Source organism: Dromiciops gliroides, chromosome 2, assembly GCF_019393635.1.
Source record: "Dromiciops gliroides isolate mDroGli1 chromosome 2, mDroGli1.pri, whole genome shotgun sequence".
Taxonomy (NCBI): domain Eukaryota; kingdom Metazoa; phylum Chordata; class Mammalia; order Microbiotheria; family Microbiotheriidae; genus Dromiciops; species Dromiciops gliroides.
This window is the reverse complement of record NC_057862.1, coordinates 152686822-152975179: the sequence shown is the minus strand read 5'-3', so window position 1 is coordinate 152975179 and position 288358 is coordinate 152686822. Positions and strand designations below refer to the sequence as shown.

Here is a 288358-nt window from a genome sequence, read left to right as displayed (position 1 = left end):
TCTTTTGAGGTCCTGATTTTGACATCAACTGTGTTAGGTATCTCTCCTAGATTTGTGCCATCTGCAAATTTGATGAGCTTGCCATCTATGCCTTCATCCAAATCACTGTTCAAAAATGTTAAATAGCACAAGGCCAAGCACAGATTCCCTGGGGAGGGGAGGGAAGGGAAGGGAAAGAGAAAGAGGAAGGAAGGAGGGAGGATGAGAGGGAGGGAAGGAGGAAGGGAGGAAAGGAGAGGAGGGAAAAAGGAGGGAGAGAAGGAAGAAAGGAAAGGGGAGAGGGAAGGAAGAGGAGGAAGAAAAGCAAAGCAAAGAAGAAGGAAGGATAAGAGGGAAGGAAAGAGGAAGGGAGGAAAGGAGGGAAAAGGAGGTTGAAAGGGAATGAAGGAGAGAAGGAAGAAAGCTATAAAAGAAGAAAGGAAAGAAACAAGCATTTATTAAGTGCCTATTATATGCCAGGCACATATGATCTCATTTTATTCTTATAATAACACTGGGAGGTAGGTACTATTATCATCCCCATTTTATAATTGAGGCAACTGAGGCAAACAGAGATTAAGCCCAGGATCACAGAGCTAATATGTAACTGAGGCTGGATTTGAACTCAAATCTTCCTGACTCTAGGCCCAGTGCTCTGTCCACTGTGCCACCTAATTGCCTCTCAGGGTACCCCACTGGTGACTTCTTGTCACATGGCAATTGAATCATTAATAACTTCTCTTTGATTCTATTCAGTCAGTCCTGAATACATCTAATGACATTTTCATCTTATCCATGTGTCTCCATCTTTTCAATTAGAACAGCCTGAGATAGTTTATCAAAAGCTTTGCAGGAGGCAGCTAGGTGGTGCAGTGGATAAAGCACCAGCCCTGGATTCAGGAGTTCCTGAGTTCAAATCCGACCTCGGACACTTGACACTTACTAGCTGTGTGACCCTGGGCAAGTCACTTAACCCCCATTGCCCTGCAAAAAAAAAAAAAAAAAGCTTTGCTAAAATTTAGATATACTATTTCCACAGCACCCCCCCCCATATACTAGCTTTAAGTGTCAGTAAAGGGCATCCCCATTTTTCCAGTCCCCCCTTTGGCAGCCTTGCTGTCATTCTCATCTGTTTACTCTCTCTCACCCACCGTATCCAAGCAGTTGCCAGATCTTGCTGTTTCTGCTTCTCCACCCTCTTTCACAGATCATCCCTCCTCTCCACTCATACGGCTCATATTACCGCTTGTCTGGAGTGCTCCAGTAGCCCCCTAATTGTCTCCCTGCTTCGAGCCTCACCCGTTCCAATCCATCTTCTACGCAGATTTTCCTAAAGAACAAGTCTGATGATTTCACCAGCACCCACCAGCAGCCCCAACTCAATAAACTCTAGTGTTTCCCTATTACTTCTAGGATCTGTTTGACACCTTGCTTTTTCAGGCTTCTTGCACATTACTCACCTCCACATATTCTACAAGTCAGCCACATTGTCCAACTTGCTTTTCTGAACATAAGGCATTCTATCTCTGCTCTCTGTGCCTTTATATTGGTCATCCCCATGTCTGGAATACTCTCACTCATTCCACCCCCTTGGAATCTCCCATTTCTTTCTTTTTTTTTTTCGGAGCAATGAGGGTTAAGTGACTTTCCCAGGGTCACACAGCTAGTAAGTGTCAAGTGTCTGAAGCCGAATTTGAACTCAGGTCCTCCTGAATCCAGGGTTGGTGCTTTATCCACTGCACCACCTAGCTGCCCCATCTTCCATTTCTTAAAGACTCAGCAAGAATCACCTTTTAGATGGAACCTTTTCTGGTTTCCCCAGCTGCTAGTATACTTCTTCCCAAAATGTGTGTATGTATCTTTTATAAATATAAACACATATGTGCTTATATTTGCTTGTATATTTATATGTGTGTACATATATACATTTATATGTGTGTACATAGACACATGTGAGTAACATGTTGTGCCCTCGTTAGAACATAAACCCCTTGAGGGATTGTTTTACTTTTGTTTTTGTATTTTCGGTGCTTAGCACAGTGTCTTCACTATGAAAAAAGTGATAAATAAATATCAAGTGCTTAATCAATTTTGATTGATTAACTGGAGATGGCAGAATATGGCAATGGGTTCAGGAGCTTGGCAGAAGCACAGTGGTAAGTGAGGGGGAATAATAATTGCTAACATCTATTTATAGTGTTGTGTTTTTTTTTCATGAGGCAATTGGGGTTAAGTGACTTGCCCAGGGTCACACAGCTAGTAAGTGTCTGAGGCCGGATTTGAACTCAGGTACTCCTGACTCCAGGGCCGGTGCTCTATCCACTGTGCCACCAGCTGCCCCTATTTATAGTGTTTTAAGACTTATGAAACACTTTAAATATAGAACTTGGTTTGATCCTTACAACAACCTGTGAGGTAAGGTTATCAATCATTTTATACATAAGGAAACTGAGTGTCAAAAAATTTGAGTGATTTGCCCATGTTTACATGATTAGTGAGTATCAGAGGCAAGATATGAATCTAGGTTTCTCTTAACTCAATGTCCAGTACCCTATCCATGATACTGCACTACCTCTTGAGATAGAGGAGGCTAAGACAGAGGAGGCAGGTTGGAAATAGCACCACCACCCCCTCCCCATTCCACACCAACACCATTCAGTCTTTCTCTCTGGTCTCCTGAGCAGCGGAGGGCTATTTTTGCTAGTCAAATGTGAGCTTCAGTCAGGAGAGAGGGAACAAGTTGTCAGGCATCCTCATCGCCTGACATTCCAGGCTCCTTGGTTGGTAGCTTTATTTGGAGTCTAATAGCTGCATAATTGGGAGAAGTCATCATGACTCATGCTCCAAACACTGTTTTTGTTTTTCCCTTTTCTTAAAAATCTCAGCTATTGGCTATTTTTACCACAAGGAGAGATAGACTTTTACGTGTTTTTTTCCTCCTTTCTTGGGTTTCTCAAACTCGTTGCCACAGGAACCACAGCAGCTTCCCCTAAGCTGTCATTAAGGTAGCCCTATTGATTCCCCCAAGGGGGAAAAAGCAAAGTATGTTAGTAATGGGCAGAATCACATCAGATTCCTTCTTGGCTGCTCACAGGGCACAATTCAGCTCTCACGGAAGAACAACCTGATCCAAAAACCCAAATGAGCGCTTACCTTGCCTGTCACTTTGGTGTCCCCTCCCAGAGTTAAGCCCCAGGACGTTGCCACAGTCGAGACAGCAAGACTAGTGGTCTGAAGTCAGTAGTGGATGCTAATAACCCTGACCAGGACACTAGCCCCTCTCTCCCCTTTGTAGGCTCTCTGTAGTCAGCTTCCAAAAGCCCAGCTAGTTTAGGATTTGGGGCTGGTGTTTCTTAAACTAGCAAAACAGATTATAATGACAGAAGAGCCAGGTGAGGCCTTTGAGTGACAGAGGAGTGCAGTTTTGGGGAGGCTGGGTCCCTATGTGGCATTTACTGAGCTGGTGCTCCCTGTTGTAGGCATCTTTAGAGAAAGACCTGTGACGGGCTTGGCTATATAGGAACCTGCTGGAGGTCCTGGGGAGAGGGTACTTCAGTAGACTGCAACACAAGCTTAGTGGCTGTATCCTTGACAACACCTTCTGAACCTTTCCCCTTTTTCTCAAGTGTATGTATTTCAGAGGACAAAGGTCTCTGACAGCCAAATTCTCACAGGAACCAAAGCATCTACCACCACCACAACCAACACCACCCACCCATACACACACACACACACACACACACACACACCATGGGCCAAGTTCAAACAATAAAATGGAGGTCGACCCTATAATGATGCAGTCAATAAAACCAGATGAATAGAACTGAAAAGTCTCCTCATTTTATAAGTAAAGGAAATTGAGGCCCCCCCAAAGGGGGAGTAACTTTCTTAAAGTCATACAGCTAATGAATATCAGAGACCATACTACATTGTAAAACTCCTGAATCTCAGATCAGAGAATATCATGGGCAAAAGTATGGAGGTGAAACAGTTCAGGCCACCTTCAGCTCATATTCAGTTGAGGGTACCAGTCTGACTAGAGAAGAGGGTTCATTTAAGGAAGTCATAGCAGATAAGACTGAAAAGGTAGGTTGGGATCAAATTATGAAGGGCCTTGGAAGTCAGACTAAATAAAAAATTTGGACTTGATCTTCTCTACTAGTGGTCTTCAAACTTTTTTGATTATCCATATCTATCAGGAGAAAATTTTGAGCACATACCCTTAACATGTGTATATTTACTTATTTCTTTTTCTTTTCTTTTTTTGGGGGGAGCAATGAGGGTTAAGTGACTTGCCCAGCTAGTGTGTCAAGTGTCTGAGGTCGAATTTGAACTCAGGTCCTGCTGAATCCAGAGCCAGTGCTTTATCCACTGCACCACTTCATTTACTTATTTGTAAGCTGTATACTTCTACTATTTACTTGCAGCTAGGTGGTTCAGTGAATAGAGTGCTGGGCCTGCAGTCAAGAAGACCTGAGTTCAAATTTGACCTCCTTTACTAGCTGCATGACCCTGGTCAAGTCACTTAACCCTGTTTGCCTCAATTTCTTCATATGTAAAATGAACTAGAGGGGCAGCTAGGTGGTGCAGTGGATAAAGCACCGGCCCTAGATTCAGGAGGACCTGAGTTCAAATCTGGCCTCAGACACTTGACACTTAACTAGATGTGTGACCCTGAGCAAGTCACTTAACCCTCATTGCCCCACCAAAAATAAATAAAATGAACTAGAGAAGGAAATGGCAAACTACTCCTGTATCCTTGCCAAGAAAACCCCAAATAGGGTCACAAAGAGTCAGACATGACTCAACATGACCAACTACTTACTTATAAATTATATACCTATACTATCATATTAATAATTATGTACATTATAAGATAAATATAGACATTTTAAAAGGATGAGACAAAGATAAAATAACATTTGATCTTAGCATCACTAGGGGGTTGCTGGAGATTGAATTGGGAAGGAAAGAAGGAAGGAAAGGAAATAAGCATTTATTAAGTACCAGGTACTATGCTAAGCATTTTACAAACATTTTATTTGATTCTCACAACAATCCTGCAAGGTAGGTGCTGTTATTATCTCCATTTTATAGTTGAGGAAACTGGGTGTTTTGAACTCAGGTCTTCTTGACTCCAGGCCTCCTGCTCTATCTGCTGCACTACCTTGTAGGGAAGTAACATGATCAGACCTGCACTTTATGAAAATAATTTTGGCTGCTCTGCGAAGGACGGGTCAGAGTGTATAAACACTTATGGCACAGAGATCCATTAAAAGGGTATAGCAGATCTAAGACATTTCCAAATGACCCATGATGAAAAATGCTATCTACCTCCAGAGAGAGAACTGATGAATTGAATGCAGATTGAAGCATACTTAAAAAAAAAAAAAACTTTCCTTTTCCTTATTTTTATTGCATTATTTTGTTTGTGTTTTCTTTTGCAATGTGGCTAAAATAGAAATGTATAATTGAAATGAAATATCTTGCCTTCTTAAGAAGGAAAAAAGGGGTGGGGTTGTTTAAAAAAATTTACATTGTTTTGATGAAACAAAATAATTAATTTTTTAAAGTTTTTAAAAAATGTTATTGCAATAGTCCAGGTAAGAGGTGATGAGGTGCTAAACCAGGGGGGTGGCTGTGTCAGTAGAGAAGGGGCAAGTTAGGAGAAATGTTTCAGAGACAAAAACAATAAAAATTGGTATGTGAGGTAGAGGAGAATGAAGTGTCAAAGACATAACAGGTTTTGAATCTGCATTAGTGGAAGAATAATAGTAACAACATCATAAGAAGGGAAGTTTTTCTTAAAAGGGAAGTTTAGAGGGGGCAACTAGGTGGCACAGTGGATAAAACACCGGCCCTGGATTCAGAAGGACCTGAGTTCAAATCCAACCTCAGGCACTTGACTAGCTTTGTGACCCTGGGCAAATCACTTAACCCTCATTGCCCTGGAAAAAAAGAAAGGGAAGTTTAGAAGAAGAAGACCATCAGAGTATCTGCTATACATAATTCAATTCATCAGTTGGCAAGATCATCATGGGCATCTTACTCTGTCCTGCTCAAAATGAAAAGGAGGGAGCTGGTCTCTATCTTAGAACTAGAGCCTATTCTCTGAGACTTACCTGACACGGCCACAGGCAATCTGGGAAACATGGTATGGGTATCCTAGGGGAAAGGTAAATATTCTGAAGAGCACTTACATAGCTGCTGCTATGGGTGGCCAAGTGGGTTGTAACCATTTTGAGAGGTTGGTGCCTGGTACAGAGAGAAGGAGATTGAGAATTTGTACAGCAAAGAGATGGGTGGAGGGGTGTGGCGGGGTGGATGTCATTAGTCCTGTTGGAAAAAAGCCCTACACTTGGCTATTGGCTATCATGGAGATGGAATCCATCTTTCCACCCTGTGTTTGGTTGATTGTATACTCCCTGCAGTCAGGCTACCACTCCCCAGGGGGTCCCAGACCCCATTACTCTAACAACAACAGGAGCAACAATAACTTCAACAATGATGACGACGATGATGATGATAGCTAATATTTATTTTTATTTATTTGGGGGGGGGCTGAGGCAATTGGGGTTAAGTGACTTGCCCAAGGTCACACAGCTAGTAAGTGTTAAGTGTCTGAGGTCAGATTTGAACTCAGGTCCTCCTGACTCCAGGGCTGGTGCTCTATCCACTGCGCCACCTAGCTGCCCCCAATAGCTAATATTTATGACACTTACTATGTGCCAGGCACTATGGCTCAACACTTTACAATTATTACCTCATTTGATCCTCATAACAACCTTGAAAGGTAAGTGCAATTTTTATCTTCATTTTACAGGTGAGAAAACTGAGGCAGACAGAGGTTAGGTGACTCCTTCAGGGTCAAACTGCTCACAACAACCCTGGGAAAGAGATGCTATTATTATTCCCATTTTATAGAAGAGAAAACTAAGACAGACAGAGGTTATGGGAATTGCTCAGGGTCATACAGCTTGCAAGTGTTTGAGTCTGGATTTGAACTCAGGTCTTCCTGACTCCAGGGTTAGCACTGCACCACATAGATGCACCAAGAAGTAAGCACTCACTGAAGAGTATCATGATCAACACACAGTTTCAGTAAGATTCATCTTGGCAGCAGATGCAGATGGAAGCAGACACCGATATTATTGGAGCTTGGAAACGACAGAACAGGGTAGGAAGCATTAATTATGGGGGAGTGTCACGTCCCTAGTTGGAGGGAGTCAAACAGTTATTTGAAAATAGAATAAATCTGGATGTGTGATGTGACAGATAAGTAACCCATGGGCTTCCTGTTGCTTTCTAAATGAGTCAGAGAGCAGTGTGAAAGATGGCCCTCTGAACAGGAAGTCGGGAAACCTGGATTCTAGTCTGGCTTCTGTCACTGAGGGACTAGGTGATTGACTTTCTCTACCTGGACCTCAGTCTCTTTCTTCATTTGTAAAGTGCTCAAGCTAGGTCTCTAAGGGCCTTTCTCTTTCTTATTCTATGAGGACTTCCAAGATGCCAGACAATAGCCTGACCAGCCTGGGGGGCCCTAAGATAAACTCTATTGTTTAGTGTTCTCCAGTCTGTCTTTTTAGTCTTTCTCTCCCTGCTACTGGTACCTCCCCTCTCCATTGAAGTGCTCAGTGACTCCTCACTCATGCCACCATCTCTCTCCACCTACAAATAGTTCTCTCTCCATTATAAAAGCCTCCAGCATCAGATAAATGAATTTACAACAATATGTTAATAGTTGTATTGTGAGGGAGGGGAAAATTTGACCAAACCCTATGGTTTTATCCTTCTTAGAAGCTCCAGGGAAGGTATTCACTCACTTTACTAATGCAGAATTGTCCCTGCTCTGCATCTTCTCATTTCAGAGAGTTGCTGAGATGGTAAATGACTTGCTCAGGGTCACATAGCCAATATATTTCAAAGGCATGACTTGAACTCAGGCCTTTCTGAATCATAGGCCAGTTCTATGTCCATTACACCACCCCACTAATAACACAATCAATCAGCCTTCACCTAAGATTTTAATTTCAATTAGAGATATCCTAAGTTAGGCATCCATCAAAGTTCGAGAGGACAGGGAGAGGGTTGTAGATCAAGGATCACAAAAGTGAAAATGGAATTTATTTTATTTATCATAGAGAAAGAAATATAAAATGTTCCACTCAAGAACAAGGAATATGCGACTACGTAGCACAATAAATAATAACAAATCTACTTGACCTTTATGATGTGGTTTGTTAAGGGAAGGGGAAAAAGAGGTAGAGGGGAAGATGAGAGAAGTGAAATCAGTCAAGGATGGGACAAGTCAGAGAAAAAATGAGAATACTAGATGAAGAAAGACATGAGTTGAGGCAGAAAAGGAAAGACAGGGTAAGTGATGGACAAATAGCACAGATAGAGAAACTGAACAGATACATATGGACCCAGAAATTGGCTTTCATGAATTATAGGACCATAGATTTAGGGTTTGAAAGGACCTCAGAGACCATTTAATCCAATTTCTTCTTTTTCTATGAATGAAACTGAGAAACAGCTTAAGTGACTCACAATCAAAGAATCATAGAGGGGGAGGCTAGGTGGTGCAGTGGATAAAGCACCGGCCCTGGATTCAGGAGTACCTGAGTTCAAATCCGGCCTCAGACACTTGACACAGACTGTGTGATCCTGGGCAAGTCACTTAACCCCCATTGCCCTGCCCCCCCAAAAAATAGCCATAAGGAATTAGGAGACCTAGGTTCTAATCCTGATATTATGATTTATTAGATAGCTATGTGACCCTGGACAAGTGACTTTACCTCTCTGAGTTAAACTCATGGTGACGATATCAGTTGTACTCATTTCCACAGGATTGAAGGGAAGAGCAAATGTTATGAAGTATGTAAAAGTGCTTTGAAACAAAAAATTCTATACCATTATCAGCTATTATTGTTATATATATATGCACCTAGGGAAAAATAAGCAGCTAGAAGAAAGTGATGGAGCATTCCAATGAGAATGTTTCCTGGGGGCAGCTAGGTGGCACAGTGGATAAAGCACCGGCCCTGGATTCAGAAGGACCCGAGTTCAAATCCGGCCTCAGACACGTGACACTTACTAGCTGTGTGACCCTGGGCAAGTCATTTAACCCTCATTGCCCCACCAAAAATAAAAAGAGAAAGAATGTTTTCTGATGACCTAGTTTGCTTCAGTTTTCTCTGCTAAGGAGAATAATATTTGGACTGGAAAGAATAGAACAGAAATTACTAATAAAATAAGTAGGAAGGTAGTAAGAGAGTGCCTAGCTGTTCTTGATGACCTCAAGTGACCAGGATCATATGAACTATATCCCAGGGTCCCAAAAGAACTGGCCAGTGACTGATCTACTGCAATAGGTGACCTTTGGCAGGTAGCATAGAATTTTTTTTTTTTTAGGGTTGAACAAAAGGATGAAAAATTTATTTTCTTAGCAAGATTTATAAGACTTAGAAGTTGGATTATTTCTTACTTTTAACACTTCATTTGTTGTTAGCCAATCCTATATGCGTTCCTTATCAACCATCCTACATTCCACAGCAGCTCTTCTAAACCTTTTCATCCTTCTTCAAGCCTTCCATCCTCTCAGCTGAGAACCTAGAATTTAAAAAAATGAAACTGACCCCTGTGTAACTATAATGACCAGAGTGGTACATCAGTATACCCATCAACTCATAGGACAGGGGCCCTTGATGAAGGTATTAGTGAGCATCCCCAAGAGTCTTAATTCCATGGCCCAGTATGTGTGAGGGTGGAGTTTGGGGAAGAGATTAGGGAACATAAGGGATGCTTTAAGAATAAGAGATTTGCTGGGGGGGAGGGGGGAGCAGCTAGGTGGTGCAGTGATAGAGCACCGGCCCTGGAGTCAGGAGGACCTGAGTTCAAATCTGGCCTCAGACACTTAACACTTACTAGCTGTGTGACCCTGGGCAAGTCACTTAACCCCAATTGCCTCAGGTCATACTTTAGAGGAGTTTTAATTTGCATTTTTTCTAATCAATAGTGATTTAGAGCATTTTTCATATGACTATAGCTTTTATTTTTTTCCTTCTTCTGAAAACTACTTGTTCATACCCTTTCACCATTTATCAACTGGAGGATGACTTATATTCTTATAAATTTGGCTCAGTTCTCTATATATTTGAGAACTGAGGTCTTTATCACAAAAACTTGCTATAAAAATTTTCCCTAGTTTCCTTCTTTCATTCTAATCTTGACTGCATTGGTTTTGTTTGTATAAAATCTTTTTAATATAATGTAATCAAAATTATCCATTTTACACCTCATGATCCTCTCTATCTCTTGTTTTGTCATAAATTCTTCCCTTTCCTATAGATCTGACAGGTAAAATTTTCCATGCTCCCCTAATTTGCTTATGATATCATCCTTTATGTATAAACTGTTTCTCCATTTTGACCTTATCTTGGTATACATATCTTGGTGTAAGATGTTGGTCTATGCTTAGTTTCTGCCAAATTGCTTTCTAGTTTTTCTAGCAGTTTTTGTTCTTATCCCCAAAACTTGGATCTTTTGGTTTATCAAACACTAGGTTACTATGGTCACTTACTACCTACAATAGGGTATTGTGTACCCAACCTATTCCACTGATCCACTACTCTATTCCTTAGCCAATACCAGATGATTTTGATGATTACCACATTGTAATATAGTTTGAGGTCTAGTGCTGCTAGGCCATCTTCCTTCATATATTTTTTCATTGATTTCCTTGATATTCTTAGCCTTTTGTTCATCCAGATGAATTGTGTTATTATTTTTTCTAGCTCTATAAAATAATTCTTTGGTAGTTTGATTGGTAAGGCACTGAATAAATAAATTAATTTGGGTAGACCTGTTATTTTTATTATATTGGCTCAGTCTACCCATGAGCAATTAATATTTTTCCAGTTATTTAGATTTGCTTTATTTGTGTGAAAAGTATTTTGTGATTGTGTTCATATAGTTCCTGGGTTTGTCTTGGCAGGTAGACTCCCTTGTATTTTATGTTGTCTATAGTTACTTTAAATGGAATTTCTATTTCTATCTCTTGCTAGTGGATTTTATTGGTAGTATATAGAAATGCCGATGATTTATATGGGTTTATTTTATAATCTGCAACTTTGCTAAAGTTGTAAATTGTTTCAACTAGTTTTTTAGTTTATTCTTTCAAATTTTCTGAGTAAACCATTGTAACGATCGGAATGACGCCATCTGCTGGAGACTTACTGTAGCAAAGCTCCGCCATGAGGAGAAGGCGTCTGAGGGCAAGACATCTGGCTCTTTGGCGTCAGGAAGTGACATTTGCTTGTGGGAGGAAGAGAGGGCGAGGCTGGTGCTCTCGCTCTCTTTCATGTGGACTCTGGTGGAGAGCAGAGCTAAAGATGTGCTCTCCCTTTGATAGATAGATGAATCTAGGCCTTTCTCTCTCTTCACCAAATTCTTCTCCTTAATAAACGCTTAAAATTCTAACTCTTGCTAAAGCTTATAATTTATTGGGGACAACTCGTTAGATATTTTAGACAGTATAGCTAGAATTTTAGCCCCTTACACCATCATATGATCTACAAAGAATGATAATTTTGTTTCCTTGTTACCTAGTATAATTCCTTAATTTTTTCTTCTTTTTACCATAGCTAGGATTTCTAGTATGATATTGAATAATAGTGGTGATGTCATCCTTTCTGCACCCCTGATCCTATTGGACAAACTTTTATTTTATCCTCATTACAGATTATGCTTGCTGATAGCTTTAGATGGATACTACCCATCATTTTAAGAAAAACTCTTTCATTCCTATTCTTTATAGTGTTTTTAAAAGGAATGAGCATTATATAGTTCTCCATCTATTGAGCTAAACATGTGATTTTTGTTGGTTTTATTACTGAGATGATCAATTATGCTGATAGTTTTCCTAATATTTAACCAGCTCTGCATTCCTGATATAAATCCCATCTGGTTATAATGTATGATCTTTGTGATGTATTGCTGTAATCTCTGTACTAGTATTTTTTGTAAATTTTTTTACATCAATATTCATTTAGGGAAATTGGTCTGTGGTTTTCCTTCTCTGTTTTTGCTGTCCCTGGCTTAGATTTCAGCACCATATTTGTGTCATAAAAGGAATTTGAAAGGGCTTCTTCTTTGCCTATTTTTCCAAATAGTTTATAAAGTATCAAAACTAAGTGTTCTTTAAATGTTTGGTAGAATTCACTTGTGAATCCATCTGGTCCTGAGGATTTTTTTCCTTAGGGAGCTCATTGATGGTTTGTTCAATTTCTTTGTCTAAAATGGGATTATTTAAAGATTCTATTTCCTCTTCTGTTAATCTGGGCAGTTTATATTTTTGTAACTATCCATCCATTTCACTTAGATTATTAGATTTATTGGCATATTATTATGTATATATATATGTATTGTGTACTATATTGTATATATATCATATATATTATATATGTGCATATACTATTTACGTATGTGAATATGTCTCTAAGTCATAATGGAATTGTGAAAGAACATTCTTAGTTTCCTATCTTCTAAAGCCAGGCTACTCCAGATGTCAACATTATAATTGTCTGGTGGCCTGAGAATAATCCATTTCTGTACTTTTCTAGAGCACAAAGGGAGCACCCATGATCTGTGTCCTTGGATATTGCCTGGGGGCTTGGCATCATGGGACTGTGCCTAACCTGCTTTTCAGGGGCCTATTCCCCTGTTCCCTTTTTTTTCTTCATTTCTCTAAGTCTACAGCTTATCACACACCTTTTCATTTGCCTTTAAACAGTACCCAGATATCCACACTATTGTGACGTCAATGAAAATTCCTTCCAACAGAGGGAGATTTGAGGCCAGCTGAGTAATTAGAGTCAAGTCTACTGTGTCTGTGGCCAAAAAAAAAAAAAGGCTTGGCAACATCCTAGTACCTACAAACAATGCTGCATTTTGATTACCCTGAGCGACACTTCTCAGTTAGAAAGGGGCCTTTCCTCAGAGTACCACCTGCTAGAAAGTCAGTGTCCTCAAAGGCTTCAGAAGTACATAGCTCAATAGTGTTGGTGAAAAAACAGGAGAATGAGAGAGAGAGAAAAGGAGGCAGCCTGGATAGAGAGGAAAGGCAGGTCTTCTGGGGAAATGTAAAATGAGATCAGGGAGGGATTGATGGTGCTTTTTATTAACTGAGCTCCTGACATTCAGCACCAGTGAATAGCCCTTCAAGGAAAAAGCAGGCCTCCACCAGCAGTGCTGAGAGGCATAGGGATCATTTGTTGTTGTTTGCTGTTGTTGTTTTAAAGTAGGTCCACATACCTTTCACCTGATAGGGTTCAGGCACCAAGACTACTTACTTGCTCTTTTCTTTCCTCTTTCTTTTCACTTTGCTCTGAAACTGAGCAGTCAGGGGGCACCGTTAATCGTAATCTGCAGACATTGGCCTAAGCAAAAGACACATACGCACAGAGTAAGCATTAATTGTAGACATTGAGAGCATTACAGAAGTATAAAATGCATAATGTCAATTATTTTAAATTAAATTTCTTCAAATATAAATAAAACCCATGTAGCCAAGAATAGAGGGAATGCAGAAAATGGGGGGGGGGACAATCTCTCAGATAGGATGTTATTGCGTCGGAATATTGCTTCTTAAATTGTGGATCGTGACCCCATATGGTGGGGAGTCACCAAAAACAATTGGCAACAGCATAATGTTTTACATTTTATATACCTAAATAACCAGGAGTCACCAAAAACAATTGGCAACAGCAAAATGTTTCACATTTTATATACCTATATAACCAGGAGTCACCAAAAACAATTGGCAACAGCAAAATGTTTCGCATTTTATATACCTATATAACCAGGAGTCACCAAAAACAATTGGCAACAGCAAAATGTTTTACATTTTATATACCTATATAACCAGGAGTCACCAAAAACAATTGGCAACAGCAAAATGTTTTGCATTTTATATACCTATATAACCAGGGTTGTGTAAAATTTTTTCAGGTGAAAAATGGTTGTGAGTGGGAAAAGTTTATGAAGCTCTGGTGTAGGAGATGATGAGCTGGTTGACTTGGAAAGGCATGGAAAGACAGACTTGTGAAGGAAGATAGTAGTCACCTTCAGAGAAACAGATGATGAGTAGAAATGAACATAATACAGTCTTACATACATGGGTATGAGTGTATATGTGTATATATGTGTATGTGTATAGCAGCCTTCTTGTGGGGGAGGGGAAAATAATAAATAAAAAGTACACAGAATGGGGGCAGCTAGGTGGTGCAGTGGATAAAACACTGACCCTGGATTCAGGAGGACCTGAGTTCAAATCCAGTCTCAGACACTTGATACTTACTAGCTGTGTGACCCTGGGCAAGTCACTTAATCCTCATTGCCCCGCAGAAAAAACAAAACAAAACAAAGTACACAGAAGAGAACAAAAGAAAACCAACAAGGAAGCAAAGAATAGCCAGATAGATTTGTAAACAACGTATAGTATTTTTATAGAGTTTTTCTTGAAATGTAAATTTATTGTTTTATATTTAATCCTCTCCTATGTTTTGCTGTATGAGTGGCAACTTTTTTTCTTTTCTCATTTTGTATTTAAGTTTAAAATTCTAAAAATTTTACCAAAAAAGTTGTAGACATGATCAGAGTACAGATCGTAGTGACCTAGGATAACAGATGAACTTTAAAGTTGGAAGAGATTTTAGAGTCCACAGATAATAGAGTTGGAAGGAACCCTGGTGTCATGTAATCCAGCCAATATATAAACAGAAATCTCTACAAGACCTCCAGTGATGGGGAACCTATAACCTCTTGAGGCATCCCATTCTACTTTTGGACAGGTTGAATGGATAGGGAGATTTTTCTCAGTCATCAAACATTATGTGCCTACTGTATGTCAGCAACATAGTCAGACCTGGGCTTTAAACATTATTTTGGCAGTTGTGTAGATGTACTGAAGGAGAGGCAGGGAGTGATTTGGGGAAGAGAGACATATTAAGAGACCCCTAGTCCAGGTAAGAAACAACAAATGACTGAACTAGGGTGGTGGCCATGTTGGGGAGAATGGGATGCCTATAAGAAATCAGAATAGATTCTACCTGTGGAGGTAGAATTGTCAAAAATGAATTGGATATGGGGGATGTGATAGAGAATGAAGAGCTGAGGGGAAATTAAACCAATTTGACAGAGAGAACTGTGGAACCTGTGACAGAAATAGAAAAGTTCAGAAGAAAGGAGAGTTTTAAAGGAAGAAGTAAAAAAAATTTTAGATATGTTGAGTTGAGGTTCCTGTAACACATCCAGTTCAAAATGTCCAAAAGAAAATTGTTAACAAAGAGCTCAGGCAAGAGACCACTCCTGGATCTTGGCATCATCAGCATGGCAATAACTGAACCCATGGGAACTGAGGATATCACATAGAGAGTGGGTGTGAAGAAAAGAGGGCCCAGGGCAGTAGGGCTTGGAGGGTGATTCAGCAAAGGAGGCTGAAGACTGGCTAGATAAATAGAACTAAGAGTAGGTTAGAGGTGGGGCAGCTAGGTGGCCCAGTGGATAGAGCACTGGCCCTAGATTCAGAAGGACCTGAGTTCAAATCCGGCCTCAGACACTTGACACTTACTAGCTGTGTGACCCTGGGCAAGTCACTTAACCCCAATTGCCTCACCAAAAAAAAAAAGTAGGTTAGGGGTTATGATTGCATCTTAATTCATATACAGTTCAGTGTGTGTGTGTGTGTGTGTGTGTGTATACATGTGTGTATATATACATGTATGTATATGTGTGTGTGTGTGTGTGTATGATATATGTGGAAAATCACCCACTCTTAGAGATGCAAAGTGGAGGTTTTGGTTTCAATGGGAAAAGGTATGAAGCAGGGCCACAAAATTCAAAGATGACATAGTAACCAGGAGGAAATCAGGAACTGAAATCTACCTTGGTACAACTCTCACCCACTGCTCATAGTTCTGCCTTCTGGGGCTAAGCAAAAAAAAGTCATCTCTCTCCCAAATGATAGGCTTTCAATTACATGAAAATAGCTGTCATTTCCCCCCTAAATCTTCTCTAGGGTCAGTTTCCTCCCTACAAAATGGAGATAATACTCATGGTAGAAAATAGCACCTTCCTCAGTGTTGCAACATAAAAGGTGCTTTCTGAACTTGAAAGCATTAGAGAAAAGTTAGCTGTTATCATCATCGTCCTTGTGGCTGCTGCCTAACATCACTGCCCCTTAGGTTGTGACCAAGTCCACCTCACAAACACAGGTGATTGCCTAGAGTATAGGTAACAAGGGTTCTACATTTGGGGCTGCATACAGGCTCCATCACCTGAAGAACAACTGTATGAGCTGGATTTACAGCTTCAACCAGATGCAACTGAACCACAGTACACCTATGTCCTGGTCTCTACACTGAGGAGAGACCAGAAGACTGAGAGTATTCACCATGTTCCACAGATCAAATGGACAATTGAACACACTCTCCTTATTTTCTGTAGAATTATAGTACCTGGAAAGAAATCTGTAGACTTCTTTGAACTTCCAGATTCTGAGGCCCTGGAACAATACTAAAGCTGTGAAAGCTTATTTCAAGAACTATCATTCAAAAAAAGGAAACCAATTCAGGGATCTATTGCTTTCCTCTTGCCTAATTAAAACTAGCAGGGCAGCACAATGGTACAGTGGATAGAGTACCTGGCCTGAAGTCAGGAAAACTCGTCTTCAAATCTGGCCTCAGACACTTATTAGCCATGTGACCCTGGGAAAGTCACTTAACCCTGTTTGCCTCAGTTTCCTCATCTGTAAAATGAGCAGGAGAAGGAAATAGAAAACCACTCAAGTATTTTTGCCAAGAAAACCCCAAATGGGATCACGAAGAGTCAGACATGACTGAACAATATGAAATATCATCTAATCCAGGCCATTTTGGAGGGAATTTACTCTTCTGACTCCCAACAATTCTGGTCCATCCAACGCATTCCTGGGATCTTTACAAATACTAAAGCATAGACAAATACAATTTATTGGGTTCCCCCTCCCACCTAGGTGGTCAAACTCTTTGGCTAGGTCTGGTACTAAACAAGACTTGCCTAGGCTCTCTTTGGTATAGTACCATCATCCTTCCCCTACCCTTCTTTCCTCTCTACCTCTTAACCTCTACCCTAAAAGATCCCATTACCCTGTCCTCTCAAGGGCACAGCACTCATTCTTTTACTAACACCCTCCTCTCTGCCTCCAGCTGTGCAGGACACTTCTCAGATCAATTTTACCTGGACACACTCTCCTATACACTCATCTACTTTCTATTCCATACTGTCTTCCAGCTGCCACACCCTCTTCTTACCAACTCTCCCAGACCCAAATGAAATTAGCCTGTCCTTATCTCCTCTTTTCTAGAGTGTCATCATAAGGGGAAACTGGATAATTTAGTATCTAATTCATCTTCATGAGAACGAGATAGAGTATTGACTACCACCTCCAGGTAATGTGTATTATACCCTAAACAAAATCCCTATTTTGATGTCAAAACAAAGTAAGATTTTCATGGAAGGAATTTGGACCAAGTATATGGGGATAACACCATCACAGATGGCCAGTGGGAGAAATGCTTTGCAACTGTAACAAGCCAGTAACAATAAATTATAGTTATATAGCCCTTTAAGGGTCAACAAGACCATGTGACTTGCCCAAGGTCACACAGCTAACCAGTAAGTACCTGAGGATGGATTTTAACTCAGATCTTCCTGACTCCAAGCCTGGCTTCTCTGCCACCTACCTGCTTCCTAACTCACCCAAGCTAAAAGCGCAGCAGTCGCTCACAGGATGGACCCCATTATGATCTACACAAGAAGCTTTTGACCTGTTCCACTTTCCTAACCTGGACTTGTTCACCCTCCTTTAGTAGCCTTCTGGCTCTCTGCTCTACAGGGTTTACCACATTGACACCCAATCAGCTTCAGCCCTACTATAGCTCAGAACTCCCAAACTCATGGAATCCATCAGCCTCAAACTCCCCAAGCATCAGGGATTACAAGCATGTACCATCAAACCTGGTAAGAGTGCACCTTTAACAAAGCATTTCAAAAGGAATGTCTTTTGTTTAACCAGGTGTCCTAATTTTCTTCTTTGAAGAAAAAAAATGTGATACTATTTGTAGTGGCTAAGAACTGGAAATCAAAGGGATGCTCATCAATTAAGGAATGGCTAAATGAGCTGTGGTATATGATTGTAATGGAATGTTATTGTGCTGAAAGAAATGATAAGCAGGATTATTTCAGAAAAAAACTAGAAAGACTTACACGAACAGAACCAGGAGAACATTGTACACAGCAATAGCATTATTGTTCAATGAACAACTGTATATGACTTAGCTCTTCTCAGCAATACAAAGATCCAAGAAAATCACAAAGGACTAATAATGAAGCATACTATCTGCCTCCAGAGAAAGAACTGGTATTAATTGAATACAGACTGAAGCCTACTATTTTTCACTTTCTTTTTTTCATTGTTTTCTTTTATTCGAGTCTTATACAAAATGACAAATGGAAGTGTTTTAGATAATTACACATATATAACCTATAACTGTTTAGCATTTCAGAGAGTGGGGATAGAATTTAGAACTCAAAACTTTAAATAAAATTTTTTTTAAATTTTAATGTTGAAAATTGTTTTAAGGGGCAGCTAGGTGGCGCAGTAGATAGAGCACCGGCCCTGGAGTCAGGAGTACCTGAGTTCAAATCCGGCCTCAGACACTTAACACTTACTAGCTGTGTGACCCTGGGCAAGTCACTTAACCCCAATTGCCTCACTAAAAAAAAAAATTGTTTTAACATATAATTGGGGAAAAAATAAAATATTATTAAAAAAAAGAAAAATGTAATAATGATATCCCTCTGAGCAGGAATGAAACAACATGGTATAGTAGAAAGAAGACTTCACTGTGGACCAACCTCACCACTTAGTAACTGTGATCTTTAGCAAGTTACTTAACTTTTTTTCAGTCTCAGTTTCCTCATCTATCAAATAGTTATACTTACATTGCTTCCCACAGAGTTTCTGTGGGGACAAAATGAGCAAATCCCTGAAAGTGTTTTGTTATATTAAAATTCTGAGTTCCTTAAAATATCTACAGAACTATAGGAAAAATACAAAAAGGATCCCATCCCTCAGTTGAAGGCTGGTACATGACAGCCACACATACAGATAGATAAGAATTTCCCTATGGGAAAGTTTCCTATAAAGTAAAAACAGGTCCAAGTGAAAGTCTTCTCTTCCTGAGCATTTTATGACCCTAATTACCACAGTCTCCAAGAACACACAGGACAATAATCCCCTGGCCTGGGCGGGCCGGGGTGGGCTGACCCGGGGCAGGGTGAGGCCAGGCCAGCGGAGCCAAGCCGGGCCGTGCCTGGGCGAGCTGAGCCGACCCGGGGCGGGGCAGGGCGAGCGGACCCGGGCCGGGCTGCGCCTGGGCGACCCAAGCCGCGCCGGGGCGGGGTGGGGTGAGCCGGGCCGCGCCTGGGCTGGGCGAGCCGAGCCGAGCCGGGCCGAACTGAGCCGCGCCGGGGCGGGCCGAGCCGAGCCGCGCCGAGCCGAGCCGAGCCGTGCCAAGCCGGGGCTGGGCGAGCCGAGCCGGGGCGGGGTGGGGCGGGGCGAGCCGGGCCGGGGCGAGCCATAGGAAAAATACAAAAAGGATCCCATCCCTCAGTTGAAGGCTGGTACATGGTAGCCGCACATACAGATAGAGTGTGGAAGAAGGATTAAACTTGTACTGTTTGACACCAGAGGGCAGACCTAGTTCTTTCAGTGGGTGAAAATGATAGAGAATTAGGAAAAACATTCTAATGATTACAGCTGCCATAGGTTGCCTCTTATTGTACTATGAGCAATGACTAGCTGCTTACTTTTGTTGTTGTTGTTGTTCATGTTGTTCGTGGTGTTGGTGTTGTTTTTGCGCAGGGCAATGAGGGTTAAGTGACTTGCCCAGGGTCACACAGCTAGTAAGTGTCAAGTGTCTGAGACCAGATTTGAACCCAGGTCCTCCTTAATCCAGGGCTGGTGCTGCACCACCTAGCTGTCCCCTGGCTGCTTACTTTTGAGGGATACACTCACTAGAGCAGATTCTTGATCACGTATTCACTGGACTAGATGATCTCTGGCTTCCCTTTCAGCTCTGAGATTCTATGATTTTTGCGTGTGTTGTTGGAGGTCAGAGAACATCACTGACTAGTCTATAAACAGGAGTGTGTTGGCAAATGTCTAACAATTGGCCCCCATGATAGACTTTTAAGTTTAATCTGCACTATAAACATTTTCTCTATCACTTTCTTAAACCTAGACAATCAGCAAAACAATAAAGCAAGCCTTGATTTATAGAATTTGCCAGTTTCCAGGGTATAAATTTCACAATCAGCTTTCCTGAGCCTGTCATAGCTGGTTCCAGCACTCCCCTGACTATATAAACGACTTGAGGACAGGGACTCTTTCTCAGCTAGAAGAAGGTAAGCTTCCTTTTTTTTTTAGAGGCTAGGACTCTGAATGCAGAAGGCATGAAGGTACATAAAGAGGCTATATGAATTTTCTACTTGTCATAGTCCTTTGTGGCTGACTGCCTGTGATGTTTCTCCATTTAACCAAATAAAGTGTGAGGGGAAAATGCAAGAAAACAAAAGGAGAGAAGAGAAAAACTCACTACTCTTCTTTCCCAGAAATCTATATGAAGTCGTTGCACCTCCTGGCATGCATTGTTTTCCCTTTATGTGCAGAGAGGATTGCAAGCTGCCAATTGCAGCAGGCCAGCCTGGCTGGGATTCAACATGCAAATGGATTTCCCACTTGTATATCCAGTTTAACTGTCCACATGGCTGAGCACCAGCTCAGCTGGGACAAAAAAGGCTCCTCTTGTGCAACTCCTTCTAGACAGACAGACAAATGAATAAGGTAAAAAAAAGTATTTCATTTGGAAAATGGATGGAACAAGGGGGGTGCAAGATGGCATGCCTAAACACTAGGCTTTTTAGGTCATGGTTGCCAAGAGCATTATCTATCAATCAATCGACATTTATTAAGCACCTACTATGTGCCAGGGACTGTGTTAAGCACATCACATTTGCCAAAATAAGCCAGAAACATGGTTGATACATACCCTCCCCACTCATACATATCCATAACCCTTCATCTTACTCAATTCCTACCCTGGCTCAACATTTACCTCCTCCATGAAACCTTCCCTTTAATTTAGTTGAACTCAAATAGATAGATAGATAGATAGATAGATAGATAGATAGATAGATAGATAGATAGATAGATAGATAGATAGATGGGTGGATGGGTGGATGGGTGGATGGATATAGATAGATATACCTTAATTTCCTCATCTGTAAAATGGATTACAAGACCTCTGAGTTCTCTTTTAAATCAAAATTTTTATATAGTACATTGAAAATATCCCTGGGTATTGACATCAAACAATTCAAATCCAGCCTGTCAACTCCTACCTGAGGGACCTTAGACAAATGACTTAATCTCCTTAAGCTTTAGTTTTCACATCTGTAATATGGGAGGTTTAAATTGGTTGCCCTCTAAGGTCCTGTTCAGTTTAAATCTCTGAACCCATATTCTTATGATGCCAAATACAATGTAATATCTGTAAGATTTGAGGAGAGAGCAATGATAACTGGAAGGATCTGAAAAGGTTTTATGGAGGATACAGGCCTCAAGCTAAGTCTTGAAAAGAACTAGGAATTCTAAGACGTAGAGGTGAAGAGGAAGGACACGGCCTGGGCAAAAGTTTGGAAGTAGGAGATGAAATGTTGCTTATGGGGAATAGTAAATAGGCCAGTTCAGCTGAACCAGGGCATGGGGATGAGGGTGTAATTTGAAATCAATCTAGAACCTTCAGATGGAGATAGACTGCAGTGTTTTAAAAGCCACAAAAAGAAGTTTATGTTTTATCCTAGAGATAATAGGTGTGATGAAATAATGAGATTTAGCAGATACTCAAAGACCCACCTGGAGATTAATCTAGACTGATTGAATCAAGTGAGAGTGATTAACTGCTGATTAGCCTACTTCAAGTTAACTGGATTATAATCACACCTGGCTAGCCCTTAAGAAGGTATTGTTCTCAGAAGCTAGATTGTGAACTCAGCTTGAGAACACCTTCAAAACTAATGGATTTGGATGATGCCAACCAATCAGCTTGAGGCAGTGTGTAAGGATCGCCTCTGTTCCAGACCTATAAAAAGCTTCCACAATCAGTTTACTGGAGAGTTCCTGATTAAAGCAGGCTCCTGGAGGAGGACTTGAGGAAGAACCCAACCAGCCTGGAACTCTAGTCTAGATAGAACTTTTCTTAACTTTCTGAACTCCATGTGAATACCTATATGCTTTAATAAATGTTTAATGCCCAAAGACTGGTGCTGAAGCTTCTAATTTAAGGCGACCACACATTTAGATTTTAAACATCACATAGGGAACCTCTGAAGTGTCTTGAATAGGAGAATGACATAGTTAGACATATGCTTCACGAATATCATTTTGAAAGCTATAAAGCAGGTAGACTGGACAAGAAAGACAGAGGCATCAGAAGAACCAATTAGGCTATTAAAATAGTTTAGGTGAGGGGCAGCTAGGTGGCACAGTGGATAGAGCACCAGCCCTGGAGTCGGGAGGACCTGAGTTCAAATCTAACCTCAGACAAGTCCCTTAACCCCAATTGCCTCACTTAAAAAAAAAAAAAGAAAAAAAATAGTTTAGGTAAAATGTGATGATTCCCTGCTGATGGCAGCACACAAGAGCTCTTGTTTGTCAAATTCCTTTTTCATTCTGTCTCTCCTATGTGATTTAATGCTTAACATATACTTAGATTGTATTGATCTGTTTTGTATCTTATTTCCCTTAGTAGCTTATTAACTTCTTTTTCACTGGGGATATATCTCATACTTCTTCTGCATCACATAGTATATTACCCTAGATACTTTACAAGGTAGGCTGGTCAGCATAGTTGAAGCAGTAAGGCAACCTGAGGGAGAGACAGGAGATAGCCCATGCCAAGTGAGTCAGATCATCACCACCACCTCCCCTTAGACTCTGATGGAGACATCCTAAGACCCTGAACCCCAAAGCACCAGCCAGAGTAGCAGTGCTGCTTTTAACCTAGGCTTTAGTTGTTGTTGTTTAGTCTTTTTTCAGTCTTGTCTGACTCTTTGTGACCCTATTTTAAAGTTTTCTTGGCAAAGATAATGGAATGGTTTGCCATCTCCTTTTCTAGCTCATTTTTACAAATGAGGAAACTGAGCCAAACAAAGTTAAATGACTTTCCCAGGGTCAAACAGCTAGTGAGTGTATGAGGCCAGATTTGAATTCAGGAAGATGAGTCTTCCTGACTCCAGGCCCAGCGCTCTATCCACTGTGCCACCTAGCTGCCCAGGCTTTAACCTAGCCATTATTTAGGAGAGTAATCGCTGTGGAGAAGGGAGCCCACCGTTCTCATTATCATTAACATCAACCATTGACCAACTGCTGCCAATGAACAGGTAAATCCAAGAGGCCTTGGAAAGGGAAAACTTCTGTGATCACTGATGCTGCTTCCAACCCAGACCCCTGTAGCCATCACCTGGAAAGCAACCCCTGTGGAGATATGGATGCTGTAGCCCCATACCTGCTCAGTGAAACCACATCTAATGAAGACTGGGAAAAGAAAGTTCTCGCAGTCAAAGTCCTTGGCACTATAAAAGATGCATTTATGATTTTATCAGTGAAAATGAAATTGAAGACACATAACCAACTGCTTTGTCATGTTTGTTTCCCCAGTACTTAGCACAGTGACTGACAACAGTAAGTGCTTAATAATTGCTTTTTCAATCATTCGTTCACTCATCATTACAATAAAATCTTAGGACATCAAAGGTAGTTTAACTCTATCATCTTACAGGTCAGAACTACAGGGTCAGAGATCTAGATCTAGGGATCTCAGGGGCTATCCAGTCTATTATTTTATAGTTAAGGAAACTGAAGCCCAGAGAGTAAAAGTAATTTATCCAACGTGACACAGTGAGTTATTGGCAGACCTCAGATGAGAACCTGTCTCTTGACTCCCAAACAAATTGTTCACTCTGTGACATCATGCTGTCTCAAATAACACTTTGAGAGACCCAACCCAGCAATAAGTAGGTGAAATGAAGATTTATACAACAGCGATGACACATTTAGATATCAATTCTACATAGCAATTGTGATAAGTCTGAGCCCACTATCCCTGGAGACCTACATGGGATAGGGGAGAATATTTCAAAAAAGTGTTGGAAGGAAAATGTTTGTGGTTTTGCTATCATCACATCTTCAAAGTTACATGTAAGGGTAGTTTTCAACATTTATTTTCATAAGATTTAGAGTTCCAAATTTTCTCCCTCCCTCCCTTACCTTTCTCCCTTAACTAAACAAGACAGCAACCGATCTGATATAAATTATATATGTTCAATCCACAAGTGTTCTTTTGCTCAGTTCTTTCTATGGGAGTGGATAAAATGCTTCATCATTAGTCCTTTGGGATTGCTTGGATCATTGTATTGTTGAGAGTAGTTAAATCATTCACAATTGCTCATCGAACAATACTGCTGTCACTATGCATGATATCCTCCCAGTTCTGCTCATTTCACTATACATCAGTTCATATGAGTCTTTCCAGGTTTTTCTGGGATCATCCTATTTGTCATTTCCTATAGCACAATACCATTCCACTACAGTCATATACCACCACAGCTTCTTCAGTCATTCCTCAATTTATGGATATTCCCTTGATTCCCAATTCTTAGCCCACTTTTTTATTTTTCTTGTTTTTTTGCAACATGGTTAATATGGAAATGTTTTGCATGATTTCACATGTATAATTGATATATTTCTTGCCTTTTCAGTGAGTAGAGAAGAGGCTGGAGGGAGGGAAAAAAAATAGGGACTCAAAAAATTTTTTTAAGAATGTTAATAATAAATAAATACTTTTTAAAGGGAATCAAAGTAAAGATAGAATCACCTCCTGAAAGAATCCCCCAAAGAAAAAGTCCCAGGCATATCGAAGCCAAAGTCCAGAGCTTACATATAAGAAAAACATAATATAGCAAACATTCAGAAAGAGTTCAAGTACCAAGAAATCACAATCAGGATAACAGAAGACCTAACAGCTTTTACGTTAAATGAAAGGAGATCTTGGAATACAATACTTCCAAATACAAAAGATACAAGTTTACAACCAAGAATAACTTACCCTGCAAAGCTGAGTATAATCCTACAAAGGGGAGGGGGGTGTGGAATGAAACTTGAATGGAATACAAAACTATCAAGTATTTCTGATGAGAAGACCAAAGCTAAGAAGGAACATTGAAATGCAAACATAATAATCAAGAGAGACCTAGAAAGGCGCATTTGTTTAAACCATTGGAAGGTACTATATAATGATGATAGTGTTAATATTCTCATAGGAGAAGAAGAAACAAGGATCCTTTCAGAATTTTAATGTCTTCAAAGGGTATATAGAGAAAATTAAGTAAGAAAAACAGTAGACCTGGGGGTATATTGGTTTTGTTGTGTTTTAGAAGAGAAAGATAAGGGAAGGTAATGGGAATGCATTAGTGTAGAAAGGAGGAAGAAGAGGATGGAAGTGGATATCTCTCATAATTGGGATGCATGAGAAGAGTGTCCAAACACCGAGGAAAGGGTGGGGAATTGGCGTTGGATGAACTTAACTCTTATCTGACCCAAAGTAGGGTTGAACTTACACACACACACACACACACAAGAAACATAGAAAAACATCAAACTCAATAGGGTAATAAAACACATTTTTTGATCCTGAAGGGAGGGGCTCAAAAGGGAGAGAGGAGAGGAGAGGGGAAGAGGAGGTGAGGGAGGGGAAGAGAAGGGGAGAGGAAGAGAGGAGTGGAGAGGAGAGGAGAGGAGAAGAAAGAACTGGTCCATCAAAATTCATCAGTGTTGCCCAGTATCCTCCAGAATCTCACCCACTTGTTCTCAAGCTGAAGCAACTTGAAAATAGAAGACTCCCTATCTTCAGATGCTATACTGTCTTTGATAGTGAGTCCCAGGATGGTAAACCCTAGCCCCTAGCTCCTGTCACTCACTTTGGCCATACCAAGTGTTAAACTCCTTCTACTGTCAGTTAAGGACCAGGAAGCATTATATAAGCAAACCTGAGAACAGTTTAAGGGCAAGAGAGGCTACTCCAGGGGAAAACCAGTTGATTGAAAGTTGATTGAAGGGGGAGAATAAGAATACATAAATGAAGAATTACTGAAAAAGTATAAGGGCACACTATGTGCCAAGCCCTGAGAATAGAACTACAAGACGTAAAACAGTACAGAAGGATTGAAATAAAGAATTAATTGTTCTACTTATCTGCTTATCTTCCTACTTTGGGTAGGCAAGGCAGCTAGCAAACTGTAAGGAGTTTGAAAAGGGGGGGAGGGCTTTCTTCCCATTTCTTGTGGTAAAGCATCCTGCAGTTATCTACACAGATTGCCTGGCTTGAGCCCCACTTCTCACTCAGCAGTGGCCCTTTGGGTAAGGGAATGGCACGACTCAGACAATGGGCTAAGAGCCACATAGGTTCTGAGGGCCTGGACTGATTGGAAACTATCAAGGAGGGGAGTATATTGAGGAGAGCCAGAAGGGCTTTGGGGATGTTGGCAGGCAGAATCTGTCTGCCAGAGGGATGCCACATGTGACTCAGTCGCACCCAGCAAAAGGTGAAGTCCATGATTTGAGTGTCCCTAGGAGCCAAGGAATAAGATGAATTGATTGGATTTCTCTGTTTCACCATTGGAGTTGCTCTTGGTCTGGGCCCAATCTGGAAATTATGGGTCTCAGTTGCTGTTTCTGGGTCAGCTCCTAGAATTGGGGGGCTGTGGGTAATTGTGGTTAAGAGCTCCATAGCCTAGCTGTTCATTCCTGAACCATGCGCTTTAATCAGAAAAGCAATGATTTACAATCCAGGCTATTTCCACTCAAAGCTCAGTTAGGATTGGCTGGTAAAAGCTGTGTCCAGGCCTCTGTCCTGCAGAATTGCATAGAAGAGGCAGCTTCATTTGGCTTAAATGGAAGCTGCCATCTTCCTCTCCTCAACTCACTAGGTGTACTAGAAATGGTAACAACCTGGAGTTGGTGAAATAAAAATTCTGCATTTGTGATATTTAGGAAAACTTGGACCCTACTGGTCCCCTCATGAAACTTCAGAGGTCCCCTATTGCCTCTAAGATAAATTAGACACTCCTCTGTTTGGCATTTCTTCACAAGTTGTACACAACTTAACTTTCCTGATTGATAACACATCACCCTTCCTCTTGTACTAGCCAAACTAGCCCATTCCCCATACTCAACATTCCATTTCTTTCTTCTGTGTCTTTGGATAGAGATGTGCCTGAAACGTTCTCAAAATGTCTAGCTACATTCAAGGCTAAGCTTAATGGCCCAATCCTGCACAAGGCCTAATTACTGCTCTCCCCCACCAAAAACATCAAAATTACCATGTACTTACTGTGTCTATAACCAGAACCTCAAAGCTCATTTGTATGGGACTCTCCTCATTAGTGGTAATTGATTGCTCAGTGCTCTGCCCCTGTGTGATGGATGGAGCTGGTGAGAACTTGAGAAAAGAACAATCCTGGTCTTCTGGCTTCTAGCTTCAAGAGAGAAAAGAAATACTTTCAGACTCTCTTCAGGTCTCTGAAGAGAGAGAAAAACTCTGGGAAGAAGATGACATGTAAAGGAGCTGGCACTTCAATTATGTCCCTATTCCTAGCCTACTCCACTAGAAATTTGGGGGAATTTCTCCTCAGGGAGATCCAAAATTTTCTCCTCTCCTCCTCTCCCCTCCCCTCCACTCTCCTCTTCTCTCCTTCACTCACTGAATTAACTCAGTCTTTTTTTTAAATCATAAAAGTATTTTAACATTTTCCAGTTACATGTAAAGATAGTTTTCAACATTTGTTTTCATAATATTTTTGGTTCCAAATTTTTCTCCCTCCCTCCCTTCCTTCCCCCCTCCCCAAGACGGAAAGCAATCTGATATAGGTTATATATGTACAATGACATTAAACATATTTCTGCATTTGTCATGTTGTGAAAGAAAAATCAGAACAAAAGGGGAAAACCTCAAAAAAACAAGCAGGCAAACAAAAAAAGTAAAAACAGTATGGTTCAATCTGCATTCAGAATCCACAGGTTTTTTTTCTGGATGTGGAGAACATTTTCCATGATGATTAACTCAGTGGGTTTTTTTGTTTTTGTTTTTTGGTTTGGGTTTGTTTTTTGTTTTTTTTGCAGGGCAACGAGGGCCTAGTGACTTGCCCAGTGTCACACAGCTAGTAAGTATCAAGTGTCTGAGGTCGGATCTGAACTCAGGTCCTCCTGAATCCAGGGCCAGTGCCTTATCTACTGTGCCACCTAGCTGCCCCCTTAACTCAGTCTTAACAGGAGAGTTCATTCACTTTGTATTGTTCAATATAGATATATAGATAAATTTCGTATGATTTCTATTTTGCTATTGATTTGGATAAAAGGGATTATTTTTTGCTATGTATTTTCTTTTCTTTTTTTTAAATACCTCCCCTATAAGCCTGAAGTTCTTATTTATTTTTATTTTATTTTTGCAGGCAATGAGGGTTAAGTGACTTGCCCAAGGTCACACTGCTAATAAGTGTCAAGTGGCTGAGGCCGGATTTGAACTCAGGTCCTCCTGAATCCAGGATTGATGCTTTATCCACTGCACTACCTAGTTGCCCCCTGTGTATTTTCATTGTGGAAATGACATCTGGTGGAAACAGAGTCAAGCCTTGGAATACTCCTTTTTCATTAAGAGATATCAATCAAGGGCAGCTAGGTGGCACAGTGGATAAAGTACCAGCCCTGGATTCAGGAGGACCTGAGTTCAAATCTGGCCTCAGACACTTAACACTTACTAGCTGTGTGACCCTGGGCAAGTCACTTAACCCCAATTGCCTCACCAAAAAGAAGAAGGAAAAAAAGAGAGATAGCAACAAGAACACAGTTCTAACCTAAAAATCATTTCCCCATGACTAGCAATATTTAAGAGAGCAGATAGATATAATTATAGCATGGTATACCCTCTCTTTGAGGACAGGAGAGTGGTCAGCCTCTGGCCCCAACCTCCTGCTTCCTCTCCTGACAGGAATCAAAGTCTCCCTTGGGGAAGGGCAGGAGAAGGAGATTCTAGAGATTTCTATTCTTAGCTCCCTAGGAGCCACATTCAGACAGACCTACATGGATACATATAACCTACATGGGCCAAACACACCCCATGTGGATATGCCTTATGTTTACTTATCTATACATTCTCTTTTTTGTGTGTGTGTGGGGCCATGGGGGTTAAGTGACTTGCCCAGGGTCACACAGCTAGTAAGTGTCAAGTGTCTGAGGCCAGATTTGAACTCAGGTACTCCTGAATCCAGGGCCGATGCTTTATCCACTGCGCCACCTAGCTGCCCCTATCTATACATTCTTTATCCCCTTCCACTCCCCACCAAGTAGAATAGAACCCCCTTGAAGGCAGCTCACACCCCCAATACTGCAGGGCCCCAGTATTCTCTCTTTTCCCACAGTGCTCCCCACCCCTACCCCGGGCACAGCATCTCATCTGCATGGCTTGCTCAGCTTAGTCCTTAGTTCCCTATAACTTGACCCTCAATTGCCAGGGAAAGTTCTCATTTGAATCCTCTTCTCTATCACTAGGAGGCACATTTTTTGAAACTTCTTGCTGCCAACAACAGTCTACATCTGCACTGCTCTCTGTGCTCCCTGTTAAATGCAATGTCTCCTACTGGGTAAGTAGCATTGCTGTGAGACACCATGGTGTGTGTGTGGGGGGGTGGAAGAGAGAGAATCTCCTCTTTCCTCCCCCACTGAGTTGGCCTCTTATAGACTCCCAGGGGTCACACTTCATGAGGCTATGTATATTCATTGCCTCCGAGGCAGGCAAGTTTTGTTGTGTGTTTTTTTAAGTGACCAGGAACATGGCCAGTCTTTGGTTGGACAATGGCCGGCTGCCCTTACAATTCCCTTTTGGAGACTTCACAGTTTGTAAAGGGATAACTAACTGATAGTTATACTTCATTTTAACATATGAACACATCTTACTTTTGTTATATGGCCCTTCCTTTCAAGGATTACATCAATTGGGGGGGGAGGTAAGGAAAGGAGAGAGTACACCCACTACATTTATAAACCAGTATGCTGCTATGTGAAACGAGAATAATCATCCCTGCTCCACTGACCTTATAACATGGTTAAAAGGAACAATGAGATCATGGATATGAAAGCAACTTGAAATATTAAAAGCATTACACAAATTTAAGGGATCATTCTTGAGCTAAGGTCAATTTCTTTTAAAGATGAAAAAAAAAACACCCTGAGATTGGAATCAGAGATAATTTGCATTCCTGAGTTTTTGTTCAGATCTAGGAGTTTCTGACTTTTTTATAATTGGTGAAGGGGAGCGGCAAAGAGCTGAGAAGCTGGAGTTTTCGGGGTTTTTTTTCTGGTAGTTACAGTGAATGGTATTGTTTAATGAATCCATTTATTCTCATTTGATTCAGTTTATTTTGTTCCCCACTGAAGAACTTTCTAATAAGTAAAACTGATCAGCAGTGAAACAAGAATACCTCAGAAAGGAGTGAGCTTCTCATCACCAAAAATGTTCAAACGGTAGCTGGATCAGTACCTGTTAGAAATGTGTAGAGGGGCAGCTAGGTAGTGTAGTGGATAAAGCACCAGCCCTGGAGTCAGGAGGACCTGAGTTCAAATCTGACCTCAGACACTTGATACTTACTAGCTGTGTGACCATGGGCAAGTCAACTTAACCCCAATTGCCTCACCAAACCAAAAAAAAAAAAAAACCACAAATATAGGGGGCAGTTAGGTGGCGCAGTGGATAGAGCACTGGCCCTGGAGTCAGGAGTAGCTGAGTTCAAATCTGGCCTCAGACACTTAACACTTACTAGCTGTGTGACCCTGGGCAAGTCACTTAACCCCAATTGCCTCACTGAAAAAAAAAAAAAAGAAATGTGTAGAAAGGGGGTTGAGAGATTTAGAGTTCTAAGATACTATAAGCCTAAGATTCAGGGATTCCATTGGTTTTATGTGTTGGTCTGTCTTACATTGTAAGTTCCTCTAGTCAGATATCAAGCTTGTATAATGAGCAGCAAAAGCAGCTGAGAGGCTGTACAACGGAAAGAGTTCAAATCCTGCTGCTAATGTTTACTACCTATGTGACCTTAGATAAGTCCCTAAGCCTCATTCGGTTCCTTCATTTGTAAAATCAGGGGGTAGCAAGGCAGCTAGGTGGTGCAGTGGATAAAGCACCGGCCCTGGATTCAAGAGGACCTGAGTTCAAATCCGGCCTCAGACACTTAACACTTACTAGCTGTGTGACCCTGGGCAAGTCACTTAACCCCAATTGCCTCACCAAAAAAAAAAAAAATATATATATATATATCAGGGGGTCGCTTGACCTCTCAGTATTATTTGATGCTAATAACCACTCCCTGATACTCCCTTTTCCTTTGTTTTGTTTGTTTGTTTGTTTGTTTGTTTGTTTGGGGGTTTTTGTGGGTAATGGGGGTTAAGTGACTTGCCCAGGGTCATACAGCTACTAATTGTCAAGTATCTGAGGCCAGATTTGAACTCAGGTCCTCCTGACTCCAGGGCTGGTGCTTTATCCACTGCACTCATCCCTGCTTATTCTTCTCCTTCCTGTCTGATCAATCCTTCCCAGCTTTGGTCACTGCTTTATTATTACTCCTGATCCCTCTTTTTCCCATTTTTTTCAATTAACAAACATTTATTTTCTTTCCCTTCCGGCTTCCCACCCCACCAATTAAAAAAAGAAGAAAAACCAAACAAATATGCAGTCAAGAAAAATACCAGGGGCAGCTAGGTGGTACAGTGGATAAAGCACCAGTCCTGGATTCAGGAGGAACTGAGTTCAAATTCAGCCTCAGACACTTGACAGTTACTAGCTGTGTGACACTGGGCAAGTCACTTAACCCTCATTGCCTTGCCCCCCCCCAAAAAAATACCAGCATTGTCCATGTCTGAAAATATGTCTCATTCTATACCTTGATTCTATCACCTATTAGGTGTTTCATCATCAGTCCTCTGGAATCATGGTTCTGTAACAATTGGAATGACGCCACCTGCTGGAGACTTATTGTAGGAAAGCTCCGCCATGAGGAGAAGGTCTCTGAGGGCAAGACCATGTGTCTTTTCTTTGGAGTCAGGAAGTGACGTTTGTTTGTGGGAGGAAGAAGGGGGAGGCTGGCACTCTGACTCTCTCTCTCTTTCCTGAGGACTCCAGTGGAGAAGGGAGCTAGAAATGTGCTCTCCCTTTAATAAATAGATGAATCTAGGCCTTTCTCTTTCTCTTCACCAAATTCTTATTCTCCTTAATAAATGCTTAAAAGTCTAACTCTTGCTAAAGCTTATAATTTATTGGCGACCACTCATTAGATATTTTAGACAGTATAGCTAGAATTTTAGCCCCTTACAGTTGGTCATTGCATTGATTGGAATTATTAAATCTTTCAAAGCAACTTCCTCTTAAATGTGAGTGTCCTCCGAGGTTCTATCCTCAGCTCTTTTCCTCTCCATTCTACTTGGCAAGATCTTCTATTCCCCTAGTTCTCTTTCTAGAATTCCTAAATTATAATAAATCCAGCCTCAGCCTCTCTCCTGAGCAAATGCATTTCTAATTGCCTGCTGGATATCATCTCTACCTAGATCTCCTCAAACTCAATCAAGTGTGAACTCATCATTTTCCCTCCCAAACCTGCTCCTCCTGTCAACTTCCCTGTTTTGGTTTATGGTACCACCATAAACTCTCCTGGGAATGAGAGCCTAGTAGAATATAAGCTCCTTGAGTGGAAACACTGTTTCACTTTCATATCTGCATCCTCAAAGTCTAGCATAATGCCTGGTGTCTTGCAGGTGCTCAATAAATGCCTATTGTCTTTGGTTCCTTTTTCGTGGTAGAAGACATTATGTTCATTAGAATATTTCATGAGTAGTCAGAAATTCTCTGAAATCTATGGGAATGGGAGGAGGTAACCCTAATCAAAGACCTTGCAACTGGCAGAACTGACATGTGTACTTTTATTTTTAAATTCTTTGTCTATGCTTTTTATTTGGTTTTTGGTTGGGCAATGAGAGTTAAGTGACTTTCCCAAGGTCACTCAGCTAGTAAGTGTCAAGTGTCTGGGGTCGGATTTGAACTCAGGTTCTCCTGACTCCAGGGCCGGTGCTTAATCCACTGTGCCACCTAGCTGCCCCCTGCCTATGCTTTTCAACAATTCCCTTCCCACTCTGTAACCCTCTCTGCATAATTCTAGAGGCTGTTGCCAATCTGTCTTCTCTGGTGATCTGTGGCCTTCATGACACAAAATTCCAGCTGTCGAAGCTTTGCTTGGCTATGATTGTCACCATTGCCATGGAGTGGCATCATTATGATGTGGGAGACTGATCCTCCATGTGCTAGAACATCATAGTCCTGTAGGATCATTATCAGAGGATAGAACCACAGAATGCCAAAGAGTTAGAAGGGATCTTGGAAATCGCCTGGTCCTGTGCATTCATTTTATGGATGAGGAAACTGAGGCATAAAGGGATCAATGACTTACCCAAGGACATGGATGCTGACATCCACCATGGTGTTAGCAGATTCAATGCAATTCAACAGGCATGTATTTATTTATTTATTGGACTCTCACTAGCACTTGATCTCAAGACAACTCTTCCCCAAATTCCATTCAGATACAAATCTCACTTCAGATGAGCCGATAAAATCACATTGACTTGAATAATAGTTTCAACATCCTTTTGCAAACCTATGATTCATTTCCATGTTTGAACAAACAATAATAAGTCCATATCTTTTAGACACGTGGGTAAGAAGCATATCTTAAATAAAGGATGGAAAATCCCTTTTTCAATAAGCATTTATTAAGGGGGGCAGCTAGGTGGCGCAGTGGATAAAGCACCAACCCTGGATTCGGGAGGACCTGAGTTCAAATCTGGCCTCAGACATTTGACACTTACTATTGTGTGACCCTGGGCAAGTCACTTAACCCTTATTGCCCCACAAAAATAATAAATAAGCATTTATTAAGTGCTTTGTACATAGGATAGGCAGTGTGGTATACTGGATAGAGAACCAGTCAGGGAGATCTCACCTGGGATAAATAGTGGCTATGTTACTTAACTTTCCAGAGCTCTAAGCAGCCCTTTAAGACTAAGTTGAAGGGGCAGCTAGGTGGCGCAATGGCAAAGCACCGGCCCTGGATTCAGGAGGACCTGAGTTCAAATCCGGCCTCAGACACTTAACACTTACTAGCTGTGTGACCCTGGGCAAGTCACTTAACCCCACTTGCCTCACTAAATAAATAAATAAATAAACAAACAAACAAACAAATAAATAAATAAATAAAAAAGACTAAGTTGAAGAGGAGGTGCTGACTTGTATTGGAAGAGGGAGTTCCTTCCCCTGGGAGTTCACTATTCTAATGGAAGTGCCCTATTTTATCTCTATGCATGATGCCACTTTGTGAAGCACTGGGAACACAAAGAAAAAATGAAAACCAGCCCTTGCCCTCATTCTACTGGGGAGATACAATATCTATGCAGATAAGTAAACATAAGGTCATTGAGAAAAGTTGTTGTTCAGTCATGTCTGATTCTCCATGACCCCATTCAGGGGTTTTCTTGGCAAAGATACAGAAGTGGTTTGCCATTTCCTTCTCCAACTTGTTTTACAGATGAGGAAACTGAGGCAAGCAGGGTGAAGTGATTTACCCTGGGTCACACAGCCAGTAAATATCTAAGGCCAGATTTGAACTCAGGAAAATGAGTCTTCCCGACTCCAGGCTCAGCACTCAATCCACTGTGCCACCTAGCTGCTGCTTTAAGGGGAAAGGCAGCACTAATAACCAGGGGTGCCAGGAAAGGTTTCCCATGAGTAATGAGGAGTTGGGGAGGCAGAGTCCCAGTATACCAGTGTACCTGTAGTTGAGAAAAAACCCTAGAGCTTCATCACTGACCTACTGTTGGAGGGTTATTTCTAAAGTAACATTTTTTGGAGTGAAAAATAGGAAATGTAAACAGAATCTAGAAAGGGCTGGAAAAATACTTCCCTAAGTAGATGTGAATTCCAAAGAATCCAAAGTTTACATTTGGGCTCACCCTTCTGGCAGCTCTTTTACTCTGGGGAGAACTCCCGTGAGGCCCCAATCCATTTCCTTCTGTGGCTTATGGCTCATAGAACAGGCTCCAAGTGCCTGGTAGAACTCACAGGATTCATCATGCCTCTCTTAGCCTGAGAAAGTCCACACCTGTGAACTAATGGGGACAAGTTTTCCCCAGCATCCATCCATCTGCCCATACATATATTTATACACAACCCTAATGATGCCCCACACACACACACACACAGAGTCACAGAATCATGCATTCAGAACCCAGACCAGACATTTGTGTGCCCTAGGAAAGTTTGAAAAGTTGAACCTTTTGTGCAGTACCATCCGTGGATTCTTAATTGTTTTGTTTTGTTTTGTGGGGGTTTTTTGGGGGGATTGGGCAGGGCAATGAGGGTTAAGTGATTTGCCCAGGGTCACACAGCTAGTAAGTGTCAAGTATCTGAAGCTGGATTTGAACTCAGGTCCTCCTGAATCCAGGGTTGGTGCTCTATCCACTGTGCCACCTAGCTGCCCCCAATGCTTAATTTTAATATGTTCCTTCTTTGACTACAAAATCTATCTCCATTATCTGGCTCGGTGCCTTTCAACAAAGATTTATTAAGCAGCTACTATGTGCTAGATGCTGTGGAGATGAAGAGACAAAAACAAAGCAATCCCTGCCCTCAAGGAGCTTAAATTCTACCAGGGAAAGAGGGGAATCGTATGGACATATGTTAGTAAATACGAAGTGCATACAAAATAATTTTTGAGAGAGAAAGTGCTAATAAGTGGGGAGATTAGGAAAGAGGTGGTGGCTAAGATGGGCTCTGAAAGCAGCTAAGGAATCTCCAGGGTGGAGATGAGGAGGGAACCCATGGCCAACTTTTACAGATAAGGAAACAGAGTCTCAAAGAAATGAAGCAACATGCCCGGAATCACCAAGCTATTAAGGGTAGCTTTCAATCCTGAGACAGGATTCAAACTTGGGTTTTCCCAACTCTAGGTCTAATATTCTTTCCACTTGACCCTCTTGCTACACCAGCTGGCAGGAGCTGCTCAGGCTTGGAGCTCCGCTCTTCTCTCTTCTCATCACATCAGCCTCTGGCTCTTCCCTAGGATTCTAGGTATCATTGCTAGGTCTGATCTCCCTTCCATTTGAGTCTTAGACTACAGATGCAGTAATCATGACGACCATTGCTCTTCATATCCTTCCCCCATCCCACTCCCCACCTCCTTCCTGACTCCATAGATTCATTTCTTATGGAAAGGTTTTTCCCGGTTCCTCCTAGTCATTAGTTGCCTTTCTCCTCAAAGGAACGTCTAGGTGGCTCATGTGGAAGCACGTCCATCCAAGAGCAATTCACCTATAATCACTCACATGTTGGTCAATAACTCTGAATGTTAGGAGTAGAGGACAAAAGAAGCAACACTGTTTCTTTATACCAGACAATAGACTGGACATTCTTCTGGGCTGTCACTCCAGCTCTTCACTCATTGAGATTCCTTTCATGGGGTAGGGGAAGAAGTCCAGAGCATTAGCAATTGTTTTACTTCACTCATCACGATATCCCCTGGGCCAAAAGATAAATAACAACCCCTTAAAAATATATTAGGGGCAGCTAGATGGCACAGTGGATAGAGCACCGGCCCTGGAATCAGGAGTACCCGAGTTCAAATCCGGCCTCAGACACTTAACACTTACTAGCTGTGTGACCCTGGGCAAGTCACTTAACCCCAATTGCCTCACTAAATATATATATATTCCTTTCCTCCTTTTTCCACCATTGTTCTCACCATCTCCAAGTTCACAGAAATATCACAGTCCTGAAAGAGTTAGGAAAACAGTGGTCCAAGATGTTTTAATCCCCCCAGGGGGGGTTTTACCAGAAGCACTGAAGGAAATGTGTGACCAGAGCTGCCTCCTAGCCAGAATTTGGATTTCCATGGGCTGGAAGAGAGAGAATCCAGCTCTTAGCTCCAGCTCTTTTGAAGTTCATACACATTCAGGATATTTTTCTAGCCCTTCCTGAGCTATGTTTACATTATCCAAATTTCATCCAAGTTCTTTCATTCCCCCTGCCCACACAGCCTTCCTCTAAGGTCCCTGCTCCATTTTATTTCTCTGACCAGTTGAGGAACTGCTCAGAAGTAAAGTGTATCTCTAAGTAAGGAAATGCTGACCAGGAGAAATTAACAACCCACTCTGGAAATGTCTCCTGAACACTCCTGAATCCTGGCCCTATGAAAACTAGATGAAAGGGATTACCCAGAGTCCTCTACTTCATTAGAGTACCGAAGAGCCCGCTGGAAAAAACCTCAGCCCTTCTCTGGGCCAAACCCTTCATTCTACAGATAGGGAAGTGATTTGCCCAAGGCCACACTTTGGGGACAAAACTAGAACTAATAGTAATATGATCCTATGATTCTAAAATCCAGTTGTTCTGACTCTTAGTCCATTGGTCATTCCACTTGTCTACACTGTCTCTTAATATCATGACCCTGGCAGCAAATGTAAAGTAGGGAGGTTATATGTATACACACTTGTCCTCCATTCCCCCCACCACAAACCTCTGCTAGGTCTCAACAAATGCACGAGTCTATACACTCCAGCATCATCTGTAATTTATAATAACACAGAGGGACCATTCTTCATCCATTCCCATCCCACCCACTCCCTCAGCCCCAAAGGTTCCAAGTCTGAATCCAAGTATGGTGACTGAATATGTTCCATGGGGGAATGGGGGAACTCCTAACAACTACATGACACCAGTATTACTGCTGCTGCTGCCACCACCACCATCACCACTACTACAACAACAACAACAACAACTACTACTACTACTACTACTACTACTACTACTACTACTACCACCACCACTACTACTACTATAGCTAGCTAGCAGTGCTTTAAAGTTTACATGTTTTTTATTTTTTTATTTTTTTGGTGAGGCAATTGGGGTTAAGTGACTTGCCCAGGGTCACACAGCTAGTAAGTTTTATTTTATTCTCATAGTGACCCTGGGAGGTAAATGATATTATCACTGTTTTACAGATGAAAAAACTGAGGCTCAGGGAAGGTAAGTGAGCTAGTAAGTCATCAGAGACAGGATTTGAATAAGATTCCCAAGTCAAGTACTTTCTTCAATACACTTCCTCCTCAAGCTGCCTCTCTCTGAAGCTACTGCAGCTCTGATTCTCAAAAGAACCCATTTTGCCTGAGGGGCACAAGAGTTGTTTTGGAGTACCACAGGCTGAGGGAAAAGTTCTATAGCCTCATCCCCAGGAAAACTGGACTGTGGCTGGAATGAGATGGTGACAACTCCATCCCCTCAGTTGCTTATTGCAATACCCAGTTGGAAGATGATCTATAGGGTCAGGCCAAAAAGGGTGCTCTCCTCTGCATCCTTCACCATTGGTACAGCTGCAGACTAAGGGAGGCCTGGGGAGGGTGGAAAGTGGAGAGGGAATAGGGTGGAGGGACGCTTGGTTTGAGTACCAATGGGAAGTATTGGATGCCGCCAGATTTCCAGCCTCAATGGTCACCCTCATGACTATTTCAGCAGCAGACAGGTTTGGGAGAATGCGCAGAGGGCAGTTCTCTCAGAATCCCTGTTGTGTGGGATGCCAGGGGTGGAATTGCAAATGTGAGAGCCAGAGCTGTCAGACTGTGGCATAGTCTAATTCAAGAAGTAGAATCCTGCAAAGGAAGGAAAACCAAAAACCAGGGGTCTTGCCAACCTCCAAAAAAAACCAAAGAAAAGTCATCTCTTTTAAATCTTATTTTCCTACTGGAAGCAATTACCTTTGAAGAAGCTCTTTTGTTGTGCAGATGAAAAACGATGTGCAAAAAGAAGACTCATCTCCCAACCAGACTGCAGAGAAAGCGTTTGTGTGCTGTGGTGAAAAGGGTCCACAGGCTCATCTTCTGTTTCTGGCTTCCAGGAGGAGGGTCATGGAATTATGGAATCTGGGGTTGGAAGGAATCTTAGGTGTCATGTAATCCAACCTCCAAATGTTATAGCTGAAGAAACGGGGGGAAATTATTAGAAAATGTGTCCAAGATGCCACAGGTAGTAACAAATGCTGGGAGCTAAACCTCAACACCTCTTTGTAATAGCAAAACAATCTGAAGTGACCTTGATGTTCAATGATTGGAGATTAGCGGATGACATTTTAATACAGCAGAAGATGGAGGGGTCGTGGTTGTGGTTGTTGTGGTTGTTATTGTTTGGTGTTGTTGGGGTTGTTTTTTTCTGGACCTGTGGGTTAATAAGGGTAGAGAATTCCTGATCTGGAAATTCCTTGCCCCCATGCAAATTGGTAACTTGTATGTGATTTAGAGAATTACCTGGGACACTAAGAAATTAAGTGACTAAGAAATTAGGTGACACAGTCAGTATGAATTAGAGACAAGATGAACCTGGAGGTCTTCCTGCCTCTAAAGATGACTCCATCCACTACACAAATGGGGTCAAAGTTAAATAAAAACAAGATCATTAAACCAGACAAAAGGATCCCTGAAGACCATGTATTGACTTAGAAAACTACATATTAACATTATCTATATTCTATTGTATTTTTATTTATTTGTTAAATATTTTCCAATTATATATTTTTTTTGCGGGGCAATGAGGGTTAAGTGACTTGCCCAGTGTCACACAGCTAGTAAGTATCAAGTTTCTGAGGCCACTTTTGAACTCGGGTCCTCCTGAATCCAGGGCCAGTGCTCTATCTACTTCGCCACCTAACTGCCCCCCACCCCCATTACATTTTAATCTGGTTCCATCCACACCTGGGAGTGTTTGACACCTCTGTACACTATGTTGCCTTTTAAATGGAATATTAAAGTGTTGTTTAAAAAAATGATAGGAATAGGGATTGGTGATTTCATTCATATAGTGAACTCCTGGATGAACAAACTCACTCTACCAATGCAAGTGGATGCCTTCTCTGATACAGAGTGATCAAGTGACTTGCCCAAGATCACACATCCTATAAGTGCTAGAGGTGAGACTTGAAACCAGGCCTTCCTGGTTTTAAGGATGATTCTTAATCTACTACCACATTCAGTCTCAGATAAATATGAAGAATATATGGAAATATGGAAAGACCTATATGAAGTGTACAAAGAATCATCAGTAGAACTAGAATCACCTATATACATGTATTCATATGTACATATATATGTGTGTGTTTGTGTGTGTGTGTAGTCTAGAATCCTGCAAAAACAAAAGACAGGGCAGCTAGGTGGTGCAGTGGATAGAGCATGGGCCCTGGAGTCAGGAGTACCTGAGTTCAAATCCGATCTCAGACACTTAACACTTACTAGCTGTGTGAGCCTGGGCAAGTCACTTAACCCCAATTGCCTCACTAAAAACAAGAAAACAGCCCAAAGGAGAAAAATTCCAGACATACTTTGAGACACAGAGCTAACATGCTTTTTGCTTATTCATTTTTTGTTAATTCCTCTGGTCATATTTTGTTATAAGTCAAGGATTTTAGATAAGATTTTACCCCTTTTGTAGGTTAATTTGATTATTTGTTTCTGTTTTCTATTAGCATTGTGATGAAAAATTGGATTTTCTAAAAATTAGAATAAGGCTTCATATTAGGAAGAAAATAAGCATTTATTTAAAAGCCAATTACATGCCAGGCATTATGCTAAGTGCTTTACAGATATTATTCATTTGATCTTCACAACAACCTTGTGAGGTAGGTGCTATTATTATCCACATTTGACAGTTGAGGAAACTGAGGCAGAAAGCAGTTCAGTGATTTGCCTTGGGTCAAATAGCAAGTAAGTGCCTGAGGTCAGATTCAAACTAAGGTCTTACTGACTCCCAGCCCAGGGTTCTGGCATGGAAAGAACTGTAGTCAAGGCACATTATGAAGAACAAGCCAAGAAACTGCTAGGATTAATGATAAATTAGCTAGGGGCAACCTGGCTGCCTCTCTTAGGAGGCAATAAGTTCCACGCTAATGCATCCTGGCTGACCACTGATCAGGGATTTTGAGAGAGATCCTGCTCAGGTATTGATTAGACTAGATCTGAATTGTCGACCTCAGCTGCTGAGTTCAGCCAAAGCAGATTAAAATGTAATTGGGAAACTTTTAATAAAATAAATAAAAATACAATAAAAACCTAGATAAATGTTAATTTAGGGCTTTCTAAGTCAATATGTAGCCCACAGGAATATTTCTATTTGGGTTGGACACCACTGGGCTAGATGATTTCTTAAGTACCTTATGACCCTGAGAATCTGTGATTCTACAATAGATAGATAGAGAAGATGCTGCTAAACAACAGCTTATATAAAAGAGCTCTGAGGGTTTCAGCATACCAGCAGCTCTATGAATTATAATTATGGTGTGACCACCAAAAACTTAGGTGAGCTTAAACAATATTAACAGAAGCATAATATTCCATAGAAGTTAGGTGGCACAGTGGATAGAGCACAGGGCAGTCAGGAAGACCTGAATTCAAATCTATCCTCAGACTCATCTTCCTAAGTTCAAATCTCTTATTAGATGTGTGACCTAGAGCAAGTCTCTTAACCTCTACCTCAGTTTCTTCAACTGTAAAATGAGCTGGAGAAGGAAGTGGCAAACCACTCCAGCATCTTTGCAAAGAAAATCCCAACTGGAGTCATGAAGAGTCCGTCATGACTGAACAACATCAAATAGGTTAAATAGACTCTTGGGCCAGCTAGGTGGCACAGTGGATAGAGTGCCAGGCTTGCAGTCAAGAGGACCTGAGTTCAAATCCAGCCTCAGACACTTACTAGTTGTGTGACCCCAGGGAAGTCACTTCATCTCTGTTTGCCTCAGTTTCTTCAAGTGTAAAATGGGGCCTATAATAGCATCTACCTCCCAGGGTTGTTGTGAGGATCAATATCTATGAAGCACTTAATTGTGCCTGGCAAACAGTAGGGTCTCAAAAAATGTCTGAGTCTTTCCTTCCTTCAGAATGAGGGAGGTCACAGTCCCATTGCTCTCTGCCCTAGGCAGACCACAGTTGACACACCACATCCAGCACTCAGCTCATTTTAGGAAGGGCATGGACAAGCTGAAGCATACCCAGAGGCAAACCAGCAGAATAACGAAGGGTCTCAGAACCATACCATCTAAGGCTCAGTGAGAAGCACAAGGGGTGTTTGTCATGGAGCCTCAGGCGGCACATGATAGCCGTCTTCAAGTATCTGACAAGTTGGTACATTGAAGAGGAATTAGGCATATTTTACTTGGCACCAAAAGAAGAAACAGAAACAAGGGGTGTGACTTTCAAAGAAGTAGATTTTGACTCGATAGATGCAAAAACCTCCCAATAATTAAAGTTGTTCAAAAATGGAATGGTCTGATTCCACAGATAGTAAGTTCTCCATCCAATAGGCACCTTCAAATGGAGACTGAAATCCTGCCTGTCAGCAGAACTAGAATCTGTGGGGAATGAGGGATTTGCCCCAGGGCACCAATATTTAGAGGGGACCAATAGCACCATCCTATGGCATGCTTCCCCAATCTAGCGTTTCCATCAATCACTAGGCATTAAGCACCTACTCTGGGTCAGGAATACAAAAATAAGGATGCACTGGGCCCTGGGGATACAAAACTAAGGATTTAAACAATCTCTACATGTAAAAAACTTACATTCTAAGGGGGAGAGCTATAGAAAATATATATCGCAAACACATAAAAATATAGAGAGTGTAAAAAGAATAAACACAAGGAAAATAGTTCAACGCAAGGATGCTTAAGAGGGGGGACTAGCAATTGAGGGGATAAGGAAAGGCTTCATTTAAAAAATGGTCCTTAAACTCAGAAGGAAGAGAAGGATTCTACGAGATGGAGGTAAGGAAGCAGTGCATTCCAGGCATGGGTGACCACCAGTGCTAAGTCATGGAAATGAGAGATAAACCGATATGTGTAAGGAACAAACAGAAAGCCAATTTGACTGAAACACGGTTGAAAGATGGGTTGGGGCAAGACAATGAAGGGTTTAAAAAACTAAACAGGATTCTATATTTGCTTCTAGAGGCAATAAGATGAAGTCAGTTCAATTTATTGAATAAGGGTCAGGTCCGTGATTAAGGTAAGCTTCCCTCTCTGGTCTTCCACTTTTCCCCACAGGCCAAAAATCACTAGTTATAGCTCTGCTTACCAACGATGTTGTAGAGGCTATTACTGTCTGGGAATAGGTTGAACTAGATGTTCTTAGAGTATCTCTCCAACTCTCGGGTTCTGTGATTATAAAACACTTGATGGTTTAAATACTAAACTGATGTTGGCTCAATCTAAGGAAAAATTTCCTTCCCACTGGCCTGGAGACAAAAATACATTTAGGGCAACGTGAAAGAACAAGGGAATAGGATCTCCCTTGCCTCGGTTTCAAAGATTCTACCCAAGATGTTTGATATGGGGATCCCAAGGAAATTCTGCCTCAGATTCAACACTTTCCAGACATATTCCAGTCACTAATACTCACCTGACAGTTCATTTGACTTCTTCCATCTCAGAAGAACCAACCAAATTTCTTTCCAGATCAAAGATCTGTTGACTGATCTCCAGAGTTTCATATCTCCTGGGTAGAGTACTGGGTAACCTTTGTTCAGTACCATATAAATGAAGCAGTGGAGGGGGAAATCTGTCTTCCCCATTTGGGATTTAAATAGAACTGCCTTAGTTTCCCCAACCCCTCGTGGCTATCCCTAGAGTCTTTTTTGGTTTTTTATCCCTAGAGTCTTGAAGGAAAATGTAGCAGACTAGTTCTGGGGACACAATTTATCAATGAAAGTGGTAATTGGGCATTACTCCAGAAAAGTTTTACAAAGGCCAAAGGACTATTCAAATATAATGGATAGGTGTGCCCCATTGTGCTCAGAAATATTTGATTGGCTGGCATGGTTGGGGTTTTTTTGTAGTTGTATTATTTGAATTTGCATAATAATTACAATAGTTGAACCTCTTATAGTGCTTTAAAATTTACAGAGCAAATTATATTACACACATTACCCCAGTTGGCTCCTCACAATAGCCCTGTGAAATAGTTATTATTATTGTCCATTTTTTATACAGGGGGACCCCAAGGCTCAGAAAGTTTAAGTGACTTTCCCCAGGCTAACGCAGCTAGTAAAGAACGGAGGCCAAATTCAAGCATGTTGCTGTTGTTCAGTCATTCCAGCTGTGTCTGACTCTTCCTGACCCCATTTTGGGATTTTCTTGGCAAAGATACTGAAGTGGTTTGCCATTTCCTTCTCTGGCTCATTTTATAGATGAGGAAACTGAGGCAAACAGGGTTAAATAACTTATCTAGAGTCACACAGCTAATAAGTGCTTGAGGCTGGATTTGAACTCAGATTTTCCTGACTCCAGGCCTGGCACTCTATCAGCTGCCCAAGGTGCTGCTGATTCCTTGTCCAGCACTTTATGCACTATAATGCAGTGCCTCTTTTTTTTTTCAAGGCAAAAAACAAGGTTGCCACACAAGAGACTGTCGAATATTAAAATATAGCTTTTGTATCTGCCTGCCTCCTACAAACAGACCAGAGAAATAATGTTTAATTTTTCCTACAATTTAATAAACAGATCAGAGAAATTATATCTTACAATATCTCCTACTAACTAGAAAGAGAACATGATATATCTGCCTGTCTCCTACAGATAAGACAAAGAATGTTTAATTTCTCCTACAAATCAAAGACAGACAGAAAAAAACATACCTGTCTTCCTATGAAACAGAGACAGACAGGGGCAGCTAGGTGGCACAGTGGATAAAGCACCGGCCCTGGATTCAGGAGTACCTGAGTTCAAATCCAGCCTCAGACACTTGACACTTACTAGCTGTGTGACCCTGGGCAAGTCACTTAACCCCCATAGCCCCGCCAAAACAAAACAAAACAAAAAAAGAAACAGAGACAGACAGAAAAAACATAATATCAATTTAATATTTTATTGTCCCAAGAAGAAAAATAACACGACATGATCATGTGGAGACTTCTCTCCTAAGAGAGAAGCTCGGGGGACTCCCCATTTCTGAGGGTATATATGGTTTTAGTCCACTGATCACAGGGCATTGTCAGATTCAATAGTATGATACAGAAATCAACCCAGAAGCAAAAAGTAGTTTAACAATTTTAGTTATAACAAGTATAGAGGAAATACAGAAGCATCATGATAAGACTACAGGATTCCAAAAAAGGGTTTGGCAAGGATGAGGACTCGCAGATATCACAAGATAGGGACTTACTATCCTGAGAGAAAAGAAGTCACTAGGTAGGGTCTTTTATCTGCTAGCTATATGAATTCAGGTTTGGAGTTCCATTGAAGGACATTTTGCTCCTATTAATTCTATTAATCCAGGGTTTCATAGAATTCCCCTTGGATAATAAGGTACCTACATCAAATCCAGGTGATCCCTATGTTCATATTAACAAGACTGAGTTGCAGAAGCCCAGGGGTTCTTTGTTCAGCCCCTGGCCCCTGCACACATTCTAATCATCATTAATACCAAACTACTCCTAGAAACATTTGTTATCCAAATAACAAGTTCAAGGCACACATACCAAATAGCTTCTGCCCCCAGCTGTGGATCAGCCCAGAAAGGTTTACTTGTAACTCATGTATAAGGAAAAGAAACAGCTGGAAAAATTGGGGAGGGAAGCCCAGCACCAGCCTCCCAAAGAAAAGTGGCATTTCCAGGCACGCACAACCAGGATGTCTGAGTGGGCATCTCCTCGGAGCTACTCCAGGCCAGCTGGAGTGGGGGAAGGGAGAAGAGATGTAAACTCAAGTTCAAGATCAGTGCTTCAAGCCCAAGCTTGCTATCTGAGCAGAAGGTGAAGAAATAGGTCAGCTTTGTAGGTATTTCTGCAGAACCAGGCTGGGAAGACACAGAGTGTGGGATTAGAGAGCAGAGTCCATCCCGTTTCAAGATGTTCCTGAGGTTTTTATTAATTTCTCTTGGAATTTATTTCTCCTTTTCCTCTTCTTCTGTTTATAAGGGCTTAAGATTAAGTTAAATTAAGTGATTTGCCTTGACAGCAAAGTGTCTGATGCACGATGTGAAGTCTTCTTGAGCCCCAGTGCAGTGCTCTTACTTACTGAGTCACCCGGCTAACAACAACAAAGCTTTTATTCCCTGAGCACAAAACCAGCTTAATGGTGGATGGGGAGGGAGGTGGCCCTGGAGGGCATCAAAGAGAAAAGAGAAAACTTACCTGGGAGCTGGCATTTGTCACAGCAAATCTACATGCAGATAATTGGGAGTCGACTCTATATCAAAATCCCTTGGTGTAGGAGAAAAAAGGAGAGAAGGAGGGAGAAAGAAACAGAGAAAAAGAGAAAGAGAAATAAGGAAAAATACTTTTCTTCCACACCTAAAATCACCCAGCTATCTCCCATCACTCATATCTCCTGAAATCGCACCACCACCACCCTAAATAAATCAATCAACAACTATTGATTAAATAACAGAAGTTCAGTGCTGTGCTGTGCTGGGCACTTCAGAATCTTAGGAAGATGGAGAATGGAAGGACAATTAACCAACCAAGGCACTGATCAGGGAAGGGGAAGTGCAAAAGAAGTATAAGACATGATCTCTGAACTCAATAAACTGTTCATTGTAGGGGGGTGGGAAACGTGGAACAATTAAGGAATAATTAAATGTCCAACTGCTTGGCCCTGGTTGAAATTTAGAGAAAAGGAGAGAAATCAGTATAGGTGGAATAATCCATGGAAGCTTCATAGAGAAGGTAGGTCTTAAGTCAAGCCATGAAGGATGGGTAGGCTTGGTTTGATTGAAGAACAAAGACCTTCTAGGAACTATGGAACCAGATGAAGAAGGACAAAAAGGAGAGCAGGGTTGAGTTGAGCAGGGAATATTTGTCAGATAGTGAAGAGATAGGTGTGGCTGGAGTGGTGGGTGAGGGTTGGGAAATAAGGTTGGAAAAATCAAAGGGGACCATATTAGGAAAACCAGGCAGAGCAGTAAGTCCTAGGAAATGTTGTAGGCTCATACACAGAGGAGATACATTTCCAAGAAGATTGGAAGAGACTGGATCAAGGAGAAGAAACAGTGCTCAATGTGAGGTCAGAGGACTTGGGTTCAAAGGGCAGCATTATCACTTACTACCTGTGTAAATTCAGATGCCACTTAACCACTCTCAGGGTCTCAATTTCTTCATCAATAAATTCATGAGGCTAAACTCATCAACCCCAAAGTTGCCTTCCAGATCTGAACCTGAAATTCAAAGCCTTCCCGACCTAAACCCAGGAGATAGGATTGTTTTCCCTCCTCCATCCCAGTTTGGATGTGTCGATGCCTGGATTCGTTTCCCTCTTCCTTTTCCAATTAAGCACTTACCCTTGACCTTAATACATGGGGGTTTTTTCCCCACTCTCAAGGTATAGCTTGGTTTAATCTTTTGGTCTCCAAGACCCATAGCCTCTTGCCTTCATCAGTGGAGGTCAGGGGGCAGCTAGGTGGCACAGTGGATAAGGCACCGGCCCTGGATTCAGGAGGACCTGAGTTCAAACCCGGCCTCAGACACTTGACACTTACTAGCTGTGTGACCTTGGGCAAGTCACTTAACCCTCATTGCCTGGCGAAAAAAAAAAATCTTCATCAGTGGAGGCCAACCTGCCTCCAACCCTTCTGACACTTGGGGAATGTTAAATAATGTTCTCTCTCTGGCTTATTCCTAGACATCCTGAATCCTGCTTAGGTCTAAATGGAAGTGCCCTCATCTTGGTTGCTTTGCATTTGCCCATCTGACCTGATACTGAAGCTGATCACACAGGCCCTTGAGACCCAGATGTGCATCCCTGGCTGGGATCCTGTCTGGAATCTCCAAGCTTCTCTTGGAGACTTCCCATGTCCTTTAAACTACAGCATAATTCTCCTTCAAAGGGATGCTTGCTTTATGCATCAGGAGGGGCTGTTTGTGTTACCACTCTAGCTGCTCCCCTTTGATATCTTTACTGTAGATGCTGTACATACTTGTGGCCGGATAAATGTAGATTATGACATAACTTCCCAAATTTGGTATAGGTTATGTACACAGAGCGGTCATCGGATAAATTCTGGTCAGTGTCCCTCATAAATGGAAATGAAATGAGTGATCCAGGGATTATGGATTTGTTCTTGGAAGAATGGCATGTCCAGGGCTTCTAGCATCTTGTGTTTGATGTAGAAGCAGATAACAGTTTGGCAAATCATGAGTCACGAATGTGGTCATTAGCTAAGATGAAGCTCCGTCAATTGGTCATCAGGGTGAGATCTAAGGTGATCCAAGAAATCAAGGCAGTTTAGGGGGGTAGCCTCAGAGCCCATTAATAGGTAACAGGAAACAGTGCTTTCCATTATCTGTACTAATACAAAAGCTTTGATTGCGATCATTCAAATCAGCAAAGTGATACAAAAATTAATTCTATAAAAGCAACAGACTTGCTTTCCCAGTTATGCTTTGCTTGGGCTGGTGTTAAAAAATAGTTTGCATCCCATAAACACAAACCAACCTGACCAGAGACAGGTAAAGTGTGATGAATGCCACTGAGGGAGAAATTTGCTTGGGACTCAATATTTTCCATAGTGATTCCATAGGTCAGATAATCTGCACACAGATAATTGGGAGTCAACAATGTCAGAGTACCTGGGTATAAAACAAAAAGAAAGATGGAGAAAGGGGACGGGGAAGAAAGAACCAGTGGGGAAAAAAAGAGAAAGACAGAGAAGGGGGAAACAGAAAAAGGTGACTGAGAGGGGAAGAAAACAGAGGAGGAAGGAAAGAAGGAAGGAGTGTGCCTTCTTTGCAAAACAAGGAAGCTAGACTAGATGTTATCTGTCTTTGGCCCCTCCCAGCTCCGAGCCCTACCATCCAATCAGAGGAAGGGAAGAAGGGAAATAGAGAAACACAAAAAAAGAGAGATTTTTCTTAAAGATACAATGAGTCAACTCAAATATTAAAAGCTGCAAGTGCACTTTAGAAAAACAAGATAAGTTGGCCCAATAGAGAGGTCAAGGGATGTCAAAGGAATAGTCCAAGAGCTGTACTGGTCTCTAAGACATGTCAGGAGGAATCAAGAATGGCTCCCAGCATTCTGGGTAGGCCCTGGTTTGGCAGACTCATGGGAGAGTGTGAACAAGAGTTATACAGTGTGAAAGAGCACAGATGGGCTGTGTTCTGCCTCATTGGGAGGAACATTCAAATATGGGAGATGACAAGGCCAATGTGAGTATGACTGGAAGAATAAGCATTTTGGTCCTTGCTGTAAACCCAGCCCCAGTAATAACAAGTGTCTCATTAGGAAGGTGGATGGACTTTTGCATTTCCCTCTCTTTTTTTTTTTTTACAAGTAAGACTTGAGGCAGTTCAGAATGTGGGAGTGTCAACAAGATCTTTTGTGAAGACAAAAATCCACTCTGGTCCAAAGTCTCTAGGTCCTTGACCCTGCAACTTTCAAGTTGTTCCTTCTCCCTGGAATGACCAACTCCTATCCAGATTGCTCTTCTCTTCCCATGCTGCACCTTTTCTCTTGATGATTTCATTAGTTTCCACGGGTTCAATTATCATAGCTATGCAGACAATAACTGGACCAATATAACCAGTCCCTCTCTCTCTCTCTTTTTTTTTTTTTTTTAGTGAGGCAATTGGGGTTAAGTGACTTGCCCAGGGTCACATAGCTAGTGTTAAGTGTCTGAGGCCGGATTTGAACTCAGGTCCTCCTGACTCCAGGGCCGGTGCTCTATCTACTGTGCCACCTGGCTTCCCCCTAGCCTCTCTCTTGAGGTCCAGTCCCACATCAGCAGCTCTCTATTAGACATCTGCAACTGGATAGACAGTAGGCAATCTCAAATTCAAAATACCCAAAAGGGAACTCATTGTTTTTATCCCCAAACCAAACTATCCTCCTAACTTCCTTATTTCTAACAAGGGCTTAGCAAACTTCTAATAATTCAGGTTTGAAACTTGGGAATCATCCACAACTAATCATTTTCTCTCCCGTCTCATAGCCTCTCTGTTGTCAAGCCTCATCAATTCTATCATCACAACTCTCTCATGTTTCCCATCCTCCCTACTCACCTGACTATCGCTCAAGTTCAGATTCGTACCAGCTCTCATCTGGACCATTGTAATAGTTTCCTAATTGGTCTCCCTGCCTGCAGTCTTCTTTCCAATTCATCCTCCTCAGAGTGGTCAAAGTGACTATGCCCCTAAAATACAGGTATGAAGATGTCACCCTCCTACTCAATAAACTATGATGTCTTTCCTTCATTTCTTTTTTTTTTTTTTTTTTAGTGAGGCAATTGGGGTTAAGTGACTTGCCCAGGGTCACACAGCTAGTAAGTGTTAAGTGTCTGAGGCTGGATTTGAACTCAGGTCCTCCTGAATCCAGGGCTGGCACTCCATCCACTGCGCCACCTAGCTGCCCCTTTCCTTCATTTCTAAAATCAAGTACAAACCCCTTCGTTTGGTAGTTAAAGCCTTTCATGATCTGGCTCCTTTTTCTATCGTCCTCTTCATGCATTATTTGGTCCAGTCAAAATGGCTTTCTTGACGTTACACATTTGGTGTTCCCCAGTCTGTTTCTCTTTACACATGTGGCCAAACTGAACTTTCTCCTCATCTTTGCCTTTTAGAATCCCAAGCTTCCTTGGGAACAGCTCAGATGCCACCACCTCCTCCATGGGGACTTTCCCAACTCTCCCAGCTGCTAGTGTCTCCCCTTCAAAACTACCTAATTTTAAAAATGTATATGTTGTACATGACTAATGCTGAAGCATGTTTTGCATGATTGCACATGTATAACCTATATCAGATGGCTTTCCATCTTGGGGAAGGAGTAGGAGAGAGGAGGAAGAAAAAATGTAACTCAATCTTATAAAAAATTGAATGTTGAAAATTGTCTTTATGTGTAATTGAAAAAATTAATCCGGCCTCAGACACTTCACACTTACTAGCTGTGTGACCCTGGGCAAGTCACTTAACCCTCACTGCCCCGAACAAAAAATAAATAAATAAAATACTATTTACATTTTTAAAAAATAATAAATAAAAAATACATGTTGTATATACTTCTATGTGCATGTGTTGTTGTCTCCTAGAGGGCAGAAGCTGTCTCATATTTGTCATTGTCTCCCTAACACCAGCACTGTACCTGGCACATATCAGATGCTTAGTAAGTACTTGTTGGTTATGAATTATTTCTTCCATCCATTAGAATGTGAGCTTCTTGTGATCAGGGACTGTCTTTTCTATTTGAATCCCCAGCACTTGGCACAGTGCTTTGTACCATAAGTGCTTAATAAAAGTCTCGTTCATTCATTGCTTGAGAAAGAGCCTAGGATGTTGTAGATAGAAGCTCAACTGGCCAGGCTGCCAAAGTGTATAAATGACCATGGACTTTGTTTGTTGAAAGGGGAAGAAAGGGTAGTCCTTGTATTTGTTCTTTACATCCCGTAATACAAGTCAAGATAGTCACCCTGAGAAGGCTGGGCCACTGGGCAGTGTTTGAGAGGTTAAGGACCCTGCTGCTTCACCCTCCCGCCCCCCAGAGAAGACATTAACAAGACAGTTTCCTGCACCTAGGACACAGAGCCCCATCAGCCCCTTGGAGATAATCCTCCCCCTCTCCCATTGAGAATCAAAGATTCTTAGGTCCTTCTAGCTCTAACATCACATTCCATCTCCTCCATTTTTCAGATGAGGAAACTGAGGCTCACAGGAGTGAAGTGGCTTGTCCAAAGCCACCTGGTAAGGTAGTGACAAAAACAGAGCTTAGAGGCTGCCACCTGGTCCAGTACTCTCTCCACAATACCATGTGGCCTGGGATACTATTATTATTTCAGGGCTTTAAAAGGGCCCGTGGCTAATCACCAAGACAAGTTGACAAAACTGCTTCATATTTCTAGAGCTCACCCTGGAAAAATCACCCACATATTGTGAACATCTGGTGGTCACAGCTGAGGGTGAGGAATTATGGAGAAGCACTGTGTAAGGGAGGATCATGAGGACCAAGGATGCAACGTGGACAACAGCAGCAGTGGGGGTATGTGAGGGGACAACAATGGCATCCGCAACAGTATCACAATCATCCCTGATCTGCCTTCAGAGACAGCTGGAACCAGTGGTTGTCTATGGGTGCTGGCTGAGAAGATTCTTCTCTCTAAATGTCACTTCCACACTACCTACAATTCTTCATTTCACTTTCCATTCCCCTAAATTCTACCAATCAATATGAATTAGTTCAATCAGATTATTTTCTTACTGATACCTGAAGGAAAGGAACATCGGTTTTGAGGGGAAACAGTTGGAAGACCAAAAGGGAGGATCCTTGGGCACACCTTGGTGTGGATGTGGTAGGGGAGAAGAGACTAGGCAGGCCTGTGAAAGGGTATCCAGTGACAGCCTTTGGGAAGCCAATAGACAGTGTGGGGTTGGTGAAGAGAGCAAAAAGAAGCAGAGTTTGAGAAAGGAGCTACTATTTCCTACCTGTGGGGCCTTGGATGAGCTAAATTCTCTGGGCCTCCATTTTCTAACATATAAAATGAAGGGGTCAAATTGGATGATCTCTAAGATCCCTCCTAGCTTTAAATGATATGATGATCTTGGGGTGGGGAGATGTCGAATTATTACCCAATTATTTGGCCAAACCCTTTAAGTCAAGGACTTTTCAGGACTCCACAGTCATTTTACGATCTGAAGAAAAGGTTGAAATCATTACAAAGCCTTTCAACAGAGACTCTCAGAGGCACGGGTCACTTAGGTTTTTGAAACAACTAGCCAGAATATAAACAATTAAGATCCATCTAAACAAAACAGTTCCAGAAAAGTGACTTTTTTATTCAACAAATGCCTTGCTAACCTTCTGTACAATCCGACTTTGTGTAATGCTACTGCTGCTATAAAGGTTGGTGAGACCATTCAAATGCTCAGATGCCTTGACTTTCTAAACTTGAGCTCAACCAAATGGATGTCCCTCCTCTGGTCCCATTTATAAAGAAAAGAAAAGGAGGGTGTCTCAGTTTCCCACACCCTCAGGCAAAGGAGAACGGAGCCCCCATCTGAGTTTACTTTGTGGGCCCCTCACTTCAAATTCTCTGGAGCTCCATTTCTCCATTTGTAAAGACTGGAAGTCAGAAGATCTGGATTGAAGTCCAGATTCCACTTTTCCCTGTGTGACCTTGGGCAAATTGTTTCACCTCTCTTGAGTCTCAGTCTCTTCTGTCAAATTAAAAAAAAAAAGTCGCTAGATCATCTCTAAACCCCCTCCCAGCTCTTTAAATAATACTGTGATTCACTTGCTTGGGCTTGGAGCCAGGAAAACCTGAATTCAGATCCTGCCTCAGACACTTACAAGCTGTGTGACCCCTGGTCAAGTTCTTACTTTTTTTTTTTCTTTTCGGGGCAATGAGGGTTAAGTGACTTTCCCAGGGTCACACAGCTAGTACTCGTCAAGTGTCTGAGGTCGAATTCGAACTCAGGTCCTCCTGAATCCAGGGCCGGTGCTTTATCCACTACGCCACCTAGCTGCCCCCGAAGTCCTTAACTTCTGTCAGTCTCAGTTTCCTGATCGGCAAAATTGGGGTGTATAACAGCATCTACTTCACTGGGTTGTGAGGATCAAATGAACTAACATACCTAAAAGTGCTTCCAAACTTCAAACCTTCCTATAAATGGAAATTACTATTACTACCTGTTGTAAGGATCAGATGAAAGTATAAATGCAAAAGTCCTTTGGAAAGCAAAAAGTCTTATGCAAGTGTGAGGTAATAATTATCATTAATAACGGTAATAATAGGTTGCATTTATGCAAAGTGCTTTGTAGTATCTTGATTATTGTACATTTAAAAAAAATTTCTCCTCCTCAAAAGTCCCTTTTTGGGGAGGGGGATGTGCATGTGGAAAAGCGAGCCCTAGAGGGTGGGAAGGGAGAGGGGAACACTGTGAGCCAGGAGCTGGGCAGTTGCTGGGGTTGGAGCCGAAAGGGCCAGAGCCAGCATTCCCGAACTGGAGGAGTGTCCTCTTTCCCTCCTCCCGGTTCTGCTCGACCCCTCCCACTTCCTCTCAATGAACTGCTCCTGTCAGGGAGCCGGAGGGGAGCTGGGGCAAAGAGAAAACTTTCTCCTCCGCGCTGCAGGCTGACACTCTGGCTCGCTGCCTCCAGCCGCTGGTCTGAGCGAGAGGACCCAGCAGCCCCAGTAGCACTTGCCATGGCCTTGCCCAAAGGCTTCTTGGTAGCCTGGGTGCTCAGCCTATGGCCAGGTAAGTACCTCCCTCGGACTCTCAGCCCCCGGGTCCCTACCGGCACCACCAGCTCCTCTACGGCGCTCAGGGAATTGTCCGCACTCTGCGCGCCCGGAGTGGCTTTGGGGAGGCTTGCAGAGCTGCGCGCAGGAACTTGAGCCCTTCCAGGAATTTCTGCTGAGTCTAATATCAGTCGAAGTGTCTTTAAAAGAGGAGGGAATGCGGAGGCTGCTTGGAGCGTGGAGCTGCGTTTTGTTTGGATTTGGCGTTTTGCTCTTTCAAAGTCGAAGAGGCAGACGGGACGACTTAGCGCCTGTCCTCCTGAGCAGTGGCACATCTCTCGGACGCCCAGGCTGGCTAAGAGAGGGAGAGGGCAGTCATAATAGGAGGAGGTGGATGGCAAAGACTGACCAGAGTCTGCGAAAGCTCTGGAGCTTCGGGGGCTGGGACCCCCAAAAGGGAAAGGAGCTATCCCAGAACACGGGGTTGCCCGGAGAAGTTGGTTATTACCTAGGATGGGCAGGAGGGAGCTGAGGGGCTCTCGCCTCTTCTGGCAGGAGCTTTGTTGGAGAGCCGCTGCAGGCTAGACCCTCGTCCCGAGCTTAAGGGGAAGAACTGTCTGTACTCCTGGCCTCTGCTCTGATCGGGGCGCCTTAGAAGTGGCTGACCCCCAAATCTGGCCGGGATTGGGCGGAGGAGGGGCCTTGTTGCCAGTCACTCGGGTAACGGTAACTCGATGTAGCTGCAGTAGCTGGCTTTGGCTCCTTGGGGACCACTGGAAACTTTTACAGGATAACCCGGCCGAGAAGGGAGCATCTCATCTCTTTCTTTCTTTCTTCCTTCCTTTCTTCTCTCTCTCTCTCTCTCTCTCTCTCTCTCTCTCTCTCTCTCTCTCTCTCTCTCTCTCTCTCTCTCTCTCTCCCCCTCCCTCCCTCTTTCTCCCTCTCCCTTCTTTCCTCCTTCCCTCCCTCCCTCCCTCCTTCTCCCTTCCCCCTCTCCCTCTTTCTCTCCTTGCCCCCTTCCGAATTATGCAATTACTTAATAATCCCAGGGAAACCGCAACCGAGGCTCCCTCCTCCATCTAATCCAGACCATGTGTGCAGCCATATAACACGTTGACAAATTTGGGTTTATGTTGTGCGCACAACCACTAAATCGAGACTCCAGGGTCCTACCCGCCCAGAGGGCGCTCAGCGCTGCTCCTGGCTCCGAGGGTCCGGGCCCTCCAGGGGAGTCAGGACCGGTTGACTGTTCCTGGATGGCACGTGTTCTTCCCATTGCCCAGACCCTGGCAGTGTGCTGTGGGCTCCCGGGAGCTTTGCAGTCAATGGCGGTTTTTTGTGATTTGGAAATTCTATGCTTTTCTTGAAGTGGGGGTGGGGGGAGAGGAGGAAGAGAGGCATCTGACCACTAGAGAGCAAGAGACCATCGAGCCCCGGCTAGAGAACAGGAACTCCTGGCTCCCACTTGAGACAAGGGAAAAATACTAGCCCTGGAATCAGAGGGCGCAGGCTTCAAATCTTGTCTCTTGCCATTTTTAGGTGTTAACATGGGCAAGTCTGGACCTCAGTTTCCTTATCTGTAAAAATGAAGGAGTTAGACAAGATGATCTTTAAGATCCCTTGCAGCTCTAACTCTCAGTTCCTATGTATGTTGTGGGTTCGAATCCTAACTCTACAGTTTACTGCTTCTGTGACGACTGGATTAGTCTCTAAAATCCCCTTCGGACTCTTCTAAATACCTAAGGCAATTGGTAAAGAAATGACTTGAGTGCAGATAATCTTAAGAGACCCGAAATGGGCGTTTTCTTGCACTGTGTATGGCCCTTGGGGAAAATATTCATGTGTAACTGAAATTTTGAAAAAAACTTTTTTTGAAAAACTTGAATAAGGTGTGTGTGTGGGGGGAGTTGATGTTTAGAAATTTACTTGCCATTAAAAATATCTTTTTGTAAAGCAGATGGTGATGTTTTTGTAAACCAGAGTATTATGTTACAGTTCTGGGCATCAAACTTTAAGTGGATGCCGACAGACTCTATTGCATGGGGGTGGGGAGGAGGTGTCTGGAAAACTATGTTATGTGAAGAAACTGGTGGTGATTAACCTCTAGAAGAGACCTGGGGGGATGAGATCGCTGTTTCCAAGTATTTGAAATGGTGTCATGTGGAAAAGGAATTAACTCTCTTCTCTGGTGTTCCTGAGTAGAGTTACATTGGGGAGGGGAGGACGGGGGGGGGGGGGGGGGGGGGAGAGGAAGAAGGAGGTTTAATTGTGTTGTTTTTTGGTTTTGATTTTTAATTGGAACTATGATTCCACTGGTATAGAAAATGCCAAATGAGGAAACTACCTCTAGGGAGTCAGTAACGTAGTTATAGTGTTGCCTGGAGCATAAGGGGTTGTGACTTACCTAGAGTCTTCAAATCAGTATATTTAAGAAATGGGACCTGAACTGTGGTCTTTTTTAACTCCTGGGAGTTTTTAAACTCCTTTATCTCCTGTGCTACAATTCCTCTGGTGCTAACTAGAGATGTAGACCAGCTCACTGTAGAGAAGAAATATCTTAGTCCTACAACTCACAACCAAAGGGTCAGCCAAAAAAAAATAGTGCACCCTCTGTTACTGAAAGTGTTTAAGCAGAGAACAAATAGCCAGCTACTATTTTTAGGGGAAACCTAAGCAAGTTTGGCACTTTGTATATTGGGTTTTCTTAACTAATGATTGGCAAAGGATTGATTGGCGAGTACTTTTTTTTGTGCAAGACTGCCCTAGAAATACATAAACTATGTCACTTAAGTTTTGAGGGTTTGGGGGGTTTTTGTTTTTTTCAGGCCAATGTGACTTGCCCAGGGTCACACAACTAGTAAGTGTCAAGTGTCTGAGGTCAAAATTTGAACTCAGGTCCCCCTGAATCCAGGGCCAGTGCTTTATCTAGGTGCCACCTAGCTGCCCCCTGTCACTTAGTTTTTTGAGATCCCTCCCTCCACCCCCAGCCTTATTCTCTACAAAGGGAGATAGGATATACACATTTTTAAAAGGTAGCTGACCAAGATAGTGTGTGATAACTACCAGAGAATGGTGCCATAGGGACTCTGAGAACCCTTGTGGGTTGGGTTGATCAAGGAAGGCTTCATGAAGTTAAGCTGAAAGGGTAGATAGGTTTTAAGTTTCTCTTAAAGTAGGATTCACTTTAATCCCAGGGCATTACTTCATAGGAATAGGAATACCTTGAGAAATGATCAATGGATGCTCCAAGGATGGAATAAAACCCAGGATCCATTGGGAATAGGATAAAGCTGGCCTCGTTCATTGGAAAACATGCTAGATTTGGAGTCAGAGAATCCTGGGTTAAAATTCGGGCTCTGCCAATTAATTTCCCTTGGCTTTAGTTTCTTCATCTGTAAAATGAGAAGTTAAGGAGATGAAGATTTTTTTGACAGTCAGGTGACTCAGTGGATAGAGCACCAGACCTGAAGTCAGGAACACTCCTCTTCCTGAGTTCAAATCTGGTATCAAACACTTACTAGCTGTGTGACCCTGGGCAAGTCTCTTCACCCTGTTTGCCTCAGTTTCTTCATCTGTAAAATGAGCAGGAGAAGGAAATGGTAAACCACTCCAGTATCTCTGCCAAGAAAACCCCAAATGAGGTTACCAAGAGTCGAACACGACTGAAAAATGACTGAACAACAACAGAATGAGGGGGGTTGGGATTAGATAGCCTCTAGAGTTCTTTTTGGCTCTCAATCTATGATTCTGTGAATATTCCAGAAGCATCTTTCTACACTCTCTTCAACAACTTTTATAAACAGACACTATGACCTCCTTGGGGGAATGCATGGTGGTAAGCATCAGGTCTTATTTGTATCTGATCACAAGCTTCCCCCTCCTTTTCCACATTTGGTGGCAGGGCTCTCTCAGCAAAATTGCAAAGTCCTCAGAGGTTGTCTTTATCACCTACCCATCTCCCCTTCTGCACCCCTCTCCCACTTACTACTACCCCCTCTTCTCTCCTCCCTAGGTGTTCTCATGTTATTCTATGACTGCCCCCAAGTCACCCAGATCATCTAGTTATGCCCTTCCCCCACTGTGCCCCACCAGCAATATTACCTCTCCTTAAAAAAAGTTCCATCTCCCACAGTGACAGCAGCAAGGTGTTAGGAGAAAAGAAACCAATTCACACTAAAGTGTGAATAACTGATAGGTGGCAGGGTGGTGTTGTGTTGGCTTTGGTGTCTAATATCCTTGTTTCAAATACCATCTCTGCTACTTATTCTATGTGTTTCTTGGGGCTAGTCATTTACCTTTTCTGGGCCTCAGTTTCCTCCTCCATAAAATAAGATGTGTGGACTGGATTCTGATCTTCCAACTATCTTCCAGCTTTAAATCCTATTAGGCCACTAGGTGGCGTCATAGTGCATGGACCACTGGGCCTGAAGTCAGAATGACCTAAATTCAAATCCAACCTTAGAGACAGGTATGTCACCCTAGCCAAGCCAGTTAGTCGGCTTACCTCAGTTTCCTGAACTCTAAAATGGGGGTAATAATAGCATCTATTTCCCAGGGTTGTTCTGAGGATCAAATAAGATAATATCTATAAAGCACTTAGCACTGGGCCTGGCATATAGTTGATGCTATATAAATGCTATTGTTATTATTATTTATTGTTATTGTTGTTATTAATTCTACTTCTTCCCTTAAAATAGAGGTCATAGAATCATAGATGTAAACCTGAAAGGAGCCAAGTTTTGTAGTCTGACCCCTTCATTTTGCAGATGAGACCCCAGGAAGTTGAATGATTTGCTCAAAGTCACATAAGTAGTAAGCAGTGGAAGGATTCAAATGTCAGCACAAAAGTTATCAGCTGCTCCCTCTGTGACCCCTTTAACTTTAACTTTCCTTTTGTCCATTCATCTTTATCTCTGCGTATAAATATTTCCTTTTATGTAGTTGTATTCAATAACTACTCTGTTCTTTTGGCTGTACTTTCTTCTCTTTGTATTATTTAAATGGGTCTCCCCAGATTTCTTTGTGTTCTTCATCTTAATTATATTATAATATTCCATTATCCTGATAAACTCTACAATTTAGTCATCTGATTTACATATAGGACTAATGAGTGTCAGCAACAGGATTTGAACCCAGGATGTCCTGACTGGCTCTGGATGGAGCGCTATCCATGCATATGTGACAATTTATTCAGCTATTCCCCAAGTCAGACTTTTGGTTGTTTCTAATTTTTCTGCAATGACAAAAATGCCGCTAAAAATATCTTGAACATAGAGCTTTTTGATGAATGACTTCAGATGGGAGTCTGCTAGGAGAATAAGTTAGCTGGCTATCTCCCTGTAAGAGATTCAGTTTTGAGGGGCTGTTTTGTTTTGTTTTTTGAGAAACCGATGCCTTTAACATTTAAAATTCTTCTGTTTTGATCCATTCCCAAGAGAATCACAGCCTAAAATGTTCAGACTCAGAAAAGCTATCAATGCAGACTCTTTTCAGGGCTATTTGTATTTTTAAAGAGTTGACTTGTTAACCAAGATTAAATACAAAAATTTCAGGCATTGTCCCCCAAGTAAAGGGAAGAATCTCAGCCTGCCTCAAGGGAATTTGATGGGGAATGGGGTAGCTCCTTAAGTCACATTAAGTGGGCAACCATCCATTCCACTCAAGCTAAGGCTGGTCCTGCTTAAAGGAGACATATTGGGTCCTAAATTGAGACTCCCAGAATGGCAGTTGGGAGGAAACTCAAAGGTCGTCTACTACAGCAGATGCAGGAAGAAGCTAGTAGGTGATCACACAAGCTTCACAGCCCTTTAGTAAAGGGAAAGCCACTGGTTCCTGAAACAACTCACTTCACTTTTGGCCAGCTCTGCTCTGGAGGAAATGTTTCCTTACCTCAGGCCAAAATTCACTTTTTACCATTTCCTGCCCCAAGGCTCCTAGTACTGCCCTCTGGGGCCAAGTGAAACGTGCCCAATTCCTCTTCAAATACTCAAGGGGAGCGCCTGCCCAGACTCAGTCTTTCCTTCTCAGGCTAAAAGCCCCAGGTGTTTTAACCAAGAACTCACATGGCGGTGTGAACTCAAAACACTTGACCATAGAGTTTGTTTCTTTTAAGTGATTTTCCCTGGGTGCCTTTAGGGTATAAAACACACCAAGGGAGATGGATGCCTATCGCTGTGGGAGGACTGAGATATGATGGGTGCTAGTCCTGAGAAAAGGCATCCTCTAGGAAAAGCAAATCCAAGTGGACATTTGGGTCCCCACATTTACAGACTCTTCTAAAGCTGGAGGTGACTAATACATGAGTGAGGTAGGAGGCATGGGGGTAGCAAGCTGCAGGAACCCATTGGTTTAAAACAATAACAACAAAATCCCTACAAACCTCAGGTTCTCATATGCATCTAATCAGCATATTAACCCCTTCATACTTAGCTTACCGAAGTCTGGGGGGGGGGGCTTTCTTCTACAATATGCATCTGTCTCCTTTAGTTCCACATAACCCTTTGACAACATTTCCTTCCTTCCTTTTCTTCTGCTTTAAGGCTTATGCTGAGCTTCATTTTAACCTGATTTTACTTCTATGAAAGTATTAAAGGGTAATGGCAAGACGAAGCAAAGACAGAGAATTGCCCCAGGCCTGAACCTCCCTAGGTTTGGCAGTAGTGGATAATGACACTTAGTAATCTTTTCTTTAATTTATTTTTAATTTAACTTTTTTTTTCAATTAACAAAAACCTACTTTCTTTCCCTCCTACATCCCCCAATGGAAGGGGAAAAAAGAGGAGAAAAAAAATCCCTTGCAACAAAAATTTATAGTCAAATAAAACAAATTCCCTCATTGGCCTTGTCCAAAAACATAAAACTTAGTTTTGGGGGCAGCTAGGTGGCACAGTGGATAAAGCACCGGCCCTGGATTCAGGAGGACCTGAGTTCAAATTTGACCTCAGACACGTGACAGTAGCTGTGTGACCCTGGGCAAGTCACTTAATCCTCATTGCCCTGCAAAAAACAAACAAACAAACAAAACAAAACAAAAAACTGGTTTGTTTGGGGAGGGGGGGGCCTGATGGGGGGGGGGGCATGAGGGTTGAGTGACTTGCCCAGGGTCACACAGCTAGTAAGTATTAAGTGTCTGAGACTGGATTTGAACTCAGGTCTTCCTGAATCCAGGGCTGGTGCTTTATCCACTGTACCACCTAGCTGCCCCCTGAAACTTAGTTTTGATGAGACATCAGGTGCCCTGACAGAGCTAAGACTGGAAGGAGGCCTCAGTGTGAAAAGTCTGAAGCCAGCTCCTCCCAGTCCCAGCAGCTCCCATAGCCTCTCCCAAGTAGATGGAACATAGGTTTCAGGGTTGAAAAGGACCTTAAATGTTATCTAAGCCAACTCACTTCACTTATTTTATAGATAAGTAACCAGAAGGATAAGGAGTTTATAAAATCACAACATTCAGAGCTGGAATTACCCAAGGTCACATCAGGAGTAGAAAACCCAGGATTTTAAAGCAGGTCTTCTGACTCCAAATTTAGTCTTCTTTCTATTACAAAGAGAAACAGCCTGGAGGGGAGGGAAGGAGGGAAGGAAGGAAGGAAGGAAGGAAGGAAGGAAGGAAGGAAGGAAGGAAGGAAGGAAGGAAGGAAGGAAGGAAGGAAGGAAGGAAGGAAGGAAGGAAGGAAGGAAGGAAGGAAGGAAGGAAGGAAGGAAGGAAGGAAAGGACAGACTTGGAGTCAGGAGACCTGTGTTTAAATTCTGCCACATTTTTCATTCTCTCATAAGGAAATAAGGATCTGAGGAACATTAGAAAAGCAGTTTAGGGAATGAAATAGCTGGTTAGGAAGATGGTATCTGAGAACAGGATACGGATTTCTATACAGCAGCTTAAAATAGAGGAATGATTGGTGCTCTTTTAGGGATGGAATATCTCTAACAAGAGTCAGTAAAAATATCTTTTCAAGGAAATTTAGTTATCTCATCAAGAGGGCTGTAAACTAAATACAGAACGGTTAGGGTGAGAACTGTTCCCATACATCTACCAAGGCACAGAAAAATACATGAGAATAATATTAGTGGAGAGAATCAATAATTCATGGGAGACTATGAAAAGAAGAGGTCAATAATAAAACTCCTGACTTCAGATGGTTCTACGAAAATGCACATATTATGGCTTAAATAAACTAGAGTTCTTTACCAAAGGTACTCAATTTGACTTCACTGGAGTCACCAAGGCTAGGTGGTACATGACATATGACTAATATGTGGTTACAGCTATTGGAGGGTATGCCATATTCAAATGGAACCAATTGATGGAAGAAACATTTTATATCAAGAAGACAGACTCATGTAGGGAACAGGTATGCACGATAGAGAACATCTACTGAAGATCACTGGAAGGAGAAGTAAAAAGAATATTATGGTGAGACTATGTTACAAACCACAGTCAGAAGGATAAAATAGATGATTATTTCAGAAATATATTGGAAATCTGGCACAGAATCATTATTGGAGACCAGCTATCTGAACATCTGCTGGGACTCCTGCTGTGCAGAGAAGCTGATAAATTCTTTACTTGTCTTTTTGGAAAATTCATTCTTCAAAAAGTGGAGGTGACAACAAGAAGACCCTTCTATACCTGATTCTGATTAATAAGGGGGATTGGATGGCTGAAGCAGAAATGACAGAAATTTGAGAAGAATTAGTCCCACTCCATCTTAGAGTTTGGAATAAATAGCAGAAGGGAATTCTGATATATGTCATAGATTTGAAGGAGCTTAACTTGCAAAGAATTCCAAGAATGGATCCCAATATCATTGAAAATTCTACAGAAGTAACAGATGGGATGAAATGGGATGGGATGGGATGCTCTGAAGATCTAAATTCTGATGATAAAAACACAAGATAAAGAAAAAGGGGAGTGACCTAAGGAGACCAATGTGAACATAGAGGAAATTAATGGGATAACCGAAGTTTTCAAAAGTCATGTACAGAAGATGGAAGAAAGGGCAAATAAATGAGAACTAATAACAAAAAATGACACCTGGTCCTATAACAATAGTGTCCAGATACAAAAGTTCAGAATGAACAGAATTTAGTGATGAGTATGAAAGACTAAAAGGGATTCTTGCCTTCTTTGGGGGGAATAAGAGGATCAAAAGTGGGACAGGATGGGACTACTGTTTGAGGTGGATGAGAGGATAACCTCCGACTTGGAGAACACAGAACTGCTCGGCTCTCTTTTGTCTGCCAAGTAGAACTATATCCTGAATGACAAGAATAGAATAAAAATAGTTAAGAGGGAGTTGAAACCCAAGATATGTGAAGGGATGAGTGAACACCTCACTGATATCGGTGAGCTCAACTCACCGGTCACAGACAAACGAGATCCCAGCATGCTGAAAGAACTGCTAAATTCGATTGCTGAATTGGTCAACCTTGAAAATTTGTGGTACCTGAAAGAAATGTCACAGGCCTGGAAACGTGCCAAAGTTGTCCTGGTTTTCAGAAAGGGGAAGACGGTGGATTCTTCAAACTATAGGCCAGGGAGATTGACTTCAATTCCTTGAAAAACCTTCAAACATCATTAAAGGAATGATTAAGAATCATTAAGAACAGATATAGTTTCAAGAGCAGGTTATACCAGACTAATTAATTTTTTTCGAGAGAATTATTAGACTAGTTAGATCAGAGAATGCCATAGATTAAGTAGATCAGGATTTCAGCGGGGAATTTTCAAGTCTCCTGGGCTGTATTTATCAAAAAAGGGAAGAGATGTGAGGCAAAATATAGTGCAATTGTGTGGATTCAAGTCTGAATGACTAAATCTATTCATCAATTATGTTAAGCAACAATTAGTCAATTGATGTCAGCCTAGCAGAAGCTTTACAGTGGGGTACCCCCAGAAATCTGTCCTTGTCATTGAACTATTCAACATTTTTACCAGTACCTTGGATGAAGCTATTGATGTCATCCTAAATAATAGTAATAATAGTGTTTATATAGCACTATGTACCAAGCACAGTTCTAAGTACTTTACATATGTTACTCCATTTACCCTGAAAGGTAAATAATGTTATTATCCCCATTTTATAAATTAGGAAATTGAGGCAAACAGATGTCATTCTCTTGGTAAAGCAATACAAGTGGATGTTTTGGTCCCCATACTTTTACAAACTCATCTCTGCTCCTTAGACACTTGCCAGCTTGTGACCCTGGACAAGTCACTTAACCCTGCTTGCCTCAGTTTCCTCATCTATAAAATGAGCTGGAGAAGGAAATGGCAAACTGCTCCAGAATCCTTGCCAAGAAAAAAATCCAAATGGAGTCATGAAGAGTCAGACACAACTGAAACAGATGAACAATAAAAACACCCAGGCTGAAAATACAGGGGCTACTCACAGACCCAATCCCACCACTGACTGGCACAAGAGTTTTTACTTTCTGTGTTTCTTACCTGGGCCAGCCTTCCCCTCCCTAGGCAACCAAATGGCTTCTCACCCTTGGAAGCACACTGGTGCCAAACAGTGTTGGAATCCCATTGGCATAACCCACTGCAAGCCAGAACTCTCCAATTTAAGACATCTGCCGGCAGCAGAAATCATATATATCAGTGTATGCCACCATGCCTGGCAGCCACTCACAAGTTAGTGTGACTTAGTCTATCAAATCCTTTCTTTGACAGATAGTGAAGTTATTCCCCCTCATCTTACAGATGAGGAAACTGAGTCCCTAAGGTCACAGATGTAGTAAGCAACAAAGGTAATAGTCAAACCCTGGTCCTCCAGGGTTTGTGGTTTTTGGTGGTTGTTGTTTGTTTGTTTGGGGGCTTATTTTTGGTTTGGATTTGGGTTGTTTTTTGTTTGTTTGTTTTATCTGTGGGATTAAGATAGGTCCCCTTCATCATAAAGAATCTATTTGACACACTTGGCACTTACTAGCTGTGTGACCCTGGGCAAGTCACTTAACCCTCATTGCCCTTCCAAAAGAAAAAAAAAAGGAGAGAAGAATCTATTTGCCCGAGACTAGCCCTGTTTGGCTCCCTCTTTATTATTATTATTACTGTCCTCATCATCGTCATTACTACAAATAATAGTAGCTTGCTTTTATATAGCACTTTTGGTTTTACAAAGCATTTGAGAATATTACTTCATTTTATCCTAACAACTCTGGGAAATAGGTGCTATTATTATCCTCATTTTAAAGATGAGCAAACTGAGGCAAACAGAGGTTAAATGACTTACCCAAGGTCACACAGTTACTAAGTTTCTGAGGTTGGATTTGAACTCAGGCCTTCCTAGCTCCAGGTACAACACTCCAGTCACTGGGCTACTTTTAGGTGCCTTCTATTCAGCCTATCTATTCCTAGCCAATGATTCAGGAACCATTAAAAAATTCAAGTTCCACCCCAAAGTAACTCTAATCCTCACCACAGTTTCCATATCCCTGCTCAACAGCACAGTACCCTGGGTGGGGATGGGGGCTACGCTGCTGAGAAGTTGGGGTCAGGGCAGGGTACTCCCTGACTCCAGCACTCCTACAAACTTGTATTTGTGTCCAGATGTTTATCCACAGTGCACTGGGGATGGAGTGAGGCAGAGAGAGACAAGACGACATGGAAGGTTTGTATTAGTCATCCTGCAAACCAAAAACCAGGACCCAGATACTCTGCCCAGAGATTATAAAACTATATACTGTGACCTGTATATCATAAGATGTACTCTGTCAGAGCCAGGAGACAAAACACTATGTACAATAAAAAAAAAAAAAACCTCTCTGAAGATATTTTGGCTGCTAACGTTTTCCCTAACCTCTGTTGCGGGTTTAGAGCTAGTTCATAAGCCCATCATCTGTTACTCTCCCCCAGGGAGACTGCTGTTGTAAGAAACTGCTAACGGCTAACTCCTTGATAAACAGCTTAAGAAACAGTTCCTCTTCCCTTCCCTTGCCCAGGGATGAAGTTGGTAGAGACTTCCTGGGCTCCACCTCTGCCTTGTTAATGCCCTTCTTCCAGAGCCCAGCCATCAAGCTGACTCTAACTTCTAAGAGTCACCCACTGGGGGGGCAGCTAGGTGGCACAGCGGAAATAGTACTAGCCCTGGATTCATGAGGACCTGAGTTCAAATCCAGCCTCAGACACTTACTAGTTGTGTGACCCTGGGCAAGTCACTTAACCCTCATTGCCTCTCAAAAAGTCACCCATCTGGGGGCAGCTAGATGGTGCAGTGGATAGAGCACCGGCCCTGGAGTCAGGAGTACCTGAGTTCAAATCCGGCCTCAGACACTTAATACTTACTAGCTGTGTGACCCTGGGAAAGTCACTTAACCCCAATTGCCTCACTAAAAAAAAAAAAAGTCACCCATCGCCACCTGGGTCTGTCTTCCTCAGATGGGAACCCCTGTCCTGGAGCTCTTTTTCCCTCCCATCCCCAGTCAAAATGCTTTGGGCAAATGGTTACTCTTGGAAAGGACTGAAGTATCATTGAATGTTGGAAATGGACAAAACACAGACATTTTTTAATATAATAGATGGAAATTTTGATGACATATGCTTTAGGCACCTTGAGGACCACCCAACATTCAGCCCAGTGCTTGGCATATCCAAAGCACTTAATAATTGCTCCCTCCTTCATTCTTTTTTTTTTTTTTGAGGCAATAAGGGTTAAGTGACTTGCCAAGGGTCACACAGCTAGTAAGTGTCAAGTGTCTGAGGCCACATTTGAACATTCATTTATTCTTTTTTTGTTGTTGTTGGTTTTTGTGTTTTGTTTTGGTGAGGCAATTGGGGTTAAGTGACTTGCCCAGGGTCACACAGCCAGTAACCGTTAAGTGTCTGAGGCCGGCTTTGAACTCAGGTCCTCCTGACTCCAGGGCTGGTGCTCTATCCACTGCACCACCTAGCTGCCCCCCATTCATTCTTTTTTTTTTTTAATTTTTTGCAGGGCAATGGGGGTTAAGTGACTTGCCCAGGGTCACACAGCTAGTAAGCATCAAGTGTCTGCGGCCGGATTTGAACTCAGGTACTCCTGAATCCAGGGCCAGTGCTTTATCCACTAAATAATCTTTTTGATAGATGCTTTATCCACTGCACCACCTAGCCGCCCCCATTCATTCTTAATGTATTCCCCTTCCCAGGGCTTTTTGTCTTGTAACCTAGGAACTTGCCTTAAACTAAAAAAAAACTATTAAATTCCCTCCATCCCCAACCCCTACTACTATGTAAGTTCTGTGAGGGGATAGGAGCTATAGTGGCTAGTACATGGGGTAATACATGAAGAATCTGGAAACCATCAGTGACTCAAATAAGTTTTAGGGAGTTGCCTAAGGTACACACAGGTTAAGTGACTTACCTAGAGTCATTGATGTCAGAGGTAGTATTTGAACCCTGGTCTTTGGGGGCAGCTAGGTGGTAGAGTAGACAGAGCACTGGTCCTGGAGTGAGAAAAATCTAAGTTCAAATCCAGCCTCGGACATTTCTTAGCTGTGTGACCCTAAGCGAGTCACTTAACCCCTATTTTCCTCAGTTTCTCATCTGTAAAATGGGGAAACATTGGAGAAGAAAATGGCAAACCACTCCAGTATCTTTGCCAACAAAACCCCATGGATAAAGTTCATGGGGTCACATAGATTTGGACTCTACTGAACAACTTCCAGGCCAACAACTTCCACTCCATCCACCATGCCAGACTGTCTCAGATATGCCTTGCATATTATAGGTATTTAAATGTTGAATCAAATTGGATTGACTGAAACCCTAATCACAGGAATTCCAGAGATCATGGCAAACCTGTGAAAACCATAGGTATGGTTTGGTTATTTGAGGGGAGAGGGTTGCCCCATTGATGGATAATTTAGGACACTCTGACTCAGAGGTCACAGGTGGGAGCCTTGGACCTTCTAAAGAAAGCCCAGAAATAGGAGATGGTTTCTTGAAGATGCTTTGCCTCTCTGTGGGTACTGCTCTGAGCTGGGCAGAGTTTTTCCATGGTGGCATGTGGGTTGTGTTATGCCAGCGTTGCCATAGCAATTGCTAACAAGCACAGCCAGGCCCACGATGACACCAATGATCAGGAAGTGTGATTCCTTCCCCTGTGACATATGTCTGACAGGTTTCTTCCCCCGCAGCTCTTAAGCTGAGAGCCTCAAGCCACCAGAAATCATAAGCTTGAAGATTTCCAAAGCAAGGACTGGGAAATATTATGAAGTCAGTTTCTTGGGCCTTCAACTCACCTCCCCTTCCCACCCCTGCCACACATTTCTCTGCCCCTTCCCCTTCCTTTCAGTTGTCCTCTCCCCAGCACCCAGTCTATTCATACTGCCTTAGACTCCAATGGGACTAATACCCCACTGTCCCATAGTCCACTCTCCTACTGTCCACACTGATGTGCTAGATATGGAATATGAGACAGCTGTGGCATGGTAGAACGACTACTGGATTTTGGAGCCAGTAAACCTAGGTAACTCCCAGATTGGCCCTTGTGGTTGGCTGTGTGACCTTAGACAACTCACTTAGCCTCACTAGAACCCAGTTTCCTCTTCCATAAAATGAGGATGTTGGATTAAAATGGTCCTTCCTTCTCTAAAGATCTATAAAGAAAAAAATGTGTTAAATATGTACTATGTGCTGACCACTCTGCTAAGCAGTGGGAATACAAATCAAAGCAAGCAAGATTGTCCCTCCCCTAAAGGAGTTTACATTCTAACAGGGGGCAGGGGGCAATACTTATGTGGAGCTAGAGATGGAAGAGAGGAGGAATACAATTCCAGGGAATGGTGTGGAGATGCTGGGGAAGTGACATGGTACTGTATTTCTGGGCCAGATGAGTCAAAAGTTTATCTACAAGAGCCCAGGGTCCCAGGAACAGAGTCCAAGATTGGGTCAAGGGGCAGAGGGAGATAAGAATGACAGTCCAGGCACAAGTAGCATGATGGGGAGATGCTTCTAAGTCACATCATTTCTCTGAATCTCAGCTTCCTCATCTATTAAACAGGAATGACACTTTCATGATTTACTTTAATGAACAAATCTGCTAACATATGGAAAATGAATTGTTGGAGATCAAGTGAGAGGACATAAAGTGCTGCTTTAAATGTTTACTCTGAGCTTTTTTGGTTTTTTGGGTGGATGTTTTTTGCAGGGCAATGAGGGTTAAGTGACTTGCCCAGGGTCACATAGGTAGTAAGTGTCAAGTATCTGAGGCCGGATTTGAACTCAGGTCCTCCTGAATCCAGGGCCGGTGCTTTATCCACTACGCCACCTAGATTAATTTTTGAAGAGTTGTGAAGTTTAACTCTAGGGAAAGAATTCCAAAGAGTAAAGTTTTAGCTATTTGGGCAGGTAAGAGAAGATCATATCACATGATTTCCCTTACAAGTGTTTTCAACCCTAGCAATAAGGTTGAGGCATCTGGAACATCTGCTAGCACCCCCTAAGGTTCTATCTTGGACCTACTCCTTTTTATTCTCTGTTGCCTCCTCTCCCATGAAGTCAATTATCATCTGTAAGCAGTTGTTTCCCACATTTATATACCTAGACCGGGTTTCTCTCAACCACTTAACCAACATCTTATCCAACCCCCTTATTTTACCTATGGAGGTGTTAACGAAGGATTTAATGTGCTGTCTTTCTCAAGGATGTTTGCCTTTTCCACCCCTGAACCTAAAGGAAGATGTTGTTTTGTCCTTTGTTTTCAAAGAGGAGCAATGACATCGCAGGTGATGTCTTGACTTGGGTGAGAACTGGATTAAAGTGAGGCAGAGTTGCACAAAGTCTCTCTTTAGCTGCTCTTTTTTTTTGTGGGGCAATGAGGGTTAAGTGACTTGCCCAGGGTTGAGAGTTGCACAAAATCATCAGTCTCCCTCTCTCTTCCTGAGTCATTGAAGTCCAATGGAAGGACAAAAGGCAAGATGACTGGTGATGGCTCGCGATGCCACAGATGGCCCTGGCATCTTCGATGTCTGACCAAGCTCTAAGCTTCCACAGAGCCTGCCTTGGCTTCCTTCAAGGCCATCGGAACAAACTGTTCTCATCTGCTCATTCCACCATGGAAAGTTTTCACATGCTTGGGGTAGACATCCCCCTAACTCACCAAATCTGTCAGTTACCTTAGCCCATCTGCCAAGAAGGTTTTCCTGGGGTGTGGCTGATGTACATGCTACAACTCCTTGGAGCCACAGGTGAGAGTTGGGTGACAAGTGGACACCAAAGGTGGATGAACAGCCCTGAAAAGGGCTCAGCAAACCCTTACACCAGAGGTGCTGGTCCTCCTGAACACCCTCAAAAGAATGTGAACTCCTTAGGGCAAAGACTATTTTTTTTGCAATTCTAGTACCTAGCATATTTTTGTATCTAGTAAATGTTGATTGGATTGGCTTTTTGTGGTGCAGCAGAAACTGGATTTAGAGTAGGAGAACCTTGGCTCAAGCCCCTCTCTGGCATTTACTTCCTCTGAGATTTTGGACAAGTCATTTAATTTCTCTGGGCCTCAGTTTACTAATCTGTAAAATGATTTGGTTAGATTAGATGACCTCCAATGGCCTTTTCAGTTCTGAATACCGAATCTTATGGATGTCCCCTGATGTCAGAGGACAAGTGGGATATCTTCCCCAGACCACAAGACACAATATCAGACCTCAGCTTCTCCTTCCTCATTGGGAAAGTTTGCACAATGGGGCAGACACTTTTCACAGGTGACTAATATCCATATAAATATCCCATACCCTGGAGGTTAGGGGAAGGGAGAAGATGGATGGATCCCATTTAGCAAAGACAGCTTGGAAGAGAGTTAATACTTTTTTACCTACATGGAGCCCTGGAATCTACTGGAGCTGGGAGAAGAGGAGAGTGATTTTAAAGGAATGAAATTCATTTTAAAACTGAGTAATTTAGAAGGTGCTTTTCCAATGAATGTCCTAAGACCATTTCCTGAGTGATTAGTGGGGAGCCACAAGAGTTTGATGCCACGTTCTCAAAACTGCCTCATTCTCGTATTTATCTTCACTCTTGCCCTTCCCTCTGTCATCACATGCTAAGCCAAAAAGGCACAAGCAACTGCAAGAAGCCAAATAGCCTGAATTTTCAGCCTTTTTCTGGTTTCAGGTATTTTGTAGTGGTTTGGGACTTACAATATCACTCCAAGCCTTCAGGCTTTGGAAATGGTTTAAGGTCAATATCCCAGAAGATTATGGAATGTTATATCTGGAAAATACTTAAGAGGTCATCTAGTCCTAACCTTGGGTTTGGTTTGGTTATTTTTTGTTTTGTTTTGTTTTGTTTTTTAATAGATGAGGACAAAGCCAAGCCCAGGAGAGTTAAAATGACTTGCCCAGGATCACACCTAGTCAAAGAACCAAGTCTAGAACCCCAGTCCAATGTTCTGACCACAATATAACACTGTCTACTATCTTTTTTTTTGGGGGGGGGCGAGGCAATTGGGGTTAAGTGACTTGCCCAGGGTCACACAGCTAGTAAGTGTCAAGTGTCTGAGGCCGAATTTGAACTCAGGTCCTCCTGAATCCAGGGCCAGTGCTCTATCCACTGCGCCACCTAGCTGCCCCCTGTCTACTATCTTTTTAATTCAAACTAGAGATCAGAAAAACAGATAAGAACTAGGTCAAGCTAAGGTTAGGACCAGGAGGTGAGGAAATGTGTCAAACAAATAATGAGGTGGAATTCAGGAATGAAAATATAGGCAAGGGTTGGAACTGAAAGATAGGAACAGACAAAATGGTGGTGATGGCTTACTGTGTGCTGATAGAGATAGGGGCAAGACTAAAGATAAACAGAACATGCTTCATTGGTGCCTCAGAAATCTCCCTATGTGGGGCAGATAGGTGGCACAGTGGATAAAGCATGGGCCCTGGATTCAGGAGGACCTGAGTTCAAATCTGGCCTCAGACACTTGACACTAGCTGTGTGATCCTGGGCAAGTCACTTAACCCTCATTGCCCCGCAAAAAAGAAAGGAAGGAAGGAAGAAAGAAAGAAAAAGAAATCTCCCTATGAAGTGTATTTGGATGAACATTAAACTAAGAATCAGCAGACCAATGTTTTGGTTCAAGCTCTCCCACTATATAGCTGTGTGGCCTAAGTTAAGTGGCTTAGACTCTCTAAGCTTCAGTTTCCTCATTTGTGAAACAAGGGGTTGAGGGATTGGAAGAGATAGACTACAAAACCCTTCCCAAATGTAACATTTTTCAAAGATGTGAAAAGTAAATGTTTGACTAGTAAAGAAGTGATCCAGTCACATAGCCAGGAAAATGAATGATGATGTCCCAGAGATACAATGATGCCTACAAAATACTATAAGCCCTTTGGGAAGTCTTCTCATGTGATGATCTATGGAATCTATGGAAGATGTCTAGAAACAGACAAAAATCATGCAGGTTGAGGAAGTCTGAGAATGAAAGAGAGTATGAGGGTATGCCCCCATCCATGAGATCACATCAGAATATTGAAGCTATACCTCATTAAGGAATAGTCTCTTGAGCCAATGACAAGTAATACTCTTTTAAAATTTGTGATATTGATGACTTTTGTTTTAGTATTACAGTATTTCCATATGCGCCCATCAACATACCCAGTGAGGCTTCCCTTGTAACAAATAACAATTAGCCAAATCAACCCAATCTCAACCACATCTGATCTCATATGTAACATCCTACATCATTTTTTTGTTTTTCTTCTGAAGGCCAAGACACTCTTAACAACTAACTGTAGGAATTCAGGATTACAATAAAGGAACAAACTACAACTTCTATTTTAGGTGCATATATATAATATATAGTGGGGTTTTTAGAGTCAAAAGGGACCCTAAAGATCATCTGGGCCAAGACCCCTTCATTTTGTGGGAGCTTTTCAATCAAATAAACAGATTTCACACCCTATCTCTAATGCTTACTACCAATAAGTCCCAAACTTTTGACCTCAGGCAAGACCCAAACTCCTTGGGCCTCAGTTTCCTCACTTGTAAAATGAGGGGGCTGAACTAAATGGCCTTTGAGTCCCTTCCCACTCTAGGTCTATGAAGTCAAGAAAAAGACCTCAAAACCAACCTTGTTCAAGAGACCAAACCTATTTCTCTAAATGAGCTGGGGGTTAAGGACTCCATGTCTGTACAGTGTTCATTCAAATACAATCTCAATTTACATAGTATTCTATACCAATGGCAGTTGAATATAAAGTCCCCAAGGGTAAAAAATGTTTTATTTTTGTTTTTTTATCTCAGTGTCTACTATCGAAGCCTGCACAGAGGAGACACTTCAAAAATTCTTCTTGAACTGAAATATTAATTGCTAGTGTTGATTAGAAAACATTTACTAAGCATTAACTAACAATTCAGTTCAATGAGAATTGATGAAGTCACTTCTAAGTGCCCAGCCTTGGGTTGAGTACTATGGGCTGATATAAAGAGTTTTATTTTGGATATGTTGAGTTTGAGACACCAATATTGCCATGTGGAACTAGAGCTAAGGAGAAAGAGTAAGGTGAGATATAAAGCTGGGAGTCATTTCTACAGAAATGATCATGAAACTCACAGGAGCTATTGAGGTCAGCAGGAGAGAGAGGCTACTTTTTTTGTGTGTGAGGAAATTGGGGTTAAGTGACTTGTTCAGGATCATACAGCTAATGTCAAGTGTCTGAGGCTGGATTTGAACTCAGGTCCTCCTGACTCCAGGGCTGGTGCTCTATCCACTGTGCCACCTAGCTGTCCCGGGATTTTGTTTTGTTTTGTTTTTTGAGGGACAATGAGGGTTAAGTGACTTGCCCAGGGTCACACAGCTAGTAAGTATCAAGTATCTGAGGTGAGATTTGAATTCAGGTCCTCTTTAATCCAGGGCCAGTGCTTTATCCACTGCACCACCTAGCTGCTCAAGAGGCTACTTCTCATGCTGCTTTCAGTGCCTAGGACAGAGCTAGACATGGCGTTCTTTGATACTTTTGTGGCTCTGTGATTTAGAAACAAATGCAGAACACAACCCATCCCCTCTTCTTCCTGTGCAGTTCTTTTCCATTTTTCCAAAACATCCTCCATAAAGGATCTAGCCAACCTGCTAAAGGATCACTTATTTCCCTTGGCATCCTAGGGGTGCCAATGTGGCATTCCACTTGTCCATCTGTTGTCTCTTATTCTCATTACATAGCTGGCTCCCATCATTTTTCCGGTTACATCATTCCTGAAGTGCCAGTTGTCATTGGTAACACTGCAGTATGTTTATATCCACCATGTGTCTTTCCACCGACTTTTCAGTTATTTGTACTTTTTGTCTTCTGAGAATGTGGTGTTCCATGACTTGCAACCATGTAGCATCACCAAGAGAATATTGTTGAAGAATGAGGCTTTCTGCTGCAGTAGGCCATTTGTGATCACTGAACACCCTTGGCGGTTTTTCTTATTCAAGTGAATCTTCATACTTACTCAGTTATGAACCCATCTAGAGCTCCTGTCCAAGATACTCATATGGATGAACTAATTTGACAGGTTAGCCATTCAGTAGCTGTTTGGACACTGTGTATTTTTCATCCATTTTGTTTTCCATGTGTAATTAGTATTTTTAGTCCAATCAGTTTAACGTTGCTCTGAATTTCCTTTAGGAGGCTTTATAGTATTCTGAGTTTCAGTGCAATTAGCAAATATGAGCATTGAGAGAACACTGTCCTTAATAGGGAAAGCCTTTGGTCTTTGTGAAAGACATCTCTAATGACACATGCAAATATTTTATGTAGTAGATAGGGCAATGAACTTGGAGTCACAAAGAGCTAAATTTAAATCCCTACTCAAATCCTTGTGACCCCGGACAAATCATTTACTGCCTCTGTTTCCTTATCTGTAAAATGAAGGGGCTAGACTCCTAAAGCCTCTGCAGTCTCTTCTAGTTCTAAATTCTAGGATCCTGTGTTGTTGGGGTTGGGGGGGTGGTTTGTTGTTGGTGTTGTCGTCATTGTTGTGGTTTTTTCCTTTTCTTTCCTTTTCTTTCTTTCTTTTTTTTTTTGTGTGTGGTTGTTTTTGTTTTTTGTGGGGCAATGAGGGTTACGTGACTTTCCCAGGATCACACAGCTAGTAAGTGTCAAGTGTCTGAAGCCAGATTTGAACTCAGGTCCTCCTGAATCCAGGACCAGTACTTTATCCACTGTACCACCTAACTGCCCCCAATCCTGTGTTTTTAAATTGGTATTAGAATCCATGTCCCCTGATTCCAAATCCACAATGAGTTGGGTAATGGCAGAACTGGGATTGGAATCCTTATCTCCTTATTTGTGGAAGATTCAAAGAAAGATGCATATAAAAATAGAGACACAAGAAAGTATAAAGCAGATAGAATTTTCACTGCTTGGAGGCACTTCCAGTGTAAGAAATAACCTGGTATCATGACATGAGTCAGGGTCTCAGAATACCTGGATTTGAATTCTGACTCTGCTATCTACTACCTATGTGTCTTGGTCAAGTTATTACCAACCTTGTCTAGCCCTTAGTTTCTTCACATGTAAAATAAAGATAATTAAGGCCTTTGATCAATACTGACCAAAGATTAGAAAACTGGGGCAGCTAGGTGGCACAGTGGATAGAGCACTGGCCCTGAAGTCAGGAGGACCTGAGTTCAAATCTGACCTCAGACACTTGACACTTACTAGCTGTGTGACCCTGAGCAAGTCACTTAACCCCAATTGCCTCAGCAAAAATTAAAAAAAAAAAAGATTAGAAAACTAATAAGGAAATGATAAAGCAAAGGTCCTTCTAGCTCTAAGTCTTATAACCCTAGGATTATAGTTGCTTCTACCTTCTCCCATTATCTTATTTTTTGTAAAGCATCATCCATTAACTCTTTGATTCTTTGGGGTTTTTCCTTCTTTGAGAGATTTGGAGGTGTGAGAATTGGAATGACACCCCCTTCTGGGAGGGACATTGTGAGCTCTGGCCTGAGAAGAAAACATGTGACTTTGGCATCCAGAAGTTGTATCTGCCGTCTCTGGGTCCTCTCAATCAGTGCTACCAACCAATTAGCTTAGAGTTGTATGTGAGGACGGCCCTATTTCCTGTTTCACAGGAGGGTTCTGGGAGAAGCCGAAGGGGAGCGAGTCCCTTTTGGTTCCGGACTGCAGCTTGGTGGGAGGTCAGAGGCTGGCTCTTAGAGATAATTAGAAGAAGGCTGTTTTACCTCTCTCTCTCTCTCTCTCTCTCTCTTCACTAACTTCTAATGCACTTTGATAAATACTTAAAAGTTTAAACTCTTGCTAAAGCTTCTAATTTAAGGCGACCACTCATTAGATTTTAGACATCACAGCTAGAATTTTAGGCCCTTAAAGTTGTGATCATGGAGGCCCTTGAAGATTGTTTTTCCACTATTGACCTCTTCTGTCAATAGGATCCTAGATCTTGTGAAATGGATGATGGATTGATTATAGTTAAGGAGTTTTATTAATCACAGCAATAACCATTGTAACCAGTTTCCAAAGGTTTAGATTTAGAATTATTTCTATAGAACTTAGTGGCATAATATTTGATAGGAGACCACGCATGTCACTTTCTTTGCCTCTTGAAGGAGATAAGGAAGACGAATGAAGAATGATTCAACCTGGTCATGGGATGTTTTTTCCTAGCACTGGGTTTCTGTAGTACAGAGGAGTGTGGAGTTGGAGACCTTCCACGAATGTTGACTAACTCTGTGTCCCTGTTACCATGGACTCTGGAAGACCCCTCTTGCAAGTCATTGTAATTATGGACCATTCACAGTCTTAGTTTAGTTGGCACCAGTTGACATTATGTAATGAACTTATATAACCAGACTGTGTAAGAGAATGCTCTGGTTGTATGCATGGGTCTTTGACCACTGAGGGATCATTGACATCTATTACTATTAACTGCTAGCCACGTCATTAAATAGATTATGCTCTGACTTTTGTGCCTCAATTTCCCTTAATCACAGATTTATTGAGACAACCTAGAGGTGGAAGGGACCTGAGAGGTCATCTTGTTAAACTCCCTTATTTTACCAATGAAGAAACCAAGAGGTTTAATAACTTGCCCTAGGTCACATAAGTAATGGGTGGCAAAGCTGGGATTTGAATTCATCCTGATTCAGTATCCAACATTATGTCCCCTGGACTACAACACATTCTCAGCTGCTCCTCTTCAAAGCCTCTGCCTCTTCTTACACAAGGTGTGGAGTACAGGCGGAGTAAGCCCCAAGTGTGATAGATTCACTATTACCCATAAAGACTTTAAAAGCAATCCCAAGTGCAGTCCTAGTGACTGTGGCAGTCGATAGCATACTGTCAAAGAGCCCTGAGTTTGAGACCTGTCTTTGGTGTTTTGGGTCTCAGTTTCCTCCTCTATAAAAACAAGGGAGTTGAATTTTTCCATTCTTTTCCATCTCTTGACATTTAGTGAAATACTTATTGGAAGAGAAAACCAAGTAGGAAAGACTAAAGCAATATTGTTCCCTTTTTCAGAACCAGGGATAACATCCTGTGCCCACTACTTTAGGGTAACCGGAGTTCAAATTCAAGAAAAGCTTCAAGGACAAAAGGAAGTATCTGAAATGACCAGCTCTGGCCTGGCCACAAGCAAAATATCCACGATGGAATTTAGTCCCTACTGATTGGAAGGCTACCCACAGGCAAATGCTGACAGACACCCCACAGGGAATCAGTGGGTCCTTGATGTTTTTATTGCATTTGGCCACATTGTCACTGCAATTTCTGCCCCACCCTGACCTCTCCTTCTCTGCCCTTTCAGTTGTACCTTTGTCTGCATTCTAGCAGATGTTAATTCTTCCCCATCTCCTTTGAATTCCACTGACTCTATTTTACCCATTTTCCATTAAAGTCCCTGGCGTTTCATCAGTCCTTCATTTTTTTCCTCATCTCAGAATTGGAACAATGTCCTTTAGACCCCAAGGCCAGCCTTCCGGACAGGAAGATAAATGGTAGCCTATTTGGTACTGTGAGGGTGGTGCCTAGAAGACCTTTGTTGCTGTTCAGTCGAGTCCCGCTCTTTGTGATCCCACAGAGTCACGCCAATACTGTCTATGGAGTTTTCTTGGCAAAGCTTACTGGAGTTGTTTGCCATTCTAAAGTGGATTAAGGCAAAAAGAGGTTAAGTGACTTGCCCAGGATCATCCAGTAAGTGTCTGAGGCTAGATCTGAGCTCAGATCTTCCTAACTCGAGGTCACTGCAGCACTCTGTTCATGGAGCCACCCAGCTGCCCTTCCCAGAAGGCCTTTTTCCCAGTCCCTAAGTATCCCCCCTACCATCTATTTGTCTATTCTTCAAATTTCACCATTAGGGAGTCATATCTTTGGTTTAACCATTGCCCTTTCTGACCTCCTCTTTTGAAAAGCCAATCCCAGGGCAGCTAGGTGGCGCAGTGGATAGAGCACCGGCCCTGGAGTCAGGAGTACCTGAGTTCAAATCCGACCTCAGACACTTAACACACACTTACTAGCTGTGTGACCCTGGGCAAGTCACTTAACCCCAATTGCCTCACTAAAAAAAAAGAAAGAAAAAAGAAAAGCCAATCCCACCTGGATAGGATGTATTCTGGTATATATTCATTTTCCTCTGATCTTTTGAATTCCATTGACTTTATATTATCCATCTGTCACTGAAATCCTTAGTGTTTCATTAGTCCCTCATAGCTTTTCTCATCTCAGAGTTAGGGCAAATGCCCTTTAGACCCCAAGACCAACTTTGCAGATGGGCAAGATAAATGATAACCTATTGGGGATGATGGAGGGGTACCTAGGCAGCCTTTCCAAGCCTCCAAATATTTGCCCCAGCAGCTTATTACTAATGCTTCAAATTTCATCACTGGGAAGTCATTCCTTTGGCTTAAACATTGCCCTTTCTGGGCTCCTCTTTTGAAAAGTCAGTCCCACTGGGAGGGTAACACATTTAGTCTCCAACATATCAGATCTCTTATCCCCTTTATTGGAAGGACCCAGGTCAACATGAGGCTACTAGGTGTCTAGGGATAGAGGAGAGGTGGCAAAAAGGGGAGGGGGAAGAAATTAAAAGAAGACAAACTTCAGGCCAGCCCAGGCCAGTGTGAGACCATATCCTTTTGGGGAAACTTTTCCAGATGAGTATGTTCCACTGGCTTTTGTTGGGAAGACTAAAGGAGAAGAGAGAACAGTGGTTCTACAGTGTAAAGTATTCACTGCACAAAGAGACTTTGAAGAAAACAGAAGAGGGGGAGGGATATTTGAAAGGCTCCATTTCCTATGAAAACTTATTGATTCAAATATATTCCTGGCACCACAGACTACGGCAGCTTCTCCTTTCTTGCTTTTGTGGAGAACACCCCAACAGTGGATGATGAGATTTTGAAAAACAGTCCCAGGTCATAGTCTGGTCACAGTGTTAATTCCCTGGTCTGAGAAGCCTTAGTCTAAGATCAGCCCTGCCTCATATTGGTCCTAAAAATCAGGAAGCTTACTCTAAACCCATTGTAGAGGTGAACAGATTAAGGCATAAGTGCTTTTCTGCCCATCAGTGATGTAGTAACATGGGAATGAGATCATCCTTTGAGATTTTGATAGTAATCACTTCTTATATCTACACCACTGGCCTCTGCAAAGGTAGATAGGACAGACACCACTATCCTCTTCTTACGGCTAAGGAAACTGAGGCACAGAGCATTTAAGCAGCTTGCCTCAGATCTCCAAGAAAGTTACTGACACAATCAGGGGCTAGAGATAGACGGAAGGTAGTATCAGGTGGATGGTGGGGATTGGTTCATACCACAACAATGTATACTGGCCTTTCTCCTCATTACCTTCCTCCCATCAGGGTCAAATTCCCCACCTATCCAACCAACCCCATCCATTGACTTTGAGATAATCAGAAAGCATCACTGGAGGAGGGCTAGAACCTACCTTAGTGTAGGAGAGGAAGCTGTGAGAATCTCAGTCCCCAGACACTGGCCCATTGCCTGGACTCATCCTTCTGGACCTTTCTACAACATTTGACATTGTTGATTCCCTTCTGTTCTTGAATGTTCTTCAGTTTTCAGGACACTATTTCCTCTTGGTTCTCCTCCCACCTGTTCCTTCCTAGTCTCCTTTGCTGGATCTTCATCTATGTCACTGTGGATATCCCCCAAGGCCATGCTCTGGGCCCTCTTCCCTAATAAGTCTAACTGTCTCACTTGGTGATCTCATCAGCTATGATGGGTTTAGTTATAATCTCTATAGATAGAATTCCCAATTCTATTTGTCTACCTCCCTAGCTCCAGTCCCACATCAATCAATTACCTTCTGGATTTCTTCCCATAGGTCCCACAGGTATCTCAAACTCAGCAGGTACAAAACAGAATTCATTCTGTCACTCCCGACCCCCACCCAAACCCTTCAGATCTTCGGAAATTCCTTAGAATCTAGAGAACCACCATCCTTCCAGTCACCAAGCCCCATGAGAAGAGAAAAAGGAGGAATCTCCTTCTTTTGTGGGAATATGAGGAAATCTCCCAAGGGTCATTTTGTTCATGATGAAGACTAAGCAGAACTGTTGTGAGAAACCTTATCCCATTCCTTTTTCCTTTCTATCCCGCCAGCCCCACACTTACCCAAGGCTTTGATCTAGGACTCATTTGGGCCCCTCCCAGCCAACATTTCACTCTTCCTCTCTTAAGTTGAGCTTCCTGGGCCAGCCACCCCTGCTCTCCCACCTTCTTTCTTTGTTCCTCCCTTCATCAGAGCTAAGAGGTGATTGCCAATCAAAACACAGAGGCACAGAAGGGGACTAGGTTAGACAAGCAGCTTGGGAATGTGTGTTCTTTGCCTCACCCCAGAGGAAGAGGAGAAAATGCCTTCCATGACTTCCAACAGCCTACAGGAGAATTGTAATTCCTATGACCTTCTCCCAGTAGGAATGCCAAGGAGATGTCTGCCCTTTGTCAAGGTCACCACAAAACATCCTGGAGGCAAAGCACTCCAGGGAATGTGGGATTTGGTTTGTGGCCCTGTGGGCCAGCCCAAGATAATACAATTTTGGAATAGACTATCAAAAAATATTGACTCCACCCCACTCATTTGCAAATGAGAGTACTAGGCTTAGGAAGGTGATTTTTCCAAGATCACATGTGAATAGAGCCATGTTGTTGCTGTTGTTCAGCGTTTGGGGGGTTTCTTGGCAAAGATACTGGAGTAGTTTGCCATTTCCTTCTCCAGCTCATTTTACAGATGAGGAAACTGAGGCAGCAAGCAGAGTTAAGTGACTTGCCCAAGGTCCTATAGCTAGAAAGCATCTAGCATCAAATTTGAACTCAAGTCTTCCTGATTCCACACCCAGCACTCTATCCACCACCACCTATCTGCACTTGAATGGAGCCATAGGACATAGATTATCACATTCTTTCCATTAGTAATGATAGTGTTGGTTTAATTATTATTTCCAGAGTAATGGCAAGAGATGAAAAGATGGTGGTAAGACAGTTGGCAAAGTGCCCATGCCTTGGAGCCTAGGGGATTTGAAGAATGGTCTTGGCCCTCTAGATATAGTGTTTTAAGATTAGTTCTCAGGCAGCTTGGTGGTGCAGTGGATAAAGCACCGGGCCAGCATTCAGGAGTTCCTGAGTTCAAATCCGGCCTCAGACACTTGACACTTACTAGCTGTGTGACCCTGGGCAAGTCACTTAACTCCCATTGCCCTGCAAAAAAAATTTTTAAATAAATTTTAAAAAAAAGATTAGTTCTCACTTGCCCACCAATCAGGACAACTAAGCCCCATGACAGAGTACCAAAGGTCAATGGATTAACTCCACCACTACTGCTACCATCCTGGGATGAGGAGGCATGACCCCCAGAAATCCAATAGGGAAGGTCACTATACTTGGAGGAGAGAAAGGGGAAAAGCAAAGCAGATGGCAAGATGCCTATGCCAGATAGGGCCCATGTAAACTGATGGATGTAGAGATGGGAACAAATAAGAAAAGGAATTTTGCAAACTTTAAAATACTATATAAATGCAAGTTATTACTAATGGGCATTATTACCAATATAACGACCCCCAGAACTCAAGACTGAGATACACCAGGATTAGGTTAAACTTTAGGGATGTCTCAGCCAAGTCTTTGTTGGTTCTTTTTTTTAAAAAATCATTCATTCATTCATTTATTCATTCAGAATGACAATAATGAGACAACATACCAAAATCTATAGGATGCAGCCAAAGCAGTGCTTAGGGGAAAATTTATAGCTCTAAATGCTTACATGAATAAAAAAGAGAAAGAGGAGATTAATGAATTGGGCATGCAACTTAAAAAGCTAGAAAAAGAACAAATTAGAAATCCCCAATTAGACACTAAATTAGAGATCCTGAAAATTAAAGGAGAAATTAATAAGATTGAAAGCAAAAAAACTATAGAATTAATCAATAAAACTAAGAGCTGGTTTTATGAAAAAAACAATAAAATAGATAAAATATTGGTTAATTTGATTAAAAAAAAAGAAAGAAGAAAACCAAATTACCAGTATCAAAAATGAAAAGGGTGGTGTTACCACCAATGAAGTGGAAATTAAATCAATAATTAGGAATTATTTTGCCCAACTGTATGCTAATAAATTTGACAATCTAAATGAAATGGATTAATATTTACAAAAATACAAACTGCCCAGGTTAACTGAAGAAGAAATAAAATCCTTAAATAAACCCATATTAGAAAAAGAAATTGAACAAGCCATTAATGAACTCCCTAAGAAAAAATCCCCAGGGCCAGATGGGTTTACAGGTGAATTTTACCAAACATTTAAAGAACAATTAATTCCAATATTATACAAATTATTTTGGAAAAATAGGTGAAGAAGGAGTTCTACCAAATTTGTTTTATGACACAAATATGGTGGTGATACCAAAACCAGGCAAAGCAAAAACAGAGAAAGAAAATTATAGACAAATTTCCGTAATGAATATTGATGCTAAAATCTTAAATAAGATATTAGCAAGGAGATTACAGCAAGTGATCACCAGGATAATACACTATGACCAGGTGGGATTTATACCAGGAATTCAGGGCTGGTTCAACATTAGAAAAACTATTAACATAATCAACCATATCAATAAGAAAACCAACCAAAATCATTCATTTATTCATTCGTTCATTTGTTTAGGATTTTTCCCCACCTTACGTGTCCTTCCTCCTTATCCCCCATTAAGAATTCAAGCAATTCAATATTAATTATGTATTTGCAGTTGTGCAAAACATAGCAGACAAAAAAAAAACTTTAGAACAAGGAACTAACAACGACAACAAAAATTATACTTCCATCTGTATTCAGGTACCATCAGTTCTTTCTCTATACATAAATTGCATTTTTCATAAGTCCTTCAGAGTTGTCTTACATCATTGCATTGCTGAAAATAACTAAGTCATTCACAAAAGATCATCTTAAAATATTGCTGTTATTTTGTATACAGTACATTTCACTTTGTATTAGCTCATGTAAGTCTTTCCAGGTTTTTCTGATAGCATCCTGCTCATCTTTATTTTTTTTATAGTAAACTACATTTATATAGTACTTTAAAGGGAGATCTTTGTTGGTTCTTGATCCAACCAAAGGTATCCCTCTGTGAATGTCAGAGGAGTTCAGCTCATATCTATATATTTACAAAAAAGGTATAAAGAGTCCTTGGCTCTCATGCAAACATGCAGTGTAACATGACTGAAAACACATGGGACTAACACCCAAGTCTATAAACAATGAAAGTCACTCTTCTTCCCTCCAAAATGGGCCCCACTTCCCACTATAGACCCATGTTTGTCCTTCAGACTTTTAGTACCCTTCTGGGTTTTAAGTTCTCCTACAAGGGGAAAGCAAAGGGGATTACTAAAGAGTTACAGAATCACAGAACCTGGCATGGAAGAGTACTTAGGAGCCATGTAATCAACCCTTATACATGAATGAGAATCCCCTTTTAACATATGTGGGACAGGTAGTTATCCCAACTTGGCTTGACCCCCTCTCTAAGGAACTGACACCTACTTCCTTCTGGGGCATCCCATTCCAATTTGGGGAAGCTCTAACTGTTAGGAAGGGCAGGTGTGCAGTGGGTGGAGCATCAGGCCTGGGATCAGGACAACTCATCTATGAGGGTCAAATTTAATATATGGAGAGTTAATTGAGTGGCTCACCGTAATATTGGGGTCCCGGAAATAATGAGGGACCCCTAGGTCCAAAGCTCCCTCCCCTCCAAACTGCCTTTTTAGATATTTCTCCCAGGCCAATAAGAAAGGAGCCTAACAGCCTCTTTTCCACAAACGAATCAGGTTTTATTAATGGGAATGAAATAAACAGCAAAGGTGAAATTAATAAAAATCAAAGACAAGGGAATAGGGAAAAAGAAATACGGATAATCCCCCTAACTCTAACCTAAGTCTATACAATCCTCAAACTCACTTCCAGTTCAGCTAATTCAAAAGAGCAGGGCTTGTATGTTAACTCACCACCTGGGGTCTGTAGCTTCAATGGAAAACCAGCTTTGCAGTCAGGGTCCGCAGGACCTGCTGCTCACACCACCAGAAAGGAAAGTCACTCTGGAAGACACTGAACTCCCCTCAGCAAGCATTTACTCTTCCTCCCCCAAAAGGGGAGGTCCTTCAAAACTGCCTGTGGATAGTGGTTTCTCCTGTTGTCATCAGCAGCACATGTCACTCAGGGCAGGTCAGGTGTGGTTCATCTCAATCAGTCAGCCAAATTCCAATAATCTTACCACACTTCATTAGTTCCAATTTGACCTCAGACACTTCCTAGCCGTGTGACTTTGGGCAAGTCATTTAAACCTGTTTGCCTCAGTTCCTTATCTGTAAAATGAGATGAAGGAAATGACAAATCAGTCAAGTATCTCCGCCCCCCTCCCAAAAAATGGGCCATGAAGAGTTGGGCATGACTCAGTAAGAACAACAAATTGTTAGGAAAGTTTTCCTTACATGAAGCCTAAGTTTGCCTCTTTATAACCTCTACCCATTGCTCCTACTTCTGCCTTCTGGAACAATGTATAACAATCCTCACAGTCCTCCCACATATGAAAAAGACCCAACATGGTCCCCATAAATCTTCCTTTTCCAGGCTAAACTAAACTAATCCTCAGGTCCTGTAACCAATCATCATAGAACTTGAATTCAAGGTCCTCCACCATCATAGTTATCCTCCTTTATACACTCTCCAACTTATTCATGCCCTTCCTAAAATATAAAATGAGTATTCCTGTTTTCAGTGTTTCCCTTATGAAGCTAAAGGCTCTTCAGTCAAGATCATAGATGTGGGACTGAAAAGGACTTCAGAGGCCATCGACGTTAGAGATGAGAAAATAGGCTCAGAGAGATGAAGTGATTTGTCTGAGTTCACATAGGACCTAATAGGGGCAGCTAGGTGGCACAGTGGATAGAGCACCGGCCCTGGAGTCAGGAGGACCTGAGTTCAAATCCAGCCTCAGACACTTAACACTTACTTGCTGTGTGACCCTGGGCAAGTCACTTAACCCCAATTGCCTCACCAAAAAAAAAAAAAGAAAAAAGAAAAAAAAAAGAATATAGGGAGGTGCTGTGCAAAAAAAAAAAAAAAAAGAACACATAGGAACTAATAATCATTGGGGATGGAGTTTAAACTTGGGTCTTCCAACTCCCAAGCTAATGGGTTTTCCATTGTTGGTTTTTGTCCTTTGTACTCAAAGAGGACCAATGACATCACAATGTTGGGGTCAAAGTACAGTGTGTCCGCCTGTGGCTGATTAGACCAATATGAGGTTGGAAGACTCCACTACAGATCAGGCTCAAATAGTCCATATGAACATTTGGAGTGGAGATGTCTCTAAAATTTTCCATTGTACCACTTTGACAAAAACATTCAATCCATGTCATGAATCCTACTGCCTTAAAGCAGGAAAATCATCTCATATATTTAGGGGAAAGGGGGAGAATTGGACCAAGATTTAACAAATAAAATGTTTTTTGGATTCAATCTCAAATAATCAGAAAATTCTAATACCCAGAAACTCCTTCCCTAAAGCATCTAAATAATTGAAGTTCTACCATATTCTTATGCACTTTCAGTGGAGAAAGCATATGGGTATAGTATAAGGAGTACCTTGGCTTGGGCACACCCGGAGGGTTTAGAAGGGAAGGGCCCCCACAATTCCTTTTTTTAGTGCCCATTCAAAGAAAAGAGGGCAGGATAGCCTGGTGTCTGTCGGAGACCTCACAGCACCATTCCTCTTGCTGAGGGAAAGCCTCACCACAAATTGCATCTCTCCCACCCATCGAACAGCCTTTTTATTTTTTTCCTCTAAAGAGACACTCCCTTTGCTGGTGCTTCCCGGCCACCACCACCCCTCCTCTAAATGCTAACTCCCATGGACACAAACAGGACAAGCCAAAAATCTGGAAAAACAAGCCCAGACTATCTTGGGCCCTTTGAGATGGTTAGTTTGTCAGGAAAGGGAGGTTCCCACTGTCAGATTTGTTTCCCACTGAAATTTACTGCTTCATAAAATCTTAGACTCCTAGAATCCTAGTATAATGAGAGTTGAAAGGTACCTCCAGTTAAGATGAAAAGAGATGGGCCAGATGGCTGGTCACCCGGGACCTTAGAAGTTCATCTGGTTCTTAGTAGATTCTCCATGGGTTCTCAAATCTGTAGAGTAAGAAACTCGATTTTATCAGTTCATCCCAGGGAGCTCAACCTCTGGGGAAATCAGTTTGCCCTATCCAGACTAACTCAAGAGGGGATTATAAATGAGAGTGCTAATCTAGAATCGGAGATTCTGCAAGTGGAATAAAGGTTGCCTCAAAGACTCAAAAACTGAGATGAAAGCAATGACCAACCATGATCCCAGAGGACCAACGATGATCTATGTTACCCACCTCCTGATAGAGTGGTAATAGATTCAAGATGCAGAATGAGCCATACATTTTTGGTCATGGCCAATGTGGGAATTTATTTTACTTGACTATGCATGTTTGTTACAAGGATGTAGGGGGTTCCCCCCTCCTTAATGCTGGTAGGGTAAGAAAATAAATGTTTGCTGTTTGAAAAATAAAATAGAATTTTAAAATAAATGAATGAATAAAGGGTTCCTCATCACTGGCCCAGGGCACTCCCTCCTAGTGGGTAGGTTCCTTAAGGAGTTCAAATTACAGACCAGAAGGTTGCCTGGTAAGCATAGACTAGGCAAAGAGGAAGCTGAATATTCTTAAGGGATATTTCCATCAAGCTATGGTAGTTTGATGAACTGTCCATTTTTACCCCAGGGATATTTTTGTCTGGATAACCAGTACCAGAGATTAGAATCAGAACACTCACATCCCTGAGGCAGTCCCGGAAAAACATAAGCAAATTCTTATAGCACCACCCCCTCCCCTTTGGGGGAGCAGGGGAGGGGAGAGAAGAGAGTGAGGAAAGAGAAGAAAGAGGAGAGAGGAGAGGAGGAAAAGAAAGAGGAGAGAAGAAGGAAGAGAGAAAGAAGAGAGAGGGAGAAAGAGAAAGAAGAAAGAGGAGGAAGAGAGGAGAGAAAGAGAAAATAAATAAAAAGACATCTTGACCATCTGCTCTGAATCCACTCATATCCATACCACCACTTTCCACCTTTTGTTGTTCTAAAAATAGTAAATCAAATAAAAACATCAAAACTACTATCAAATCCTTCTGGGTATGGGGTGACAATTAGCTCTCCTTTTATACTATTCATCACTCCCAACTCCCCAAAACAAAACTTATTTTGATCACCCCAAAACTTCCTTGATCATCCCTCTCCATATGTATTATCTGCCTTTATTAGAATGTAAACTTGAGGGCAAAGCTTATCTCATTTGTCTTTATGTTCCCTATACCTAACACAGTGCTTGGCTCATAGTGCATGCTTATAAATGCTCTTTTTCTCTTTCACTCACTTATTCATTCATTCTTTAAGGAATCCTTATACACCCAAGTGATCAGTAGCAGTCTTATTGTTTTTTTTCTCAAATGGATCATTTCTTGAGATTTGCACAGATGACTAACCTCAACAATTTATGCTGATTCTACAAGAAGCCTTTCCCAGTCCTCCTTGATCTTGATACCTTTCCTCTGAGACTTACCCTCACCTTAAATATATTTTCTTTGTACATAGGTGTCTGAATGTTGTGTTCCCCATAAGACTGTGAACTCCTCTAGAACACCAACTGTCTTTTGCCTTTCTTTGACTCCACTCCACTAAGCGCAGTGCCTGGCACACAGTAGTGCTTAACAAATGCTAGTGGATTAATTCGTGTTGGTTTCTATTTCATAGGGTAGCATTCTCTGACCCCAAACTTTGGAGTCTTATTTTATTTGAATACCTTCAATCCACTTGTTGTTCAGTCATTTGGTTGGGTCTGACTCTTTTTTTTTTTTTTACGGGGCAATGGGGTTAAGTGACTTGCCCAGGGTCACACAGCTAATAAGTGTCAAGTATCTGAGGCCGGATTTGAACTCAGGAACTCCTGAATCCAGGGCCGGTGCATTATCCACTGCACCACCTAACCGCCCCTGGGTCTGACTCTTTTTGACCCCATGGACCACAGTGTCCATGGGATTTCTAAGTAAAGATACTGTGGAATAGTTCACCATTTCCTTCTCCAGTGGATTAAGCCAAACAGAGGTTAAGTGACTTGCCCAGGATCATCTGGTAAGTGTCTGAGGCTAGATTTGAACTCCTGTCTTCCTGACTCCAGGCCCAGTGCTCTATCCACTGAGAAATCTAGCTGCCTCTAATAAATCTCCTTTTCCTCACAAAAATCCTAATCTAATGTGTCACAGTGAGGTGAAAATCACTTGAATTCTGGAAGTGTTATGGTAGAGGAATGCAGCTAGTGGCAGGCCCTACTAAGTAGGAAAGACTCGGAGTGCAGGTCTGGTGCTAGACCAAGTATTCATCATCCAAAGGGCCAGCCTAGCTAAGTGGAGAGAAGCTTCCTCACCACACTGACTGAAATGGTGGTGAACAGTTTTGACCTCACAGCTCCTAAGGACCATCTACTAAACTTTTGGCAGGTGTTCTTACCCCAGTGTCTGTGGGCTTGATTTATTCATTTTTTTAATGTTCTGATAACCCTGTTTCAATATAATTGGTTTCTTTTATAATCCTGTGTATTTTATTTGATGCATTTAAAAACTTTATTCTGGGGACAGCTAGTGGCTTAGCGGATAACTCAGCTGATAAAGCAGCAGCCCTGGATTCGGGAGGACCTGAGTTCAAATCCAGCCTCAGACACTTGGCACTTTGCTGTGTGACCTTGGGCAAGTCACTTAACCCTCATTGCCCCGCAGAAAGAAAGAAAGAAAGAAAGAAAGGAAGGAAGGAAGGAAGGAAGGAAGGAAGGAAGGAAGGAAGGAAGGAAGGAAGGAAGGAAGGAAGGAAGGAAGGAAGGAAGAAAGAAAGAAAGAAAGAAAGAAAGAAAGAAAGAAAGAAAGAAAGAAAGAAAGAAAGAAAGAAAGAAAGAAAGAAAGAAAGAAAGAAAGAAAGAAAGAAAGAAAGAAAAAAAATAAAAACCTTATTCTGCAAAGGTGTCCATAGATGTCACCAGACTGCCAGAGGTCCATAACACATGAAAAAAGGTTAAGAAGCCCTGTTTTAGTAGAACTGCATATAATCTGTGTTAGTCAAGGGATTGATCAAATACTAAGTTCTTGGAATACTGAGAAATTGCAGAGGGGACCTTAAAAAACCCCTACTACAACTTCCTCATTCTATAACTGGAGATGGATCCCTGAAAACTGAAGTGATTTCCCTGAGATCACATAGCTAGTTACTGTCATGGGTTGCACTAGAACTCTGGCTTCCTATCAATCCAGGATGTCAAGTGCCCCCTTCTTTTGCCACCTTTCCCTACATCCTCTTGCAGGTCCCTGGATATCAGGGTTATTTGTTCATGGGCCCCACTTCTAGACCCCAAAAGCAAACCATCCCTCCACATGGATTCTACTATCATTAACTAGTGATAGCAGATTGCGATATTCAATTCGATACACATTTATTTTTTCTTTCTTTCTTTCTTTCTTTCTTTCTTTCTTTCTTTCTTTCTTTCTTTCTTTCTTTCTTTCTTTCTTTCTTTCTTTCTTTCTTTCTTTTTTTGTGGGGCAATGGGGGTTAAATGACTTGCCCAGGGTCACACAGCTAGTGTCAAGTGTCTGAGGCTGGATTTGAACTCTGGTCCTCCTGAATCCAGGGCCGGTGCTTTATCCACTGCACCACCTAGCTGCCCCTTGATACACATTTATTAACACCTGCTGTGTGCAAAGCACTGTCTTAGGTCTTGGGGACTCGAAGATAAAAATTATATAGTCTCTGCCCTGAAGGGCTTTGGATTTTCTTTGTTTTGTGAGATGGGAATGAGGATAGGGAGTTTAAAATATGGCTTGCACACAGGTAAGTCTCCTACAAAAGAAGCCTCATGGGGTAGTAAATAATGTGCAGCACTTATAGTTGGGAAGACCTGAATGAAAATCCTGGTTTTGACACATCAACTGTGTGACTCCAGGCAAGTCACTTCATCTCTGAGTCTCAGTTTGCTCATCTATAATAGGGGGATGATAATACCTCTAATATCTAGCTCTCAGGATTTTTGTAAGGTTCAAATGAGATGTATTTCAGGTGTTCTGTAAGCTTTAAATTATCATATAAATGTCAGCCATTATCATACAAAAGTAGGGTGTCATGGAGTAAAGGAACTATACAGATTAAAAGACAAAGGAAAATTTTAGGGAAAGAAGATTTAGATTTCAGATTGGAAGATCCAGAAAGGCTTCCCAATGGAGGCAAATCAGCTAAGCTTTGAAGGAAGAGGTTTCTTAAAATTTGGAGTCCATATTCTATCCATTGAGGCCTGTTCAAATGCATGAAGGCATTAATATGACCATGTTGGGTTTGGGGAAGAGCCAGTACACTCTATCGCATTGCATTTTTTAAAAATTTGTTAAACATTTTCCAATTATATCTTTTTTTAATTCTTTTTTTTTGGGTGGGGCAATGAGGGTTAAGTGACTTGCCCAGAGTCACACAACTAGTAAATGTCAAATGTCTGAGGCCGGATTTGAACTCAGGTACTCCTAAATCCAGGGCCGGTGCTTTATCCACTGCGCCACCTAGCTGCCCCTCCAACTATATCTTAATCTGGTTTTTGCTGCCCCAAAGCAGCCATGGGGCATGAGCTTGATGCTTCTGGTCTAGTCGAAACAGAGCATCCAGAAGAGTAATGTGAAAAGTAGGGAAAAAATCAGATTCTAGAGGGCCTTAAATGCGGGTTAAGTAATTTATTTTTCATCCCTAAGGCAATAAGGAACCACAGAAGGTTTATGAGCAAGGGAGTCATATGTCTGGACCTAGTCATTAGAAAGATTACTTAGCCAGCTGTGTGGGATGCATAGGAAAGGGGAGAGATTGCAGAGAAGGATGCATAGGAAGAGAGATGAGTTTGGAGACTAGAGAGAAGCAGACAGAGGCCAGGGAGGTAAAAGAAAAACTGGCAATGATTGGATATTGAGGGTGAAGAAGATGGCAATTGTTTTAAGCCTCAGTGATGGGGAGGATAAGGGTGGTGGCAATAGATAAAGGGAAACTGGAAAGAAGAATGGGTTTAGGGAAGGTGATGAGATGAGGGGAGTGACTAAAGACATGAGTCCTGGCTTTGTGGCATTGGAAATCTCAGCCAGATTCCAATACCCTCAGCCAAACTGCATCTTCACAGTACTGCTTTCAATAAAAGAAATCCAACTGTGGTCAAATTTCTTGGCTCTAGTTTTCCTTATTGCTTTTTTATATACTTCATACCAACTCTTGAATGATCTAGGAAGTAGGTTCATGTGATTTCCATGAGCCATTGAGATTGCTTATTCAGGAAGGTGACTCTAAATGTTCCCCGGAAGTCTCCAGCACTGGTAACAAAGAGAGCACCAATTGGATCTAATTATAGTTTGGTATTGGTTATTTTCTAGTTTGTATCTCTGTCCGTGATGATCGTAAATCCACCTAAGTGGTCTATTGACAAGTTCCTAACTTTCTGGATCTCTTTTTGTTCCATGAATCTTTTCTATTTCTTGGATCCTAAAAAAAACTCGGACATCTCAACTGATATCTTAACTCCATTTACTTTTTTAAAAATTGTATTATTTACAATGTACTCCATTTTTATTTATTTTGTAAACATTTCCCAATTATGTTTTTTTGTTTTTGTTTTTGGTGAGGCAATTGGGGTTAAGTGATTTGCCCAGGGTCACACAGCTAGTAAATGTTAAGTGTCTGAGGCCGGATTTGAACTCAGGTCCTCCTGAATCCAGGGCCGGTGCTCTATCCACTGTACCACCTAGCTGCCCCAACTCCATTTACTTTTACCTTTATGGACTAAAGTGCCATGGTCAAAGTCACCTGTCAAGGACTTTACTGAAATTCACCATGTGGACCATCATTCCCTCAGGTTGTAATGGGGCAAGTTTTAATGAATACATAAGGTAGATGAGTCAATTGACTATGTGAATGTCAGTTATTATCATTATTATTATTGGAATCTGTCTGCAACTTCATAGATAAGCCCTAAGGAAATGACCAAGATACATAATAAGGTAAAATATGATAAATAAAAAGGAATGAAATTGAGTGGGGGAAATTATAATATAATTTTAAGGGGACTCCCCCCCTCCCCAAACAATCATCCTCACCTACCAATTAGAGTATTCCATGGTGTTAATAGACCATAATTTGCTTTATTTTTCCCTTATTGTGTGACACATTTTTCAGATTCATGGCAAGACCAGGGAACTACAGTTTTGCCTGAGGGTAATGAATTTAGAAGATGTTAATGCTTCTTAGAGTCCTTTAGTAAAGTAGAAACTGAACTTAGTTCTTAGCAAGCAAGAATAATGTGAAAATAGGAAGCTAAAACATGATGAGGGCCTCCTTACCCTAATCCAAAGCCCTAGTGATAAACAGCTTTCCTCCACCAACTTTGTGTTCCAGAGTCTCCACCCACAGTGGAAGGTAGCCCAAGGTCCCTCTTTTTCCTCTAACCTCCAACAACCAAAGTCCTTAAAAGTTCATTTAAGGACACTTTTCATGTTGCTTATTCCCCATCATATTTTTTGAAGCATATCATAAGCCAAAAAAATCTCCTTATAATTTTGTTTGAATTGTTTGTCATTTTTTTTGGCTATAATAAACAGTACTTCTAGTAATATTTTTGTGCCATTTACCTTTTTTTCCTTTGGGGTTGTGTCCATAAAGCATATTCCCAGAAGTGGAATTATCATGTCATAAGGATCAACAGTTGTATGTTTCTTATTACACATTGCTGATGGCTTCCCAGAAAAACTGAAGCACCTCTCCACTCATTTTTATTTAAACCATTTAATTTTATTTTTGCTACAGTTGTTTCATGGGTCTCTAACAGTACTTTACAGCTGTTTTAACTTGGGTTTTTTTAATTGCTGGTGAAATGGTGTGGTTTTCCACGTGTTGATTGCTAATCTGTTCCCTTCCATGGAAACTCTTCATATCTTCTCGGTTCCAATAGGAACCAGGTGATATTGACGCTACATAGTTCCTTATCAGTTGTGCCTCTTATATAATTTCCCCCACTCAATTTCATTCCTTTTTATTTATCATATTTTACCTTATTATGTATCTTGGTCATTTCCTTAGGGCTTATCTATGAAGTTGCAGAGAGATTCCAATAATAATAATGATAATAACTGACATTCACATAGTGCTTGGAGGTTTACATGGCATTTTATGTACATTATCTGATTTGAGTTTCACAATAGCCCTGTGAAATTGTGTTAATGCTATTTCTATTTTACAAATGAAAAACTGAGGCTCAGCAATGTTAAGTGACATGCCAGGCTACCACAGCTAATAAGGGAGGCCTCAAAGTCAGGGCTTCCTGACACCAAACCCAATTAATACTTCATCCACTAAATCAAGCTGCCTCTCTTATATGTGTTATTGGAAGGAGTCCCCACACCAAAAGCTCCTCACAATGACAAAATTATAAATCTATCATGCATTTATTTATATTTTAATAAGCAAAATTTCATTTTTATATTTCTCAATATTCATTTCATCTAATAAAAGCATTTATATGGTATTTTAAGGTTTGTAAAGCACTTTACAAATATTTCATTTTATCCTCATAACAACCATAGGAAATACTTTTTGGTATTATCCCCATTTTACAGACTAGGAAACTGAGGCATACAGGTTAAGTGACTAGCCCAAGGCCTCATAGCTTTTAAGTGTCTAGGCTAGATTTTAACTCAGTTCTTCCTGTCTCTAGGTTCAACACTCTATACACTGCACTACCTAGTCTATCGATATCCTTCCATTCATCTAAGTCAGAAATTGGTCTCTCATAGCTATTTTCTCCTAGTTCTTGGAATGATTTTTTTTTCTTAAATGTGAAATTCTGATTCATTGTTATACAAGCTGTGAGGTAGGAATCCAAGCTAATTTTTCTCTGTTCTGTTAACCAATTGTACTAATAAACACTTATTGAATATTTATTTATACCATCATTATTGCTTTTAGGTAGGGTGAGGTCATTGTTGCTCTGTTTTAAAATAGTAGCTGGTACAGTGGGTATAGAAATGGCCTGGGAATCAGGAAGACTTGAGTTCAAGTCAGACTCTGAACATGGTTTTCTTTATACTGACTCATGGCTCTCAGCAAGTCACTTAACCTCTCAGTTCTGCACCAGACCTCAACCTATCCCCCTCCATGACTCTAAGACTATCTATCCAAGAACAATTACTGATCTGCTTTGGTAGAATGAATTTCCTCTCCGGTGGCTTCCCTAAGCCAATGAAATCATAGGTACAGATAGGTTTATTCTTCCAGATAAATTTCATTATCCTTTTTTTTTCAAGCTATATAAGTTATCCCATAGAGATCTGAATTAGTGTTGCATTAAATTCATTTAAAAGTATTCTCCTCTCTACAACTAGCTAGAAGAAAACCTTGCCTTATTCTATGTGTTTTTCTTTATTTTTCCCATTAAGGTTTTACATTTTTCTTTGTGTGTGTGTGTGTGTGTGTGTGAGGCAATTGGGGTTAAGTGACTTGCCTAGGGTCACACAGCTAGTAAGTGTTAAGTGTCCGAGGCCAGATTTGAACTCAGGTACTCCTGACTCCAGAGCCAGTGCTCTATCCACTGCGCCACCTAGCTGCCCCTTACATTTTTCTTTGAATAGACATCTTGTATACCAAGTAAAATGAATAACCAAGTATTTAATGGCTTTTTACAACTTTTCACTGCAAGAGTTGATTTGTACTGTATATAGGAATGTAATTGATTTTCATGGATTTATCTTCTATCCTCCAACTTTGCTAAACTCATTTATTCCCTCTTGTAATTTTTTGGTTGGTTATACTGGATTTTAAAGGTATCTAATCATATATAAAAATGATCATTTTTATTTCTTCCTTTTCAAGATTTCCTTTTCTTCGCTAATGGCCTTGACTGCATTTCTAGTATGAGAAATTTCTAGCACTGGCACCTACCTCACATGGTTATTGTAAAAATCAAATGAGATAATATTTCTTTTTGAAATTTAATTGAATTAATTTATGTATTCATTTATTTTTGGCAGAGCAATAAGGATTAAGTGACTTGCCCAGGGTCACACAGCTAGTAAGTGTCAAGTGTCTGAGGTCAGATTTGAACTCAGGTCCTCCTAAATCCAGGGCCAGTGCTTTATCCACTGTGCCACCTAGCTGATCCCAAATGAGATAATAGTTCTAAAGCACTTAGCACAGTACCTGGAACATTGTAGGCACATATGCTTATTTCCCCTACTATGTGACATGGAAGCCGCACTGGGGCGGGGGAGGAGAATTTGGAAAATACACATACAGCTTTAGTAGTTGTTTGCCAAATTTAGGGGACACATGCATCAATAATGGTTGTTTACCAAATTTGGTGGACATACATATAGGGACATACATACATCATTAGTTATTTACTAAATTTGAAGGACATACATCATTGCCAAACTATACTACCCAAGTTCTTATTTTATTACAGAAGAACAACTTATATAGCAACTACTCAGTCACAAAATGGAGGCTTAAAACAAAAATGGAGCTGCTCATCCTAGATTGACATACTTATTCCCACAGGGATTGGGGAGGAGCATTCTTTTCTGAGACAATTTAAAAGGAAAATTACTGTAGTGCTTCTCCATCCTATAGAATCTTATCTCTTGATTTTGCAGAGACCCTCTATAAAGTTGAGTAAGCTCTGCCCTGAGTGCTCATTAGATCAAGCCCCAGACCAATGCACGGCTTTTCCTTGCTGAGATCCATGATTATTCAAGAGATCAGTCCAACAACCCATACAGGAAAATATGAAGTGAATAATAAATAACTACAATGCAGATGGATGGCCAGTCCATTGCCTTAGAACATCAGTACCCTATGAAAAATTACAAGTTTTGAGAAATTATAATTGGGCCGTATGTCCCATCTGGGTCGCCATTCAATGTAGAAATATTTTGTATGACTAGGGCTAATTTTGGGGGGCCTAATCTGTGGATGACTAGTCTGGGGACTGTTGACTAACTGGCTATCTGACTGCGTTTAATTTAATATGGGCCGTTTATACAGTTTCGCCACACTGCTCCACTCCCAAATTGATAAGCAAAATATTAAGAAGCCTCTTAACTAAATAATCAAAGCAGAGTTTATTTATGAGATACTATTTAAAATTAAGAATACAGGGAAATAAAATGTACAACCTGAAAAAAAAAAAAAAAAGAACATCAGTACCCCAAGTAGAGTCACAAAGAGTCACACATGACTCACTGACCTATATTTAGGACAGAAAATACAGATATACAGTGAGTTGGGCTCATAATTGAAAAGGAGTAAGGGGCTGAGGTGGATGGCATTTGGGAAATTATCTAGAGCTTTTCACAATCCCAAGATGCTCCCCACCACAAAGGCTTTAAAAAAACACACACAGGGGGCGGCTAGGTGGCGCAGTGGATAAAGCACCGGCCCTGGATTCAGGAGTACCTGAGTTCAAATACAGCCTCAGACACTTGACACTTATAAGTTGTGTGACCCTGGGCAAGTCACTTAACCCCCATTGCCCAGCAAAAAAAAAAAACAAAAACACACAAATGTTCCTGTGGAGATATGGCTGCTAATCTTGAAATGCCACAATTTACAATCTCTAAGAAACTGTGATATAAAAGGCAATGGAGACATGCACTTGGAGAGAAAAAACTACAGCATGGATCCTAGATGTTCTATACTAAGGGAAGAGAATAAAAGAGATCATTGAGGAAATATATGATTAATAAAGGAGGGAGTTGGGCATTTAGTGTTTTTGTAGCCAACTGTTTTCACTTGGTTATTGAATTCAATAGCCTTTAGCTAAGAATGACATTCCCCAATTTACGACAATTCCACAGAATCACAATTGGAAGGGGCTTCAAAGGCCATTCAGTCCAATTCATAAAAACGCCAAAAAGTTATTTTATACTGTTATACCTTCTTTCTCATTCCTAGTTTTTACTCATTTGTACTTTCCTCTTCTTTTAATCAGTTGAGCTAAGCATTTACCAATTTTAATCATAAAGAAGAAAACTTTTTGATAATTCTTATTGATATCTTTTGTTTTTTACATTGTCATAGTTTTCCCCAGTATCGCACCTCCTTCCCCTCACAGGGAGCCATCCCATATAATAAACAAGATTTTTAAAAGAAGAGGAAAAATTAAATACAAAACATTGAAAAAGCCAAACATATGTGCAATGTGCAACCCTTGAAGACTTCTCCCCTCCACAAAGGGGTGGGTTAGGAGTGTCCTCTCATCTTTTCTGGCTCACGATTTTTGTTTTATTTTAATCAGCATCTACATCCTGGAAAAGAGTCAAAGCCACTGTGTCCTACTATGATTTGTAACCCATGAAATTAGTAAAATATTATTATTATTATTATTATTATTATTATTATTATTATTAACTTGGAGAGACAATTTTCACTAAAAAAGTAGGCTCACTGAGGACAAGGACCATTTTATTTTGTAGGGATATGAACTGAATTCGTAAGGTCATTCTTATGGGGAATTCCTAGGGGAGGAAACTCCCTCTACCAGTTCAGATCAAAACTTTTCTTACAATGTACAGTTTTAGAGAGTTGCCTAAAACTAATAAAGTGGTTTGTCTAGATCACACAGATGGTCTGTGTCAGAGGTGGAGCTTGAACTAGGTCTTCCATGGTGTTGAGGAAGGCTCTCTATCCATGAGGTCATGCTGTCTCTCAATATGGAGAGATGAGACAGGATGAAATGAGAAAAGACACATATACACATGAGAAGTTCAGTTACAAAATAAGGCAACAGATGATAAAAGCCAAATAAAGAGGACAGATAAGCAGTAGGAAGTTCAAAGAAGTGAGAAATCTAGCTATAAATTCTGGATGTGAGCTGAACTAATAAGGACAGTCTTCATAAAGAAGGGGAGACTTTATCAGGACTCTGAAGATGAGTAGGATTTGTATAGGCAAAGAGTAGGGGAAGGGCATTGTAAATGGGCTGGAACAACATAGCCAAAGGCTTTAAGTCAAGAATGGATATGATATATGCAAGAGATAGTCCATCATAAAGCTATTCTGAGGCCCAAGGGGGCAACTTGAGCTGATCAGCCTGTGGGGTCTCCTGGGCTCTCCATGGCCAGCATTAGTTATAATATAGGTAGCCTCAGGAAGCCCAGTTTGCCAACTGAGGAAACACCAGTCATTATATTGGTTATTGTTCAGTTGTTTTCGACTCTTTGTGACCCCATTTTAGAGTTTCCTCAGCAAAGATACTGGGATGGTTTGCCATTTCCTTCTCTAGCTCATTCTACAAATGAGGAAACTGAGACAAACAGGGTTAAGTGACTTGCCTGGGCTCACACAGCTAGGAGGAATCTGAAGCTGGATTTGAACTCAGGAAGATATCTTCCTGATTCCAAGCCCAGTGCTCTATCCAGTGTGCCACCTAGCTTCCCAGTCATCACATAGAGAATATAAATAATGTTTTCATGGTTAGCCTGATATTATTCAGGAATACTAATAGTAACTCATAAGAATCAAAATTGCAAAAGACCCAAGGGCAATTGAAAGATATATAATAGACTGGGCCCTGTGCTTCTTCCCAAGAAATTCCCTCTTCTAAAGCAGATTAGTGCCTTATCTGCATATTACTTCTTAGAGAGCTCCCTAGAATAGTGGTATCAAACTCAAATAGAAACAGGGGTCACTAAATCATACATAAGGATCCCTGCAGGCCACATATTGACTTAGAAAAGAACACATGATGATAGATGGATGGATAGATAGATAGATAGATAGATAGATAGATAGATAGATAGATAGATAGATAGGATAGATAGATAGATAGATAGATAGATAGATAGATAGATAGATAGATAGATAGATAGATAGATAGATAGATAGATAGATAGATAGATAGATAGATAGATAGATAGAAGCATCAACACATCAAAATCAGATGGGAACTACATTTCAATCTGTTTTGGACCACACTTGGGAGTACTGTAGACTACATGTGGCCCAAGGGCCGGCACACATGCTTGACACCTCTGACCTTGAGCACTGAGAGGTTAGTAACATAGCAGGTGTATGTTAGAGGCAGCCCTGAAACCGAGGTTTTACTTTGGTTTTGAAGTCAACTTTTTATTCACCATGTCATATTAACAGTGATGACTTATGCATGAGTAGCAGAGTAAATGGTATCACCAAGGACAGATAGAACCAGAAAAGAAAATGGACTAGTCATGTAGTGGAAGCCAAAAATAACAGATGAACAGTCCAACTGCTGCACTGATACCTACAAACTACTGATTTGGCAGCAATCTATAATCTTCACCAAGCGATGCAAGCTACCCAGGGTAGAGAATAGAGCCAAGGGGGCAAATCCCTCCTCCCCGAGAAGGTATCCAAGTATATCAGTTCTCCCATCTGCAATGGAGCTATAAGAGCAAGACATAGCCGACTATGCCCCTTTATTTCCCTGAGTAGCAGGGGAGGGATGAAGTGTGTTCTTCTCAGGTTTCCTAAGCAAGAAAATCAGTGCTTGAAAGTATAAGAGGGGTGGGGCAGCAAGGTGGTGCAGTGGATAGAGCACCGGCCCTGGAGTCAGGAGTACCTGAGTTCAAATCCGGCCTCAGACACTTAACACTTACTAGCTGTGTGACCCTGGGCAAGTCACTTAACCCCAATTGCCTCACTAAAAAAAAAAAAAAAGTATAAGAGGGGAAAGTAGTGGTGGTGTGTCATTCGAAATAAGGAAATGATCGAAAGGAATCTGGCTAGAAAAATTTTTAAATGGGATATCTTGTAGACTGTCTCCATTAAAGAAAGACAAGTCTGTGTATCATTTCATTTGGAGAAATCAGGATGTATACTGGCTTATGTGTCATTTAGCTAGAGAAATAAGGAGGGATTACATTGAATTGTAACACAAAATGCCTATTTGAAAGGAATTATATTGATTTTTCTTTATGTCCCTTGTGCTTAGAACAGTGCCTAGTACTTAATATGTCCTTACTGTATGCTCATTCATTGATTGAAATGAATAAACATTTATTAAGCACCTACTATTTGCAAAGCACTGTACTGGGAATAGAAAAGGAAGCAAAAGATGGGCCCTGTTCTCAAAGAATTTGCAATCTAATGAGGGAGACAACATGTGAATATATATATATATATATATATATATATATATATATATATATATATATATATATATATATATATACAAAGCAAGCTATATACAGGATAAATAAGAAATAATTAACCGAAGAAAGACACTGGAATTATGAGAGTTTGGCAAAGGCTTCCTGTAGAAGATAGGCTTTTAGTTGGGACTTAAAGGAAGCCACGGAGATCAGTAGTCACGGCAGAGTAAGGAGAGCATTCTAGACATGGAGGACAGACAGAGAACATACCTGGAACCAAAAGACAGAGTGTCTCGTTCATGGAACAGCCGGAAGGCCAGTGTCACTGGATCAAAGAACACATTTTGGCGAGTAAGTTGTAAGAAGACTGGAAAGGGAGAAGGAGGCTAAATTATAAAGGGCTATGAATCATAGGATCCTAGAGATAACAGGAATCCACTGGAGTTTATTGAATGGGGAGAGTGACACAGTCAGACCTGCACTTTAGGAAACTTCCTTTGGTGGCTACATGGACTAGAGTGGGGAGCCAGCTAGCCTGCTCCGTTGGTTTTAGACTGTTCAGTCTGGTCATCTCTTGTGTCGAGCCTTGGTGGCAGGATAGTATCAGACCTTTCTGGAATAAAAAAGCAGTTTGGCATCTCTACTCCTTCCATGCCCCAACCCCAATTCCAGTAGTTACAGAGATGGTGGTCTGCACACAGCAGCAAGGTGCCAGGGCCTATACATGTGTGCTGAATGTCTGTGCTTGTCAGCAGCCAGCAGGGACCCTAAACATGCAGCTGAGGTGAATGTTAGCACAGTGGAGGAGCCTTGGCCCTTGATCTGGGGGATAGAAAGGCAGAAGTTGTTAATTGTCTCTTCCATTCTGAGACTGCCTTTAGGGAGAGCCCAGGTCTCAGAAGTGGTGTTCCTAATTTGACCTTTAATGGTGGTTGTAGAACTGATTGTGTTTGAAGGAAGGAGAGAACAAGAACCAGATATGAAATGTGATCTTCTTCATGGGGGCCATGGAGCTCTGGAGACTCTGGTTACCCAAGTGACCTTCCCTACGTGCCTATTTGAGTTTCCCTATAATGTATGTGTAGAGGCAGCTAATGTGGATAGAGCACTGGACCTGGGATAAGGAAGATCTGAGTTCAAATCCAGCCTTAGACACTTCTTAGCTGTGTGACCCTGGGCAAGTCACTTAACATTGTTTGCTTCAGTGTCCTCATCTGTAAAATGAGCTGGAGAAGGAAATGGCAAACCACTCCAGTTATCTTTGCCAAGAAAATCCCAAATGGTGTCACAAAAAGTTGGACACGACTGAAAACAACTGAACAACATAATGTGTATCCCCCTAGAAAAGTCCTTATATATTAGAATTGCTACAAACCACCTGAAACTAGAGACGAAAAGTGTAGCAAAGGGCTGGGCCCTGCTGCCCCTTCATCACAGTCACCTACTAGGTGCCCACTCTATGCACCTTAACCCTGTACTAATGCCCTACTCAAATGTCTCACTGCAGTGTGGACATGACCAGGATTTTGAAGGCTATACTAGCAGAATGTATACTTTGGCAGGTGCCCATGAAACAGAAAAGGCTTTGAGTAAAGGCTACCAACAATCTCATTTGTTTTTCAACCAAGGACCATGTTTTCTCAGGGGGGAAAAGGTGTCATTAGGGCTGGAATTGGTTGTGGCCAGTTGTATGTGTTAAACTGATCATCCTGTCTCTCTTATTGACCAATGATCTCTCCAAGAGATAGAACTCTATTTCCCCCAACAGGCTGAGGGCTTCCTATGGCTTCAGGTTCATAACTTCTTCATCAGACCAAGAATTTCCCGGGAGTAGACAATCTCTATCTAATTATACCAAGAATTCCCTGTGGATGAAAGCAAGGCAATTGCTAGAATCTACTTGACTGTTTCCTTCACAGTTCCTGGAATGAGCATTATGCTTTACTCCTTATGTTCCCTGGTGTCCAGAATGGTCTTGACTTTCTGAAACCACCCCCCGCCTACAAACACACACACACACACACACACACACATACACGCTGCCTCACCAAAGTGTACATATAATATAAATATCATCTCAATTCCCATCTCTTCCATGATGTCTTCCTCATCATCACATAGCAGATAGACTGCTGGACTTAGAGTCAGGAAAATCTGAGTTCAAATCCCAGGTCAACCATTTACTAGCTGTAACACCTTGGGTAAATCTCTTAATCCCTCTGAGCCTCAACTACCTCATCTATAAAATGGGGATAATAAACATACCTACCTCACAGGGTGATCATGAGGATAAAATAAAATGTTGTTTGTAAAGTGCTCTGCCAACTTTAAAGAGTTATCAATGTCAGATATTATTATTATTCTATTATAGTTGGTAGCAGCACAATTTACCATTTAGTTATTCACTAATTGCTTCACATGTATAGGTCTTGTTTCCCTGATGAGGCTGTAAACTCTGTGAAGGGAGGTGCTATCCCCTGAATTTTGCTTTTTTCCACCACTGTGTCTAGCAAAGAGCTTAGAAAAGAGTAGCCAATAGTCTAATTAAATATGTAAGTTAGTTATCAGATAAACTGAAGCCACAAAGTTTACACTAAGAAGAATCTGTCAGAATCTCTAGTCTAGATTGGTAGAAATGAAGGTAAGAACCAGGGAAATTGGCCAATGGAAAGATCAAGCCACGATGAGATTGTCCTACCTTAAATTTTTTAACACCTGAGGCATGGGGCTTTGGAAGCTAGTGACTCCAGAATAATTCACAAGGAAGGGCATTGTATCAACATACTCCCACTGCTCCGAACCCATTTTAGGAGGATATAACTGATCACTCTTTTTTGTTTGTTTGTTTGTTTGTTTTCTTGTGAGGCAACTGGGGTTAAGAGACTTGCCCAGGGTCACACAGCTAGTAAGTGTTAAGTGTCTGAGGCCGGATTTGAACTCAGGTCCTCCTGACTCCAGGGCCGGTGCTCTATCCACTGTGCCACCTAGCTGCCCCAGATCTCTTTTGGAAAAAGAAGATAAGAGATTCTGAGAAAAGGAAAACAAGTTGATGTCACATTGGCTGTGGTTCAGAACTCTATCAAATGAAGGAAAAATTGTCCCAGAACACTAATTCATCTTCCTCTGTTATGTATGCTGAGGGTAGACAATTTGAGGGTTGCCCAAGAATCTCCACATTTTTTGAGACTTTTTCTCTGCCATGTTACCTTTTATTCCCCTCAAAAACATCACTTTGGGTTTTTCACTAAACAAACTCATCAGTCTGAGAGACAAACACATTCTCAGAGATTGGAGAGCTAGAATTGTCCAACATCCTTCCCCCAGAGGAAGGGATGCAGAGATCTCATTGGAGCCAAGGTTAGAGAGTTGGCTTTGACATCATTTTTAGGAAATTTGCTTTCACTTGGTTCAATCTGGTCAGAGTCGAATGCCAACTCAAAGAGAAAAACCAACACATTATAATTTAATTCCCCAGTCTGGGTTCTTTTCCCCTTTTCTCTGTGCCTGGAGTGTACTAATCCTTTCCCAACATACCATCACAATATATGCGTGGGGTGAAAGGATAGCAGGAATATTCCCAAATGGGTTGATCTTTCTATTTTGTCTACAGCAAATAGCCTTGAGGGACCAAATCTCATTCTGAAGTCCCTTTCTCTTTTGTTCAGTTAAGCCTTGATTTACACAAAGGCAAATTAAATGGTCACTGGGTGTGTTTAAAGGGTACCTCAAAAACATAAGCCCCTACTCTCACCAAAAACACCGTCATTACTGGTGGTTTAATCCTTTGGCATGGTGAAGAAAAAAGAGCTAGTCTCAGAGCCAGAAAGACCTAGGTTCAATTTATGCCCCTGAAACACACCCGGTGTGTGTCCCCTGAACAAGCCTTTTAACCCCTTAAATCTCTCGGCAACTCTCTAAGTCTCAGCTGCAGAGAATGTGCCAACCTGCATTGGCAGAAGTCTCCTTATCTGGGAGTCCCCTATTCCAGTGAAATCTCAGGTCCAGTCCCTTTCTATCATTCCTTTCAGCCTGACTATTGCTTTACCCCTGAGGTTTTCTTTGAAAATGTTAATCTTCAGGGCAAGTAGGTGACACAGTGGATAGAGCATTGACCCTAGAGTCAGGAAGACCTGAATTCAAATCTGAGCTCAGTTATTGGCTGGGTGATCCTGAGCAAGCCACTTAACCTCAAAGAGAGAAAAGAGAGAGAGACAGAGAGAGAGAGGAGAAGGAAGGAAGGAAGGAAGGAAGGAAGGAAGGAAGGAAGGAAGGAAGGAAGGAAGGAAGGAAGGAAGGAAGGAAGGAAGGAAGGAAGGAAGGAAGGAAGGAAGGAAGGAAGGAAGGAAGGAAGGAAGGAAGGAAGGAAGGAAGGGATATGGGAAAAATGGGGTAAGGGGAAGGAAGGAAGAAACAAAGAAACAAAGAAAAATGTGAGTCTTTTTGGAAAGAGAAACCCATTTATGATGGGTGGTATGAAATAGTGCAATGACAGAGTCAGAGGCCCTAGGTTCTAATCCCCTCTCTATTAACAATTATGTGACCTTAGGCAAGTCTCTTAATAATAATGACATATAGCACTTACTATGTTCGAAGCACTTTGCTATTATTATCTCACTTGATCCTCACAACAGCCCTGGGAGGTAGGTGCTCTTCTTAACCCCATTTTACAGATGAGGACACTGAAGCAAAGAGTAGTTAAGTGACTTTGGTCAGTAAGTGTCTGAGGCCGGATTTGAACTCGGGTTCTACTGATTCTGAGCTTGGTGTTCTATGTACCACCTAGCTGCTTAACCTTTCTGGGCTTCGGTTCTCTGAAGATTAACAAAACAATCTCTAAGCTCCCTGTCTAGATCTAAAACAATATGTGGTCCTCTTTCCATTATGCTATCCTGACCTATCGCTGACTTCCCTAACAATATGAAAGGACTAGTCCCTTGTGGCCGGGAGGAGGCAGAAGAAAAGGAGAAATGGGTCCTGGCAAGGTGAGATGGGAATCTCTGAAGACAAATTTCTCTAGCCACACAGTTTTCTTATAGAGAGTGTCTAAGCCTGCAGATTGGGATGGCGGGGGCAGGCCTGGATTTCCCTGCCTGGTAGTGGCATGCTCTCCTCCTGTTTACATTCCAACTCTCTCTCTTGGACAGATTAGGGCAAAAGAGGGAATGGGCGATGGCAGTGTGGTGTCCCCAGAAAACCCAGGAAAAATCCAGGGCTCTAGTTAACAATCTTGCCTGTGGAATGCTCTCCTCCAAGAATTTTGTGTAGGAAGGTAGGGGAATGAGTGTGTGTGTGTGTGTGTGTGTGTGTGTGTGTGTGTGTGTGTGTGTGTGTGTGAACATATGCAGGATTCTGGATTCTGAGACTTCCTGGATTGACTAATGAGGACATGATGATTTTAGCAAAACTTAAGTTACTTATCCAAAACTTCTGCATCCCGCATTCAAACCCCCAACTCTACACACACACACACACACACACACACACACACACACACACACACACACACACACACACACTACTGCCAGCCCTCCATATGAACCCCCAACCCTACCCCCCCACATACACATTTACACCACACTCTACTACCAGTCACACAATCTCTTCAATTAGTAGGTATTCATTGTATACCATCTATGTCTCAAGCACTGTACCTGGCTCTGAGAATACGAGGGCAAAAATCAGAGTCCTGTGCTCACTCAGGAACCTTACATTCTATTGGGAAAGAGCCTGTCCATATCTAATTAGATACAGGCATATAAAATAAACACAAAGTCATTGGGGAGGGGCACTAGCAGCTGGAGGTACGGTGGGGGGGGCACAGGAAGAGCCTAATATAGAAGGCAATATTTGAGACGAATTTTGAAGGAAACTTGGGATTCTAAGAAGCAGAGGCGAGGAAAGGAATGGACTTCAAGCATGGGGAGACAGCTCATGTACAGCCCCAGAGATGGGAGAGAAGACGTCATGTGAGAGGAACAGAAAGATAGGCAATCTGGTCCAAAAAGCGCATGAAGGGAAGCAATGTATAATAAGACTGAAAAGGCAGTTTGGAGCCGGGTTGTAAAGGACTTTAAATGCTGAAAAGACGAATTTATATTTGATTCTAGAGGTAATAGAAAACCACTAGTGTTTATTGAGCAAGGAAAGGAAAGAATTGAACCAATGCTTCAGGAAAATCACCCTGGCAGATGATTGGAGTGGGGGAGAGGCTGATTAGGATATCGTAATAGTCCAGGAGAGAAGTGATGAGGACCTAAGCTGGGGGGGGGGTAGCCATTTGAGTGGAGAGGAGGGGGCAGATATGAGAGATGTAGTAGACATAGAATCGACAAGACTTGAGGACTGTCTGGATATGTGGGGTGAAAGAAATAAGGCATTAAGGGCAATTCCAAGGTTGCAAACCTAGGTAACTGGAAGAATATTGATACCCTCAATGGAAATGGGAAAGTTCAGAGGAAGGATAGGTTTGGGTAAAACCATATCTGTGGGGGCAGCTAGATGGCGCAGTGGATAGAGCACCGGCCCTGGATTCAGGAGTACCTGAGTTCAAATGGGGCCTCAGACACTTAATACTTACTAGCTGTATGTGACCCTGGGCAAGTCACTTAACCCCAATTGCCTCACTAAAAAACAAAACAAAACAAAACACACACAAAAAAAACCATATCTGTTTTGGATTTGTAAAGTTTGAGATGCCTATATGACATGCAGTTTGATATGTCCCCTAGGCAGATGATGGTGTGGGACTGAAGCCCAGGAGAGAAACTAGGGCTTTCTAGAAATATCTGAGAGTCCTCCACATGGAGATGATAATTGAACCCATGGGAAGTGATGAAATCACCAAGTGAAAATAGTATAGAGGGGAAAGAAAGGAGGGCCAAGAACAGAGCTTTGGAATACATGCAAGGTTAGAAGGCAGGAGATGGATGGTGAGTCAGGCAAGGAGAAGAAGGAAGTGGTCAGACAGAGAGCAGTGCCAAGGAGACCTTGGTCAACAGTGCTAAATGCTAAATGCAGATTGATCAAGGAAGATGAATTCAGTCATGAAAAGCGGGGAATAATTGAGAGGAGAAGGGTTAAATGACTTTTTCCACTTCTTTGTCTTCCTCTCCCCGGCTGAACAGCTGTGCCTGCAGAAGCCTAAACAATGTTTTTTAAAATAGTTCATAATGAGGACATCCCAGTCAGTGCGCCTCATAGCCCTGGGAGGATCCAAGTCTGGGACTTGAGGTTGGAACTCAGTTCTTAGGCTCTTGTGGAGACTGGGAATACCATTTGGAAGGGGGTGGGGATAGAGAAAGAAAAAAGATTGGGGAGGTGGGGAAAAAGGAGAGAAAGAATGAAGAAGGAAGGCAAAGAAAGAAAAAGAAGAAGGGGGAAATGAAGAATAAAACAAAGATAATTATAGGATCATAGATTTAGAGTTGAAAGGGACTATAGAAATCATCTTAGCTAACCCCCCTCATTTTACAGTGGAGCAAACCTGAGGACCAAAGCCTTGTCCAGGGAGCATGTGACAGGCACTGTATTTAAACCTAGGGCCTCTGGCTCCAAACCCAGAAGTCTTTCCCTTGCACAAGGCTGACATGGGGAAACCAAAGAAGAAAGGTAGTAGTAAAATTAGAATGAAGGGGAGAAGAAAGAAGGGAAATAGGAAGACAAAATTGGAGAAGGAAGAAGGTAAAGAGGTAGATAGGAAGACTGAAGAAGGGGGAGGAGAGAAAAAAGGGAAGAAGAAGAAAAAAAGGTACAGGGGTGAATGGGAAGGCTAAGCGGGGAAAATGTTCCTTTCAGAACCAGTGTTGAGCAATTGTGTTCTTTGCAGCTGGGCGCAAAATCTTGGCCCTTCCAGGACCCAAGAGAGAGGGGGCTGTGGAGGAATCCCATGATCATGAAGAGCCCAGCTAATGACTGTTACCTCACAAGAGGATCAGAATAAATAACAATGACCTTGAATGAATGAATGATAAAATTACTATCAAAAAATTACTATGTGCCAGTCACTGGGAATCCAAACAGAAGAAAATAAGATAGCTCCTGCCCTCAACAAGCTTACATTCTTACATTCTGGTGGGGAAAAGAAAATACACAAAGCAGAGCTAGAAGGGAGCGGGGTGGGGGGAGTCAAGGTGGCATGGTTTGGAAATGAACAGGAAGTGACACAGAAACTTGGTTCTGGACAAGATGAGGTGACAATTCACCTACCAGAGCCCCTATGCCTCTGGGACTTAGATCCTCCTCAGGTGTTTGTATCCTATCAGTCAGTCTCATAGTCTCATAGTCTTCTTGAGATCACTTAGCAGACTGAGGAGTCCCAAAGGACTGCCCTCAAATATGCTACCCTAGCTAGAGGGGTCTTACCCTGCCGATCTCTGTCCTCTTCCTGCTTTCTCTCCCTTACTCTGTATGGGGGTAACTGTCCTCTCTTCTCTCTCCCCTACAGGGTTCAGTGATACCTTCAACATGGACACCAAGCGGCCCCGGATCATCCCAGGCTCCAAAGAAGCCTTCTTTGGCTACACTGTACAGCAACATGAGATCAGTGGGAAGAAGTGGTAAGTGAACAATCTGCCCTCTCATCTACCTTTTATGTCCCTACTCAGTTAATTGCCCTAATACATAAATCTGGTCATATCACTCCGTTGCTCAAATTTCTTCCATGGCTCCCTATTACCCATCTCCCTAGTCTAGCATTTAGGGTCCACTCTATCTTTCTACCATATTTCATAGTATTCAGTTTTACCTACTCTACATTATAGCCAGACTGGACGACTAGTTATCATCCAGACGTAGTTTCACCTTCTGTCTCATTGTTCGAATTGTTCCCTAAGCTTGAACACCCTACCCTTGAATTCTTGGGTTTTTTGGTATTATTTTGCACTTCAAATGCTATCATCTCCACTATGTAGATCTTCCTGATTACCCCTTTCCCTGGTCAGTATTATCCTTTCCTCCTTGGCCCCTCCTGTTATTTTTGTTGTTGTTCAGTTGTTTCATTCTTGTCTGACTCTTCCTGACCCCCCATTCGGGGTTTTCTTGGCAAAGATACTGGAGTGGTTTGCCAATTCTTCTCCAGCTCATATGACAAACGAGGAAACTGAGGCAAACAGGGTCACATAGCTTGTGTCTGAGGCCATATTTGAACTCAGGAAGATAGATCTTCGTGACTCCAGACCCAACGATCTATCCCCTACATCACCTAGCTGCTCCTCTAAGTGGTGTGGGACAGCCTAAAAGTGATATGGGCCAGAGAATGAAGAGATCAATCAATCAATCAATAAGCATTTATTAATCCACTATCCTAGAGTAGGCACTAGGAAGACAAAGGCAAAAATAAAACAATCCAGTCCTCAAGGAGCTTCTGTTATAAAATGAATGATGGCGCAATCTGGGACGGCTTCATGGAAGAGGTGGGATTTGAGCTGAGTCTTGAAGGATAAATAGGATTTAAATGCCAGGACAAATTCCCTGGGCTCCCTGAGCTATTGCCAAATCACAGCTGGAAGCATTATGGGAAAGGGCTAGGGCCAGAAAGCAGGCTCCAGCCAGATGTTACTGCTGGGGCTGAAGGGGATTATTTGCAGGCTGAGAAGAACAAACAAAAAGATGATTGTAGCGCATAGGGTGCTTCAGGCAGACACAGCACTTTCCGGACATCTTTGAGCCCAACCAAACTCCTTTCTGTCTGCCTAAGTCAGCATGAAACCAGTTATGTTCCTCATGACCTCACCTTCCCTTTTAGCCCTCAGGACCTCCTTCCCCAGCTCCACTTCTTATCAGGTTCATAGAAGCCCAGCATCTCTGCTTATAGACAACACACTGAATAGCACTCCTCACCCCACCCCACCCCCCACCCCCGGATCTAAAGCCTCAGAGAAAAGGGGAGATACAATTTTTAACACCAAGTCTGATTCTCATTATGCCCACTGCCTGATTTCATTTAGGACTTGGGAAGATGAACTTAGACTTATTTTCATGCCCAGAGCAGCCTCTGTTAAATTACTCTTTTATAAAGAATTAAACCCAAAGGATAGCAAAGCATCAATAATGACCATCAATACCTAGCCTGCTCTACCTACTGCCTAGTTTCCTAGGGACAGTATTAACCAGACTAAATTCCTTCCTCAGTGATTAGCATATCCTCCCCATCCCAGTGATTTTGGACCCTGACTTTCATTGTACAAATCCCATTCCCAATCCCCCACTGCCCACTCCCTTGTCTCCATCCCCCTCAGCCCAAACCCACACACACATCCCACGTAAGATTGACTCACCCCTTCCATTGTGTTCTCCAAAATGCCTCATTACTGCAAGATATTCCCTTTATGCTTCCTTATTTGTTTAGCTATCACACACCACACCACAAAGGCTTTTCCAAACCTTTTCATCCCTCCTCAAGCCTCCCATGGCTCCCACTCTCCCTCTCAGCTAAGAACATTGCCTCATATTTCATTGAAAAAATTGAGGCAATCCTCCTTGAGCTCACTTTTCTCTCCTGCTCCTCATCTTCATCACTTATGTGAGGGCCAAATTTAATATATGGAGATTTAATTGAGTGTTTCACTGTAATATTGGGGTCCTGGAAATAATGAGGGACCCCTAGGTCCAAAGCTCCCTCCCCTCCAAACTGCCTTTTTAGATATTTCTCCCAGGCCAATAAGAAAAGAGCCTAACAGTCTCTTTTCCACAAACGAATCAGGTTTTATTAATGGGAATAAAATAAACAGCAAAGGTGAAATTAATAAAATCAAAGACAAGGGAATAGGGAAAAAGAAATACGGATAATCCCCCTAACTCTAACCTAAGTCTGTACAATCCCCAAACTCGCTTCCAATTCAGCTAATTCAAAAGAGCAGGGCTCCTATGTTAACTCACCACCTGGGGTCTGTAGCTTCAATGGGAAACAGCTTTGAAGTCAGGGCTCTCAGGACAAAACTACCAAGAAAGAAACTCTTTCTGTCTGCTCCTGCAGCTCACACCACCAGAAAGAGAGTGTGCTCCCCTCAACGAGTGTCTACTCTCCTTCCCCCAAAGGGGAGGTCCTTCAAACTCGATCGGAGAGTGGTTTCTCCTGCTGACATCAGCAGCATATGTCACTCAGGACAGGCCAGGTGTGGCCCATCCCAATCAGTCTGCCAAATTCCATTATCTTACCACACTTAGATACCCTCCTCTGCCATTTCCTCCTTCACTCCTGTGATATATAAAAAAGACAGACCTTCTTCTTGGGAAAGCAAAGCCCTGCACTTGGATGACTGATCCTATTCTATCCAATCTTCTCCAACAGACCATGCCTTCCATCATCCCCACCCTCTCAGTCATCTTCAATCTCTCTCTGACTCCTAACTGCTTCCCTACTACCTACAAAGATGCCCAAGTCTCCCCCATTCTCAAAAATCCATCACCTAAATCTGTTCACTCCCTCTCTCACCTATAACCCTCCTCCCTTTCATAGCTAAAATCCTTGAGTAGGTGCCTTCACTTCCTTTCCGATCACTCACTTTTTAATTCTGCAGTCTGGCATATGACCTCAGTATTCAATCCAAACTGCTCTGCCCAAAGTCACAGATAACTCTTAAATGCTAATTTAATTAATTGATTGATTATTTAAATGCTAATTAAATTCTAATGCCCCCTTCTCAACTCTCATCCTTCCTTGCCCTCTCTGCAGCCTTTGACACTATTGATTAAGCCTCCTCTCCTTGATCCTCTCCTCTCTCTAGGTTTTCATGACACCATTCTCTCCTGGTCTTCCTAGTTGTCTGACCACTCCTTCTTAATGTCCTCTGCAGGATCTTCAACCTGACCACTACATTAAGTGTGGATGTCCCCTGAGACTCTGTCCTCGGCCTTCTTCTCCCTTATGCTATTTTACTTTGTGATCTCATTGACTCCTATGGATTCAATGATCATCTCCATAGAGATAATGCCTGGATCTATTTACCCAGCCCTTACCTCTGCCCATTGGATATCTCTAACTGGATGTACAATCGAAATCTTAAACTTAATATGTCCAAAATTGAATTCATTATCTTTTCCCCAAAAACACTCCCTCCTTCCTAACTTTCCAATTATTGTCAAGCACACCCCCATTCTCCCAGTCATCCAGTCTTGCAACCTCAGTGTCATCCTAAATGCTTTCCTCCCTCTTACCCACTATATCCAATATGGTGCCAAGTCTTGTCAATTCTACTTTTCCCTCCTCTTATACTGCCACCATCCTGGTACAAGATTTTACCAACTCATACTTGGACTGATGATTGGTCTTCCAGCCTCATGTCTCTCCCCACTTCAGTCTATCTTCGACTCAACTATCAAAATGATTTTCCTAAAGCACAGGTCTGACGGTATCACCCACCCTTCCCCACAGCAACCTGCCCTCCATTTACCTCCAGAATAAAATATAAGATATTGACTTCTTTGTTTGGTTGGTTGGTTTTTTGTGGGGCAATGAAGGTTAAATGACTTGACCAGGGTCACACAGCTAGTAAGTGTCAGGTGTCTGAGGCCAGATTTGAACTCAGGTCCTCCTGAATTCAGGGCCAGTGCTTTAGCCACTATACCACCTAGCTGCTCCCCCTCCTCATTTGACTTCTAAAGCCCTTCCTACCTTTGCTTTTCTTATGCCTTACTTCCATTTACTCTACAATCTAGGGACTCTGGCCTTCTGGATGTTCCTCAAACAAGACCTTCCATCTCCCAACTCTATGCATTTTCACTGTCTCCCATTCCTGGAATGCTCTCACTTTTTAGCTCCACCTTACAGCCTCCCTTCAAATCTCAACTAAAATCCCACCTTCTTCAGTATGCTTATCTCAGTGCCCTTTAATGTTAGTGCCTTCCCATGGACATTTCCCCCAATTTATCCTCTATAGAACTTGTTTGTATGTAGTTGTTCACATATTCTCTCTCCCATTACACTGTGAGCTTCCTGAGGACAGGTACTGCTTTTTACCTTTCTCTATATACCCAACATTTAGTGCATAGAGCTGTGCACATGGTAGGCACTTAATAAATTCTTGACAATGTGTTGACTTGAATAAATTCCTAGACCTGTTCCATTCCAAGGAACTTTTTATTCAATCAAGCCTCACAATCTAAGGATTAGGAATCACTAGGTAGCTTCCGCCCCTTCATCCTCTATGTGGGTAGGTGGGAGCATGGGTGTTGCTATATCTCTTTTCAGCTGATTCCAGAGAGATTTTATAGCAATGTCTTCTGTCTTAGCCTATGCTTCAATAACTCAGTGGTCCTGTGGTCTCCTTTATATATTTTTAAAACCAATTCTTTTTTTTTTTTTTTGGTGAGGCAATTGAGGTTAAGTGACTTGCCCAGAGTCACACAGCTAGTAAGTGTCAAGGGTCTGAGGCTGTATTTGAACTCAGGTCCTCCTAAATCCAGAGCCGTGCTCTATCCACTGTGCCACCTAGCTGCCCTATATTTTTTAACTAAAGCTCTTCATAGCCTGCCTGGAGCAACCTATTTTTAAAACCTTATTATATACCATCCCCCTTTACTTATTCTGTGGTTCAGTGAAACTGGCCTTCTTAGTGCTCTTCCTACATGACATTAGATAGCCCTTCTTGATGCTGTCTTTGCATACTCATACCTGGAGTTTACTCCCTCCTCACCTGCATCTATTAGGATCCCTAATTTTCCCAGCATAAGGGGCAGCTAGGTGGCGCAGTGGATAGAGCACTGGCCCTGGATTTAGGAGGACCTGAGTTCAAGTCCAGCCTCAGACACTTGACACTAGCTGTGTGACCCTGGGCAAGTCACTTAACCCCAATTGCCCAGCAAAAACAACAACAACAACAACAACAACAACAACCAGCATAAGTGCTACCTTCCTCATGAAGCATTTATGTATCTCCCAGATGCTTATGCCTTGTCCCACAAAATAATTTTGCAAATACTTATAGAGGTACAATACTGTCTCCCTTTAAAGAATGTAAACTCTTGGAGGGCAAAGATAATTTCATTTCTGTCTTCATGTTCTCAACACCTTGCACAGTGCCTGATACCTACTGGGTATTTAATAAATGCTTATTGATTGTTGAAATGGGTACTCTTCCACTAGTGGAGATACAATTAGGGAAGAATGAAAGGGTTGCCAATCAGCAGTGAGGACTCAATAAATTGAGATACACAAATAGGTAGCAGACCTGATCGACACATTTTTGTGACTCTCTCCAGCACTGCTCAGCAGTATACAAAGATAGCCGAAGGGAGCCAGAGATTCAAGGACAGAGGATAATATACTACTGAACTGGCTTTTTCCCAGTCCTCATTCTTCTGGACTCCTCTATGTTATTAAATCATCTTCGCCTTCTGTATTCTCTCTCTGGGTTTTTATGTCCCTACTCTCTTGCTTCTCCTCTGACCTCTCTGATGATCTTCTTTGCTGGATCTTCATCCATATTCTGGTCCCTAACTGTGAATATGCCTCTAGTTTCTGCCCTGGGTCCTCTTGTCTTTCCGTCTATATTTTTTCATTTGGTTTTGTTATCTCAGAAACTCCTATGGGTTCAATGATCATATCTAGGCTGATGATCCCAATATCTTTATATCCAACCCCAGTCTTCCTCAAGCTCCTTTCTCACATCACCAACTCTCTACTGGACACCCTTTTAAAAAAAATAATAAGCTTTTTTATTTATAGTTTTGGGTTCCAATTTTTATCCCTCTTTCCCTCCCTCCCCTTCCTCCCTCTCTGAGGTAGCAAACAATCACGTATGGGCTATACATGTACGATTATGTAAAACATTGCCATATTTGTCATTTTGTATAAGCAATCTTGATTTTTAAAAATGAAAGAAAGTGAAAAATAGCATCTGTTCCATCAATATCAGTTCTTTCTTTGGAGGTAGATAGCATGTTTCATCAATAATCCTTTGGGATTGTCTTGAATCACTGCAATCTTGAGAATAGTCAAGTTATTCACAGTTCCTCATCAAACAATATTGCCATCTCTGTGTACAATGCTCTCTTGATTCTGCTCACTTCACAATACAGGTCTTTCCAGGTCTTTCTGAAGTCCTCTTGCTTGTCATTTCTTATAGCACAATAATATTCCATCACCATCATATATCACAGCTTGTTTAGCCATTCCCCAACTGACGGGCATTCCCTTGATTTCCAATTCTTGGCCACCACAAAAAGAGCTGCTATAAATACTTTTGTACAAATAGGTCTGTTTCTCTTTTGGGGGATATCTTTGGGATATAAACCCAGTAGTTATATTGTTGGATCAAAGGGTAGTTCTTTGGGCATAGTTCCAAACTGATCTCCAGAATGGTTGGATTTTTTCATAACTCCACCAACATTTACTGGACATCTTGACCTGTAGCAAACTCAAACTCTCCATGTCCAAAACAGAACTCATTATCTTTCTCCAAAATTTCCTTATTACTATCTTTTTCAGTTTTTTAATTTTTTCTTTAAATTTTTTTTTCAGTTCTAAATTTTCTCCCTCCTGCCTGCCCTCTACTGACTATGTATATGAAGTCAGGGCAGCTAGGTGGCACAGTAGATAGAGTCATGGGCCTAGAGCCAGGAAGACTCATCTTCATGAGTTCCAATCTGGCCTGACATTCACTAGCTGTGTGACCTTGGTCAAGTCACTTAACCCTGTTTGTCTTAGTTACCTCATCTTTAAAGTGAGCTGGAAAAGGAAATGACAAACCACTCCAGTGTCTTTGCCAAGAAAACCCCAAATGGGGTCACAAAGAGTAGGACATGACTAAAAATTACTCCAAAAAAAAAATCTACATTAACCATGTTGTGAAAGAAAGAAAAAAATTTTAATTGATAAAGTTTTAAAATATGATTCAATTTGCACTCAGTTCATCAGTAATCTCTGGAGGTAGATAGCATTTTTTTCATCATGAATCTTTTGTTGTAGATCACTATATTGATCAAAGTACTTAAGTATTTCACAGTTGATTATCTTTACAATATTGCTGTTATTGTATACAATATTTTCCTGGTTCTGCTTACTTCACTTTGCATCAGTTCATATAAGTCTTCCCAGGTTTTTCTGAAACCATCCAGTTAATCATTCTATTACTACTAAAAACACTACCAAACTCATATGTACCATATTCACAACCTCAGTGTCATCCTGGATTCCTCATGCTCAATCATCATAAATCCAATCAATTTCCAAATCTTGTTTCTACCTTTACAATATCTCTCCTATATGACCCCTTCTCTACTCTCCCAACACTTATCCTGATTCACATCCTCACCTGGACCATTGCAACAGTCCTCTGATTGGTTTCCCTGTGTCAAGTCTCTTCCCATTCCAATCCATCCTCCACACAGCTGCCAAAGTGATCTTCCTAAAGTGTAGTCCAGCGAGGCCAAAAGAAAGAGACAGGTTTCTGTGAGTGCTAGAAGATGGAAAGAGTTTGAGATAAAGGCATTTAGGATGAAAAGGAACCCACTGACAATAGATAAGGTGCAGATTTCCAAGGGATCCAATGAGATGACCAGACAGAGGTGAGAAATGGACTTTGTAGGAACAGGTAGGGATCAGAGTATGGAGAGAGATAGCAGGTTGAAAAGGTTTTCACTTTATCGGATGGCAACTCTGAATTACAGGAATAAAGGGAATAGGAGGTCCAAGTTTGCTAGCCATAAGATGGGGAAAGAACCAGAGTGGAGGTCCTGTGATGATCGAGCTCACTATGAGTGAGAAATTAATAGGGATAGCTTCAACAGATCATTACTCCAAACTCGGCTCTCTGGGAGTGTGTCAAAACAGGTTAACTTATCCACTACCAACCACCTCCTGTTTCCACCCAAGCCCAGACTTTTTTTAAAGGAATGAGTAACCAATAGTTGTTACCGAGCATTGCTCTTATCATGGTATCAACATTTATCAATTTTCTTCTGTTCTTATTTTTTTACATATATATATTTAAAAGGCTGTATTTTTGTGCTGTGAATTTATGGTAGAAAATGAATAATGTATTTTTCCTCATGTGTATTATATATAATGTGTGTGCTTCTCAGAAGGAAAATAAACTTTTTTCTGCCTGGGGACCTTGGCTTATAGGTGACAGAGAAAAGCACCTACGTCAGTAAATATTTTGTGTTCAGGCCTTCTAAACCTAACCAAACTTACCACTCGCCACTAGGCCCAGAGCCTTCTTTTAAGGAAGTAGGGAGTAAAATATAACAAATCCAAGATAGCCTTAATGACATAAAAGTATTATAGATTGCCAGTCCAGCTGTCTGTGATAGTCTGGGAAATAGGCATTGTTCGTTCATTTGGTTTTTCCTTTATGGATTGTTGGGCTGATCTCTTTTGAGCCTTCATGGATTTTGTTGATGAGGTACCATAGTATTCCAGAGTTTTATGCAGTCAGTATAATATAATCCCCAATTGGGAGCATCTGGAAAATCTCACCATCTATGGAAAATCCTTCTACCATTTGAATTCTGTACAGAAAAATTCAACATGATAGAGGTTAATACCTTTGGTAAGTATCTCCTCATTTATGCCACGCTCGATGCTTATAATCAAAAGATCATTGAAGCAAGTTATTTCTTTTAGCTAAAATGTATATAACTCTAAAGTTTGCAAAACAACTTATTTATATTATCTCATTTGTTGCTCCTCACAACAACCCTAGGAGGTAGGGGCTATTCATTATCCCCATTTTGCGGATGAAAAGACTGAGACTGAGAATTCAATGACTTGCCCCAGGCCACATGGCTAGAAGTACCTGATATAGGATCCCAACTCAGGCTTTCCTGAGTCCTCCCTGGTCAGCAATGCACAATATTGCCATGTGCTCAGGCACCCATCCCGGACGGTAGGATACACTGAAATTTTTGAATGCATACCATGCGCTCACTGCCTGTGAGGGGACAGCCCATATAAACGTGACTGACCCAGATGAAGGACCAAAGGGATCTTTTGTGCCTTACTTAACAGTGCTTGGGACCTCAAAGGAATGTGTTTTGCTTCCATTTCATTTGGTTGACCCTTCCTATACCTCCCTCTTAACAGCCCCTCCCCTCACTCCCCTGGAATTTAGAATGGGGGAAGCTGACGGAGCACTGGGGCCCTCAGACATCTTGAACAGTTTTCCCAATGTTTGGGGGTTTTAACAACAACAACAAGAATTCCTGTTGCACCAAGCGCTCTCTACCAGAGTTTCTGAGTCCCTGTGTATTTTCAGGGAAATTTAATCCACATGCCTCTAATTCATTTACATTTGAACCGTTATGCTGGCTTTCCAAAATCATTTGATGTCCCAGAAGCCCTGGTGAAGGCTTCACTAAGGGCTCTTGGAGCCTTTGGTCCCCTGGAGCAGGAAGTCCCCTGGTGCCAAGAGAAAACAAACCTGAATCCCGCAAGTTTCTAATTTGCCTCCAAAGCCCATAAGGTCAAAGTGAGCCTCAGTCTTAGCTGGGCATTTCTACCCTCATCTCTCCAACTCCCTTAAGGGTGGGGCGTCTGTAAGGAGAAGCCAGACCAGCCTCCACAGAGATTCTAGGAGGGATTCCCCTTTGGCACTTAAAACAATCTAAAGGGGGCAGCTAGATGGCACAGTGGATAAAGCACTGGCCCTGGATTTGGGAGGACCTGAGTTCAAATTCGGCCTCAGACACTTGACACTTACTAGCTGTGTGATCCTGAGCAAGTCACTTAACCCTCATTGCCCTGCCAAAAAAAATCTAAAGGGAGAAGGCCAAGAGGTACCTGATGTAGTGAATAGGGCCTTTGACAAGGTTCAAATCCCATCCCAGGCATTTAAAAGCTAGGTGACTAGGCAGGGCCTATATCTATATTTTGGGTTGGGTTTTTTGCTGGGCTATGAGGGTTAAGTGACTTGCCCAAGATCACACAGCTAGGAAGTGTCAAGTGTCTGAGGTCAGATTTGAACTCAGGTCCTCCTGAGTCCTTTATCTACTACAGCACCTGGCTGCCCCCAAGTCTTATCTATGAAAATGAGGAGGTTAGACTCAATGACCTCTAAGGTCCATTCCAACCCTAAATCTGTGATCCTATGAAGGGAAAAAAAAGTAAGATCAGTTCCTTTATTTGTAATAAGAGGTTTTCTGACATACTTAGCTAAAGGGGGGAGGGTGTGGATAGAGTTATCCATATATACTGAGGAACAAGAGGAAGAAATTGAGAGGAATAAAGAAAGAGAAGAAGAGATCAAGTGGGGGACAAAGGGGAAGATTCTGGACACTGGAAAGAAGGGAATTGGGGAAGTGGGGAAGGGAAGAAAATGAACATTTATTAAACATTTACTATATGCCAGGCACTTTACAAATATTATCTCATATGATCAGATAAAAAATTAAAAGCGAAATATTGGACAGCATCATTATCTGGCCAAAATTCTTTGTATATTTCACTTGTGAGCTCTTTTGGATGTCTCACAATTACAAATTTTAATTTATTCGTTCCTTTTACTTTAGTCAGTTGTCATGCTGTTAGGTAGGATGTCTTCATTTTCAGAGAAAATTAATTAAATCCAAGTCAAGGTTCTCTACCTTCTTTAGGCTCTATTCCCCTCCCCTTTTGGAAAGGAGTCACATGGTACTGAGCCCAGTGAAAAGATTCTTGCAGGAGAATAAAAATTAAACAAGTTTTTTAAAAAAGAGAGAGAAGTATTGGAGGGGAAGGGAGGAGAGAGTTATCCATACATATGGAAGAAAGAGGAAAATTGAAAGAGCTAGAAAAGGGGAGAGGGGAGAAGAAAAGAAATTGATTGGAGAGGGATAGAAAGGAAAATCCAGGAAAGTAGGAACAATGAAGAGAAAAGACAGGCATGATTAAGACAGAAGACAAGGGTTGAGAAAAGAGGGCCGGGCCACTCAGATACATGTTGAAAATTATAGACAGTCTGTGGATCTGCCTTTAGGCTGCAGTTTTGCTTCTGAATGGTTTGGGAGAACGTTTGCTTGTCTGGGTGATCTCAGGGGCTCTGGGTTCCTATATTCCCCGACTGAGACAAAAGGCAGAATAGATCTAGGGAATCCACAAAGAACTATGGCAGCAGACAGACACGCTTCCTCCCCCACCCTACTGCTGGTCCACCAGAATCACTCCTTTGGCAAGAAACAGCTCGGGAGGACCTCGTGCCAGGGTGTGAAGCTGTGCCCAGGCAAACGATGGGCTGACACTTGGACTTGGACCACCTGCTACCAATACCACCATGGTTATATGTTTTTCCCAGGGCAAAGTACCAGCTGTCATTTCAGCCAAACTAGAGGGTATGTATGTGTCTGGCCAGCATTGGCAGCCAGACCCGATGGAGGAACCTTCCATTTCAGGGGTGGGGCTATACCAGACTTTAGAGAAAAGGACAAAAGGCAGGATTCAGTGGGGAAGTCAGAAGCATCATGATACAACAGAAACAGACGTGGCTCTATTATCTGAAGACCCAGATTCAAATGCTGCCTCTCGTGCCTACTACCTTAGTGACCTCTCTGAGTTCCAGTTTTCTCATCTGTCAAATGAGGGGGTTGGAATTAGGGCCCCTTTTAGCTCAAGATACACATTCCTAATTCTGTGATCTAAATTCCCCTTTCAGGACTGCTCTTCTTCTTGTTTCTCTTTTTTTTTTTTTTTGTGGGGCAATGAGGGTTAAGCGACTTGCCCAGGGTCACACAGCTAGTAAGTGTCAAGTGTCTGAGGCCGGATTTGAACTCAGGTCCTCCTGAATTCAGGGCCGGTGCTTTATCCACTGCACCACCTAGCTGCCCCCTCTTATTTCTCTTTTTTTTCCTCTCTCTGATCCAGATCCCTACCCTTCATTATCCCAGCATGCAACCCACACGCACACACCCCTCCCCCCAAATCAGGATTTAATCCTTCTTATTTATCCCAGGCAACTTCAGATAACTAAAAGACAGCTGCCTCCCAGGCACTTTCTTCCTTCAAAAGAAAATGATTTGGAAAATATTGTTCTCTGAATAGACCATAAACATCTATTTAGGACACAGTTCCACAATTCATATGGCATGGTCCAATGGAAAGAATTCTGGATCTCAAATTAGAAGCCTTGGACTTGAACTCTGGCCCTGCTACTTACTAATTGGGTAACCTTGGGCAAGTAACTTCATCTCTTTAGTCCTTAGTATTGTTTTCATGTGTAAAATTGAGGTGGGGGGAGGGAAGAATATCGGACTAGATGATCCCTAAGGTACACTCTATCTCTAAATTCAGCTCTAAAGGACAGAAAGAAAAATTTGGGGGGGGGGGGGCAGGGCAATGAGGGTTAAGTGACTTGCCCAGGGTCACACAACTAGTAAGTGTCAAGTGTCTGAGGCCGGATTTGAACTCAGGTCCTCCTGAATCCAGGGCTGATGCTTTATCCACTGCACCACTTAGCTGCCCAGAAAGAAACAGTTTACTATGAGCCATTATCTCCATTGATCCTCACAACAATCCTGGGGTGTAGGTGCTATTATTAGCCCCATCTTACAGTTGAGGAAACTGAGGCAGAGAGAAGTTAAATGACTTGCCCATGGTCACACAGATAGTAAGGGTCTATAGCCAGATTATGAATTTAGGTCTTCCTGAATCCAAGGCTAGAGCTTGCACAACCTAGTTTCTTCTATTAATGTGATCACGTGTAATAAATAATAATAATAATAATAATAGCACTTATATAGCATTTTAACATCTGTAAAAGACTTTATATATATATATATATAAAATCTTATTTGCTCCTCACAACAACCCTGGAAGGTCAATGCTATTATTACTCCCGTTTTACAGGGGGAAACTGAGACTTAGAAAAATAAGTGACTTGCCCAGGGTTACACAACCTAGTAAGAATTTTTGTTTGTTTGTTTTTTCAGGGCAATGAGGGTTAAGTGACTTGCCCGGGGTCACACAGCTAGTATGTGTCAAGTGTGTGAGGTCAGATTTGAACTCAAGTCCTCTTGAATCCAGGGCTGGTGCTTTATCCACTGTACCACCTAGCTGCCCTCTGCTAGTAAGAATTTGGGGCAACATTTTAACTCAGTGCTTCCTAACTTCAAGGCCAACTCTTTATTCATTATGCCAGGATTGCCTTTCCCCATTAGTTTAAGAGACTAAAAGCATCCTCCTCTTCACTTATCCCTTCTCATTTCTTTTTCCACCCACTGTCTCATTCCCTCTCCTCCCTCTTCTCATCATCACACTTATTGCTTTTCCTAAAAGTGCCAACAGTGGGTAATTTCAAGCAAGTGAGGGAGGAGTAAGAAATGGTTAGGGCCATCCCATCAAGGGCCTTACCCAGATCACCCTGGGTCCTGTCCTCCTCTTATCCCACCCCCATCTTGCACTTTAAGCTCTTGTTTTGATGAAGGCAGGCAGCTCCGGACTGGGAATGAAATCAGGAAGCTGCCTGCAATATGTCCGTCTGAATCCAATATTATTAGTCTCACTAAGTCTCAAGTCTATAAACTTTAGGAGAAAGTAAAGTGAGAAATAACTTAATCCAGAAGATTTATCACCAGCAAAAGCAACATTTTTCTCATTCCAGTTGTTACTCCAAACTTACCCTGGTGAGGAGGTAGTTAGCTCCCTGGTACTGTGACTTAGCAAGGGGTCTCCACAAGTCATGCACTCACAAATTTAGAGGAACGAGAATTGTGCCTTAAGGGTAGCCCATCCAACTTTCCGATGGAGAGATATTGGCCAGTTTCTGCTCCACAAAATATCCAGCTCCATTCAGTGCTTGGCAAAACCATACTAGGGCCTCAACCTCCTATTGTGGGGCAGACCCTGATGTGGAATGAACAGCTTCAGTTCACATATACCTTGAATTAAAGGAACCATCTTATCCCTTAATGATAAAAATAACTGGTTTTATATAGCACTTTTAGGTGTGCAGAGTGTATGGCATGTCACCCATTTGATCTTCATGACTTTTCTCCCCATCTTACAGATGATAAAATTGAGGAAGAGAAACAGTCATCGATTTGTCAAATTCACAGAGCTAGTGTCAGGAGAAGCTAGAGACGATCCTAGGTCTTCCAAGCTTCAAGTACCCCAATTCTACCTCAATGCCCCATACATACAGGTGAAGAGGCAGAGACAGGAGAGCAGCTCATCTAAAACAGAGAATAGAGGCATCTAGGTAGCCCAGTGGATAGAGCACTGGGAAGACCTGAGTTCAGATTCTGACTCAGACTCTGTCTAGCTGTGTGACCCTGGGCAAGCAATTTATGCTCTCTCAGCCTCATTTTCCTCATCTATAATAATAGCACCTACCTCCTAGAGTTGTTGTGAGATAATATCTGTAAAGTGCTTTCTAAACTCTAAAGTGCTATATAAATGTTAACTTTTATTCATATCAAAGATCATTTATGTTCCAAAGTAAAAGTCAGCCAACATGGATCAAGCCTTTACTCTGTGCAAGGCACTGTACTGAGTTCTAGGGTTACAAAGCTATAAGACATGGCCTTTCCCTTCCAGAAGTTTACAATCCAAGAGTGCAGGACAGAACAGGTACACAGATAACCTTCACACAAAGCATATGCATGCCAGGAAACCTCTAAACAGGCTTACTTTTAGCTGTGAGGGGATCTGAGAAAGCTTCATGGAGGAAGTGTGGTATAAGTCCCTAGCCCTATATGATTCTGATGGAGTATTCTGCTATAGTGTAGGAGTACTGTGCTATGAGAAACGATGAGGGGAGTGGTTTCAGAAAAACATGGCAAGACCTATATGAACTGATGCAAAGTGAAATGAGAAGAAACAGGAGATCATTGTGCACAGTAACAGCAATGTTGTAATGCTGAACTATGAGAAAGACTTGGCTACAGTGCAATGATCCCAGACAATTTCAAAGGACTCATGACTTTTAAAAAATGCTATCCACCTCCAGAGAGAAAGAACTGACGAACTCTGAGTACAAATTGAAGTATAATTTTCTCACTTTCTTTTTCTTCCTCGTTTAAAAATATGACTAGTATGGAAATATACTTTGAATAATTTCACATGTGTAATTGATATATTGTTTGCCTTCTCAGTAGATGGCAGAGGGGGTGGGAGGAAGGGAGATCATTTGGAATTCAAAATTTAAAAAGAAAAGAATACTAAAAATAAATAAATAATAAATTGGAATGTTAAAAATAAACCCATAGGCCTACAGAGACAATGAATCAGGGAGAAGAAAGGAGAGGTCATGCTATACAAGAATACCTAAATGAATTGAGGGTATTTAGGCTGAGAGGAGAAGACCCAGGGGAACATGACAGCTATTGTTTAGACTTGTCCTACTTGGACCCAGAGGACAGAACAATGAGCAATAGATAAAACGACTTCAGATTAACTTAAAGAAACGTTTTCTAACAGAGCTATCTATAAAGTGGAATGGTCTGCCTTGGGAGATTGTGTCTTCCTCCTTACTGATAGAATGTTATAGGAGGAAGAATGGAGTGGAAAGAATGGTGCTCCCCACCCCACTCTTCACCCACCCAGGGTTGATCACCCTATTAGCTTCCTTACTCCCTTGCCCAGCCCAGAGTCCCATTGCTTCTGGGATGCCTTCCCCCTAGGGCAGACTGTCCTTGTTGAGACACCTGATCTGGAGTCCCTCGTTGGCGATCAGAGATGTTGTCCATAGTCACTCCCAAAGTCAACTCTTTGAGAGCAGGGTCTTATAACTTTCCCTTGGTCTTCATTGAGCACAGTTTCTTTTTTGTTTTGTTTTGTTTTTTTATTTTTTTTACTGAGGCAATTGGGGTTAAGTGACTTGCCCAAGGTCACACAGCTAGTAAGTGTTAAGTGTCTGAGGCCAGATTTGAACTCAGGTCCTCCTGACTCTAGGACCGGTGCTCTATCCACTGCGCCACCTAGTTGCCCCTTGAGCACAGTTTCTTACACAAAGTAAGCATTCAATAATGGTTATAACAGTTGATATGTTTCCTGTCAAGAAAATAATCCCCTCCCACTGTAACCATCTGAGGAAAACCATCTCCAGGTGGAGTTCTGAGGAAGCACTTGCTCTTCATGCTAATTAGAACTTTGAAGCCAATTTACCTTCTCTGTACATGGGACTCTCCATGAACTAGAGGCCTGCAAATTCCTACCTCCTGCTACTCTAATGCCTGTGATTAGAACTGCCTCCTGCTTAGCAGAAAACCTTTGCCCTCTCCTACTTTTCCTATAGGTCAACTAGGTGGCCCAATGGATAGAGCACTTGATTTGGAATCAGGAAGTCTCATCTTCCTGAGTTCAAATCTGGTCTCAGACACTTACTAGCTGTGTGACCTTGGGACAGTCACTTCACCCTGTTTGCCTCAGTTTCCTCATTTATAAAATAAACTGGAGAAGGAAATGGCAAACCCCTCCAGTATCTTTGCCAAGACAACCCCATTTGTAGTCACAAAGAGTTGGACATGACTGAAACAACCTAACAAGAATAGTGCCTCTCCTATATTCTCATCCCTATTGAGCTCATTCCTATCTCCCCTGTCTCTTCCTCCTCCACCCTCCTTTTCTATTCTGCTCTCCTTAGGAACCCTCCACAATTCTTTTAAAAATTGCCTAGGGATAGCTAGGTGGCACAGTGGCTAAAGCACCGGCCCTGGATTCAGGAGTACCTGAGTTCAAATCCGGCCTCAGACACTAGGCACTTACTAGCTGTGTGACCCTGGGCAAGTCACTTAACCCCCATTGCCCTGTTCCCCCCCCCCAAGAATTGCCTAGACTCCTTTCACATTCTTTCTATCTTGGGGAAATCACTAAGACTCAGATTCCTCCTAAAGATACCATGTAATTTAACACCTTCCCCCAAACTGGAGACTCCTGTCCATCACCAGCCTTCATCCTCCCCCATGCCACCCTCACATGGGACTAGAAGGAAGAGTTGGTCTTGCTCCCCCCACTACCACTTTCTTTTTTTTTTTTTTTTGTTGTTGTTGTTTTTTGTTTTTTTGCAGGGCAATGAGGGTTAAGTGACTTGCCCAGGGTCACACAGCTAGTAAGTGTCAAGTGTCTGAGGCCGGATTTGAACTCAGGTACTCCTGAATCCAGGGCTGGTGCTTTACCACTGCGCCATCTAGCTGCCCCCCCCACTACCACTTTCAAACCCTCAGGGAAGCATCATGGTACAGTGGGAAGAGGACTGTCTCTGGAGAGTCAGAGACCTGAGTTCCAATCATGCCTCTGATGCTTAGTGTCTGTGTCACCTCAGACTTATCTTCTCTGGGACTCAATTTCCTCATCTGAGACATGAAGGAATTGAATTAGATGGCTAGCCTCTGAGGTCCCTCCACAGATCTGTGATCCTATGAGTTCTCCCACCATCACTCCACAGTGACCTTTTCTCCTTTCAAGCTCACACCATCAAATCCAGATCCTTGTTGCTATTATCTATGGACTTCCAGGTCACACTTCCTCCTCCCCCAATTTCTGGTTCACAATCTTCTCTTAAATCTCTTCCTTCCTTCCCCTTCCCCTTTCAAACACCCTGGATTCCCAGTTCTTCATCCTCCCAACTCCCTTGGCATCTCTACCTGTCCCCAGTCAGCCTCAACCATGTACAAGAATAGTCATACCTTAAATGCCCCTTCTCTCCCCCTATTTCCCACAACTGAATTTCCCCACATGTCAGAATTCCTAGTAGCAGCTCTGGTTTTGAATAAGCCAAGGCATTCTTGCTCATGGAAGGGACACCTTACAGCTGGTTATAATCACCTGCTATAGCTCAGAATTCCCAGAAGGGCATATGCTTTGTGTGAAGGTTATCTGTGTATCTGTTTTGTCCTGCCCTCTTGGATTGTAAACTTCTGGAAGGGAAAGGCCATGTCTTATAGCTTTGTAACCCTAGATGTCCCAGCACCTAGAAAAGGTGTGTTTGGAGACAATAACCTTGACCCCAAAGGGCACCTGAAGCCACCCAAACTTTTTTGTCAGAGACTTTCCAGGGTTGCTGGCCTAACTGAAATTATATATAGACCTCTACCCTTAGGAATTACCCCTTGGGGGCAACTAGGTTGCACAGTGGATAGAGCACTGGCCCTGGATTCAGGAGGACCTAAGTTCAAATCCAGCCTCAGACACTTGACACTTACTAGCTGTGTGACCCTGGGCAAGTCACTTAACCCTCATTGCCCTGAAAAAAAAAAGACTTGATGGACCAGGGGGTTGTGGTTTATCCATTCCTGAGGTACTATCCTGTATCTCAAATTGATCCAAGCCATCCTCCAGTGCCTACAAAGATGCAAGATATTATTAGCCAAACTGGAGAAATGCTGATTTGAGGAGATGGAATTCCAAGAGTTCATAATAGGACAACAAGGAGTCTACTGATCCATGAAAAGAGGAGACTTTGCTAGTACCAATATAGTACTACAATGAGGAAGCCACACCTTCATGAAGACCAAGTTCTTTGGTTTCATGGAGCACTTCTGCAGCATCATCGTTGGGCTCTACACCCTGGTAATATGTCTCACCAATCTACCGAAGTATTATTCTAGGGCTCTCCAGTGGACACCAGAGGACATTTATAACTGGAAGAATTTATTCATCTAAGCTATCATCTCGATTTATTTGGATTCACATGAGAAATATCTGGTGGAGAATGACTCATCAATATCATAGTGAGGGTTGTCTTCTTACAGGCTGCATAGTCTCATACCTACTTTGCCCACAAGTTGGCTAACGCAGAAAGAAACTGATCCTAGTCAAAGACATTAGAATCCCGGAGGTATCATCATACTCTACACTGACCAGGACAACCTAGAACACTGTCAGACAATGCAGAAGTTGAGCCAATGCCAGAGCCACAAAAATTATTAGTTAATAAATTCAACTTCGGGGCAGCTAGGTGGTACAGTGGATAAAGCACCAGCCCTGGATTCAGGAGTACCTGAGTTCAAATCCGGCCTCAGACACTTGACACTTAACTAGCTGTGTGACCCTGAGCAAGTCACTTAACCCCCATTGCCCTGCAAAAAAACACAAACCAAAAAAAATAAATAAAAAAAAATAAATTCAACTTCACCATCACTTACTTTCCTAGACGTTATAATCTGTAGATTGATGCTCCTCTATGAAATGTGGACATGTGACAGACCAATCACCCCTACTGGCCCTTCTCTAGACTATAAACTTTGTGGCCAATAATCTTCAACCAGAGATACTAATGCTAATCCAGAGCAGGTCCGGGACTCCCATGCCTAGACGCAGTTGTCCACCCTCCAAAAGAGTGTAGCTTTCTTGGAGACTACACTCGAGTGAAGGTCAATCTCTAATGGACTTCTGTAGCTCAGTTTGCCTCACATTTCTCAGTAACTCTCTATTCACAGCTATTTGGTTAAAGATTCATCTATTTACAGAAATCTGAGGTAAAGATAGAATGCATAAATCAAACCTTGGAATAGTCTCTATACTGCTAGATCCCCTACCAGAGGATAACTAGGCCATTCTTCTGCCTACAACAGAATTTATGGGTTCTCCCATTTGCCTAAAAACATGCCCTTCCATAAAAACTATTCTTTTTTCTCCTGGACTCATCCCACATACTGTAGTCCCATAATTAATTAATGGCTGTAAGGAGAGTTAGAGGTCATTTGTAGCACATCCTATGAGCAGACAAAATGGTATACTAACAGGGGACTGACTGTGTACCGTTGAACCCTCCTCTCCTGGGAGTTGTTCAATGAATTTTTATTGAATTGTACCATCAAGTGAACTTTCAGGTTTTTATAAACCTGGAATTAAGTGTAAAATATGGCAGGTCCCTTCCACATCACTAGTAGCTAGAGACATCTCCCCTTCTTTCATAGCTAGTATCCACCCTTCATTTCATGGATCTGTACTATGAGAGACTCACTCCAACCTTGAAATATTCTCTTTGAGTCTTCATCACCAATAATTATTCCAAATATTACCAACCCATAGAGGCATTAGGATTACTGCTGATACCTGGTGAACTAGCAGAAGGAAGAACCCAAGGAGACAGGAAAGCCAATGTACAATATGCATATCTCAGAACTGATAGAGGCTTTCCACCCAAAACATTGCTAGAGTCAAGTAGATTCTTCCTCTAATGAGCCCTAACTCACCCAAGATTACCTCTACAATCCTCTAGACTTATGGTCCTACCACTGAGGTTGAAATCCATCCCTCTCCACTAGGAAAAATCACTCAGAGTCACTAGAGTCTATACTTTTCCCTCAGATGTGCACAGTCCACACAACTCACAGTACACACAGAGGACAAAGTCTAATTTGCTTCTCCACTGTCTATCTCTATCTCAGTCCTCAGTCTATCTATTCCCTAAAGGGGATAGAAGAAAGATACTCTGAGATATACACAAAAAGGTTTGAAAAGGAGACAGATCTCTGCAGTCCTTGAACAAAAAACCCCACAATTCTGTTGCTTGCAAATTCGTGGAATTCATCCTGCACCATTGACTTTGTTATATATTCTGGACCCTGTGTGGCTAATTGGTCTGTATTTTTTCTCTGTGTCTTCCTTGGTACCTTCTCACTCATTTTCCTTCCTCTACCATTTTGGAGAGACTACCTAGACTACCTACCTGAACTTTGTCAAACTCTCAATACCTCACCCTATCACTCAAGTGTCAACAGCAAGATCAGTAGAGCCAAACTGTCAGGACCAACCTATTCCTCCAACAAATAACTCCACATGCATTCATGGCTAATTCTGCCTTCCAACTGCTATTCATCTCTCCACTGATGACATGGCTTTCCCCAAATCCATGGGCACTGGTACCAGAGATGAGCAAACATTGCCTGACTATATGCTTGCCTGAAAAGATCCCTGCAAAGACGCATATGGCCCCATCTGGTCACCTAAAAGAAGCTTTAGTTTCCCTTGGAATGGAGTATAAGCAGATTCATTTTCTCTACTGCTCCCTGATACCAAAAAGGAAAAGTAGATTTGTGGAGGGGAGTATCAGGCAGTGGGTTTTTTTATTATTATTTACCCAAATCCTCCATTTTATTTGGGTGCCAGGGCACAAAATCAAAGGACACATACCCAGGCCAGCCCTAAGCAAAATTGTAAATTTAGCAAAATTCCCTTCCCTACCTTTTAAATAATAGTGTCTCATTTGCATGAATTTACAAAGTAATTTTCACATAACCAACCTGTTGGGTAGGCAAAACAGATATTATTATTCCATTTTAGAAATAAGGAAACTTGAATCCAAGACTAAGCATCATTGCCCCTTACTCATCCTTACTCCCACATGTTGTGAAGTCCTATACTTCCCATACTTCCCCCACTGAAATACAGTCTTGCCCACCCTTCTCAGGCAATACCACCTCCAGACCTTCCCACCCCATTAAATCTTACCTTTATTGTGTTCTATTCACCCAGAGCCTTGATAGGAGACAGCCAGCTCATCTGATAGGCTAATTCTGTTAGTGTTACATGACGGACTGGCTTGATAGGTTATACTTTCCAGGTAATACATTTATTTGCATTTTATCAGGGACCTTCAATGCCTTGATGCAAAGTGAAGACTAATTGTGAGTTATTCAGTCCTTTGTGCAGAGCTGTAGGACATTTAGGGCTACAGTGATGGTGGGTTTAGAGTGAATTTCAAAACAAGATAGATGTGGATTCAAATTCCACTTCTGATACATGCTGGCAAGGTGACCTTGGGGAAGTCATTAACCTCTCTGTTCCCTGGGTAGCACTCTAAAATTATAAGTTGTAGGGAAAGTAAATTTCCTCACCTAAAGTTCCCCTATGTCAATGAAAGGGATAGATCTAGTCCCTACCCCTATACTATGTTTCCAGCTACCCACTAATAGGCCCGGTCCAAATGCCAAGGGCTCAGCCACGGGTATTCTCTCCTTGGCCAGAAAAGGGTCAAAAGGACTCATTCCCTCCCTCTCCAAGATTCTCCTATGGGGACCTCGTTGCTTTCTGAAGAAGTCTCACCTCCCCTACATCTTGGCCATTGTCTCATCTCAGAACAGAGTTGGAAGAAACAGAATCTGACTAGTGTCAGTCACTGATTCATTAGAATTTCAAAACTTCAAAATCCCTTGGCTATCATCCGATCCTGCCCCTATTATTTTATTGATGGGGAAACTGAGTCCCAGGAGAGGACAGTATCTTGCTCAAGGTTTCCAGGCTAATCAGTGACAGAGTCAGGACTAAAACCCACATCCCCTACTTCCTAGTCATGGCTTCTTTCCATTCCACCACAATGCCCCAGCCTCAGCAGAGACAAGGACAGCCAGAGATCACCCTTTGGAGTCTGGAAATGGTGCCCAAGGATACAATGACTTCATTGCCATTGAAGATAGCCAGTGGGACAAGGGGGAGGTGGTGGTCTACATTTTCAAAATCTGGTTAAAACAGACCCTTTTCTGACTGCATTTCTCCCAATTCTACGGCAAGCAGATGGCCACAAATAACCTCTGTCGCCCTGCCCACACAAGCATAGCAAAAGGAAACAGAGGCTTGGGCTTTGGGGAATGAGCTGCTCGGCAGGAATGTGAGACCTTCCCCCCACCATCCTTCCCAACCCCCACTCCCAGGGTTGTGTCTCCATCCCCCTGGCTGCCTTACAGCCAATCGAGTGTCCCTACCCTGAAGGCCACAGCCCTAAGGCAAACTGGCCCTGCTTTGCCATGGCTGAGACTCTTCCTGGCATTAGCCAGAAAGAATAGGATCCTCTGAAACAGCAATTGAATGCCCTCTGCTATTTTCTCCTGGAACAAAAAAAAGAAAAAAGAAAAAGAAAAAACACAGGCCACTATGACTCATTCTGGTTAAAGTATAAATCACTACAGAAGCAAAGACTGAGGATAGGATGAAACTGCCCGACATACTCTATCTAGAGAAAGAAACTCCACTTGCAGGATAGCACAGGGTTTGGGCCCCAAGCCAAGCCGCTCCATCAGACTCTGGAAGTCAGTATATGACATAGAAATGAGAAGAACACAGCCACAGAAGGAGGGTAGAGCAGAAACCTAGACGACTGCCCCCAACTAGCAGGGGGAGGTGGGGACAGGGGATTCAGGCCTCTCCTCCTTCCTCCCTGGTCTTCTGCTCGATGCTATTTCAGAGAGAGAACAGACTCAAAAAGAGAGCATCAGAGCAATTCAAGACAGTGCCAGGTTCCCAGAGCCTCGAATCTGGATAGCTGGCAACCTTCTAAACCTTTTCTGCCACTTGGGTGCCTGCCTTAAAGCAGTTCTAAGGGTATTTCCATCTCTCCGGGTTTTCTGTCTCCCTTCTCTCCTTCCCATTCTTTCTCCCATGGCCAAAAGAGACAGAAGAAAGCATTCGGGTCAGATTGTGTCACCAAACATGTAGGAAAATGCCGACATGCTCACTACAGAGTGCAGAAGGAGCTGAGACACGTCGTTTAGGCCGGGACAATTTCCTTAATGCTGAGTTCTTACAGGCAGGGGGCCAAGCATTACACACTTGGGGGAAAGAAGTATAATCCTGGTAGTGGAAACTTTGAAAGGAGAGACTCACGATTACTAATCTCCAGGAAAGAAAATAAATTTAATTTGGGCTGGAGGGACTTGCCATCTCAGCGTTTTTTCTTCCTAACCAGCGTGCCCCTCCATCTCATCCTGCCTGCTTTGGAATCTCAGCAGCTCATTGGCACAAACTGTAAATCCATCCTTAAGCCAGAAGAAAAGGAAAGGAAGGGGCAGCTTTGACCAAGTGAAGAATGATTACTGAAAATTCACTTTATAGATTGGGTTTTACAATGCTAACAGAGGCAGCTAGGTCACCCAATCCAGATTCAGACCCTTACTAGCTGTGTGACTCTGCCTGCGTCCATTTCCTCAGCTGTAAGATGGGAATAATTGCAGCACCTGCCTCACAGAGTTGTTGTGAGGATCAAAGGGAATAATGTTTGTAAAGTGCTTAGCACAGTACCTGGCACATAATAGGTACATGATAAATGTTTGTTCCCTTCCCTAATACTCAAGTCCTTATAGGCACTGTCTGAAATGATCATAGGCTAACTACCAGGTAAATAGATATGCCTTGGTTATGGTCTTGTGCTCAAATCAGCTAGATTTCTCATAGGAGGCATTATCTAAGGGAGTAGCATCCACTCACCTCCCAAATATTCTTTTTGAAAAGACATTAAAAACAGAAAATACTTCTTTATTAAAAGAAGCATATACAGGAGCAGCTAGGTGGCACAGTGGATAGAGCACTGGCCCTGGATTCAGGAGTACCTGAGTTCAAATTTGACCTCAGACACTTGACACTTACTAGCTGTGTGACCCTGGGCAAGTCACTTAACCCCATTGCCCCGCAAAAAAATAAAAAAAATAAAAAAAGAAGAAGCATATATTTTACCTTGCCTTATCTTCATATTTGTAAGAGATAGTACTCAATTAGAACAAGATTTAAAGAAATACAGCTGCTGCCTAAACACAACCTGTAGCTTTCTCACTAATCCTTAATTATTATCAATTGCTATTTAATCTTCACCAAAGCTTGAGCAAAATTCTTTTCTTTTATCATGACTGGAGTAAATTACCTTAGAGCAGAGATTCTTAATCTGCTATCTGTGAACTTGTATGTTTGTTCTTTTAAACATGTTTTGATCACTGTGTAGGAAAGAAAAAGATGGAAGGGGGAGAATAAAAGTTTCTAGGACTTGAACAGAGGAATTATTTCTAGGGAACTGAGGTACATATGTGATGAGAGCTAAATTGTAAAGAATACCACATCTGGTTCTTTGGCAGAACGAGGAAAGAAGCATCTAGGGATAAGGGTCTCTCTATCTGAGAGGCTGAGTGATCTGTGGTCTTTTTTATCCCCACTCAAAAACTTGATTGGAGAGCCCGGATGGAGCAAAGCAAAGAATACTCACCCCTAAGCCGCTACTGCCACTACCGTTGCTGCTGCTTTTCCTTTGTGAAGGTCCCAATTTGATACTGGCCCTTCCAATTGCTAAATTAATTATTATTATTATTATTATTTTTTGCGGGGCAATGGGGATTAAGTGACTTGCCCAGGGTCACACAGCTAGTAAGTGTCAAGTGTCTGAGGCCGGATTTGAACTCAGGTACTCCTGAATCCAGGGCCAGTGCTTTATCCACTGCGCCACCTAGCTGAATGAATGAATTCTTTTCTAATCCTAGGATTTTCAAAAATTTAATCATAGACTTCACCGTCAGATGTTTCAAGTTAGCCTACTGCCTTTTTGTTTTGTCATGCCTCATCAAAATAATAATAATTGTGGAAAAATAGCCATTAGTCATAATCTGGAAAGGGGAAGGGAGAAGGGAACAGAAGAGAAGAAGTGGCTTGAAATTTTGAGCTAACAGATGATGCTTCAAAGAAAACTATGATAGAAGGTGAGGGGTCTCCTGATGTAATGAGGATCTGGCAGACTTTTTATGCTTCTTCTTCCACATGGGACTAACAATACCTGCCTTACTTCACAGTAATGAAAGTCAAGCTAATATATGTAAAAGTGTTTTAAAACTTGTATACATGGGGCAGCTAGGTGGCGCAGTGGATAGAGCACTGAACTCAGGAGTACCTGAGTTCAAATCCGGCCTCAGACACTTAACACATACTAGGCTGTGTGACCCTGGGCAAGTCACTTAACCCCAACTGCCTCGCTTAAAAAAAAAATTAAAAAAAAACTTGTATACATTTTGTAAATGTTAATTATTGTTATTATTAATAGGAAAAACAGTATATAAAATGTCAAATAACTTTAATTTGTTAGACTTTGTGTTTCCTAAACACTTACCTGTACTATCTCCCATTCCCTGAGGGTTTTACTTTCATTTTAGAAATTAATCTATGTAAGATGTCAATGGATGATAATGATTTAATGTATTCATTTTTTTCCTGGATAACATCCAAGCAGATTTAACCAGAACTTTAAATTCCTTAACCCCAAAAGAATGGTCAGAATTTAGTGGTTGGGAAAAAATTTTTCTTATCAAGGGGCCCTCACCAAAATTAGGCACTCTACATTTTTGCACAAAGGCAGGAACCAACATATGGGACAGCTTTGCATAGCCCTTTAGGAGACAAAAGCTTGATATAAAGGAAAAAATATCAGATTTAAAGTTAGGAGATGAGAGCACTATTTACTACCCACCAATACTTTTCCTATGTAACCCCTTTGTCATCCCACCACCACCACCACCAAACCTATCTGTGAATGTTTAATTAGCCATGCCCTTAAGCTTATTTTAAAAATTAATTTAGCATATTTTAGCTTAATTAGCTATTTTTTAATCATAAGAGCAATGTAATGCCCCTGTGGGTCCATATGGCCAGCTCTTCTGCTATTTTATGGAGTTTATATTAGATGAAAGGTAGTAAAATCAACATAGCTCAGAGCCTTCAGTTAGGAAAATTCCTAACATTCAGGCAGAGGTTTGACTCTCTGCTCTAATTTAAATGTATATTTATCTCTGCTACTGGACAAGCACAAGGAAGGCAAGTTGCAGAAAGAGTGGCAGACCTTTTTGTCTGAACTTCCCTCAGTCCTTAAAGAGGAGGTGTATACCCTACCCTACCCTACCCTACCCTACCCTACCCTACCCTACCCTATGGTACAGTGGATAGAGCACCAGGCCAAAAATCAGGAAGATCTGAGTTCAAATTTGGCCTCAGACACTAACTGTGTGACCCTGGGCAAATCACTTAACCCCTATTTGCCTCGGTTCCTCATCTGTAGAATGGGAAATCACTGGAGAAATGACAAACCACTCTAGTATCTTTGCCAATAAAACCCCACAGACAAGCACCTGAGGTCACATAGAAGAGGACATGACTGAACAACAACATACAACCCCTAGCCCCAGACTGAGTCTCCTTTTCCAAGATGCCCATGGAAGGAGCAAATGTCCCTCCTTTCGGTTCCTCCTTTTGCCTGTTGTCCTTGCTCTGAGGAGTCTTTCTAGCCTGACTTGTTAAGTCTTGGGTGGACCTGGGAAAGACCCTTCTTATCGCCGCTGCTGTTGCTTCTCAGTTCTTGAAATCTCCATTCCTTCCTCTCACAGTCTGGCAGACCACATATATCCCTTCAGGACGTGACTCCATTCTTCCTTCTGACTCAAAGATCATGAGAGTCCCCAGTCACTCTCCGTGTTAAGAGGGGAACGCCTGCCCCTCTGAACTACAGATCTCCAGATGCCCATCAGTTCTCCAAACCCTCTTAAGAAAATATAAAAAGAAACATCTTAATGTTTTTTAGATGGCGATTTTTTTTTGGTGAGGCATTTGGGGTTGACTTGCCCAGGATCACACAGCTAATAAGTGTCAAGTCTGAGGTCGGATTTGAACTCAGGTCCTCTTGAATTCAGGGCCAGTGGGCTATCCACTATGCCACCTAGCTGCCCCTGATCTTAATGTTTTTTAAAAGCAGTTCAACAAAACTAACCCACACATCTGCTAAATCTGACAGGCTAGTCAATGCTCTTCCACCATAATCTTCTACCTCTGCACAGAAGGGAGAGAGAGGTGCATTTTCTCATCTCCTTTTCAGAGCCAGGCTCACTCATTATAATTAATGACATAGGAGCTGGCATTATACTGAAATGTTTTAAAACAAAACAAAAGTCATAAACATTTGCTTTGGAATAGCTTTCCTGGTAAAAATTCAGCCAAAAAGTAAAATGTTCACAACTACCAAAATTGTTCCTAGAAGCTTCATCCTTCCTTTCACTCTAACCTTGAAATACTATCCTCTTTTGGCTTCCAGGAAACAGAATTCTTCTTATTCTTCTCCCTTCCACTCTCGCCACTTAATCAGTTCCTCTTCCTCCTCCTGCCTCTTATCCACTAAAGGTTTCTGTTCTCCATCTTCTTCCCTTCTCTCCCTACACTCTTTCTCTTGGCAATTTCATCCCCACTCCCAGCATCAACTACTGCTTCTTTGCAACATTATAAAGTCAGCCCCTGCCTGTTTACTGAACTGTGGACCTGAATTTCCAACTGTGTGCTGGCTACCCCACCAGCACCTTAAACCCAACATGTCCACAACCCTCAAGCTCCTTTGTCTAGCATTCATAATTCGGTTCCAACCTTAATTCTCACTGGCATCCTTTACACCTCCTGTTCTCCAGACAAATTGGACTATCCTCTCCCTTCCCTTAATATTCCTTTTTTTTTTTTTTTTGCAGGGCAATGAGGGTTAAGTGACTTGCCCGGGGTCACAGATAGTAAGTGTCAAGTGTCTGGGTTCAGATTTGAACTCAGGTCCTCCTGAATCCAGGGCCAGTGCTTTATCTACTGTGCCACCTAGCTGCCCCCTCCCTTAAGTTTATCCACCTCTGTACCTTTGGTCATGCTATTCCCTTCTCTGATTCCCTTTTCCCCTCACTTTTGTCTGCCCAAGTCCTACCCATCCTTCAGGGCATAGGATACCTACTCCATGAAGCCTTCCTTGATCTCTGAGGCCCCAAACAAAAGGAATCTCTTCATCCTCTGAACTCTTCCATAGCTCCCTGCATCTCTGTTAATAAACTTTCGTATTCTACCTGATGGAAAAACTTCAACTTCAGGCCACATGACGGTCAACTGAAAGAAATGGGAATGTTTGGCCTGGAGAAGAGAAGGCTTAGGGGAGCTCACAAGGCAGTCATATGGAAGAGGGATCCACTTCTGATTGGTCCCAGAGAACAGAACAAGGAACCCCAGAGAAGATGCAGAGAGGTATATGTAGGCTTGATACAAAGAAGAGTTATCTAAGAATCAGAGTCAGGGGCTTGCAAATGTTAAAACATTTATACTTCAGAAACAAGCAATTACTACAAATCAGGGCTTCATTTGTTGTTTTATTGATTGTCTAGACATAAGAAAGTGATAGAGAAAATGTGAATAATGCAGATTAAACTTAAAATCGTGTCCCCTGACAATTATTTTTTTCTCAAGAAGTTGGTTGTTAAACATTCACTAGCACTTCCCTGATTAAAGCACCCCCGCCCCCCCCAGGAAGCTGGTTGTTAAATATTTACCAACACTCCCCTGATTAGAGCTATTAGGAACAATGGAATGGTCTGCCTCAGGAGATGATGGGTTCTCTCTCACTGTCCTTCAGTAGCAGCCGAATGGCCACTTGTCATGGATATTATAGAACAGATTTTGTTCTTGTTTAAGTCCGACCAGATGGCTTCTGCGATCCCTTCCAACTCTGAGATTCTTTAGTGAGCGATTCTGTCTTTTAGTCATTTCTCCATTTGTCTTATCTTCTCTACTGAACTATAAGCTCTACAAGGGCAGGGACTATTCCTTACTCTTGCTTATATCTCCCACAGTCTGTCATTGCTTTGTGTACAGGATGTCCCCCAAGCCTCAGTGCTTTAAGCAGCTGAAAACTTTAGTAATTTAAAACTGCATTAAGAATTCTAGGACAGGGGGCAGCTAGGTGGCGCAGTGGATAAAGCACTGGCCCTGGATTCAGGAGGACCTGAGTTCAAATCCAGCCTCAGACACTTGACATTTACTAGCTGTGTGACCCTGGGCAAGTCACTTAACCCCCATTGCCCTGCAAAAAAAAAAAAAGAAAAGAAAAGAAAGAATTCTAGGACACCCGGGGCAGCCAGGTGGCACAGTGGATAGAGCACTGGCCCTGGAGTCAGGAGTACCTGAGTTCAAATCCAGCCTCAGACACAACACTCACTAGCTGTGTGACCCTGGGCAAGTCACTTAACCCAATTGCCTCACTAAAAAAAAACCAAAAAACAAAAGAATTCTGGGACACCCTCTAGAGTAAGTTTTGTTCATTCATTCAATGGATGTTGGTTGAATGAATCAATAAAAATGAAATGAAAGATTGTTATTGTTAACTTTAATAAGAGGAAATCCACCCAGAATGAAGTATAGGACATTCTTAGGCCTCCATTCTTTTCTGCCAAGCAACAGATGAGAAAATAGAGTGCTTACATACACCATGAAATTAGACCTCTACATTTCAGTGGGGCACATCTGTTCAAATTGTAGCTATGTTTATGTTTCATTTTCAGATGAGAGCGTTTGTTATGAAACAGGAAAAAATGCTGAGTTTAACTTGGAAAAACAAACAGGGTCTTATGGAGTACTTGGAAAAGAATTGGGGGGGGAGTCCTTCACAGTGTGGGTTATGACTTTAGAGAGTAAAAGCTAGTGGGGAGGAAGCAGAGAAGGACCCTGCTGTCCCCTACACTCATTCTTAGAAGAAAATGACCAATAGGCAGAGCACTAGAGGCTGGGATGACCAACCTGGACCATTGGATACCTGTATCTGAGAGTCAAAGGAACCCAATTTAGCCACAGGATATTGCCCTGAAAAATAGAGTGGGAGTTAGGCCAGGTCCATGTATAGGCTATACCAACATAAAAAGACAGTTGCCAAGAGCCCACCTATCCAGAATGATATTTTCCAGTAGCGCTAGAGTACCTGAAATTCCTCAAAGCATGGAGAGCACTCTTTAAATTGTTCAAATCATTTTTGCACCTATGACCTCATAAGGTCATCAAAAATACCCAGTGAGGTAAATAGGTCTGGTTATTATCATCCCCACTGCACAAATGAGGAAACTGAGGCCCAGAGAGGGGAAGGAATTTACCTTCAGGGCAGCTAGGTGGTGCAGTGAATAAAGTACTGGCCCTGGATTCAGGAGGACCTGAGTTCAAATTTAGCCTCAAACATTTGCTGTGTGACCCTGGGCAAGTCACTTAACCCTCATTGTCCCACCATAAGAAGGAAGGAAGGAAGGAAAGAAAAAAGAAAGAAAGAAAGAAAGAAAGAAAGAAAGAAAGAAAGAAAGAAAGAAAGAAAGAAAGAAAGAAAGAAAGAAAGAAAGAAAGAAAGAAAGAAAGAAAGAAAGAAAGAAAGAAAGAAAATGAAAGAAAAAATGAAAGAAAAAATGAAAGAAAGCAAGGAATTTGCCTTCAGCCTAATAGCTAATCAGCAGAACACCCAACATTGGAACCCAGGCCTCTACTTGACCTCTGAGTGACTAGAGCAAGAATGCTGGGCTTAAAGTCAGGAATATGGGCTCAAACGCCACCTCAGAGGCTAACTGTGTGACACTAGGCAAATCATTCAGCATCTCTGGACTTTGGTTTCCTCATCTGTAAAATGGGGGAAATAATAATAATATGTGAAGCACCCACCCCATAGGGTTTGTTGGGAGGGTCAAATGAGATGATGTATGCAAAGTACTTGGCAGAAGTTAAAGGAAGATACAAATGTCAATGATTATCATTATCATCCTCATTTTTTTCATCAGGCATTTGAATGATTTCAGATAAAACCTATCTGGGAATAGATTGTTTTCCTGTTTTGTGTTTAATGTTCAGCATCCTGTTTCACAACTATATAAAATGATTGATTTCTGTAATTGAATACAAGTATTGGAATGTAAGTGCATCTTCCAGAGATTCCATCTTTAGAACAATTCCAGTAGCAGACAGGCTGATGGGAGTGATGGGTACTTCATTCTGTCCCCATCTGGTTTTGATTTTTTTCTGCTAGGTCTTAATATTTTGAGAACTCTTCATTCCACATAGATTGGAGGTTATGAGTATTCAGGATGGCAACATCTAATTAAAATGTTGTTCTTAAACTTATGTGGATCAATGTGACATCCAAGCAATTTAGGACAACAGTTTTGAGTGTTATAATGCTGCAATTCCAGTACAGTTGTTTTGTTAAATTCTTAAGAATATTTTGGTACCTATATTTGTGGACTAGGCATCTGCCATCCTTTTGTTTTTTTGGTTTGGGGGTTTTTTGTGGGGCATTGGGGGTTAAGTGACTTGCCCAGGGTCACACAGCTAATAAGTGTCAAGTGTTTGAGGCCAGATTTGAACTCAGGTACTCCTGAATCCAGGGCGGGTGCTTTATCCACTCCGCCACCTAGCTGCCCCCTATCCTTTCGTTTTAAAAGGATAGAAAGCTTCTTATGTATAAATCTGGCCACTAAAACAAGGCAATATCCTAGTAGGTGCTAAATATCTGCAAACTAAATTCCTGCAATCTTTGCTCTGCAAAATCTACATCAATGGACAGGTTGGGACCCCTTAAAAACAATCTTTCTGTAATTTCCAATTTTAGTGACCTATTCCTGAATCTTTTTTCAACAGCCCCTACATTTGTTAAAACAAAACAAAACAAAACAAAATGAAACACACACCTAGCCATTTTGTTGACATGTTTGTTGAGTTCGTGTAGACTATTACTCACAAAGGGCCTTTTAATTCCATTATGAGACCTTAGCCATTTCATAGATTCCATTCACATATAAGCCAATTTGGATTATATTTGATAAATCCAGGCTCTTATAATTTTTGTCAGTCATTACTACTGCTCAGTGAAGTGATGTCTGATTGTTCCAAAATTATTATTGTTGTTATTACTACCCTGTCAAATCCATGCTGAAATGGTACAGCTCAGAAGAGGGTGAGTACCCATATCTACTAACCTCTTTAAAGTACAGTCATCCCTCTCTCCTGCTACCCAGTCTCCTGGACGTCCAGGTCCCTCCCTTCTCAAAGGAACAGGGCAACATACCTAATCCATTCCACTGCTACTTTCCAGGCATGGACTTTCCCATCTCATCTGGCTTGCTGTGCTCAGCACTTTATCCATTCCCATCTTGAATGTATTAACTGCTGTACTCAAACACACACTGGAGGAGATTACATTTTCCATGGGGCAAAAGAAAATAGAATTTCGCAAAAAGAATAGTTTCTCCTTTGTTCCCCCCTGAGTTCTCAGCTTCTGAAATGAGACCTGATATGTTCCCCCTCCCTGCTGACCCCTGCCCCAATTTATTCCTGAAGAAATAAGATGCTGGATAGAAAAATAGATCTATAGGCTAGTCCCCTAGGGTTGGTTTGAGTAATAGGAACCAAGTGGAGTAGCAAGCACCAGGAACTGAAAATGAAGAGGAAGTTAAGATGAGGCAAGGAGATTATATATAAAAATCCAAAAACCCAAGCAATTAAATATGGATGGTCTAAAAGTTTCCCAGATCAGAGTTTAGGGGGATGGAGGGAAAATGGAATGAGACCAGAATGGTATCTCCCTACCTATATACAACTTAGTCTTATCATGCTCCTCCCACACATATTATACCAGAAAGAACACTGACTTTAGAGTCAGAGGACCTGAGTTCAAATCCTGACTCTGCTATTTACTACCAATGTGACCTTGAATAGGTCACTTCCTCTCAGTGAGCCTCAGTTTCTTCATCTGTAAAATGAGAGGTGCTGATTTAGATCAGGGGTTCTTAACCCTTTTCATGGGTCGTGAACACCTTTGACACTCTAAAGAAGCCTACGCACCCCTTTTCTGAATAAGATTTTTAAATGCACAAAGTAAAATATATAAGATTACAAAGGAAACCAATTATATTGTAATACAAGTACCAAAAAAAAAATTGTAAACAAGTTAATAGACTGCAGATTCAGAATTTCTGACTTAAATTTTACCTAAAATTCTTTCTTGCTCTAAATCTCATTTTCTTGAAATATCATCGATCAACTGGAGCTCAGGTGGGAGGGGAGAAAAGAAGGGGAAAGAGAGGATATGAGGACTCAGGAAGAGGAGGGAAGTAAAAGGAAAGGAATCAGTCACTTTAGTCCCTAAACACTCTGACCTGCCATCAAGGGTATAGACCCAGTAGATTTTGGATAGGACATTCCCCTGCCAATCTGCTAAATTCAACCGGATCCAGGAAAATACTTCTGCTTTCCACATCTTCCAAATACCAGCAGGATTCCTGGTGACATGTTTTCTAGACATTGAGGTGGTAGAAACTATAAATGAGATATAATAGGTATTCTGCTTTACCTCCTGCCTGGTCTTTAATATGTTTCTCTAAGGGAGAAATGAGATGAATAAAAGGCTACAGTACAACAGGAAGTTCCAGAAACATGAGTATGGGATGTGAGCGGAACCAGTGGGAAGGTTTCAGGAAAGGGCCACCAGAGGATTTAACCAAATCCCATTCATTCTTCAGTATGAACTTAGGTTCCATGCTCCTCCATGAAGTTTTCCAAACTCAGTCCCTCTCTGAATTTCTGTTATACATTCAGAATATACTTATATACACTATTTATATATTTTACATGCATACATATACATATTATATATGTGTATAATATTATGTGTCATATTATTTGTTCTCCACCAAACTCCCACTCCTTATGATTGATGTAGAGGTCAGTCAGTCAGTCAACTACTAGGAGCATTTATTAAAGACCTTCTATGTACCAGGCACTGTGCCAAGTACTTGGGGATACAAAGAAAGGCAAAAGACAGTCTCTGTACTTGAAGAGCTCACGGTCTAAGGAGGGAAAGAACATGAAACCCAGAGACTGGCTCTGGATTCTCAAAAGCTATGCTCTAACAGGTCCTACCAAAGAGGAAAGGTTTCCTCTACTGACCTGGTGATAGACTATCTATCTCTCTCATCGAGCCTAGCAAAGGTCAGAAAGGCTCATCATCAGGATATGAGCCGTCTTGGCCACAGCAACTCATGAAACCATCTAGTAAAGGCATGGGAAGGGCTATGATCTACATTGGTGGCGGGAGTAGCCACATGGATGAAGGTAAAAATCCCTTAAGTATTGAATTTGCTTCCTAGCTATGCAGTCTAGAGGGCTTCCAAGTACCCTTCCGCCTCTCCATTTAGAATACAATCTTCTCATGTGTCTTATAATTCATAGATTCACCATTCCCATTATTTGATCATCTATCATCCTGTACTGCTCCCCAGTTATTTCCAATTTATTAGTTTTGTCTCTCCCAACTGGGCTCAGAAGATCCTCAAAGGCAGAAACTTCTGCCTTTGTGTTCTCATATTTCTCTTCATCTCTTTCCTCCACAACCTCTGACACAGAGCAGCGCACAAAGCAAGTGCTCAGTCTATAATCATTGACCTGAAGACCCAAGACAAAAGAGAATAATATTGGCTAGCATTTACATAGTGCTTTGAGGTTTACAAAGTACTTTACCAATGTCATCTCTTTTTAAACCTCAAAATAACCCTGGGGGTGTGGGAGGTGATGTTATCCCCATTCTGTGGATGAGGGAACTAAAATGCAGGTTAAGTGACTTGCCTAGGGTCACATAGCTAGGAAGTGTCTGAGGTCAAATTTGAACTCAGGTCCTCCTGACCCTAGGGCTGCTGCTCTTATCCACTGTGCCTCCTAGCTGCCCTCAGTTCTACTTCTACACACACACCCATATTTTGAAGAATACCAGTCCTCTCATCCCTCTGGAAAACAGTGAGGGAGGGGAAGTATTTTTCCAGCTGACAAGTTTCCAAACAAATTTGTTCAACTCTGCCTCTCAGACCATGTGGAACATTCTTCCACCTTCCCTCATTTTCCCTTTTTCCCATTTCAAAGCACTTTTCCATCAACTAGAGTTGGGTAAACCTCAAAGCCCTGGAGAAATGTGAGTTGCTACCATTGTTATTATTAGAAGTAACGTTATCTTAAGTAACACAGAAAGGCAACAAGTGCATTGCCTCAAGGGCCGGCCTTGGAGTTAGGAACACCTGCGTTCAAGCTCTGCCTTTGATATACCTGACCCAGAGCATGTTGCCTAACTTCTCAGAACTCTGCCCAAGAGTTACCCTCTAAGACTCTGTGACTTCTAGAGGTGATCTGTTTAGCTTAAGTGTAGCAATCTACCATCATGCCTGTTAAATTTCATCTCAGTTCTGCCCAAGATTCCCACCTATCAAGAAATGACTGCAGTACTACCTGTTTAGCTACACCTTCCGGGTCTGTGTTATGTGCAAATTTGATGTGGATTCCAACTAAGCTTTCACCCACATCCTTGGATGAATGTTGAACGATGTCAAAGGGGACAGGCTCCATGACAGAGCCTCCTGGTGGGCATCCAGCCATTAATCAACACTTTTAATCCCATTGCTCAGGTAGCCCTGGAAATACCTAACTGTATTCTTCTCCAGCCCACATTTCTTCCTCTTAGACAAGAGGCTCTAACACTCATCACCACATCCTTATGTGTACAGGACATTTTCACATACATTATATTTTCCGTTCCTACCCTATTACAGAGGCAGGAGGAATATTTTGGTCCCCATTTTACATATGATGAAAATCATATGTTGGCCAAGGTCACAAAGCCAGTAAGTGGCCAACCTGAAACTGGAGACCCGCAGCTCCTGATTCCTCCCTCAGAATTACTCCCTACACTAGGCCTGGAGGCTGAGATTCTGACCAAGCAGGAGTGGACTAAGAGACATGGCTGACCACTAGAAGAACTGGGATCATCAGAGTCATCGTGATGTAGAAGGAAAAGCATTAGAATCAAGAGACCAGGGTTCTGATATTGGTTTTCTGCTTGACCTTGGGTAATTCACCAAAGCAAAAGATTCTTCATTTCTGAATGGAGGGGGTTGAGCGAGATCAAAGCCCCTTACCAGATTTACGAGTCTATGTTTCTATTTGCTGGGTAACCTAAAATGGCTAGGCTGCTGGGCACTGTTGTTCTACCTCCTAGAAGTGGACGTGCAAACCAAGCAAAAATGGTTCTGTTTCTCTACAGCCTGGGCCAAGTGAGGAAATAAAGTGAAGTGCAGTTACAAAATGGAGTTGGGGGCAGCTAGGTGGTGCAGCGGATAGAGTACTGGCCCTGGAGTCAGGAGTACCTAAGTTCAGGTCCAGCCTCAGACACTTAACACTCACTAGCTGTGTGACCCTGGGCAAGTCACTTAACCCCAATTGCCTCACCAAAAACAAACAAAAAAAAAATGGAGTTGGTTTGGTGTGGGAATCAAGAGAACCAATGAGATTCTATCTCATGAACACTGCCTCCATCTTGTGCTGCCACATATATTCTCCTCTATCTTCTTTGCAAATCATCCATGGGAAACTAGAGGGTAGAAGGCATCTTTTGCTACATAAATGCAGGGGGAGGGGGCAGCTAGGTGGCAAAGTGGATATTTATATATATATATGTGTGTGTGTGTCTGTGTGTGTGTGTGTAAAGCATTTTTTGAACCAGAAAACATTGTATAAGGGAATACATGTATGTGTATATGTGTGTATATATATACATGTGTGTAAAGCATTTTTTGAACCAGAAAACATTGTATAAGGGAATACATGTATGTGTATACGTGTGTGTATATGTGTGTGTACATACATACTTGCATACACATGCATATACACACATAATCAGCCAGGTACTGTGCTAAGCACTTTGCAAATATTATCTTATTTGAACCTCACAACAACTCTAGGTGCTTTTATTATCTCCATTTTACAGTTGAGGAAACTAAGGCAAACAGAGGTTAAGCGACTTGTCCCAGAGCGACACAGCTAGGAAGTGTCTGAAGTCAAATTTGAACTCAGGTTTCCTGACTCCAGACCCAGGAGCTCTCTCCATTGCACCAACTAGCTGCCTTAAAAATGTGTGTGTGTCAGGGGCAGCTAGGTGAATAAAGCACTGGCCCTGGATTCTGGAGAACCTGAGTTCAAACCCAGCCTCAGACACTTGACACTAGCTGTGTGACCTTGGGCAAGTCACTTAACCCTCATTGCCCCACAAAAACAAAAACAAAAAAATGTGTGTGTGTGTATGGTATATATAATGTGTATATGAATACATAATGAATTTGTGCGTGCACATATATGTGTATGTACATGTGTATATACACATATATGCATGTGTGGGTAAACCTGTGTTTACAAATATAGGAATGCTATCATCAGCATCATCATTATTTTAAGCAGCCGTGCTCAGTTGGGAGTGATCTGGGCTCTCATATGGGCAGATACCTAGAAGGGAAGGCCCTGCCTGCCCTCAGGGAGCTTCTCAGACCCAAGACAGCAACTTATACATTATGGTCAGTTTCCTTTTGTGTTTGCATTGAACTAGATGGCTACTTCCCAGCCATCCCCACACCTTACCTTCTCTACTCAGGCCATCATCTCTACTTCCTCCCCACTTAGAACTTTGGACTCTGCCCCTGGAATCATCCTAGGTTCTAACTGCCGAGCTTTTACCTCCTCTTGCTAAGACCCAGGACTCTGCCACACTTCTTGCCAGATGCCCTTTAGGTGTTGCCTTCCCTTATTAGGATGTAAGACCAAGGGTGGGGCCTGTCTTGCTTACTTTTCATTTATAGTCCCAGTATTCAGCACAGGACCTGGAAAACAGTCATAGCTTCCATGCTGAGGCCTCTTCCAACTCTGAGATTCCATGATTTGGTGATAGTACAAGTAAAGTCAAGGTGATACTTATGGTGGGACATCAATAGAGCTGGGCTAGCCAGGGAATGGTTTGTGGAGGACATAAGGTCAGGCCAAGAAGATGGGGAGAATGCTGCTGGGTTAGCCGAGATGCTAGGGGATGGCAAAGCTGGGGGAATGAATCTGGGCTATGCAAGTAGAAGTGAGTCCATCCAGGCCGGCTGACACAGATGGTGGTGGGGAGTAAGATTAGATGAGCAGGTAGAGCCAGCTCATGGAGATTCTTTGGGGGGGGGGGTTGTTTGTTTGTTTGTTTTGGTTTGTTTTTTTTCTTGGCAGGGCAATGAGGGTTAAGTGACTTGCCCAGGGTCACACAGGTAGTAAAGTGTCAAGTGTCTGAGGTCGAATTTGAACTCACGTCCTCCTGAATCCAGGGCCAGTGCTTTATCCACTGTACCACCTAGCTGCTTCCTCGTGGAGATTCTTTGGACTGCTCTGTTGAGGTTATCAGGAAGGTCTCTTCTCTTCAGTAGCAATCTGCATCCAAACCCAGGCATTTAGGCCCTAGTGAAGGGAAGGGAAGGGAATAAGCATTTATCAAGTGCTTACTATGTGCCAAGTGCTAAGGAGCATTTTACAAATATTATCTAATGGGGCAGCTAGGTGGCACAGTGGATAGAGCACCGGCCCTGGAGTCAGGAGTACCTGAGTTCAAATCCAGCCTCAGACACTTAACACATACTAGCTGTGTGACCCTGGGCAAGTCACTTAACCCCAATTGCCTCACCAAAAAAAAAAAAAAAAAAGATAGCAATCAAGGGCAGCTAGGTGGCACAGTAGATAAAGCACCGGCCCTGTATTCAGGAGGACCTGAGTTCAAATCCAGCCTCATACACTTGACACTTACTAGCTGTGTGACCCTGGGCAAGTCACTTAACCCCAATTGCCTCACAAAAAAAAAACCCAAACGAACAAACAAATATTATCTCATTATATCCTCACTATAACCCTGAAAGGTAGTGGCTATTATTAACCTGATTTTATAGTTGAAGAGACTGAGGCAGACAGAAGTTAAGTGATTTACCTAGGGTCACACAACTAGCAAGAGACTGAGGCTGTATAAGCACTGAGGTCTTCCTGACTCCACCATGTCACCTAGCTACACACAAAGCCTACATTAGGCTATCTTAGAACCTGGATCTGGAAGGAAGACCAGTGTGTTCCTTTCTCTGTCTCTTTTGGACAAGTCAGCCTCCACAAGCAGTGAGAAAGCCCCGATTTTTTCCCCTGAGGTCTCTGCTGAAGAAAACGTCTTTCTCCTCTACTCCATCCCCTGTGACAGTGACCCCTCCCCCTCTCTCCACTCTCCCCACTGGCTGCGGGAATGTCAGAAGCCCAGATTCCATGACTCACCCCAGCCAATGGAAAGTTCTCGCCATACACCACGACCTTTGGTTTGCCATCTGGTGTCCACGCCAGAAGGTATAGGATATCCTGTCTGCGAAGCAAGAATGATTATGACTGACCGGGGGATGACTATATAAGGAAGCCTGAGGTTACCAGAGAGGGGAGAACTGAGCAAGTCAGGGGCTCTTTGTGACATTTTCCCTAAGCTTTAGCAGTTGTAGATCATCACAAGGCTAACTCGAGAGGAAAATATAAGACCTCTTAGGCCTGCCTAATATAGAGTCACTTGGGAATGGAGAAGAAGGCTGGCAACCCAGGCCAATTAGGCCTGTGAAAGACTGGAGTCAAGATGCAGAGGGCAGTGAGCTGGGAGGCAGAAAATCTGGGTTCTAGGTCTGATCCTGCCTCTAAGGAGCTAGATAGCCTTGGGCAAGTTGCTTAACATAGAAAGGAACATAAGCTCGTTGAGGGCAGGCACTGTTTCGTTTCTGTCTCTGTATTCCCAGTTCTTACCACAGTCCCTGGCACACAGTAAGCCTTTAACAAATGGTTGTTGAATTGAATTGAATGGAAGCCGGCTGGTACAATGACAAGTGGTTTATAAATCAGAGGACCTCCGTTCAAATCCAGTTTCTATCACTTATTACTTACTGTGTGACTTTGAGCCTCAGTCTCAGCCTTCATATAATGAAGGCCTTGTACTCTATGACCTCGAAGATCCCTCGCAGTCTAAATCTATCATCTCACGGTCTATTAGCTTTAATTTCATCCTTGGTCAAAGGGAAATAACCACCACACCCAGTACCCAGTAAGGATCAAATGAGATCATGGATTAAAAAGTACTTGGAAAAGAATGAAACGCCATTGTAATTGATCAATAAACAATCATTTCTTGGGCATCTACCATGTGCTTTGGGGTGTATGGGGGGTTCTGGGAGGACTGGTACCTCTCTGCCTCGCTTAAATCCAATTCACATGCAAGTCAAAACATCGTCCCCAATGTCATTGGTCCTCTTTGAAAACGTAGGACAAACACTAACAACAACTATATGCAAGGCTATTGTTGTTAAAGGTAGTGCAGTGAATAGAATGCTGGGCCTGGAGTCAAGAAGACTCTTCTTCCTCAGTTCAAATCCAGCCTCAGACACTTCTTAGCTGTGTGACCCTGGACAAGTCACTTAATTCTGTTTGCCTCAGTTTCCTCATCTGCAAAATGAGATGGAGAAGGAAATGGCAAACCAGTCCAGGAGCTTTGCCAAGAAAATGTGACTCCCCCCAAAATGGGGTCACAAAGAATTGAACACAACTGAAACAGCTCAACAACATTGGGGTATAGAGGGTGTTCAAGAAGGACTAGCACCTCTGCCTCACTAAATCCAATTGATTTGCAAGTCAAGACATCATTTGTGATGTCATTAGTCCTCTTCGAAAACAAGGGATGAAAAATAACAGTAACTATGTGCCAAGCTCTTGTTGTTATAGACAGTAAAGTGAATAGAGTATAGATCCATCCTCCTGAGTTCAAATCTGGCCCCCAACACTTACTGGCTATGTGACCCTGGGCAAGTCACTTAACCCTGTTTGCCTCAGTTTCTTCAACTGTAACATGAGCTGGGAGAAGGAAATGGCAAACCCCTCCAGTATCTTTATTGAGAAAACCCCAAATGGGATTGCGATGAACAACAGATGTGCCATTACTGCAGTAGGCACTTGAGATATAAAACCAAAAGTGAAACAAACAATTCTTGTACTCAAAGAATTTATGGGGAGAATCAAGAAGATGGCACTTTGGCAGAATCATAAAAGGAATTTGAGATTCCAAGAAATGGAAGAGGAGTGGGAGAGCATTGCAGGCATGGGCTACAGCCAGTAGAGGCACAGATATGGGAGAAGAAGTCTTGTGTGTGAGAAATAGCAAATGGACCAGTATGGCTAAATTGTCGAATGTGTAAAAGAGAAAAAGGTGTGAGAAGACTAGACTGGTAGGAAGGGGCAAGGTTATGAAGAGCTTTAAATGCCAGGCAGAGGAGCTGACATTTGATCCTACAGAGTAAGAGAGAGCCACTGCAGTTTATTGAGTAGGGGAGTGGCATGGTCAGACTTTCACTTTAGGAAATCCCCTTTGCAAACAGGTAGCACAGTGGGTTGGTAGTGTTGAGAAACCTGAGTTCTAGTCTAGCCTCAGATATCAGTGAACTGCTAAACTTTTGGGAAACCATTGACCTTTCCCTAAAGTGCTTATAACTTTCCAAAACATTCTTCCATTTTTATCATCCCAACAACTTTGTGAGGTATGTAGGGCATGAATAGTTCTCATTTTTCCAAGGACAGAGCAGGGAGGTGATTTGCCCTGGTTTACACAACAAATCGAGGACAGAGCTAGGGAAAAAAACAAAAACCTTAAGTCTCGTGACTCCAGGGACCAGCATCTTTTGTATTACACCCATCTGGTCCTCCTAGTCTCTCATGTTCCATGCCCCAGTCCCCCTCTGTAAAATGAGAAGTGCCATAGGAACTTTGCTATGCCAAGTTATTACGTTATGGAGGCAGAGAGACCACTCTCTGCCAAAAATTACCTGAGTTCAAATTCTGCCTCAGATCCTTCCTATGAGACCCTGGGCAAATCACCTAACCTCTCTTTGCCTCAGTTTTGCCATCTGTAAGAGGATAATAATAGCACTCACCTCACAAGGCTGATGAGAAGTTTAAACATGTAAAGCATTTTGCAAACTTTGAAGCATTATCTATGTAAATGCTAGCTATTATTCTATTATTATTATTATTATTATTAGCTATTATTGGTGTTAATTAATCAATCAATCAATAATTATTAAACACCTACTATGTGCCAGGCTAGGTGGTACAGTGGATAGAGCACTGGCCCTGAAGTTGGGAGTTCAAATCTAACCTCAGACACTTCCTAGCTGTGTGACCCTGGGCAAGTCACTTCATCCTGTTGGCCTCAGTTTCCTTATCTGTAAAATGAGCTGGAGAAGGAAATGACAAACTATTCCGGTATCTTTATGAAGAAAACCCCAAGTGGGTTCGCAAAGTGTCAGAGATAACTGAAAATGACTGAACAACAATAAAATGTACCAGGCTATTGTTATTATCATGGTTTGCCTATGAGGTAACAGATCATTGCTCTCCCATCCCAACCTTCATCCTCTCCACCTAGGACTGTTTCTTGAAAGTGGACCTCCTAATTGGCCACCTAATAAGATAGTTTGGTCAATGGGTCACATTAAGTACTTATCATGCACCATGCATTGTGCTATTTTGGGGGGGATAGAAATACAAAAGTGAAATTCAGTCCCTGGCCTCAAAGGAGTTTACAATCTAATGAGAGAAGACAACACACCCAAATAAGCTGAAGAGTGGGAGACAGGTACTCTGAGAGGACAATGGATAGGTCCTAAGGAGCACAGCCTGGGGAATAGGATTTAGGAGGAGATATCTTGGATTTAAACCTCTCTGGGTCCTCAGTTTACCCATATGTAAAATAAGAGCGTTGGACTCGATGACACCAAAGGGCCCCTCCAGTTCTAAATCTATGGTCCCGTGATCCTAAAAATTACAGCAAGGCAGCCCCATGCATCCCAGACTACACTGATTTTGTTTTATTTCACTTAGAAGAAATGAGGGAAACCTGGACAGCACAAACAGCTGTAAAAGTAGCCAAAAGTCACCATCGTCTAGACAAACATATTTTATGGGTCCAATTAATTCTGCTGCTCAGAAATAGGCATGGTTAATAGGTGGCTATATTTAGACACCCGTCATTATCTGGCTGCCCCAGGGAGGACTTCTCCCACTTATTCTGTAAGCTCTTAATTCTAAACAGAGCTTTGTCCATTGCCACTTTGGATTCTAGATCAGAGTTGGGAGGGTGGGGTGGGGAGCCTCTGCTGACTCCTAGAAGCCAATTTGGCCCTTAGGGACTTTGGCTTTGCAGGCACTTGAGCCAAGGGAAGAAAATTGAAGAGTTTCTTTAAGGTGTTTTCATCGTAGTAGTAGAAAATCACCTATGCAACAGGTTTGGAAAGCGAGGGATGCTGGTTGTACGTGCTGCTTTAACAAACAAGAACAGGGACTGCTTCATTTTTGCCTTTATCTCCAGCACCTAGCATAGTGCCTGGCATTTAGTAGGTGCTTAATAAGTGCTTATTGATTAGTTGAAGGTCCTCTAATAAAATTAAAATTTAAAAAAAAATTCTACTATAAAAGATAATACTCTAAGCTATGATCAACCAACTATATTTTTATTGGTAGAACCAGTAACTAGAATTTTTCACACATAATGAAAACACTTGGGGGTGGGGTTGCAGGTGCAGTTACCCCAAGGGAGATACAACCCTTACCTCCATGGGCATTAGAGATGAGGCGGGCTAGGAGGAGAAGTACCATGCCAACAGTCATCAGGGGTGATGCTACACTGGCTGGAGGAGCACAGTGAGGAGAGCCTCAGACCTGGCATTGGCCACAGAGAGGAAGCCCACTCCCGAAGAAGGAAATGTACCTCTTACTATAGATAGTAGCCTGGGGCATGGCTCCATTCACCTCATACAAGTTATGGCATCTTATCTCTATATACTATTTCATTTGGCAAGTGCATTGGTTCCCTTGATTATCATCTCTGTGCTAATGATTCTCAGACCTACTTATCCTGCCCTGACCTCTGATCTTGCATCTCCAATTGCCTTTCAGATATCTCCAACTGGGTGTCCAGTAGACATCTTAAACTTAATGTGTCCAAAACAGAACTTATTCTCTTTCTCCCAAACTCTCCCCTGCTCCTCCCTTCCCTATTACTGTAGAGGGCAACACCAACCTCCCAGTCCCTCTGGCTCTCAACCCAACCCTCAATTCCTCACTATCTCTCACCCCCCCATATCCAAGCTGTTGCCAAGGTCTGCAACCTTTGTAACATCTCTTCAATACACCCCGTCTCCCCTCTGATACTGCCACCACTCTAGTGCAGGCCCTCATCACCTCACTTTGCATACTGAAATAGTCTGCTTGTGGGTCATCCTGCTTGAAGTCTCTTCTCACTCCAATCTATCCTCCATTCAGCCTCCAAAGTGAGTTTCCTTTAGGAAGTCTGACCGCATCACTCTCATACTCAATAAACAGCAGTGGCTCCCTATTGCCTCCAGGATCAAATATAAAATCCTCTGGTGTTCAAAGCTCTTCATAGCCAAGCCCTCTCCTCAATTTCCAGTCTTCTTACACCTTACTCCCTGCCATAAACTCTTTCATCCAGTGACACTGACCTCCTTTGCTGTTCCTCAAACAAGACACTCCATCACATGGCTCAAAGCATTTTCTCTGGCTGCCCCCCAGGCCTGGAATGTTCTCCTTCCTCATCTCTGTCTACTGGGATCTTTTGGCTTCCTTTATGCCCCAAATAAAAACCTATCTTCTACAGAAAGCTTTTCTCAATCTTCTTAATTCTAGGGCCTTCCCTCCTTTAATTATTTTCTTTTTATATAATTCAGAGTTTATAAATATTTATTTGCTTGTCTCCCCCTTTTAGATCATGAGTTTCTTGAGGGTAGAGACTGTCTTTCACCTCTTTTTGTATCCGATAGATAAATGGCACATTGTAGGTATTTAATATTTTATTGACTGATTGGCTCTATTTATTGGGGCATTAGCTAAGAGCCAGTTGAAAGCAAGATGGATACCTGAAAGGAATAGGGGGGAAACGGTGGTACAAGACTCTCCCAGAGAAGGAGAATACCTGAGACACATTTCATTCAATATTGTAAAATGTGAGAATATCAGAGCTGGAAGACAACTTAACTCCAATTCTTCATTTTTCCTATAAAGAAACTGTGCCCCAAAGGTGTCGTCCAAGCATATAACAGTGTAAGTGGCAAATCCAGCACTAGAGCCTACATTTTCACCCCATACTGCCTGCCAGTGCCCACCAGGAGTGGAATTCTCTGAACTGAGAGAGAGAGAAAGAATCCACAGCTCCTCTCTCACCCCTTTCTCCCAATCATTGTTTCCACCAGAAGCCTATGTGTTGTGCTGAATCATATCGTGTTGTGTTGTATGTAAATCACCCAAAAACAGACAGATCTAATTTCCCTGAAAACACACGCATGAGTGTCTGAGTAAGCTCAGAGACAAAGGGCAAAATGTTTGGCAGCCTTTGCCTTCCAGACTATTGCCAAACCCCAGATTTCTCTGAGGATGACTGATGCTCTGGGCCCAGACTGCTGAACTGCCTGCCCCTTCTGACTGAAGATAGGGACCTAGGGGATGGCCAAGGCTACCAAGAAGGGCTCCGCACACTGATAGTAGGCTGTAAGTATCTGGGGTCTTCACCAGTTCATCTCCATCACAGGTCTCTGTCTGGCCTATTTGACTATTATGGGTACAAAGGTCCAGACTAGAAAGTGTGGAGGCAAAGAGACCTCTGAGCCTCTGAATCGACTGCAGCACTGAAGTTTTCTAGAACTAACCTCATGGTCCAGTGAGAGGGCTGAATGGTTGGCCAAGGGGAGATTACAGGGGTCTCTGTGGCACTGAGACAGAACTCAGTTGTTTTACCCCTTTTGGGAACCAGAAAGTAGCCTTAAGTGGCAGAGGCCCAGGTGGGAGAGGGGCACAGGCTCGCTGGAGCTAGAAAGTGTGGAGGATGTCCCTCTTCCAGGATAGTTCCTGACTCCCTTGCTCTCAGCATCCTTCTCCCCAAGCCCTTCTTCTTATGTTTAAATTCTGTCTGAACCCTCTGCCAGAATGGATACCCCACACTAGTAAGAACTCACCTTCTCTCTTCTTTCTTCCTAGGTTGGTGGTAGGAGCACCATTTGAAACCAATGGTCACCAGAAGACTGGGGATGTTTACAAGTGTCCAGTAATACAAGGAAACTGTTCCAAGCTAAACCTAGGTAACACTACTCATAGTACCTGGGAGGGAGTGGACTCTTCTGTTACTTCTTTCTAAGGTAGCATTATACAGAGTATATGGCTCTGGGCTTGGAAATGGGGAGGTCCTGGGTTCAAATCTCACTTTGGGCACTTAGTAGCTGTGTGACCTTAAGCAAGTCACTTAAACATTACCATCCTGACCCCATCATAAACCAGTTCAACTCTACACTATCTTCTTACTCTATCGTCTGCAAACTAGGTGGCCTAGTATGGTTTTCACATTTTAAAATAAAGTTTTATTGTATTTTACAATGTAAAAATGATTCTTAACTCCCATGCCTTACAAAAACAGATGGCAGGCCAAATTTGGCTCTCCAATGGTAGTTTGCTGACCCCTATTCTGGTGTCTTGCTCCCCTTATCTTACTGTTGATTCAGTCTTGCCAAGCCCAAGTTCTGGATTCCTCTCACCATCCACTGCCTTTGCTTCTGTTCATGTATAATTGAATGAAGCTAAAGGAAATGACCTGTTACCAACATGGAAGTTATTTCTGAACTACCCTGTCTGTGTATAGTCAGAACAAAGACCAAAATCAGCACCAAATTAGAATAAAGTTGAAAAGGAATGTTGGGCAATCAAAACAACTCCAAGATGACCTATTTAAACCAACTAGGAGATGGATCAAGAAGCAGAAATTAACAAATGTTATCATTATTTCGTACTAGTTTTAAACAAATTATAAAGTATCCCAACAAGGCGGCCAAAATAGTCCAGAAAATGCCTCAAATAGGAAATTCAGGATTCGTTGGCTGAATATATACATATATATATATAAAGCAACCAAGGACGAAACAAGTTTAGAATGTAAAAGCTCATTTGTAAAACCTTAAGGAATGGGAGAATGGAAGATTATGAGCAATTTCAGCTCATAAAACAATAAGCAGTGGAAAGAACAAGATTGAAGAAGACTTGGGTTGAAATGCTGCAATTGACCTTGATGATCCCAAGAGCATTTAAGGATAAAATTGGAAGAACAACAAACACAGGCTAAATGAAAAGGGATTGTCAAGATTTTCTAAAAACGAACTATTTTCTCCATCAATGCCAGTGAAATGATTACGGATGGACATCATTGTCATAGGCCCTAATGACCTGCATGTGGAAGTGCAACTAGCTCTTTTAAACAAAGACAAGTAAAGCAGTTGAACTAGATTAAGAAAACACAGTAGATTCTCGTCCAGAAATTTACATAATTTTAAGGGTGTTAAGGGATCACTCCCCAAGGTATTGAAAAAGGGAAAGAGATACCAAAGGATTAGAAAAAATAAATCATGGATGTTTCTATTACCAAGAAGACGAGCAAAAAGAGATTGGTAAATAACAGCCTATATTCCTACTTTCTCATCTATACAAAATTTTAACAGAAAAATTTACATACATATTGAGATTTTCCCAAAGGAATAAAATATGAGAAGAGAAAAGGCAGGCTCTTGCAAATGCTATTCTGTGTCAGATCACATCTTTACAGTCACCTAAAAACTGCAGAGAATACAAGTTCCTCTCCCCTCCCCTCACCCCTGTGCTTATTATTTAGCAATTGCTAAAAAGCATTGACTTGGTAAGAGTATGATAGAGTCTTAGAGGATTTTCTCTGACTAGATGTTTCCCATGAATATATCAAGATATACAAGATTTTGTGACTGATGCAACAGAGAGGACTTTCTTGATGGACTTCTGATTATTAATAACATACAATATTATATAATATACTATATTACATGCAATACAATATTAATGTAGACAACAAGGAGGCAAATGCTAGTCAAAGGTGTTTGCAGCTGTCATAGAAGAGGTCTAGAGCAGAGTCCAAATGGAAGGATTGCCTATAGATCAAGGGTTCTTAACTTGGGGTCAGTGGATGCATTTCAGGGGTTCCATGAACTTGTATGAGAAAAAATACATCTTTATATTTGTTTTCCTTTGTAATTTGATATATTTTAATCACTTTAAAGGGGCAGTTGGGTGGCACAGTAGATAGAGTACAGAGTCTGGATTCAAGAAGACTCATCTTCGTGAACTCAAAATCTGGCTTCAGACACTTACTAGCTGTATGACCCTGAACAAGTCACTTAACCCTGTTTGCCTCAGTTTCCTTATCTGTAAAAATGTGCTGGAAAAGGAAATGGCAGACCACTCCAGTATCTTTACCGAAAACAAAAAAACCCAAATGAGGTCGCAAAGAATCAGACATGATTAAACACACATACATACTTGCATGCATGCATTTTGAAACATCATTCTGAGAAACCCATCATGCAAAAAGATGAAGAGTCCTTCCTTTAGATAAAGTCCTCCAGAAATTCTTCTTTGCAGATGGCATCATGTTGATTGCATCAAGGAAAGCATTACAAAGCATCCTAAACGAGATCCAAAATCACACACAAAAAAACTTTAGCCTCTCCATCCACACAGGAAAAAAACCAAGTGGATGAAGAAAGCCATTTGTACACACTAGGCTATGCAATTGGTTGGATGACCCACAGAGTCCACCCATCAGTATACACCTCTTAGAAAAGTTTCCACAGGTGAACAATAAACTAGGTTCAAAATAGATTAGAGGACGTGAGCAGGCTTGATCGCATTTGACCTCCAGTTTCTTCCTGAAACAAAATCCCATCTTCTTAATACTGCTAGTGCCATTTGGCTACAAATCATGGGATGCCATAATTTCCAAATAGTGAAAATTGAAGGGCAATCACTCAAAGGGCAAGGGAGATGCATGGTGGGCATAAATAGACCACAGCATGTTATGAGTGATGAATTGTTTGTATGAAGTGATGTAAAAGATATATGACCAGGAAAGGAGGTGGACTGGTCATGTAGTAAGAATGAAGGTTTAGAGAAGGACAGCCTATCTCTCTAGGGTTAGGAGATATAGAAAAGGTCCCCGGAACTGCGGGTAAGCCCCCATAGAAGATTTATGGGAGGTAATAGAGAACAGTACCATAGGAATGAGAAGCAGCATAGTAGGGTAAGAAAAGCACTAACTCTGGACACAGAGGATCTGGGTTCAAATTCTATACCTGATGATGACTACCTGTGAGCCCTTGGATAAGTCAAGGCTTCCAGAGCCTCATACAATTACTCCTTCATCTGTAAAATGAGGGGGTTAGGGGCAGCTAGGTGGCACAGTGGATAGAGCACTGGCCCTGGATTCAGAAGGACCTAAGTTCAAATCCAGCCTCAGACACTTGATACATACTAGCTGTGTGACCCTGGGCAAGTCACTTAACCCCAATTGCCTCACAAAAAAACAAAAACAACCAAAAAAATGAAGGGGTTAGATTAGATGGCCTCTGAGGTCCCTTCCAGCTTTATCTGTAGGAAGGAGGAGAAGACATGGATGGGTTGCAGTGGGCATCTTTGGGGAATGAGTGACATCACAAATCCATTGAAGTATTGACACATGCTCCAACCTCTTCGGGGAGCTAGTCTAGTGACAGAAAGATGCTGATTTAGCCGATGAGACTAGATTGTTCTACGTTCAAAGCAATCATCAGGACAGTTACAGCCACACCTTCTAACCGTGCCCCACCTCCCTGAGAGTGAGGACAGAAGAGAAGGACTGCATAGAGGCCAGACTCCTCCCTGATGAGCAAGGGAGACCCCCTAAGTATTAGGAAGATAAGCATGGATGAAAGGCTAACATCAAAACTAAACTCTAAGAATGCAGCCAAGAAGCCAAACCACCAGCTGTCCCAGTCACATGTTGGTGTTTTATCCAGATGTCAATAGCTGCAGTCCTTCCAACTCCACGGGTTATAAGTTCAAAACATAGTTGGGACACTTATCTCTCTCTCTCTGGGGGAGGGGGCAGGGAAAGGGGTTGGAGGGAGAAGTCAAATTTCCTTATGAAAGAGGGTAGAAGAGATGGAAGAAGGTAGTACATAATTCAGATTTAGATTTTCTATTTTTTATTGCCCTATCTAGGCTGAAATTACACCTTCCCCAAACCCTGAAATCAGACAGTGCTCATTTCCAGAATCATCAATTCAGAGCCAAAAATAACATCATCTAGTTTAACTCTCCCATTTTCTATATGAAGAAACTGAGGCCCTAAGAAGGACAGTGATTTGCTCAACCAAGGTCATAAAGAAATCGTTGGCTTGCTACTCCCAGTCCCCTTTTATAAATCTTTGTTTTGTTTTGTTTTGCAGGGCAATGAGGGTTAAGTGACTCGCCCAGGGTCACACAGCTAGTAAGTGTCAAGTGTGTGAGACCAGATTTGAACTCAGGTCCTTCTGAATCCAGGGCTGGTTTTTTTCCCCACTGTGCCCCCTAGCTGTGCCCCCCTTTTATAAATCTTGATTCACACTGCCCAAAGAGATTGTTCCCACCCTAGGAAATATTAAGAGAGAAACAGGTTAGATGGGAGAGAGTGGGGGTTAGAAGTAAAGGTATCCTGACATCTTTCTCCTAAACTGGAAGAAAGGAATGGATTTATAAATTCCATTTATAAGTTATTATCCAATCTGTAGGATTTATAGTTTTCCCCACACAAATACACAGAACTACATAATGCCTGAGAGAGTTCCACCCTAGCCAAAAACATAGATAAATTGTTCACTACCTTTTCTCATAATTTGTGATTAAGAGCCACTATCTTCTGGCCACTAGATACCAAGAGACCTTCTATAATAACACAGAACAGGGGGCAGCTAAGTGGCGCAGTGGATAAAGCACCGGCCCTGGATTCAGGAGTTCCTGAGTTCAAATCCGGCCTCAGACACTTGACACTTACTGGCTGTGTGACCCCAGGCAAGTCACTTAACCCCCATTGCCCTGCCAAAAAAAAAAAAAAATCCGACCTCAGACACTTGACATGTTCTAGCTGTGTGGCCCTGGGCAAGTCACTTAACCCTCATTGCCCCACTAAAAAAAAACCAAAAAACCATAGGACATAGGACATAGAAGACAGGGTGATGTAATGGAAAGCATATTTGACTAGGAATCATGAGACTGGGGTCCTAGATCAAGGTTTTACCACCATTTTGATGTATGACCTTGGGTAAGTCACTTTGTTGTTCTAAACTTTAGTTTCTGAATTTGTAAAAGGGGATGGAACCAGGTGATGCTTAAGGTGTCATACAACTACAACCTTCTCTGATTTGACAAGCTTCCTATATCATGCTGACTTCCAAACTAATCCTATTTTCCTGAGGTTCCTGGAAAGTTAACAATAACAATAACACTTTATCACTTACCAAACCCCTGAAAGGGCATAATCAAATGGTCAGAATTATTAACCAGAAGTTCACTATTCTTCATCAGCTTAGACAAATTTCCATAGCACAAATACAAACCTCAAAATATTCTCAAGAATTCAGCATATAAACTATCCTGGAACTAGAGCATTATCACAAATGGAAGTATTACTAATATTTGACTGGACATAACTTTGATCCACAAAAATTAAAAAACACCTTAAATAGTGTTGCCATATGGAAATAACCTTCTAACTACATGGAATGAAAAGCTTTAAAATTATAGAGACCCAGAAGAAGAAATTGAAACCAAGTAGGAACAGGAAGAAATACATACCATCCCTATTTTCTGGTTGCTGCTAAAGTTGTCCCAAAGATACTTTTTATGAGTCAGCAAAAGAACTTTCATCCCAATATTTTCAATATACAAGTAAATATGTGTGTGTGTACTTATCAACCTGTACAATAATTCATTGAAAACTTATCATACAAGAATAACATAAAGATAGCAATTTGTCCCAAGACCATCTATCTATCTCAGCACCATTGAGCATAAAGATGAGAAAAATGAAATAATGATAATCTATGTGTTAAGCACTGGGAATCAACACATTAGCTGTGTGACCTTGGGCAAGTCACCTAACAGTGTTTACCTAAGTTTCTCATCTATAAAATGAGCTAAAGAAGTAAATGGCAAATCCCTCCAGTATCTTTGCCAAGAAAACGACCAAAAATGAGATTATGAATAGTTGGACACAATTGAAAGAAATTGAGGCAGACAACAACTAAGTGACTTGCCCAGAGTCACACAGCTAGTAAGTGTCTAGGGAAAGAGTTGAATTCAAGTATTCCTGACTCCAGGTCTAGCAATCTATCCACTGTACCTCCTATCTCCCCAAAATCTAGATTCCCCTAAAAAATATTTGAAAGCAAAAGTCAGTAGGTCAAGGCTATAAAAGGAATCAGAAAAATGCAAAGAACAAAGTAAACAATTCAGCATGAGTCAAAACCTTTATTACAGAGACTTGAGAATCAAAGAAATCAGACAGAGAGAGGACCCCCAAAGAAAGAGAATGTGGAAAATTTTTGGTCATCCATATGATCACAAGAAACCAAACACAATGAAAATACAAGATGAATCAAAAAAGAAGCAGAAAGGTTGCTGACAGTTAATATAACGAATGACAGAACAGTTGCATCAAGGGAGATGACTGAAACTCTAGCTTCTCAGCAAAACCAGAAATCAGTGAAACCAGATAAGAGCCACAATCATTGGCTCAGACACTCCACAGTAGTGCATGAATTACTAGCAAAGCACTTTACTGGGTTCCTCTCAGAAGCCAGCCTTTCTTAACTGAAAACATCACTTATTTACTCCCAAAAGATCAAGAATCCCTTCAAATACAAGTCAGTTACATGTTGTATAAGCATTCACCACTTGAATCTCAGAAAAACAAAATCTATAAACACAAGAAAACAATAGATGGACTGAGGAACAAAAGGGTGTGCCAAAAAGTCTCAGGGTACAGAGAGCAATTCATTATTGATCCAGTAATTATTGAACAAGTCCAACATCCACCCTGATTTTGTTGATTATCACAAAGCATTTTTCTTGGTTCTGCCTTCATTGTTTATTCATGTATTGCCCCTCATCTAGTAAAAACACAAGAGTATTTGATGCCCTCATGTAAAATTGTTCTTAAAACATGTATCTAACGGTATTTCAAACATGTCAGTGAAGTAATAAAGTCAAGAACAATTGACATAAAATTGCCACTTTTCATGGAAGCAGCTTAAGCCCATTATGATTTGGGGGTGGGGGGCAGGCAATGAGGGTTAAGTGGCTTGACCAGGGTCACACAGCTAGTGTCAAGTGTCTGAGGCCAGATTTCAACTCAGGTCCTCCTAAATCCAGGGCCAGAGCTTTATCCACTGCACTACTTACCTACCTGCCTCCCCCCATTATGATTTTGTCAGGGGCCCTTCCCATTTTCTGTGTTCTGGATCCCTTGGGCAGTTTGGTGAAGCCCTTGGACCCTTTCTCATAATAATACTTTTAAATATTTAAATACATAAAAAATACATAGGATTGATAAGGAGATCAATGGCATTAAAAAACAAAATCTTTTTGAAAGAAGTTTGCGGATTTCTAAAGTTAAGAATCCCTGGTCTAGCCTAAAATATATGATCATGTCTTCTAAAGAGAATTAAGTATGAATTCCAGTTTAAAGAGAGAGTCAAACCACAGCATTATGTTAATCACTTGATATATATATACAGCAACACCAAGCTATCTGATTTTATTTTTTAAAAAGCACATCAAAGTGTTCTTTCATCTCATGGAATCTTTTCCCAAGGATAGTAAACTGTCACTTGTACTAGATAAGTGTAAAGTGTCTTATGTATTCCAAGGGAAAATAGAGACTGATGGATTTGAGCATGAATCTGGACATCCAATTAAAACAATAGATGAAGACAGTACCAAAAACTACATTGGTCTCCTCCAGGCAAAATACATCAATCATAAAGACATAAAAGACAAGGCTGTGGCTGAATGTGTTAAGAAACTTACTGGCATCCTGAAATCATATCTAAATGGGAAGAACATATTGAAAGCTGTTAACACCTACCCAATACCCATCTTAGTGTAGCCTTTTGGAATGATCAAGTGAACCACAACAGATTTGGAAAGTGTCCTAACAAAGACTTGTACACAGGGTCTATCATCCTGAGGCAGCTATAGAAAACAAAGGAAAAATTAACACTTTGTCATCGAAAAAAAGAGTAAGAGGATTGGAGCACATTTTTTAAAATTTATGAAGCCTATAGAAATGTTTCTGAAACAAGCAGGCATCACTTCAACAATAAGTAATTACAGGTTGATATCAGGAATATGCCATTGGGCTTGTCAAATGTAACTGAACATGGCTCATTTCCAAATAGAGCCAAGATCCAAGAACAGAATCAAAATGCCCTTAGCCACTAGCAACATCCACATGAACTCAGCCAACAATATGTTGCCAAAAAAGTACCAAAGAAATGGTTGGGGGGACAGCTGGGTGGCGCAGTGGATGGAACACTGGCCCTGGATTCAGGAGGACCTGAGTTCAGATCCAGCCTCAGACATTTGACACACTTGCTAGCTGTGTGACCCTGGGCAAGTCACTTAACCTTCACTGCCCTGCAAAAAAATAAAAACAAAAACAAAGAAATGGTTGGATCATACAGATATATTTATAGAAATGAAGGGGTTTATTTATGGCCATTCAGGACCAGGTTATTGCCACCAGAAATTATAGAAGCATTAGCCTTAAGAAATCTGAACTAGGGGCAGCTAGATGGCGCAGTGGTTAAGCACAGGCCCTGGATTCAGGAGTACCTGAGTTCAAATCCGGCCTCAGACACTTGACACTTACTAGCTGTGTGACCCTGGGCAAGTCACTTAACCCTCGTTGCCTGCAAAAAAAAAAAAAAAGAAAAGAAAAAAAGAAATCTGAACTAAATTATGAAAAGAAATGGTAGAAATAATGTAACACATCATGCCAAAAATCTAGCACCAACCCAATGTATAACGATGGGGCAACTAAATGCAGGGTCTGGAATCTGAAACACTCATCTTCCTGAGTCTAAATCCAGCCTCAGACATTTACTAGCTGTGTGACCCTGGACAAGTCACTTCACCCTGTTTGCCACAGTTTCCTCATCTGTAAAATGAGCTGGAGAAGGAAATAGCAAACCACTCCAGTCTCTTTGCCAAGAAAACCCAAAATAGGGTCATGAGAGTTAGACAGAACTAAAATTACTAAACCACAAATATATAACAAGGTATGATCCAGTAGCTAGAATTATGCATCAGAAGCTTCCTGCCTTTCAAGGAATGACAGACAACAAATCTCCACGCTACAAATACAGACGTCAAAATATCCCAGAAAATTCAATTTGTAAATTGGATTGGAATTGGAGGCTTATCACAGACCACTTGTTCACAATAATACTGACCCCATAAAAAGTTAAGAATAATGTTTTTCTGGGATGGTAATCCACTGTTGGTGGAGTTGTGAACTGATCCAACTATTCTGGAGAGCAATTTGGAACTATGCCCAAAAGGCTAAAGAACTGTGTATACTCTGGGGCAGCTAGGTGGCGCTGTGGATAGAGCACCGGCCCTGGAGTCAGGAGTACCTGAGTTCAAATCCGGCCTTAGACACTTAACACTTACTAGCTGTGTGACCCTGGGCAAGTCACTTAACCCCAATTGCCTCACTAAAAAAAAAAAAAAAGAAAAGAAAAGAACTGTGCATACTCTTTGATCCAACAATACCACTGCTGTGTTTATATCCCAAAGACATCCCCAAAAAAGAGAAAAAGACCTATTTGTACAAAAATATTTATAGCAATTTTTTGTGGTGGCTAAGAATTAGAAATCAAAGGGATGACCATCAATTGGGGAGTGGCTAAACAAGCTATGGTATATGATTGTAATGGAACATTACTGTGCTATAAGAAATGACAAACAGAATGATTTCAGAAAGGCCTTGAAAGACTTAAATGAACTGATATATAGTGAAGTGAGCAGAACTAGAACATTGTGCACAGCGACAACAATATTGTTTGATGAAGAACCGTGTATGATTTAAGTATTCTCAGCAATACAATGATCCAAGACAATCCCAAAGGACCAATGATGAAGCATACTATCCACCTCCAAAGAAAGAACTGATATTGATTGAACACAGACTGAAACATACTATTGCTCACTTTCTTTCACTTTTTTTCTTTTATTTGAGTCTTCTCATGCAAAATTATTAGTATGGTAATGTTTTACATAATTGCACATGTATAACCTATATCTGATTGCTTACTGCCTCAGGAAAGGGGACAGAAGGGAAGGATGGACAGAATTTAGAACTCAAAACTAAATAAAAATGTTTATTTTTTTAATTAATCTTTTTTTTCTCCTTTTTTTTTCTTTTTTTTTTTGCGGAGCAATGAGGGTTAAGTGACTTGCCCAGGGTCACACAGCTAGTAAGTGTCAAGTGTCTAAGGCCGGATTTGAACTCAGGTCCTCCTGAATCCAGGGCCAGTGCTTTATCCACTAAATAATCTTTTTGATAGATGCTGCTATACCAAATACTAATTTCTAAACTACATGTAAAGAAAGTTTTTACAATATAAAAACCTGACAGATGAGATCAAAATCATATGGGAACATTATAGGATGTATATTAACGTCATTCCTGTTATCTTACCTGCTACTGGTATCCTATGCATATCCACAGTGAGCCTACAGAATAGTTACATCCCAAAAGTTTTATTCAATTAACAAAAAAGCAGTTATTTTTTCTACTTCTGCAATAGTCTATAGAACATTAAATATAAAAGAATAATAGCAGAATAGCAACTTGTCCCAGGGATGTTTCTATCTGAACCCCATTAAAAACTAAATGACAGGAGGCAGCTAGGTGGCACAGTGGATAAAGCACTGGCCCTGGATTCAGGAGTACCTGAGTTCAAATCCGGCCTCAGACACTTGACACTTACTAGCTGTGTGACCCTGGGCAAGTCACTTAACCCCTATTGCCCACCCACCCCCCCAAAAAAGAGTAAAAACTAAATGACATAATATTAACTGACATTTATATAGCACTGCAAGGTTTACAAAGTGCTTTACACACATTATTTCCTTTGATTCTCATAGCAACCCTGTAAGGTCAGCACTATTATTATCCCCATTCAGAGAAGTTAAGTGATTTGCCCAGAATCACACAACTAATAAGTCTCTGAATCAGTATTTGAACCTATGTCTTCCCAACTCCCAGTTCAGCATTTTCTCCGTGCCATTTGAGGTTGCTATTCCTTCTCTAAATGGCTAGAGGCACTGCAGGAGCGAGGGGAATATGCCAGGAGATGAGGAAATTAACAATCAAAGTTCACAATCATGGAGTTTCCTCCTTTCCATGGGGAAAAAATTAATAGCAGCCAATGGCAACTGGAATCCATGTAAGTTTCTGCCCCATAGTGGAAAAATGAAGGGAGGAAAGACCAAGTTCTGGATTTCCTAAGATCTTTCCAGACAGCGATCTTAAATCCATGTACTTGGAATTCTCTGTCTTCTCCCATGGCTTTTGGCTGGGATAGTTCAGGCAGAATTAGCAGCCCCTGATTTAAATGAAAGTAAACAGGGCATCATCACGAGCAACCACTCCCCCACCCCGACCATGATTAATTTTTGACTCCAGTTTTTCCCACTTCTCAATTTAGGGGACCTTTAGGATTGGTCTAAAATGTAAATACCATCCTGGCCAGGCTAAATTTGGTCATTTATACTTTAGTGTAAAGTAAGTCAAAAGATTGATTACCTTCTAAAACTTAACTGAGATGCAGACTTAGGGGATTTATTTGCTGGAGCGGTAGAAGTGTGAAGGAGAGAGGATTTTGAAATGTAACTGTTCTTATTCCCCAAACTTCAAGCCTTACCTCATTCATAAATGCTGAAAGGAAATAAGCAATCAATCAACAAGCAATTATTAAATATTTTCTATATGTTCAGTCCTGTGTACAAGGACAAAAATGAGACAGTGCCTGCCCTCAAGGAGTTTACATTCTCTTGAGGTCAGAGAATTCTCAGAAGTTATGCATCAGAGTCACAGGTTTTTTTTCTACTCCTACAACATGAACTCATTAAAGGTCAATCCCCAGCGCTAAAATGACTCTCAGACTCTCAAGCAATTCAGATCATGTAAAACTTCCCAAGGAAACATTCAAAGGACAAGAAAATAGCATTAGTAGGCCCAACAGAAACAAAACAAAACAAAACAAAATGTGGGAGCATCCAACCCTCAAAGCTGTGCTGTTCCACTATGATGAAGTGCTATTTGTCTCTTTCTCTCTCTTTCCATATACTATATAGGTCTGCAAGCACAGGGTATATATGAGGACTCATTTCAAACCTCCTGCAGTGTTCTCCTTACTTATAATGGAGCTGTTGGTGCTGATAATGGAGCACTGTAGGAGGAAGATGGGTGTTAATGGAAGTTTTTGGATATATGAAGGTCCCTAATAGATAACGGTGAAGAGGTACAAGGCTCCATACGCAAAAATATCTCTCCCAGGGACAGCTAGGTGGTGCAGTAGATAGAGCACCAGCCCTGGAATCAAAAGTACCTGAGTTCAAATCTGGCCTCAGAAACATAACACTTACTAGCTGTGTGACCCTAGGCAAGTCACTTAACCCTAATTGCCTCACTTAAAAAAAAAAAATCTCTCCCATTGGCCTGGTTCTCTGACTACCTATGTAGCTGTTTATCTTTAATATCCTTTGCTGGTTCTTCATCTATGTCATACCTAATAACTAGGGGTATCTCCCAAGACCGTCTTGGGTCTTGCACTCTTTTCCCTTTATACTATCTCATTTGGTGATTTCCTGAGTTCCCATGGATTCAGTTATTATCCCTATGCTAATGGTTCCTACATCTATATATTCAGCCCTAGTTTCTCTCCTGAGGTCTAGTCTTGTATCACCAACTACTATTTCACATCTCAAAATGGATTTCTCAGAAGCATCTCAAACTCAATACATACAAAACAGAAGTCATTTTCTTTCTCCCCATATCTTCCCCCTCCCAACATTATTACTAATAAATGCATCATAGGGGCAGCTAGGTGGCGCAGTGGATAAAGCACCGGCCCTGGATTCAGGAGAAACTGAATTCAAATCCGGCCTCAGACACTTGACACTAGCTGGGTGACCCTGGGCAAGTCACTTAACCCCCATTGTCACACACACAAAAACAAAAAATAAACTTATAAATGCATCACCATCTTCCTAGGCACTCAGGCTTGCAGACTCAATGTCATCCTTGACTCCCCACTCATACTCACCCCAGATAGCCAACCTTCTGACTCACCTTGTCATTTTTACCTTCACTCCACTCATACAGCCACCATGATAGTACAGGTCCTCATAACCTCACTGCTGGACAATTGCAGCAATCTGCTCATTCTTTTCCCTGCCTTGTCTCACCTCATCCCAATTCATCCTCCATTCAGCTGCCAAAATGATTTTCCTAACACACAGATCTGACTATGTGACCCACTTATTCAATAAACTCTTTTTTTTTCTTTTTTGGAGGCAAGCAGGGTTAAGTGACTTGCCCAGGGTCACACAGCTAGTTAGTGTCTGTGGCTATATTTGAACTCAGGTTGTCCTGACTCCAAGGCCTGTATTCTATCCGATGTACATCCAGATACACTGGCCTCCTTGCTGTTCCTCACATACAATATCCTGTCTCCCAACTCTGTACCTTTGCCTGGAATGCTATCTCTCCGAATCCCTGTCTCAAAGTTTTCCTGACTTCCTTCAAGACTCATTTCAAATCTCCTCTTCTGCTGGAGGCCTTTCCTGCTGTCTTTCCTTTCGCTCTAAGACTGGCATCTGAGCTCCTTGAGAACAGGAACAGTGTGTTGGCATTTATTTTAATACTCAGTGCTTAGCATAGTACCTGACATATAGTAGGCACTTAATAATGATCGTTGATTCACAAACTCCCTCCCTCTCCATCACATTGCCCAGTATTCTGCCATTAGAATTTCATTCCTTTCTACTGAAGCTTTAATTGTTGTTAAAATGAAAATATCCCTAGAACATGAGTTCTTTTTTTGTCTGATCTTTGTTTTATTTATTTTTTAACATTCTTTTTTTTTAGTTCCAAATTCTCTTCCACCCTCCTGACTCTCTCCCACTGGGAAGATAAGCAATATAATACCTGTTATACATGTGAAGTCATGCAGAACATATTTCTATATTAGCTATGTTGCCAAAAAAGGCAAGAAAAATAAGGAAAATAGGAAAAAATATACTTCAATCTGCAGAATCCATTGGTTCTCTCTCTGGAAGTGGATAACATTTTTCATCATAAGTTCTTTGGCATCTTTGTTGTGGGTCATTGTGTTAATCAGAATAGCTAAATCTTTCACAGTTAATAATTGTTACAATATTGCTGTTATTTTGTTCAATGTTCACAATGTTCTCCTGGTTCTGCTCACTTCATTTTGCATCAGTTCATACATGACTTTGCAGATTTTTCTGAAACCATCCTTTTCATCATTTCTTAGAGCATAATAGTATTAAAACACATTCACATCCCATAACTTCAGGGCAGGAACTCTCACTGGTATTTGTATCCCTAGCACTTAGCACAGTAACTGAAACATAGCAAGTGCTTAATGGATCATCCAGTTATCTTTCTATTCCTGCATTGCAGGGGTTCTTAACTTGGGGGTTTATGGATACATTTCAAGGGGTCCATTAACTTGGATAGGGGGAAATCACATTTTTATTTTCACTATAATTGACTTCCTTTGTAATCATATGTATTTTATTTTATGCATTTAAAAACATAATTCTGAGAAGGGGTAAATAGGATTCATTAGACTGCCTAAAGTGTTTACACACACAAAAAGGTTATGAAACCATGTTCCACTATGCCTAAAGGGATATAAAACTGCAGATTTTTTTAACCCAGCAGTATCACAAAGAGATCAAAGGAAAAGGGAAAGGATCTATAGGCACAACAATATTTTTAGCGACTTTTTTGTGGTAGCAAAGGACTGGAAGTTGAAGTGATGCCCATCATTTGGGGAATGTGATAGAAAGAGCACTGTATTTGGTGAGGCTATGAACAGCACAGTATTGGGGGGGCTTGGGTAATTCTGGGGAGCATCATGAGAGCCCAGGCTGAATGGAAAGGACTGGGAGCATCTCTGAAAGGAGCCAAGGATGGACCCTAAAGGGGCATTCCACTGACTTCACATCTGTACGGAGCACTGGCCCTGATCCCAGACAAGCCATTCCTTACATTCTCCTTAGAACTAAGGCCCCCAACCCAATAGCCCTCCCAGAGGCCAAAAAGCCATTAAGCAAAATACTTGCCCTCTGCCAGGCTGCGGTGGGGCCAAGCCCTCCCACTATACCTAGTCTATTTATGGAACCAAGCCCATAAAATTAACAGTCCCTAGCCAGGGAGCTCAGTAGCAGAAGCTTTGAAAGTCTGGGCGCAGGACCAACCCTGGGCAAAATTGTAAAGTTGGCAAAGTTTGTCTATATAGCCCCCACCCCCTGTGGCTTCTCCCCTATCCATAGTGCATTTTCTATCCCCCAAAAGGTTTTCATTGCCCCCACATACTCTCCTCCCCTCTCCTTCATATTCTCCCCCCTTGATATCAGTCATGAGTCCTTCCATATGGGTGGCTGTCACTAGACTACCTCTCCTTGGGGTATTGCCTTGGGAACTTGATTTCTGATTAAAGAATGAGAGTTTATATAACGTTTTATGGGACTCAGTGGAGGCATTTGGCAGAAGGGGGAGGGGAATTGATGGACAATAATATAACATGATATAACATAATGTAATACATAATATCAATGTGAGTTATTATTATAATGGACTAGGTCATCCCTTAAGTAGAGCTCAGAAGGGTAGTTCACAAGTTTTTATAGGGATTGAGAGAGAGATGAGTTTTTCTAAGTCACTCCTCCTCCTCCCAGACTAGAGTGGAAGAATCAAACAATCTGAGTCCTCTTCTTCCAAAAAGTCAGAAAACTCCAGGGAGACAGAGTATGAGGGGGAGGGAAAAAGTATCATTTCTCCCACTATCTTAAGTGAAGAAAACCTATATTAAACATTGTTCTATACATGACATTGTGCTGAATGCTGTAAAAAGAAAGTAACCCAGATCCGGGCACTGCCCCCCAAATACTTCTAGTCTTAGACCAGGATTGCCAACCATTCTCAGCACTTTGAGAAAGGAGAGTTGGTTTTTGTTCTGTGTTGTTCTGTTTGGAGGGAGGTTGGGGAAGGAAGTGGAATGACAGAGGGATAGATCTATGATTTTATTGGTATAGGGAACTCCTGGCGAGAAAACTCCCTCTAATCATACAGAACAACACCTGCTGAACAATCTATTATTTTAGAAAGTCTCCTGGGGGGGGGGCAGCTAGATGGCACAGTGGATAGAGCACCGGCCCTGGATTCAGGAGGACCTGAGTTCAAATCCGGCCTCAGACACTTTACATACTTACTAGCTGTATGACCCTGGGCAAGTCACGTAACCCCAATTGCCTCACCAAAAAAACAAAACAAACAATCAAAAAAAAAAAGTCTCCTGGGGACCCAAGAGCACAGGCAGTATTTGTCAATGATGGGATTTAAGCCCAAGTCTTTTTGATTTTGAGGCTTCAGATTCAGAATCCTAATAGGAGGCTAGATATCATTTAAGCAAAGGTCTGGGCCCTATACAAAGCCAAACTAGGCAGCCATCTATATAGAACAATTTGAGGACATCCGAATATATCTGTACACGTATATATTCCGACCTGGGCTGTTACAAAGACCTGACCTCTCTGTGTATGTGTGATGATGATGATGGTGGTGGTGGTGGTGGTGATGGTGGTGGTGGTGATGGCGACAATGATTTGAATGCAACATTGATGGGGTCATTGGGTGCAAGTGGGAAGGGAAAAAAGAAATTTATTTGACAGATTAGGGAGGGGGAAGTAGGTCACAGTGTAGCTCCTTGAACAACCAAGGGGATTGGAGAACAGAAAAGAAGTCACCTGAGGTAGAAAAGAAGCAAAACACAAAGGACAAACCTGGCAAACTTTCCAATTCTTCCTAGGACTCTCCCTGTCCAAGAAAGTCATGATAATCTCACTGATACTAATGCAGAGTCCTTAGATAACTTCTATTCTGATATTCCCCCTTCCTCTTGATTTCCTTCGTTAGGAAGAGTCACCCTGTCCAACGTGTCTGAGAGGAAGGATAACATGCGGCTGGGCTTGAGCCTCACCACCAACCCCAAGGATAACAGTTTTGTGGTAAGAAACCCAACTTGACCTCCATCCTTTCTTGTCCCCATCCCTAAGGTCCTTCTACTACCACCATCCTCAGCATCCATCCTCTACCCTAAACCTACCAACTCCACACAGATTTAGAAAGAAGTCATGGCTAAGTGGATGAACTCCAGAGAATTTCTCCAAGGACCAGGTGGGAAGAGCAGCAGATTTTCCTTTTTCTTTTCCCCAAGTGTGAGAGAAAAAGGTCTGGCTGCCCCCACCTCTCCTGAAAAGTATGTGGGGAAAGATATCTTAGTCCCCAGCCTCAAGGAACTCTGGTTAAAGAGACATTGTTTTCCATCCCCCACCCCTGCAGGAAGCTCCAACTGTAAAGAAGATGGGCAGCTAGGTGGCACAGTGGATAGAGCACTGACCCTGAATTCAGGAGGACCTGAGTTCAAATCCAGACTCAGACACTTAATACTTACCAGCTGTGTGACCCTGGGCAAGTCACTTAACCCCAATTGCCTCACCAAAAAAGTTTTTAAAATTAAAAAAAAAAAAGGAAGACAGCCCCTGCCTTGGGAATTTCCTAGGTAAACAGGGACCAAAGGACATACACATGATCTGAAGACATATTTTAAAAATAATAAACGTTTTTACTTATAGTTTTGGATTCCAAAATAAATAAATAAATGATGGGGGCAGCTGGGTGGCACAGTGGATAAAGCACCAGCCCTGGATTCAGGAGGACCCGAGTTTGAATCCAGTCTCAGACACTTGACGGTTAGTAGATGTGTGACACTAGACAAGTCACTTAACCCCAATTGCCTCACTAATAAATAGATAGATAGATAGATGAATGAATTAATAAATAAATATAGTTTGGGGTTCCAATTTTTATCCTTCTGTCCCTTCCTCCTCTCCCCCTTCCCTGAGGTGGTAAAAAATCAGATATAGGTTATATATGTACAATTATATAAAACATGACCATATTAGTCATTTTGTATATGAAAACTTGAATAAAAGAAAAAAATGAAAGAAAGTGGAAAATAGCCTGCTTCAGTCTGTGTTCCATCAACATCAGTTCTGAAGACCTTTTCAAAGAACCATGGAAAGGAGTGAAAATGAATATACTGGAAATCATGTTCACAAGAGCTCAAGGGGAGGAGGTGATCTAGGCCAGGCCCTCACCTGAATCCTAGTCATTAAGGTGATTGACTAGAATGCTGTGCCGGATGGCTTCAAGCCAAAGGGGTTCATGGATATCAATAAATCTAGAGAACTAGGCAGGAGTTGGAAAATTTCCTCTCCTCCTAGTCAAAGCCAGGAGGTATCTAGTCAACAACTGAGCCATTCAAGTAACACTAAAGAGAGAGGGGCAGCTGTGTGGCACAGTGGATAAAATATCAGCCCTGGATTCAGGAGGACCTGAGTTCAAATCCAGCTTTAGACGCTTGACACTTACTTACTGTGTGACCCTGGGCAAGTCACTTGACCTTCATTGCCCTGCAAAAAAAAAAAAAAAAAAGACAGATGAGCAAAAGTCAACTGTTTGTTACACCTTGTGTCTCTGCCTGAAATAAGCAGTGCTAACCATACTCCCTTCTCACTTAGCTGCCAAGGGGTCACTATGAGCCCAGGGAAGCTAGGCTAATTAGGATTCATTGGGGAAAAGCACTTAGAGGACATGAATTTCCAACATTTTGAAGATGAGGAAAAACAGAGACACAACACAGTGCCTGGCACATAGTAGGCACTTAATAATTGCTAATTAAGAAAGAAGAAAAGCTGAGTGAGATCCTGGGACAAAGTAGGGACAGAGACAATAAGGGAAATAATTACACCTCTCTATACCTCCCTCTAGCCTGGGTTTCCAGCCCTGCACGCAGTAATAAATAGTTAGCATTTATAGAATGTTAAAGTTTGCAAAGCCCTTGACTAATATTATCTCGGTTGAGCCTCACAACAACCTCTGAGATAGATGCTATTATTTTTTTAATTAATTTTTTTTAGTAAGGCAATTGGAGTTAAGTGACTTGCCCAGGGTCACACAGCTAGTAAGTGTTAAGTGTCTGAGGCTGGATTTGAACTCAGGTCCTCCTGAATTCAGGGTCAGTGCTCTATCCACTGTGCCACCTAGCCTGGTAGATGATATTATTAACCCTGTTTTAATGTGGAGGAAATTGAACCTGAGAGAGGTTAAAGATCTGTCCAGAGTCCCAGAGCTAGTGAATGACTGAAGCTCAGGTCTTTTTGACTCCAGGTCCAATGCTCAGTAAATACGTGTGCATCTACTGAATGATAAATTGAAATAATAATGCTGCTTGTCCCCTGACACTGGTCTGGAAGGAAATTCCATAGAATTATGGATTGTTATCTTGGGCACAAGATGGGCTTCTGAGCTTCCCTCTGGGAAGCGGTTTCCAGGGATCCTGCTGAGAGGGGAGAAGACTTTGGAGAATCGTGGTCCCGGAGGCTTCCCAGTGAAAGGCTTCCAAACACCATCTGGTCTTAAGCAGGTGATCTCTTAGTTCCCCTGCGGCTTTTTGCACAGTCATGGGATATAACAGACAGTTTATCTGGGGGCTCCAGGCACGTAGAACTATATACTACACAGTAACTCAGGGCAGCAGACAAAGGAGGAAATCTGAGATGGAAAAGAGGCAGTTCTCCTAACTGGTACTAAAAACTACCCAAGGCTTCTGGATGCACAAGTAGCCCACACTTCTCCAAAACAGCGAGTGGGACTTTCCTGGCCTTCTTCTTTCACACATTTTCCCTCAGCTACCTGGTACCCTTTGATATTTCTTAAAAGAAGCGCCTGGCACATAGTAGGTGCTTAATACATTTTTGTCCCGTTCCCTCTTCTTTTTTATCCTCTTCAAGGCTGCATTTGATGTACATTCTAACCTCATTTCAGTTGCATTCAAATGTCGAAGGAAGAGATAGGGATTCAGTGTTTGATTAGTCCTACCCTGAATATCCGAGTGCTGACTCCCAGCTCTAAAGCCTCTGGGGTTGGTCCTAATAGTCCTAACAGCAGAGCCAGCCTCCCATTGTTGGGCTGGTCAAGGCCCTGTGTTCCCTGTCTGAGCTTCCAGCTGTGCCTCTTAGTCCACGTGTGGACTGAATGGGACTGAGTTAAGGAAGAGTAGCACTAATGATTAAGGATCCAAGCCTGCTCTCCTTTCTCAAAAGAGTTTCTTCCTATCCCTGACAGAGGGAAGGTTCTAGGAGACCACTAAGATGACTCCCACAGAACCTTAACGGCTGAAGGAAACCACGGAAACATCGGATCCATACAGATGAAAGCTGCCATTTTGGGTGTTTGGATAGGACATGGGAGATCTCCCCACCTTTTTAAATATTTTGATAATTGTATTTCAATATATTTGGTTTCCTTTGTAATCCTATATGTTTTATTTTGTGCATTTCAAAACACTATTATAGGGCCAGCTAGGTGGTGCAGTGGATAGAGCACTGGCCCTGATTCAGTAGGACCTGAGTTCAAATCTGACCTCAGACACTTAACACTTACTAGCTGTGTGACTCTGGGCAAGTCACTTAACCCCAACTGCCTCACCCAAAAAAACAACAACAAAAACACACTCTTATATAGGTATCCAGAAAGTTATGTGCACAGAGGACAGAGAATAGTATCTTTGAGGGGAAAAAAATCTGAGCAAGGACATAAATACCTCAAGCCTCAGAGGAGAAATGAGTGTAAGCTACAATAAGTGAGTTCAAATTAGCCATAGGGAAGACATCCTTAACTACTGGAGACATTAAAACTAAGAGAGATGAGCATTTGTCTTGGGCAGTAGACTCGAGCAACTGGACCTAATAACCTCTGGAGGATGACCTTCCAGCTCAAGAATTTAAGAACCTTTCCTTAAGTTCAGAAGTGTAACTAGTGTAGGGAGATTGGAGCTTTCCCCTGGGGTGCCACCACCAGGTCTATTTCTTTTGTTTGTTTGGTTTCGTTTTTGATTTTTTGTTTGTTTGTTTGTTTGTTTTGGTGAGGCAATTGGGGTTAAGTAACTTGCACAGGGTCACACAGCTAGTAGTAGATTTGAACTCAGGTCCTCCTAACTCCAGGGCCAGTGTGCTATCCACTGTGCCACCCAGCTGCCCCCTCCTGGTCTATTTCACATAGCACGACCCTACTCCTTTGCCCAGCTCAGGGCCACTACCCCACCTAAATTAAGGGGATCAAAAATTCCCAGAACCTCAATCTCTTTTCCCCAGAAACTGCCTTTCTTACCAACTTCTGTGGGTACAGAGGCTAGACAAGATAGAGGAGAATATAACTGCTCCTATGATTAACCTACCCTTTGTGCTGTCCTCTCTTCATCTCCTTCCTTCAGACTATCTTCTTGGGTACTATTTATTCCCCTGCCCAGCAAACTGCTTTGGCCCCAGGGAAAAGAATTCCTGGCTTAAGTTCCATCTACCTAACAGCTGTTCCTCTGTTATCTTTTGTAGGCGTGCAGCCCTCTCTGGTCTCACGAGTGTGGGAGTTCATACTATACCACGGGGATGTGCTCTCGGGTCAATTCCAACTTCAGATTCTCCAAGACAGTGGCTCCAGCTCTCCAAAGTAGGTTGCTATATAGCTTATGTCTTGGCCAGGACCTTAGACGTTTCATAAGAAGTTTACAGGTTGGATTAATTCGGTCAGGACTATGATTAAGGGATAGAAGGACTCCCATCCAGAGAGTTCTTCATCCTCATTGCTGAGTTGTTGCCTTGAGCAAATCTCTTGAATCTCTGCGCCTCAACAGTGAAAATACTTGCCTCTCAAGATGCTTGTGAGGCTCAAGTGAAGTGACAGGCAAGAAAGGAGTTTTTCAAAATCCTGGACAAATGTGAGGTACCAGCAGGTAAATGAGACACAGTGGTCTAATTGAAGAGGAAATCATTCTAAGAAAAGTTAGCCAAAGACAAACACCTCTTGGCATCTGGGAGTCATCTCCCTGCCTGCCTGCCCAGTGCTCCCAGGGACACCAAACTTCAACCTCCACCCTTGAGGGTTTGGGGTTTTTTAAAGGGGGTCTTGGAATATTGAAACACAGAGACCTCCCACCACCCCCTCTTTCCCTGGTATAGGCACACAGCTTAGATCACTCAGGAAGAAAAAATAAGGAAAGAATTTGAGCCTGTCTCCTGCAAGCGCAGACTACTTGGCTCAGAGCCTTCCCATTTCCTTTCTGTTCAATATCATTGCAGAAACCTTGCCTGCTGCCATTTTTATGGAGGGTGAAAGGATTAGCACCTTGCCCTACCCACACATGCACACACCCTTAATAACAGGACTCAACCAGGAGATGGAATTATTATATTAGGGAGGGGTGGCAGAGGGGAGAGGCCTCATACAGAGGATCCAGGGCAATGAATCAAGAGGAGTAATTGTTACCCGGGAAGGGGTTTGGTTGGTGAAAGAACACCACCATTTGGCAGGAAAAGAAGTAATGGGTCTGCTCACACAAGGTGATGAATGGTGCCAGGTGGTGAAGGGACAGCCCCACCCCCCAAAAGTGAGAGTGGCTGTCCCACTGGATTCAAAGAAGACAAATGTTTCAATAGGAGAGGATTCCAACTGAAGGATTCTCTTCGATCAGCCCATCACAACTGTGGTACAGAGCAAAGAGTACTCACTGTGTTGTTCAAATCTGCTGCATATTCTCTCTATGACTTTGGGCAAGTCACTTGGCCTCCCTAAGGCTCAATTTCCTAATCTGTAAAATAAGAGGGTTGGACTAGATGACCATTGAGATGCCTGTAGGTCAGGGGTCTTAACCTGGGGTCCAGAAACTTGTTGTGGTTTTTTTCAATATTTTGATAATTGTATTTCAACATAATTGGTTTCCTTTGCAATCCTATACATTTTATTTTATGCATTTAAAAACATTTTTCTGAGAAGGGACTCAAAGGTCTTACCAGAGTGCCAAAAGGGGGTCTGTGTCACCAAAAAGATTAAGAACCCTTACTCTAGGCAGGAAGAGACAAGTTTCCCAAGCCCCCTAAATACCAAGGGGCCCCTAATGCAAAGTCATGAATTCATTGTGGGGGGATGGGGGAGGAGGGGGAGGAGGCAAACACATCAAGCTTGGTCAACCACAGACATGTTGCGATGATCAAACCCTGCTCTCAGCCCGGCCAACATGATATGAATGGCCAAGTCACTTCTCCCCACACAGAAACAGCCTTGAAAAGTTGTCTTATTCTACTGATTCCAAACTACTCTGGTGAACTGGGGTTTTTCCCCCTAAAATGAAGGGGATCAAGAATTCAGCAGTAACCAGTAGGACCCAAGATTGTCCCACAGATCTTACTATAATGAGAGCTGAAGTGGGCATATATTTCAAAGTCTCGACAACACAGACATTATTGACATATTTGCAAGCCAAAAAGCCTCATAAGGCATTGCTTTACGATAAATTGCATAATGGTATCCATTTTTCCCTGTTCCTAACAATATGGAAAAAATAAACAGTGGACCAGCCACAAACGTTTGCCCAGGGCCCCAAGTGGCTTAAAGAGTCCCTGCCAAACCCTGCAGTCCAACCCCCTCAATGGAACAACCTCCCCTCAATATGATCATGATTGGGGGAAGGGGGAAAAGTGGGGGTGGGAGAGGGTGCTAGGGAAGGCTCGGATCATAGAATATTAAAGCTGGATAGGACCATCTCCTTATATGGATGAGGGAACCAAGATCCTGAAAAAGTTAAGGGAGTCACTCAAGATCACATAGCTGACTGGCAGGACAGTCAAGTCAAGTCAACAAATGTCTACTGCTTGCCAAGCACTGTTCTAAATACTAAGCATTCAAAGAAATGCCTAGTGCAGCTAGGTGGTGCGGTGGATAGAGTGCCAGGCCTGAAGTCAGGAAGACTCATCTTCCTGAGTTCAAATCTGGCCTCAGATACTTACTAGCTGTGTGACCCTGGGCAAGTCACTTAACCCTGTTTGCCTCAATTTCCTTATCTATAAAATGAGCTGGAGAAGGAAATGGCAAATCACTCCAGTATCTTTGCCAAGAAAACCCCATATGGGTTCATGAAGAATCAGACAGGAGTGAAAATGACTGAAAAATTCAAAGAAAGGCAAAAAAATAACCCCAAATTTATATATATATATATATTTATATATATATATATATATATACATACATACATAGTCGCTACTCACAGACTAAAGGGAGAGACAAGATACAGATAACTATATATGAACAAGAATAGACAGGATATATAATTTTATTTTTTCCTAGATTACATGTAAAAACAAATTTTAACACTGATTTTTAAAACTTTGTGTTCCAAATTCTCTTCCTCTCTCCCTCCCTCCACACCTCCTCCTTAAGAACTCAATCAATGCAATATAAGTTATACATGTGTAGTCATGCAAAACATTCAGGATATATAATTTAGAAAATAAATTGGAGATAATAAGCCCAGCCAAGGCTAGAACCCAGGACTGACCAGATGCAGCCCATGGACAAGAGCCTGGAGACCAACCTCCTAAATTCTAATTCCAGCTCTGCCCAAAATGAGTTGTGTAACCTCTTCACTTCTCTGTAAAATGAGGGAGGATGGGCTAGGTAGAAGTCCTGATGCTCACCTATCTCTGTGACTTTGAGCAAGTCACTGTGTTAGCTCTTTGGGGCCTCAGTTTCTTCATCTGTCAGATGAAGGCATCATAGGATCGCTGATGTGGAAGGGCCCTCAGAGGAGATGATCTCCAAGGTCCCTTCGAACTTGGACATTCTATGATTCCAGGACCTTATGAACCCCTTGGTGCTCTTTGCCTATCACCCTCAATATAGGCCAAAATTGATTTGAAATCCGTGTCTGTTTCTGGGTTCCATAACTAAAAGAAGATGTGGTAGATGGAGAAGAGAGGGATGCAAATTCATAGTTTATAAAAACTGGAATTGTGGGGTGGCTAGGTGGCGCAGTGGATAAAGCACCAGCCCTGGATTCAGGAGGACCTGAGTTCAAATCCGGCCTCAGACACTTGACACTTACTAGCTGTGTGACCCTGGGCAAGTCACTTAACCCCCATTGCCCCGCAAAAACAAACAAACAAACAACAACAACAAAAAAAAAAAAACCAACTGGAATTGTTTGGCTAGGAGGAGAGAAGACTGGGGAATGACATTGAAATGATCTTTAATGCTCTGAAAGGTTATTAGAAAGCATCTTCTGAGAATAGGTCAATAGGGGGTGGTTTAGACTATACCAAGTAGGTTTATACGCTATACCGAGAGGATTTAGGTCAGATGTTAAAGGAAAAATCTGTAACAGTGAGTATGACTAGCGGCTAGAACAGATGGCCAAGGAAGACTAAGGAATCTTCTTCCCTGGGGGCATTTAAAGAGAGATTTCATATCCTGGGATGACTATGATTTCTTCCAGCCTGGAAGAAAAGTCCCCTTCAGCCCAAAAGTCTGTGACTCGTTATAGATGCAAATATGGTGAGTTATCACTGTGTGTCTGTTTCCTTAGGGTGTCAAACATACATGGATATCATTATCGTCTTGGATGGTTCCAACAGCATCTACCCCTGGGTAGAAGTACAGCACTTTCTCATAAACATTCTGAAGAAGTTTTACATTGGTCCTGGTCAGATCCAGGTGAGTGTCTAGGGGGATTTCGTGTTGCTGAGAGAAGGGCATTTGACTCAAAGTCATAAAGCTTGGGTCAACTACCAGCACCAAGTAGCAGCATGACCTTCAGCAATTTGTCATCCGTAATGCCCCAGTTTTCCTCATCTGTGAAATAGAGCCAATTAATACCTTCTACTCCACTTGATTCACAGGTTTATTGAGAGGTGAATGCTTGATAGACTAACAAGCCCTATAGAAAAACCCAAAATATGCTTTCCATGTCAAAAATGCCCTCCCCCTTTTTTTTTTCTGGGCAAGGCTCAGGATTGTAATAACTGACTTTTCCTAAATCCACAAACTGATCCAGTTCTGTACTGGTGGGATATCCCCATGGCCATAGAATGGGATCACTAAAAAGGAAATGGATTAAGGAAGATGTTATGGAGTCCTAATCCTTTAGGATATTGGAAAAATCAGTCATCAGTCTCAGCTAGTTCCACAGCCCCTCCGATTCAGAGTTCTTTCTCTGATGAGGACACCAGAGGACAGATTGAGAAAGTCTCACTGCATTGTCCTCCAAACATTCCTGGTTATCTTTAGCTACCATGCATGACTTTATTAGGCAGCTAGCTTGGTGGCTCAGTGGATAGAGTGCCAAGCATGGAGCCAGGAAGACTCATCTTCTTGAGTTCAAATCCAGTCTCAGACACTTACTAGCTGTGTGACCCTGGGCAAGTCACTTAACTTTGTTTGCCTCAGTTTCCTCATCTGTAAAATAAACTAGAGAAGGAAATGACAAACCCCTCCAGTATCTTTTCCAAGAAAACCCCAAATGGGGTCAAGAAGAATCAGGCATGACTAAACAAGAGCAACAACATGGCTCTATGAACCAATAATCTACCTAAACTTTTTTTTCCAATTAACAAACATTCATTCTCTCTCTCTCTCTACACACACACACACACACACACACTGGAAAAAAGAAAGAAAAATGAAACCCATTTGGCAAATCTACTTAGTCAAGCAAAAACAAATTCCCATATTGGCCATGTGCAAAAATGTGTCTCTCTTTTAATCTATTGCCTTTCTATCAGGAGGTGGCTCTCCATCATCAGTCCTCTGGAATTTTGGTTCATCATTATATTGATTAGAGTTCTTAAATCTTTCAAAGCCTAATTCTCTTTTGTAACCAGTTCTAGTGCCACCTCCCACAAGAGGTCCTTCTGGATCCCCCGATTTATCAGTGCTTCCCCCACCCTTTTTGTTGTTGTTATTTTTTTACAACAAAAAAAAAATGGCTTTTATTTACTGATCCATGTGTGGTATTATTTTGACCTCAGGAAAAGGCAAAGTCCTTCAAGGCAACAACTATTTGGTTTATGGCATTGTACCCTCACCCTACCCCTACCCTGAGCCTAGCACAGTGCCTGGCATACAGTAAGCGCCTAATAAATATTTGTTGAAATGAATTAATACAGTTGATGTTTCCAACCTGTACAAATTCTTGAGGTTACAGGATCATAGACTGACAACTGGAAGAGATCTCTGAGGTCATCTAGTCCAACTCTTGCCCTTCCCCCCTCCCATTTTACAGATAAAGAAATTGAGGTGTAGAGAAGTTAATGGTCACACAACCAGTAAGAGTTAAAGGTAGGATTTGAACTCACTTGGGTCCTTTGACTACATATAAGGGTCTTTACACATCCTGTAATTAGTCTCACTATGTAATATAGGATTTCATTTTTATTTATCCTAAACTTCTCTTTTTCAAGTTTTAACGAACTCCTTGAATTGTAGTATTCTGGGGTTTGGTAAACAATCTATGTTCCTCTTGTCCACACCCTGCCTGAGGCTATAGAGACTTCATTCCTGGCCCTTCTCAGCCAGTTCAGTTCACCCCTTGGGTCTACCCTCATTTTGCAGGCAATCGCCCATCCTGATCCCCTTGGCCACCAGAGGGATCGGCCTCAGGGCTACTGCACCCCGGCCCTGGGGTGGGGAGTATTCACAAATCCTCCATCACACCCAAGGGGGCACAGAGTCCAGGAAAACCTCACCCTAACCCAATGACAGTGGGTCACGTGCTTCCCCTCCCCCCTCTACTTCCAGGTGGGCGTGGTTCAGTACGGAGAAGATGTGGTGCATGAGTTTCACCTGAACGACTACAGGTCTGTAAAAGATGTGGTGGAAGCTGCCAGCCACATCGAGCAGAGAGGAGGTACAGAAACCCGGACGGCGTTTGGGATAGAATTTGCTCGGTAAAAATTCTGATGTGGAAATCAAGAATGCCCTGTTTCTGTGAGACCAGCGGCTACACACACACACACACCCCTGTGCACACACCCATGAATGCATGCACACGTGCATGCAAAGACACACACAAGCATGCATTCTTGCACACACACATGCATGCAGATACCCAAACAAGCATGAATGTATGCACATACATTCTTGCACACACACACATGCATACGTACCTAGTGAAGAAAATAAAAAGGATGAAGTTCATCTAACTGGTATTTCAGAGTCCTAGCTAGAGAGAGAGTCCAAGCAGCCTTTGAAAGGTTGTGGGGGTGGGTATGCAGACTGATTGAGCAACTAGAGACCAGGACTGGTACATTCTGCCAGGATCCCATAATGCACTCCACCTCTATACAGTAATAATTCTTTAGGTGGTCAAACCTCTATGTTAATGTTTGCTCTAAACTTTTTTTTTTATATTATCATTCGATCCTCACGACAATCCCATTAAGTAGACAGGTTAGATTCAAAGAATCTAGGTCAAAGGGCATCTGATCCAACCCATTCCTTTTAAAAATGAGGAAACTTGAGCAGAAAAGGAAAGTTACTTGCCAAGGTCATACAGCAAGTACCTATCACAGTCAGGATTTGAACCCAGGTCTTCTGGCCCCAAATCCTCCCCATTTTATAGCTGGAGAGACTGATAAGATTTAGTTGTAGAGCTAGGGTTGAAAATCCCAGATCTTCCGGCTTCAAGTCTGGTGTTCTTTCCATCACAACATGCCCATCTCAGCTGAACCCTCCACATCCCAGTTGAAAATCTAAATTTTCAGGAGATACTTACTTACTGGGGCATGTAGGTGGCACCAGGCCTGAGTCAAGAAGTCCTGAGTTCAAATCCAATCTCAGATACTTTCTAGCTGTGTGACCCTGGCTAAGTCGCTTAACCTGTTAGTCTCAATTTCCTCATCTGTAAAATGAGCTGGAGAAGGATCCAGTATCTTTGCCAAGAAAACCCAAAAAATGAGGTCACAAAGAGTTGGACATGACTGAAACAACTGAACAACCTACTTATTGATAAACTCAGGAACTCACTGACTATTAAATGGGTCCTGTTCTTCATGGAGAAAGTACAGAATACAATTCAACAAACATTTATTAAGTGAAGAACACTGTACCTGACTCTGAAAGAGGCAGGAAATATAAGATATGGTTCCTGGCCATATGAGGTTTATTATCTTCTAAGGGGAATATGACATATGCACAGATAACTATAAATATGAATTATGTAATTAGTACACAGAGAAGCAATGTGGTAGAGTAGATGCAAAGAACCAGCCTCAAGTGTCGGAAAGACCTGAATTCAAGTTCTACCTCTGACACCTGTTGGCTCTATGACCCTTAACCTCTTGGCAACCCTAAGCAACTCTAAAACCAGGAGTTGGAAGGACCATTGATGATTAGCCCTGCAGAAGGAGAGCCTTTAAAGTCCTCTATGAGAGAAATGCCTGGATTGGCAGCTGGTCTGGCCTAAGGCCAAGGATCACAAACCTGAACCCTCCAGTCAAAAGATAATGAAAAGTAATCTAGATTCAGAGTTGGAGGGAGAAGCCTCCATCCATGCCCCACTACCATCAGGGATGACTGGTACTGGCCAATGACTTGGCTTCTTGGGAATGTCCATCTACAAAGCAGAGATCTTTAATGACAAGATTTCACCACAAGGATGGATCCACATGGTAGATCAGAAAGAGAAGTTCTAAAGTCAGAGGACGAGGGTTCATCTCTCACCTCTTATGATTTTTTTCACCTTGGAAAAGTCACTCTACTTCTCTGGAATTCAGTTTCCTCAACTGTAAAATAAGGCAACTGTAATAGCTGTTCTCTGAGGTTCCTTCCATAATAATACACATATTTTCTCATCTTGTACTCACAGCACCCTTCAAGGAAGGTGCCACTATTATTCCCAGTTTTATAGATGAGGAAACTGAGGCAAATAGAGATTAAGTGATTTGACTAGAGTCACACAGCATCTGAGGTGGGATTTGAACTCAGGTCTTCCTGACTTTGAGTCCAATGCCCTATCCACTGTACCACCTGGGTAGCTAGCTTGTTTCTTGGCCTTTGGTCTATTAACTATATGGCTCCTAATTTTTGTCCACAGTGCGTATGGCCTTAGAAAAGAACCTGACTTTCATTCAGGTTACCAAATCCCACTTCTCTGTACTTAGACCCCCCCCTATTATCCCAATTTTACAGAGAAGGAAACTGAGGCTCATAAAGGTTAATGCCCATATCTCATAGCTACTATGTGTCAGAGACAGAATTTGGACCCAAGAATCCTAACTACAAGTTTGGCACTCTTATCAATGAATGTGATGAGATCTCTGCTGAGCAGTAGTTACCCAACCTGGAAGTCCCAAGTAAGACCGTCTGATAAACTGTTTCCCAGGGGACTTCTAACCTGGGAGCTCTGAAGGGCTCCTTCTATCTTTCCTTTCCCTCTTGTTCACCAGCTTCATCCAGGTCCTGGGCTCCCGTGGCCATTGACTTAACTATATTAATGAGCATATTTGACTAAAACTGGGACTTGTTATAAGTGATTCCTCAGTGAACATCTTACTTGTGTGAAGACCAGACTACTGACTCAACATCAGGAGAATTTAAGGGAGCTGCTTTGCTAACAATGGGGATGTCTTGTGCTGAGTCATCCCAATCCTTTTGCCCAGTTGCCCACCACCCTCTGCCCTGATGACCTGCAGCCTACACGCATGAGCCGACCACGGGGTTAGTGAGAGAGGCTGAGGTCCTGGAACTGATTTGTTCTCTGTTCAAAGCTAATTAGCTCATACCTGAATCAAACCCACTACCTTGGCCTCATTAGCACCAGACTCCAATCTTAACAAAGCCCAGACAGATGTTTAGTGTATGACTCACCAGATGTTTTGGACCATTAAAGTGACTCATAGGCATTGCCATGGTGTATAATCTGTACTTCATGCGAGGTTCGACTATAACTTGCACATTTTCAGCCCCAAATTACATTACAGGCCATACTTATAAAGCTAGAAAAACCCTTTCCTCCCTCCCCCAAGGGTCCAAGAACTAGTAACAGCATATATTTTAGTGAGTAAGATTTCACTAGAATAAGGTCATTTTTTATTCTAAGAAACAGGAAGACAATATACTGTGCTGGTCCAAATAAAGAGTGTGGGGTTTTTTCCTTTCAAAATCTGGGTTGTATAAAATTTGAGTGTGGCCGCTAAGCAGTGTCATTTTTCAGAGGATACCCATTTTTCATTCCCTGCAAAAAGATCTCATTTTAGAGAAAGCAGCTGGTTCAGCGTCAGACTATATTCTGACCAAGACAACCGTATTCTCTACTCTGTTTCCTTCACATGCCTAGCTAGGCACTAGGCTGCTAACAGTCCATGCAATAATAATAATAATTCAGTTGAGATTTATTCATATAATTATTCATAATAATTCAATAGGATCTGTAAATTTTGCTCCAAGAAACATTGATTAATGTCTTCTGCATACAACGAACTGTGATACATACGATGAGAGCAAAGTGATAGAAAACACAGGGCCTTGGATGTCAAAAAATAAGCTTCGTAAGTCCAAGGACTATCTCATTCTTGCAGGGGCAGCTGGATGGCATAGTGGATAGAGCACCGGCCCTGAAGTTGGGAGAACCTGAGTTCAAATTCGACCTGAGATTTGAGTTCAAATGACCTGAATTCAAATGTGACCTCAGCAGTGTGACCCTGGGCAATTCACTTAACCCCAACTTCCTTAACCATCTGGGGCGATAGATAGATAGATAGACAGACAGACAGATAATCTTGCCACTGGATCCAGATGGCTCTGCAGACTTTGCACAGCCCTCCCTCACTTAAATTCAAGTCATGACATCACCCCGATGTCATGGTCCTCTCCCAGAAGGAAGGACAAATAACAATCTCATTCTTGCATTTTTATTCCCAGGGCTAAGCACGGTTCCTGGCACATGGCAGGTACTTAATAAAGCCAACTGAGTAATATATATATTGTGCTTATACTTTTCAAAGTACTTCCCAACTCATCATTTCCTTTAATCCCACCAACAATCCTTTAAGATAGAAAAGGCAGGTATTATTATACCCACTTGACAGATGACAAAACTGTTCCAGAGATACTCAACTAGAAGGCAGGAGATGTGACTGTAAGTCTCAACTCTGCTACTCTCTTTGTGACCTTGGCCAGTCACTAAGCAAGAGTCAAATCACTTCATCTGCCTCACTTACCTTCTCTGCTCACCCACAGTTTGTTATTCTTTCTCCCTGCCTTGCCCAGGCATGGAGTTATTTGAGACAACAAATATGAAAGTGCTTTGCAAAGAGAATTTTTGTATAATATGATTTTATTCAAAATGTCAATGATCTGAGAGGCAATGTGGTTCAGTAAAGAGGGTCAGATGACCTAGATTCTAGGCCCAGTGTATCACTTATTACCCTTATGAACTATAGCATACCACTGAACCTCTCTGGCTTTCAGTTTCCTCATCTATAAAGTGAAGGAATTAGAATAGATGACCTCTAAAATCCCCCCCCCCCAGCTGTAACACTCCATGATTCTATGACTTGCCCAAGCTAACATAGTCAACCAGAGGCAGGGCTTGAACTAGAGCCCTGGTCTTCTGATGCCTAAATCTATGTTCTTCCACTAGGCAGTTAAGTAGTACAGTGGATAGAAGGTTAGACTTGGAATCAGGAAGACCTGAATTCAAATTTGACTTCAGACACTAGCAGTGTCACCCTGGACAAGTCAATTAATGTCTGTCTGCCTCAGTTTCCTAATCCATAAGATGGGAATAATAATAGTACCTACCTTCTAGGGTTTGGGGGAGGATAATATAAGAATATTTGTAAAGTAACTTTTAAACCTCAAAGCATTTTATACATATCATTATACACATTTTAGATAAGTGAGGGTAGGGGGGAGGTATTCAGGCTTCCAAGTATAGTAGTTTGGTCCTTTCCTACTATTGTGGATTTTCTAGATCCCCACTCCCCATCATTAGTGCGGATAATCAAGAGCTGGCTGTGGCCAATTAACAAATAGTGTGTTTCCAAGACTATCCCCAAATATAAAGTACCTCTGCTGTCATGCTATAGTCATATTCCTCTCCATAACTCCAAAGCTAACACTTTAGCCATGACAGCCCACCACTTCTCCTTACTGTATATTCCTCATTGCTGAGTCCAAAATTGTGGGGCTAAGGGTTCCTGTCCTATAAAGTTCACAACCTTTTTGTTTGTGTTTCCAAAAGAGAGACTATTTCTAGGATTGCTTAGATGCACGTTACTTATGACTTCCTTTCATGTCTTGCGTAATGTTTTTAAATGTAATGATCATTTAAGAGATGATCTTGTTTGAGAATTTATTTTGAAAAGAAAAAAACAGATGCAAATAGAAAGGATTAGTAGTATTCTCATTTCTTTGTAGCTCATTTCCTTGTACTCAGTGAGTCGTCTAGCACTACATGAAGTGTGACTTGAAGGCACTTAGTGCTGGTATTATAATAATAATAATAATATCTATGTAATGCTTTAAGATTTATAAAGTACTTTACAAATATGATCTTATTTGATCCTCAAAGCAACTCTGAAAGGCAGGTGCTAATTATTATTAAACCCATTTTATAGATGAGGGTACTGAGGCAGATAGCAGTTAAGTGACTTGCTCAGGGTCACATAGCTTCTATGTGCCTAAGGCAGGATTTGAATTTGGGTTTTCCTGACTTCAAACCCAGCACTCTAACCACTAAGACACCTGTCTGGGCATCACAAATAACAGATGTAAGAGACCCTTTCTATGACCTTCAGAAAATTAGAGTTTCAGACAGGGCTTGGCAACCTGTGAAATGTATGCCAAAAACAGCATGAAAGGTAGTTTCCGATGACACATGGGCCAGTTGCCACAATCATGTTTTATCTCCTGCTGTTTGCACCCTGATTTCAAGAACTAGGTGTCAGTGTGTACTCAGCCCTTTCCTCACCACCCTTCTCACCCCCATAGTATGACTGAAGGAAACAAGCCAGAACCTTGACATGTCACTTTTAAAGCTTATCTATCCCTGTTCTAAGATAATTAGGTAATATGATCAAGTGGAGACCCTAGTAAAATAATGTAGGGGTCCTCACAATGGTACCACTAATTTCAAATCCACATGATACTTGCAACTGCCCACTGTGATAAATGTGTAAAATTTCTAGCTTCAAATGCTTCCCAACACCTGTGCAGGCCACAAGCTGGTCTTCCAGATGGTTACAAAAGTTATTGTGAACATAAAACGTCAGGAGTGGGGGGGTGCACATCACCTGGTGACCAGAAATCTAGTGATAAGCTTCTCAGAATGGAACCAGTCTGACCTTCAGATGGAAATCATATGCTCACCACCCAATCCATATTCCCCACTCCATTCCAGTTCATCTTCCACACAACTGCCAAAGTGGTTTTCCTCATGACTAATATGGTAATGTTTTACATAATCATACATGTATAACCCATATCTGATTGCTTGCCGTCTTGAGGAGGGAGGAGAGGAGGGAGGGAAGGAAGGATAAAAATTGGAACCCAAAACTATAAATAAAAATGTTTATTACATTTTAAAAAGTGATTTTCCTGGGGCAGCTAGGTGGCGCAGTGTATTGAGCACTGGCCTTGGAGTCAAAAGGACCTGAGTTCAAATTTCACCTCAGACACTTACTAGCTATGTGACCCTGGGCAAGTCACTTAACCCCAATTGCCTTTTAAAATAAACAAAAAAATGAAAAGTGGTTTTCCTCATGTATAGATCCGGGGGCAGCTAGGTGGGACAGTGAGAGAGTGCCAGGCCTGGAGGCAGGAAGACCTGAGTTTAAATTCAGATTCAGACACTAGCTGTGTGACCCTGGGCAAATCACTTAAGCCTCTTTGCCTTAGTTTCTTCATCTGTAAAATTAACTGGAAAAGGCAATGGCAAACCACTCCAGTATTTTTGCCAAGAAAACAGCAAATGGGGTCATAAAGAGTCAGACATGACTGAAACAAATGAACAACAGATCTGAACTTGTCTCTTCCCTACTCAATAAACTCCAGTAGTTCCTTATTGCTTCTAAGATAAAATATAAAACTAATCTGTTTGACTTTTAAGATAGGTAGTCCAGTGGATAGAATGCTGGCTCTAGAGTAAGGAAAACCTGAGTTCAAATCCAGCTGCAGACACTAGCTGTATAACCCTGGACAAGTCACTTAACATCTGTTTGCCTCAGTTTCCCCAACTGTAAAAATGGGAATAATAATAATAATACCTACTTCACAGGGTAATTTTGGGGATCAGATGCGATATTTATAAAGTACAGCATATAATACTCGGTGCATTATTGTTGGTCAGTATTTTAGTCATGTCCTACTCTTTATGACCCCATGGACCATACTGTCCATAGTGTTTTCTTGGCAAAGAGACTAAAGTGGCTTGCCTTCTCCTGTAGGACTAGACCTGGCACACAGTAGGCACTTAATAAATGCTTGCTCCTTTCCTCCTCCCCCTTCCAACTTGGCCCTAACTTATCTTTGAGCCTCCTTGTATTCTCCCCTTCCTGCACTCTGTGATTCAGCCAAACTGGCCTTCTCTCTGCTCTTCATACATGACAGGACAACTCTGTTCCCTGGGCCTTGGCACTGACCATTCTTATGCCTAAAGTATATTCCCTCTTTGTCTCTGCCTCAGAGAATTCTTATCTTCCTTCAAGACTCAGCTCAAGCAGGACCTTCTGCATGAAGCCTTTCCACCAATTGCTCATTTCTGTCCCTCTAACAATTTGATATCCAACTAGTTTGCATTTGTTTTGTTTATTTTTATATGTGTGTGCATTGTCTTCCTCATTAGTACACAAGTTCCTTGAGAATAGAGATTATATCATTCTTTATATTTGTATGGGAGGCAGCTAGGTGGTTCAGGGGATAGAGCTCTGGGCCTGCAGTTGGGAAGATGTGAGTTCAAATCCAGCCTCAGACATTTAATAGCAGTATGACCTTAGGCAAGTCACTTAACCTCTATCTGCTTCAACTTCCTTATAGCACCTACCATCCAAGATTGTGATGAGGATCAAATGAGATAATATTTGTAAAGTGCCTGGCACATAGTAGGTACTTAATAATTCCTTACTGATTGATTGGTAGAACCTATCAGAATTTACAATACACTAGTATAACCTACAACTTTCTAAGCCGTGAATTCTTAACCTCCATAAGCTTTAAAAATATATATATAAGGGGGCAGCTAGGTGGCGCAGTGGATAAAGCACCGGCCCTGGATTCAGGAGTACCTGAGTTCAAATCCGGCCTCAGACACTTACTAGCTGTGTGACCCTGGGCAAGTCACTTAACCCCCATTGCCCTGCAAAAATTAAAATAAAAAAAAAAAAAAATATATATATATATAGTTGAATTTCTTTCTTACTTACTTTTTGTGTGTGTGTGTGTGGAGCAATGAGGGTTAAGTGACTTGCCCAGGGTCATACAGCTACTAAGTGTCAAGTGTCTGAGGCCAGAATTGAACTTAGGTCCTCCTGAATCCAGGGCCGTGCTTTATCCACTGCGCCACCTAGCTGCCCCCTAGAATTGATTTTCAATGTAATTAGTTTCTTTGGTAATCCTGTGTATTTTATTTTATGCACCGGGGACCACAGGCTTCAGCAGACTGCCCGAGGGGCCCATGAAGAGTAAGAACTCTAAACCTAGGGTCGCTGCCTCACCACAATGGGACAGCAGAGGTGGATTTTATAGGAGGAGATAGAATTATTATGATTCATCATATGGGATCACGTCCTCATTCCCCTCCCTGAGGCTCCTGAGGACTGGAAGGACAGATACCCCATCACCACTCCTCTGACTAGACCTCTCTGTTTCTAGCTCAGAGGCTTTCCAGAAAGGAGGAAGGAAAGGAGCTAAGAAGGTGATGATTGTTATCACAGACGGAGAGTCCCATGATAGCCCCGATCTGGAGAAGGTCATTGAGGACAGTGAGAAGGATAACGTCACTCGATACGCTGTGGCTGTAAGTCTTTCTTCTACCCATCCGCTCTTCGCTCCCGTTGAGACTTCACTCCATCCTGAATTCCATCCCTTCTTTAGCCAAGGTGGCTGCGTGCAAATAGGGAAGTGAGACAGGGCCACCTCTGGACAACCCTTGTCTTTTAACAAGGGTCTTCTGAAACCAATGCCCCACCTTGGAAGTCCAATTGACTGCCCTCCTGAGCTGTCCACTCCCTCGGTGACTTCCCAGACCATAACTTCCTTCCCTGGCTACACCTCCTCCATTTGAACGTAAGCCCTTGAGGAAAGGATTGTTTCAATTTTGCATTTATATCCCTAGTATTTGACACACCACAGATCCTTAATAAACGCTTTCCATTCATTAATCCTAAACTACCAAGGAATCTTACAATTATTACCTCATATGATCCTCACAAAAAACCCTGGGAGGTAGATATTACTATTATCTTCATTTTATAGATAAGAAAACTGAGGCAATCAGAAGTTAAGTGACTTGCTCAGGGTCACACAGCTAGTAAATGTCTGTGGCTAGATTTGAACTCAAGACTTCCTGACTCCATCCCAACTCTATCTACTGTACCATGTAGCTATTTTCAAAGCACATTTCCTAATTTTTAAATTGTAGGGACTGAACTAGATAATGTCTGTGGTCTCTTTCAGTTCTACATCTGTGGTCCTTTGATCCCATCATGTTTCTAAATCTCTAGTCCCATGATCCTATTGGCCCTTAATTTCCATATTGGTTCGGTTTTAACCTAATATAACATCAGCTCTTATGGAACCCATAAGCCAGGAAAAAAAAATCAAGCCCTCCCAGCTTGCCCCAAGAGCCTGTGGGAATGGGGGGAATGGAAGACTGAGCTGTGATATGGCCCTTCCCCACCCTCTTGTAGGTCCTGGGCTACTATAATCGCAGGGGCATCAACCCAGAAGCCTTTTTGAATGAAATCAAATACATAGCCAGTGATCCCGATGACAAGCACTTCTTCAATGTCACAGACGAGGCGGCCCTGAAGGATATTGTGGATGCCCTGGGAGACAGGATTTTCAGCTTGGAAGGTGAGTGATACCAGTTCCCAGGAAATACCTTGAGCAAAAGTAAAGAACCATGTATCAATGGCCTCTATTTAACAAACCTAAATAAGGAAATCTGAATTAAAAAGCACATTGATGGGGGCAGCTAGGTAGTGCAGTGGATAAAGCACCAGCCCTGGATTCAGGAGGACCCAAGTTAAAATCTGGTCTCAGACACTTGACACTAGCTGTGTGACCTTAGGCAAGTCACTTAACCTTCATTTCCCCACCCAAAAAAAAAAAAAAAGTGCATTGATTATGGAAGGGCTGGGATTTTGTATTCATATTACAAAGAAGAGGAATCTTCACTTTTCTGAAGGGCTTCCTAGCACATTAAAAATAGGATTTATTTTCCATAAATCCAATTTAGATAAGAGTTGTTGGGTACACAGGAGCTAGACACAGGGCAGAAAAGAGATACAAAAGAATAGTTCTCAGGCATTGTCCTTGCCCTTGAGAAGCTTATAGTCCAAACTGGGTGATAGACAAGGAAAACATATAGAGAAAGGACTCAAGCAATGCTTTACAAAGAAATGTTACAAATTGCCCATGAAGGTAGAGTCATGAGCCTGCTTGTTTAACAAAAACACAGAAAGTTACCCATCCGGATGAGTTGTTGTTGTTGTTTGTCCTACATTCTCAAAGAGCACCATGACAGCAGGAAATGATGTCATGACAGGCCGCAAATTGGATTTAAGTGAAGCAGGGCTGTGCAAGGTCACCAACCTCACTCTCTCCTCCAGAGCCATCTGGGTCCAGTGGCAAGATGTACATCAGGACAACTGCAGATGGCCCCAGATGTTTAGGGCAACTGAGTTTAAGTGACTTGCCAAGGGTCACACTGCTAGTAAGTGTCTAAGGGGAGATTTGAACTCAAGTCCTCCCAACTTCAGGGCCAGGGCTCTATCCACTGCACTACCTAGCTGCCTCATCCAGATGAGTACTGTCCCCTTCAGAGGCTATGTGCTTTTTCTGATGATGGTGGTTGTTGTTGTTGAGTCATGTCTGACTCTTTGTGACCCGATTTGGGATTTTCAAAGCAAAGATACCATAGTGGTTTGCCATTTCTTTCTCCAGCTCATTTTACAGGTGAAGAAAGTGAGGCAAACAAGGTTAGGTGACTTACCCAGGTTCACACAACTAGGAAATATCTAAAACCAGATTTGAACTCAGGAAGATGAGTCTTCCTGATTTTAGACTCTATCCACTGCACCACCCACTTGGAGAAAGAAATGGCACATCATTCTAGTATTTTTGCCAAGCAAACCCCAAATGGGATCACAAAAATTAAGAAACAACTAAACACGGCTTCAGACACTTGACACTTGCTAGCTGTGTGACCCTGGGCAAGTCACTTAACCCTCATTGCCCCACAAAAAAAAAAAGAAAGAAAGAAAGAAAAAGAAAGAAACAACTGAACAATGATAAAGCTTCTTAAAGTTATCTCTGAAATTTTCACAGTGGTGATAAGCAAAAATGATATAACATCTATATTGTGATATGAACATATCTATGATTTCTATTAGCGACAAAGTCACAAGTACTGCTAATAATACTGTGTTTGTTGTTTTCATTATATAATTGAAGAAAATGCATAAATGTCAGGAAGAGGTTAGTAAAAAATAAAGATCCTTTTTTTCCCCATTCAAGTTCGTAAAGGTTGCCAGTGGGGATAGTTAGATGAAATGCCCCTCAGGAGACCCCAGTGAAATAATGCCTAGAGTCACCACAAAAGGGAAGACAGCATAACCAGCTGTGAGGAATGTTGTAAGGCCTTGGAAGAAGCAAGGCAGGGATAAGGGAGACTAATCAGAGCAGACTTCCTGGAAGAGGTGGCCTTGAGCCAACAAGACAGACCAAATGGTAAAAACAAATATCTGTTCCTTATAATTCAACTCAATTCCATTCCCATTCACTGAGCATCTCTTATATGACTAGCACTGTTAGGTGTTATGGGGAAAAGAAGATGCCAGTCAGTCGGTCAGTCAATAAACATTTATTAAGTGCCTACTATGTGACAGGCACTGAGCTAAACACTGGGAATATTAAAAAGGCAAAAAATAGTCCCTGCCCTCAAGAAGCTTACAATCTAAAGGCACTTAGGATAGCAGTGGGAGATAAAGTTAAAGAGGCAGATTGAGAACAGGCATAAGACAAGATCTAGATTTGATTCATTTCCAAACTGTTGTTGAATTTTATCATTTTTAACTTTCACAACATCTCTCATGTATGACCCATTCTCTCCATTCACACAGCCACCACCCTTGTGTGTCATCATCTCTCACCTGGACTATTGTTGCCTCTCTCTGTAGCCCCAGAATATAGCCTAGTGCCTGGCACATAGTAGGTTCAATAAATGTTTACTGACTGACTTCTAGTTTGTCCCCCTGCCTCAAGTCTCTGCCACACCAATCCATCTTCCATTCAGATGTCAAAGAGATTTTCCTAACACACAGGCTCAATCATGTCACCCCTAATTCAGTTAACATCAGAGATTCCCTATTACTTTCAGGATCAAATATAAAATCCTATGTGTGGCATTTAAAAGTCTTCCCCACCTGACCCCTTCCAGCCTTTTCAGTCTTCCTACATTCAATTTCCTTCCACATACCCTGCAGCCTCCTCATACATAATACTCCATCTCTTGACTTCATGCATTTGAGCTAGCCATCTCCCATGCTTGCACTGCTCTCTCTTCACTTCCTAGTCCTGGTTTCCTGGGCTTCCTTCAAGACTGAATTCAAACCTTGGCTTCTGCAGAAGACCTTTCCCTTCTTCTAGTCCTGCCCCTGGCCCCAAATCTTATTCTCTTCCTGCTGAGAGTACCTTCCATTTACCCTGTACATATCTTGTGTGTACATAGTTATCTCCATGTCATCTCCCCACTAGAATGTGAGTTACTTCAGAGGTGGCACCATGTTGTTTTTTCCCTTTTTTTGTATCTAAAGCACTTGGCTTATAGTAAGCTTTTCATAAATGATTGTTGACTGACTGACTCAGTCCTGAAGGACTAGAAAATGGTCTAATGGAGCTAAACACTGGGAGAAGTCTGAGGTCTCAGTGTGTCCATAAAAGGGATAGTCCAAAGAGGCTGAGGTTCTCTGTACTTTGAACTGTCACTTTTCTCTGCCTAGGTATCATCATTCATTAAGCTGACACCCCTACACACTCAACTCACTCCATCCTTACCTGGATTTGTATTCTCTCCACGTGTTAGTGCTCTTGGGACTAGGATACCAGGAGCTGCCCACCCTTAGACAAAGTCCTGAGCCTTAAAAGGATATCCCATGAAAGTTACAAAGGAGTAAACTGAGTCCGCTTTCATCCCAGGCTTAACGTTTCACTCCTCCTCTGCTTTAGGCACCAACAAGAACGAAACATCCTTTGGACTAGAAATGTCACAGACGGGATTTTCCTCACATGTAGTTGAGGTAAGGACTTGAAATTTGCCTCTAAGTCTCTGTTTTCTCTATTTTTTGGGCCCTCTGCATCTCCCCACTCCCCTTCCCTACCTTCCCTCAGGGAACTGGTGATGCTCAGGAGCCACTGGGACACTTTTCAGATGATACTTGATAAAAAGGGAAACCCAGTGGATATGGAGCTGATAGACCTGGGTTCAAATCCCAGACCTGCCATACAACCTGTGTGATCTTAAGTAAAAGTCCTTTCCCTGAGCCTCAGTTTCCTCATTTTAATATCAATGGATTTATACCAAACAACCTGGAATGTCTTTACCAGCTCTAAATCTAAGCATCTCTACTGGTACACACTCTGTGTGCAAGCCTGTGCACCATATGCATGTGTCTTTTGGGTCCACAGTTGTTTCACATACACCTGTGTATGAATCCCTACGTGGGCTCTATGTGCATGTGCTTTGGGCATATGGATGATACAAGTGTGTTACACTTTTAGCATGCCACTGTGCAGGGCATGTTTTCATGTTCTATTCTTGTTCTTGTACCCCACGTTATGGGTATATTCTATCACTTTTTCAGAGGAATTATAATAGCTTACATTACAAAGGTGCTCTGTTCACTTTAAATATTGTTATATTCATTATCTCATTTGATCTTGACTATAACTATGTAGGGATATTTTTTGGTTGGTGGTGGTCTAGATTCATCATTTCGATAGGGTAGGAAATGTCCTCCACCAATGCATATCAGCAACTATTCTGCTCATCCTCTTAGAGAGTTGTCTTGACAAGCATTAAAGTGTTAAGCAACTTGCCTTGGGTTACACAGCCAGTGTGAGTCAGAGGCAGGACCTGAACCGAAGACTTCCTGACTCTGAGGTCAGTTTTCTATCTGCAATGCTACACTACCTTTCATGATACCAATAAATATTTATTAGGTGCCTACTATGTGCCAGTGCTAGGGATACAATCCCTGTGCTAAGTGCTAGGGATTCAATTAAACTGCCCTCAACATGTTTACAATCTAAGGAGGGAGAGAGAACAAACAAAAAGAGGCAGGAAAGTAATAGAGAAAACAGGACTCCAGCGGTTACCCAGCCCTGGAGCATCTTGCTGCATGAAGTTGAAACCAAGCAGAGCAACAGATGTAAAGTGGAGTGAGCTGAGGGTCTAGTTTCTGCCCTCTATAAAGGAAGGCATTGGGAGGAGCTTGGTACCCTACCTTCCAGCCATCCTAACAGAGGGGAGAGGAAGCTGAAGGAAGGGGTATCAGTCAAGGCTGAATCAGTGGTGATATTAGAGGCGATAAACTTATCCTGGGAGGGGCATCGTGTTCTGTGGAGTTGAAAGCAGGCAGAGCAGCAGATGCAAAATGGAGTAATGAGGAGGATAGTTAGCATTTATATGGTGCCTGCTATTTGCCAGACACTGTGCTAAACATTTTATAAATATTATCTCATTTGATCCTCACAAAGTACTTAGGGAAGGAGTCATTGTTCCTTTTAACAGAAGCCCCTCAAACTTGGGTTTGAGACATTTAAGTGACTTCCCAAAAGTCACATGATGGAAACAAGTACAGGACTTAAGTCTTCTGACAACAGTGCTTGAAATTGTAGATCTTGGGCTTTTGCCATGATATCAAGTGGGATCAGCGTAGGAATTCCTAAACTAACGAGAGGGGAAGCCTGTAATTCACAGAACTCAGTGGGCAGATGACCAAAGATACAGTGCATTCCCAGGTTTTCTCCTGTATCCAAAATGCCTCCATGATTTTGTCCATTGAATTAAGAAAAATGCAAATTGAGCTGACTTCTAAAAACAATTATACATTAGGTTTGCATTGAACTTTTTCAAAATACTTTCATATCTCATTTCATGAAAGGATGCATGAATGAATGAAAAGTATTTATTAAGCACTTACTAAGTGCCAAGCACTATGCTAAGAGCTGGGAATAAAAATGTAAAAGTGAAATAGTCCCACCCTCCAGAAGCTCTCAGACCTACAAATGCTCTTGGGGTAGGGTTAAGCATTACCCCCATTTTACAAATGAGGAAACTGAGACTAAGAGAAGTCAAGAGATTTGCTCAACATTGCAAAGTCCCGACAGAGCCAGTGTGAGCATTTGGATGCCTTGGCTCTGAGTCCAGTGCTCTTTGAGGAGACCCAGCAAGTAAAATATATAAGTACAACTATTTCTATCTGGACCACTTTTTCTCTTAAATCCTGCTAAGCCAGGAAGAGCAAACTTATGGCCATTGGCATAGAATGTTCAAAGAGGCCAAGCTTTGCTACAGCCCACTGATAGATGACACATTCCAAAAAGCCCCAAGGCTCTCCAGCTTTGTCTCCCTCCCTCCCTCTCTCTCTCTCTCTCTCTCTCTCTCTCACACACACACACACACACACACACACACACACACTTTGTGTCAGCTCTTCCTCTATAGCCCTGACTCTCTTCTTCCTCCTAATAGCCTATCCTCACAAACCACCATAACAAAGATCCTTCTGGATAGAGTTTGTTCTTGGTACCCTTTCACCTTCTCCAATCATCTGCTTACCAAGCTTTTGGCTCTTGGCTCTTATACTGGAGAATGCTATTAAAGCCACTGCAATATTCCCTCAGAGATTCTGAGCAATTCCCAGTGTTAGTTTATAAGGATTTGAAAGAACCAGAAGGGCATTTTCATTAGGAACCCTTCAATTATTTTAGGGGGGCTTCCAAAGCCCCTAGAATGAAGCACCAAAGATGTACAGTTTCTGGTACTGTTATAGGTCTTAGGGAAGATATTTTTAGTACCCCTCAAATTGTACCACATAGGCAACCAACTATTCTGTCTGTTCTTTAAATGCCTTCCCTAACACTAGAATGTCAGCTTCTCAAATATCCACTTGGCCTAGTAACCCGAGAGAAAAACTAGACAGACCAGTGGGAAATCTAGGATTTTGGCTCTGGCCAGAGGGAAAATATGAGCCTGAACACAACTATCCTTGGGCTGAGACAACAGCTCCCATCTTCATTGGAAATGATTGAGAGATGGATGCACTCTTGAAATGAATTCCTGGAAATGAAATAGAGAATTCAGAAACTGCTTCTATTTGGAACCTGACTAGAGAGAGTCCCAAACAGCTCTTAAATAATGCTAAGTACAAGAAAAGATTGATTTCCCTATGGAAGGAGCAAGGACACAGAGAGGTACTTACAATTATACTACAAATGGACATACTTTATATTTGTAAAGCACACGAAGCACTTTCTTAAACACTATATATTTTGGTTTTGTTTTGGGGTTTTTTGTTTTGTTTTGTTTTTTTGCAAGGCAATGGGGGTTAAGTGACTTGCCCAGGGTCACACAGCTAGTAAGTATCAAGTGTCTGAGGCCGGATTTGAACTCAGGCACTCCTGAATCCAGGGCCAGTGCTCTATCCACTGCGCCACCCAGCTGCCCCAACACTATATATATTAATCAATCAATAAACATTTATCAAGCACCTACTATATGACAGACATTTGCTTAAAAGCAAAGAGGCAAAATATAGTTTCTGCCCTCAAGGAGCTTACAATCTATAGAGAGAAGGTAGAACTACTCAGCCCCTGTTTTTATTCCATTTTATAAATTATAAATGAAATGAGGAATGACACAAAGAAGAAAGTGTCGCCCAAGATAGAAGAGAGTATAGTAAATTGTCCTCAATCCACTTTGAATGATATTAAGTTTCCATTTCTAGGGGAATTAAATCTCAGACCTCTGAAGGAATTTACATCTCAGAAAATTTACAATCTCAGAGGCCTTGCTTATAATCTTTTTATGAGCTCAACTCCACTGTTGTTAATCTTTGAGAAGTTACTCTCAATGGAAGGGGAAAAAAGCCCCAATTTTCAAAAAGGAGAAAAAGTTGATCCTTTAAATTACACTCAGTCTTGACGTCAATCTCTAATATAATTCTGGAACAGAATATTAAACAGTTTGTAAATATTTGGAAAAATAACACAGTGACCACCAGGAGCCAGCACATTCAACACCAAATAATTCGCACCACCTTGTACTGTAGTAAGCTTCTTCCTACTAGAAATATTCAAGTAAAATCAGGATGTCCTTTCACCAAGGATACTGTATATCATTTGACTTAAGCAATCAATCAACAAGCATATACTAAGAGCCAGAGACTGTGTTAGGTACTAGAAATTAAAAAACAATAAGAAACTTCTTAACCTCAAGGTGCTTATAATCAAGCTGGGGGCATAACATGTACAGGGTGGGCCAAAAGTCATGAAGAGGATTCAATATTTAATAACTCCTTTATTTTTTGTTTTTAATTTATAATACCACAGCATCATATACAGTATATATAGGAAATGAATTTATGTGTGAAAAATCAAATCTCATAAATAGCAAAAAATAAAGAAAAAATCATTTTCCATGTTATTAAAACATCATGACTTTTGGCCCACCCTGTACATATAGAAAAAATATTCAAAATAGGTACAAGGTAAGCTTGAAAAGGCACTAGTAGGGGGGCAGCTAGGTGGCACACCGGCCCTGGAGTCGGGAGTACCTGAGTTCAAATCCAGCCTCAGACACTTAACACTTACTAGCTGTGTGGCCCTGGGCAAGTCACAACCCCAATTGCCTCACTAAAAAAAGGCACTAGTAGGGGGAAGTGGCCAAGGCAGGATATCACCTCATGATGTTATTGGTCCTCTTTGAAATGAAGAACAATGACAGGCAAGTCCTGGTGACTAAGTCCTATTCATATCAGGACACGTTTGTTTTTTAATTTTTATTCTATTTTATTGTCTCCCTTCCAGTTTGAGATGGATACCCTCAAACTGAAAAAAAGAAAAACAAAATCTTTGTAACAAATATACAGTCACACAAAACAAATTTCCATACTGACCATGCCCAGAAATGCATGTCACACAAAGATATGGCATTTAAAAGGTACTGGGGGCTGCAGCTAGGTGGCGCAGTGGATAAAGCACTGGCCCTGGATTCAGGAGGACCTGAGTTCAAATTTGACCTCAGACACTTGACACTTACTATCTGTGTGATTCTGGGCAAGTCAATTAACCCCCATTGCCCTGCAAAAAAAAAAATTAATTTAAAAATTAAAAATAATAAAAGGTACTAAGGCCTATCAGGAGCCCTGTACCAATTATTAGCTCCTGCTGCTTCTCATTCTACCATTATGGAACTGAAGAGGTTTTGGATTTGGTTGCTTTTTGGTTTGGGGGGGTTCTAGTGCTCCTAGAGGAGAGGGAAGAGAAGTGTGATTGAAAGACCTCATCCCATTAGTTTTCAGTTAGCAGGTATGAGTAGATATGAAATCAGAACAGGGACCAGAAGGAGGGGAGGGGTGCTATGATGATCCTCCAAAGCATTGCCTATCTCACATTTATGTGGAAGGCAATGATGCTTCCTGTATGGCCTGAAACAGACCTAATCATCAGCTTGTTTAGAAAAATGGTCCTTTTCCCAACCAATTAATCATTAGCATGTGGGACAAAATCCATCCTCATAAAACAAACTTCCTTCCTCTGATGAGTTTGTGTGATAATAGAGATTTATGGACACCACATCATGAGTGGATAAACATAGTTGAGTCTAAGTTAAGCTTGTGGTTAAAAGGAAATTATTTAACAGTTTCACGGCTAATGGCCAAATTATAACACATACACTGCCTCCCCCCCGCCCCCAACCCCAACTTCTCCCATTGGAATCAGCAACTGATAGAATATTCCGACTGAAAAGAAACTTTAAAACAGTCTCATTCAAACTAACCCCTCTTGTTTGTCATTTACAACTCTTCACATCCTGGTCCCAAACTACCTTTCTAGTTTTGTTGGACTCTATATACATGATGATCCAGGTAATCATTTTTCAGTCATATCCAACTCTTCATGACCCCATTTGGGATTTTCTTGACGAAGATACTGGAGTGATTTGCAGTGGCTTAAAGGAGAAGTCCTTTTCCATTGTGTTCCCATTTTATAGGGGGTGTGACTTGCTCAGGCTCACACAGCTAGTGTCTGAAAGCTGGATTTGAACTTAGGAAGATGAGTTTTCCTGATTCCCAGCCCAGTGCTCTATCCACTGTGCCACCTAACTGCCCTTCTTAAGGTTTCTTACATATACCACTTTGTGACAGTGCTGGACCTGGAATCGGGAAGACGTCGGTTCAAATGTAGCCTCAGACACTTACTGGCTGTGTGATCCTGAGCAAGTCACTTCATCCTGTTTGCCTCAATTTTCTCATCTGTAAAATGAGCTGGAGAAAAAAAAATGGCAAAACCACTCCAGCATCTCTGCCAAGAAAACCCCAAATGGGGTTGGACATAACTGAAAATTGACTGAACAAGAAGTCTCAGTTTCCTCTTCCTAAAATGATATGAAAATAATAATACTTGTAATACTTATCTTGAAGGGTTGTGGCGAGGCTCAAATGAGAATATATATTCATAATGTTCTTAGTAAATGTTAATGATCATTCTTGTATGTGTGAAGTTTATTTTTTTTTTATTCCAAGCATAGGACCTCCCATTTATCTTTATTAGACTTCATTTTTTTGGAGTTAACTTCATATTTTTGCCTGTGACTTAGTCATCCAACATGTTAGATGTTCCAGCTTTATGCCATCTGCAAATGTGATACATATGCCATTACCTTAATTGCTACAACTTCCCAGGACTTCAAACAGTCTAGTAGCATACTTATGTACAATTTCTCCTTGTTCTCAAAAATCTACCCACCATTCACTAACACCAGCCCTCTAGTAGAGGGGTCCTGGGTGAGCTAGGGCAACCTCTCCTCATCCTTATACAAGCCTATAAAAATCCATTTATCCTATGTCCCATCCCTTCATGGCTCTGTTCCATGTTCAGCAGCTATCAGTTTTCTGATAAATTTATCTTGACAAATGGTTAACATATTATTCCTTCCTGGAAAGCACATTTTTGTTTTGGAAAATGTCTTTCAGAGACACGATGGCCTCGCCCTAAAGAAGTGATTTTGGTGGTATTTCAAGCACTGGGGAAGGCCAGTGGAAGAACTATTTGGGGGCAGGGCTGTCTACCGGCGCTCATTAAATCTTTCTATAGGTGGTGGCCAATATCACTGGAAGAAAAAGAAATGTATTTGGATCAAAAGAACTGAGTTTTAATTTCTGTTCTGGTAGTTCCCCTGTGTGACCTTGGACAAGTCAGCTAACCTCTCTAGACCTCAGTTTGCTATAAAATTAGGGGAGGAGGTGAACTAGGTGGTTTCTAACATTCAGTCCTATGGCCCTATGATCCTGTGTGTACCCAGGACAAGACCAGTGACTCAGCCTTCCAGAATGCTGAACCGCAGAACAGATGACATCTGACTGCCTTGCAGCAGGACACAGCCCCTCACTCCCTCTGACCCCAACTCGAGGTCAGGGTGGTCACAGCCCTTGTTCCCTTTGGTCCCCTTTGACCTCAACTCAAAAGCAGGAGATTTCCCTTTTATCATTCCCAACACACTCTGAGACAAGCGGGGAAACAGATTCCCAGTAATCTTGATCTGTCAAGTCAACCAAACAACTCTCCAGTTGACTTTTCTCACGTTCGTCCATAAGAACTCTCCTACAAAAGGTGACCCAATCAGAATTTCCTGGCCTCACTCGGAGAGTGTATGTGTGTGTTGGGGGGGGGGGGGGCGGGGGGGGGGGGGAGGGGGAGGGAAGGGAGGGAGGGAGGTTCTTCAATTAGGAGGCAGCTGAAAACCTTGGATTTTAAATGTTCCTTCCCAGATGGCCAGGGATGAATATTTTGAAAGTGTTGACATTCCTGACTTCATTTATCAAGACTTTAGCACCCCATCCCCAGAGCCACTCCCATCTTAGTTTTCTAAACATAAAATATATGCATCTCCCTTGGCTAGGGTAAAACTGCTAAGTCAATGGAGTTTGTTTTCATTGGCTTCCTATCTCCTTTCAACACCATTTATACTACCTGGTATACACTATGTTCTGGCTTGGGGTGCTGATCCTCTCCCCTTCAAAGCTTCCACTAGGGCAGGGGTTCTGAACTGCGGTCTTTGAATTTTTTTTTAAAGTTAAATAGGAGGGGCAGCTAGGTGGTGCAGTGGATAGAGCACTGGCCCTGAAGTCAGGAGGACCTGAGTTCAAATCCGAACTCAGACACTTGACACTTAACTAGCTGTGTGACCTTGGGCAAGTCACTTAACCCTCACTGCCCCACAAAAACAAACAAAACAAAGTTAAATAACTGTATTTCCATGCAATGGGTTTCTTTTTATAATTTTGTGTATTTTATTTTATATATTTGAAAACATTAATTTGAGAAAGGGTCTATAGGTTTCAGCACACTGATAAAGGAGTCCATGACACAAAAAAAGAATGTAATGAACTCAGTTGCTCAAACACTCAATAACTGATAACAACTTAAAGTGTTCACCCCTCCAAGAAGGATTTGCATTTTAGAAGAGATCAAAGTCTTAAGCTAAAGAGTGTTAAGGTTGGAATGTCAGCCAGAGGTAGGGGAGGTAATTTTGGCCACAGTGGGGCCACTCCTAGCCTCTACAATCAGAGTTAGCAGCAAGGCTGGCTCTGTTCCTGTTGCCAAAGAGACATGTGCTTTGGAAGCCAGTGTTGCCAGACCCCTCCAAGCTGCCAACATTTTCAGATGGAATTCCCAAACCTCCCCGGGTCTTGGGGGAGTGGAGGTCCCAGCTGTGTTGCAAGCTCCTGGTTTAAATCAGCCCTTCTTCAGGATGCGCTGCAAGGCTCATAGAGGTATTCACTCAGCCAAGAATGTATCTTCAAAGGCATCTCTCTAAAGCAAAGCAGATTGGTCCACAGTTGCATCCTCTTGCTCAGTGGGCAGGGAAGGGTGAAACTGACTTTGATGGATACCTCCCAAAGAGTTTCAGATGGAAAATGGAGACTAGGATCCATCTGCTTCTAGAGGACATTAGGCACTTTCTCTTCCTACCCAGTTTACCCTATGTGACTTGGAGGATGTGATGGGCCTATATTAATCTGTAACCTGTAATCAGCTGTAACCTGGCTGAGTATACTTACAGGATCTCAAAGAGAGCATTGAATATCTTGAACAAGGAAAACAAGAGTCATATAGCACCGGAACCAGGTCACCTAGTTCCCAGGCCCAACTCTGACACTGTGACTGTGGGCCAGTCTCTAAACCTTCCTGAACCTCAGTTTCCTTATCTGTCAAATGGGGATAATACTTCCTGTCCTAAATATCCCTGGGGTTATTCTTAGGACAGGACTAGATAACAGACAACCACCACCACCCCTAAGGGTAAGAGATCTTTGTTGTTATGGAGGCTGCTGCTATAGTAGGAGAAATCCCTGGATGTGGAGTCAGAGGCTCTGGGTTCAAATTCTGTTTTTGTTACCTTGAAAAAGTCATTTTATATTAAATGATATAAGTTTGGCCCCGAAAAAGGGTTGAGAAAATGCATCCATTATGAGAGGCATTGTGGCAAAGTGGTTAGAGAGCTGGCCTCAGAGTGATAAAAACCTGGATTCAAGTCCCAACCTTAACACATACTGGGTGTGTGACCCTGGACAGGTCACTTACCCTCAATGCTTCAAGCAGCTCATTAAAACCATAAGTAGCAAAGCAGGTGCCAATCTGCTTTAATTGAGTCCCCTAATTATATTATAGAGGGATCCTTCCCCCAGTGCCTTATTATGACATCTTTTCCCCTTAGGCATTGCCCTTTCTGTTTTCTGATTTCATCTGGATCCAAAAACGTGGGGAAAGGGAAGTAAGGGTGATTTGCCCTAAGTTTATACATTCACCACCATGCCCACAACCCTGCATAGAAACTCTTCTGTGAGAAACTAGAGCCTTAAATAGTCACTGAAATGTACACCAAACCAAAACACGGATGTATAGAACACTTCAGGGGCCTTCCAAACTTTGGAAGGCACAGTAATCCCTACCCTCAGGGAGACTGCCACCTCTGCCTGGGATATTAGGACAAAAACATTAGGGATTCTAACAAAACAAAAGATAAAGACACGCAGGCTGGATTTATAACTGCTCAAGGAGAGGGCATTTGGTATATAAGGCAAGGGCCATTATGAGATCATAAGATCAGAGGTATAGAACCTAGGGTGCCCCAGAGACCATTCAGTCCAACCTACTTTTTCAAGTGAGGAAACTGAGGCAAAGAGAGTTTAGGTGATTTGCCCAAGGCCATAATGGTTGGTAGTGACAGAGTGGGGAAGATCTCCTGGAGGAAGTGAGTTTTGAACTTGCGTATTGAAATTTTGTATGTGGTTTGGGAGGCTAATTCTCCTTCCTAGAACTCCATTATTAGGATCAGTTTCACTTAATCTCACATGGCAGGGCAAGATGACCTCCATTCAATTAATGACCAGAAATAAGGGTTAGGGGGTGGGGAGAAAAAGTGAGATGGAGACACTTGGCAGTGCTATCCCCTATTATTTAGAGCCTTCCCCATTAGGAATGATATGGATTGTTTTGGGTCCCCCTTCTTCCTGCCTAGGATGGGATTCTGCTGGGAGCAGTTGGTGCATATGACTGGAATGGAGCCGTGCTAAAGGAGACCAGTGGTGGAAAACTCATTCCTCACCGAGAATCTTATCTAAAGGAATTCCCTGAAGAGCTGAAGAACCATGGGGCATATCTGGGTAAGGTCATGAAGTGGAAATAAGCATTTGGGAAAAGGTGGAGACAGTTACATATTATGGGTGACTGAGGAAAACCAGAACCCTTTGCAATAACACCAGTAGATCGAGCCTTTGCCTAAGCTAAAGAAAGAATAATTAGGGGGCAGTTAGGTGGTGCATTGGATAAAGCACCAACCCTGAATTCAGGAGGACCTGAGTTCAAATCTGACCTCAGATACTAACTTGCTGTGTGACCCTGGGCAAGTCACTTAATCCTCATTGCCCTGGAAAGAAAGAAAGAAAGAAAGAAAGAAAGAAAGAAAGAAAGAAAGAAAGAAAGAAAGAAAGAAAGAAAGAAAGAAAGGAAGGAAGGAAGGAAGGAAGGAAGGAAGGAAGGAAGGAAGGAAGGTAGGAAGGAAGGAAGGAAGAAAGACAAAGAAAGAAAGAAAGAAAGAAAGAAAGAAAGAAAGAAAGAAAGAAAGAAAGAAAGAAAGAAAGAAAGAAAGAAAGAAAGAAAGAAAGAAAGAAAGAAAAATTAGCAATAAATTGTGTTTCTCTTCACACTTTTATTTTGAAGGTCAATTCCCTAAGGTATTTTGACCTCATCAGAAATTTTTACACATAAAGCCAATTTTGCTGAATTTACTTTCCTGGTACAAAATCCAAGAATTGTGTCGTTTCCTTGACTAGTCACCTAGACAGTTGAGACAGATATGACTTCTAATGAAGAGCTTTGTTAAAATAAAGACAAGAAGAAACACAATTGGCAAATTTGCTAATTGTTCTTCCTTGATCCTGGCATTAGCCCCCATTAAGTCTAGTTGTGACATTGTATTTCATCAACTCAATTATTTAAGAACAGATTGTCCACAGATTTCTAAGAGCCTCTCATTCTTATCAGCAGAGCTGAGTCAGGAGGGGCTTAGAAGTCAGTATGTTGGTTTCTGGGTGCCTATCTGAAACCAAGTATACATGATTCGATGTCATCAACTGTTTTATATCATCTATGCCTCTTTTTTTTTTTCCCCAACCTCATATCCATTACACTGAATGATCAAGATACAATTCTCGGTATATCCATTCTAGTCTTTGCTTGTTTTTTCCATCTCCTCCTTTAGACTTTAGCTCCTTGAGGGCGATGGTCTAACTCTTTCCTTGTACCTGCAACTCCAGGGTCCCTGAAATAGTATCATGGCTTCAGCTAATGAATAAGTATTTAAAGAAAGTATACTTAGGGCAGCTAGGTGGCGTAGTGGATAGAGCACCAGCCCTATAGTCAGGAGTACCTGAGTTCAAATCCGACCTCAGACACTTAACACTTACTAACTGTGTGTCCTTGGGCAAGTCACTTAACCCCAATTGCCTCATTAAAAAGAAGAAGAAGAAGAAGAAGAAGAAGAAGAAGAAGAAGAAGAAAGTATACTCAGAAGTAGAAGCATAAAAGTCATGTTGGATTGGCAGATTCATAAACTAAAAGTCACATTTGAAGATAGAGGGTCATAGTATCGTAAAATAAAGTAGTAAAAAATAATACCATTTGTGGAGTGGGTTTTTTTGGGTTTTTTGTTTTTTTTAGCGAGGCAATTGGGGTTAAGTGACTTGCCCAGGGTCACACAGCTAGTAAGTGTTAAGTGTCTGAGGCCGGATTTGAACTCAGGTACTCCTGACTCCAGGGCCGGTGCTCTATCCACTGTGTCACCTAGCTGCCCCATTTGTGGAGTGTTTTACAGTTTGCCAAGTGCTTTGCATAAATTTGATCCTAATAATACCTGGTGGGGTAGCCAAGGCAAGTGTTACTATCTCCTTTTACAGGTGAGGAAACTGAGGCTCAGAGAGCTTAAGTGACTTGCCCACAGCTGTGTGACTAATTAATTAGTGGCAGAGTCACCACAGGTCTTCTGACTCTAAATCCCATGCTCTTTCCTACTTCCAAATTAACAGCAAAATTAATGATTATTTACTGAGCATCTACAACATGAGAAGGATGGGTTCTTAGAGCCAGGAGGATGCTTAGATAGGATCCAGTCCAAATTCCTTATTTAGAGACAAGATGTGACGTTAAAAATTAAGTGTGTGGGGCAGCTAGGTGGCGCAGTGGATAGAGCACCAGCCCTGGAGTCAGGAGGACCTGAGTTCAAATCTGAATTCAGACACTTGACACTTACTAGCTGTGTGACCCTTGGCAAGTCACTTAACCCCAATTGCCTCACCAAAAAAAAAAAATTAAGTGTGTGGTGACTATCTCTGTCCCAAGTGTAGGGAAAATTAGCTAGGGTTTACTTATAAATTAGAAGCTTTAACACCAGTTTAGGCATTAAACATTTATTAAAGTATATTAGAGGGGGCAGCTAGGTGGTACAGTGCATAGAGCACCAGCCCTGGAGTCAGGAGTACCTGGGTTCAAATCCGGCCTCAGACACTTAACACTTACTAGCTGTGTGACCCTGGGCAAGTCACTTAACCCCAATTGCCTCACTAAAAAAAAAAATATATATTAGAGGTTAGCTAACACAGAACATGTATAGGAAAGCCTAGCTATGGGAGAGAGAGAAAAAAAGCTGCCTCCACCTAGCAGACCCAGGCCACCAAGAGGAAGTTCCTGTGCCTGTTAGAGCAGAAGCTCCCTGCAGGTAGGAAGACAGGCAGTCCCTACATACTGCTCCAAGCTAATTGGCTGGTAGCATTCAAGTCCATTGATTGACATGACTTGAAGGTGGTCCATGAATAGAACATCCTGAGGTCAGAGTTCAGATCCTCTGGTGGAAAACAAGGCTTTGTGAGGTAACTTCCTGATGCAGAACTGACCTTAAGTCAAGGCCAGCCAGGCTCTGTCAGCAGAGGGGCTCCTGGTAATAATTTTCTTACAAAGGAAATTAAGACCAAGAGAGGCTAAGTGACAGGTAGGACCAGAAGGCGTGTCTCTTGACTCTCAGCTCAGGGCCCTTTTGCTATGGGTGCTGGGGTGATGGGAGAGGAATTGGGATTCAAAGACATCCACTGAGTCATTTTTCTTTCACTATTCAGCCTCTCGCTTTTCTGGATCCTCCCTCTGTGGGTGGAAGATGCTGAGGAAGTGACCTTCTCCCAGGGAAAGGGGGTGGGCCTAGCCCACCCAGCTTTAAGGATCCCCAGAGAGAACATTGTTTTGGTTTCTCTGCTGAAAAACAGTCTTTAATGATCCAGGACACAGCCAGAATATTACTCCCCACTCCCGGAAGGGAAGGCTTTAGGAGGAAAGAGCTGTAGGCATAGTCTGAGGGACTGCTTCCAGTTTCCACTTTGGTTCTCCATCCTCCCTGCCCCACCCCACCCACACCACTGTAGTCACCTTCTGCCAGTCCCAGGAAACAGGATCCAAGTTTTAAAGTCAGAGTGTCCACCAGGTAACTGTCAAGTCTGATCTAAGGCAAGGGAGAAACTTAACAATGGAAACTCAGGAATGACAAGAGGGCTTTATGTCCTGCACTTGCTTCCCCAACTTACATATTCTCAGGGTCTACATGTCATAGCTTGCCAGACCTTGCCCCCAAATATAAAGGCCAGTTTTTCCTAGGAGTGAAATAAGTGAAGTGGGCATTTATTCCATTTTGCTCACTTGGTATTGACCATTATTTTCCCCTTGGCTGGAATTTGGTGAGTAAAAATGCGTGCTGTTTCGACCTCTTAAGGAAGATGGGACCTGGATTTTCTCTGCCCCACCTCCTCTGAGGAGCAGATGCAAAGGATACAAAGCATACTGGGTGGTGGGTAGCAGAAAAGTCATGCCATGTACATCCCTAATCCTTTGCTCCAATGATGAACTTTTTAGGAATTCCTGAGTTGAAAAGGGGATTTACCAATCTTCATTTCTTGCCTTTTATCCCAACCCCCTAACCCATATCCCTCCCTCCCACAGCTTGATTCCTGCAAGATCCTGAGCCCCAGAGATACCTTGGTCTCCATCAACCACCCCAACCCCACTATGTTCTTACTCTCCTTAAGAGCTCTGAGCTGAGGTACCCCCATTCTCACATCAGGAGTGGGCAGAGGGGATCTTCTCAGCAGGATTGTCCTCCTCTCCTCCTCCATTAGTACAAAGCCTTTCAGCTGTTCAGAGGCCACAGTCTGTCATAGTAATCCTAGATAGTGCCAGTATGGAATCACCTTTGAGTCAGAAAGACCTGAGGCCAAGTCCAAACTCACACACACACACACACACACAGGCTTTGAAAACCTGGGCAGATCACTTAACCTCTCAGTGTTCCAAGACAATAGTTGACAGTCTGCTCTGGTAGAGTATCTTCCCAGGACAGTTCCCCACACCAAAGAAATCACAGGTGTACACGGCACCCACCCCCAATCTCACAGCCACAGACCAAGAACCCTGAGGTGACAGTTGAGGTTGCAAGGACCTGCCCTATTGACCTAATAGGGAAAGGACCAGCCTTCATTTGGGTTAACCCTTTGCAAATGTAACAACCCCCAGGCTTAACACTAAAAGTAATGCTCCTTCAGCATCGGAACAAACGTTATTCATAAACCCCTCCCTTACCTGTTCCCTTCAGTCTGAGATCTCTTGATCCTTTCATAAAATGTCTCCTTCCCATTCTTCCAAGGACCAGCCCCACCTGGTGTTCTGACAAGGCTATATCAGGGAGCAGAAAGCCTTCCACCTGTGTTCAGATCCTTTCCTTCCCCTCTCCCCCAACAGGTTACACAGTTACCTCTGTTGTGTCCCGTGATCAGGGCAGGGTTTACGTGGCTGGAGCACCCCGATTCAACCACACAGGCAAAGTCATCCTTTTCATGATGCACAGCAACCGTAGTCTGACAATCCACCAGTCTCTGAAAGGAGAACAGGTAAGGAAGAAGTTATAGGTATGGCCGTGAGGAGGAGGGAGACAGGGAGGGGATGGGAAGAGCAAAGGAAGAGGAAGGAAGAGAGAAGAGGGGAAGAGACAGAATGAATCCACTTCAGGTTGAGACCTTGGAGTTCTCATCCATGCCCTGACTCCTGGGCAGGATTACCTGCCCTCCAAGCTCCTCAGGACATCTGAGACAAATAACTCCCTCAGTCCCATTCCTCAGGCTAGCATGCTTGTCTATTCCAGCAGCTATTGGCTGAGGGTTTCAGGCCCTGTGCTAACCTCACCCTGGGAACCAGTCTATGTTTCCTGCTGTTCTTATTTATTGCCTGGACCCGTTATTTAATGGTATGGGGAAATTCCTGGAGAGGAAAAGTCCTTCTACCAATCCAGAGAAGGCAACCTGTGCCAAGGAGGGGATTTGGACCCAGTGCTAGGAAAATGTGCAAATATTCGACAGTCTTGGTTGGTTCTGTTCCCCAAGCCACGCCACCATGGGCATGATGTTACACAACCTCAGAGGAGCTGCAGAAAGATGCCTCTCATTTCGACTGGAACCTCCGTGAGCACGCTTTCATGAGTCACAGAGTGACTTGTCATTTAAAGCGACCTGCAAAGAAATCCCCACAACAAGGCTTGACAACCTTTCTGAAATGACATGCCAAGTTTTTACCCCCTTGACCACTAAAAATCATTCTCCTGTAAAACTTGAGTGTGTGCATCATCGCTTACCAACCCCTGCCCTAGAATAAAAGTGACAATCTCTCTAAGAGTGAAATATGTGATTCAGTCTTTAAAGTCCAGGAGTTACCTGGGACTCTGAAGATTTAAGTGACTTACTGAATGTTCCACAACCAGGGGCCTTCCTGACACTGAGGCCAACTCTAACCACTGAACCATACAGCCACTCCTGTTTCCTGCTATAGATGGAAGAATATAAGAAGTTTCCTGTCTAGGGCAGTCTTAAGCTCATAGTCCTATTGTTCCTGTTCACTTGATTCATGTTTTTGTCTTAACCTCCTGTATCTCTATAATCTCCATATTTAAACATCTCCTCAATTTGCTCTTATCATTCCATTGCTAGCTCCTGACTTGTTTTTCCCAGCTGATTTATGGCCTCATGATCTAGCACTGCCCACAGCCTAGCATAACGAAAGGGTAGTTCCCCCTCATGTCTAACCCAAATCCCCCACCTAGATCAGCAAGTCCCATCCTGCTTTGCTTGGTCGTCCAGCTGAGCTGGCAGACAGTGCTTACCACTGACATTCTCAGCCACACGCCCACGCCCAGACTCTGGCTGGCTTTTTTCGGGATTTGGATTCCAGACCCTGTAAGTTAGAAGGGAAGCTATTTGATGAATTTATGACATTTTTTCTTGCTGGGCTCTGACTCCAACATCCGAATGATAAACCACAATCCTGAGGGCTTCTAAATTAAGTAGATTCCAAATCAACAGGCCCTACATAGCTGAGGGCTTCAGGGTCCACATGTTTAGAAAAGGGTTCTACTCCCTGTTTCTCTGTTTGTTTTTCTTCTTCTGTCTCCCATTGTTTATATGTCTCTCAAGCTCTCTCTCTGCAGAAAGGAAATGTGTGTGTATATACATGCACATATATGACATATCTGTAACATGTGTGGATGGGTATAGAGCAGATAAATGTTTCCTCCCTTGTATATCTCCAGTGCCTGGCACATAATAAGCATTTAAATGTTTATTGATTGATAGATGTTTCATTCCTCATCTTTATATCCCTAGCACCTAGCCCATAGAAGTGGGTTAATAAGTGTGGTGATTAAAAACATTTAAGAAACATCATTTCTGGATAATTTAATCATTTTATTAATAAGGCCAGCAAGTTTATTAATAAAAGCATGGTCATTTGGCTGTCTCTCTTAGACCAAAGGCAGTCATGGTGGAGGACTCACAGTTTATATACTCTTCAAAGAGAAGGTGTTCCCCAGAGTGGGAATCAACCCTGATGGGTTAACAATTCATGAGAGAATGAATATTACAATAAGGGGCAGAGAGTGACATCATGTCACCCGTGGACAGAAAGACTATCTATACCCAGACCACCCCCAACCTTGTACAATTTAGACAAAAGGATCTGTCTCCACCTTAGACTAGAAATTCCTTTTAAGACTGGGTAGGGGATAGAGCACCGGCCCTGGAGTCAGGAGTACCTGAGTTCAAATCCGGCCTCAGACACTTAACACTTACTAGCTGTGTGACCCTAGGCAAGTCACTTAACCCCAATTGCCTCACTAAAAAAAAAAAAAAAAAAGACTGGGTAGGAGGGGCAGCTAGGTGGCGCAGTGGATAGAACACTAACCCTAGAGTCAGGAGGACCTGAGTTCAAATCCGGCCTCAGACACTTAACACTTACTAACTGTGTGACCCTGGGCAAGTCACTTAACCCCAATTGCCTCACCAAAAAAAAAAAAAAAAAGACTGGGTAGAGTTGATAGAGAAGAAGGTTAACTCAACCTTCAGAGACTGAGGTCTTGATAATAGAAAAAGTGGGAACTCTGAATCTCCCCAAACCATTAGTTACTTTTTTTTCTTTTTGTGGGGCAATGAAGATTAAGTGACTTGCCCAGGGTCACACAGCTAGTTAAGTGTCAAGTGTCTGAGTCCGGGTTTGAACTCAGGTCCTCCTGAATACAGGGCCAGTGCTTTATCCACTTCACCACCTAACCATTAGTTATTAATAATTATTTCTCTCATAAGTGTTTCTTGATAGGTATCTATAGGTAGATAGACAGACAGTTCCCCAAAGTCCAATCCCACTATCTCATCATGGCAAAGAAATTACTCTAGGCCCTTAAAAGCTATGTGACATATGTGCCAGAGCACAAGCTCTGGCAATTCTCGGAGCCATAACTAGACCAAGCACGGGAACTGGACAGCCACTGCCCTGAGGCAAGCAGCTAGGAACACACCCTCAAATCAATTTCTTAATTCATGATGTGAAATAACATAAGTAACTGATGCAAATTTAACAGAGTAGGAGGCAGAATTAGACACTACAATGACTTCAGGAATAGGAGGTCAGGGAAAGGACTTATCCAATCCACTGGCTTGGGGGGGACCTTGTTCTTTCTGCTCCACCAGAAAGGCTTCAGGGAGGCTCTCTCCACACAGGGAGGGAGGAAGGGTAGCACTCTTGTTTGAAGGAAGTATCACTTAAAGGAGAAGAGGAAGGAGAAGAGAGAAGGGGAAAACTCTTAAGGAGGGACAGAGCTAATCTGTGGATTTCTTTATGGGACTGAGGGAGAGAAGAAGAGAATAAATAGTATATTATGTTAAATTTTAACAAAAATATATGTAAATTTTAATACCCTCTAAGCTTCCTACCCTGGGCAAAGCCCCAGTAGCCCCAAGTTAGTTACAGTCCTGACATAACCATCTTTAAAAAGGGAGAAATGGGGAAGCTAGTTGGCACAGTGGATAGAGCATCAGCCCTGGAGTCAGGAGGACCTGAGTTCAAATCCAGCCTCAGACACTTGACACTTACTAGCTGTGTGACCTTGGGCAAGTCACTTAACCCCAATTGCCTCACGCAAAAAAATTAATAAAAAATAAATAAAAAGGGAGAAGTAATGTAGAAGAGCCTTCCAACCATGGGAGGGAGCCTATGCAAAGACACAGAGGCAAGGGATTCAGAGGTATCTACAGTGAACAGCAATTAGGCCCGTTTGACTGAGACATGAAGGGGAGTAATCTGTACTAAGTCTGGAAAGAGGCCAGAGCTGTACTGGGGAGGGTGTTAAATGCCAAACAGAAGGGCAGTGGGTGGCCAGTGAAGCTCACCCTTCAAAGTGCTCTACCTCTCTGTGCTGCAGATTGGCTCATACTATGGAAGTGAAATCAGTTCCGTGGATGTGGACAGCGACGGGGTGACAGACATTCTACTGGTTGGCGCACCCATGTACTTCAGTGAGGGCCGAGAGCGGGGCAAAGTGTATGTCTATGTTCTGAGACAGGTGAGGACAGAGGGTGCTGCCCTGGGTGCGCTGTGATGAGCAAAGCTCTGGGAAAACACCACCTGCTTGGGAAACCTAGACCCCTGGTGCATGCGTAATTTGAAACAGGTCAACCTCCAACTGGGGCAACTTTAATCTGTCCCCTTCATCAGACCTCAGTTTCCCCCACTGCTCTCCAATGCCCCATGAAAGAAGATTGAGCTGTGGGAATAGCAGATCCTTCTCCCAATGCCCTAGAGGCAGGAGCCAGAATTGTCTCCTCTGAAGTCAAAGAGCATCCCCAGGGAAGGAAGGGAAGTTGATGACTGGATCAGACAAACAAATGTCTAACTGACAAGAAGTATCAATGTTCCTCCCTCCCCCATAAGTGCCCAATGTTCTCCCCTACCGAGGGTCCCTCAGTGAGGTGTCCCACCCAGGAATCCCTCCCCAGAGAGCACCCCGAGTTCTGGACCTTTCCTTCTCTATCTCCATACCCCTGAGTAAAACTTGCCTATGCTTTGTCCCAACCTTTCAATGATCAGCTCTCTTCCAGATAATCTGACAAATTTGTTCTGGTATGAGATAGATGGATGAGGGTACATAATGGGTTAATCTGCTCCCCCTTCTATAGATAACCTATATGTCATTTACTGGGGTCTTCTGAAGAGAAAATGCCTTACCCCACAGGAGGAGACAGTCATAAGACTCTAGGATCAAAGATCTAAAACTGAAAGAAACTTTAGAGATCACATAGTCCAATCCCATCATTGTTCAGATGACACAACAGAGGCTTAGTTTGGGTTGATTTGCTCGTGATTATACAGTCAGAGGCAGGGTTTGAATCCAGGCCTTGCTGCCTCAGTATCCAACATTCCATCCTTTCTACTCTGTTGCCCTGGGTACTAATTTCATTAGTAATAGGAATTTCAGGTGCTATGGCAGAGCAGTATGGGGGATGGCTCCAGGGAAGCCAACTTTCCTCAGAATTCAAGCCTAGGAAGTGATGAGTTGCCATGGAAGTTTGTTCAGAGGATCCTAGATGCACGGCTGGGAGGGACCTCAGAGGCCATCTAATCCAACCTCCTCATTTTACCTATGAGAAAACTGGGGCCCAGAGAGATTAAGAGACTTGACCGGCCACAACCACACAAAGAACAAGAATCAGAGATGGGATTTGAATCTCCTGGGTCCAGAGCTAGTGTTCTTTCTATTATACCAAGCATGGCTGCCAGAGACTGAAGAGTGGGCACAAACTTGTACAGTGATTTATTTTGAGAGACAGACAAAAAGAGAAAGGACCTAGATAGAAATAGAAAACTGGATACATGGATGCATGGATACATGGATGGGTAGAGGGAAGAAGAGAAAGAGAGAATAGATGGATAGAGAGAGAGGATAGATAGATGGATGAATGGAGAGTCAGAGACACATTAAGGAGGTAGATATATTAGGCAGATAGGAAGCGAGGGAGATAAAGATAGGTAATAGACGAGAGAGTTCTATACATCAGCAAACAAGCTATACTATTGGGATTCTGCAAACATATCTTTAAATCCTCAGTAAAGGGATAGGTTTTCTCAATAGTCTGCAGGCCTCTTCCGTTCTGGATTCTGTGGCCTCTAGCTCAGCCAGGCTCCAAGAGACTATAGTACCTCACCTTGCAGGAAGATTGTGCACTAAGAAAGTGTCAAAGGGGCAGCTAGATGGGACAGTGGATAAAGCACCAGCCCTGGATTCAGGAGTACCTGAGTTCAAATCTGGCCTCAGACACTTAACACTTACTAGCTGTGTGACCTTGGGCAAGTCACTTAACCCCAATTGCCTCACCCAAAAAATAAATAAATAAATAAAGTGTCAAGGTTTCTTCAAGATCTCCCCAAATCCCAGGCTTCTTCAGTGGAGCTGTTCTTATTATGCTAAGAGAGAGGAACTAGAGAAGAATTTTTTTCCTGTCTAGCTATGCCTATGGAGATAGGGGAGGTGGATGTGGTGGTAGGGATCTTCTGAGAGGCTCCATCTGAGCAGTCCCTTAGTCTCCCTGCCTGGTTACATCCCTGAGATCAGGTCTGGGGCACCAAGAGTAGCAAATAATGATAGTTGGGGCACCTTGGCCAAGTTCATCATGGGCCTTCTCTTATCCCTTTTCTGTCTGCAGAACCGGTTTATTTATGATGGGACGCTAAAAGATTCCCACGGCTACCAAAATGCCCGGTTTGGCTCCTCCATCTCCTCAGTCCAAGATCTCAACCAGGATTCCTACAATGACATCGTAGTGGGAGCTCCCCTGGAGAATGACCACCAGGGAGTCATCTACATCTTTCATGGCTTCCAGAACAACATCCTGAAGAGGTATAAACAGGTAAAGCTTCCCTGACCTGAGCAGCATCTCCCCCGAGCCCCAAACAACCTCTAAGCTAGGCTTGCAGGGTATGTCAGCACTTGCCAGCCTGCTTGCCTCAAGTCAAATCTTGTGCTAGCCAGAAGACAAATTCCATTCTATTCTTGAGTGATTTTTGTCTACCTAACACAGGGCTCAAGTCAAAATGAACAGAATCTATGTTCTTTTTCTCTCTGTCGCTGAATACAAATAGGAGGACAACTCTTTGTAAGGCTAGACTTAATTATTAAATATTTAACAAATATTATAGTTTACTGGAGGTGAATAATTGAACAAGGCTACCCAGTTAACAGCCTGAATTTCACTTGGGATATATCTGAAAATGATAACCTACTGGAAATGTCCATGATCCATGAATTACATAAAGGGTTTTTAACTTAGGGTCTGTGAACTCTTTTTAAAAATATTTTGATAACAGTATTTCAAGATAATTAGTTTCCTTTATAATCCTACAGGTCTTATTTCATGCATTTAAATGTATTATTCTGAGAAAGGTCTATAGGTTTCACCAGACTTATCAAAGGAGTCCATGACACAAAAAAAGATTAAAAACTCCTAAGGAGATGATAATAATGGTAATAATAATGTCATTTATATAGTGCTTTATGATTTGCAATGAGCTTTACATATTATCTCATTTGATCCTCACAACAACCTTGTGAAGTAAGTGTTACTATTATCCCTATTTATAGATGAAGAAGGGCAGCTAGGCAGCTCAGTAGATAGGGCATTGGGCCTGGAATCAGGAAGACCTGAATTCAAACTGGTCTCAGACACTTATTAGCTGTGTGACTCTGAGCAAGTCATTTTTTTTTTAAGTGAGGCAATTGGGGTTAAGTGACTTGCCCAGGGTCACACAGCTAGTAAGTGTTAAGTGTCTGAGGCTGGATTTGAACTCAGGTACTCTTGACTCCAGGACCGGTGCTCTATCCACTGTGCCACCTAGCTACCCTTCTGAGCAAGTCATTTAACCCTCTTGTCCTCAGTTTCCTTATCTGTAAAATGAGCTGAAGAAGGAAATGGCAAACCACTCCAGTATCCTTGCCAGGAAAACCCCAAAATGGGGTCACAGAGAAAACAACAGATGAGGAAATTGAGGCTGAAAGAGCTCTTGCCCAGGGTTACATAGCTAATAAACATCTGAAGCAGAATTTGAATTCGAAGTCTTACTGACACCAAGCCCAGTGCTTTATCCACTGTGTTACCTAGATGCCTATGTTTTTAGATGAACCTAAGATTCCAATCAAGTGGAATTTCACCCAATCCCTCTCTATTTTAGTGGAAATACAAAAAAAAATTGATGAGAGACAGCTCTTGTCTTGACTTAGGGAAATCTTAGCCCAGGGCTAAGTTAGAGCCTGGGTTCCAGTCCTCTTTTTGCCACAAACTCATGTCTGTGACCATAAGCAAATCACCTATATTTCTCTGGGCCTCAGTTTCTTCATCTGTAAAATGGTTATTGTTGTATAAGGGACTCCACATGAAAAGCATCATTCCACACAGAGATAGCTTAAGCAAACTTTATTGCTACTCACAAAGGAGAGTGGAAAACTGCTGTTTGTGGGAAATCTTAATATGTAGCCTCCACACCCCCAGTGGGAAGCACACAGTGGGGCATCCATGCTGAAGTCAAAGACCCAGAGACCCTCTGGGCTCCCTTTATACATTATTTGAGACAAAGCACCAGTAAAAAGCCAATGGGAAACTTCCCTGTTATCTAGACCAGGGCTTCTTAAACTTTTTCCACTCACAACCCCTTTTCTCCCAAGAAATTTTTATGCGATCCCAGATATATAGGTGTATAAAATAGGTATATATAACCTTTTACTGTTGCCAAATTTTTCACAACCCCCTCTTTCAGTTACGTGACCCCACACGGAGTAACAACCCACAGTTTAAGAAGCCTTGTCTATAGGACAGTAAAATGAAGGGTTTGGGTTTGTTTTTTTTGTTTGTTTGTTTTTTGCTGGGCAATGGGGGTTAAGTGACTTGCCCAGGGTCACACAGCTAGTAAGTCAAGTGTCTGAGGCTGGATTTGAACTCCGGTACTCCTGAATCCAAGGCCGGTTCTTTATCCACTGCGCCACCTAGCCGCCCCTAAAATGAAGGTATTTTTTAAATTATCTACTAAGGAAAGAGGAATTCAGGACAGGGAAGTCAAAACAGGATATAGAAAAGAAGGAAACTTCACCCTAAGAGTAAAAGGCTGAAAAGAGAGGCAAGGACTGGGCAAGAAATGTTGTAATTCCTGCTCTCCTATTCTAATGCTTCCTCAAGGCCTAGAAGTGACTCCAGGTTCTCAAAGGCTGTGCCCAGCAGAACAAAAATGGGCAGATCCTACAAAGCTGGAGATGGCATGAATAGGAGAACAGCAAAGGGCTACATCTGTCATCCAACAATCAGCCTGGTTAAGCTCAGAAATTTTCACCACCAGAAGACTGACCACCAGCTGCCCTAGCGGGGCAGCTAGGTGGTGCAGTGGATAAAGCACTGGCCCTGGATTCAGGAGGACCTGAGTTCAAATGCGGCCTCAGACACTTGACACTTACTAGCTGTGTGACCCTGGGCAAGTCACTTAACCCTCATTGCCCTGCAAAAAAGAAAGAAAGAAAGGAAGGAAGGAAGGAAGGAAGGAAGGAAGGAAGGAAGGAAGGAAGGAAGGAAGGAAGGAAGGAAGGAAGGAAGGAAGGAAGGAAGGAAGGAAGGAAGAAAAAGAAATTACTTAGGCACAGAGGGATTGTATTAGTGAAGGGGGACTGGCCACACTAATCCCTGAAATAGTGCCATAATTCATCTCTATCTTATAAGGGCATCAGGAAAGTCTAAGGAGACAATGGCTTTGGTAGCACTTTGGAAAAGTTAAAAGGAATAGAGAACTAAAGAGATAGGAAGTAAACCTGTGGTTTCACTGCTATAGGGAATTCCTTGAGCAATGCAAGTCAGCACCCTGCCTGCAACTTAGAGTTTTAAAGAGGGTTGCCTAGAGAAGAAGTGTCAAACAAGCAGCCGCCCACCCAGTGAGGCCCCCAGTATTCCCAAGCGCTGCTGGAACCAGATTAAAATGTAATCAGGAAATAGTTTTTTAAATAAGGAAAAATACAATTAAACATAGATGATATTTCATTTTAAAACTGAGCCAACATGCAGCCCTCAGGGATCCTTCAGAATAATGAATGTGAACAATTAGTGGTCCCTATTTCTATTTGAGTTTTGATATTACTGATCGAGAGCACTGAGCGGTCAAGTGATTTGTTGTATGACCTTGGGGTCATACAACCAAGCTGGAACCCAGGTCTTCCTGACTTTGAGGCCTGTATTCTATCCACTACTTCATGTTGCCCCTGGGACAGATGAAAAGAATTATTGACACTTATTTTTTTAATTACACCAAATCCTCTTGAATATATAGCTAGAGTGGAAAAACCTTCTCAAGAGTTATTTAGTTCATCTTCAGGAAGGCAAGCTAACCAGACATCTTTAAAACTAAATTTATTTGGAGCAGCTAGGTGGCACAGTGGATAAAGCACCGGCCCTGGATTCAGGAGGACCTGAGTTCAAATCTGGCCTCAGACACTTGACACTTAACTAGCTGTGTGACCTTGGGCAAGTCACTTAACCCCAATTGCCTCACCAAAAAGTAAAAAAAAAAAACCCTAAATTTATTTAAATTTATTATGTCATTTTAAATTCAAGCTATATATTATATATATAATAGAAATTCATAGTATCACATGCAGTCTACTTTTCTCTACTTCTGTGTATATGAAAATGCTCATGTTTTATATTTGTCAAGTACAGAATAACAAAAATAGTGTCCCATCAAGCAAATTTGCAAAAATGACAGAGTATGGGAATGGTCAACATTAGAGGGGTTATAGAAAAACAGACACACTAATACACAGTTGGTGGAGGTGTGAATTGTTCCAACTCTTCTGGAAAGCAATTTGGAATTATGCTTAAAATTACAACTTTGATCCCAGTACAAGGCATATACTCTAAGAAGGTAGGACAGAAAGAATGCTTCTGCATATACCAAAATATTTATAACGGTACTTTTTTAACAAAGAACTAGGATCAGTAGATGTACATTGACTAGATAATGGCTGAACAAACTGTTGCATATGAATAAAATGGAATGTTACTGTAACATAAGAAACAATAAATATAAACAATTCAGAGAAGTGTGGGAAGACTTACATGAACTGATGCAAAATAAAGTCACCAGAACCAGAGGGAAAAATAGACACAATGGCTACCATGAAAACTGAAAGAGCAAACAATAAAAAGAAACGAAATGTTGTTTGATGACAATAATCAGGTTTAACTAAGAGAGGAGGAGATGCATTTCCCTCCTTTATTTATAGAAGTAGGAAACTATGGGTGTAGATCACTGTATATAGTGCCAAACTCCACTGAGGTATTTGGATAATTTTGTTGAATTGCTTTTGAGGGGAGCACTTTCTTTTCTATTGTTTATGACAATGACTAGCTCTCTAGGGAAGGGGGTGATAAGGATTTATTTGGAAAACAAATAAAACATAAGTTATCCATTTTTTAAAAATCTATTTTTAAAAAAAGAAAGAAAGAAAAGTATCCTGAGCCCTAGGATGGGAAGAAGTTGTTATGACTTCCAAAAGGGATGCACCCGGGGGCAGCTAGGTGGCACAGTGGATAAAGCACCAGCTCTGGATTCAGGAGGACCTGAGTTCAAATTCGGCCTCAGACACTTGACACTTACTAGAGCTGTGTGACCCTAGGCAAGTCACTTAACCCCCATTGCCCTGCAAAAACAAAAAAGGGATGCACCCAAGGGACTACATAGTAAATATTCCAAATGTCACAGGCTCATTAGGCTTCAGATACTCAGCCAAGGGTTGCCTTTATAGACAAAAAATCACTCAATTTTGTCCTAGCCACAACTGACCAGTCAAAATTCTGAAGCAGACAAATTTTGCATTCATTTCCCCCTTTAGTACCCTTCTTTCTAATTCTACAATACCTTACCAGATGCTCAGTATCCCCATGCTTTGTCCTGTGCCCACTATGGACTCCTGAGTAGTACCTTTCCTTACCCTTTTCTCTATATAAAAAATGACCTGTGTTCCATCTCCCCAGAATTATATTCTTTGCTGGTGACAAGCTAATCTGAGAAGCTAATTCATGTTAATGAGGACAAGAGATCATTTGTTTCCCTAACTAGGCAATAAATTATCATTTTAACAAAGGATACCTTCTAAAAACACTGCCTCATCTCAGGAGTTCTTAATCTTTTTTGTGTAGTGGTTCTCTTTGGCAGCATTGTAAAACTATGGACTGCTTCTTAGAAAAATGTTTTTAAATGCATAAAATAAAATACATAAGATTATAAAGGAAACTGATTGTCTCGAAATACAGATGTAGGGGCAGCTAGGTGGCTAGTGGATAGAGCACCCGCCCTGGATTCAGGAGGACCTGAGTTCAAATCCAGCCTCAGACACTTAACACTTACTACGGTGTGACCCTGGGCAAGTCACTTAACCCCAATTGCCTCACCAACCCCCCCACCCAAAATAAAAGAAAAAAGAAATACAGATGTAATTTTTCCCATTCAAATTTACAGAACCCCTGAAATCAACGTTTGGACCCCTTGGGGCTTGGTGGACCTTAAGGTTAAGAGGCCCTACTTTAGCCTAAAAGAGTTCTATTAAAGGTGGAAATGTCCAGCACCCTCGGAAGCCTTGGAGAATGATATTGTTGAGCTGCAGAGGTAGGGGGAACCTTCCTGGTAACCTCAAATCACATCATATGGGCAGCTCCCTATTCCAACTATACCTAGGGATTACCCCAGTGCCAGCCCTCCCAATTTTCCTGCACCTGAAGGTGGATGAACCCAGCTTTCTCTTTCTCACCTTACAGAGAATTGCTTCCTCAGAACTCGCCCCAGGCCTCCAGTATTTTGGCTGCAGTGTCCACGGGCAGATGGACCTCAATGAAGATGGACTCGTTGACTTGGCAGTGGGATCCCTCGGTGGTGCTGTGATCTTATGGTGGGTCACTCCCACTTTTTTGAGGCTTCTGGCTTCATCTGAAGACTCTACAGGGCGTGGATGTCAGGGAGAGGGGTTTCACCTAGATTTCTAGAGAGCAGGGTACTAGCAGCTGACATTCATTCATTCATTAAAAAAAAAAAATATGTATTAAGTTCCACAGCATCTTGCATGTTGATATTTTCATTGATTGATATTATTATTAATGTGATCATTGGTGGTTTGTTAAAGTAAAGGAATGAACTGATAAGGAGAAGCTAGCACCTCCTCCATAGGATGTAAGCTCCCAGGGGGCTGGCATTCTTTTGTTTTGTTTCTTTATCTTTGTCTCCCTACTATCTAGTACAGTGCCTGCTCAGAGTAGGTCCTTAGTAAACATCTGATGCATTGAAAAAAATTATTATTGGTTATATTAATGTCAATTAATTAAAATTATTAATATACAAGATGCTATGCCAAGTTCTGAAGAAGACATCAAGATTTTAAAATGTATATTCCCTGTTCTCACGGGATTTATAATCTGGTAGGAAAAAGAAATGTACAGAAAAAAAATGAATATAGGAAACTAATGATCTTGTACCCTTGAAGTACCTTCAAATGTAATAGGTACGGGGGCAGCTAGGTGGCGCAGTGGATAAAGCACCAGCCCTGGATTCAGGAAGACCTGAGTTCAAATCCGGCCTCAGACACTTGACACTTACTAGCTGTATGACCCTGAGCAAGTCACTTAACCCTCATTGCCTTAAAAACAAACAAACAAAATATAATAGGCACAAGTCTTCTTCATGCATAGTAAGCAGTTTGTCAGCACCCCCTTTTACACACACACACACACACACACACACACACACACACACACACACATCTATAGGCAATACAGTGAACTAGAAAGAGTTTGGGTCTTAAAATTAGATAGCCCGAACTTGAATCAGACTTCTGCTGGTCACTTGAATGACCTTGAAAAAGTTACTTAATCTCTCTGGGCCTCAGTTTCCTCATCAATAAAATGAGAGAGTTGGATTACATGACCTCTGAAGATCCTTCTAGCTCTATCATCATATGACCTCAAAATCTCCAGGTAGATCATGGAAAACTGGTTGTCACCACTGTGAAGTTAGTTCTGGAGAAACACCTAAACCTCAATATAATTTCTCTTCTCTCCTAAGTCTGTCTCTTCTTTCCCACTTGATGCCCCTTAACCATGACCAGAGCAGCCCCACAGACTTACCAAGTGGGCCATAGCTCTCTCTTCCCCACTCCTTCTCTCCAGGTCCCGGAGTGTGGTCCAGATCAATGCCAGCATCCACTTTGAGCCATCCAAGATCAACATCTTCCACAAGGACTGCAAGCGGAATGGCAAGGATGCCACCTGCATGGTGGCCTTCCTCTGCTTCCTGCCCATCTTCCTGTCCCCTCATTTCCAAACTGCAACTGTAGGTGAGCAGCTCTCTCCTCCTTCACTTTCTCCCCTTCCTCCTCAGTCCCCCATTTCCCTTCTATTTCTATTGAAAAATTATGGTGTGTTCTGTTTAAATGTGTTAGTGCTTACACCCTCCCACAGACTTTCCCCCCTGATTCCGAGCCCCTTCAGAAACCAGTGGTTTTCGCACTTCCTAGCAGGAGAGGTCCAGAATTACCGAACAGTCATTGGGCAGGTGATGGACAAAGAGCTAAAGATCACATGGGGTGAAGAGATCAGGTCAGGTCAGGATTGGAAGATGAGGGATCCACGGAGAACAGGCTAAAGTCAGAAAGTTGGTAGTTCTCAGGGTTTTAGGAAACAGGAGATTTGTGAAAAAGGGAAAGAGCTGTCAGGCTTCTGTGGTCAAGGTAAACGAGCTAGGTGAATGGGGCCCCTGAATCTAAGATGTCAAGCAATTGAAGACAGTGGTGGTAATAATAACAATAAGGATATGGTGCCTACTATGTGCTAGACACTTTGCTAAGTGTTTTACAATTACTATCTCATTTGATCCTCACAACATCCCTGGAAGTGGGTATTATTATTTTTTAAGGTAATAAACATTTTTATTTATAATTTTGAGTTTCAATTTTTATCCCTCCTTCCCTCCCTCCCCTCCCTCCTCCCTGAGGTAGTAAGCAATCAGATATGGGTTATACATGTGCAATTATGTAAAACATTACCATATTCATCATTTTGTAAAAGAAAAAAATGAAAGAAAGTGAAAAATAGCATGCTTCAGTCTGTGTTCCATCAATATCAGTTCTTTCTTTGGAGGTGAATAGTATGTTTCATCAATAGTCCTTTGGGATTGTCTTGGATCATTGTATTGTTGAGAATAATAGTTAAGTCATTCACAGTTCTTCATCAAACAGTATTGCTGTCTCTGTGTACAATGTTCTCCTGGTTCTGCTCACTTCACTATACATCAGTTCATAAAAGTCTTTCCAGGCCTTTCTGAAATCATAGAAGTGGGTATTATTATTAACCCCATTTTATAGAAGAGGAAACTGAGGCAAATAGAGTTCAAGTGACTTGTCCAGGGTCACACAGCTAATAAGTGCCTGAGGATGGGTATGCACTGGGACCTTCCTGATTCCAAGCTCAGCACCTAAATATCAGAAAATATAAACTAGTGTGATTCTAATGGCAGAGATGAGAAGAAAAATAGCATTTGAGGTAAATGGAAGCTACTTTTTGCAAAGTTTTTTGGCTCAAACCTGCCTAGGGATCCCAGTATCTCAGATAAGCCCTAGATGAGCCAATTCATCAGGGTGAGTTAGGAAGGTCTGTGACCACTGAAGCCTGGAGTAACAACCAGTATTTGACCAAGTAGTGATTTAAAATACTACTTGATTTTTATAAGTTAGTAAATAAGGCCTCTATTTGTATCCAGGTGCTTACATTTTAAAAAAAATTTTAGGGAAAGCTAGGTGGCGCAGTGGATAGAGCACCGGCACTGGAATCAGGAAGACCTGAGTTCAAATCTGGCCTCAGACACTTAACACTTACTAGCTGTGTGACCCTGGGCAAGTCACTTAACCCCAATTGCCTCACTAAAAAAATAAATAAATTTTTAAAATTAAAAAATTTTGCTCTAAATTCTGTAGTAGCTTTTTAAATATAGTAACTAGTGAATAGTAATTGTTGATGCATAACTATTCTAACGAAGTCTCATTTTTTAAAAAAGGAAAAACATAATTGAGAAAGACGTCATAATCTTTGGTTCAGTTAAATGTTAAGACCATAAGGCCCATATCCTGGAACTGCTGGTGGTCACTGTTCCAAACTGGAGCTATAATGCATTTTTAAAAAAAGTTCTAAAGGGCTACTGTGACAACCTTCTTTCTTACAAGCTTCTTCCCTTTCATTCCTTCCTCTCTCCTCCTCCATCTCCCTTTTTTCTTTCCTGTTCTCCTCTTACCTTTTCTTCCTCTTCTTCCTCTCCATCTTTTCCTCTTTCTTCCTCCCATGCTCTCTCCCCAATTCGCCATCCTTCTTCCTTCCTTTTTTCCATCCTCAATCCCTTCCCATCTTTATGGGCACTCCCTATTCAAAACAGAGTGAGAGGGAAGTGTCAGTCATTCTCCAGTCAGTCTAAAAAGGTTTCACTGAGGAAGCAGAATTTTTCCAGAACTGTTTAAATGGTAAGAAACCATAGACCCGGTATCAGATGTGGTTCTGTCTTCTCACTACTCTGTGCATCCCCACTGTCTCCAGGCATCAAGTACAATGCCACCATTGATGAGCGGCGGTACACGCCACGAGCCCACCTGGACGAGAATGCAGACAAATACACACACAGGGCAGCTCTGCTCTCTGCTGGCCAAGAGCACTGTGACCGAATCAACTTCCACATTCTGGTGAGCCTGACGCTGGGGCTCGGGTCTGTTTGTTCCAAAGCACCTACCGTGGCTGATGTAGGGGTTGTGACCTGTCCTAGGAGCTATGGTAAGGTACCTTTCTTGAGGTGGGAAGCTCAGCCAGCATGCTAATGTAGGCAGCTCTAGCTTGTTCTGGAACACAGCTTCATAGGCATTAGTGCTGGAAGGGTCCTCTGAGATCATATAGCCCAGGGCTTCTTAATAATCTTTGTGTCCTGGACCGCTGGGACCCTTTCTCAGAATACTGTTTATAATGCATAAAATACAGGGTGGGCCAAAAGCCACCAAGAGGTTTCAATATTTAGTAACTCCTTTATATTTTGTTTTTAATTTATAATATCATAGCATCATATACTGCATTCATAGGAAAATATATATATATATATATATAGGAAATAAAGAATCATTTTCAAAAAGTTATTAAAACTTCAGACTGCTTCATGACTTTGGGCCCACCCTATACATAGGAATGCAAAGGAAAACAAATATATTGAAATACGGGGGCAGCTAGGTGATGCAGTGGATAAAGCACTGGCCCTGGATTCGGGAGGACCTGAGTTCAAATCCAGCCTCAGACACTTGACACTTACTAGCTAGGTGACCCTGGGCAAGTCACTTAACCCCTATTGCCCCGCAAAAGAAAAGAAAAGAAATACAGTTATTATGCAAGTGTGTGTGTATGTATGTGTGTTAAGAAGCTGGTAGCTCTCAGAGCTTCAGGAAACAGGAGGCTTGTGAAAAAAGGAAAGAACTATTGGGCCTCTGTGGTCAAAGTGAAAGGCCTCTGAATCTAAGAGATCAAGCAAATGAAGATAGTAGTGGTGGTGGCACTAGTAGTAGTAGTGGTGGTAGTAGTGGTAGTAGCAGTGGTGGTAGTGGTAGTGGCAGTGGTGGTAGTAGTGGTGGTAGTAGTGGTGGTGGTAGTAGTAGTGGTAGTAGTGGTGGTAGTAGTGGTAGTAGTGGTGGTAGTGGTGGTAGTAGTGGTGGTAGTAGTAGTAATATGCCTACTATGTGCTAGACACTTTGCTAAGTGCTTTACAATTACTATCTCATTTGGTCCTCACAACACCAACCTTTCCTTTCCTTACTGCCCCTTCTGTCCATGTTTCCTCTTATCACAGGTCTGATGCTATGTCTCTTCCCTGTTCAAATACATTCAAGTTTGCTCCCTATTACCTCTAACATAAAATGCAAACTTCCCATGCCAAGCCTGGAATTGAAAGTCCTCCAGGGTCTGGCTCCAACCTATTTTTCCAATCTTACATTTCCCTTCACACACAAACTAGGCTATCAGGTGCTCCCTGAACTTGGCATTCCATCTTCTACCTCCATGCCTTCTCACAACCTAGAATGCACTCCCTAATTATCTCTGCCTCTCTTAAGACAACTCAAGTGCCATTTTCTCTATAGATCCTTCCCTGGTGCCTCCTCCTTGTTACTGTTTTCTCCCTCCCCAAATTACCTTCTATTTACTTGTCTGTGTATTCTTTGTTGTTATTGTTTCAGTTGTGTCTGACTCTTTGTGACTCCATTTGGGGGGTTTTCTAGGCGAAAATACTGCAGTGATTTGCCATTTCCTGCTTTAGCTCATTTTACAGATGAGGAACTGAGGCAACAACCAGGGTTAAGTTACTTGCCCTGGGTCACACGGCTAATATGTGTCTGAAGCTGGATTTAAACTCTGATCTTCCAGTCTCCAGGCTGGCACAGAATATAAATTCTTTGAGGGCTGGGATGTTCTAAATCACAGATGTCAAACTCAGAGCGCCAGCTCAAAACTCCCAAGTGGGGTTAGAAACCAGATTAAAATGTAATTGGGAAATATTTTAGAAGATAAATAAAAATACAACACAGATAATGAAAATGTGTAGTTTTCTAAGTTAATTTGTGACCTGCATGGATCAGTTTCTATTTGAGTTTGACGCTACTCATCTAAATGATCTCCAAGATCCCCGATGGAATTGATGTTAATGATAAATCCCTGTCACAAACTCACTGGCAGTGGTAGTATTCCTATTGGTCACAGCCGCCAGATGTCTGGGGCTGTTTATGCTGGGTGTTCTTTTCTCCCAGGCAGCCCATAGGGAATCGAGAACTTTGCCATTCAAATATACAGCATCTGAGTAGCCTCTCACAATTCTTGTGCCCCTAAACTTCAGGGGAGTGTGCTGGAACCCAGAACCCAGCAGAGTCTGTCTGGCTTGATACAGGGGCTCAGCCTTATTCTGGCCATTCTCCTTCACATCGATACCCAATCCCCTTCTCTCTGTGCATACACAGACCTCTGGGCTTCTAATCTCTATTCGTTCTCTATCTCTGTTACTGTCTGTATGTGTGTCTCTCTTTGTCTATATCTGACTATTTCTGTCTGTCTTTCTCTCTCCTCCCCTCCTCTCTCTCCTCCCTATTCCTTCCTCTTACTGCTATAGTCCTTTCCCTCCCAGGCCTCTTTCAAAGTCACCTGGGCCTCAGTTGTCAGTGACCCAGATGTTGTCCTGTGCAGTGACCATTATACTTCCTCCACAGGACACAGCAGACTACGTGAAGCCAGTGACATTCTCAGTTGAGTTTGCCTTGGATGACCCTGACAATGGACCCATCCTGGATGATGGTTGGCCTACCACTCTCAGAGTCTCGGTAAGTCACAGCCAGCAGGGTGAGGGACTAGGACAACTGTTCCTTCTTCCTGCCCATTCAGCCAGTTTCCAGGAACAGAGCATTTGCAGTAGAGAGAATTAATACACTGAGGGCCACTCCATCATTTTCTTCCTCTCCAGAAACATTCCCCAAACAGTGTAGTCACACCATTCCACCTTCTCCCTTCCTCTAACCTACTCTGACCCTCTTGCAGCCTACCTGCAATCTGGTCTGGGAAGCAGATTCTTCTAAGTTCCTTGGGACAAAGGACCAGGTCTTCTTCAGCATCATCCATAGCATGGACAGAGCTAGGCACACATTAAGATCTCAAATCAACATAGGGGTTATAGGATGTTCCTTATTAAAGTAACCTTGGAGGTCATCTATTCCAGCCACTTCATTCTACAAATTAGGGAACTAAGGTCAGAGAACATAAGAGATTTGCCCAAGGTTACAGAAGGAATTAGTAGCTGAGCTGGGACTATACCCCAGGCATCCTGCTTACTGACTGATGAAATCCTCAAGACTTCAGCCCACATGTTTTCCCTAGCTTCCCAATGGGCAATGGTCACACTCCTTTACAAGTGTTCCCTATGATCCTTTTCTCCCATTCTCTGATTCTCAGGATACTTCTCCCCCTAAAGCCAGCTAGCCCAGATACCCTCAAGATACTGGGGCCCCCAAAACACTTTTCCCAGAGAGAACAGACATGAAGAAATATAGCCAGTGTGCAGTGGACAATACATCTTAGACAGTTTTTAAGCACCTATATCCCTCTACTGCAGGCAGGCAGCCAAGAAACACTTACATTGTGCTAGATACTATGATTTTTAAAAAGGGAAAGACAGTTCTTTCAAATGGGGGGAGACAAAATAAAAAAGGAGATGAGAAATAAGGGCATGGTGGTGAAGTCTGTCAGAAGCATAGATAGTCTAAAAAGGAATGAAGCATGGCTGACCTGGGCCTGTGGCGGGGAAGGGGGGACCTCAATAATGGAAGAAGGGGAGCAGCATGATAGAAGGAGGTTCCAAAATGAGAAGGTCCCAGATTCAGTGGGAGAAGGGGGCATCGTGGCAGAGGGAAGTTTCAGGATGAGAAGGCACCTGAGCCATAACGCTGAATTCAGGAGCATAGCCAGGAAGGAAATGAAGTGTGGGTCTACCCCCAAAATGGAAGCCCAGAAATAGTGATGTGTTGGTAAATGTTTAACAACTAGCTCTCGAGTAGGGAAAAAAAAGTGTAGCAGACAACATATTTTTGAAAATATGCATTATTCTAGAAAATCAACAAAACAATAAATCGACCCTGATTTGTAACATTTGCTGATTTCCAAGATGTAAACACTCACAGTGAGATTTTAACAATCGACTCTAGACAGTTCAGGCTGGCTCCAGCACACCCCTGCCTTAGGATGACGTTCCAGGGTAAGAAGACCCCAGGTATTGAGGTATGTTCCAGAGAAAGGACAGGTTAATTGAGGCAGGGTGGTCCAGAAGTCAGAAGCACAGTAGGGTGAGAAATAAAGGTCAATGAGCTTGACTGCAATTCCTAGCAAAATTCTAGAGCATGGTTTGGAGATGGTGACTAAGAAGAGAGGTGGTGGTCTGGAACCAGGCAAGACAAAAGTGAACACTCACCTATAAGAGGCCAGCCAGGGGGGGATGGGTAAAATTGGTACATTGGCCAAAAGAACAAAGCCTCGCAGAGAGGATGGGATTTTCACACAGGAAAAGAGGCTAAGATACATCTGCCAAGCAACCTGGTAGCTTTTGATAATCCATGTAGCAACACCTAATTAAGTAAATTACATAAATTCAATTTTATAAATTATAAATATGAATTGTCATTTATAATTTATAAAATATAATTGTAAATTATATAAATTCAATTTTCCAGATAACTGAAAATGTACCTCTTTATACACCAAAGTCTAGATGACAATCTGTCTAAAATCTATTATACATTTATATATTAACATATTATATGTTTTATTATCTTTTTATTTCATTTTTAAATCACATTTATTTGCAAATACAAACCTTCATTCTTCTTCCCAAAGTCATCTCTTCTAATAGAATTTTTTTTAAAGGACAGGTCACCAAAACTAGCCAACACATTAACCAAGTATAACAGTATATTCAGTCTTCCACACCCATAGCCCCTAACCCCTAAAAGAAGGGAGATGTATCTTCCCTTCCCTTCTTTGCAAAGCTTCTTAGTTATAATTACAGAGTACTCATTTTTATTTCTTTTAGTTGATGTTATTTCTACTTACATCCCTATAATCACTGGCTATATGTGTTTCCCTGGTTCTGCTTACTTCACTTTGTATCGATTCATTTAAGTGTCAACATTCTTTCCAAATCCATCATTCTTTTGGTCCTCTCAAACAAAATATTCTGAAAAGAATTTAACACTATCACAATAACTCAAGGTCATAATTAAAAACATCTGTTATCTTCAAGCACCATTATGTGGGACTATTTGCCCCTCTGCTAAGCAGTTCCAGACAGCTATACTTTGTGTCCTGATTTTAATAGTTTTTTTCTCTTCCCATCCTATCCAATATCAATTAGCATTGCTATTTCTATGGCTACCCTCTAGCAGCTCCCCCTCCCCTTCTGAGGTGCTGCCTCTATTCTTACTGTGGACTCAGCAATCAGATTTGTAAGCCTGGTTATAATTTTGTGTATATTAAGAGTAAAAAGGCTCTGAGTGAAGTCCTGAAAGGCTATTTCAGGAGAGATCTACATGTGTATTAATGGGAGTGCTCCCACCACCACCTCCAAAGCCCAGTGCACAAACTGTCACATCTCTTTGGTGTCTTAGGTTCTTCATTCTCAGCTATATTCCAAATAGTGGTAGTTGCACAGTAAGTGAATTCTAAATGTGAATGATTTAAAGTGAACGATTACTTTATTATTATGATTATTTTAGTATGAATGATTACTTAAAGTAAATTATTACTTTGTTGTTACTTTAATACTACCTGAGTACAGAGCAGAGAGGACTGAGCTGTATGGGCTCAAAATTTAGGTTTATTAAAAAGTTACGTCTTGAGTCATGTTTTGAAGGAGATAGGAAAGCCTCTTCAAGCAAAGGTCTGGGCAAAGGCATGAAGGTAGGAAAAAGCAGAGGGCACCTGGGAGACGAGCAGCAAATTAACGGAAAACATGGAAAGGGAATCAGTTGATTTTGAGAGAGAGAGAGACACTGAGAAAGAGTGAGTGTGTGTGTGTGTGTGTGTGTGTGTGTGTGTGTGTGTGTGTGTGTGTGTGTGTGTGTGTGAGTTTGGACTTGGTCTCAGGTCTTTCTGACTCATGTCATGCTCCTCCCCTGATTCAGGTACCCTTCTGGAATGGGTGCAACGAAGATGAACACTGTGTGCCTGACTTGGTCCTGGATGCCCAGAGCGACATTCCCACTGCCATGTGAGTACATCACCAGAGCAGGGTTTCCTGCTACCCTCACAATTTCCACCAGCAGCTTAGGGGACCTGTCTCTTCTTCCTGGTAGGTGGAGCTCTGTGTCCCTTAGATTTGACCTCATTCACCATCATCATCTTTCTCCTCTATCTATTCATTCTTTCTTTCATTCATACATTTCTTTTGTTCAACAAGTCATTGAATGTCTACCGTGTGCCCAGCCATAGGTCCATAGTTTTCTAGCTTAAAGGGATCTTAGAGATCAAGTCTAACCCATTTATTTTAGGGATAAGGAAATTGAGACTCAGAAAAGGGAATTAACTTGACCAGTCATATAGCTGGTAAGTATCTGAGACTGGCTGCACAGACAAAGCAGAATCTAACCAAAAAGGTGTAATGCCATACTGGCAAGAGGGACTGCTGGGAAATGTAGTTTTCCTAGTTGGATGGAGAGACAGAAAGCTTGTGAGAACTACAGAGGAGGGCACCATTTGCTTTATGGTTCTCATCTCTCACAGTCCTTCCAAATGGGAAAACTACACTTCCCAGAAGCCCTTTCGGAGAATATGGAGTCACAGGTAAATAATACTAAGGTGGTGTTTGTGTGCAGCACATGGTATGGCCACTAAATGCAAAGGAGCTCAAAGAAGGGAAAAATCACTGAAGACTGAAGTGACTAGAGAAGGCTTCATCAAGGAGGTGGCCATGAGCTGGACCTTGAATCGTGGGCTCTACCTCTTCTTTCTCCTCTACTTCTTCCTTCTCTCTCTCTTCCCTTAATCATGGAATTATGCCCAGTTCATGGCAGGGCAGGAAAAATGGAATACCTCCAACAGAGCTATGGGCCTCCTCCCACGACAACAATGACTAAAAGGGAGGAAGTACCGGTGTACCCTTCCACTAGGCAGGCTTACTAACTCCAAATCACCAAGGGCGACTCCCTCACAACCCTCCACCACCACTCATCCCTTCAGACCCTCCTCTGTCAGCCATCATGGCCCCCAGCCATCCACACTTCATCCTATCCCCAGCACCCTGATGTTCTGGTTTTCTTGCAGGGAGTATTGCAGGAGAGCCCTGAGGAGAACCCAGGCAGAGTGTTCTTCCTACACTAGGTCCTTTGATACGTCCATTTTCATCATAGAGAGCAGCCGGCGGCGTGTGGCAGTAGAGGCTACCCTGGAGAACAGGGGAGAGAATGCTTATAGCACAATTCTAAACATTTCATACTCAAGAAACCTGCAGTTTGCAAGCTTGATTCAGAAGGTAAGTCCTCGACCTCCCGCTGAAACCTGGGAGAACTACAGACGTCAAAAGAGTCAAGTGCCCACCCTGGGACAAGATTCAGGGTTTACAGGGCCCCACCCTCGCCCATAGGTATATAAGAATGTAAATAATAAGTAATAACAACATATCATTATGTACTATAATATATAATAGTATAATATATAGGGCTCAAGGATTGCAAAGCACTTTATCATCTCACTTTGCAATATCCAATATCATAGATATCTCATTAAAAGGCAACATGGAAAAAGAGCCAAGAGTCTGAACACCCCCTTGGAAGCCAGCTAGGCAGTGGTAAGCAGTGCAGATCACTGATATTCTCTTCAGGCCCTTAAAAAGGGCCCATAATGGCTTAGGCTCCCTCAGGTCTATACCTACCACTCTGGGGGAAGAACTGAGGGATTCCCCCCCCCAAAAAAAAAAAACCCTGTACCCAATAAAACAGCCACTATTCCACAGTCTCTCACCAACATGTAGTAGAATAAGACCTTAGAGCATGGGCCAGGCATTGCAGCCTGCCTTCTTTCTACTTCCTTAGTAGACCCCCAGTTTTTAGCCCCAGACCCTAAGGTACTCCTTGAATGGGGACTGGCCTCAGTGGCTACACTCAACCTACTGTGCCCTTTCTGGCATCCTAGTGCATCAGGGTGAAGTAAGGCTCTCCCTAGACAAGGCACCAACCATACAAGCTTGGCGACCTAGGAGGTAGTTGTGGGGGCAGGGGGGAGGGAGAGGCACTTAATGACCTCTCAGGTTCCCTGCCCACCTGAGGATTCTGGATTGTTTGAGGTTCTGGTATTAAGAGAGATTACCTTCCAATGCCCACCCCAGCCCCAACTTTCCTGGCTCCCATTCAAAACAGACTAAGTGTTTTTCCTGGGGTAAGAGCCCCCCATAAAGTTCTGTTTCTACAGCACAAAAGACCCTTAGAACTGAACAGGAATAAAGAGAAGTGAGGAATACATTACACAGACAGATCGGCCAGTGTATCCAGGCACAGAGCAGGCTGTTTGTAGGGGATGGGGTTTTCCTCAGCAGCCCATTTAAGGGATCAAATCTTGATTCCCATGCTGGGGCCCCAAGGGTAGGAAGGTCAAGGGGACTGAATTTCAGTTTAAGTGGGATTTTCACAGTTGAGTTATTATGTACCCAGGAATAAGGGGACTTCTAATGAAAAATTAGCCCCTTGGATATTTAATATTAGTCTGTACAGCATGTGTTCATGCTCGTGAACATGTTATACACATGTAAACACAAAATGCAGATGTGGATATAGGCAAGTATACAAACACTATGTAAAATGCTCTGTGTCATAAAGCACTGTATAAATGCAATCTATTATTATTATTGCATATACACACACATGCACACACATAGCCCTCATTAGAAAATAGCAAATTATCAGGGCAGGCCACACATCTGTGAGATACTCTATTTCTGTCCATGAGTCCATGAGCCAGAGGTCCTTCCCCAAATTGTCCCAGAGGCCATTATGCCATCGACATCAGTCCTGGGTACCTGGGTAAGGCAGAGAGCACCAACCAAATAGGTTGGAAACATCTAGAAGGTGGTTGCCTCCTCCAAACATCCAGTGAGTCAGTCAGTCCCTAGAATGGACGCCAGAGGGGTCATGGGGCCCAGTAAAGACAGCTGGATTTGGAGTCAATCTGGGTTTGAATCTCAGCTTTTCCACTTACTACCTGAGTGAATTTAGGCAAGTTCCTTAGCCTCTCTGGGTCTCGGTTTTCTAATCTATAAAATGGGGTTGGATTAGATGACCTCTAAGGTCCCTTCCAGTTCAGAGCCAATGAAGCACCCAGGGAAAAGGCACACGATTGCTGATTTAGAGTCTGAGGTCAGATTTGAACTCAGGTCCTCCTGAATCCAGGGCCGGTGCTTTATCTACTGTGTACCTAGCTGCCCCCATGATTGCTGATTTAGCAAGCAAGAGCTGAGCGTCGAAGCAATAAAAGGTGTGCACCATGTTGGGCAAATCCTTAATTTTTGTGACACAACTTTAACATTAGTCTGTATCATATGTGTTTACACCCACATATGTATTTCCACACGTGCCAACAAACCTGCACCTTTTTTCTCTGGTCCTCTCTTTTTTTTTTTTTGCGGGGCAATGGGGGCTAAGTGACTTGCCCAGGGTCACACAGCTAATAAGTGTCAAGTGTCTGAGGCCGGATTTGAACTCAGGTACTCCTGAATCCAGGGCCGGTGCTTTATCCACTGCACCACCTAGCCGCCCCCTCTCTGGTCCTCTCTTGCCTCCTACCAGTGATTTTTAATCCAGTTTTGTTATTGCTGGCATCCTTGTTCTGGGTGTCCCTCTGGCTTGGCTCGTCTTCTTCAACTCCCAGGATGTTGTTGGGGTTTTTTAAATAATGGTTTATTTTTATTTTTCAAGTAATAAGATTTGTTTATGAATCCATCCCTCTTGCTGCCCCTCCTTCACACTGAACCAAAAAAAAAAAAATTTAAACCTGAAAAACAAATCCCTCAATACATATCTATATAGTCTGGCAAAGCAAATTCCCACATTAGCCACATCCAGGACCATATGTCTCTTTCTGCATTTTAAGTTCATCACTTCTCTGTCCAGAGGTGAAAGGCATCTTTCACCATCATTCTTTTCTACTTATGATTTATCACTGCATGTTAATCAGACTTCTGAAGTCTTACAAAGTTAATTTCTCTAGAATGATCTACTTGCTGTATTAACTGCTCTAATTCTGCTCACTTCGGCTCTGTAGCAGGCGAGACAGGTCTTCCAGCTTCCTCTAAAAGTGTCCATTTCATCATTTCTTAAAGCACAATAATAACCCGTTACATTTGTATACCACAATCTGTTTAGCTATTCTCTAAAAGGTGGTAAGGCCCCTTTAGTTGTTTTGTTTTGTTTTGTTTTGGGCTAGCACATTTTTTTTTTTTGTGCATATAAAAGAGATCCTTTCCCTCTTTATTTTATTTCTTTGGGGCCTACTAGTAATATAGCTGAATAGGCACAGTTTGGTAACTTTCCATATATAATTCCATACTGCTTTCCAGAATGGCTGGACCAATTCTCAGCCCCACCAACAGTGTACACGTGGACCTGTTTTCCCACAGCCCCTCCATCATTTACCATTTCTGTCAGTCTGATAGGTTGGAGGTGGAACCTCAGAAGCACACCTCCTGGTTTGGACTTCAGCTCGATGCTTTGACCTCTGTTTTGTCTTTGCCACAACTGGTGGTATCCACTTCCTTTCCTTGTACTGCAAACAGCTGTTAGCCACCACCTGGCTGAATACCAACAACAAAACCCCAGATCTGGCTACAACTGGCCTTTGATGCTTGACTTCCTGCCTAATGGTGGTGGGGGGCTTCAAGGATCATGAGAGCTCATAGTCTGCTGGGGGACAAAGTCTCTGACCTCAGGAACTTCCAGTCTGCTGGGTGTCAAGTCCCTTCCCCATACAGTGGAAGGACAGAAAGAAATTAGACAGCTGCAGTACACTGGCCCCCAGGTGTTGTACGTAGCGGGGGGGGGGGGGGGGGGGGGGGGGGGTAGGAAGAGAGGGCAATGTAAATATAAATGGTATATAAATTGTGTTGGCAACTGGGGATCTAAAGTCATGGAACAAAGGGAACCTGACACAGAATGACTACAGAAGAATCAGAGGAGAAGCCAGCAGAAACCAGAAGTCATTCAGGAGTCCACAGTGTTCAGAGAAGGGTCGTGCTGGTAAATATTTAATAACCAGCTCTCAAAGAGAAAAACACAGCCATGACACACTTTTCAGCTTTACATGGATTGTTAACATTTTCTTTATCACTTTCTTAAATCTAGACAATCAACAAACAATAGCACCCCCCCACCCCCCACCACCCCCCACCCACTCCCCACCCCCCCCCCCCACCCCCCCCCCCCACCCCCCCCCACCCCCCGCCATTTGTAGCAGTTGCTGATTTCTGAGGAATAAATGCTCATGCGGAAATTTTAATAATTCGCTGGCAGTTCGGCCTGGCTTCAGCACACCCCTGATTCAGGATTATAACAAGGAAAGACACACTTCACTCACTGTGGCTTCCTTTTGACAGCGGGTTGGGGTGTGCTAGTCACACACCCCATCCTCTGTCCACCTGGCCCACTGGTATCTTGAGATCTGAGCCCACCAGACTCTGGAGACGCTACCCCAGTCTCTGGGAGCTTCTGGTCTGATAGAAAGATAGAGAGCCCTGCCTGAGAGCTTGCGGCCTACAGAGGAGACTAAGCCCCCACCCTCAGGGACCTCTGGTCTAATAAGGCAGAACACACATCACATGAAAATGATTCAAAAATCAGGTTATGCTCCAAGTGCTCAAAAGTCACAGACTCAAGGCCCACTTGGGACCAGCAGAACATGACTTGCCTTTGTATTGAGGCTATTTTAGTTAAATTCTTCTATTTCCAACTTTAAACAGCTGGTAGGGAGAAGCTTGAAAATGAGGTAAGGTCCTCAACCACATGGCTAGTGACTTCATAACCAGAATAATGAAAAGACAACAGCATTTTCATAACATTTTAAAGTTTGAAAAGCACTTTACAAATATCTCATTTTATCTTCATAAAACAACCCTGGGAGGGGGCAGCTAGGTGGCACAATGGATTCGGGAGGACCTGAGTTCAAATCCAGCCTCAGACACTTGACACTAGATGTGTGACCCTGGGCAAGTCATTTAACCCCAATTGCCTCACCAAAAAAAAACAAACAAACAAACCCACAACCCTAGGACATAGATGCTATTTCTTTTTCTTTTTATTTTTTGCAGGGCAATGGGGGTTAAGTGACTTGCCCAAGGTCACACAGCTAGTAAGTGTCAAGTGTCTGAGGCCGGATTTGAACTCAGGAACTCCTGAATCCAGGGCCGGTGCTATAGATGCTATTTCTTATTCCCTTTTACAGATGAGAAAATTGAGGCAGGCAGATGCTAAGTATCACAAGATTTGAACTCAGGGGTTCTTGACTCCAGGACTGGCACTCTATCCACTGTACCACCGCATGCTTTCTCTTCTTTTCCCAACCCCACTACAGGTGGGTTTCAAGCCCAGACCATATGAAAAGCGTGGGTCCTTCATAAAGAGAGAGACTAGAAAGAGGCAGCAGAAAGGAGGAGAGGGCAGAGGAGGTGTGGGGAGTTGGCAAATCAGAACCTCAGCAAATATTTTAGTTGAATGAGACCTTCCTGGGACTTATCTTGTGCTATCTTGAGCATCATATATTGCCAGGGTTTATCATCTCATTCAACCTCCTCACTTTGTAAAGGAAGAAACTAAGGTAAAGAGAGATGAAGTGACTTGAACAAGGTCACACAGCTAGTTAGTGGCAGAGCCGGGACTAGAACCCAGACCTCTAGAATCCCTAGCCAGTCTTCTTTCTAACTGAGTCATGGAGTGCTGGGTTTGGAATCTGGAAGACAGGAATTCAGATCCCACTTCAGACACTTCACTAGCTGTGTGACTCTGGGCAAATCATGATGACTTCTGTCTGCTTCAATTTCCTCAGAGTTGTTGCGAGGGCAAATGAGATATTTGTAAAGCAGTAGGTGTTTAATAAATGCTTATTCCCTTTCTTCCTGCTGTACCACATATACCAGAGCCTTCCTTATGATGATATGCATTACACGTAGAGCCGCTGCTTCTTTAGGGTAGCGCAGAGGGTTTGCCATCAGCAGACATCGGCCTTCAGACCACCCGCCAGAAATTTGACTACTTCTTGGATTTATCAACCAGGAGGCAAAAGAACACACTTTTCTAATGAACTCCCCCTTGACAGGTCCCACCCTTCTTTGCCCCCACCCCAGACAAATGAGCTCACTTTTCCAGGAGGGACCTGGCTAACTGAAAACCCCTAAACCTCATCTTGGCCCAAAATGTTATCTCCCTTCCCCACTAAGCACAGAAATGCAAAGAGCAAGCAAGGAAATGGGTTAGAGCTTTCCCTCTAATCCTTCTGGATTAAAGATGAGAAAGCCCTTTAAAAGTCAGAAAAGCCATAATGAGGAAGGAGGAGGCTGGATAGTCTCCCTTGCATATAAGTGCCAGGTCAGTCACAAGAGGATGGGGGTGTGACTCTCCATTTTTCCTGGCTTTTCACTCTTGTCAATCTGCCTTCTCACTCTCACGCTACCTCCTGCGTGGACCACATTCTAAGTCTCTCTAGATGTCTTCCTTGATGATCACCCACATCCTTGAGGACCTCCCCCCAGGTCGAAATAGAATCAAGCAGCTTGGCTCGCCAGTCCCCCAGAGGTCATAGACTTCCCTGGCTCTAGGCTTTCTACACTCTCCACCATGATCCCCTCCCCACTCCCACCAGCCATGCTGGGCAAAATGGCTCTCTTCCCAGGGGTCCATTCTTTCAGGGATTTAGCCCCAGGCTGGGAAGAGTAGAAGGCTAAGATCAGGCTTTGATTCTTTACTCTCTGCCCCCCTGCACCACAGGATGACTCGGATGGCAGCATTGAGTGCATCAACGAGGAGAGGAGGATCAACAAGAAAGTCTGCAACGTCAGCTACCCATTTTTCAAAGCAAAAGCCAAGGTAAAAAGCTTGTGGGAGAGGGGACCAGGGAGGGCAGGGAAGAGTGGGCAGCCAAAGATATGAGTGAGGCAGGGGTACCTTTAAGGCGCTGGAATATTTTTCTTATCATTAGATGGTATAAGGTAACATTTCAAATGACCAAATTATAAGGCCGAGGTGCCCTCCTCAGAGCCAGTCAGCCAGTCATTCCAAAAGCACCTAGTACACGCCAGGCATTGTGCAAAGCACTGGAAATTTAAAAAAAAAAAAAAAGGCAGAAGACAGTCCCTTCTCTTAAGGAATTCATAGCCCAATGTTTGGGGGGGCGGGGCGGACTGGGGGAAAACAACATGAAAATAACTATGTACAAACAAGATATATATACTGGGTAAATTGGAGATAATTAACAGAGAAAGGGCTAGTCCCAACTTTGGGAAGGCCAGGGCATGGGACAGAGGATCACATGTTCAGACCACTGCTATTCTGTCCCTCCCCACAACAGGACAATCTCCCCTTAGATATAAGCCTCTTCACCCTCAGAAGGAAACCCCATTTTTCATCCCCAACTCCAGTTCCCCCTGGATTGATCTCTGCCTTCTTTGCCGGAGGAAATAAACTCACTTTCCTCATCTCTGGTCTTGTTGACATCGTTCTAGGCGGCAAGATCTGGGAATAAATCAGCCAGATTCCAAAGGGCCAATAATAGCCTGCATAGTATGAAATTTCTTATTCTTAAATCATCCCCTCCATCTCCCAATCCCCTCCCGTACCGCACGCTTGCCCATGGAAGGAGGACCCTTGGGGAGGCTCATTACCATTTTGAGGCCCCCGTGGGCACCTCCTGGGAAGGCAGCAGGATGGGCCCAGTGGTAGAACAGAATATTTCATTAACCCAAATGAACAAGCCATGCATAGAGTAAGAGAGAGAGGGAAAAAGGAAGAAGGCAACAGCTTGGACTCATAATCCTGCCTTGTAAAACAGAGCCAGGAGAGAAATCAATCACAGCTGTCTGAGCTGTGTGCATTTGGGGTAGAGAATAGTGATAAAGAAGGTGGCAAGTTCAGAGGGAGAGAAACCAGGAGAAGAGAAGACAGGGCAGGCCCTGGGCTGGAATTTGTCACTTGGGCACAGGATCGGGGATAGGGAGCCTAGGGAGTTTTCAAGGGATCTATTTGGAAAAATAGAGCTGGGAACCATGAACCATGGTGGTCATACCTAGCTCAGCGAGCCCCTATCTTCGCCAAATCCTAAAACAGAGGTGCAGAGGAACAGAAAGAAGGTGGAGTGGAATTATTACAAGATATTCTGAAGCCTGGGGCGCCTACGTGGCCTAAGTGGCTAGAGTGCCAGGCCTATGGTCAGGAAGACCTGAGTTCAAATCCAGCCTCAGACACTTACTAGCTGTGTGACCGTGGGCAAGTCATTTTGCCACAAAGAAACATTCCAAAGCCATGTTCCAAGTATAGTTCTCGGTGCTAGGGGCATGGAAACTGGAAAAAACAAAACAGAACCCTATCCCTGCCTTCAAGGAGCTTATATTCTATTGAGGATAGAACATGGACATAGATAAATAAATAGAAGATACATACATAATAAATGCAAAGAAATTGGGGAGGATACCAACAACTAGAAAGAATTAAGAAAGTCTTCTTAGGAGAGGAGTCAGCTGAGCTGAACCTTAAAGGGAAGTAAAGATTCCATGGAGGAAAAGCATTCCTGGTATGTGCCAAAAGCACAAGAGAAGCAGAAGACGGAATGTCAGATCCAGGGAACAGCAAGGACAGTTTGGATAGAATATAGACCGAGTGAAGAGGAGTAATGCATAACCAGCCTGGAAAGATAGACTTGAAAGGGAAGGGCTTTAAATGCCAAATACAGGAACTTTGATCCCAGAGACAACATGGAAGTCACTGAAGCTTCTTCAACAGGAGAATGACATGGTTTTAGACCATTTAGAGTCTTAGAAGTAAAGAAGGCAGGAAAAAAAAGGACAACTAGGCGGCACAGTGCATAGAGTTCTGGTCCTGGAGTCAGAAAGTCTCACGTTCCTGCATTAAAATTTGGCCTCAAGGGGGCAGCTAGGTGGTGCAGTAGATAAAGCACTGGCCCTGCATTCAGGAGTACATAAGTTCAAATCCTGCCTCAGACACTTGACACTTACTAGCTGTGTGACCCTGGGCAAGTCACTTAACCCTCATTGCCCCACCAAAAAAAAAAAAGTTGGCCTCAGACACTTAATAGCTGTGTGACCGTGGGCAAGTGACTTAACCCTGTTTGCCTCAGTTTCCTCATTTGTACAATGATCTGGAGAAGGAAATGGTAAACCACTCCAGTATCTTTGCCAAGAAAACTCCAAATAGGGTCACAAAGAGTAAGACATGACTGAAATGACTGAACAAAGGGAAAAGTGAAAGATTGGTACTAAGGAGACATGGGTCCCAGTTCCAGCTCTGCATTTAAGTCACTGTGGATGCAGAGTCAGAGGACATGGATGGTAACCCCCCAGTTGGATCACAGGCTCACAGATTTAGAGATAGAAAGGCCCCTAGAAGTCATCCATTCCAGCTCCCCTCACTTTACTGAGGAGAAAAGTTGACTTAACTCACTCATTCAGGAAATAGGTGAGAGGCAGCTCAATTACTTTGTGATGGTGGGAAAGTCACCTGACTTCCTTGGGCCCTAAATTTCTTCCTCTGTAAAACAAAAAGGGTTGGACTAAATTATGGCTAAGGCCCTTTCCAGGTCTACCTTCTATGATCTGCATAAAGGTGACCTTGGGCAGATCACATCACCTTGAAGGGCTTCCCGTTTCTTCCTCTCTAAAATGAGATGGGGTAGAGTAGATGATCTCTCAGGTTAGAGCTCTGAAATCCCAGAAGTCTATGGTCATTACCCCATCCCAAGCCACGTGAAGCCCACACAGACATACTCCAAAGCCAATTTTTCTCTTTGTTTCCCTTTGCTCTTAAAAGAAGAAAAAAAGGGAGGGGAAATGGTCAAGAAGGCCCCCCTCTCAGTAGCTGTTTTATTTGGCTCCTAAGAGCCACACTTGGCAGCCTCCCAAATGCTCTGGTCACATTTCAGCCCATCATCTCTCCTCACCCAGCACATTCCCAGCCAGCTAGGATGCAGGGCTGGGACAGCGGGACAAGGGTTAGACCCAGCCCCTATCTGGGGGAAAGTAGGGGATACAGGATGGAGCAGCATAGTCACAGCTCTCAAGTCCCCTAGATACTAAACCAAGTGCCTAAGAGATCCCTGGTTTTCTAACTGGCTTGCTCTCATTGGTATTTTTCCTCTTTCTCCAGGGAGCTTTCCGCCTGGATTTCGAGTTCAGCAAGTCGGTTTTTCTTCAGAATACGGAGATCCTCCTGACGGTTGGCAGGTCAGGGGGCCATGCTTTGCTTTTCCTAAGCTCTTTCTGATAACTCCAGGTCTCCAACACTCTTCATGTATTTGCCAGCTCTCGCTCCATATTCCATGTATTAGGCACGAGGTATATTCATAATACAGCACCGAATTGCTTCCAGAGTGCTTGCCTCAAAGAGACTCTTGAGGGGAGATGGCATGACTGTCCTCATTTTTCAGATGAGGACAATGAGGTTCAGAGAAGTTCAGTGATTTTAGATGGCTATGATATTAGTAAATGGAAGAGCTGAAACCTGAACCCATATCTCTCTCTTTTTACTGTAACCACAAACTACACAGAACAGAAATGTTTCCTGCCAGCCCACAGAGACTTGATCATCTGCTAGGGGAGGCAAGACAGACAATGATGTCATCCCAAAACATGTATCATGACAATTACAAAAGGGCTGTAGTATTCTGGAAAGTGTTTAACAACCAGCTCTCTGTGGACAGACTTAAGTAATCAACAAAATAATTAACCAAGCCCTGATCTGTAGGTTTGCTGCAAGGTGTAAATGCTCCCAATGAAAATTTAACAGCTTATCTCTTGGGAGTTAGTTCAAGCTGCCTCCAGGACACCCCTGCAAAAAAGTGCTGAGTAACAGATATTATGGGACTGTACTAGGATAAGTCAAAAAAGACCATTTAGAAGAGTTGAGTTTTAGGGGCAGCTAGGTGGCTCAGTGGATAGAGCACCAGCCCTGGAGTCAGGAGTACCTGAGTTCAAATCCAGCCTCAGACACTTAACACTAGCTGTGTGACCCTGGGCAAGTCACTTAACCCCAATTGCCTCACTTTAAAAAAAAAAAAGCAAACAAAAGAAGAGTTGAGTTTTGAACCAAAGGCCCTCATGTTCTCCATCACTGAAATCCAAAAAATCCAATAACCAACATAGAACTGAGGGGACAAGCTTTTCTTCTGTGTGTCCTATTAGTTTTCTTATTATTACAGCAGGAGCCTGATGTAAAGATGATTGATAACAGTGAGTAAGACAAGTGTGTGGGTGGGTGTGTGCACATGTATGTGTGCATGTGTGTGTGTGTATATGTGTGTGTGTTGAGCTAATGGTGCTATATCCAGCTTTTCCTGGGTGGAGCTGTTTTGAAGGCTGCAATCTGACTGATGTCCACAATGCTAACACAACAACTTGAAGGAGGCAGTAAGGGGTGTGCCTACGTGTAGACACACACACACCTACACACAGGGCCTGCTCAAGGCAAAATCCTGAAGTCAAGTTGAGTTGAGCCTTTCTGCCTTCCCGGATGCTTCAACAGTCCCTTCCACTTTCCCCATTCCATCCCTCTTGACAATCTTTCTCTTCCCTGTAACCAAACTTGCACTGGAATGGGATCATTTACTTTCAGGTGTCAGTTTTAATAGCTGTGTCCCTTCTCCCAAGGGCACTTCCCCTTGATTCCTGATGTCTCATCCCTCATCAATTCCCAAGAGTTCAATGAACAAGTCAGGGAGATATTTCTGAGCAGGGGTGCCTCTGAAATTATACCATGTGAGTAATTACCGACTCCACCTACAGGGAAGATTATAAAGGGAGAAGGAATATGTGGAGGTTGTGCAGTGATATTAATGCATGTATACAGTTTGCATATGAGTGCACTTATGAACTCTTTGTGTGTGTGTTTTCCTGCCTGACCTTTCCCAGAGTATAGCTATCTAGTTGCAGAGACCATGAATCTCTTTTAAGTAAAAAACTGGCTTTTCTTGTAAAAAAAAGATAATGTTTATATATTGTTCTAAGGTTTACCAGGTGCTTTATACATATTATCTCAAACAGGATAGCCCCCCCTTGCCTCCTTTAAAAGAGAGAAGTCCCTCTGTGCTAGAGATAATTAAGAAGTTGTTATAATCCTCCTAGAGATTTTTCCCACCAATCTGTAATTTAATTTGCAAAATAAAAACAAAACACTCTCTACAGACTTGGTGTCAAAGGCTGAAGAGCTACATAACAGCATGTTGAGTTCATGTCTGTAGTTAAGACAAATTAATTGTAACATGGAATTTCTACTTGACCCTGAGGTCATGTTATAAATGATTTATGTATGATTTAAAGCATTCCTAACTCATTGGTAGAGAGGAAGAGAGCAAAACAGTTAAGTTCTTTTATGAAAAGAAATGCAAGGGGCAGCTAGGTGGTGCAGTGGATAGAGCACCGGCCCTGGAGTCAGGAGTACCTGAGTTCAAATCCGGCCTCAGACACTTAACACTTACTAGCTGTGTGACCCTGGGCAAGTCACTTAACCCCAATTGCCTCACAAAAAAAAAAAAAAGGAAAAGAAATGCAATCCTAAAGTGAATTTCGCCTCTGTGTATATGTCTGAGTTATGGACCAAACAAAGATGAAAGTCCACAGTAAAGATGAAAAATCAGCCAATTCATTAATTAAATTAAATGACCACCTCCGCACTTGGGTTGTCCCGGCCAATCTTTTTAGTTTGAGGTTTATTTGTTTCGCTTGCTTGGTTGGTCTCGGGTTTGTTGTGGTGGTGTTGTATGTGTGTGGTTGTTGGGGGGTTTTTTTGGGGGGGCAATATTTGGAGAGGAGGGAATGTTTACCTTTATTAGTTCCCAAGAGAACTTAAACTACATGTTTGAATTCTCACAAGCATTTCTGAATTTCAGTTAGAAGTTCAGCTAAATTCTCAGGTCCTGACCCCAGAAAGGAAGCCAATGAGTGACTTGCTCTCAGAATAGAAATATGATTATAATGCTGATTCAAGGATTTCCTAAGTTTTTCCCTGCTGTTGACAGGACCCACTGTTTGTTCTTCAGCTATGGCTATGATCCATCACTGTAACCCTGAACTCTCAAAGTCTATGTCAGCAGAGTGCCAGGTCTGTTAAGTTCTACTTAGCTGGAATGACTTTGAGTAAGGGCCTATTAATGAATGGACTTATCACCTGAGGACCAGTTTAGCAAAGTTCAGAGACTTGTCACTGGAAAGCCAGCCTACCACGCCATAAGGTTTTTTTTGTTTTGGGGTTGTTTTTTCTTTTTTAACCACAGCAACTCATGAAACCATCTACTGAGATGTAGAGGAGTTTTGAAGGAAGCTCCCATAAAAATACATTATAGGTCTTTTGAAGCACTTAAGTATATGTATGTGGGGCAGCTAGGTGGCGCAGTGGATAGAGCACTGGCCCTGGATTCAGGAGGACTTGAGTTCAAATCTGGCCTCAGAAACTTAACACTTACCGGCTGTGTGACCCTGGGCAAATCACTTAACCCCAACTGCCTCACTAAAAATAAAAAAAGGTATATGTATGTGATGATAACAGCTCACATGTATATAGCAATTGATGCATTTTTTAAAAGTACTTTCATGTACACATATTATCTTATTTGATTCCCCAGACATAGTAATTACAGTGTTTGGCACATAGTAAGTATTCAGCAAATGTTTTTCCATTCATTCATTCATTCATTCATACAACAACCCTTTGAGACAGGCAAAGAAGTACTTTACTGATGAGGTCACTGAAGTTCAGAGAAGTAAAGGAACTTGTCTAAAGTCACACAGCAAGTTAGGGACAGAACCACGTCTAGAACCCAGATGCCTTCATTCCTCATCCACTGATATTTTCCATTACACTGTGCTGAGGTTTGGGCTTGGAGAGGTGACAAGCAGAAGAATTAGAGAAGGAGCCAATGGATATGTCACAGCCTGAAAAGTCTGAGAAACATTGATCCAGTCTGCTCCCCTCCAGCCCACTATGGGGATTAATCATCGTCCCCAACAGCCAGTTTAAGTACTGGGAAGCTCTGGGTACCAGGGCCTTCTTATTTTTGTCTGACCTGAAGCCCTCCCTCTGAAGTGAAGCTGCCCTAGGTGAACTCAGTGCTCAGACTGGCTCTCCATTTGCTGACTGTTTCTCATCTTCTGATTTTAGTGACAGTGAAGAGCAGGAAAGCACCAAAGAAGACAACTTGGCTCTCCTGAATTTCCACCTTAAATATGAAGCTGACATCCTTTTCACCAGGTATGAAATCATCCTCCCTGAGACTCCTTCAGGTCCAAAAGGGAACCATCATACCAGCAAGTTCACACTTATGTCACAGCCTAAAAGAGACCCCATCACCCCTAATGGGATGATTTAGCAGGAGAGAATAAAATTGAAGGGTGTAGGGCATCCTAACAGGAAGATAAGAGTTCACTGGGAAGGTCAGAAGTGAGAAACCCCCAAGTGCATGTGGCCAAGTAGGGTACTGGAACATGGTGTTTAAACCATGGGAATTTGTGGAGAAAGGAGAAGCCTTGGTCTCCATCCTTGTGAACATCTCATTTGATGGTAGCAATATAGAGTCCCTTCCCCCTAGGAGCTCAGAGTCTTGTAATGATTGGAATGACACCACCTGCTGGAGACTTACTGTAGAAAAGCTGCGCCATGAGGTGAACATCTCTGAGGGCAAGACCATGCGTCTTTTCTTTGGCATCAGGAAGTGACATTTGCTGGTGGGAGGAAGAAGAGGAAGCCGGGCACTCTGACTCGCTCTTTTTCCTGGGGACTGTGGCGGAGAGGGGAGCTAGAAATGTGCTCTCCCTTTAATAGCTAGATGAATGTAGGCCTTTCTCTCTCTCTTTACCAAATTCTTATTCTCCTTAATAAATGTTTAAAAGCCTAACTCTTGCTAAAGCTTATAATTTATTGGCGACCACTCATTAGATATTTTAGACAGACTAGCTAGAATTTTAGCCCTTAACGGTCTGATGGGGAAGATAATGTTCCAATCCTTAGAGAACAAAGTCTGATTGGAGAAAGGGGTCACATACAATAGAAAAAAAATTTAATAACACTTAACTAAGCAACATTCAAATAAATACAAATTACCAGAGGATACACCTGTTTCCTAAGCATCTAAGGACTCAGGTTTTTTTCTCCCACTCCCAGACCCTTGCCCTCAGTTCCCAATACCTTTTGGAGAAGTCCCAGCTAGGTATCAGCCAGAGGTCCCAATAGGATAAAACTATACATAATATATTTAAGGAACCCTGAGATGGGTCTGTCTGCAGATGGATGGATGGATAGATGGATGGATGGATACATACATACATATATACATACACGGATGGATAGATAGACAGACAAAAAATCTCTCTCTCTCTCTCTCTTTGTCCCTCCCTCCCTAATCCCCCTCTTCCCTCTTCCCCTATCATGGGCTGGCCTGCCCTGAACCATTCTAACAATTCCATCCAACTTCCCTACAGAAGCTCCAGCCTGAGTCGCTATGAGGTCAAGTCCAACAGCTCCTTGGAGGGTTACAACAGCATTGGCCCTCCTTTCCAATGCACATTTACGGTAAGACCAGACAGGAGAAGGGGAGGAGGTGAAGGATATGGAGTTGGGGCCCCATCTCTAGAAAGGATGTCTGGGGTCTGAGCTAATGCTGTCCTGGTGCAGTGGTAAGCCCACTGGCCTAGGATTCGGTAAATCAATGTTCTGGTCCTGTCTCTGCAAACATGTGCCTTTGAACAGGTCCACATCACCTCTGTGGGCCTCAATTCCCCCAGAATAGAAAGATTTATTACTGTTCTGCCAACTGCAAAAGCCTGGTATGAGGAAAGAACATTCGTGAAAGCACTTTGAAAAAAACACCAAGTGCTTTCCAAAATAATGCCTGATGATGCATCTGTATGATGCAGATGGAGGCACCAAGGTCACACACAGACTTCAGACCAAGAAGAGAACTTGCAGATCATTTTATAGGCCCTAGTAGCTCAATAACCTATTGATAACAATCATAAGCACTGACGTTTGCATAGCCCTTTAAAGTTGTCAAAGCACTGCCTACTCAAGGTGGGGAGGAAGGGGCACCAGAGAGGGAGAAAATTCAGAACCCAAAAGTTTTTTTTAAATCCTGGGCAAGTCATTTAACCCTCATTGCCCCGCCCCCCAAAAAAATTAACGTTAGAGGGGCAGCAAGGTGGGCAGTGGATAGAGCACTGGCCCTGGAGTCAAGAGGACCTAAGTTCACAAAAAAATGAATGTTAGCACCTTTTTGTCATTAAGAAATATTTAATGAAATAAATAAAACTATACTCAAAATCAAAAAATAAAATAAAGTTGGCCAAGCACATTCGGGACATTATCTCATTTGAGCTCTAAGGGATTACAGGGATTACTATCTCCATTTTTCAAGTGAGGAAAATTAGGCTCGGAAAAATTCTGAGGTGACTCACATAGGGTCACATGACTAGCAAGTGGTAAGACTCAAGATTTAAACCTAAGTCTTCCAGATGCCAAGTCTAGAACTTTATCATCTACTATGCTAAGAGGCCTCGAAAAACAAGAACAGAACCTTGGGGTGGTATGATATGTCTACAAGGACAGCCCCCAAAACATATGCTAGCACCTCTGAAATGTCACTAAAACACAATATTGTGTCCCTCCACACCCAGGTGCAAACACTGTTCAACTGGTATCTCAAAAATTCTCCAATATCGGAGAAAGCATTCCTCAGTTCCCCCATGTGCTTCATGCTTAGAGAGACATCCTGGTTTCTATCTTTTGCTTGGTTTCTGTAGGCTCTCTTGGGAGGAATATCTGTTTTCATGGTTTAATCAATCCAATCCCTTAACTGGACTTTATACATTGTTCTATTATGATTTTATCCATGGGGCAGACTGAAAACCTTGATTGTGCACCTACTGTGTGCCCAACCCTGTGCTAGCACCTTCTAAAAGTTGAAATACAAACAAAGGAGAATAATAACAACAGCTGATGCTCACATAGCCCTTTGAAAAGCAATAGCTGGGGGGCAGCTAGGTGGCACAGTGGATAAAGCACCAGCCCTGGATTCAGGAAGACCTGAGTTCAAATTCGGCCTCAGACACTTGACACTTACTAGCTGTGTGACCCTGGGCAAATCACTTAACCTTCATTGTCCCTCTCCCAAAAAAAGTAATAGTGGATATAGCGCTGACCTGAAAGCCAAGACATGAATTCAAGTGTTACCTTAGATGAAATATTGGCTGTGGGACACTCGATAAGTCACTTAAGCCTCTCAATGCTCTAAGCAATGCACTAAAACTCAGAGAAAGTGCTAACTTCCCTTGGGAAAGTTTCCTCATCTGCGGGTTACCTATTCCAATGAACTCACTAGACCTGTCCCTCTCTGGCCCTTTAGTTTACAAACTCTTTTTATACATTTGAGCCTTACAATAGCCCAGTAAAATAAGCTGAAGAAACTGAGGATCAGAGAAGCAATAAGACTTTCCAAGATGGAAGAGCTAATAACTGATAGAGTTACACCCCTAATGAAACCTTCTGACTCCAAAGCCTCAAGTCTTCACTTTATTTAATCTGAGGGGGAAAAAAGCTCAAAATACACAAAACAATTAGAGGCATTAACTGTTAAAGGTGTATGATGCTGACTTAAAATGCAATTGGAATTCATAAGATCATAAATTTTGAGCTGGATGAGACCTTAAAGCTTATCTGATCTAACACTCGAATTTTGCAGGTAAGGAAACTCAGAAAGGAATTAACTTATCCAAGATCACACAGGGCAGGGGCAGGGCTCAGGTCTTCACCCATAAGCCGGGGGCTCTTTTCACTGTACAATTTCTCCCAGAGTTCTGTGAAGGGAAAGGTCAGTGTGAGTTGTCAAAGAGGGCTTCCTAGAGGAGGAAGAACATGTTATGGGCCTTGCAAATGGGAGGCTCAATGGAGAGGAATCAAGGTAAGGCCGCAGCATGAGTAAAGGAATGCAGCTTAATGGCTGGTGCAAAGGTGGGAGGTGAGGGTAGACAGGTAAAGGGGCCCAGTTGTAGATACCTTAAAAGTTCTATTCACTATGATTGTAATGGTAGTTGCTGCTGTGTTTCAAAAGGCAGCATGGCATAGTAGATAGTCAGCTGCCTTCAGAGTCAAGGAAGATCTGGGTTCAAGTCTTATCTCCAATAAAACTGGCTTTGTGACCCTAGGTAAGTCACTTAACTTTTCAGTGCCCCTGGGGAATTCTTTCAGACTCTAAGTGAAGAGGATATAGATTTGCATTAGTAAAGGAAGTTTCTCACCCAATCCTGTGTAAACTAATGAATTTAGAGAAAATGCATGGATGGCTTATAACAAAATTATCATATGTTATACAATACTGTCATTGTTATTCTCAGTGCAACTTGTTTGTTTAATGGAAGGGGAGACAACACAGTAGAAATTAAAGACATCTCAGTCTCTAGACATCATGGTCCTGTAATGCTTCCTCCCTTGTTCCACTCCCCATCCATCTATTCAGTAGACTGACCCCTACTGTTCCTCCTGGACCCCCCCCCCAAAACCCTCAGCCCCAGGGCCTAGTATGCTAATACCTCTTCCCTCTTTCTTCACAGATCCTAAACTTGGGATTTTTCCCAGTCGATGGGGTCACAATTACAATCACAGTCCCCATTGCCACCAGAGGAGGGAACCGCCTAATGATGCTGAGTGACTTCTTGGTGAATCAGGTAATGATCTGTCAGGAGCCCTCTCTGATCGTCTACGGTGGGCATAACACCTTTCCCTGAGCTAGCAAGAACCTTACCCAGAGAGTAAGGCCCCTGCAGCTCCCTTTCCCACCATCTGCAATGCCAACATGATGGGTCTCCTGGGTTATTCCATAGGTTAAAGGTACTTCTCCAAGACTGCGTGTGTGTCTGTTTTTATGTGTCTGTGCAGGAGAATACAACATGCAACATCTGGGGGAACAATACTGACTACCGGCATGCTCCCACTGAGGAGGACCTGAGTCACTCACCACAGCTGGTAGAGTCCCTCCCATGGAAAGAGGGGTAGAATGCAATAGACTCAAGATCTCTGTTTCCTGAGCATAAAAGCTGTTTTTATCACAGTCAAGAAAAACCAATTAAATGCCTAAGAGGACTCCATCCTTAAGCTATACCCTATAAAAGATAAAGAGATGGAAACCAGCCCCTGTGCTCTAGTTGGGGAGTTAAGACTAACACCAACAGGAAACAAGAACCCTAATGCAGGGTAGTGTGTGCCAAATGAGGAACACAAATAATAAATAGGGAGAGAGCACTGTGGACCAATGAACTCAGGGAAAGGTTAGTGGTAGTGGTCAGATTTGAGCTGGGCTTTAGGATGGATAAGAAACAAAAGAGGAGAAAAGGGGGAAAAAACACCATATCACATGTGCAAAGGGACTTCTGACCTTTGTAATATGCATAAGGTGGATAGGGAATATATCAGTTTATTTTCTAGGTAGGGAAACTGAGGCACATAAGAGAATTTAATTCAATATACATACATTAAGTACCTACTGAGTATAAAGGTACTGCAAATAAGGACTACCACTGAAATTATAAAATCGGTCTCCCATCTCAAGTTCTTTGTTCCTTCCTTAAGGCTGCAAGGATACAGTGGCTTGAAGAATGAACCTGGAGCTATTCTGAGTCACTTAGCATCTCTATGCCTCAGTTTCTTTCTCTGTAAAATGGGAATAATAATAGGACCTACTTCAAATAGCTTCTGTGAAGGTGAAATAATGCATGTAAAGCACTTTTCAAACCTTAAAGTGCTATATAAATGTTAGCTGTCATTCTCCTGTAACAGAAATGCCTAGACTTGTCCATCTGGAATGCGAATTTCAAGTAGAACTCCTCTTCCAGCAGAGCCTTATGGGACCCATCAGATTTTACCACAACAGCATCCACCTATATGCAGGGCTAGCCTGATTAATGGGAAAGAGAGATCACAGGCTCCAGAATGCCCATGGTCTGATGTCCTGATTCAGGTCTCATGCCCTGAGGTAGACCTTATCCGGGCTTATTTTGCGGATCTCAGATGCAGGAAGAGTCCTTAATTGTAATAAGAGAGCTAGTCATTTCTCTTCTCAGCTTACCTTACCTAGTCCTTGCACAGAGTAGGCTCTTAATACACATTTGCGGAATCCAACTCAACTTGCCCTCTCCTACGTCCATCTCTTTTCAGAACCACAGCAACTCAGATGTGGTTTCAATCAAATGCAACGTGAAACTGACCACCAACCAGGAAATGAGTTTCCACCTACTGGGGAATCTATGGCTGAAATCCCTCAAAGCAGTAAGTGACCAAGTCCTTCCCTGACTTGCTCCCCATCGTTGAACAGTCGTAATCTAGCTCAAGAATGGAGAGGCCACAAGAGGATTCAGATACCTCTCAATTTCCCAGGAATAGAGCCCCCCTCCCTTTTAGGTTCTGGGTTGATTGGTTATCTAACTTATGAGTTATTCTTAGCTAGTATTTCATCATAAACCAGCCTCCTCCAACCTACCCCCATACCAATTCTTCTTCCTTCCTCCCACTCCATGAGACTGAAGTGAACAGTCAATATGCAGTCAACACTATATTGTGGGGTATGTAAGCAACCAATGCCAAGTAGCTTACCTTCTAATAAGGCCACAAAATATAAATATAATAAAACTAAATGTCAATACAAAAGCCAGCATAAAATAATGTTAAGTGTCAAGCAGGTGATCCAGAAAGAAAATGCTCTAGGAAGTCAGAGAAAGGAGGGCTCATTATAAACTGGGATATAAAATGAAATTTCATGAAACAGGTGAGACAGAATATAATTAGGCAGCTAGATAGATATGCTACCTAGATCATTACAGAATGCCTTCAAAACTAATGGAAATCTACTAGCTGTGTGACCCTGGGCAAGTCACTTAAGCCTCATTGCCCTGAAAAAAAAAAACTAATGGAAATCTCTCATTCATTATTCTGTATTATCCACTAAGTGGGTCATTGAAGTTTGGCTGCCCTTAGATGTATTCTCCCCATCCCTGGATCTCCATAGTCTCTTCTTCAATCCCTGACCATCCTCATTCATTGGATAAGGTCCTACCAACTGGACTGTACCTAATACCACCAAGTCCCCACACCTGAAAATTAAATGCCTGGGGGAGGTGGGGTGTCATGGCAAGAGCTAGAGGCTTCCAAGTTGAATGGATGCAGGCAGAGGCAGAAGAGCTGAGGAAGGGCGTAGTGAATGAGAGGGGGCCAAAGAAAGAGCTGGGGAAATGTGGAGAGAAGACAACAACCATAGATTTCCTTATCACACTCCACCCTAAGAAGGAGAAACAAGTTTACATATTGGCCTGAGGCCCAATACATAAATACATCCCGATACATAAATCATAAGATGTTAAAAGCAGAAAAGGTCTTTAGACAACATTTACTGATAGAGAAACTAAGGCCCAAAAAAGACTCACTTGAGGTCACACCAGATCAGTCACTGCCCTGGAGAGAACACTGGATCTGGGTCACAGGACCTGGGTTCTCTCTGAGTGAACTTGTATAAGAAGTGACTCAATTTCTACCGGGGCCTTAATTATTTCTATAGTAATTACACAGCAGCATCTGCTGGCCAATATGTATGATAAAAGGGTTGGCCTAGATGACACAAGCTCAGTCTATGATCCCAAATCTGTCATTGTCTCCCTTAGTGTACCTCAAAAGATTAAGTTCCTGTTGTTGCTTTAACACCCACTCTTTGGACCAAATCAGCAAATATTAAGCACCCATTCCAGGCCAAACACTGTCCTGGACACTGTAGTAAACCAGCCTGACGGCCTTTCGTCTGGGACAGCAGAGAAAGGTATTGACTCTGGGCCTTTCTCTGAGTCATATCACAGCTGGGAAAGCCAGATGTGGTTGGGAACCACAGGTGACCCGTCAGGTAAAAGAAGAGGAAGGGGAGAATGAAGCAAGCAGAACCCAAAGAACACAATTCCAACAAGATAAATAAAGAAAACACTAGTAGGCACCAAAACTCAGGTCGAGATAGATGGCACCAAAGGATCCATGGCAAAGTACACACCCCTTCTCTTATCATCTGTCAGCTTCAAACGCAAATAACACGTGTAACTGGTCCCAGTCATTCTACTGTGTGGCACTATTTTCTAATAATATACCTCATGTGAGGGTTTACTGAAAAGTATCTTTTATCAAAACGTGTCTTTGTCTTTGAAGGAGAGGAACAGGGAGGTAGCCAGTATATGGGGAGAGGGGGGAGTTGGGGGGGGGCGATCCTTATCTGACCTCCTGGGACACAGAGGTGAGTTGGGGATAGAAATCTCTCTATCCAGTGCCAGACAACATCTCTGTCTCTGGGCAGCTCAAGTTCAAGTCTTTGAAAATCAAAGTCAATGCGGCCCTGCAGCGTCACTTCCAAAGCCCCTTCATCTTCAGGGAAGAGGATCCCAGCCGGCAGGTGAGCTGGGGGGAAGGGGAGGGACCTCCCTGGCACTAAGGGTGACAGGACAAGAGCTGGGGAGCTCAAGCCTGGGAGGTAGCCCTGGTCTACTCCCTCCCTCCAGAAGCAGGGTAGCCTACTCCATCCTAGATGTAAAGGCCACAAGGGCCAGGACTGGTCTTCTCTTCCCCATCCTCAACACTGCCCCCCCCACACACACACACACACACTCCCCAGGCAAGGCAAGGTCATCTCTTGAAAGCAAATTAAATAATGCAGTGCAGGTTTTGCAAACCTTAAAGCAATCTATAAAGACAAGACTATTTTATTATGTCTCTCCTCTATTTCTCTGGGTCTGTCTGTATGATCGATTTTTTATTCGTGAAATAAGAAACCCCATTCAGAATGTCCAGTAAAAAGTCAGTGAGGGTGGCCTCTTACCTCATCTCCCTGCCCCTCACCCTATGAAATGAAAACCGAAATGCATGGAAATGCATACAATGTGCTCCTTACAGGTTATTTGCAGTTTGATCGTTTGTTATGGAATGTTTAGAGGGAGTTGCTATTCTAAAGGGGGGGGGGGGGATCTGATACTCTTAATCATTTTGAGGGGAGGGGGCAAATCCCTTTGCTTTAAGCAGACAAGTCTGGTCCCGTATTTGTATAAGGGGATTATACTGTGATGGCGATGATGACACAAAGGCCTTTAAAATAAATCCGTTCCATCTTCTGACCCCCACCCTCAAGCCTCCGGTGCCCAGGCCACCTAAAGAGACAGAAAACCAGACAAGGGGCTGCCGCCAGTAGCCGGCCACTTGAGGACCGCGTAGTTCTGCTGCCCTCTCCTGGCTCTACTTAAGAAGTTCAGCTCTAAAATCCTGCTCATCAGCTGTTCTCTTCGCCACCCACAGTTTAGAAAAGTTTTTAGGGGGAGCAGAGGAATAGCCTTTTACAATCATTCACGTGTATTTAGTGACCCTCTCCCTTTCTCCCAAGGGACTGTGGATCAGGGGTGGGAGGAGAATAAGGCTTTCTTGGATACTTTGTCTTTCAGAAAATTGACCAAAATTATGGAGAAACCCCATTCAGAATGTCCAGTAAACTTATGGAGAAACTAGACACAACAAAAGATGAAAAGATACATAAGACAAGTTCCCTCTCTCAAAGCTTCCAGTCTAATTGGGATGGCAAGACATACACCCTTTAAAATAGAAGAACAGTGTATGGGGGCAACAAGGTGGCAAAGTGGATAAGGCACTGGCCCTGGATTCAGGAGGACCTGAGTTCAAATCTAGCTTCAGACACTTGACACTTACTAGCTGTGTGACCCTGGGCAAGTCACTTAACCCTCATTGCCCCACCAAAAAAAAAAAAAAGGTGTATGAAAAATTCTAAGTATGTGAGTGGTACACATATTGCTAACCTGCAGAGGATCTCCTTCTGGAAGGTACTGATCCATGGAGGCTTAAGGGACTGAGTTCCCTATTGGTTGGGCCTTAAATGGAAGAAGAGAGTTGGAGTCTGGTCATGCTAGCTTTTCCAACATTTCCTGTTAGGATAAAGACCAACTCTCATCCCCCATCAGACAGGAAGGTCCACAAGAGCAGAAGCCATGTCTCTACCCCTGAACAAGACTGTTTTGGCAACACTGAATTCATGGTGTTTCTTGGCTATTGTCCCTTTCAGATCATATTTGAAATCTCTAAGCAAGAGGATTCCCAGATCCCAATCTGGATCATCATTGGAAGCACACTGGGAGGCCTCTTGCTCCTGGCCCTGCTGGTTCTAGCACTCTGGAAGGTGAGAACCCTGGCTACAGGCAGAGGATGAGGTGCTGGGAAGCCTGGGCACCTTCCTCTGCTCTCCGAGATCTAAACAAGCTCCTGACCTCTTGAGTATTTCCTCCATAAAACCCCTACCTGCTGCTTCTAGCTATTATCTAGGCTCTTGCATTGAAGATCATGTGTGCTTCTAAGAATGATAGAATTGGGGGGGGGGGCGGCTAGGTGGCGCAGTGGATAAAGCACCAGCCCTGGATTCAGGAGTACTTGAGTTCAAATCCGGCCTCAGACACTTGACACTTACTAGCTGTGTGACCCTGGGCAAGTCACTTAACCACCACTGCCCTGCAAAAAAAAAAAAAAAAAAAAAAAAAGAATGATAGAATTATAGAGCATCAGAACCGAAAGAAACCCTAAGGAAGTCATCTAACTCACCCCCCTCATTCTACAGAGAAGACAAAGAAGTAAAGGGAAGAGCCCAAAATCACATGGCTAGAGTAAGAGCAGGGACTACAGCCCACATTTCTTACATCTTAGTTGCAAAGGAATCTTTTTTTTTTTAAATGCAATCCAGCAAACATTAAGGGCATTAAAGTCAACCTGTGAGATTTTTCTCCTCCTTTAATGGAATGTTTAAAGAAAAATTTAAGTAGACCAAGCTTTCCTTTAGTGCCCTTTCATTTTCTATTACACACACACATACACACACACACACACACACACACACACACACAGAGGCACTAAGTGCTCTGAACTGTTCTCAGGCTGCCCAGGGTATCCCCTGTTACAGCCCACACCCCTCCTTCCTGTTCTTCCTACCCTTCCCCACAACAAAACGTAGTAGACTTGGGTCCCAGAGCTTGGGAGAGGGGAGAAAGATCATCTGGTAAACTAATTCATACTAAATTGTCATTGGCTTAATGTGCTCCTCCTTCACAAGGAATATCTACATTTTAACTATGCCTTCAATGCTTTAAACCAGTGTAGTGAGGGAGAAGTGAAATGGTGAACATTTCTAGGTATTGTAGGAAGGCCAATGAATGAAACCATGGTTTGGGAGACAGGAGACCTTTTTTTAGGCCCCTGAAATCATACCACATAGACATCTGCTTAATGCTATCAGTGTTTAGGGTTGGCCCTGCCTTCAACCACTGATCTTTTCCATTCCTCACCAACACCACCACGCATACACATACATACACATCCCTACCTCTGCTGCACCCCCACCACTCCAAGGTATTCCTGTTCTCCAAAGTTAACTTGCTTGCCTAAATGAAGATTTATCATCAATAATAATCCCTTATAATTCTATTATTCCACTTCTACATACATGTTACATCAGATGCTCACAGTACCATTACTGTCAGACCAGACAGGATATTATAATCTTCATTTTCAGATGAGGAAACTGTCTTAGAGAGATTAAGTGATTTGATGACATCACTAGAATTCTAGTCTTCCAACTCCAAGCCCAGGGCTCTTTCTATTACATTAACAAGTGTTATTCAGAGTTTCTGAAGGATCCAGACCTGTAACGGGAGGTGGGGGGAGGGGGAGAGGGAGAAGAGAGGAGAAGGAGAAATATATGGATATTAAATTCCTCTGAAGCAGCTTACATTATAGTTTGAGAGATAGCAAATACAAACCAAGATAGAATTAAGTACCAACCTGTGCATTCAACTAAAAGACAATCTGAAAAGGACTAACATGGTGAGCAGGAGGCTTCCTGGAAGACATGAGAGTTGAATGGGGCTTTGAAGGATAGCAAAAAAAGTGGAGGGGTTAGAGCGATGGAGTCTGGGGCAGGATATGGAGGGAAAACAGACCATATCTTGCCTATAGTTAATGAAGAGGGGGTGTTGTTCCCTTTCAATACCCACAGCTCGGCTTCTTTAAAAGTTCCAGTCGAGAGAGGAAAACAGAACAGGACCCCAATGCCAAAGTGCTGGAATGAGGCTCCATGAGGGTGTGATTCGATGGGGACAGGGGTGCACTTTGTGTCTGGCCCACATCAGTCTGCAGCCTGTGGAGTGCCCATCTGACCACCTCTGGACCAAGGGGAGAGGAGAAGAAGCAACCCCTTCCAAATGATGCCATCTCAAAGCATAAATCCCCAGGGTGGCCGCAGTCCTGCTTTCCCCAGAATGGTACTTCAAACTGGTTTTTAAACAGTGCTGCTCTACCTGAGGCCTGGCAGCTGAGCGCACACACACATTCTGCTCCTGCCTGGTTTATCCAAAGACCCAGCTCTGTCTTCTCAGTGTTTCAACTTAGAGATGCTTCAGGGGAACACGCCTGTCCCAAGGTGCCAGGACGCAAGCAATTCTTCATCGTCACCATCCAATGAAACCTGGGGAAGAAGTTTCTAACGACCACTGCTCGTGCTCCATCCCCAGCATTAGGCTCTGCGGAAAATCTGAGCAGTGTTGTAGGAGGCACTAAGATCTGGTGTATTCATCTCCTACCCACCTGAAATTCTGCTGATGGCTCATCAGTTGTCCCACCTATCCTGCCAGCTCCTGACTTTTTCCCACCTCCTCTCCAAGCTGGATTGGACAAAGGCAGGTGGAAGACCTCATGAGGTTCCTACCCACCCCTGCCAGATAAACCCAGAGCCAAGGGAAGCCCTATACCCCAGGGAGCAATTTATCCCAGGGAATAAAGTCTTGCTTTCTACCCCTAGCAGTTATGGGATGTGGAGACTCGGACAGACAGGGATTTGGCACTAGCCTCAGCAATCAGGGAGGCAGGCTGAATACACACACACACACACACACACACACACACACACACACACACACACACACACACACTTCCCTCCTCCTTACTCCCAGCTACTGTTACAGTTGCTTTAGTTTCTCAGTACCTCAGAGGGAAGAGTTTGGATGATGCTAAACACGGTGCTATGAAATCCACATTTCTGGTTTTCCTACTGACAGCCTACAGGAAGAAGGTATTGGAGTGGGTTACCCAGGAGGAGTCGAATCCCAAACTCTTCTCCGTGTACCTAACAGTGTTCATTCATTGGCAACACACCCATTCACTACAGTCATGCTGTGGCTTCTGCAAACCCCTTCTCTACCAAACCCCTAGAAGGATTCTACTCACAATCCTGCCAATCCCAAAGATAAACCCAGTGGTCTAAGAGAGAAGAGTTTTAGCAGAGATATTCTGATTCATCATCTTCTGAATGCACTGAATAAAATTCTTATCAAATTAAGCACCTTAATGTAGAGAGTTCAGTGTCCAAGCTATATTTTCAGGAAACATCTGCATTTGAGACATTATGAAAAAACCAGTTTGAAGCATCTTCTACAAACTGTGTGGCTTCATAAGTGTGTGTGCAAGGGAAACGGACAGGTGTGCACTGGCTGAGTCGGCCATGAGGCGGCTGAGCCAGAAGCCACCAAGGCCAACAGATCTAGGCCTTCTTTGTGCAAAAAACAGAATTATTTATGCCTTTTGAACTTATTTTTTGATGGGAACAGGGGGATGTGGGGGAACCAAGAGCATCTGTCCACCTGTTGAATAGTAGAATCTTTACTGTCTTAAATGTTTTTGAGAATTAAAAATATAATGTTTAAGATACTAATAGTTTTGATATAATATCCTGTGGTCAGGGTCCTTTCCATCAGGATGACCCTGAATTCCATCTGTCATTTTTTCCCCTATAGGAGGAAGGCCTAAAAAGGACTGTCAATTTCCTTACCTTTAACAAAGCTGCAGAATCTCAGAATTGGATGGCTGCTCAAAGGTCATCTGTTTAGTGCAGACCCTCATTTCACAAATTGTATCACAAACTTCAGAGCTGCTTTGCCCAGTGTCAGCTCCGTACTCCAGTAAGGACCAAGATGGCAAGGAGACTTTAAAACCAAGTCACATAAAAATCAACTTAGGGGGCAGCTAGGTGGTGCAGTGGAGAGAGCACCAGCCCTGGAGTCAGAAGGAACTGAGTTCAAATCCAGCCTCAGACATTTGACACCTACTAGCTGTGTGACCCTTGGCAAGTCACTTAACCCCAATTGCCTCACCAAAAAAAAAAAAATTAACTTAGAAAACAGGAGAGACTTAGCATGGAGAAAGATTTAGGGGACTGGATCAGATAGTTTCTGAGGTCCCTTCTGACCTTTACTCTGTATAGGGTAAGATTTTAGTTATTCCCTAATATCAAAAGGATTATTATATAGAATAAAGATTACACAGATTTTGCTTGGTCTCAAAAGGCAGCACCCATCTTCAAGGAAAGCATTTATTTTATACCTATTTACATTATAAGAGGTCATCCAATAAGAGCATTAGAAAGATGAGAGGTGGGGCAGCTAAGTGGTGCAGTGGATAGAGCACTGGCCCTGGATTCAGGAAGACCTGAGTTCAAATCCAGCCTCAGACACTTGACACTTAACTAGCTGTGTGACCTTGGGCAAGTCACTTAACCCCAATTGCCTCACCAAAAAAAAACAAACAAAACAACAAAAAAAAAGATGAGAGGTCATAAGTTCCAACCCTGGCCTTCAATGAATAGTGAACGTTGACACTCTCCAGGATGGAGAGCAAAGGGGTCCAATTATTTCACTTCATATTTCAACACAATTTCATATGAAGACTTTGTTTAAAGAACATTAAAAGGGTTAGTTTTATTTTCCTAACCCTCCTTGCCCGAGCCACCCTCCTCTTCCCATTCAAGTACCCAGAGTGTCACTTTACATCATACACAACAGAGCCAGAAATCCCTCCTAGGGCTGTATCGCTAAAGGCTTTCTTAGTAACCATCATGAATAGCCAGCATGTAAGGAGACTACTTCCAGAAACTAAAGAAAATTCCCTTTAAGTAAGTACATGACATCAAAATAATTTCTAACATAGACAAATAATATAGTTGGGGGGCAGCTAGGTGGCACAGTGGATAAAGCACTGGCCCTGGATTCAGGAAGACCTGAGTTCAAATCCGGCCTCAGAAACTTGATACTAGCTGTGTGACCCAGGGCAAGTCACTTAACCCTCAATGCCCCGCCAAAATACAAAAACAAAAAACAAACAAATAATATAGTTGGTACCATGGAAGAAAAAAAGCAGTCTGACCAAATTTCATAGATAATTTAAATTAATTATCCTGGAAGGTTTATATAGATATAGTGTATGAAAAGAAGAGTTCGGGTATTTCAAACATAAAGTCAATTCCCATGACAACTCCAAGGGCCAGTTTGAACCTTTTTTTTGTGGGACAAGAATCCTGTAAGCAGGGGGCAACTAGGTGGCTAAGTGGATAAAGCACTGACCTTGGATTCAGGAGGACCTGAGTTCAAATTTGACCTCAGACACTTGACACTTACTAGCTGTGTGACCCTGGGCAAGTCACTTAACCCTCATTGCCCCACCCCACCCCACCCCACCCCTAAAAAAACAAGAATCCTGTAAGCATAAATATTGCTCAGAACAAGCAGGTTGGGGGCTAAGAAGGGGAAGAACATTTTGTTACATAGATTTCTTGTCTGGGATGATATTTATCATAAAGGATTTGACCTGGAGCTCTTAATTTACCTTTAAGGTACCAAAACTGCTCCCCACCCCAAATAAGCTGGTACACTGTGTTATGGGCAACTTATGGCTAGCCCAAAATTCTGGAGCTAAGTGGACTGTTTTGATTTCGGCTAGACCCCATGGATATTAATTCAGTTTGCAGCGACGTATAAGAGGTTTAGCATTTGCTTGGGATTGGCTTTCTTGTGAAAGCCAAAATGCAAACATCATTTTTAGATTTAAACCAATTATAGTCATGACATCTAAGCTCTATTCCCATTATTCGATTTATCCTCTGTTGAAGTTTGGCTCTTGTTCTCCCCACCAACACAATGCTACCACAATGATTTAGTTCTTCATTTAGTTTCCACTGACTTTAACTTCAATAATTTTGGTCACATTATTATTTGTTCTATGTGAGCCTCACTTTACACAATGGGTGCCCTCCTGAAAAGTTGCATATAAATTTAATTCTATTTTATACACATAGTAACAGCTATTTAATGAGTTCCCTGTAATTCTTTTTTGTAAAGTGAATAATCTGCACACACATCCCCCAAATTCTAAACAATATGGTTAAGTACAATTCTCCTGGGACACAGAAAAGGTTGTCTTTGCATATCCTGCTCGAGATGTATTCTGAGAACTCCCATGGGCAACTAGAGTTCACCCCCAGGGGCAGCTAGGTGGAACATTAACTTTGAATTAGGGGGTAGCTGGGTGGCACAGTGGATAAAGCACCGGCCCTGGATTCAGGAGGACCTGAGTTCAAATCCTGCCTCAGACACTTGACACTTACTAGCTGTGTGACCCTGGGCAAGTCACTTAACCCCCATTGCCCAGATAGATAGATAGATAGATAGATAGATAGATAGATAGATAGATAGATAGATAGATAGATAGATAGATAGATAGATAGATAGATAGAGTTCACCCCCACATACAAGAATGCTTGATTTGATCTATTATGCTCTCTAATTTACTGTGTTGGTTTAATTGTTAAAATGGGGAAGGGAGTAAATTATGTGATTATACCCCTCCAATAAGCAATCAACTCTAGTCCCACTGTAGCTGTATAGCTGAGAAGGTAGTTTTTCAGACAGGTAGCATCCACGCTACTCCACCAGCCCTAAAGCTGTTCAGACCCTAACAGTTCTTTTTCAGAAGGGAAGTCTGATAATTTGATAAACACAGCTGAAGAAGAATGAATAATGGTTATAAATAAATGGTTATAGTTACTTTTGGCAGACAGGATTTAATTAAACAATTCACCATTGCTCTTACCAAGTTTTCCAATGTTCAGGATCATTAATGCAAATTACAAAAAGTTTGACTTCCTTCAACATTTTGAGGCAGGGGCAGGAACAGTGCAAACAAAGGAGAGTGCAGAGAATAAAGAATAAAGAATCATAATTGTATGGATGATACATATTTACCTCTCACTATTATTAGGGGATAAATCAGCAAACCATTCTTCCATTCTTAAATGGTAACTATGTTAGAAAGTTAAAGGAGAGGGGCAGCTAGGTGGCACAGTAGCTAAAGCACTGGCCCTAGATTCAGGACCTGAGCTCAAATCCGACCTCAGGCACTTGATACTTACAAGCTGTGTGACCCTGGGCAAGTCACTTAACCCTCATTGCTCCACCAAAAAAAAAAGAAAAAGAAAGTTAAAGGGGAAACCAAGAGCCAAATCAAAGATTAAACATCTGCTAATAGGGCTAGCTGGGATGGCTAAACATGCCTTATCTTCTACTGTGCTCTAATTCAGGCTAAACAGTTTGGACTCATTTTTATAACATTTTCCTCCGATTTTCATATTTTTCTGGGGAGAAAAGCACTGCAAACAAATATTGCTTACATAGCATAATATTCTAACGCAAAGCTTCTTAAACTATGGGTTGTGACCCTATATGGGGTTACAGGGATCATGAAAAATTTGGCAACAATAAAAGGTTATGTATACCTATTTTATATACCTATATACCCAGGGTTGCATACACGTCTCAGGCAAAAAGGGATCACAAGTGGGAAAAATATGAAAAGCCCTGTTCGAATAGATAGTAAGCTATTCCCCAAATGTAACCCTTCTTTGACTAGTGTCCCCTATGGAGATAAATTGTGACCAATCTAGGACTTGAAAAATGCCTTCATGTCACCATCTCTACCTTAGCTAAGGCAACGTGTAAGTAAGTGTCTTGTCTAGTTAGGATTGCTGGGGATTTCAGGGAGGGGGCAGGGCGGTGAGGCCAGAAGCTCAGAAGCTGTGAACATAGATAAGTGCTATAAGTCATTAATTTAATATGCTATACAAATGTAAAGTACTACTGGTCTTAACTACCTCTTCCATTATATTTAATTTGATGCTTTAAAATGGTATGCTGGTAACCCAGGATGCTTGAAAGCAGAGTAGGGAAATCATATTTGAAGTTAGAGGGCCTGTATTCAACTGCCGATTCTGTTACTTGTTATCAGACTTCAGACAAATCCTTTCACCTCTGTAGGCCTCATTGATTTAAACTAAAAGGCCTCTGAGGGCCTTCCAGATCTAAATAGTTGACCCTGCAAAGGCTCTGCCTTTGAAGGCAGAATATAAGCTTTGGCAAGTCTTAGAAAACTGTAAAAGCCTCAAGTATGGACCCAGAAAATGTAGTATATAAACATGTGGTTCATTTCAGAAAGGCTCATCGCTTTGACCATTAGGTAATAATTTTTTAGATGGAAGAAAAAAATTCCATTAAAACAAAAAGCAACTTTGGAGAACAACATTGAGGAATGTTAACTTTTATTATTCTCCTATTCCAGAACTCATTCAACTTACAAAGACTAAAGCATTGTAATCTATGCTGGTGGAGTACCCAAACTGATAAAATCAGACATTTTGGAGATAAATATTTTATATCTAGGGAACAGTAGATCTTTTAAGAACAGATCTATAGGGACAGCTAGGTGGCACAGTGGATAGAGCACCAGCCCTGAATTCAGGAGGACCTGAGTTCAAAACTGGCCTCAGACACTTAAAAATTTGCTAGCTGTGTGACCCTGGGCAAGTCAACCCCAATTGCCTCAACCAAAAAAAAAAAAAAAAAAGATCAATAGATAACTTGGTGTTTTAAGGTGAGAGCTTTAATGAATTAAGTATGTTTAGTCTGAAGAAAAGCTGATTAACAAGGTGGGGGACATGATTATTTTCCTCAAGTATCTGAAGGGCTGTCATGTGGAAGAGAAATTAGACTTGTCCTATTTGGCCCCGAAGGGCAAAACCAAGACCAATGAGTTAATAATTACAAAGACCCAATTTGGACTTAATGTCGACTTCCTAACAATCAGAACTGCCTCCAAAGCGGAATGATCTGCCTCAGGAAGTAATTAGAAGGTCTCCCCAACTAGATATCTTCATGGAAAGGCCGGATGACTACTGTCAAGTGTTAGTGGGGATTCTTTTCAAATATGGGCTTGACTAGATAGAATCTGAGGTCCCTTACAACTGTGAGATTCTGGGATGCTTTCTAGAAACAAGGGAAATTTAACCCAAAAATTCAGAGCTGCAAAAAGTCACTTGGTCAACTCCCAAACTCATTCCCAACATATGCCTATAACCTCTTTCACCCATTATCAGAAGAGACAGCTGTAGCACACCTAAGACAATGTTCTACAGCAGGGTGCTGCCCCAATCTGTATCCAAAAGCTTTGGGGTTCAATCCTCCCTTATCTCCCTTACCAGTCAATGCCACAAGTTTCAAGTATTTAAATGCCATGAAAACTATGGGGGGGGGGGGGCGTACTAGTTTATATTTTCTTTCTAGTATAATGGTTCAATACAATCAATCTCTGCTATACTAGGCACCAGGTGGTCAGGCTTCTCCCTAATCACATTCAACTCTGACACCAGGTATGCCTTTGTGCTGAGTGAATACAGCCACTGATATCGAATGAGCCCTTATTTCTAGCCAAGACTGCCTAGCCCATATTTTTAACGTCTGCTTATCTATTCTAGATTGATACTCAAGATCTAAAATTCCCCAGAAATCATTCTCGGATTACCATTTACATCTGCACTTAGACATTAGAGGCAGTTTCACTGACCACGATATTGTAATAGTGGCATATATTCCATTAGGTTTACAGCTCATGTATAACTTCTTTTGTTTTTGGTTTTTTTGTGGGGCAATGGGGGTTAAGTGACTTGCCCAGGGTCACACAGCTAGTAAGTGTCAAGTGTCTGAGGCTGAATTTGAACTCAAAGGTCCTCCTGACTCCAGGGCCGGTGCTTTATCCACTGTGTCACCTAGCTGCCCCCCATGTTTAACTTATTTTGAAATGCTTGAATTCTAGTGGGTGCGGGGTGGGAATGGAGGAAGATAAGTTGGAACACAAAGTTTTTAAAAAATTGATGTTAAAATCTGTTTTTACATATTTTGGAAAATAAAATTCTATTCAACATTAGGTTTACAGATGGAAACTAAGGCAGGGATGCTTAGAAGCCTTGCATTTAACATGCAATCTTGGGGGCAGCTAGGTGGCGCAGTGGCCCTGGATTCAGGAGTACCTGAGTTCAAATCCGACTTCAGACACTTGACACTAGCTGTGTGAGCCCAGGCAAGTCACTTAACCCCCGTTGCCCCACAAAAAAAAAAAAAAAAAAAAAACAACCATGCAATTTTAAATGTTTCTAATTTATATAAGCTAGACTGTTCCTAGCCAAGTTACCATATTCAATAAAAAGCAGGTCTGACATTATGTTGATACCATTTCCCACTGCTGGGAAATTGATGTTAGAAAACCTATTTACAATAGCTTATAACTACTCACAAATGCAAATCATCCTATCTCCCCAGATTTACATTTTCACAATCCCTCAAGAACTCCTAAATACTAAATAGGCCAATACAATGATGCCAGGGCTGGAGTGTTACTTGGATATTTTCCAGGTCAGCTTAAGAGCAACTTTGTAAAGTTTCATATAAGAAAAGGGTGTATCAATTAAATGAAAATTTTCTTGTTTCTAAATTGGCTTTGAAAAATGAATGCTGAAAGAGGAATAAGGTTTTGAAAATCAAACTACTGATTATTTGCTAGTGATAGCTTCCCACTGATCCAGATACAATAGCAAAGCACCGGTCTTGTTCTCTAACTTGACTAAAGTCATTTGACAGGTGGCAAATGTGCAAACTACATAATCTCACTCATAATCCAACTCCAATATAAAAAATTGTAGGAGTCAGAAATATGGAGGGAACTTTGCCCCAAATTTCTTCTATTATAATAATATACTACACTAACACAATAGCCATCACTTAATAAATCAGATAATACTTTGAAAGATTTATCAAGGTGTTTCCTTTAACTAGTATAACTAGAAACTGGAGGATAAACTGAATTCTGTATGAGATGTCCTTCACTGTTCTAAGATTGAGTAAAGGCATTATTTGAATATCATGTAGTCACAGAAGATCATCCCAATTACATTCTGAACAATGAACAACTTCAAAAAAGCTTCTCTTTACTGAATAGGTACTTTTTTTCTTTACAGAACACTTTTATTTTCCTATGTAGCTGAGGTCTTCGAGCCATGTTTCCATGAAAGTCATTAAGAATGGAAGAGTTCTCTGAGTGTCATAAAACTCAAACAGAAAATACTATCCAGTATGTAAATTATCAAGAGGGCTCTATTGCAATTGACAGGTTTACTCTCTTTATTAAAATTGGGTAAACAATTTGACAAAAGTGCACAACAGAATGACATCATTGGTAAGTTATAAATCACAGTGAAATTACTGGAGTACAGCAATGCAGATCATCTTAACAGGGTATCCAGGGTGAAGCAATTTTGAAGCCAGAGGACAAAAGACTCTTTCCAAAAGAGATCGGATTCAGCCTGTACAGTTTCCCTGTTTCTCCCACTCCCAAGTTTTGCAGCAAAGAAAAAGTACACAACACAGGAAAGAACAGTTTTCATTTTGCCCTTCTCTCCTAACATTCCAACTCTTAAGAGACCTTTAAGAGCCATAAACAATACTATGTAAGGATAAACTTAAAATAACAAGACTTTTTTCACTTTATAGCTTACAAGCTTAATCTTGTCTTCACTATGATGCCTTCTTAACATTTAGCTGATTTAGATCCCTACCTCTACAACATATTGGACCCTGTATTCCCAACATGAGACCCAAATTGAAAAGGTGCTAATCGTTTAGCATTATAACCTGGCAAATAGATGTCAGGATACACTCCACAATTTAGTCACTGTACCTTCCTTAAAAGAGTAATACAAAACTGAAACACAACTATTCTAATATGAATACAGTACAATATTTATTTTACAATTTACAAACTAATATATCTTCTTCCCACCAGTCTGAGTGTAATACCTACTGTAGATCCCAAAACAGGGAAAAGTTTACAAGGCTGGAAGAGTAGCTCTATCTCCTATCTTCAAGGGAGCAAACTAGTACTCTACCCAAATGTGAGCAATTCTGCTAAAAAGCCTACAACATAGATGGCCTTAAAACCTAGCATACTTTCTTAGGAGTTATCATTAAACTATTGGCAATGCTCTGCTTTTAGAAAATCTTTCTCCTCGCTCCATAGCTTTTCAGAGTGGGGCTGAAGACAAAGCTTAACATACAGCAGAATAACTTTCTACTGAACAAATGGCAAAACGACCTGTTTAGTGTTATAGTACCTTGACTGAAGAGTTATCTGCACTGACATGCTAACTGTATTCAACAGTAATTTTTTGAAACATAAAAACAAGCTGTCATAAAAATAAGCCCTTTATGTTTTACCTGTATTTATCTACTTGCTAATTCAACCACAAGCTACTTTCCTGCCAGCAAAATGGAGATCTAAAGCAATTATGTGGATAATTTAGGCCTTTTCCTTAAAAAACTGCTTCTGCTTGAAAAGTACAGATGGAAGTGGCTTGAACTATCCAAATAATTGTCAATTCCAGTGAAGAACTGGCCATTGGGTGCCCTATTTGCTTTAGGTTTCTCTTTGAAAGATATTTATTAACAGTTATATAGATACTGTCCCCAAAACACATCTCTCTTCAAAAACCTTTAACATGTAATACAATCCAGCTACTCAAAGTTAATGTGTAATGGGAACATCCTTAAAATTTACCAGTTGTCATTAAACTTCCAGTCGAAGGAAATAAACTTCTTACCTCACAAAGGGAGAAAAAAAAGCTTAATGATAGTCATTTTTAAAGTTCCCATTCAACATAGCAGCTGGGATCAGGTGGCTTGCTTAAGGCTATTTGTTGGGAAGACAATACCAATTCTGGTTGTAAAATCCAAATCATGTACTAGAGAACCCATGTTTTCAGCTTTAAGCATAGACACCCTGCCATACTTCCTGCCAAGTTGGCATTCACTGACTTGCTGTCCATTCTTCAGGTTAAATAGCTATTTGAATATAAAATTCTGTTACCAGATGTGTTAAAATAAGGCAAAATCCCAACAAGATTCTTGTGGTTTCTGAAAGTACTTCTAGGCCCTTAGTATGTGCAAACATATATGGCAATTGCTGAGCAGCACAAAGCAATTCTGAGATCTGTAATAGTATTAAAGAATATTGACAAAATAAGACATCCCTACACCAAAGGAGGAACACAAACCAGTGCAAGTGACTGAAAAATGGACAACATACAGTATGAAGAAAGCTAAGGTACCAATAAATACCAGCTTTATTTTCTGTTTGGTTTTTTTTTTCCTGTAAGTTGAAACAGTTTGGGAAGAGTTAAGCCAAACATACTTTATATCAGCTGTACGAAAAAACAAAAGAAAAGCAAAAACAGGCTTATAGATCACTTGTTCCAAGAATGGTTTTATACAGATATTTTACAATACATATCTTAATTTATTTTACAAGTTGGAATTACATCCTGAGCAATATAGTGCAATGAAGTTCTACTGTAAATAACAGTACAGAAGTTACCAATTAACATTGGAACAATTCATATTTTATTCAAATGTTATCAAATACCTTTCTCCTATTTTGCCAGCATTGTAATCAATACAGCCTTACTTGTTCTCAGCATTCAGTCCTCCCTTTTTAAAATAATTGAGGGTTATTAAAACCTATAGATGCCTGTGTATCCATAACTAATCATTTGTATCATTTCATAGGGACATTGTAAATTAGCAAAGTATAAAACAGTTGTGGGTCCAGGGCAAGAGAAGGGAGCAGAATTAAGTTCTTAAAACAAATCTAGTGAAAGAAGTGCAATATATTTGCTATTTTTAATTTTGGTGTCTTAAGAACATATCAACGTTAATAATATCACCAAATAAATGCCAAGAAGATCACATTTGCTCCCTAGAACTGTCAAATAAGAAGGCCCATAAGTCTGTAATAGAAAAAGCTTGATCCTAACAAGTCAGAGCACCAAAACACACGGAACAGTGCTACCGACTCAATGGCTGGATGGAGGCTTGTGATTTAAAATATTTCCTTTAAACCGCATCAGACTGAAAACTTCTCTTAAAACCTTAGTTTAGCAAAATAGAAATCGATTACTGTTGCCCAATTCATAATCCTTACAATTCTAACTGAAACAGAAAGACACACAAAATATAAAATTGTCATAACTGTAAAATTACCTTGCCATTTTCCCCCCAAACATCTTTAAAAGGAAAAAAGTAATATCCCTCCCCTGCCTCCCCCCACCAAAAAAACAAGCATTTCATTTTGTGGTGTTACACTATTTAAGGCCCCAGGTGGTTGAGTTTGGCTTGGTCATTCTGTTCTACACTGCTTAAATTGGAACCTTTATTATTACCCCACAGAAAGCAACATACACATAAAACACAAATTAAAACACTAGGGTTTTTTTTTTTCATTTGAAGGTTTAGAATTGTGACAAATCAAAACATTTTTCATTAAAACAAAAATTACACATCCACACTGAGTAGTTCATTTGGCACCAGACAGGAAATGGAGTTATTACAAACTAAATTCACATTTCATGTGTTCCCTCCCTCTGAATTTCTGATCTACTTTTTAATCACAAAATATTATTTTAATCTGACAGTTTTAAAAATTACAGTTAAAACAACCAAAACATTCCAAATACAATACCCTGTCAGAATATAACATTCTGTTGTTGAAAAATCTGTAGCTCAAGAACTTTTCAAAGTAACATTATACAAATCACTTTTCATCATAAAAATTTCATTTCACACCACATTTGTGATTTTTCCACCTCTGTCAGAGACTAATAAAAGAAACTTTTTATAAAGTATCCAGGTTCCCTTTCACCTGTTCATAAGTATCTTCTTAGGGAGGCACTAGCTATTCCCCCTGGAAAAGTGGTTTTCATATTCAAAAGGAAGACACCACAGGAGGGTAAAGTGAGTAGTGAAGGTAGGTGGCGTGAAACAGGACTTACAATCATGTTGTGACAATCTGTTTCATTATAAAAGCTAACATTCATAATTCACACATTACTGGAAATTCTAGGTCAAATGCTGCCTGTTCCAAGTCACACAAATTATATGAAAATATCAGCAAAGAATTTTAGAACACAACCTATTGGAAAAGGAGTTCAAGAACAAAAGCCTGCTTATTTTCTAGAAAGCCTTCTTCAATGTTCTCCAAAAAGACTTGGTTTGATTCAAATTGGTTTGTTACCATTCCTTCTCACATTCAACATAGCAAACTGCAACAATTTCAATGAATTGAATTATAATTTGCAACCATTATTAGATTAGCATATTTATCCACAATAATTTAATCCTGTATTTTACAAATCCTCCTTATGTTTTAATGTGCTATTTATATTTTATTCAAAAAAGAAAGATCACTGGAAGAGTGGGGGAAAAAAAACAACTTGCCAATTGTTTTTGTGTGAAGTGACAACCGTAATGGGCAACTGCAATGAATCACTGGGTTACTTTTATCATGTTATTTTCTATTTCTTCCTTTTCTTCCAAAGAAAACGTTAAATCCTCAAAACTGCTGCATAGATCACATGTTGAGATAGGCTTTTAAACAGAAATACCTTTGTACATAGCTGTTTAAAACATTATCAACTGCAAATCATAAGTGTACCTTTGTACGATTAAACAAAATATTTTATATTTGTTCCTTTAAAAAAAGAGGCAGGGAGAGGTAACCTGACCAATATCCAAAGATACTATATTATGGTTAGACCAAGGTTTTCCTTGGGATGTTATTTATAATTGACTCATGTCTGAGCAAGAGAGACCAAATATAGAACTGAGGATAGGACCAAGGGAAAGGAAGGGTAGTGGATAGAGAAGTAGAATTTATAAACACGTAATTCTATTGTCTGTGATTAAAGTCCTTTACTTTTTTAGCACCACATTTAAAGATTTTACATATCCAGTCACCTAATGAAATTCAACAAACTCTTCAAGAGTTCTGGGGATCTGGTTTTGGTAGTTAATGTTATAAATCCGAACTGCTCGGGCAGCCAGGCACTTAAGGCTCAGCTTCATTTGAGTTTTAAGTAATATTTCAGACACCCCCGTTGTACTTTTGTCTAGCGGAGTCTTCTTCTGTTTGTTTGTCATGTCAGTGTGGGCGCCAGCTTCCACTAGGCTAATGATGATAGAATGCAAGGTCAAAAAATCACTGATGGGCCTGTTGTACTGAACAATAATATGAAGGGGACTATTTCCCTCACTGTCAACAGCATTCACCTCAGCACCACAGTCCAAAAGGAGTTTAGTAACAAGTGCATTGGGAAAGCTGCAGACATCATTTGTGTGGAAGTCATCTACTGGGGTATTAGAGTTGACAGCAAGATGCAATAAGCTTGACCCCTCCCGAGTTCTGGGATCAAGGTGAATCAAGTTGTAAATTTGCTTGTTAATTCTTGACTGATCTTCCTCACTGCACTGTGTTTTGGTAGAGATACACACCAAATATAAAAAGGTAAAAATATTGCATTCATAGTTGTCCAGGGCGGTGTGGATATCAGCGTCTTGAGTACTTTTTACCCTAGACATCCCCTGTTCTATTTCTAAAACACTACATCTCAAAACACTTTCTATGTCCTTGGCTTTTACCGGTTCATTCAGATGTATCATCTGTGAGAAAACTTGAGCAAACCTTAAAAGATCTTTATGAGTGTTTCTGTTACCTTTTTGCCTTAAATGCAAAGCATGAAGCCACAACTTGATACACTGTTCAAATTCCATGTTATCAGCATAAACAGCCCCACGGTAAATGATAGGATGAGAAACATCAATATTGTCTGAGCCTAAAATCCGTTCACGAACTATCAGGCCTTCCATGTGAAGAGCATCTCTGTCTTGCCTAATGGATTCTAGTTCCTGAGGATTTCTGCATTCAGTTCTATTTCCATAAGCATCAATTGGTGGAAGAACCTCTTTTTCAATAATGTTTTCACGATCTTGATACCTCTCCAACATCGCTAAATATAAATAGTGGTATGTCTTCATTATGTCATAGTTCTCTCGGTCATTTGCAAATGAGGCACCCAAAAGTTCCAAAGCTTCAATTCTACTTTTTCGGTCACAATCAGCATGAGAAAGTAATAATTCAACAACATCTGCCTTACAGCTTTCAGCAGCTACTTTTAACGGAGTCATTCCGTGGCCATTCACCACCATTGCAGCTTTCCACCTTACCAACTCTCGTACAATCTCCAAGTGCCCAGCTTCTGCTGCAAAGTGTAATGCCGTAGCCCCACAATGTGCTTTGGCATTGGGATCTGCATGTTGTTCCAAAAGATACTTGACCACATCCGTGTGTCCTTTATAAGCTGCAATCATAAGGCAAGTGTTGTCATATTTGTTGGCAATGCTGATGTTGGCATTATTTTCTACCAGATATTTAACGATGTCCAATCTGCCATCAAAGCATGCAGCCCGCAAGGGTGTCGAGTTGGTTACTGTAGTGTGGTTCACGTTGGCTCCATGACTGACTAGAAGTTTAACAACTTCAAAATGTCCAGCTCCTGCTGCACACCAGAGAGCAGTGGCTCCATCAATGACATAACTATAAACACAAAAGGCAAACAATTAGAAATTCAATAATACTTTAGAGTACAAATTCCTAATTTAAATGGGACACTTTTTGTAAGATCATATGAAAAAGCCTATATAAAACCAAAAGATGCTGCTAAAGCTAGACAGAATCCTAAAGCTATGTAGTCTAATCAATCCCCTTATTTTATAGCTGAGGAAACGGTTTCAGAGAGGTTCAATAACAGAAGAACTGCAACTTGAATAAACATCTTCTTACTCCAAATCTTACTCTTTTCTCCATAGCAAAAAAGATAAATTAGGCCAGTATCCAATGTTTCCGTGAATATACTGTAGCTCTGAAAAAGGGCTTGAACGAGTCACCAAATTTCAAAATAAAAATTAACTCTGGAAAGCCTACAGTAAATTTTAAACTATTTCTATAGATCAACAACTACCTAACACAATTTTCTGAGGCTGACACAGGAACTAAAATAGGAATGGGTGCCAATCTTCTCTTTTCCAGCCCTTCCTATTACCTCTCTTTCTAAAGGTCAATATTAAGGCCACCCAATTCCCTGATACAATCTGTAACACTAGTAACACTTGTGCAGAAAGATGTGGATCAGTACAACCTCTCTTTTCCTTAAAGAGTTTGGAATATGCAAACTCTCCCTATTCTAGCTGCCCCCAAAAGTCAAACTACTTTTGGAAAAGCATTAATGGCTGGAAAATAAACAGCGCTCTGTGAGAACAAAGGAGTCTTTCCCCACATATCTCAACAGTTCATAACAGTTCCTCCTGAGCTCTAGATAAGGAGTTTAAAAGTCTAAATAGAAGTGGGCTCAAACTATCTTCTATTGAGCCACTAGACCTCTTGCTTGCTAGATCATTTTTTGTACTTATGCAGTCAATTTCCCAGATTTGTGAGTTAATGACTTTTAGACCAAACAGGTAGATTCTATACGAAAATTTCAAACTCTATCAGGAACACTATTGTAATTAGACTAATTAGAATTTTTTTTTTTTTGCAGGGCAATGGGGGTTAAGTGACTTGCCCAGGGTCACACAGCTAGTAAGTGTCAAGTGTCTGAGGCCGGATTTGAACTCAGGTACTCCTGAATCCAGGACCGGTGCTTTATCCACTGCGCCACCTAGCCGCCCCCTAGAATTATTTTTTATGAAGAAATAAGAAAAACATTTATGGGTAAATTTACTGTCATATGATGGTGTATATATAAAAACCCTACATACTTAATAAGCTTCGTAAAACATATCATAGGGGCAGCTAGGTGGCGCAGTGGATAGAGTACCGGTCCTGGAGTCGGGAGGACCTGAGTTCAAATATGGCCTCAGACACTTAACACTTACTAGCTGTGTGACCCTGGGCAAGTCACTTAACCCCAATTGCCTCACTTAAAAAAAAAAACACATCTCATCATAAATTTAGTAATACCATTGCTCAAACTGTGTTCCTTAAGCATAGTGTTTAAAAAACAGTGCAACTCTACCATATTACTCCAAAATAGCAGAAAAAACAAAATGTACTATAATTTTACTGTAAATAGAATATCAATTTTATAATTCATACTATTTTCTTCAACTTATAGATAAAGCAAACTGTTCAAAAGTAAAAGTCTAGTGAATTTTCTTTTAAAGATTTAAGAAAACAAGTTGCTTTAAATAAAAAATGTATTTTTAATTATTTGAAGTGAACACAAGCACATACCCACTGAATAACATTCTGCCATTAAATACATTCATCTAACATTTCCCAAAATTTATCGTTACATTTCACTACACATTTGGTTAGAAAATCTTACTTTAAAATAGCAGATTTACCCACAAGTACTGTTACCTAGTTTTTTAAAAGTTAAATTTATCATATACCAGCTACATTAACTTTTTTTTTTGCGGGGCAATGAAGGTTAAGTGACTTGCCCAGGGTCACACAGCTACTAAGTGTCAAGTGTTTGAATCCAGATTTGAACTCAGGTCCTGCTGAATCCAGGGCTGGTGCTCCATCCACTGTGCTACCCAGCTGCCCCCCAGCTACATTAACTTTAAACTACTAGCAACATGAATCTGGAGATATTTTTTAAAGTGGCTTTTGCATTATGCAAAATGTAAAAGCTTAGAATGATGAAAACAAACTAATTTTTATATCATTTACTGTAATTTTAATTGCTTGCTTGAGCTGCATCAGCTCAAAATGCTTTTTTTTGCAAATCACAAAAAATAAAATTTAGATTTATATATCTTTGGTTAAGCTGCAAAAGGAAATCTCTAAAGAAGAAAATGAGGGAAGGTAAATGAAAATAAAATTCATTACATATTTCATAAAAGGCTATTCCTTTATAAATCTTAAAGCCCAGAAGAACTTAGAAATATCCAAATCTGAAGCCTAATAGAGAACAGGCAGACTACAGGGAACTTTATCTGTGGTTTATATGAAGGATGTTTCTCTTTCTATGCTAATTAGCTTTAAATGCAAAAGTGTACATTGCTTCAAATAGAGTTCTGCAAAGTATTTTTAGCAGAAAATTCATACATGCAATGTGGTCCTTATTGAAAAACAATCAGCTTTCTGAAATTTAAACCAAAATTACAGGCAAATTCTGGGTTACAAGTTTTGTTTTAGATTCAAGACTTACAAAAGTCTTACAAAAGATAGCAGCCATATTTTCAAACAAAAAGGATTTACTAAGAAGAGTGACAAAAACTTCAAGACAGAAGATAATATTCTGCCTACAAATTTGGTCTGTTTCTCAGTTCTTTAATGATATCACAAGAGTTTGGGATGGAAAAACCTTATTTAGTAGGTGATCAGCATTTAACATTAATCAAAATTTTAACAATCATTTATTAATGAATTAGCTCAGTTTCCTGAAGTGGACCCTGCTCAATGACTCCTTCAGCCTCATTTTAGAGAGCTCAGATGGTGATCTCACCATTTCCCATAAAAACTTATGTCAATTACTAGTGCTAGTGATGCCAAAGCACCCCAAAGAAAGCCTTCAGATCTTCATCTTATTGCCCCCCCCTCCTCACAAAGCTCCCTACCACATGCTGTGTTTTTTTTAAAGTACAAGGGAACAACAGTTCCTCAGAACTCGTGGCCGTCATAATATTCCAGGGGTCACATGACATATAGCCCTCCCTTTGTTCTGTTCATTTTCTATAACATTCTTACTTAACAGCTTCCCTTTCCTAGGAATTTTTCTTCTCACCTTCTACTAATGAAACCTTTCCTGATATCCATTTCAGTCCTACTCCTCTATTGGCATATAAGGGGGAGAAAATCCCAAAGCTTACTGCTTTAAGTGTGAACTATGACATTCATCATTTACACTAACTCAATGCATTGATATTAACCAAAAAATTCAGCCTGGCCATCTATCTTAAGAGTGCCAAGAGTGGATAAAAGAATGAAGTTTTTGCTGAGTACCTTTCAAAAACCATCCAGAGAGGATTAGGTAAGTGAGCCTCATGTTCTTTACATGTAGCTCATATTAACATTTTTGTAAATAATCTAGAACAAAGTAAAATGAAACTCTGAAATCCACAGATGGAGGCTACCCTTTTCTAAATAGCAAAATGTCAAGGTGACTATAAAACTACAGAAAGAGGTTAGAGTTGTATGAGGACTAAAAATGTCCATGAGCTCCAATTATCAATCAGAACTATACTTACAAGTTTACTAGACTTTTGCTCCATAAAGATAGGGACTATGTCTATCTAAATTTTGTATCACACTCAACACACAGCACTCTATACACTATTCAATTCAACTCAACAAATGCTTATTTACCCCCTAATAAGTGCCAGGTAGGCACTGGGAGAATACTTCAATACTTCAATGAATCTGTAATCACAATGACATCTTTACTCCTTTCTACAGATCCAGTCCAGACAAGCACTCTCTTGTCCAAGTCTTGTACTTATCTTCCCACAAATCACCCCAACTTGACCCTCCCCCTTGCAACTGGGGATACACAGAGATATATCTCAAGTACTTTCGATCAAGGAGCATGGGGGAGGAGAAAAAGAAAGCATAGGACAAGAATGAAGTGAAAATGAGGTAACAGTATAAACAACTGGGATATGGTAAGGCTTCCTGGAGGAGGAAGATGATTAATAAGTATGTTAAATAAAATCATGTTCTCTGATATCTGAGTTATATCTCAGAAAGGGGTCTCTATAATTATTAAACTATTTTTCTTGAGGGCAAGTATCTTGTCTTCATCTCCATCTAGCATGCCTCTGGACTATAAGAGAGGTCTAAGTATAACAAGCACACAATAAATGCTTTTTTGACTGAATGATAAGTACAAGAAGGCTTCCTATGAAGTATAGTAAACCAGTAAAAAGAACTTTATACGTTGAAATATATATATGCTCTAAAAGGCTTTAGATAAATTCATAAATGATGGCTCCATAATGAGTTGTTAAATGAAGTATTCAATCCTAACCTTTTGAAATTTAGGATAACTGATTTAGAGCTGGCAGGGACAACAAAGTCTAAAACCTTCATTTTACAAATGAGAAAACCAAAGAAGCAACAATCTCAAAAATATCCATTGATACCAATAAATTTTCAGGGATGGGTGGCTATGGGTCTGACTCAATCTGGTATTCATTATTTCCTTTTGAAAACCATGTCGAAATATATTTTTTGAAGAATTCCTCTTAGTAATTTTATGGGCAAGTACTCAAGTAACCTCCATGATATTTTCATTCATCAATTTTTTAAAACTCCTCAGAACAGATTCAGATCGTGCCTTAATAATGGTTTGTCACTGTAGAGAGGAATGTTGGAATGGATGACAATAGCTGAGAAGGTGCAAAGTAGGTCCAGGGACTACACATCTTTTTATCACCCTGCTTTCCTAGAGGTAGGGAGGTGGAAGCGACACTGACAGTTTTATCAAGTCCAACACCGTCAGAAAAAAGAGGTGAGAAGAGATTAAATGACTTGCCCAGGATCATACAGCTAAGAAGATCTGAACCTAGATCAAAACCAGTATTCTTTCCACATGCCCAAGCTTGGTTTGACATTGGACAAAAAGACACTGAAAATAGCATGACAAGAGTCATCACAAACATTTAGCAAAAAAGATAAAGGTAATATAGGAAATATTACAGCTATGTTGTTTTTGTATTAACCATAAATATAAGACGTTAAAGTAAACACCAGTGAAATGCTTCAGTTCAAGTGTTTCATTCAACGATAACTTTCTCAAAATCATTTTCCTCTCATCTAAAACCTATTTTTAAAAAAAGGTTACTTCTTAAAATGGAGCAACTACCAAAAATTCAAATAATTTTGGGAGGGAATGCAAATGTTGATAGAATTTTAAGTAGACTGTTTTCAAGTAATAAAAGTCAAAAGATAGAAAGTTGTTTCAGTACTTGCGATAACTTCAGAATAAAGACTTGGCCTACGTAACTAGGAAATACATCGTGAAAGCCCTCCCTACAAGAGACTCCCTCACAAGTTCTTTCTCTACTCCATATCCCCCTTCCCACAGGGTGTACTAACGTTTACCTTAATTATCTAAACTTGTGAACTTCTCCACTCCAGTGGGGATCAGCTCTCGGCCTTGCCCAGCACAGGGATGGGGTAACGTAATTTGATGACCACATCACCTCCTGCTAGCTCAGGGCAGCCTTTCTCGGGCCACCGCCACACCTACATGGGGGCAATTGGAGGCCGCCTGGGCCGGGAGGCCTGGGGGTCCCGGGGCAGGAAGGGGTACTTACCCGTCGAAGCGGACGGTGCCCGTCTGCTGGGTCTGCACCCGGTAGTGCTCCAGCAGCAGGCGCACCACCTTGGCATGCCCGTTGCGCGCCGCGATGATGAGCGGCGTGGAGCGCTGCCCTCCCTGGTGGCTGACATAACCCAGCAAGTAGCGGATGTCGCTCTCGGACCGGTTCAGGAGCAGGGCGGCCAGGGTCAGCACCCTGCCCTCGCTGGCCGCCTTGTACACATAGCCGGCCAGGCCCTCCATGGTCGCTCCCGCCGCCGCCACCGCCGCCGCCGCCGCCTCCTCCGTCTCCTCCACCGCCGCCGCCGCCGCCGCCTGCCCCTCGAGGCCGCCTCCGCCAGCGCCTCAGACCCGGCTCCGCACCGCCCATTCAACAGGGGGCCGCCGCCGCCGCTCGGGGGCAGCAGCGGAGGCCGGAGGAGGGGAGGGAGCGGCCGAGGGCACGGCCGAAGCGGGGGGCACAGGGACGTCCCGGGACCCGCTCCCCGACGGGGCGGACGGCGTCAGGGCCGCCCCCTGGCCCCGAGGCGCCGGGCGCCCGCGGAAGGGGTCTCCATGGCGGCGGCCGCCCCGGGCCTCGGGCCGGACCCCTCCTTTCTCCCCCTTCTTCCCCCTCCCGCGGTCGAACGGGCTCGCGCCGATCTACGGGTCGCCGGCCGGACCCGCGGGCCTGGGGGGCAGGGGAGAGCGCAAGACTCCACGGGAGGACTCGGAGAGAGTCCGGCCCGAGGCCTCCGGCTCCGGCTCCGGCTCCAGCTGCTCACTCCTCCCTCCCCTCCCTACTCTCCCCCCCACTCCGAGTCTCCAGCAGGAGGCGGCCTGCCCGCGCTGGCCTGCAGTAGCCTACGGGGACCGGCGGCGGCGGGGATGGCGGAGCGCCCGGGGCAGAGACAGAAGGGTCCGCTCGCGGTGCGGAACGGTGCCACTACGGCGGACCCCAGAACTCCGGGACGGGAGGAAGGGAAGCCTTAGAAGAGGAGGAGGAGGGCGGGGAAGGGGCGGAGGCCAAGGGGGACGGTTAATATCGGTGCCGGCCCCCAACTCTGTCCGATGAGGAAACTTCATGCTGCAGAAGAAAGGTTCCGGGACGAAGAGTCCGCCCTGCCCTGCCCCGGCTTCCTGCCCGCCGTTCTGGCCCTTCACGCCCCGCTCGCCCGCCCGCGCGCTAGCTGGGCGGGTCCCAAGGGGGGAGGGCTCGAGGGTTCGGCACGCGCCCCCTCCCCATCCTCGCCTCCTCGAGGAGGACAGAACATGAGCACTCCGCGAGAGCCTTACCTCTGGGTGTCCAGCCCGCGGAGACCCCGGGCGGCGGAGAATGAAGCGGGCTCAGAGGCGGCCGGAGGGGGAACCCAGTCCGGGGGATCTGAGGAGACCGCAGCGTTGAAGGACGCGGGCGCTGTCCGGGGAGGAGGGTAAAGGGGACCCCTGGCGCTGTCCAGCTCCTCCCCCCCCCCCCGCCCGTCATGACGCGCACCCACCTCACCTCGGGCCCCGGGGAGGCGCCCCCACCCCTCAGAGCAAAGGATTGTGGATGAGAGCTGAAAGGCCCCCAAAGCCCAACCCCGACTCTTTACATGAGGAAACTGAGGCTCACGAGCAAGGGTATTAGGATCCTCGATGCGGGGCTAGAAGAGACCCCAGGAGTCTGGTTGTTTTCTGTGAGAAAACCGAGGCTAAAAGAAGAATGACTTGCCCAGGGTCACACAAAACCAAGATTAGAACCCAGGTCTTCGGACTCAAAATCTAATGCACTTTCCATTATACTACAGGTTCGGCATACAGTTAACACAAATGCTTGTTCATTCATTCATTCACGGCAGACTGGGCATTGTGGCTTAACCATAATAATGGAAACACTGCGCTTTAGAGATACCCCTTCTCCGAGCCAAAAAATAGCCAAGTTCTGTGTCTTGGATTTGACTAGCCCCGGACCCCAGTGTTCAATGATTAGGGCAAATATTTTGTGGCCCCACTAGTTCCTTTTATACCTTATCTCTGTACCATGAGAATAGGGAGAATTTTTCTGCTTATAAAAATGGAAAGAGTGTCCTAAGATGGAAAGTGTCTCCTAATTTAAAAAAGTAAAAGGTTGGTTTTGCTGAAGAGACCTAGAAGATACGAGGGAAGGCTGGGTTAGTTGAGGACTTGAGCTCATGAGGTAAAGATAGGATTGGGTTTTTGACCAAGGAAATTTGTTTACCCCATATCCCTAAAAGCCACACTTTTGCCCAGTACTGCCTTTGGGATGGACTTTAACTCAATTGTTTCCATAGCAACAACCCAAACTTAGAAGTTTTCATCATCTTTTCTAAGTTTGGGTCAGTTTTGACTTCGTCAACAAGAAGTGACAACCATAGACCTTCTCTTAGATGTTAGACCCAAGTATCTCAACCCTCTTCAGAAAAAGTGAACAATGGAATAAGGTATGAACCTTGAACCTTGGTTCATCCCTATTTTGTTTCCTAAAAGGAACCTGATTCAGCAAGATACCTTGTCTACGATTGCTCTTGCCCTTTCTCTTCCTGTTTAGTGGTCTAACTATGCAAATGCATAGAAAGGTGATTGTACTATGCACAACAAAATGGGTCTTCTCAACTCAGCCCAATTCCCTTTCACCGCTGTAAACATGCCTTAAAGCCTCAAGCTACCTAAGATAGTGAGAGTTCTGTTTCATTTTTATCTGGTTTCTAGGTGATAATTGAGTAAATCCAAATTAACTGGAAATTTGGTCATTTTATTTTAGTCTTGGGGAAATAGAGTAGTTTTCCAGGCATTTGGGTTCCCTAAATTTCGGTAGATATGGGAGCAGGGGATAAGCAGCTCAACTTCTACTGGATGAAGAAATACTAATCTTGCCAAAGGTCCTATCCCTCCCCTCACACCCTTCAAATTTCAGACCTGACCTGATACACAGAAATTAAGAGTTAGCAACTGAACTCAAGCCCTGCAAAAGTAAAATGCATATCAGAGCTTGAGTAAGTGGATGGAGAGTGACAGGTCAGTGCTGTGACAGCCCAATCCACTGTAAAAAGCAATATTGCTTCCCAAAAGATTAATGGCCTGACCACAGGTGGCAGAAGTTGAAAGTACCTAGGGGTAATCCATGAAGTATGGGGCTTAGTTTGCCTCATTTTACAGAAAATAGATCAATATCCACAATAAAGGACAATATCAGTGCTTTTGTACTGTAAATTATAGCTAAATTATGCAAATGAGATGCAAATCCATTCTTTGTCCAAACAACAACACAGACCTTTTTGGGGAAACTAAAACATTATATTACCAAATCATCCCTTACTACCCATCATTCCTATCCTTTTATGGTTTTCCACCATACTATAAGCTTTAAAAAAATACATATACATATATGTATTTACATATATATATATATATAAATATATATATATATATAAAATGCTTTCTAAGTGACTGTCTCCCATCTTTTACCATATTTCTCCTCATTGATAAAGTAGAGCATGATGGTCAGTTCTTTTGAATTTCTTTTTATAAAGGGAAAATGGAGACACATGGGGTTGTGAGAGTCTAGAAATGAGTTTTTATTAAAATTATCCTCCATCATAAAAAAATAAAACTTTATATGTATAAAGGTTTTTAAGCTTTTTCCAAGCTTTCCCACTTGGGAATATTATGATTATATATTAGTGACTATAACATATCAGCAATAGTTGGAGGCAAAAGGGATCAGGAATGAGGATCCAGAAGTTCCAGCAGAGGCCCAGAAACAAAGGCAATCTAAAACTGGGGTGGCTGATTAGATGCAGGTATCTATTACCAAGGATATGGAAGGGAAGGGTAAAGATAGATAGGTGATGATTGAAATTTACCTGCCCAGTATTTCATCCCCATTGGGCTGTTGGTACCTTTCATGATGGTAATTAGCTAATCTCATCAACTGACCTATGCTAATGAAAGGGGTTTAAAGGAGATTTCCTCTCCCCACCACCCACAACCCCCAAGGACCTCCCTCCCAGGTTACCTGTCTACAT

At 42.1% G+C, this 288358-nt stretch overlaps 2 protein-coding genes across 2 annotated transcripts; one reads left to right on the top strand and one right to left on the bottom strand.

The window, feature by feature from the left end:
- Positions 1-108074: 108074 nt before the first annotated feature.
- ITGA11 (integrin subunit alpha 11) lies at positions 108075-264605 on the top strand. Its single transcript, XM_043980465.1, has 30 exons — positions 108075-108081; positions 109596-109707; positions 156495-156595; positions 173623-173714; positions 178161-178275; positions 182183-182310; positions 184393-184541; positions 193465-193609; positions 194502-194667; positions 198043-198113; positions 208622-208766; positions 213436-213584; positions 217436-217576; positions 219714-219917; positions 225852-225982; positions 227253-227419; positions 229665-229807; positions 232355-232465; positions 235811-235896; positions 236949-237156; positions 243647-243745; positions 247034-247110; positions 251039-251128; positions 252355-252445; positions 255478-255591; positions 255803-255889; positions 257078-257188; positions 259245-259340; positions 261009-261122; positions 262986-264605. Exons 1-30 carry the CDS (start codon positions 108075-108077, stop codon positions 263055-263057), a joined length of 3522 nt encoding a protein of 1173 aa, XP_043836400.1. The 3' UTR covers positions 263058-264605.
- Positions 264606-272298: 7693 nt separating this feature from the next.
- On the bottom strand, positions 272299-284641 carry FEM1B (fem-1 homolog B). The gene is made up of 2 exons (XM_043986385.1): positions 284347-284641; positions 272299-278617 (listed from the first exon to the last, which is right to left on the bottom strand). Exons 1-2 carry the CDS (start codon positions 284592-284594, stop codon positions 276982-276984), a joined length of 1884 nt encoding a protein of 627 aa, XP_043842320.1. The 5' UTR covers positions 284595-284641; the 3' UTR covers positions 272299-276981.
- Positions 284642-288358: the final 3717 nt, after the last annotated feature.

Excerpts from the sequence above, each read along its gene's own strand:
- ITGA11 (XM_043980465.1), top strand. Across the intron at positions 247,111-251,038 it reads ATCCTCCTGACGGTTGGCAG|TGACAGTGAAGAGCAGGAAA; the intron begins GTCAGGGGGCCA and ends TTCTGATTTTAG. Across the intron at positions 255,890-257,077 it reads TGAGTCACTCACCACAGCTG|AACCACAGCAACTCAGATGT; the intron begins GTAGAGTCCCTC and ends ATCTCTTTTCAG.
- FEM1B (XM_043986385.1), bottom strand. The coding sequence starts at position 284,594 with ATGGAGGGCCTGGCCGGCTATGTGTACAAGGCGGCCAGCGAGGGCAGG. Across the intron at positions 278,618-284,346 it reads GGCACCGTCCGCTTCGACGG|TTATGTCATTGATGGAGCCA; the intron begins GTAAGTACCCCT and ends TTGTGTTTATAG.